Consider the following 234,732-nt stretch of genomic DNA (forward strand, 5'->3'; position numbering starts at 1 on the left):
GTTCTGAACTTTTGGGGACTATCACTTTCTACTACTCTGTTTCTCAGCACAGGAATCATACAGTCCACTCTGGATACGTTCAAAAGCAGACATCTTGATTTCACAAACTTTGCAGTTCTCATGAAATAGATTAGATGAAGATTCATTACATATTCTAGATCGAAAATGTCAAAATAAGGCTTGTCTTTATAGGTTTCAGAAAGCTCTTTAAGAACAGTGTCATCTTCATGTTTGAAATAAAAATGATGAGAACAAAAGGACTATTTTTAAAAGCACGTGCTTAGTATTAAAGAATATACTGCATTACTGGTTCTTCTCCTTAACTGGCTCCTCCCCTTACACTGCTGGGAAACACTGTTCTTGTGGAGGCCTGGACAAATGTCCACTTACACCGTATAGGGAATTGATGCTAGACCATCAAAGAACAAATACCACCAAAGTTAAACTTGGTTAACCAATGAGTATTATTCAGGAATATGAGTGAGGGATCACTTACAGGAGCAGAAATGGCTCAAAGACAGCTGCACCACCAAAGCCCACCCCAGCATGGATGGATGACAATGCAGGGTTAGCTGGAAACTTGCAGTACACTGTACAGCCTGCAGGCAGCTCAGTGTGTTGGATAGTGTCCTTCCTAGGTGGCTCCCTTGGTCTCAGCTTCTTCCAGGCAGCTCAGCTGGTCTTTGTTTCTTCTGGGTGGTTCAGCTGCCCCCTGCTTCTTCCAGCAAGTGGGGCTTGTTGAAGGATTTCTTTGCAGCTTGGCTTGTCTGAGAGTGACTCTTGACAGTCTTTACTGATATCCAACTTTGGCGGGAGGATCCTAGTGAATCTGCTCAGTTTCAGGGACTTACTGAGTCTATCCTGAGTTGTTTACTTCTTGCCTTAAAGTGCTGTACTTCCCTGAAAGAGTGTTTCACCTTCCAGTAGAACATCCTATGTCTTATAAGTTTTTCCCTCCAAGATGAATTGTTTTAACCTTAGAGGAAATTACTGTATTTATATTCTTTCAAGTTTGGTCTTCATTTTTTGGGAGAGGCAGGTTTGGGCATTAGTTCTCTTATGCCTTTTCTAAAATGTAATAAAGTAGAAGAGAAATGCAATGAGTAGCCCTTTCCTGGAAGCCTGCAATCCTGCTTTTCTTTTAGAAGGGACACATTGTAAATTATGTGAGGACTGAGTCAATCCCAACAGAATGTCTTTGAGAGCACACTGAGGCCCTAGCTACATAGAGACTTCTGTTTATTCTGACGTAAGTACCAGGAAAATGTTGGCTTTATCGACATTGCTCTACGTGTTCGTATTGTATACATGTTATGAACAAGATATCATCATTGTGGGACTATCATCCTCTACCTGAATGCCTTGAAAGCGGAGGTTTTATAAAATCATTGGCAGAAATTTCAAAAGAAAATGGCTTAATAGAGGTCCTCAAGGAAGAATGAATGTTTGAGTATGGAAGTATAATGAAATGGCTGACAGGATAAATACAAGAATGGGATCAAGGTAATGGTGAAGTGCCTTAGTCCTAAGACGTGAATGTCCAACCAGCTCTCACGTTATGCATTAGTTTCAGTGAAGTCTGCCTTTGCCAAACTACCACAAACTGCATTACTCAAAACAGTAGAGATTGGTTCTTTTATGGATTTGAAGATTTGAACTGTGAATTCAAGGTATCAGTAGGGTTGAATTATTTGGAGTCATTCACACACACACATGAGGGGGGAAAGGAGGGAGGGAGAGAAAGGAGGGAGGGAGGGAGGGAGGGAGGGAGAGAGAGAGAGAGAGAGAGAGAGAGAGAGAGAGAGAGAGAGAGAGCCAGGCTTGCCAACCTGCCTGAGTCAAGGAAGCAGAAGCAGCAAGCTGCCTACTGCACAATCCTCACAAGCAATTCTTTGGCGAGTCTCTCTCAATGGCAGAATTACCACAGGTTGAGCTCAATAATGCTATGTAAGGAGAACCAATACATGAGTGTAGTTAGCGAAGAATAGAGAGACTGAGCAAACCAACCAAAGCTCAGTGCCCATCTCCCACTATCTGTGGGATCATATTTGTCCTCCTTCATCCAGCGTCCTTACATGTGTCTGCAATATCCAAACATTCTTGCACCTGTGTCTGCTTCAGGAAAACAGTCTTTCATGTGTTTGGTTTAGCAAGACATCCTTTCACCTGTGTGCCCCAGCAAACTAACATTTGACAAAACAAACTTTCCGAAGAACTAGGAGTTTCCACTTCAATATTCCCTCTCTGTTTTGCACACCTGATGGCAGCCCGAATTTTTGTATTAATATACAAGTGGGAAAAAGTGGGAAAAAAGGTAAGTAGCCCAAGCATCTAGTGGAAATAAAAGATGAGTCCATCCTCAAAAAAGATGAGTCCCAAATTTCACTCACATTGAGCTTCAGTGCCTCACACCCTAAATGCAAGCATTCTTCTCAGCATAACTAACGATGGTAGTCAGTAAAGGCTGGTGGGGCTCATCCCATTTCATTTCACTGGACACAAAACATACACTTTTATTGCACAGATAATCCTGGGCAATATTTTTCTCTCATTTTCTGGATTCAGATTACATAGCTTCACATGAATTGCTTTCATACAGTATGTGTGACATGGGAATGTCTATCAAAAGAGATCTGGAGAAGGAAACTATACTGTGTCCTTCCCTAAATTCCTATACAGCAGTAACAACCAGGAGTTAGACATGGATGTGTTCATGTGAAACAATCTCTGAGTTTGTTTGCTTGGGTGAGTTGCGTTGGGTTTTGGAGACAGGGTCTCACTATGTAGTCCTGGCCAGGCTGGATCTCACTCTGTAGATAGAGTAGGGTAGCCTGGAATTGAGAGTTTCATGTCCCTTCCTCCCAAATGCTGGGATTAATGTGTACCACCATTCCTGGCAAGACATGGTTTCCCCTTTATATCTCTGCATACTTGAGATTGTGTTTTTGTTTAGCTGCTGTTTCTGTTTTCCTCAGTGACCTGGTTTTATTTTTGTAAGTTTGAAAGACATTTTTAAAGTCAGGTATAGTGATACGTATATCTGTAATCTCAATACTTGGGAGGTTGAGGCAGGACCATGAGTTCAAAGTCACCCTAAATTACACGTGAGATCCTGTCAAAATACACCAAAAGATATTCCAAATGCATATTGGTAATACTATGCAAGTAGGAAAAAGGGGGGGTTAAAGTGGCTTAGAAATCTGTATTTTAAAGAAACACCCCAGATAATCCTGATGCAGCTGATGCAACAAAACCAGCTGTTTAATTTTTATTTACATTCCACTTAAAATTTAAAATTTGTAACATTTTTCCAGGCATGATGGTGAATACCTTTAATCCCAGCACTTGAAGGCCAAAGGCAGGCTGATCTCTGAGAGTTTGAGGCCAGCCTGTTCTACAGAATGAGTTCCAGGGCAGTGTAAGCTACATAGTGATACTCTGTCTCCAAAAAGAGAATTGAAATTTTGATACATTTATTCTTTGTCTCTGCACACCCCTCTTCTCTTTGCAGTAAATTCTGGTGTCTTTGAGAGTAAGTTATAGGAATCTTAGCATCACTCACCTCTAAATACTTCCTTCATTCTGTATTTCTTAACAAGGATACTACCTGGCCAAAGATTAAAGTCATTATCACTGCCAAGAAATTTGACATTGATGTAGTAAGTTAATACCAAGAGTTCACATTTGCCAATATATCCCACAACACTTTTTAAAAAGCTATTTTTTGATAACATGCAAAATAATGAGTTTAATCATGGCAGTTAGCGGCCTGTTCTTTTTGTTTGTTTTTCCTTACTCCACTCCTGGCCCTTTACGAACAACGTTTTGGGAGGAATTGCTCTATGGCTGGGTTTCTTGCTGGGCTTCCCCCTCCTTCTAGATTCTTTGTCTTTTCCTGTTGTTCACAGTGTCTCATGTTTTCTACCAGGATTCTCTCATAAACCTGCTGCATCAAGGATTCTCACATACTCCCTACCAAGTGCCCCAAGGGCATCCATCTTTCTCATCTCCAAGTCCAATAGCCAATTTTTGGACATCCTTTTTTTTTTGCCACCAGCAGCATTTGACAGAGTGGATCCTTCTTTCCCAAGCCAACATCTCCTCCCAGTGTTTTTCCTATGTCATTGATCAAGCTTTTGCATCCTTAACTGGTTCCTCCTTGAAAAGAAGTGGCCTGGACCGACACGTCCACATTCCATCTCTGCTCCTATTTGACTCTTGCAACCTATTCTCAACACAGGAGGTCCTTCAAAACATTAAGTTAGACCATGCCCTTCCTCTCCTCCACTGGGTGGCTGCTACCGCCCCGTCTTAAAGGACTTTAAAACTCTTATTATTGTTACACCCAGAGAAGCTGGGCCTTCTCCTTGCCCTTCAGTCTTATGCATACCTATGCTTTTGGAAGTGCTTGATTCCCACGTGTGAGCAGCTGTGAGACCAAACAAAGAGGCAGGCAACACAGAACTGTACTAAGTGTGGTGTGTTTAGGGTCTACTTATAGAACCATGCCATGGGTAACAGCAAGACAGAAGGTGCCCCACCTTCCATGGGGGGTTAGAAAGTACATCATATACTCCCTATATGAACTCCAATAAACTGTATGAACTTGTCTTGTTTTCCCTGTCTACTCAGTCTACTTCAGTACCATAAGGTTTCTGATAGGTTTCAAGTTATGCTTCTACCAAAGGCCTTTGCAGTTGCCCTAGAGAGCCACATAAATTATTCCCTTACCTTTTGGGAATACTTAATATGACTCTCTAGGGGTCTACTAAAATGTCAACTTCTCCGTGAGTCCTTCTTTTAATCTATAAAATAGCAGTCCCCTTTCTTTCTTGCCAGCACTCCCCAGCTCTCTCTTACCATGTAATATTGTCTGTCCATCATCACCATCATCATCATCATGATGCTATATTGTGGAGTCCTCTGTGTCTTAAGGTTTCTCTTTCCTTGCACTATGTTGTAAACTCAGAAAAGGAAGTAATGGTGTTTTGTTCATAGCTGTATCCCTACTAGCGAACTAGCTTAGCACCCAGGGGTCGCCCCACAAATGAGGAAATGACTGGAGAAGGGACCCTCTAGGTACTTATCCAAACAAGGAGATCTATAAGGATATCCAGTAAACTGGCCACAGTCGGTACCACTGGAGGTTGAGATTTCAGGATGAGCACATTGATGTTTGACTTGATAGACTTTTATTTTTATTGCTTTTATTTTAAAATCACCTATGCATGTATATGCACATGAGCATGCATATTTGTGTGCATATGGGTGCCAGTGAAAAGATGTATGGAAGCCAGAGAACAACCTCAGGTGCCATCCTCAGGAATGTTGTCTACATCCTTTGAGATGAGGCCTCTTGTTGACTCACTTCTTAAGGGTGACTGGCTAGCATGCCTGTTAACAAGATGGACCTAGCTCTACTTCTTTGGCACTTGGACTTTGTTATGTGGTCCCAGCGAGGGAACTCGCACTCTCATGCTTGTAAAACAATGGCTATCAACTGAGCTGTCTCTTCTGCCCATGCATTTTTATTTTATTTTTTTTAAGCACAGAATCTCATGTAGCTCAGGCTGACCCCAAAATCTCTGTGATTCTGAGACCGGCCTTGAGCTCCTGCCCTCATGCCTCCACTGTCCAAGTGATGGAAGTATGGGTATGCAGAACAATGCTTGGTTCATTGTTTACACTTTTATAGCAAGGCAGGTTACTTTTATAACTATAAAGTAAAGACCAACAGAAGCATTTTAAAACAAAAAGAGTTTGAAAAAATGCCAAAAGATTAGGAAAGCATTTTGGGCAGCAGGTGGCAGGATTGTTTCAATGCTCTACTTCTCTCTGCCAGATTGGTGTACATCAGGAGCCCACGGGCATGCTAGCCTGGCATGACTAGAAGGCCAGGAAGACTGACATGAATCTGTTAAATAGAAAGGGTTCCAATTAACAGTGCTATGTGACCAGCTGCTACCAATGGGCCCCTGGGTGTAGGCTTATCATAGGTTTTTAAAGGTACTGTGGGGTGTGTGTGTGTGTGTGTGTGTGTGTGAGAGAGAGAGAGAGAGAGAGAGAGAGAGAGAGAGAGAGAGAGAGAGAGAGAGATATTCTCCATAGCAAGAACTGGTAAGATGCAAGAAAAAAAATAAGCATACAACTGTAATCTCAATACTGAGGATTCTGAAGTAAGAGGATTAAGCAATCAATGTCAGGCTGGGCTATAAGTAACTTTAAGTTTAGTAAGACCCTGTCTCAAAATCCAAACCAAACCAAAACTTATAAGTTAATAAAGTTTTTCTACAGCTTTATTGAAGTATATCTGATTCACAAAAATCTGTATTGATTTCATTTTTACACAGATGTACACACTCATTATATCACCTCCACACCTAAATGGGTGTCAAGTGCAGATCCCATAGATAGGAGCCCACCCATTGGTTAGATTATAGAGTTTATATTACATTGCTTACTCAAGAGGGTGCCAGTTTGGGGATAGCATTATTATATACACACATTCTCCAATGTCAGTGGGCTACCAGGGTACCTTGCTTTAGGACACTGAGACATTTGAGAGCAATGTATTTGATGCCTTGCAAGTTTCATGGCTCCAGTCTGCACATCTCTATAGATATATATTTGAAGAAGAAAATTCTAGAAATACAATTTTAAGATACCCTATCCCTCCTCCAAGCTTTTATTGTAACTTCCTTACAGCTGTTATCATGAGAGACATGTTGAAGCAGAGTGACTTTGTTCTATGATGCTTTTGAAAGATGTAGCTCTAAGAATGAACTCATCAACAGTTAAGCCACACTATCCCTTACACTACTCTGGTGTAAGAATGTACTGCATATCCTGCCCAAGATTGGGATTTTCTTCAAGTTTCTCCCCCTTGCCAACCCATTCCCTCTACATCCATAGGCCACATAGAGACACATACACATGTGCCTACACCGGTGTGAATATACATCTGTCTCAGGGCAGGAAGCTCTCATAAAGCCTATGTTCCTTTGTACTTTACCCTGCCAGATACCAGGCACAATCTCCTCCCACCACCCTGAGGCTGAAAGATTGCCTCAGTGCTAAAGAGCCAATGCTCAGCATCCTAACAAACATCTGCTATCCCAACTTTCCTCCTCCACTCCACTCTAAACACTCAACTTAGTATCTTTCGTGCACATTCCTCCATCGAGGTCTCTTGGAATGCAAGCAAGAGACCCATTAAAACTGGTTTGGTAAAAATGTGTCAAAGCATCATGGAGACACAGATAAAATGAAGATCGCATCCTATAGCATTCTTAAGCACCCAGAACAATACAGTTACCATTCCTGGCTTTCTCTCCAGAAGACCAAATCTTGTCCTCCATCTCAGTTTCTTTCTGTATATCTATTGTATTCTTTCCTTTTTACTTACTAGATACCTCAGAACTTTTGCCCTTATTATGTGGCCTCTCATACAACTTGCTGCAAATATGCCTTTTCATTCCACTTTAGCCAGATCTGGTGAATCTGAGGGTTCAGACTCTGAGATTTCCATATGCTAAGAAGAGGAACCTAATCGTTTAAGATCACCATTTATTTTAAAACCAGGCTTCAAGAATTCTACATAGGGAATTAATCTGTTTAAGAAAGGGGACATGATTGCATCCAATGCCTGCCAATTCAGCAGTCATCAGAAAGCACAGAGAAAGAATTGGCATTCTGGAGCCATTTAGGGGCCTAAGGGCAGTAGGCAGGCAAATGATCAGCATGTCTAGTACACTAAGCCTGAAAACTGGTCTGTTAAAAACTCTTGCCCATCATCCGGCCAAAGAACAGATACTTGAGTACACAGCTCCTCCCTGTCAAGGCTCAGAGCATCACAGAAGCAGGTACAAAAAGACAGTATGGGCTGGAGGTTGGATAGGACTACTACATAATAGTGTCTTCTGCACATGACAGAATCCTTGCACATAAGAACCCACATTAGCTGTGGTTGCCTACACAAGACAGGGACAAGATTAATCCAGTCAGCATTCCAGCATGAATAGGAAAGGGGCTCAGGAGGCGCCATCCCTAGATGAGGAGCTGCAGGCAGTTGCTTGGTACTGGGAGACGGATAGTGAGGTTTTTATGGGTACAGAGGGTCATGTTCAGGTACGTTGGTCAAGCTTCAGTAGATAGCCCAACACCCATGTATAGGCAGCACAAATTGTATTCAGTAGTTTTCATTTAAAGGGAAAAGACATTGGGAGGACGATGTGGGGAATATTCTGAGAGGAGGTGTATTTAAGGTGAAACAACCACAGGGGAAAAATAAATTTGAGGAAAACATTAACACCAAAAACCTTATGCCAAAGGGCTCCATTTTACCTAAAAAGCCATGGCAATCCTCCATGATGTTTCTGTAACCTGTCTTCAGGACTTCTAGAATTGATGAACAGGTCTTAAATTCAATCCCACCCTCCTGCTGAAAACTGTCCTAGTTCCTGCTCACCATTCCCCATAGGTTCTATTGAATCCCTTTATTGAAATGATACATGGTATGTCCATACAATGGAGTATCATTCACCCATAAAAAGGAATGAAGCACTGATAGCTATTGTGGCGTGGATGGGCCTTGAAGCGTTATGTTAGGAAGCAAAACAGCCAGACACAACATCCCACATGATATATGACTCTTTTCATATGAAAATTAAAGCTAGAGAAATCTACAGAGATACAAGATTAGTGGTTTGTTTGGAAGATTTAGAGCAGGGTGATAGGTAAAGGGTCTATGGTTTCAAGAATATGCTTTAGAATTAATAATGGTGATGGTTGCACGCATCAGTAACCACACTAAGATTCGTGTCTTTAAAGATTTCAGTGAGACAGCACAGAAATGAGCACATAGTCCTCCTGTCTAGCTGCATTTTTATAATCAGTGTGCACTATCCTCTGAGCCCTGCTTCTCCCCTTCCTGGATTCTAGTAGTTATTCCTTTATTCTCTACTTCTAGGAAATCAACTTCTTAAGCCTCTATTTATATGCAGTTTTTAGAAAGATCATCAATTTAAAGGAGAGATATGGGAGGGTTTGGAGGAAGTAATGGGAAGGGAGAAATGTCATCATTGTATTATAATATAAAAATATGAATGAAAAGGCAAAAATGTACACAGCATTCATCTTTCTGTGTCCAGCTTATTTTACCTTAAAATGTCCTTAGGTTCCATCTATGTTGCTACATATAGCAAAATGCCCTTCTTTTCTGATGCTGAATAATATTTCACTGCGTGCATGTCCCACATTTTCTCTATCTTTTCTGGCATTGATGGACAGCAGCGCTGATTCCACATCTTGGCTGTGATGGGTATCTCAGCTCTCAATGGGAAAGCCCTGTGCTTCTGTTTAGGTTTTCAAGTTTGCTTTTTTTGCTTTGGTACAGGTTTTTACTCTGTATCCCATGCTGGCCTCTAACTCACATCAATCTTCATACCTCTGTCTCTTGACTCCTAGGATTAGAGACATAAGACACCATGCCTGGCTTTGTGTTAGAAAAATCAGGTGCAGTGGTGCATACCTATAAGGCTAAAACTGGGGAGGCTCTGGCAGAAGGGTCATGAGTTTGAGGCCAGCCTGTGTCACAAATCAAAAACTTGTCTCAAAAATCCAAAGCCAAAAGTTTTAAATATATATCTGACTATTAAATAATTTAAAAATCACAATCTATTGCTAGCACACCAACAGAAGCCCACAGGTAGCCCATCCAAATAATACAACCCAAAGGTACTTTTCTTTCTTTCTTTCTTTCTTTCTTTCTTTCTTTCTTTCTTTCTTTCTTTCTTTCTTTCTTTCTTTCTTTCCTTTCTTTCTTTCTTTCTTTCTTTCTTTCTCTCTCTCTTTCTCTCTTTCTCTCTTTCTCTCTTTCTCTCTTTCTCTCTTTCTCTCTTTCTTTCTTTTTTTGGTTTTTCGAGACAGGGTTTCTCTGTATAGCTCTGGCTGTCCTGGAGCTCAATTTGTAGACCAGGCTGGCCTCGAACTCAGAAATCTGCCTGCCTCTGCCTCCTGATTGCTGGGATTAAAGGCGTACGCCACCACACGTGGCTAACAAAGGTACTTTTCACAATTGTTTCCTGTGCTGACCTGGCCTTTACTACAGATTCTTCAAGCTATTGAATCAAGTTGAATATATAAAACATCATATCAACACCTTAAATATATGTCATAAAAGATAATAATCCTAGAGTATTATTTTTTTAAAAAGTTAAATCATTTTAATTGACACTAAAAGCACAAAACAGAATAAATAATGGAATGTATTTGAATTTTATATAAAGTATGATAAAACATCTAACCATGAGAACATGCTACTATTATTGGGAAACCTTTCTCATAATACTCAATATTAGGCAAAAAGCCCCATGACACCCATTCCAAATTTAGTTTTATTTATTCATTGTTTTGCTTTTTCTTGTCTGGTGCTATGAAACTCCTGTTTCACAAGGCTATGTGGAGACAAAAGAAGGACATAAACTGTACAGTTTACATATTTATAAAGACTTAGGTCATAAACAATGTTGTACACTATGACTATTTCTCTTTACTGTTTAGAAATGTAGCTAGATGGATGGCCCTAATTCTGGACTATGTAGTGAGGAGGTCAGAGATAAACAGTAGCCAAAGACACACAATTGCACAATGCACATCTGACTGAAGAGTGTGAAGGAGAAGCAAAACATCTTTCCCTGGTATTTTAGGAAGATCTTTGGAGTGGTGGGAAATCTTAGGTTGTATCATGATTTATGAAACTATAAGACACATACATAATATGTATGTTATTTTGTAGGGATTGTAATGTTAATATTGATCACCAACTTTCTTGACTTAAGAAATCCAGCACTCAGCCAACCTTCTCCATTCCCCATTTGAAACTAAGCCTGAGTAGGGGCTCCACTGACATCTATGGTGGGCCTTTTCACCTGTCATCTCTGGAAGTGCCTTCACAGATATGCCCAGAGGTGTTCCCTGTTAACGATCCTTTTATGACATTTATGTATTAAGTGTGTAGACACATGCATGCCACAGTGTATATGTGGAAGTCAGAGACAACCTGTAGGAGTAGGTAGGAGTCCTAGGGATAGAACTCAGATTTTTACGGTTGGAGAGAAGCACCTTTAGTTGTCTGTGAAGCCAACTTGTCTGCCTAGATGTGTGCAACCATCACCATTACGAATTCTAAAACATGCTCTTGAAACCATACCTATCACCCTGCTCTAAATCTTCCAAACAAACCACTAATTAATATAGAGGGGATGGAAAGTTGGAAGATGGAGCCAAGTGGGAAGAAATAGATCCCTGAGGATATGTCCTGGAGATATATACCTTGTGGCCAACCTCATCTTACTTCTTTTTGCTTCCTGTTTGGCCACGAGGTTAACCACATTACTCGATTATGTATTATTGAAGCCATGGTGTCCTGTTTCATCTCAGATATAAAAGCAATGGAGTCAGACAACCATGTCACTTAAGTTTTTTTATTTAGATTTATTCATCTTATTTTGTGTTTGTCTGTTTCTTGAATGTATGTATGTGTGCATGTATGTCTGTGTGTATATATGTCTGTGTGTATGTATGTACAGTAAGTGCATATCTGGTACTCCTGGGGTTCAAAAGAGGGCACCTGGGACTGCAGTCATAGATGTGGGTACTGGGAATTGAATCCAGGTCCTCTGCAGAGCAGCTCTCTTGCCTATTATATCATGATTTTTTTGTTGTCATAACAATAAATGTTATGATAAAATAAACTCAACTCAATATGTGCCAGGTGCTAGCCAGATATAATGTTGTAGGCCTTTAATTCCAGCACTCAGGAGGCAGAGGCAGGTGGATCGCTGTGATTCGAGGATAGCCTCGTCTACACAGTGAGTTCCAGGACAGTCAGAGCTATATACAAAGAAACCTTGCCTTGAAAGAAAAAAGCAAGGAAGAATGCTGCTCTTGCAGAGGACCTGAGTTTAGTTTCCAGCACTCATGTGAACCTCTGACAGCTCAAGCGCCAGGGGATCCAACACCCTTTCTGGCCTCTGAGAGCACCTGTAATCCTGCGCGCAGAAACACTCACTGCACAAATACACAGAATTAAACATTTTAAGGTGTGTGTTAGGTGCAAATTGTGTGTGTGTTGGTGTGGGGGGTGTTAGACACATCTTCTGCAGTGCTGGAATCTCAAGCATGCCACTGCACCTGGATTTTTATGTGGGTACTGGGGTGCAGACTGAAATCCCTTTGCTTACATGGCAAGCACTTTAGCAATTGAGTCATGTCCCCAGTCCCAGGCTATTCTGAGTAGTTCATCTGAATTAACTCTTCTATAACCTATGTGTTAGGTAAAATCCTCTTATTTGGCATTTGAAGAAACGGAGACACAGGAAAGGTAAGCTCTCTGTCTCTCTGTCTCTCATACACACACACACACACACATACACACACACACACACACACACACACACAGAGAGAGTCTATGTGCAAAATTGAGTAAAGTCTAAAGGACACCTATAGTTAAGTCCCAGCTCTACCTCCCTGCATAAGGATACTGTAAGAGACAGTATAGTGTGGTGACAAAATGCCTCTCACTACTTATATTTCGAGTCCTAGCTATGCTACTTCAAGCTATGAAATCCTAGGAAGTTTTCCAATCCTTCTCATTGTCAGTTGCCTATAACATGGGGTTGAGTCTGGTCTTCCCTGCTTCCCAGACCTGCTGGGAGGATAAGAAAAACTAATCCCTGTACAATTCCTTGAACACAGTACGTGCTCAGAAAATGGAGAATGATTTTATCTTTCATCCATTCAACTTCCTGGGGTGCTCAAATGAAAGGGCTTTCCCTTTGTGTGCAGTAAAAAAGGACAATCCAGCATAAAGACCGCCATTAGTAACACAGCAGCCATGACTTATCAGACTTTACAGACTTCTCTATGCCTCAGCATGTACAGAGGAGCACAGCATAGCCAGTGAGTGACCGCTCATAGATGGTGGTACTATACCTCACTGAAAACATGTGCTATCAACTCACCTAAACTCAAGAAAGAATCCTTCAAAGTTCTGAGCATTGCAAGCCTAGGTTAGGTTTGTTTAAAAACACCATTTACTCAAGCAAAGGAAAAAAAAACATGAATAAATTGGAAAAAGATGAAGTGATTCCTGGTTAAAACAGACAAGAGATTTGGGGGATGGGTCTCTTGTCGTCAGGCAAATCTCTTTGTCTTCAGTGTAAGACTGTTTTCTTCCGTCTCCATCTATAGAAACAAAGCTAGTCTTTTAGTGCTTCCTCGTGATGAAGGCTAGGGATGCAGCTCAGTTCGTCCAGTACTTGCCTAGCATACATGGAACCCTGGTTTCCTTCCCTGCCACCAAATCAAAGCCAGGTGTGGTGGTACAGGTCTGGAATCCCAGCATGCAGGATGTGCAGGCAGGCGGGTCAACGGCATCCTCAGCTATGTGGAATAGAATTGGAGGCTGTCCTAGAGTCTATGAGCACCTAATCTAAAAGAAAAAAAAAATAACTTTGCTATATTCGTGTCATAGAAATGCTTTTTTTTTATTACGTATTTTCCTCAATTACATTTCCAATGCTATCCCAAAAGTCCCCCATACCCTCCCGCCCACTTCCCTACCCACCCATTCCCATTTTTTTGGCCCTGGCGTTCCCCTGTACTGGGGTATATAAAGTTTGTGTGTCCAATGGGCCTCTCTTTGCAGTGATGGCCGACTAGGCCATCTTCTGATACATATGCAGCTAGAGTCAAGAGCTCCGGGGTACTGGTTAGTTCATAATGTTGTTCCATCTATAGGGTTGCAGGTCCCTTTAGCTCCTTGGGTACTTTCTCTAGCTCCTCCATTGGGAGCCCCGTGATCCATCCAATAGCTGACTGTGAGCATCCACTTCTGTGTTTGCTAGGCCCCGGCATAGTCTCTCAAGAGACAGCTTTTAAAAGAGCGTTTTATCAGAGAAGGTTGGCATCAAGAGAGAAAATGTTGCCAGATGACCTAACTGACAGAAGGTATCTGTGGAAGAGCATGGACCTGCCTTGTTAGTGCCTTTTCTTCTGTTGAAATGCTTCTCAGCCTTCCTAATTCTGTGACCATCTAATGCAGTTCCTCATGTTGTGATGATACCCAACCATCAAATTATTTCATTGCTACCAGGAGATGTAAATATCTGCTATGCAGGATATTTGACATGTGACCCCTGTGAAAAGGTCATTGGATGCCCCCAAAGGGGTAGCAACCCACGGGGTTGAGAATCACTGTTCTGTTGACTGAGATCTTGCTGTTAATGTGCAGATGACGGTAGAAATACAAGTTTAGCAAGTAGCATCCTGGGAGGGGTTTTTTCCCCCACTCCATTATATTCAAATGTTAGCTCCTGTTCCCACTTTGACCTGTTCCTGCAGGAATGTGAAAGGACAACTGCTCAAAAGATCCCTTTCACCTCACACAAAGCACACACATGGTTATCATACACTGTCCCCGGCCAGCATCAAGCCAACAGCTCTGTTAGGAAGAGCACATTGCTCTCTGTGGCTTAGTAGGTACAAGCCAGCCAGTTCATTGCTCTTCTGTGAGCCTCAGCAAGGAGTTCTTCTAGGTAATAACCAACTCCTTGTCTTAGTATTTGGCCTTATTTTTGTGTTGTCTCTGAACTTCTAAAAATAAAACCAGTCATTTAAAAAAAAAAGTAAAATCAAATAGAGTACCTGTCAGGCCTATATCTGGGCATTGTGCCTACTACCCAAGTCATACTTTCCAGAAAATACTATGGTGCTCATTTGGGCTTCAGATGTTCATAGTCCTGATTCTCTGAGGAAAGAGCAGGTATGAAGAAACACTTGGGGGAAATGTGTGGGTGGATAACAAATAATTATAAGCCAGCTGGTAGGTGTTTAATGAATTATAAGTCACCTCCTCCAGTCTTTTCTGGAAATGGTTGGGAAGATGATAAATAGTACACTAAGTCATACCTGAAGTTAGTGGCTGAGGCGGAGTTTAAACAAACACACAAAAGCAGAAGGAAGCACCTGCCCTAGAAGCAGGACAAAGCAAGCTACTGTGATGGTTAAGAGACAGTCTTAGACTCAATAGCCATAGATCAATGCAGCTCTTAATCCTCATTGACAAGCGTCTTTGTGTGCCTGATGGTGCTGCTTAGTAGACTGATACCTGGTCCAAGTGCAGAGAACAAGTGATGGAGTACACAGCCGTGAATGGGTCGTCTATGTTACACTCCTTTCCCTGCAAGGCCAATGACATCACAGAAGATGGGGCAGGGAGATTGTAACAGGAAACGTAAATGCAAAATAGTGTCTTCTGGACACCACAGGACCTTTGCACTTGTAAAGTGCACAACAATTGTGGTTGCCTGCACAAACTTGGAGGAGAAGGGGCTCCTAATTCCTGACTCACAATGAGCTTTGACATTTGATGGATGCTGGGAAAAGGAGTCTTGGTTTCTCTAAGAGTTTGACTCCATGTCAGTTGACCAAACTCCAGCAACTACATGAAAAGCACTAAATAAAATCAATAGGTTATTTTCAAAAAGAGGACATAGATTTGGGAAAGGGATGTGAGCACGTGGGGATACAGGAGTATATGGAGGAGAGGGTAAGGACGAGTATGATTAAAATACAGTGTATACCTGTACACAATTCTCAAAGAATTAATTTAAAATGTGTGTGTGTGTGTGTGTGTGTGTGTGTGTGTGTGTGTGTGTATGTGTGTGTATGCGTGCGTGTGTATGGACAGGCTTGGAAAACAGTCTGTCTAAATCTTGCCCTCATCATCTAGAGCAAGACAAGAAAGATTAATGTCCTTGGGACTCAGTTTCCTAATCTATATAATGGGAATAATAATAATAATAATAATAATAATTTGATAGTTGCCTTAAAGAGGTATTGTGAGATTGAATGTGTTCTTAGAAAGTGACTGAAACAGTCAGCATTAAGGTGCGTGCAACATACTATATATTGTTGTTATTAGATTCTAAATGTTTCCAGAATGTTAATCACAGCTTAGTGACAAAACAAAGGAAAGGTAGATAAGAAGACACCTTCTGTGAGTAAAATTTCCCAGTTCAGGTCATTGACAACTACCTCCAAACTCTACTGTTGAGTGATTTGATGTTCTTGTTCTTCTACACACCCACATTTTGAGGGCAGGGGAGAGTGGTGCATGTTTCCACATGGAAATTAAAGATTGAGATTGCTTATTTCAGGAAAGCACAAATAAACAACATGGAGGCACAAAAGGGACCGTCCCCACCTACTTCCTATGCAACTTCATAGGAAGCTGGCCTTGGCCCTTTGAGTAGTGTGGGGGTCATCTGGGTCCCGGTCTGTCACACACCTACTCTTTTCTATTCCACCATGTAAGAAAGAACCAAGTCACCATTCTTTGGTTACCAATGACTTTGATGCGTGTAACTCTTCATTTCCTAGTAACCGTTTCCTTCCGTATTACTAAGCCCTGCCAACCAAAGGCTCTGAGCTCTTCCATTCTGACTCAGAACAAGAGGCGCACAGCGTGGAAGAGCTCCGAGGCCATGAATCAGAGCTTTTCCAGTGTTTGTTGCTAGGAAGGAAAGAATTCAGGTATGGCAACTGTGATCACAAGATCTATGCCTTTGGAAACCTCTCACACAGATTTCTAGTCACTCGTCATCTCAAGACTGTCCCCGTGAGGGTAAAGCACCTTGAGGAGAAGGCGGAAATGATGACATAGAGGTGGCCAAGAGATCCACATCTACTTCACATCGTCATTACCCACTGAGACCTTTGGCCTACTTGGGCTTCATCCTTTCTGATAGGATGAGAACGATTTGATACGGAATCCACACTCAGGTGCTAACATTGTAGAATGACCCCTTTCACTCAGATTTTAAGTTTAAAGCGAATCTCAGATAGCTTGAGATGTTTCTAAAGGTGGTGTCCAAGCATGCTGACTTCTAACCTCCAAGTCCCAGGATTAGAAGAGTTATTAATAAGTTTTAAATGAGTTTTTTCCTTCTTTTTTTTGCTCTTAATTTATTTGTTTACAGCCTGATAGCAACCCTCTCTACTTCCAGTCCCACCCTCATACACACCCCATCCCCCCATTCCTTTTCTCTCAGTGAAGGAGAGCTCCCCATGGGTACCAATCCACTCTAGGACATCAAGTCCCAGCAGGACTGAGTGCATCCTCTCCCACTGAGGCCAGACAAGACAGCCCATATATGGGGAAGAGATCCAATGGCAGGCAACAGAGTCAGAGTCAGCCCCCACTCTAATTGCTCGAGGACACACATGTAGACCAAGCTGCTCATTTGCAACATCTGTGTAGGGGTCCTAGGTCCAGCCCCTGCATGCTCTTTGGTTTGTGGTTCAGTCTCTGTGAGCCCCTTATGGGCCCAGGTTAGTTGACCCTGTAGGTCTTCTTATGATGTCCTTGATCCCTCCAGCTCCCTCAATCCTTCCCTCCATTCTTCCACAAGACTCTCTGAGCTCCAACTACTGTTTCACTATGGGTCTCTGCATGTGTTTCCATCAGCTGCTGGATGAAGCCTCTCAGAAGACAGTTATGTTAGGATCCTGTCTGCAAGCATAACAGAATATCATTAATAGTACCAAGAGTTGTCTCTCTCCTATGGGGTGGGTCTCAAGTTGGGCCAGTCGTTGGTTGGCCATTCCCTAAATCTCTGCTCCATCTTTATCCCTGAACATCTTGCAGGCAGGACAAATTTTAGGTAGAAGGTTTTGTGGGTGGGTTAGTGTTCCCCTCCCTCCACTGGAAGTCCCGCCTGACTACAGGAGTTGGCCTCTTTAGGCTCCATGCACCCTGCTGGTAGAAGTCTCAGCTAGGGACACCCCCATAGACTCTGGGGAGCCTCCCTCATCTTAAAGATGCCTCCGCTGATTTCTATTCTCTCTCCTAACCTTTCCTCCAATTCCTGATCCCTACCCCTGTTTCCACCCTTACCTCTCTCCCACCCATTCCTTCCCTCCATCTACTTCAGGTGTCTATTTCCCCCTTCTGAGTAAAATCCAAACATCCTCCCTTGGGTCTTGCTTGCTGCTTAGTATTTTTGGGTCTGTGGATTGTAGCTTAGTTATCCTGTACTTTATAGCTAATATACACTTATAAATGAGTACATACCATGTGTGTTTTTCTGTGTCTGGGTAATTGTCTCAGCTAAACCATCTTCCAGTCCTGGCCACTTTTCAAATCAATTACCCCATTTCATTTTCTTCAGAACCCTTATTATTATTTGAGGTTATCTCTTGAATTTATCCATGTGATTACCGGTTCTCCATTTTCTCAAAAGTACAATGTGTACAAGGCTAGAGACTTTAGTTTGTTTACTAGAACAGTGTCTGGTACATAATAAGTGCTCATTAAGTATATGTGGAACATATGAAGAGATACTTTTAAAGCAAGTTCTCCTGAAAATAAAGTGATCACACCCCCACATACCCCGCACCATCATTGCCTTTGACAATCCAGCCCTCATTCCTGTTGCACAGGTCAAATAAAACTACCCTTTCTCCCTGTATGCAAAATAGGATGCAATGAGAGGGACCAAGAGTTATTCAGTCACAGTCACTCAGTGGACTTCTTGTGAGAATTAAGTTGAACTATAAGACAATAAGAGGTCAGAGTATACACCTGCATCTGAATGTACTGGATTGATGGTGGAAGAGAACCCAATTCTAATGTAACTGAGATGTCGAAATGGAGTTTAAAGATGAAGATAACACGACAACCCCACATCTCTGAAAGTTCAAAGGTTTCCACTTTGTTAGATGTACATCTTCTAATGATCCCCCGCTCCCTTTGCCTTTGCCTATAAAAAGCCTCACTACAGCAGTAAGACATGTAGGTGGTAAGTATTATTAGGCCTGTGTGCAGGTGGAGAAAGTGAGGCACAGCCTTGGTGGCACAAAGTGAATCAACAATCTGCCTTAGTGTATACTGCACTCAGTCGCCACCCATGCAGTGCCTACTTTGCACAAGAGCAGTGATACTTGTTCATGATCAAAGCCAAGAAGACCAGAACCTTGAGATGCTCCAGTGCTTAAGAGTGGTGGCTTCCCTTTAAAAAGCGAAAGGGATCTCTTGATGGTTTTTATGATCCCCACATTCCTTGGGGGGCGAAGCACTATGCTTTTCCTGAATTTTCTTGTTGGGTCTCCATTACCTTCAAGGTAGCAAATACCTTAAAATCCTACTGACATATGAAGAAGTTAAAGTCCACTGACATCTTCATGTCCACGAAGACTTGAACATGAATTTCTTCTGTCTGTCTTTGATTCTGTGTTTGCAGATGCAAGCAGGCCACCTGGGATGCTGCAGCAGTCGGTGGAGCATTGGGATGCTACTACGCTGCACAGGGTGAAGTTTACTCAGCAAGATACTTGTTGGTGTCCACAAGAACTTTAATAGGCTATATTTTCAGTAAATGTGGGATGAGTACACAGTGGTGCACATACAGAAGCCACGAGATCTTCAAGAAAATGTGGCGACATGCTTGCAGTCTTCTGTTGTGGAGTAACATTGCTGGGCGGTTTCTATCAGCATGTCCTTTTCATGCAGTCTCATGTGTATAGGCTAGCCTTTGGAGATAAGCTTCTCTAGAAGAGCTATTTCCCTCAAAGGATTCAGACAACAGCTTTGCTCCCCTCCACTATCATTTCTTCATGTGCTCCGACAGAGATGTAGTCAGTAGCAGTGATGGGACACTTATGTCAGGCTGGGGCTCTAATCACAGATCTGCAACCTGCTAGCAGTATAGACTTGGCCAAGATGATTCACATATGGGTAAGCCCATTTCTTCCTCTTGTGTGGAGATTGAGTAGGATGCTACTTGCATGGCAGTTACAACAGAACTTGGCAGACAATAAATACTACAGCAGGCAGGCATTATTCTGCTTCAACTAAGGAAAGATCCTGCCTTAGAAGCCTGTCCCATGGATAGACCATCAGCTAGACTAAGCAAAAGCTGCATACCGAGGGCCAACCTTATAGATTAGATCTTCAGTGCAGCGAGTATTTCTCCTCCCCTTTTTCACTCTTTTTTTTTTTTTTTTTTTTTTTGAGCTCCGGCATAGCTAGAGTGTGGCCCACCAGAAGCCACATTCTGTGACCACCAAAACCTAGAATTGCCCACCTTTGCCTTCTAGAAAGTCTGGGTGACTCAGCATTCACTTTCTAATTCCCCAAAAGTACTCCGAGAGGCTAACCTGCATTGCTGCAGTTGCCAGTGTCTGTTTCATGGACCCTTCTTCCCTCTGCATGCCCATCTTGCAAAGAGGCATCCATCTGATGGTTAGCATGTGGCCAACGAGGTTCTGACCGAGCAAAGGCTGTTGAAACAAACACAGCTCACATTCTAAACCAAATCACCGTGACTTAAAATAGCCTCCTAATCTGTGTTAGTGAAATGTCGAACCCATTCAAGAAAATGTCACCACTGCTTTGGCTTTTTCCATTGCCCCTGCTGTCTTTACGCCTTTCAGCCCATTTTTTTTTAAAAACAAGCCACAGCAAAGCACATGTCACTTACGGAGGACCCAAATAAGAACCCTGTAATGTCTCGGCTTTATATTCTCAGTGGGGAAAAGTTTGATGATGAATACCTTCTTATCCTCTTCAAGGTAATTTATTGCTTTTTCCCCATTCACAGTAAAGAACTCTGGGAAACTTTACATTACAAAGTTCCAGAGAATAAAAAAAAATCATAATTGCCTTTTCTTCTTGATTCAGAAGAGCATACTTATAAGTAAAATGTAATGTTCATTCATGCACGTAGATAATTTTCACAACTTCATCCATTCTTAGGAAATCTTGGATATAGTCCAAATAAAAATATATGGCCCATGATTTTACTACAGAGTCCATGAATTTTTCTCCTTGGCACCTGAAATCTTTTGTGCACTTCTCTCTTGACTAGGACACCGTTAAGCTTAGGTTTGTTTCTAGTCTTCTGCCCCTCTTGCCTCTACCTTCAGTTACTCTTCCTGCTACACCACAGAAGTAAAGATGACATGTGATGGGTTGACTTGTGTGTTCCAACAATCATGCGTTGAATTCCTAGCTCCAAGTACTTCAGATTATGGTGCTGTTTGAGAACAGGGTTCCTGCACAGATAATTAGTTAAGAGATTATACTGAGATAGGGTAGACTCTTAATCCAATACGTCTATTATTTTTATAAAAGGAGAAATTGGCAGAAACACAAACATATAGAATGTTATGTTAACACAATGGCTGGAAATTCTGATTGTAAGTCAATAAACAAGGAACACCATCGATTGCCAACAAACTAGCAGAGACAAGGAACATACCCTTCAGCAGCATCTTTAAAAGGAATCAATCAGACTGGCATCTTAAGCTTTGCCTTCTCACCTCTTACAGTCATATCACAATACATTTCTAGCGTTTGAAATATGTTTGTGGTTAACAAACTAATAAACTATTTATATGGTCAGTTAATATTCATTTTGATTATGTAGGGTGATCCAGTATCCAAATTTATAATGTCTGGTATAGGTAAAGGAACTCAGACTCCTAGGAAAAGTCCTGAACAAGATAAGATGGCTCAATTTCAGGGCCCTGGGGGCCATATATCAAATGGCCAACTGGTAGAGCCAATAGTAATGACAATTTATGCTCATAGCCTAGCACTACTCCAAAATGAGAACATCTGCAGTTCAGTCAGTTTGTGAGTAACAATGAAATTAAGAGGGCTATATATATTTTGTGGGATGCTCCACCCATCCTAGCCTAGTTGAGTCACTCTGAAACTTGTGGTGAACAAACGTTCTGGTCCCATCTAACCGAAGCCTGACTTGACCATTGACTTAGACTCAGGGAACCCAAAAGAAAATAACTCATTCTAGGACCCCACACATAGAGGTAAAGTCTCAGGGCTGAGAATCCAAGCCTTCAGAAAGTTATCATTACAGTCCTTAAGCAAATTATATAACCTCTTTAGATGCCTTTTAAAGACTGTATGAAGTTAATAAGCTTTATTCACATCTAGGATCCAATCCCATATCCACTGGGTCAGAATTTCTTTTGTTGTGTTCTTGGAATCTGCATTGTAATATGCTCTAAGACCACTGTCAAGTTACAATTTCATGACTCTGTGTTGTACTGATCCATTTCCAGTATTCTTACCATCTATTACACATAATATCACTTTCATGTCTGTCTTCTTACCATTTGTTGCTTGATTTCTAGTTATATAAAGCCATACTTCTACTTCCAGCAAAAGATGCTCCACAGCAAGGAGAAAAACGAAAACAAAAATTAGGTGGGGAATAATTTTGAAACTGCTAGCTTAACAATTTCTTGATATTGCCTGGCTTTTGATTTTCCAGAACTTGTTTGTCCTTTCTTGAACATAAATGATCTGTAGGTAGTCTCACTAAAAATTTCCTTGAACTGGTTCCTTTGACAAAGGATGGAAGGGGGTGTAAGCTTTTAGGTCTTCAATTCCTAACAAGACATACATAATAGCTTTGCATATCAGTACATGGCCTTTCCTGCTAAAGTTATTTCCTTGGGTTTGCAAACAGGAGTCTGAGAAGCGTCCTAGTGCTAACTGAACTTTCTTGGTAATGTCACAACATTTCCAACCACAAACTTAGTCTCCATTTGAGTCAGGCCAATTAGAGGAAGTTTAATGGCTGTGTGGACAAGGTACTGAAGTACTTACTGAGGATGCAAGGTAGGTCAGTAAAATTGGAAGCGGTCCTTTTGGAATTTGCATCATTTAGTAGGGAAGTGCCCACAAACCATTCTTACGGGAGATTATAAGAGTGTGGTAGATTTTTTTTTCTCTCAAATGGTAGGGAATGGCCTTGCAGACTTCACTGATCTCTATCACTTTTTTTCACAATCTTTCTACAATTTATAATGTACATTTTGATTTTCAGAGGATAAGCCAATGTCCACATTCTAGTACCTGAGTTGATATCTCATTATAAGTACTCATTTCAAACAATCCAAGATATTATTGAACAAACACACCCACAAAGATATGTTCTTGGTTGCAGTATAAAAACATACTGCAGTGTTAGATAGGAAAACTAAGAAAAATAAAAGAGTCCTATATGTGGGACTTGGAGATGACTTAGTGATATCCAGGGTCACCATTCCTATTTATTTGCATCTTGAACCTCTTTTCTTTAAGTGTCATCCTTAGTATCTCACCTCTTATGAGACCTTTCAAGCCTGAGGATCAGAGTTCAGATCTTCGGAATGTACATAAACACCACATGGGGATAGTGGTCATTTGTAACCTCAGGACTCAAGAGACAAAAGCAGAGATCCCTGGGACAGCTGAGCTAGCTAGACAAGCCAGTTAGTGTGGTTTGCGTTCAATTGAGAGACCATGCCTCAATGAATAAGGTAGAGAGCTATTGAGAATGACTTTCCAAGGTCAACCTTGGACTCCCATATACTAACACACACATGTGCACTCTCACACATCTGAACACACAGAGAGATACAACACACACACACACACACACAAGCATTCACCACACATGCATACATGTGTAAAACCCACTTAAAAACAAAAACAAAAACTCTAAAGATAAGTGTTGTTTTGAGAGTTGATATACTACTTGGAAGTTAGGACATAAATTAGCAGACCAAAAGTTATCAAATGATGTTTAAATGGATCTTTACATATGAGAACATATTAGTACTGGTAGTTTTTTTTTGTGAGCTTTACTTGTTGTGAAGATTTCCTGGTACAAGGACACAACTTCCTCCTGGAGTGTGCTATGCTAATGAGGATCCTGAGAAAAGAAAGCTCATGAGGCAATGATTTGGGAGGGTGATGCCTATGCCAACTAACCAATGGGAATTCTAGGTTTCAGAAACTAATAAGCGTTTATTGGTCTCTAGTTATATCCCATTCTGAAATGCTAGATCCCCGAGGTGAGAATCTCTCATGATGGAAGGTTATGTTTCTTACCTTAATGTTTGGTGCCCTCTAAGATGCTAGAATCTTCTCATTTGGTTACCATGGGGGTGAGGTGTTAACCCACCAGAGCATACTCTCCAGCAAACCAACCAACAAGATTAAAGGGGTGTGAGAGAGGGTTCCACAGTACTACCCCCACATCAAGGCCACTGAGATAGCACTTCCGTTAGGAGTAGTTCATAGGTTCCAATACAAAATCTGAGTTTGAAGGTGTCAGACACAGATCGCTGAAAGCTCACTCTAGTGCACTGGTGTGGATTCCACTTCTTATGGACTGTTCAGGCAGACCTCAATGTGATGCTGCTCACGGATACCAACCTAACTCAAGGAGTATACGCACCTTTGTTGGAGCTCTGTTTCAGGCCCACCACTTGTCTGTTACAGGAGAGAGCTGGACTCATCACAGCTTGGTATCTCCTGCCATAGAACGAGCCTTCATGGTGTGAAGGTTAAAGGCACAAACAAAGGAATCAGACACATAACAGTTTTTTTTCCTCTGTGTTACATATGAGCTTGATCAAATAATGTGATTCTTCCATTATTCTACACATTGTTGGAGCTACAATGACATACAGCATCTAAGGTCATAGCCTGGACTAGGACTAGCATGAGTACTGGAACCCTGTGAATCCCATACTGCTTCCTTACCACTTCTAATCCACACTGGAAAGTGCTGGGGTAATTTGCATCAGGGGCCAAACAGGAAAGACTATGAAAACAGTAAGATGAGGCAATGAATAGAGAAAGAATAAATAACATTGCAAGGTGTGGCTCTGAAGCCATCCATAAGATTTTACTGTTTTTTTCCAAAAGTAATAAATTCCTATTGAATGAGCAACCATGTGTTAAATGTCTTAACCCTGTACCTAATGCAAAGAAATAGGAAAAAACCCACAAGGCTACAGTGATGCATTATCATTAAAAGAAAACATTCCTTGAGCCAGGGAGACTGTTTAGTGGCTAGTGCTTGCCACGCTAGTCTGGTAACTTGAAGTTAACACTCAAAATCCAATGGTAGGAAGAGGAAATTGACCCAAAAAGGCTGTCCTCTGACTTCCTCATGTGTGCCATGGCATGTGAATGCTTGCACACACATGTCTATAACATACGCATATCATACATATGTAAGATAATAAATTAAACTTAAAATGAAAATACGGAGCAATATTTTTCTTACCTAGTAAGATTCTTCCTAGGAAAGCCTACATAAATAAAGCAGGATACAAATATTATATAAGTCTATAATTACAACCATGAGAAGCTTATATGAAGCAGAAAAGGTAATGTGACAGATAGTTGTGTTTTAAATTTTTCTGAGCTATTATTATATTCCCTTTTTCTTTGTTTGGCAATGGCATTAACTTCTTTCTAGCTTTTTCTCTCATGATTTAATGTGAAAGAAGGGTTTCTGTGTGCAGTTATTGTAAAATTAAGGTTGAAAGCATGAGCTGATTTTTCCTGTAACCTAACCCAATCTTGCAGAAACTGAGATTCTCCATGGGGTGAGCAATTTTTCACCTTAGAACGGTTGCCTAGGAGAAGGACCTACCTGGCCCTGGCCTCTGGGTTACTATGCCCAGAGAGACTCTGAGTCACTCTCACAACAAAAACCAGCAGCCTCGATCCTTCTCTCCCTTTCAGTGGAGAATCCAGTGCAGTCCATTTTCCTGTGAGAGGAACAAAAGCTGCCTTCAGCAAAGGGTGTGCTAGATGCATGATGGTGCCTGTATTTCCTGGGCAAAGAATGACACACAGCTAAAATCGTCTTCTTAGATGTCTCCTGCTCCCCAGAGGACACCAACTGCATTGCTGGATTCACAAGGGTGTTTTTATGGGGATCCTCAGTTTACTGAAAAAAAAAAAATCTCTCAAAGGTACCGTTTGTTGAAAAATGAGAAAAAAACAATACTGAGCACCGGCAGCAGCTTAGTACCTCCTTCTGCTTTTGCAATTCATAAGCTATTTATGGATATAAGAGACAGTGAGGTATTGGAGCCTGGTGCTACAGAATTAAGCGCTACATGAATGCAAGAGAATTCCAGAAAACTTTCTGCAAAGCTCTCTGCTGCTCTGGAGTTTTGGAGTCTGTTTCTTTCACCTCTTAGGCTTCCTCATATTTGAGGGTTCTGGAAAGGGCTTCTGAAAAAGTCATGTGCAAAAAATAATCAGGTTCTGATGGGGACAAATCCGGAAGCAAATAGAGAACTATCCAAACATAAGCCTAGTTCAAGGATAAGGGAGGAATGTCAGAGTAAAACCCATCATTTTATTATTTTATACTTTATTATTGTGTATGCCAGCCTAAAACATTAATGTTAAACAGGACAACACAGTATCCACACATATTCTGGCTTCCATTTCAGTGAGGTAGGATGAATTTATTCATTTATTTATTTATTTATTTATTTAATTTCTTGACAGAGAGGGAGCATGCAAACTACTGAGTCTAGGAGGAAACACTCCAAACTGTTATCAGTGTTTATCTGTGCACTGTGGTCCGTTTGCTTCCTTCTCTATGTTTTTCTTCATTTTTAAAGCTTCCCACAATGAGTGCTTATCGCTTTTCGCATCAGAAACGCAGAGCACCAACGAGCATTGGTGAGGCACTCTCGAATGTGGAGCTTTTTCCGAAAGTACTTGTATAACTTTAAGAACGATTTGAGAGAGAAAATCTCTGGCTAATTGAAAATGAGTTCTTAACTAAACTTTGGCCCCTTTGAGGTGACTATTTCTCTGCTGAGATGCAGGAAGGCAGCCTCACTTTGCCTCCACACTTGTTCTCACCTCTCAGTAGCCTAACAGATTGCCTAAAGCTGCAGCAATCAAGAGCTTGGTGCCTTTGGGATGTTTTTCGAGATAGGAAGTGTAATAAGATAGTGGGAGTCTCTGTGCAACTCTGTCTTAGGCCCAACACCCACCGACCTGTTACAGGAGAAACCTGGACTCATCACAGCTCTGTATCGCCTATTATAAAAAGAGCCTTCATAGTGTGAAGGTCAAAGACACAGAAACCAGACACACGTGGAATTTTTCTCTGTGATACATATGAGCTTGACTAAGTAACTCGACTCTTCCTAGCTTTCACATTGTTGCTGGAGCTGCAATGATATATAGCTTCTTAGGTCATAGCCTGGACTGGGGACAGCATGAGTACTGGAACCCTGTGAGTCCCATACTGTTTCCTTACTACCTACGATGCACACTGGGAAGTGCAGTGGTAATTTGCATCAGAGACCAAACAGATGAGGCATAGGGTAGAGAAAGAATAAATAGCATTGCAGGGTGCGGCTCTGAAACCATCCACAAGAAACACAGATTTCCTCTATATAAGGAAGGTCCAAGTTGTGTGGCTGCCAGAAGAGTTTAGAGAAAATAGGGAACTACATAGGGATTCCTGGAGGAGAAACAGCTGAGGTTGGTTCTAAATGGGTGGGAAGCATTGCAGATAAGGAGAACAGGTCAAGGCATGATGAGAAGGGATAAGAATGCTGGGCTGTGGGCTGAGGACTAGAAGGATTTTTAAGAAGGTAAAGTGCTTGTTGTGAAAGTCCCAGGACCTGTCCTCAGATCCCAGGCAATCACATAAAAGTCCCACATGGCAGCGTACTCTGTAACCCTATGCTGAGGGACAGGCAGGGAAGGAAGGCCTGGAGATAGCCAGGCGATCTGTGGAGCTTGCTGGATAGCCAGTCTAGCAGAAATAGAAAGCTCAACACTTGAAAAGGGAGTCAAGAAAACACCCAACATCACATCACATTCTTGCCTACACACACACATTCACAAGGATTTTCAAACACACACACACACACACACACACACACACGGGGGGGGGGGGGCGGGCAAGAGAGGAGGGTGAGCTGTTGAACTAAATGTGTACCTTGTTTACAGAGTGTTTTGTGGGTGGATTACAAGAATAACAAAGACTCCTCTGATGGTCCAAACTCCTTCATTTTAAGTCTAATAAATGGAGATGCTGAAAGAGAGGTCTGTACCATCAGACAGCTGACCAAGAATGCACACAGACCTTCACACTAGTCTTCAGATCTCCTCCCCTGGAGGTGCGTCACTAGGCTGGGAAAATTTGGGGGACAGAAATCTTGCTGCAGTCAAAACTGAATGGTGTATAGGAAGGAAATGAGATGAGCCTGATAAAGGGGGGCATGGTTTCTTTTGGGGTTGATGAGAAATGTTCTGGAATTAGGCGATAACAGATGGTTATACAACTATGCATGTGGCAAGGATTTTTAAAGTCTATACTTTAAATGAGTGAATCCTATGGTGTGGAAATTGTATGTCAATATAGGTACCACAAAAAAATACTGACTGAATCCATTCTGAGTTATGTCTCAGAACAGGGCCATGTCCACTAGAAGGAGAATGGAGCTAATGAATGCTAGAATAGAACGATATTTGTTAAAGAATACATAACTACTCTGGTATTTCATACATCCAAGCCGAAAACCAAACTAAAATAAGACAAAAACAAAAAACAAAAGAGCTAACACCACCACCGTCGAAGTGAGGTCTTCTAGTCATCTTCTGAAGTCCTTACATTCAGCTTTAGATGCTGTTTCTTCAGCCCTTCACTTCCCTCACCCAGGATGCCCTTGATCTCTTCATAAACAGTGGAGATCACATGGTGCCCAGGTGTTAGGTTCTGAGTATTTGCCAGGAGCTAGAGATGGGTGTGTGGAGACCCTGTGGTGAGAGAGTGCCCGAATCAAAGAGGTGCCAAGCAGCTCCTCAACTGACCTAGGTGACGTGATAAGCACCAGAGAGGACTTTCAGCCTGGATTCTCAGCCCAGCATAAGTTGTATGACTTCTCAGAAAATTCTAAAGGCTTCCTCCACTCTTATTTTAGCATAATGGTAAGTCTTCTGTGAACCAAAACAGACATGTGCAAAGTAATTTTCTTCCTTAAAAATAAGTTTTTAAAAACTCATACGAAAGCATTGAATCTATATGACTCCTGCCCCTTCACCTCCAATTCCTCCCAGGTCCTTCTCCAGAATTCATGATCGCCTCCTCACTTGTGACTGTTACATGAATATACGTACGTACGTGTGTGTGTGTGTGTGTGTGTGTGTGTGTGTGTGTGTACACCCATGAGTATATAACCTACTGAGTCCATGTCGGTTTGTTCACATGAGCACATTTACAGGGATGGTCACTTAGGATTGTACAATCTCTGTAGGAGTTTGTCCCTGGAGGAAACTGATTCTCCCCCTCTCACCTGCAGCTCTTTGTCTAGGGGTGGGACCATGTGAAAGTTTCCTTGCCCACATTGACATGACAACTGGTGGTGTCACTATATTGGCTTTGCTTAGGCAACTGTATTGTTGAGAGCTCATAGGTACATTTCTGAAGCAGAACACGGGTACTCTGAAAGGGGAAATGAAAAAATTAGGAGGCTATAAATATGGAGGTGAGAGGATGAGAGAGAGAAGGAAGAACAATAAATACACTAAGGGTATTTGAAAAAAAAACATGCAGAATCATATTAATTTTTACCTAGAATTACATATAAGATATATGTGCATATACATACCCAGTCTCTTATTTTTATCCATTTCTTTGCTTATGATCTAGCAAAGGAATAAGAGATTATTGACATTGTAGAGCTATTATAATAAGTACAGTTGTACAATGGCTCGTAAGGTTCCTGCACACACACCTCCATGTTTATGCATTACATAGCTCTATCTAGTTGCCTGCCTATGGGAAGTTAACGAGTAATAGGATAATACTCCCGTGGTTAAGTTATATTATGAAGCAAATATGGAAGATGTTGCAGATGTAATTAAAGCCCCAAATATCTTTAAACTAGTCAAAAAGACAGTCAACCTATTTGGGTCAAATGCAATCACAAAGGGTAACTAAGAGAAAAAAAACTGAGACAAATACTAAAGGAGCTGCATGGAGATCCACAGTGGGGCATTTGAAGTAATAATAGCTAGCACAATGATGTTTTCTAGGCCTATTCTCAGAGCCTTTGTTAGACCTCACAATGACAGTAGCTCCTGGAAAAAGCCTTCTTGCTGGACTCTGCTGATTTCTGAGGTGCTTGAGTGAACAGAGGTTTGGTCTGTTGCTATGTATTGTAATGCTTAATGGGGCCCCCAAGGCCTAGTTGCCCCAGAAGCAAGAGAGTCTGCATGTAGACCCAAGTGATCTTATCCCCAAGTTATTTCTTATTGGTGAATAAAGATAGGCAGAATCGAGATAGATGGGACTTGGTGTTCTCGGCCTTGTGGTTGGAGGAGAGCCATGGCAGGGGGGAGGGTGGCAGGGGTGGGGAGAAGAGAGTAAAGAGAGAAGAAAGATGCCATGAGTTAGGAGTCAAAAAAGCATGGCCCTGAGGGCTGGCCAATTGGAGTTAAGAGCAGCCCAGATGAAATATAGTAAGTAATAATTTGGGGTTATCAATAGGAAAGTAGATTCTAATAGCATAGAGGGTAAATATCTACCCAGCTCTAGTGCTGATTAAAGCTTATTGTAAATAATAAAAGTGTCTTTTATTATCTGGGAAATGAATGATCAAAGGTAGGGTAGAAGCCTTGGATTGGGGTTAAATATTTTCTACAACAATGGAGCACCCCACCAGATTCTCCATTTCTTATATTACCACAGTCCCATAAAGTTAGACCTCTACCCTATGGCTTCATGGAACTTTAACTACTCCTCAAATATCCCACCTCCAAATACCATACTGAGATGAAAATTCAAGCCTTTCAATACCTCACAATGAAGATTAAGTGTCAACAGGAGTTATGGCACACAATTCAAACTATGGAAGCTAGCAGTTTTTCTAACTGGAGTCAAATGATGACTACATGACTTTACAGTTTTATTTGTCCATTAAGGCAATCTGAGGAAACTTTCTAAAGTGACTCTAGTGTGAAAATAGGGCCAGGAACCATTAAATTATTACAGTGAATGAAGCCAATTAGTATAATGACACATTAAGGGGATCCAGGAGTTAGCATGATGGGGTTCCAATGCCTTACTCATCAGGAAGTGTGTTACTAGGTTGATAGGACCATATATGAATAAACAAGCCAGAGCAGTGGTAAAATTACTCTATAGCCATTGGTTAAATGGAAAGAAAATGGGAAATCAATGAGATGAGAGTCTATCACCTCTCTCAGTGTGCCCAGCAGTGTTAGTGAATGGTACATGGGTAAGAATATAAAGTAGAAGAAGGAAAGGGAGTTGTGTGGCAGCACTTCCCACAGATTATTATTGAATCTGCATAATTTGATTTCTACTACTGTGATTAAACACAGACTAAAACCAACATAGGAGAGGAAATGCTTTACTTTTTATCTTACAACTCCTGGGTCACACTCCATCACTGAGGGAAGTCAGGGCAGGAACTCAAGGCAGGCATCTGGAAGCAGTAACTAAAGCAGAAAACAAGAGCATTAAGGAACATTACTTGACCCCCCCCCCTACTGTTCTCAGCTTGCTATCTTATACTCAGGACCATCTGCTTAAAGGTGCCATCCCACAGTGGACTGTACCCTCTCGTGTAGATCATTCATTTGCCGCCACAGACTTGCCCATAGGCCAGTCTGATGGAAGTATTTTCTCAATTGAGATTCCCTCCTCCCACTTGACCCTAGTTTCTGCTGAGATGAAAAAAGAAAGAAAGAAAGAAACAAACAAGGAACAAAAACCAACCAACCAGCATATCTTACAATACTGAGAAGTATATATTATTGTCCCTATTGAAAATATGAATTAAAAGGCTAGGCATGCTGTAGCCCAATTGGTAGATTTACCTGCTCAGCATTCATGAGTCCGTGCCTCAGAATCCTATCAGCTGGGCACGGTGCTGTATACCTGTATTTCAACCACTTGGAAAGCAGAGGCAGGATGATCAGAGATTCATGGTTATCTTAGGCTACATAATGAGTTTGAAGCCAGTGCAAGATACACGAGGCCCTGTCTCATAAAGATAAAGGGGGAAAGAACAATATAAATGGAAGTAAGGGGACAAATAGTGAAGCATTTCGACATGTAAAAATAGTAAGCTTGGTTTAGAAATGATGAACATTGCATGTGTTCTGAAAGCATCATCAGAAATTGGTGTTCACTGTTCAGCTTTGTCAGCATTTATCACAATAATGCCTTTTCTTTACTCTGCTAGTTGAATGAATTAGATCAATAGATTTTTAAAGTATTAAGCCATTCTAGAATGATTCAAATGGTCTATCTTTCTGCAGGTGTAAGTGTAACTTTAATATTTTTAAATCTTATTTTTAATAATGGTTCTTAAATGCTTTAACCTCTCTTAGAACCCACCACCCACCAGAAGTAATTTAAAAAAAATATATACAGGGGAAGTGGCCCTGTTTAGAAAGATTCTTTGGAGCAACTCCCATCGGTGTTGTCTGGAAGTCTATAGTTCAGTTCACAGGTCAGCAGTAGCAGCTTGATCCACTACCAAGCACTTTACAGATACACCAGCAGTCCAGTTCTGTAGAGTTTTGATACAAAAATAAGAACAACAGTGGTGACACTACCTAGCAGAGACAGTAGGCCTCGGCCAGCAGAAGGGACCAACAGGAACATCAGGAGAAATTCTCTGCTGTGCCTCTCTCAGGGAAGTGAAGATTATCGATTAGCAGAGATGCAAAATCAACAAGCATTGTACAGCTATCTCTATAAGCAAGACTAGCTCAGCCCCTGTCACTGTCCATCAAATTCTATTTATATTCCCCTGAAACGCCCCGTGTCCTCCACAGGTCTTTCCTCAGCACGTGTGTCTATCTCAGCTGACATTACTTTGCCAAATAGCCTGAGTCCACAGAAGCAGCAAGAAACTGTAGCACATCATTATAAGTGTTTTGGTGTGTTTCTCTCTATGGAATCCTGACAAATGAAACTCAACTATGCAATGTAAGACAGACCAATACATGCGTGTCGTTAACCAAGAATCCCTCATCATGTGTGCTTTCACATGCTTGCTTTAGCAGAACATCATTTCTCCTGTGTCTGCTTCAGCAAGACATTCTTTCTCGGGTCTGTCTTAGCCTTTCACCTATGTCCGCTTCAGGAAAACACTGCTTTATGTGGTTTCCCCAGCAAAACACCATCCAACACAACCGACTCTCCAAAGAACTCTTGTTTTCACTTCTTGTAGGAGCATTCTGTGCTGCCAAATTCATAGCACTAATATATTGCCAGGCGATTTCCAGTATATATTTATGTGTGAGATTGACTGGGAGCTTCATTTTATACCTGTTGTTAGATTTTTTTATTTGTTATCCTGGCTTTGAGAGGGAGACACTGAGGAATGGAGGGATGGAGGGAAAGAAAGAGAGAGAAAGAAAAAAGAGAACGAAAAAGACATTTGGAAGGCAAAGACAGGCAGATCTCTGAGTTTGAGGGCAGCCTGATCTACAGAGTGAGTTCCAGGACAGCCGGGGCTATACAGAGAAACTCTGTCTCAAAACGAGAGAAAGAGAGACAGAGACAGAGAGACAGAGAGACAGAGACAGAGATGACAGATCTGAGAAAGGAAAACTAGGATACTTTCTCTCATCACCCTCCTCTTCTTCCTCCTCCTCCTCCTCCTTTGTTCTGGAACATTTAGGAATGCATCAACATTACCTGTTCCTTGAGAGTATGCAAAAATTCATGGGGTGGTTATAAGAGACAATAATGGAGCCAATTTTGACCAGGAGTATCATATGTCTACATTGATTTATATGTATAAGTGAAATTGTGAAAGAATAAATGAGTTTAGAAAAACCATCGTGTGCCAGCATGCCCAGCTATTTTGGCATCCTTTATGCAAATGATAGCATTCTGTCTGAGACATTGCATATGAGGTTTCTGTTTTGCACAGAGATATCCTGGTGTGACAACTTATTTGCTTGTTCATTAGAGTTTATTCTTGAAAGCTAAGTTACTTTACAGAGAAATTATACAGATACAATAGACAATTTCTGTATATTTCTTCTTTGTGGCAGAAAAGGAAATAACTTATTCATGAAATTCCTTCAGCCTGATGCTGTTTAGGAGACCTGACTACTTAAGAATGTTCCTAATGTAGTCCATGGAGACTGAAGTAGCCCAAGAAATGCAGTAAAGAGCACTGCCTTCATAATGCATATGTTGTACATTGAGGGCATTTCTCCTCAAATCCATCTAAATTTTCATCCCTCACTCCCTTCTGATGTACCTTTTGTCCCCTAGACAGCATCACCTCTGCTTTCATATTACATATATGCCATGCTGTACATCTATATAAAATTTTTATTCAGCTATGTAAGATCCAAGAACTACAACCAAGAGAGACATAATCCTCTTTCTGGGATTGGCTTAATTTGATTAGTATGATTGCCTTTATTTTAATCCACTTTCCGGCAAATGGCCTAACGTCATCCTTTGGTTCTCTCCTTAGCTATTTACTAGTGATCACCACAGTTGTCAAAGGATTTTTCCCTTCCTCGCTGAAGCTTTGCTGCAACAGGCTGACAACACAGACCAACATGGGGGGAAGGGGGCATCTGAACATTTCTTCAGGAGCCACACAAAATAGCAAATGCAAAAGGGAACAGGCAGGGCAGTTGAGGCTCAAATGCCTTCATGGGAAGAGAAGGAAACAGGAAAATTGTGGGCAATTGTTAGCTGTTAAAGGAATGGATGTGTCCAATGTACAGACTATAGTTTGTAAATAATCCTCTTTGGAAATGATTTGAGCCAAAGAACAGACAATATAAAGTCCCTCTAAACATGGTGGCTTTCTCTAGTCATTCACGCACTGAATTCAAATGTGCTCTAGTGAGGAAAATTTCAAAGAGGAGACTGGAAGTCAATTGTGTTCAGTTCCATTGGATCTCTTCTTTGAGAGGGTAAGTAATATCAAGAAAAACCCTTCTCATGTATATGAGGGAAGGTAGGAGAGGAACTCAGGGGATCTTGGTCATAAAGCAGCTACTTCACTACCAAAAAAATCTTGAGTCCATATGTGTCCGGAACAGAGCACTCATTTCTATCTGCCCTCAGCCTGGATCATTTCCGACTCAGCATTGACTTGCTCTAGGACTGTGTTGTCATGCCTGGGACACCCAGGTGCACTATTAGTACAGCTGGGTGTCTGATATAGACTCAGGCTTTTTGCAGGCAACTTGAGTGTGCGAGAAGTTCTGGACTTCCTGAAATTGGCATTCTTCTCTTCTTTATTTCCTCTACTTTCTCCTTTCCTGGCTTTCCTAGCCCATATGCTAGGCTGGAGGTGAGCAGAGACGGGGAGAGAGTGGAAAACTATCAGAAACCTTATTGAGCATTAGATTTTCCCTCTTTACCCCCCTCCTACCCAAAGGCCTACTATTCTTCCGGGGCCATGGTTTGAGCCTGCTGCTCTAGAATGTTCCACAGTGTAACTATTTCTTTCCTGCAGAGGTCATGAAACATAGATTTCGTCTTTCCGGTCTTGCACAAAGATGTTCGTTTCAGTGAAATACCAATCCAGAAGCTGCTTTGAATAGTGTCATACGCTGTCCCCGGCCTTCGTTTAGGAATAACGTGTGCAAAAGCCACAAATGCTCCTCTTTACAAAACCTCTACTGTGGTTTGGCACATCACTGCTAACGAGTGCAGTCTTTCCTCTTTCTTACAGGAGTAAGAGAAAGTAGTAGCACTAAGTCAGCCCTCTTCACACTTCCGGTTTCAGAAGCACTAGCTCTGAAAGTGCAGCAAGTAGCATTGTCCCCCAGGGCTGTGAAAGACATGCCCAAATTCCACACTACTGGAAAAATTCTTAATTACATACCCTAAACTGAACAAACAGAGACATTCTGCTGTCAAATGAGAGCAGATTTGTGACAGGTGTTTTGCTTAAGAAGCTAGTGGCCCAGGCTTGTAATCCCAGCTCTTTGGAGACTGAGGGAGAAGCGTTTCTGTAAATTCGAGGTTAGCTTGAACTACCATAGTAAGATGCTATCTTGAAAAGATGGAGTGAAAGGAAGAGCAAGAGGAGAGGAAATTTATGATAGAAGCTCTAGAAGACAGTGTGCATTAATTCTTAGCCATAGATGCTCCAGTGACAGTTTAGATTGGCATTTTGAGTTGGCTTACATTTTCTTTTAATTGAGTCAAATTCTCACTCTGTACCTTGCAGTGGCCTCAAATTTGCTGTCCTCCTGCCTCAGTCTCTGGAGTGCTGGTATTTCAGGTATGTCTATCAGATCTGGCTAGGATCATATTTTATACAATCAATAACAGAACACCAAACTTCTAGGGAAGATGGTTCTAGTAGAACTAAATACTTCCATCTCCCCCTTCTCAATCTGTTCCTCACTTTTAAGAGCTCATTCCAGCACAGGGCAGTGGGGATATGGGCAGAAAAACCATAAGTTCAGGACCAGCTTAATCTAAAAAAAAAAAAAAAAAGAAAGAAAGAAAGAAAAAAAAAAGCCATACTGGGATACAGAGTAAGATGGAGTAAGATGTTGTCTCAATCTAAATAAATAAATGAAAGCTGCAGACAGACCTCTACAAGGTCTCCTTTCCTCAGCTTATACACTTAAATATCTCAAAAGAAATGCCCCCAGGAACTGAGGTACAATTCTTATTTAGGACCCTTGCTCTGGAGAGAAAGGCTCTCCTATCAGGGATTTCCTACCTGAGGTCTCACTCATGTCTCTCCTTCCCTTCCCTTCTCTTCTCTCTCTCTCTCTCTCTCTCTCTCTCTCTCTCTCTCTCTCTCTCTCTCTCTCTCTCTGTCCCTCTCCCTCTCCCTCTCCCTCTCCCTCTCCCTCTCCCCCCCTCTCTCTTTTTCTTTCTTTCTTTCTCCCTTTCTCTTATAAAGGCCCTATATGATCCCCAACTGTTAAGATGAGATCTGTGTTGTTTTTTTTTTAAGTTCCTCTATCTTTTTCAGTGTTCACTGTGAATAAGCCTCATTCTGTCCACCACCTTCTGTTTCCTGAGTCTGAGACTTTGGTGGAGCAGCATGAATCTTTCATTTCTGTGACAAATATTAAGTAGAAGAGTGAGCCGAGAAATCTGGTAGCAGCAGTAAGCATCGCTGGAAAAATAGAAAACAGCCCAGAGCCTCCTCTCATCTTAGGGCATCCCACAGGTCAGGAAGACATCCTTTACCAAAATGGATATGGCCTTACCTGGATTCAAAAATGTGTGTTATTCCCAAATCTTTGACTCTCACTCACAAAGAGTCTCTGAGTAAGAAGGCTGTACCTTTTAAAGGCAACTTTCTTAAAACTGGTTGAGCCTTTTTACCCCCTTTAAAACCTCCCTTCCAAGGTAGTTTTCCAGGAGGATTTACATTTGAAAGAGACCTAGAGGCCAGGCCACAGCAGGGAAAACAATCCCTGGGGAGATTGCCCTTGGCAGAGAACTGGCGTAGGGCAAACTTAGCATAAATTCTGGGCAACTAGAGTTATGACCCTTCAGCCTACAGCCCTCTGTTCTCTACTTCCAGTTGGTTTTCCATTTAAGGCTTCCCATCTATTTCACCTCTCTTTCCTTCTGACTCGTTCTTTTTTAAATTCCAGATTCTTTTTCATTGTTTTTGTTCCTAAACTATTCCAACCAGCGGTATCACTCCAACTTGTGTCTTCATCTGTCTTTCTGTTTCTTTGATCCAGAAAGAAATCACTGCATGGGCGACAAAGCTCACACATCCACACAGAGCCTTCCTTCCTTCATCTCAGACCTGTATTACACTGGGATATGCTGTGATTGGACAGGGAAAGCTTCCAGTGCCACCCCTTGTCCTACATCATGCACTGTCAACCTATGGAAGCCTCCTTGCAGGTTATATGGAAGGGTAGACTGAAGAATGAACCAAACTATCTCTTATCTGGAGATATGTCATTGTTAGGACATGAAAGGACAGACAAGAAAGACCACTAGCAGAACCGCTCAGCAACCCTGCCCATCTTCAGCAGAATATCACAGCCTGATTTGAACAAAATCAGGAGAAGCTTGCTTTCACTGAAGGATAATTACAGAATGATTCAAAGCAAAATGTGTTGCTCTTACTATATTCCAGGACTACTCTAATGAAGACAACTCTGTGAAGAAGAAAGACAAGTGCTGCTTTTACATAGCTTACATCCTGGATTAGTGGTCCTCAACCTTCCTAATGCTGAGACCCTTTAATACATTTCCTCATGTTGTGGTGACCTCCAACCATAATATTATTTCATTGCTACTTCATAACTATAATTTTGCTACTGTTATGAATCATAAATATCTGTGTTTTCTGATGGTCTTAGAGAACCCCCTCTCCCTCCCCCATCTCTCTCTTTCTCTCTCTCTCTTGTATGTGTGTGTGTGTGTGTGTGTGTGTGTGTGTGTGTGTGAAAGGGGAAAGAGAGAGGGAAGAGGGAGGAGAGAGGAAAACCAAGTCTAAATTGCCTTCTTTATTTGCTTCTTGGACTTGACTTTTAGCTAAGAGCAAGTGCAAATTTGTCTCTTTAATATGGATAACAGCCACTGAATTAGGCTCCCTCCCCTAGTATGGCATCAACTTAATTTAACTATCAACTGCTGCCAGAACTATTTCTCAATAAGATTAAATAAACAGGTCCCACATGGATTTGAATGTTGGAGGGCACATTCAACCTCACAAAGTGTCACTCCCACTAGTTATTGAATCGTGCTTCCATGTAGTTGGTTATCCCATCTCAAGAGATAGCTCTGCTGGGTGTGGTGGCGCACGCCTTTAATCCCAGCACTTGGGAGGCAGAGGCAGGTGGATTTCTGAGTTCGAGGCCAGCCTGGTCTACAGAGTGAGTTCCAGGACAGCCAGGGCTACACAGATAAACCCTGTCTCGAAAAAAACAAACAAACAAACAAACAAAAAACAAAAGAAGAAGAAGAAGAAGAAGAAGAAGAAGAAGAAGAAGAAGAAGAAGAAGAAGAAGAAGAAGAAGAAGAAGAAGAAGAAGAAGAAGAAGAAGAAGAAGAAGAGATAGCTCTATAGGCACAAGCAACCTAGTAACTATAAAGGTCATGGGGATTTTCTTCTCTCCTCAGGCAGAAAATACCTTGATTCCAAACCAGTGCCATTAGGTTGGATGTGAGTGTGCTCAGGTGGGAACCCTTGAACACTGATCATTACCCATATGGCACTGTGGATTCTGGGGCAGTGCAACTGAGAGAAGTTCTAATTCCATTCATTCACTAAAGAGCACCCATGACACTATAGCTCTGAAAGCACTTTGGCTTGTAGACCAAAAAAATGGCAGGGATGCAAAGATGGAGGGAAAACTAAGATAATTCCTAACTACCATTTGTAGATACTTCAGAGATACTCCCATGTTTTTACAAAAGTGGATCCATGGGAACACCCTATTTTTGCCATGGTATTTTCAATATCCTGACTGACCCCCTCTAAACTAGTGAAAATACTTTATTGACATAATAATATATCTACTAGATAACCCTACATCTTTTAATATAATACTTCCACGTAGCTTTCTTTCCTGCTATAGCTTACGCTGAGAGATTGATTACCTGTCACTCTAAACTTACTATTTATTTGAATGCCTCCACCTCCTTTTACACCATCAACACCTCCTACCCAACTAGAAAAAAAAAGTTTGCTGTCTCTAGTGTTTCTTTAATCATCTAAAGACATGACTACATGTCCTTTGCTTAGCTGACTGAGTCAGAAGCACAGACTGGCTAGCTCTGGTGGGGAGTAATGAAGTAGCTCAGGCAGGAAGTGCTGAGAGAGATGGATGCACAGTGCAAGCAGTGGGTGGGAGCCTGCTGCCGCCCTGAAGCCCCGAGCTTTGAGACAAAGAACATGAGGATGGAATCCAAGAGACTCAACTCAGGCTAGCCTTAGCAACCCAACTCCTTTGCTATCTGACTTGGTAAGTCACTCCTTTTCTCTGACCCTCAGTTGTTCCCTTTTATAAAGAAAACATAGGGTTTGCCCTAGGAGACACTGCTGGTAGAACTAGACGTCTCCTAATCAGGATCCCTTTGGGAAGACAGGGTCCTTTGAGGACATCTTGAGGCTGAGTTGGGAGCAGAGAACACATTTTAGAAGCAATGCCCTCACCAGAAGTTGTCAGGAACATAACTCAGAAAGGTCAGAGCTGAAGACAACCTTATGCAGAGAGGAGAAGAGAGAGAGGAGGGTTCTAACAAGTTAAAATAAGAGGTAGGATTAGGTAGTGGAAACTCAGAGCGGGCAGGAAAAAGCTAGACAGGAAGATGTCTAGATATAGAAGCTACACGATAGTTTTGGAGGCCCCCAAAGGAAGATGCATAAGGCAGGCTGAGACTAATGCATATGGTGGATTGAAAAATTAAAAGGCAGGCTAAAACATACACGTAACTTCTTGCTGTGAAGACCCCAGGACAATGCTTTTGTCCCCCGAATACTAGAGCAAGTGGAGATGGAGCTCTTGACCTTCAGCCTCTTGGTCCTTCCACATACTACCCCATAGTACCACTGCATTCTTTCCTAGACCAGAAAAGTTCCTAGACACTCTGATGTTTTCTTTCAGGAAACCTTCCTTACCCTCTCACATCTTCTTCCCCCTCCTTGTCATTGGTGCTCCTGAGCACATGCACCCTTGTGAGTATTTCTCTTCCATGTTTCTAAGCACAGCTCCACCAGCATTTCTCTAGGACAGTGCTTACCCACTGCACTGTGGTTAATATTCTCTTTGCATTTGTATCTTCATAGCTGGCAGGCCTTTCTGCCTTCACTTTGGATCTCCAGACCTATCAGAGAGCCCAGCACCTGTTGAACGCTGAGTAATGACTTGACAGCATAATATCCATTATTGTTAGCTAGCCTGGGTGGTCTTTCCATAGGAAACATCAATGGAAGAACCTTTTGAAATTATACAGAAAGCTGCTATGGGGGCAGTGTCTTTGTGTCGGATACACTAGAAGTAGATGTTAGAGTCCTACAGAAAGAAGGTCCAATGACTTCCAAAAGCCCTGTTATGGTTATACATTTTTTCTAGGTTTGCCTTGGAGGAAGCTCTTCTTGTACATAAGTGGAGAGAAGTGTATGTTATTCAGGAGATAGAATCTTACCTATGATACATGCCTCTGAGGGGTTTTTCCTCATAATGACAGAGAAAGAAAAGTCACATTCTCTCCCAGATAGAGGCCATAAACTATGCCAAAGACACCCTCTCTCACTGACACTATTTTCAGGCTTTCCAAAAAGGACAGGAAAAGAACATTGATGAACATACGCTATGCCTTGCACACAGTAGAGCCTTATATAATCTTCTTGTTCAGGGACAAAGACAGGGCTAGAGAGATGGCTCAGCAATTAAGATCTCTATTGGTCTTCCAGAGGACTTGTGTACATACTGTATCTGTGTTGGATGGCTCACAACCATCTATAATTCTAACTCCTTCTTCTGCTCTCCATGGGCACTTTAGCCACATGTGCACATGCCTACAAATATATACACATATATATTTTTAAAATTAAAATGATAACTCCTTTTTTTTAAAGACAACTAAAAAATACTCAGAAAAATTCCATGAAGATGTGAAACATAAAATACAAATGAAGGGCAAGATGAGATAATATTACAGAGCTATAAGAATGACTACAATAAAAAATGTGGATGATACCAAATGCTAGTAGGATAAGAAGCTGGTACCGCCAGCCAGTCAAAAGTAGTCCTTGGTCATAGAGAACATAGTAGTGGTTATCACTGTGAGACATGAAGGTGGTTGGAAGGATTCTTCTGAGAGAGTAGGACTAAAATCTGGATGATGACCACAATAAGTGTGTCTACCTTGTGAAAATTCATTTCACTTATGCTTTGTGTCCTTCACTTCAATATAAAGTTTGTCAGAAATACCTTCTCATAAAGGTAAAATTGTTTGTTCAGTGAATATAGAGCAAAAAGTAAAATGTGTCCTTTGCGTTACAACTTTACTTCTCAATGGGAGCCATTGATTCTTGTCTAAGAATCTCAGTACTATTCTCTTATAAAAATTTACATACAGTAGAGATTTGACAGGATAGCTCACTAGGTAAAGGTGCTTGCCACCAAGTCTGAAGACCTGAGTGTTATCCACTAGAATATACACATGGAAGGACTTAACCAACCCCCCAAAATTGTCCTTTAACATCCACATCCTGGCATGGCACGTATTCACACACACTAAAAGTTTTAAATATTTTTAGTTGAACCAAAAAGAAAGTTATTCTTACCTGCATGTCATGTCATATGACAATAATCTCAACATTCGGGATGAGATAAGGTAATTGTGAAGCCAGGTGTGGTGGCGCACGCCTTTAATCCCAGCACTTGGGAGGCAGAGGCAGGTTGATTTCTGAGTTCGAGGCCAGCCTGGTCTACAGAGTGAGTTCCAGGACAGCCAGGGCTACACAGAAAAACTCTGTCTCGAAAAACCAAAAAAAAAAAAAAAAAAAAAAAAAAAAAAAAGCTAATTGTGAGAGGCCAGCCTGAGCTACATAGTGAGACCTTGTTTAAACCTACCTCCAAAATGAATGAATGAAAGTTCACCTTGGAGACCTTGGATGGAGGCAGGCAGCTGGTCGATACTGATACTGAGGATTCCGATTCCATCGTGGAAATGAATACCCGAAACCAGGCGAACACTCCAAGCAGTTGCCTTCCCAACTTCCTGTGTCTATACTAGAGGTGGTTATCCCCGGGCCTTCCCTAGCTTATTCCACCTGGGCCTGTGCAATGTCATAGTAAATAGAAGCAACCAGAATATTCTGAAGAGTGGAAATGGGGACATGTTCCAAGTTATGAAAGCCAAGGGAAACAGATAACACTACATTCTAAGACTTGTCACATATGATTCAACTTTCAAGTTCATCTCATGTTTGTATCCCCAGGTCCAGCTCAGCACTTGGCTACTCAGTGAACATTGATTCAACCAAATGAACTGATTCAAGGGAGTGACTTTTGAAATTGCCTCCTGCTAATGTAACCAGAAAGTACAGCATCTTGGATGGAGATACCAAAGATCACAAGATCTTTCTTTGTGCTTCAGAGTCACATGGAGAATCTCATTGGTACAACCCAAATTTGTAAGGCCATACAGAAGTTTGCATGGAAGGCTACATGACTTTGAAGAAAGTATATATAAAACATGTGCAAGCTGAACACATCCAGGGCTACAAGGGCTACACAGAGAAACCTTGTCTTGAAAAAGAAAGAAAGAAAGAAACAAACAAACAAACAAAAAGAAAAGAGTAAATTACAACACATGTTTATTTTTGGTTTATTTTTTATTTTTTTGCTATGGTTTGATCTATCTAGAAGAAATGAATGGCTGTGGTGTGACTTAAGGTTACAGGTTGATTGTCCAATGTTAAGAAAAACATGAATTTTGGCTTTCTGGGGATTATAAAATGACTGCAGTGTATTTAAATGAGTGCTTAAGTACAGGATTATTTGTTATGGCATAAATATACTATTAGAAAAAATAAATAAAAGTAAACAGAATAAAAGAAAAGGAAATACAGTTCCTGTCAAACAGCCTCTGCTTTCTTCTGTTTGCTTGGTATATGTGGCAATCCCTATGAAGTGAATAAAAATATGTTATTTTCAAAATTAAATGCCTTTTCCACTTAAATAAATAAACACACACACACACATACACACTACCACCACCACCAACAACAACAACATCAACACAACTACTTCCCTTTGGTGTCGTTTTACCAAGAGCAAGTCCAGACTTGAATTGTCTACTTCATATTCCCTGTGTTTTGAATCCTCTCTCTGTTGCATGAGTCTGAATCAGTACCTGCCTGAAGGCTTCCTTGTGAATCTGTTTGTCCCTGTGTCTGTGTCTTCTGCCTGTGTGTGACTGTTCCTAACAAAGGGCTTTGCTCTGTATCATTGAGCAGGACAAAACGCACCACATGGGGATGGAATAGGATACTTGACAGAAATCTTTAACAGAGTTTTACAAGGACTAGGTCTCTGGCTCCAGCTGATCCTAACTGACCAAGATAACAAATGTCATTGTTATCTTGGATGCTTTCAATATTTCTGGGATATTTGAGGAAGTTGATTTTAATATCTGTATTTGCCAAAAAGCAGCAAAATATTCATATATATTTATGTCAGTCAGAATATATACCACATGTACCATAATCTTAATGTATAGATCACAGCTATACATTAGCTTAGGTTGTAAAAGTCGATTACTTGGGAAATGCAAGGCAAATGATGTCAATTGTTGCATTGCTCTCTTAAAAGCAAGTTAAACACACAGCAGGTCTTAAATGACTTAAGTTTTTGTAACATTGACTGTGAGACCTAGCAAAAGTTCCATTCTCCTAGAACGTGAGAGATATTTTCAGAATATTACATTGTCGTAATCCACAAAATCATATATAACGTAATTACTTTTTGGCTTTTTAATTAGTTCTTTGAGAATTTTTATAAAAATTCCTTTTAATTATATTTACCCTTCCTCCCTCATCACCTCCTAGATCCATTTCTTTTCCCTACTCAGCTAGCTTCATGTCCTTTTTTAGCCCACCAAGTCCAGTTTCTTTTGTTCATATGTTCTCATAAGTATGAACTTACACTGAAGGGTAGTCAACCTGGTACAAACTGCATTATTAAGTAAAACTGTCTCCAAGCAGCTATTAGCTTCCTCAGCTAGGGATGGTGCCATGTGCCCACCTCCCATCCCCATGTTGGGATTTGATCTGGTTTGGGCTTGCACAGGTCTTGGGCATGCCAACAGCAAATGCTGGCATATATGTGGGAAAAGGGAAATGCCTATTTACTGCTATTGAAAGTGCAAGCTGTTGTAGCTACTATGGAAATCCATGTAAAGGTTCCTTTCAAAACTAGATATAGATTTAGGTAATCCGGCTATACCACTCTCAGGGATATCCCTAAAGGTTTCTACATCTTTCTATGGAGATACTTGCTCACCCATGTTCATTGCTGCTCTATTCATAATGGCCAGAAACTGGAAACGCCTAGAAGTCCGTCAACAGATATTCGGATAATGAAAATGTGTTCCATTTACATGGTAGAATGTCATTGAGCTATTAATAGAAATGGGAATTATGAAATTCACAGGAAATGAATGGAACCAGAAGCAATCATTCTGGGCAAGGTAACCAAGACTCAGAAAGAAAAATGTCCCATGTCTTTTCTCATTTGTGGATATTAGTTTTGAATCTTTAGATATGTGTTTCATTCAAAATACCCTATGGGGTCAGGAAATGAATAACAGGCCATTCAAGAGGGAGGGAATATAGAATGGAGTGATATATAGAGGGAAGAGTGAATACTAGAACAGAAAGGCTTAGATGGTATGGGGGATGGGAAGCCATAATACAGGAGGGAGTACGGGGATAACTAAAACTAAACCCTTCTGAAAAAAAATCATGTCACAAACCACTATGGTAGAAGCTTCCTACAACATAAACATAAAAAGAATGTATATGGGTAACCCTATAACGGAGCAGTAATGTTTCCTACTAGATACCACAGAACTAAACAAAAAGCCTCATATCAGGAATGGATTAGCTCTTTTGGAATTGTTGGTCATTGAGGCCCCATAACCCCACCTCAAATATTGCAGGCTATTGCTAGCCTCTAGAACTTGTAAGTCCCCTAGCAACATTTTTGTTGTTGTTGTTGTTGTTGTTGTTGTTGTTTTTCCAAGACAGGGTTTCTCTGTGTAGCCCTGGCTGTCCTGGAACTCACGTTGTAGACCAGGCTGGCCTTGAACTCAGAAATCAACCTGCCTCTGCCTCCCGAGTGCTGGGATTAAAGGCGTGTGCCACCATGCCCTGCTCCCTAGCAACATTTTTTGTGAGCATCAGCTTTCAGCCTTCACCCTCAGGCTAAAGTTATCTAGAAAAGGATCTAGGTAGCATTCTGAAGATGGGAAGAATAAACCAGAGGAAAAGCAGCATCAATCAGCCAAGACTGAATGTCTCTAAACTCCACCTTCAGAAAACTCCACCTCCTTTCCTTATCATCTGGAGAGGGTCCTTGGTTTTCCTGTCTCTCTACCCACACAACCTAAAGGGAACCCTGCTTATTGACAGGCCCCACACACTTAAACAGAAGCCACACCCAGCTCTTTCATTGCAGAGAGATGTCTTCAGGGGAAATATCAACACAATTATAGAGGAAACCCATGGTATCTACTCATAAAAATCAAGACAGATTCCCACTCATAAATTAGAGCAGAACACTAGCAGGGCATGGCAATACATATTTACAAGTCCCAGACCTCATGGGGCAGCTCTAAAGAACTAGTTTCAGGCCAGCCATGGCTACATGGTGAGACCTGGCCTTATAACAAAGGATATGGATAGATAACTAAAGATCACTAGATATTTCAGGAAAACTGACAATGGGAAAAGAGGGGACAAAATAAGCAAATAAAACTGAGTCCAGACACAAGAGAAATTAAACGACTGGCAGAAGTTTCAAAGCAAATGTATTCTGATTTGTATCACCAGCAAGGATAGCCAGTACTCTTTCTCCTCCCCTCCCCCTTCTCCTTTTTTTCTTCCCCTTCTTCTTCCTCCTCCTCCTATTCTCTCTCTCTCTCTCTCTCTCTCTCTCTCTCTCTCTCTCTCTCTCTCTCTCTCTCTCTCTCTCTCCCGTGTGTGTGTGTGTGTGTGTGTGTGTGTGTGTTTGAGTAGTTTTTATTTTGCCTGCATGTATGTATATGTACCATATATATGCTTGGTACACAAGAAGATCAGAAAAAGGAATGGATCCGCTGAATCTGGAGTTACAGATGCTTGTGAGCCACCATGTGGGTGCTGGGAATCAAACCCAGATCCACTGCAAGAGCAGCCAGTACTCTTAACTACTTTGCTATTTCTCCAGCCCCAGCTCATCCCAGGGGTATTCTTCCAGCTTAAAACATTTTGTAATTTCTCTTTCTATCGCATTAAAAGACAGTTTAGTTATATTAACTAATTTCTTACACTTCTTCAGATGTCAAGGACTCTGAAATTACCAAAACGAACATCCTGTTCTAGAAGCTCATGACAGAGATGTCAGCCAAATCAAATATGATAGGATGTGACAAATATGATAAATTAAACACAGATGTGGGCATGTTGTGGGAGGGGGTATTTCATATCAGGCATTAGTGTCAAGGGACAGGGATCCAGCCTGTACATAGGGAATAGTACAAAAAGGTACAGTGTGTGAAGGGAAACAAACCTAGCTTAACATGCATGATGAGCAGGGATGAGCATCAATGGTTTGTGAAAGACGAGGGAAGAAATGTGGGCAGGGAGTTGCTCATTTCTTGTGCTGAAAATAAAAAAAAAATGTATCCTCTAGTGGATAATCTTCCAGCATATTTAGGAAAAAAAGAGCAGCCTCTGTGACACCCTTCATATAACAAGCAGAACACCAATATAGTTAACTCTTTCATATACACTAGAAATATTTTTCCTTGCAGAAATTATGACTGTATTTTAGATTATCTATATAAGATTGGAACCACAAGTATATTCACACCCAAAGCAAGTTTTTGAAGTAAAATACACGGAAAGAATTTTTCCCTATATAGTTTTTGGTTACAGATCAGTTACTAGCTTGGCAAAAAAAAAAAAAAAAAAGTAGCACAAGAAAAGGAGACTTAAGAAAGTCGGTATCAGAACTGAAAAAATGAGACAATTCACATAGACCTAACTTTGTACAAACTGAAACAGTGGTGGTCAACATTCAATTAGCAGTCCAAGTACTGTCATGCATGCCATAAATCTACGTATTTACTGAGAACAAAGTTTGAGAGTCATTTCTAGATGTAGGCACTTGAAGGTTTTATTTTTTATTTTAGGTATTATAGTTTCTGTTCATTTTAAGAAGGGGTCTATGTAGACTAAGATGATATCAATTTCACCATACTCTGGCCACAGGCTCCCAATTGCTAGGATTACAAGGACACTTCACTGTCACAGGCTTAACTGCAGATTTCTTAGTGGGGCCTACCACAATGGCCAACCTTCTCAGTATTAGAGAGAAATAAGTATAGGATGTTTCAACAGGAAGGCCTTTTGTCTCAGAATCTGACATCAGAATAGAGCTAAAGTGTCGAAACTGGAAAGTTAGCCATTGTTGCATTGTGCAGAAAAGACTATTCTGAAAAGGACATGGAAGGAGGAGGAAGAGGAGAAGGAGGAGGAGGCGGTGGTGGAGGAGGTGGCTGCGGCGGCTCTGGTAATATAGTTTAGTGTAAAGTATTTGCCTAGCCAAAAAAAAAGAGGCCTTTGGGGCTGGAGTAGGGAAGAAGGGAGGGGAAAGAGAAGAAAGAGGGGGTGAGAGGTAAAGAGGAAGAAAGGGAGAGCAAGGGAGGGAAAGAGATAGAAAGAATGACTTAAAATACAAGTCCAGCATGACATAGCCATGTTGACATGTCAGGACAAATGTCATTGCACTTCCTTGAGTCTGGGACCGAGTCTTGATTCCAATCAGATTGGTTAATATGGTCACTTAAAAGATTTTAATTTAATCTAATGGTGTGGAGGGCAGGAAAGCAAGCAAGCAAGGAGACAATTTGAGGTACTGCAGTTTAGGAAGGCAAGACAAGGAGCAGGTGGAGGCCTGGGTTTGGCCATTGACAGGAGAGTGAAGAGTAGCAGTAGTCAAGAAGTATGGGGACAAAGAAGCTCACTGGAGCTGGACAGCCATCTCTGTAAGACAAAAGAAGGGCTCATGAATGACTCTCAGGTCTCTCGCCTCTGCAATTAGGTGGCACCAATTACTGTGATAGAAAAGAACCGTTGCCAGCTCAGAAATCCTCTCTTCAGGAAGAAGAAAGAGGAAAATGGAGGGAAAGGAAAGACAGAAAATTACAAAAAGAGAAAAATCAAAGATTTACTTTTGTTTGTGTTTTTTGAAACAGGGTTTCTCTGTGTATAGCTCTAGCTGTCCTGGAACTTGCTTTGTAGACTAGGCTGCCTTGGATCTCACAGAGATCCACCTGCCTCTGACTCCTGAGTGCTACAGTTAAAGATGTATACGAGGAACAAACAAAGATCAAATGAAGAATACAGACCATTCTAAGAGGAAACAACTCTCTAGATCCATGGGTGTCCTGTGACTTGAGCAAGGGGAGTATGTAGTATTAACTAAGCCATATAAAGTCCCAGTAGTGGAGTACAGCTATGTTTTTAGACACAAGGAGAGAAACTCAAACGAGGAATGTCTGAGCAGGACACATCACAGGTAGCCTGTAAAATAACTACTTTAAAACATGATCAACCATTTTACAATGCATACATCATGCGGTATACCTGACACCCGTACAATTTGCATAGCCAATTACACTATGTAAATGTGGAAAAGAAAATGGAGTAATAGGAGGCCTTGGTGTTAGAGGATTTAAGGGTGGAGAGTATTCAGGAGGATGGTAGAAAAATAGGTCAGGAGAATAAGAGAGAAGGCACTAAAGAGAAATGCTAAAAAGCATTCAGCCCAAGCTATAACTGAGCTAATAGCTGAAGCGCCCGTTTCAGTGTTATATTGTGGGCAAAAGTCAGGCTTCAGGAGTCTAGAGATGAAAAAGTGGGAGCAGGGAGGTTTTACAACACTTTCTTGAAGTTGATCACAAAAGCAAACCCTGATTGCCTGTCCAAGGTGCCTGTACCAACCTCTCCCTTGAGCTTGGCTGTGCCAAGCTGATCTTCACAAGGCCTTTGTAAACTGAACTTTCTATAATTATGTCAAGTTGACCTGGAACACAGCCTTGAGCCCAAGCTATGATCACTTGTCTAAGAACCAATGCTTCTGACTTGACTGATCAAAGTTTATCATTTGCTTTGAAGCCACCCCCTTAGCAGATGTAGTAAAAAAAAAAAAAAAAAAACTGCACAGGTTTGGGCCCAGGACAGGATGCTGAGGCGTGGGAGGAGAAGACAGCAGGTGCTAACTACACAGACAGCATCCCTAGCAGAGCAGTGTTTATATTTCCTATTTGTCTCTTGAAACAAGTTTGTAGGAATCACCAAAGCAATTTTACCAGTTTCTATACAGGAAGTTGGGATGTGGGAGAGAGATTTCCACAGCTGTATTAGTTTGAAGGTTATCTGATATGACATCACAATGGCCATTCATACATGTATACTTCCGAAAACAGTGTCACAACCTGAGGTGGTTTGGCCTCAGCTTAGTTTGTTCATCATATAAAGAGTTAGGAATCATTTGGAAAACTCATTTCATAGGGTATGAAAACTGTTAAAAAAAATAGGGATAACTATATATTGTGTGAGATGCCTCCAAAGTCTTTTTCCTTAGCATCTTTAGTCTGTCTTCTCCAAAACCTATGGGTTAGGCAAAGCCCTTTGTGTAGGGGAGAGTGAGAGGCAAAGTGACTTACTGGGAGTTCGTAGGAATTTATTAGTACAGCAAGGACTAGAATCCAGGTTTCTCAGCTGAAGCTCAGTTTTCATATCCTTAGCTACATATCAGTATAGTGGACTGTAACTGTGAAGACAGAGAATGTGGCCGAATTAGGCTAATCATTGCCTTTAGCTTCAGTCCCCAAGTTTCTGTCTGATTTCCCAAACACCGTAGCTAGCTTTGCTTTTCACCAACGTTTTTATTGGTTTGTTTTTTACATAAATTCTCTTTCTAGCTACATCTTATTTAATAAATGTGGAGCCCTTTTTTTGCTTTATGACATGTAGTTTTGACTAGTAAAGCTAGAAAGATTTTATTGAGCTTAGAGATTAAAGAATCAAAGTCCTGAGAAGCAATTAAGGGGCGGCACACTGGACATGAAATCAGTCCTTATATTTGCTAACATCTAGTCCTTTAACTTTATACCAGGTTCCAGATTTATGTTAGTAAGATTGAAATTGAAATAAGTTTATTACTAGTGGACTCATTTGTCACTTTCCTTGAAACTGGTGAACCCCAAACTTTAGAGAGCAATAGGAAAAATACTGCCATTGTCTTTTAAGAAGTCTGACATTTCAAGGCAAGAATGAATGTATGGAAGAAGAAACCCGTTTCTTCTTTACTAACAAAAGGGAAAGCCTGGAAGTGAATGATATGGGTGTGATTTAAAAAAAGAAAAGGAAAGAAAAGAAAAGAAAAACCCTTTACGTAACTTTTTTTGCTGGGACAGAAGACTACGAAGCACATTTTCCAGGAAGTGTGGGTTGCGACGATTGTGCGCTCTTAACTAATCCTGAGTAAGGCGGCCACTTTGACAGTCTTCTCATGCTGCCTCTGTCCCATTCTTGGTCAGAAGACACCATTTCAGCTTTCAGTCAGCATGATAGAAACATACAGCCAACCTTCCCCCAGATCCGTGGCAACTGGACTTCCAGCGAGCATGAAGATTTTTATGTATTTACTTACTGTTTTCCTTATCACCCAAATGATTGGATCTGTGCTTTTTGCTGTGTATCTTCATAGAAGATTGGATAAGGTAAGGTGACCTACAAGCCTTAATTAGCTAAATTGGGGGTTCTTATTGATCTAGGACGGTTTGAATTAAGTTCTACCTAAATGATGGAGAACAGTAGAAAGTGGATAATGTTTGTTGTGGCATAATGTTTGTTGCCTAGAAAGTAGAACCTTACCTCTGACTAAGATCTTGGAATGTGCAATCAGACAGCCTGGCTTCAAATCTTAGCTTAGCTCTTAACTGCTCTGAGATTCTGCACATGTCACTTCATATTTTCATTTCTTTTTCTGTCCCAGGGAAATAGAGGTAGACATAGTACCCATGGCACAGATCAAATGATTCTAGCCCTGAAGAGGAGATAAACTATGCCTGGCACATAGTACATGCTAGTTAGTTCCTAAAAGTTGCTCCCCAAAGTGAACTATTTCCCCCCACGAAGACAACTTTAAAAAAATGAGCCCCATGAAAACAACTTTAAAAGGTGAGCCAGAAAAAAAGGAACATTGATTTGATCTGAAATTCCATTGTGTTTTGGATGAGTACAGACATGAACTATGCTCCCAATCTGCCGATTGATTTTTAAAGTCAGAATGGTGCTATCTGTGCAACTCTTCAATGCCAACTGCCACTGTAAGCTGCTCTGTGCTCCGCGGAGGAGATTTTCCATGCTTAAATGATTAGGAAGGGAGCAGACTAGCTAAGAACAGTAACTTCAGGATCTACGCTGTTTCCATGTGCTGGCTCATATCCACTGAGGGCCATATGGGCTGTGTTATGAAATGCTAAGGGATAATGGGGAAGTTGTAACCCATATAGACTCAAATGTGCTGTCAAATTTAAGTGAACTTTAAATGACAGGCAAAGCTATTGGCAAACTCCACCTTATATTTTGTTTTGATTTTATTTGGTTAAGTTTGGATTTTTCCCCCCTTTTTGAGACAGTTTCATACTGTAGCTCAGAATGGTCTGGAACTCTCTAGATAGACGAAACTGGCTTCTAACTCACAGGAACACTCCTGCCTCATCCTACAAATATAGAGATTACACACATGTTCCACTATACTTGTATTGGTTCTTGTTTTGAAAGTTAAGAATTTGCCCTTAAGACAAGAAGAAATTGTTCAGAATTAGTTGACAACACAAGTTAATTGCATACATTTAATTACTCACATATAAAAAAGAAAATATTGCATTCACTTTGGGGATAAGAGATAATTTCTTTTAAAATGCAAAGCATTTCTACAAGTACAGAAGAAATGAGAGATGTAATTATAAATCCATGTTGTGAATGAATGCCGCTGTAATGCCTCGTGTCATGAACACTACCATGAAGCAGGCAAACTAGCTCGGCAGCAAACTACTTTATGGCTGGTGGGAAACATGACAATTATAGGACACTGCTGTTGTGGTACACTGAGATTAAAAGTCATTAGAATAGCTATGATTTCTATTGAGAGGCACAGAAAATATGCCATCGGAATCACCGGCTTTTTAGGCTGTTAAATGGCAAGTGCCAAACAGCAGTAATCCAGCATGATACCTTTTAATATTCCCCCATTTACACTGTCAAAGTCCCCCTCTCGTCGGTGCCATGGAAGTGGATGTGGAGGCAGACGTGATTAGCTGCATTCTTCTTCACTATGACATTTCTCACCAGTCTCCTATTTCAAAACAGGTCGAAGAGGAAGTAAACCTTCATGAAGATTTTGTATTCATAAAAAAGCTAAAGAGATGCAACAAAGGAGAAGGATCTTTATCCTTGCTGAACTGTGAGGAGATGAGAAGGCAATTTGAAGACCTTGTCAAGGTAAGGTGCTCAGCTCCTGGCAGATTTCACAGAGAAGTTTTCTTACATTTCCCAGTCCTGCAAACTGAATTCTGACCCTGGGAAGCTTTAACGTATAAGCAGGGATAGTGGGCACAGCTGCGATCTCAGCGCCTGAGAGGCCAAAGTCAAAGGACGACTGCTGTGGGTTCCAGGTCAGCTTGGTCTACAGAGTGAGACATGATCAAAATGTACTGTATATAAACATACTCGTACATATATATACATGTACACACATATGTGTAGGTGTGGAAATGTGTACATACAAAAAGAAAAGAAAAGACAAAGCCTTACAATAAAATGAAGAAGAGAGCTGAGTTGGCTATGTGCATACTACTGCAACAACAAAAAAGTTTTCATTCTTTTGTACAGATAATGTGTAATCCAATAATAGAGTAAAGAAGTCAGGATCTTACTTCATTTATAAATTCATGACACATATGGAAGTCACAGGACAGCTTTCGAGTCTTGCTTCTTTCCTTCCACTGTGTGAATCCTGCAGATTGAACTCACATCCTTAGGCTTAGCCTTTACCCACTGAGCCACTTCATTGTTCTCTTCAAACCTTATTTCAGAACTTAATATACATCCTCCTATTTGGTCAGCAAGGTATAATTTAACCTAGTGAAGAGGAAGATTCTAAAAACTTACTCCTAGGCCACTTACTGGGATCAGAATTCAGTTCAAATCTGCCTGACTTTATTTTAAGCTAGAATGTATTTTTTTTTAATTTTTCAAGACAATCTTGAGTAGCATAGGATGGTCCTCAGCTTGTAGAAGACTTGTATGTGGCTGAAGACCTGCTCTCCACATCCTTCTGCTTCTAACCTCAGGCATGCAGCACTATGTCCAGTTTAATCTAGATTTTATTGTTTTAGTTTTGTACAATGCTCAGTTGTTTGTACCTTGTGTATTAACCCTCCCCATTCTATAATCTAGGATTTCCATAAAATTCTTAACACTTTATTTGCAAGACTGGTGAGTTTAGAAAATGTCTTAGGTTTCTCCAGTGCTTACATGTAGAGTCCTAGGGACTGAGACTCTATAAGGACACAACCAGCTCTGGTCTTCTCTCTGTGATCAGTCTTCAGTTTCTTTGAACGGCAGTGAAAGTGGCTTGTTCTTTTTTTCCCTTTTCTCTCTGTTACAGAGAGGTTTCCCAGGTGACCTTCCAATTCCCTTCATCCTCATTCAGGCCAGATGTAGAAAGCTTCCAGAATCATCTACCTAGGATAGGAGGGAAAGAGTCTTTTCGGCTTTTATGAAAAAAAAAAAAAGTAGAACTTTTAAAGCTTATCAGCCAAGGCTGTAGGAGTGTACTGTTTACCTGTCAGGGTATATAGAATTACTGTTTACCTGTCAGCTATGGAACTCCAAGCAATGCCATCTTTACCTAGGCTATAAAAAAGCTAAACTTCAAAGTTTTCCCATCAGCTAATTGTCCTCTATCTAAGGCTCCCCCTTTAGGTCGCCATTTTCCTAGAGTTCTCGCTCAGAAACACAATTTGGAACTGTTGAGCCCAGCAAGTCAACTGTAGACTAATTCCAGATTAGATTTGTGTTTTCTCAGCTAATGTGAGCAGACTTTGGACCATGAGGTGGCTGGCCCAGAATAAACTTGAAGTCACGGGGCCTTCTGGGGTTTTAGAAACACTCCGGTGTAAATCTCAATTCTTAGAATTCCAGTCTTCTCTTTACCATCTCTACAAAGTGGTCAGCCAATATTCATTTAAATAGCTCTCATGACAAAGAGCACCTTAACTTCTGAGACAAGTATCATGGAGGTCTCATGGTGCATGGAAGATGGGGGTCAGGGCTCGTGTTAGGGCAAATGCAGGCACCACTTTAAACAGTGTAATTACATAGTAAAATCTACTTTGCTCCCGGTCTAGTATGGTCAGTCTCATGGTTATCTGTCTACCAGTTTCTGAAGTGTCTTTGATTGGCATCAAATCACTTCCATTTCAGGTTAAAGAGCTCATTATAACCTTATCTGCCATGTAGAATTTCCATGTAGAGAGAAATCATTAATGTAAGATATTTATTTTTGAAATTTGACTTTAAAAACCCTTTCAATTGAAGTGAAGAGTGAAGCCACACAAAAAAAGAAAAAAGGGCTCTGGGAGTGTGAGTTGGGGAAAGTTCACAAAAGTCAAGGCTAGGTTCAGAAAAGACAAACTTTGCTGATTTCACGTTTTCATCTGGGCCAGGCCCCAACACCACTGCAACCACCTAGCCTAAACGTATCTCGACTTCAATCATCACACACTAGTGTTTGAAAAGCCACCAAAGAGTCCTTTGTTTACTTGTCAGCTCGCAAACATTTTCCTGTTGCTGCATTGTCACGGTGCCCCCACCACAGCTCAAATGGAAAGTTGATCTGTGGGGCTCTCTGTGCTTTAAGCCCTCACTCACAGCTGGCAACCAAGCTGAGTCTATAGTTGCATTAGGCAAAAGTAACAACACAGACACCTTCTTGGGGTGAAGAATGTGAAGGAAAGGCCCACAATGCATTAGGTTCCAGGACTGAAAAGGAGCATAAGACTATCAGATCTGAAAGCACTGTTTTTTTTCCCTGCCTGTTCTGAAGAGAGTGATGTAACAGATTGAGCCAGGTCTGTGAATTCTACTTTCTGTACTTCGTGTAAGCCTCGGGCCCTTGGTTGATCTCATACTCACCAGGCCTTTGATTCAGACTTCTTAAAATGGCGGCAACAGCCTTGATCATCTCTCGGGCTCCATAGAAGGAAGTCTGTGCTAGCTTCCTCAAGTATGTCCAGCATTCTTTCATGTTATAAATAAAAGAAATCTTTCAGTGTTGCATTTAATAGGCATTGTGGAACATGCCTGCTGTCAGCATTTGGGAGGTAGAGGCAGGAGGGTCAGGCATTCAAGGTCTTCCACAGCTTCATAACAAGTTCAAGATTAGCCTAAGCTTCATGAAAACTCATCTTAAAAGCATAAAACAATGTGCATGGAATTTTCAAAGAAAAACTAAAATAAAAATAAGAAACTAAGTGTTCTGAACACCATCACCAGCATTAGAAGTTCTATCTCTGCTGAATGTTAATTACTCTAAATATTATATGCCATACAGAATAAGCACCCACAAAACACACTCAAAGCAAAGTGTGTATTTCTCTCCCATGATCATAGTCAAATCTTTTCTTAAGAGGTTTCAAACTAACCTTATTCTAAGAGATCTATGTCCTGAATTTTGTTTGATAATATTCCATATACCAGTTTCAGTGGTTGAATTATTACCCCATTCAGCATTATTTATCAATATCTGTCAAAAGACAGGGAGGTCAGGGTCATAGAAAGGGTCAGAGTCACAACCTCTGATCTGGGGAGAGCACTGTAATGGAGATAATAAGGCCTGGATTTTGCTTCCAGGGTCTCCCCTGGGTTTTCTGGGCTGTCAGCTCATCTGTCAGAGCCAGGGATTCCCAATTGCTATGGTGGAATTAATGGCTGCATCTTAAGCTATATTATAATCCTTAGCAGAAGCAGACAACACAGTACTGAGAATCGCCAGATGAATGATACCTTTAAAACTCCTAAAACAAGCTTCGGTCAACTGATCTTTTGCAATGACTCTTCTTTTAGGATATAACGTTAAACAAAGAAGAGAAAAAAGAAAACAGCTTTGAAATGCAAAGAGGTAGGTTGCTATTACCAATTTTGTTAAATGCTTTAAGAGTGAAAAGAAGCTTTGGATTGGGCACATGAAACAGGGAATGCTTAGCCCTGCAAATAAAATGCAAGACATTTGTTAAACTGCTACCTTCTCAGGCCTCTGTGATACAGAAAGGCCATGTGGATGAGGATATGTTCCTGTTAATATTGATGATAGTAAATATGAAAAACAAAACACATCCAATACCTTTATCCAAAGGACCACACAATTGGCTCCATCTTCAGAGGACCAAGTGAAACAAAAGTCATCGTTTGGTAAAATTGGCATTCATCTTTCAATGATAACTATTTTGTGGGAGGACAGTAACCCAGTGGGTCTTCTGGGATCAATGAATACAGAGTGGCTACATTCTAATCTTTGTCTGTTCTTAACATGAGAGCATCCTGGACATCTGGAGGTCATGAAAGGACCTTGATGGCTCTCAATTCCAGGACAGCCCTGAGAATATCAATGAAGAAATTACTGAACTTATGGCCTCTGCTTAGATATGCCTTGAGATAAGATACCTTATACTCAATAACACATTCCAGTCTATCTTTGAATAGCTCTAATAATTATATTAAGGTCAATATCTACTCAAAAAAAGGTCTTACCTCCTAACTGTGTTCCTCAGAAATTTCCTGGAGTATCTAATTTTGGGGCACATTTCTGTTCTTTGGAGATGTACTGAGCAAAGAATAATTACTTCTCTATATAGCAGCGGTCTCAACACTGGAGACAGCAGCCATGGTCCCAAGTTTCCATTGAACACATACTTATTTAGGCTAAACACACCCAGCACCTTCTACTTTATGTTCCCTTTATGATCCTTTGTAATATACCTACACAGTTTGCAGCAGCAGGCACATAACTGGAAAGAAAGTAACCACAGTTTCTACATTAGGAGATGGGCACTTTTAATTTGGAAGCAAGGCTCTTGCATAAGAAACAGAGCTAGATTTGAAAGTCTGGACACCTTCTTAGAATTGGGAACAAAACACCCAAAGAAGGAGTTACAGAGACAAAGTTTGGAGCTGAGACAAAAGGATGGACCATCTAGAGACTGCCATATCCAGGGATCCATTCCATAATCAGCCTCCTAACGCTGACATCATTGCATACACTAGCAAGATTTTGCTGTAAGGACCCTGATATAGCTGTCTCTTGTGAGACTATGCCGGAGCCTAGCAAACACAGAAGTGGATGCTCACAGTCAGCTATTGGATGGATCACAGGGCCCCCAATGGAGGAGCTAGAGAAAGGACCCAAGGAGCTGAAGGGGTCTGCAACCCTATAGGTGGAACAACAATATGAACTAACCAGTACCCCGGAGTTCTTGACTCTAGCTGCATATGTATCAGAAGATGGCCTAGTCGGCCATCAGTGGAATGAGAGGCCCATTGGTCGTGCAAACTTTATATGCCCCAGTACAGGGGAACGCCAGGGCCAAAAAGTGGGAGTGGGTGGGTAGGGGAGTGGGGGGAGGGTATGGGGGACTTTTGGGATAGCATTGGAAATGTAAATGAGGAAAATACAAAAAAAAAGAAAGTCTGGACAGTCACTTGACCCAAACAGATACCATGATCATATCACTAACTCAGTTTGCAGGTACAGTGTTGTCCACTACCACACCAGTATATGGAATCTGTTCTTAAAAGCAAGATTCAAGGCAGCTTTAATGAAGACCAATATTTTAGTCTGTGTCTATTTATGTTAAGTGGAATGGAGTATTGAATACCAATCAGGAAAAAGACCAATTCAGTTTTTGAAGTACTAGAAACCACCTTTTCCTTCAGTAGGAAGGATTCCAGACCAGTTATCCTTCCTTTAACATAAACTACTTTAGCATAGTCACTATTATGCAGTTATAGAACTGAACCCTTTAATCTCATGAGCTGTTGTATATTTCTTTGGCCTGACAGTTTGCTTTTGGTTTCACTCCAGGTGATGAGGATCCTCAAATTGCAGCACACGTTGTAAGCGAAGCCAACAGTAATGCAGCATCCGGTAAGTCCCATCACTTCGGAGTGAAAGCTACCCAAGTGTATGAGCATGTGTGTATGTGTATGTTGGGTACTCCAAAGCCATTCGGCCTAATCATTAGGCACTTTTCTTCCTCCAGGGACCAATTTACCAACCTACCCATATAACTCTTCATACACTGTCCTTTGTTATCAGAGTCAGCTCAAACGCACAGATGGGACTTAGGGGGACAAAAGGAGGTGGAAACAGTCTCTATGTTCTCATTATGCTTTTTCTCAGTGGCTGCTTCTAAATGATGAATGACTAGGTGGAGGAACCATTATTTTGCAAGTATAAAAAGAGATGGCAGGTAGTGACCTCCTCGCTGGGAACATCTCTTCTTCTGAAACCTCTCCACTGTGTATAAATGGGCCTCAGGAGGTCTTTTCTGTCATCTGTCAATCCCTGTATGATTAACCCCAGGCTCAGTGGGGCTGACCTCGGGGAAATTAAAGGTAAAAATCATTTTGTAAAGATCAATAGGCGCTGAGACGTTAGATTTTTCAATGAAGTAACAACAGATGGCATACTGTGGTCTTTTCAACACCAATGCTTTTATTTCTATATGTATTCTACCATCATCCAGCCCTTATTTTTTCCCCAAATCTCTACCCTGTAATAGCTAGTACTATAAAATGAATCCCCTCTCTAGATGAATGGAAATGTGTATGTATGCTAGCATAAAATTTCCCATATACATAAAGGCATGAGCATGGGATCAGCCCTAGAAAGCTTCAGCAGAGTAGTTTACAATGGAGTTCTAAATCATGTGTGTGCATTTGTGCATGTGCACATGCACACACGAGAGAGAGAGAGAAAGAGAGAGAGAGACAGACAGACAGACAGACAGACAGAGAGACAGAGAGACAGAGAAAGACACAGAGACACAAAAGAAGACACTGATACTGGGTTGGGTTGTTTTTGAGGTGACATGAGCTCCTTGGTGACTATAACACAGAAGCACATGCATGATATTGTGGCTCATGGTATATAAGTAAGAGTACTGGTTAGGGAGTTTGTGAGCACAGGGGTTTAAAAGCTAAGAATTTCTTGCTAAATGACGTTAGGCAAATCCAATTTATCCTGTGGCAGTTTTCTTTCTCATCTACTTTATAGAGTAGTTTTGAATATCAAATCAACTAACTAGTGTGGAAGAAGGTTATATTATTAAGCAATATTATACACGAACAACATGCCAGGACTTAGATTCCTTCATTGTGATAACCAGAGATTGACCTAACATTCTTCATGGATTCCAGTTGCTCTTTTATTATTTATTGCTTTTGTCATATACTGTTCTCTCAAAATTATGTTTATGGGAAAACACCACAATATTGCTGTGACAGAGAAACCATTTACATATTATAGCAACAAAGAAACCTCCTAGAATCATCTCCTATAGGTCTTTATCCACCTGTACCCAAATCTTTTGGTCCTTGGATATATTTAATAGAATTTTGAATTTTTCAAAAGGCATAGAACTGGTACTGCCTGCCTGTGAAATATGTCACAGTCTATATCACAGTAGATCTGTATAGGACAACATAGGGAAGATAGTACAGTACACTGCCACCCCAAATTTCTTATTCCTTTCTGGACATGATGCTACAAACTTGACCTAAATCCCCTAGTAATAACCAAAATGAAATAAGGAATTAACCAAGTGGCACATGATCTCAGTGCTAGGGAAGAAGCAAAAATATTATATGTTTAAGGTCATCCAAAAGTACAAAGTGAATTCCAGGTCAACCTGGGTTCCATAAAATCTTGTCTTCCCCCAAAAGGGGATAAATTCAGTAGACAGAGGCAGGTAGATCTCTGTGAGTCCCAAGCTAGCCTAGTCTGCATAACAAGTTGTAGGCCAGCTTCTGTTTTCTTTTCTGTCTCAAAAAAGAAAGCAGAAGTGTAAGTGGGTAATGTATTTATTAAACTGAAAAGAATCTGGTCCTTTTTTTCTCATTCAAATGGTTCAAAAGTGAAAACATCACAAAACAAACATCCTTTATAGAGAATTTGGGGTGCAATGTATCAGGTGCAATGCCTTCCTGTGCAAAAAGAGGAGCCTTAATCAGTAGTATCTTATGCCATAACACATGTAAGACCATCAAATAAAACAATTAAATACCTCAAGAAAGCAAATATATCAATACTTTTACTTCCCCCTGCCTCCCACCTTTCACCCCCATCAAATCTAGCTGTGGAAGCTGAGATTTGAAATCGGGTGCACACACCACTTTGAACCCACTCAACAACTTGGCAGAGAAAAGGGCACACTGTTGGTGGGGACTCTGCCCTAGCCGCAAGAATATGGGTACTTTCAAGTTGGTGGCACCCACTACAATGGGAGATCAAAACACAGTTAAATGAACACATGGTTTATTTTCATACTTCCCTGCCTATTTTAGGCTTGGTCGTGGGAGGCAGGTCAGGTTTGCAACAGCATGAGGTAGAAGGAAGAAGTGGGGTCTTGACTCTGAGCTGACGCTAATCTAGGTAAACTGACAACTCTAGCTATGTAACATTCATGATAAGTTAAATGTTTGCACTCCTGTTTAGCAAGAATTTTATAACATTCATAAATCTCAAGTCATTTATGCTTCATTTTAAAACCATGTATTTATTTATGTTTGAGTATGCCTGTCTGTGTGAATGTATGTACACATATAAGAAGGGTAGTGGAGGTACACAAAGATCAGATGACGGTGTCCTTGTCTTAGCACTCTCCACCTAGTCTCCTGGACTAGGAGCTTTCCTTGAACCTGGGACTCAAGTCTTCTCATGTAGGTTGGGTACCAGCGTGTCTCAGTGATCTCCTCTATGCCTGACCACCCCAGTCCCTTTTGTGTTGTTGTTGTTTTGAAACAGGGTCTTGCTTAGCCCTGATAGGTCTCAAAGTCAGTATGTGGCCAAGGATGACGTTGACCTTGCCTTCATGATTCTCCTGCTTCAATGTTGTCTGGGAATTTTAGGTGCATATCACCAAGCCTGGCTAATCATTTGCACTTTCTTAAATTCAATGGTAAATTGGTTTGGAGAACTCGAAAGGGAGGAGAAATTTTGCTGTTACATGCCATTTTATTTAACCTTTTCAGATCTCTGAAACATGCTGTAATACTGTCCCTGTTCTGTTGATTCAGAGTTAGTGTCAGGTTCCAATCTGGGGAGATCACGTGATGTGCCCAAGTTTGAAGAAAACCAAGGGGGAAAAAAAAAAACAAACCTCTGAAGCCCATATAAACTTGGTCTCTGTAATCCCTTGTGCCTCTGAGGGCCATAAAGTGCGTTGAGAATTCATTCTCACATGAAGTCGGCATCTGACCTTAAACCTTATTTCCTGTTAGAATATATGCCGTGCTGTGCTTAAACTGACCAGCGATTCCCTCTCTTTCTTACAGTTCTACAGTGGGCCAAGAAAGGATATTATACCATGAAAAGCAACTTGGTAATGCTTGAAAATGGGAAACAGCTGACGGTTAAAAGAGAAGGACTCTATTATGTCTACACTCAAGTCACCTTCTGCTCTAATCGGGAGCCTTCGAGTCAACGCCCATTCATCGTCGGCCTCTGGCTGAAGCCCAGCAGTGGATCTGAGAGAATCTTACTCAAGGCGGCAAATACCCACAGTTCCTCCCAGCTTTGCGAGCAGCAGTCTGTTCACTTGGGCGGAGTGTTTGAATTACAAGCTGGTGCTTCTGTGTTTGTCAACGTGACTGAAGCAAGCCAAGTGATCCACAGAGTTGGCTTCTCATCTTTTGGCTTACTCAAACTCTGAACAGTGCGCTGTCCTAGGCTGCAGCAGGGCTGATGCTGGCAGTCTTCCCTATACAGCAAGTCAGTTAGGACCTGCCCTGTGTTGAACTGCCTATTTATAACCCTAGGATCCTCCTCATGGAGAACTATTTATTATGTACCCCCAAGGCACATAGAGCTGGAATAAGAGAATTACAGGGCAGGCAAAAATCCCAAGGGACCCTGCTCCCTAAGAACTTACAATCTGAAACAGCAACCCCACTGATTCAGACAACCAGAAAAGACAAAGCCATAATACACAGATGACAGAGCTCTGATGAAACAACAGATAACTAATGAGCACAGTTTTGTTGTTTTATGGGTGTGTCGTTCAATGGACAGTGTACTTGACTTACCAGGGAAGATGCAGAAGGGCAACTGTGAGCCTCAGCTCACAATCTGTTATGGTTGACCTGGGCTCCCTGCGGCCCTAGTAGGCCAAGTTCTAAAGTCTCCCACGGAGAATTGAGAAACTCTGCCTCCACCTCCCCCCCCCATACCCCAACACTCAGTATTTCAATGTCTCTACTCTCTCTTTCCCTCTCTCCCCTCCCTTTCGCTCCCTCCCTCTCTCCCATCTCTCTCTCTCTCTCTCTCTCTCTCTCTCTCTCTCTCTCTCTCTCTCTCTCACACACACACACACACACACAGACATACACACACACACACACACACACACAGACACACACACACACACACACACACACACACACACGGAGTCAGGCTATTGTTGGCTGGTTCTCTTATTATCTACCCTGTATCTGTCTACAGCACTGTCGGGTCTGTAGACAGGAGCTCTTGGCCTTCCCATTCCTCCTGATGGAATGACTATATTTAAAGAAATCTGTTGTAGCTCCCTGAAATCTCCATTGTTTCCATAGTGAACTTAATGATTATGTTATTATTTATTTTTTGATTAATAAAGACCCTCTAACATTATTGTTGTTGTATAGCTCTCATCCAATTTGTGGGGAGGAAGAAGTATTTGGAAGGAATTTTGCCAACTCTCTTTGGTGGGAGGCTGTTACCATAAGCTTAGTTCTCAAGCTGAGCATACAACAATTTATACCGTAACAACATTCTCTCTGCAAGTCTGCTATGGCCTTTGATAGATGAGACGGAAGTCTGGTCAGTGAAAAGCACTCGTTCTCTGTTCCCACCTTGCTCTGGAATGGTAGAAGGGGACTGGAGAGAGAGCCGTAAATGAGAAGCAGGAATCAATCTTTCTAATAGCTGTGCTCTAAGCAAGAAGAAAACAGAGCTGGAACAACCTGAGGGTGATTTTTGGCTCTGAGCCTTCCACTGAAGCCAGGGGGAATATTTCTTGCTACCTTCAACTGTGATGTAAGAAATGATAATGTAAGAAACTCAAGAGTTTAACCGGTAGAATGTTTTGATTAAAAGAAGCACATCCATCTAAAAAAATTACTAATGTAGGAATAAAAAGGCGAAAGTGTCTTTCCTCTTGTCCTTGCTCTTCAGTCGTATGGATGACACAGCTGTATCTTGACGAGAGCTCTTGTAATGTGAAGACTCACTGAAAAGCTGAAATTGTGCTCGACAAGCCTGTGTGTCTATACACATTCCCCAACAAGAGACTTTAGGTATGAGCAAGAATGATGCTTGTGGATTTAGTAACTCAGTAGAAATATGTGCGCTGTGCCTTTGTGCCCAGAACTGCAAAGGAGAAAAAAGCATCAACTGATCAAACTCTGCGTAAGCTGCTTAAAGGACATGATGCAGCAGCCATGGCGGCCTAGTAGATTGTGGCCATGATGCTCTTACAGTGTGGGCCTTCCTTAGGAAGGCCAGAATCCTACGTCTTCTTGAAAGAAGGCATTAGCTCAGTCAAAAGGGAGGGTAACAACATATGTATCATAATTCTTTCTTCCTTACAACTGATGTCCATATTGTGGCATAATCTTTTTTTATGCAGTTTGTTTGAGTTAGTGAGAATAGGATGGGCGTGCGACATCACTAGTTTAGTAGTGTGTCACCTGGAGAGATAGATTTTATTTTACTTTTTATACACTTTAAGATATAATACTATTCCTTCCCCCTTCCCTTTCCTACCTACAGACAGATGCCCAAAGTCCCTCCCTCCCCTTCCATGTCTCTCCACTCTCAAATTAATAGTAGTCTCTTTTTCTTTGATTATTAGTATTACATACATATATTTTTGATTATTAGTATTACTATATATATGCATAAATATATAAATATAATCCACTGACTCAATTTTTGTTGTTTACATGTGTGTAGTTTCAGAGCTGACCACTTTGTAAACAGTATTTCCTAAAATAGCTGTACAAACAAGAACATAACACCCCAGGCATATTTTTTAAAACTCTTTGTATAGTCATGTTTTCTTGTTTAGAACATTGCTCCAGTGTTTCAGCCTACATTCTTGTTCCTTGGGAACCGTTATCTTCCAAGCTAGTTCTACTTCTAGTAAGGAATTTGTTCAGAACAGCTATATCCAGCTGGGTATGGTGGTGTGCACCGGAGATACCAACATAGCTTTGGAGAGATGAAACAGAGTTGCAGCAAATTCAAGACCAGCCTGTTTTACCTAGTGAAATCCAGGCTAGCCAGGATATTGAGATTCTTTACATTAATTAATTAGTTAAATGATTGTAAACAGAAGTAATAGCGTTGATATAAAATGCTGCATTTTCGAGGCCACCTTCTCCTCTCCTAGAATCTCTACTGCCCTCTAGAGCTGCTTCCCACAGCTCCATCCCAGATTTTTTTTTTGACCTTGCACTCCAAACAACCAAGCCCCCAAGCCTCTCACCTTGTTTCCTCACAAGGTCTCCTCGCTAGTTCAAAAGCCTCTAACTCCAACAATTCACCGTCTCCTTCTGCCCTACATTCCCGAGGGTCTCTCTGCTCGCAATAGGCACGGCTTTAATAAACACTTTCAAGTTACTAATGAAATACTTTTGAGGTAGGGAGAGTTTGGAGTTTGATTTGTTTATTTTAGCATTTGGGGGGGTGGGGGACAGGGCCCAGGCTGGCCTAGACCTATGTGTTTTTGCAGGACTTGAATCCATGGTGATCTTCCTGCTTCCAATTCTCATCCTCCTGGGATGACAGGAGTGAGTCACCTGAGTAATAGTTTGGGTTTTTATATCCCCTAGAAGTCCTCTACCCCTCATCAGTGGGCTCAGGCTCTCAGATCCAATGCATGCAGATGGAACTTTGGATCTTGCTACCTACGGGACAACATCTTCTGTCAGTGTTGCTTATTCCACCAATTGCCATCTTCCTCTACCCCACTTACCAAAGCAGAAACCTGCCTTGAGCAAGGATCCTCTTGCTTCCCGCTCCCACATGCTGGAATTAGAAGCCTATGCCACTGTACTGGCTAGTTTTGTGTCAACTTGACACAGCTGGAGTTATCACAGAGAAAGGAGCTTCAGTTGAGGAAATGCCTCCATGAGATCCAACTGTAAGGCATTTTCTCAATTAGTGATCAAGGGGGAAAGGCCCCTTGTGGGTGGGACCATCTCTGGGCTGGCTGTCTTGGGTTCTATAAGAGAGCAGGCTGAGCAAGCCAGGTGAGGCAAGCCAGTAAAGAACATCCCTCCATGACCTCTGCATCAGCTCCTGCTCCCTGACCTGCTTGAGTTCCAGTCCTGACTTCCTTTGGTGATGAACAGCAGCATGGAAGTGTAAGCCGAATAAACCCTTTCCTCCCCAACTTGCTTCTTGGTCATGATGTTTGTGTAGGAATAGAAACCCTGACTAAGACAGCCACCATGCCTGCTTTGTTCAGTACTAGGGGATTAAACCCTAGGCTTTGTACATGCTGGGAAAGCAGTGTGCCAGCTGAGCCCCAACCCCTAGCCCATAGTGCTGTCTTGATAACCATGGAAAGCTAAGGGAAAGAATTGAAATACACTCTCATTTTTGTTTTGTTTCCAAACAAAGAGAAAATGAACAAGGTACAAAATATTGCAGTCTTTGCTGTTTGGAAGGAAGCAAGGAACCACAAGATGCAAATGTCTGCTGTAACATGCTTTCAGATCAGGAGTACCCCACTTAAACAGAAGTAGCAGTGCCCTCCTGGGCTTCCAGTGGGAATGTATTTTGTGGTGTATTCAATCATTGCCATTGGAGCAGATTCTCTATATGGAGAGTTGCTTTCTCTTTGAAGAAGAAACTTAGAGCTGAGTGTGATTGCTGTTCTGCTAGTCTTGTAAGATTGTGGTTAGCTCTGGAGCTAGCCAGATAGAGTTGTAGTCCAGGCTTCACAATTTGTCAGTTTTATAACCATGGACAAATCGTTCAACCTGTCAGTAACTGTCCACATCTGAAAAGTTGGCTTTTGTTTTTGACACAGGGCCCAGGTTGCCCTAGACCTATGTGTTCCTTGCAGGGCTCGAATCCATGATGATCTTCCTGTCTCCAATTCTCCTAGTGAGGATATTATTTTTTGTACAGTTGATAGGGTTGATGAGGTCAGCAGAAAACCCCAGTAGACTGCTCTCTCAGGCTCATCACCAAACGAAGCACACTGTGGAACCCAGAGCAGTGGTCTGCATTCCGCACTGCAATTGGGTGAGGGAAGGGGGCATCCTAAGGTAGATCCCACTTGGTGGCTCCGACATCTGATAGCCCTTACCTGTGAAGTGGAAGGAAGAAAGCACCAAGTGTGGAGTGAAGTGAAAGCAAAAATACAGAGGAAAGAAGCTAGCAGGAGAGAGACAGACTTCTGTGAGGGAGGGAGAGGAAATGGAGGGGGAGGGGAGAGAAAGGGGAAGACAGAGAGAGAGCACAAAGGGCCATGTGCAACCGTGCACACCTGCAAATCTGTAACTCTAGCACTAGGGAGGCAGAAAACTAACAAGTTCAAGACTAGCTTAAGATACACTTGAGTTTACTCAGCCATGTTTGAGCTACATTGTGAGATTCATTCAAAAATGAACAAACAAAAGACCACTTCAGTTGCAAAGAATAGAGTTTGAATACAACAGAGAAGCCACTTTGAGGTATTGAAAAGCAATTCCCTAGATTTGACAAGTGTTCACTGGTAGACTAGAGATGTAGCTCAATTCATAGTGCATGCATATCATGCATGAGGCCCTGGGTTTAATACCCAGTACGTCATAGTACCTGGCTTAGTAATGCACATGTGTAATCCAAGAGTTCAGAGGCAGTGGAAGCAGAATTGGAAGTTTAAGGTCATCCTGGGCTACATGGTATATCTGAGGTCACCCTGGAGTACACAAGATTCTGTCTCAAACAAACAAACAAACTCAAAAATAAACACAAAATGGAGCTTTCTGCGGATTTCACAAGGGTTGTTTAATGGGCACAAAAGGCAGAAGAAATGTGGTATAGAAAGCTCAGTTCCAAGAGATAGACCAGAATATAGGCTCAAATCACACCCCTACCATGAAGTACTATATAATTCAATATCTGGGTACTTTTATTCACCTGTTAGATGGAGAATAACAGCAAGAAAGACCTGACAGTGTTGTTCAAGGTTTGATGAGCCTAAATATGTGAACTATTTAACCAAGTGCTAGTATGTGGGACTTAAATTTAACTATTCAAAGCAAGGAAGAACCAGTAAGGCAGCTCAGGCAGACAGTTAATTTAGTCTCTCCAAAAATGTGGGGACAAGGAAGTGAAAGGCAGTGGTATTCTGGTGAATTAATGGCTTCACAATCATTCCACGGAAGTTGTGACCCAAATACTACTATGACTACTGCCTGTCACTGCTACTGCTGTAGTGTCACCCACAAAACTTGAGCAGAGACATAACAATGTGGACTACAGAGACCAGAATATGTTGGAAATGTCCTACAGGCCACCGGAAGGCTGTCTAAATTAATACTCTCCACTCCACCCCAAATATTGGCATAAATGAAGTATATGCGAACCCTCTTTGAATCCAGAACCCTTGTTGCAACTTAACAAACTGTATATTTCCTTTTATGTTTTCAGGAGGGACATGGGGAGAAGAATAGACAGTATCTAGCTCAAATAATTCCCTCTCTGTCTCTCTGTCTCTGTTTCTGCCTCTGTTTCTGTCTCTTTCTTTCTGTCTCTTTCTGTCTCTCTCTCTCTTTCTGTCTCTCTCTCTCTGTCTCTCTCTCTCTCTCTCTCTCTCTCTCAGGTTGGGGGGGAGCTGTGTTTGTGGGGGTGTGTATGTGTGTGTCCATGAGAGAGTAAAGATGTAAAACGCATAGGTAGGTCAACATCAGGTATTGTTCACAAGACTCATCTACCTTTTGGATTTTTTAACTTCATTATTATAATGTGTTTATGATAGGTAGGGCATGCACATGCAGCATTTCATGTAGGGAGACAGTTGAGGACAACTTCATGGAGGTGGTTGTCTTCTTCCATCTTGATGAGTGTTCTAGGAATTTAACTCAAGTCATCAAACTTTCAGGGCAGGCACCTTCACTCAGTCATCTTGCCAGTCCCACCATGGTTTTTGAGATAGGGACTCTCCCTAGCCTAGAACTTGATGAGCAGGCTAGGCTGGTGGACCAGCAAGCCCCAGGAATCTACCTGTCTTTGCCATTTCAGTTCTGGGACTGTAGGTGCAAGCCACCACAGCACTATTTTGACATGTGTTCTGGTGATGTACTTTAGATCCTCCTGCTTTTGTGGCAAGCACTTCCCCAACTGGGTTGTCTCCCCAGCCCACCGTTCATACGTTTCATCCTACCTGGTGACACCAGAGATCACAACTGAAAATATCACAGATGGACAAACTCTTGTAAAATACAAAGATGGAGGAGCACTTGGATAGGAAAATGAATGTATCTCGTCTAATGTTGGAAGGAAATTTGTGAGATATAGTTCAAGTAGTTTGTAAGTTGAAGCCAGAAGATGAAAGATAGGGCAGTTAAGGAAAGTTCTATGTCACTAGTGGGTGACATTTGCTCACTACATTTCAGGTATGATCACAATATGAAATAAAACCTTAAGTGGAAAAGATAGGTTGGGGGAAGGCTGATGCGAGTGGACTAGCTAAAATTTCCAACCTCAACCTACTCCTCACTATTTCTAAAAGAAACAGAATGATTGAGTACTGGGCACTTAGTTGGGATCTAGAATAGCCTAAAGCTGGTCATGATGTTAAGCACACTTTGATCTGAGCACTGGAGAGCCAGAGGAAGACAGATCTCTGTGAGTTAAAGTCTGGCCTGGTATGCACAGTGAGTTTCAGACTAGCCATGACTACACAGTGAGACCTTGCTGCTGATAGATAGATAGATAGATAGATAGATAGATAGATAGATAGATAGATAGATAGATAGATAGAAGGTGAATGGAATTATTGTAAGGATCTATGAATCAATTGATGGATAGAATTATGCTATATACATAATGGAATGCTACTCAGCTTTTAAAAAGAAGAAACTAATCTATAACAGCATTAATGAACCTGGAGGGCATTGTGCCAGGTGAAATAAGCCAGGCAGAGAAAGGTGAATGCTGCAAGATCTCATTCATTCCTCACATGTGTAATATAAAAACAGAAGCTCATAGACGTGTAGGGGAAAATAGGAGTTAATCAGGGCATGAGTGAGGAAAGAGAAAGGCTAGTATTTTGATTAAAATGGACAAAGTTTCAGTAAAACAGGAAGAATTTGTATGTATACAATACACTGACTATAGTTAATATTTCTTTGTCTATCTCAAAAAAGTTAAAAGCAAAGACATTCAAAGTTCTCACTATAGACATTGTAATAGTTGAGGCAACGCATGCATGGATGTCATGATGTATGCGTGGAATGAAAGCTCACACCACTGTCACCAACAATTCATATTTGTCAGTTGAAAATAAAATGACATTTAAAGAACAACCTTCCTCTACATCAGTCAGTAAGAAAAAAATAAAACACAGGACCTTATTTATAAAGCACTGTTTATTCTTGTTTATTGAAAATGTCCATTTTAAAAGTCTTTAAAATAAAAACAAGTTTAGAAAATCTGAGCTCCTATAAGAAGGGACATAACAGAGGGGAAACTGAAAGGCCCCTAAGGGCAGCAGTTTACTTCCAGAGTATTGTAAACAACACAACTATGGAGACATGACTGTGGAGTTAACATGGCTTCATTTCCTTTATATTATTTAGTGTGTAAGCATGGGCAGCCCACTGCACAAGTTTCCTTATCCAGAGTACCAAGGGCCTCTCCTCATAAGGGCAAAGTCCCCAAACATGCATATGTACACATCCTTTATGAGACCTTTCAATGTCTTAAGCAATGAACTAAATTATTTGGCGACCACAAAAGTGGTTTTTCCTATGGACAAATTTTGCACATTGATTGCCAACTATTGACCAAGCACAGACAGGACAAATGGGAACATGTGGGTTGCTACTGTTATTCCTTTTGTAAAAATGTTTTACATGAAAGATGTCTCATAGAAATCTCTGGGCTTAGAAACAGGACAGCTGTTCTTAGCAACCTTTACTCTCTAAGCTGACAAAGATAGCTCTATGCGATTGTCTGAGGTTGGCCTTTAGGAATACTCCACATCCTGTGGGTGCTATAATGTTGGCCATGTAACATGAGATAATAGCACTGTACCATAAAGTTATGGAAACTGTGAGAGCCTCCATATCACAAAGGAAAAGGGCTCCTCAACAAGCTTTTAGGCCTCAAGGTTGGTTTTGAAACAACCCTTACAGGGCCCAATCAAATAATATACACGTAAGCCTTTGGTTGGCTTTCTGCATCTTTTTCCAGTGACTTTGCCATCTGGCCAAGTTGTGCTGTCATCTGAGGAGGTAGGTGAGAGCTGTGTTCCTCCATCCTCAGCCCATTTTGACTTGTGTTGAATTTAGGTATACAGTGTTCTTCTGGGGCTCTCTGTGAAATCTGCTTTCTCACGGGTCACTTTTCTGGACCACATACAAAGTCAATGGTTTGACATTATAAACAACTTGAACAAACTAGTTTCAAATAGTCAGCTTCACTGACAGCCTGCTCCAGCTAGGAGGGGCCCTTTAACTCAGGGTCTATAATCTGGATCATCATCCTAGAGGCCACTGATGAGTCCAACTTCTCATTGCAGAAACCAGAGCTTGGTGAGATGGGATGGAAGGTGTACGAGGGCACAATATTTTCTCACCCAAGTTGTTTAGAAAGGTGAAAAGGTTGTCATGGGAATATTCAAAGTAAAGTCATTGCTCACAGTAACTGACAAGATAAGCAAAGCAAATCCATGATCATTGACACCCCACTTTGTATGGCTGGCTAAAAGCATGGGGTTGAGGGGAGGTAGAAAACTTACATAGAGGCAGAGGGCTGGGCTGTAAAGCTACGCTATACTAGGGATAAGTACTCCATCAAGCTGCTTTGCCCTGCTGCTGACGGAGGACTGCCTGAAGCAATTTGCTGAGAGACTTGGTGCTGGTGTGGATGGTTGGAGTTCCTACCACACTGACTTTAAATGGACAACAGCACAGAGGGCAGAGGGCATAAGGGCACTACACTGTTCTTGATCTCAACAGACAACATGGGCAATAAGTTCTTAAAGTACTGAAGGGGGCCATATGATAGTAAAGGGAAGTGCAACTGGGTCACTGGGCAAAGGTGTTCATTTTCACCTACTCTATACATAGCCTGAGAAGCTTAGCCTCCAGCGAATTAGGTAGTAAAGGGCTGTTGGGCATAGCAAAGTATTGGGGCCATTTTGGCCACCACGTCAGGCTATTTCCCCCTGTTAAAACAAGTGTCAATCAACTGATAACCAAGCAATAAACTCTGAATCAAACAGTGGAGGGGGAAGGGGGAGGGGAAGGGAGAGAGGAAGAAAGAGAGAGCATCCCAACACCACAAAGCACAAAGCTCAAATGCACAGTGAAACCATTCAGCTGGCCACTTTAAGGAGTGCTGAAGGCACTGTGCTCAGCTGCACAGTGATGGTTACTGGAGAATCGAGGTCTTGCTGCTGGATTCAGATCGAATGCATTCATCTGTTTGTTTCAACAGCTTCCGGACCAGCTTCTCTAGGTCCTTCCTCGACTTCAATTCTTCTTCCAGACATTGCTTCATTTTTTTATTCTCCTTGAAGGGAAAAGAGTTATTAATCACTGAGCTAAGGCAGCCCTTCTCGGGGTTCCTCCCCCTCCTACTTCCCCTCCTCATCATAGCATCCTTCACACTGACTACATATTCTGAGAGCAGGCTGTCTCTTGGTTCTCTGCCTGTGTGTAAGCAGCCTCCTACACTCTTCACTTTTCTCCAAATGTCCTTGCAGATGGAACCTGCTGCACAGACAACTTGCTCCATGCTTTTTCATTCAGGATTACTTTTCTTTCAATGCAAGCATGTGCTAAGAGGCTCCCCAAATATCTCTGGTGCCAACTTCATCTTCTGAGTGCCAGACCCATAGGGCCATATCAATGGGGCAGGTCAAATACCTTAAACTTATTATGTTCTAAAGGGAACTTAGTATCACTTCTCCCACTACCCGAAACCTCTTCCAGTGCTTCTGGATCCTTGAGAGGTTGCCCACCATAGCAAATTAGACAACCAGGGAAGACGCTTCTCTAATGTCTGTTCTCTCCTGATCCTTGCCCTGTGCCATAATGTGCCATAAGCCTCGACTCTGCAATGTCTCTTTATATTTGCTCTATTCCTCATGGCCTCACTGGCCGGCCTCAGCTCTCGACTTCACCATGCCTCATCCAGGATATGCTAAGCATTCCACAAGTGCTCCTGCAGGCTCTCGACTCCCCTCTTCCCTATGCATCCCCTTCTCACAGGTACAATCAGTCTTATCACATATGGAACATAGGACCACACTGCCCATAAATTCACAAACCACCACAGACAACTCTCTCTTCCATCTTTCCTTACTAACTTCTTTCCTCTTTTATATCTCCTTCATTATTCCCTTTATTTGTTTTCATGACAAGGTCTTGCTATACCAGACTAGCGAATCCATGATGTCCTTACCTCAACCTTCCTAATGGCTAGGATTGCAGACAGGTACCACCATACCTGAGCTTGCTTACATTTATTAAAAGATGTGTGGGAACAAGAAAGCTGTATCTAAGTTTGGGACTCTGCTGTATATATCTAAATAGAAAGGCTCAGAAATTCAAGGCCATATGGTAAAATAAATAAAACCCACCTGATACCACAAAGAAAATAGCAACCCTCCCTTAGTATCTGCTCCTGGGCTCTTCCTGAATCCCTCTCCCAGTGGCAAAGAAGACAGAGCAATTCTATTTTTATCTGAGAAGATAGCTTTGGTAATGCATTACCTGCTTCAGTTCCTTGACCTCATCCTTCAAGGCATAGACAGTATCAACAAGGCTCCTAAAATATACAGAGCAAATTTATAAATGAATGGTTGGTACTGAAGTGCTGATAAATAAGGAGCCTACCATTCTATATAAATACAGAGATGGAAATATCAGTGGGTTTCTACTTGATGGGGAGAAAGAATGACCCACATCCTTTCTCTTCATAGGAGGAAACCTCTCATCACATATGCTCATTTCAACACCATGTTACAGCATCATTTCTATACTGCACAGTTCACTTCTCAGTCCCAGCTCATGTGACCAGAACATAACAGATTGCAACAATGAAATGTGTTTTCTTTTTCAATTTGAGGACATGGTAGACAAATTTGAAATGATATATTTAAAGTATAATATTTAAAGTATACAGCTTTGGTGTGTTTGTCTTATGAAATTATGTCATAAATGAAATTATTATCACAACCATCACCACATGTATTTATAGCTACAATTTGTGTGTGTGTGTGTGTGTGTGTGTGTGTGTGTGTGTGTGTGAGAGAGAGAGAGAGAGAGAGAGAGAGAGAGAGAGAGAGAGAGAGAGTATTGGGAACACAGGAGGTCAATGCTCTTAGTAAATTTCAAGTTTAAAAAAATATTGCTATAAAAAAAAAAGCCGGGCATAGTGGCGCACGCCTTTAATCTCAGCACTTGGGAGGCAGAGGCAGATGGATTTCTGAGTTCAAGGCCAGCCTGGTCTAGAGAGTGAGATCCAGGACAGTAGGGCGATACAGAGAAACCCTGTCTTGAAAAACCAATATATATTGCTATTAATTATAGTCACTGTTAGATAGACTAAAACTTACCTATCACCCTATACAAATGAACATTAAACTTTTTTTTTATCACCATCACCTATTTCTTCTACCCCCTCCAAGCTTCTGGTCTATTCTGCTCCTATGAGTTCAATTTTTAAAAGAGTCTCATCCTTTGGTTTTATTGCTGCAGCTTTAGAGTAGGGGTAAATATTACTTACAATATAATTAAAGCTATGCTATCACAAGACCCTATATATGCTACAATAGCCATGCTATGGTATTACTCTTTATTTAGCTAACCTTTCATAACAGAGAATTAGGACATTAAAAAAATAATAATTTTTAAAAAATGATGATGAAGTTCCCTGGTTAGTGGTGGCATTCCTTGTTTCTCGATTTCTTCCAAATCAAGGAACTTTCAGATCAGATTTTAGTTGGGGATTTTTTTTTAAGATTAATTTTTATGTTTGATGTGTGCGTTTATGTGCATGTGAATGCAGGTACTCAAGGAGGCCAGAAGAGGGCGCCAGATCACCTAGAACTGGAATTTCAAGCAGTGTGAGCTAGGTGCCCTACCTGTGTCTTGTGAATTTAACCAGGGTCCTCTGAAAGATCAGCTGGTGCTCTTAACTACTGAATCATCTCTCTAGGCCCTAGGTTTTCGTTTTTATTCTGTCACTTACTGTCATTTTGAACATGTGTAACCAGTTTTCTTTTTGTCTTGTCATGGCTACTACTTACTTTATATATGAAATAAGGATAATACTACATCCCTTGCAGCCTTCACAAGGCTAATGATGACTACTATATCAATAATAATGTTCTTAATAACAATAATTACTATAGATGGGCATACATTTTTGAGTGCTAACCTTTATAAAGGTTATAAAACATTTTGTGATCAAAAAATAACACAGAAAGTATCTCCATCACTCACATTTTACAGATGAGGAAAACAAATTCAGAGAGGTGGAAGAGCTAGCCCAGGGTGACACTAACAATAGCCCAGGCAATAACCCTGACAATACACAGCAAATTGAGAGAAGAACTTGGACTCTAGCCTGTTCTCTTGAGCAGGACTATGTATGTGCAGCATCCCTCCACGGCCTTTGCATCAGCTCCTACCTCCAAGTTCCACCCTTGTTTGAGTTCCTGCCCTGGCTTCCCTAGACGTTGGAGAGTGACCTGAGAGTTGTAAGCTGAGATAAACAGTTTCTTCCTCCAACTTGTTCATGGTTATAGTGTTTTATTATAGCAACAGAAGCCCTAAGACAGGATGTCATGCCTACTTTAGGCCCCAGACATGTCAAGAAAGCAACATTCTCTACTCACTTCTCTTCAATGATGGTCTGCCCATTACTTCTGGTTTCTTCAATAATGAGTTTCTCTTCCTCGGGGAGTAGAACTTGTGGAACAGAATCTTTACGAGTACCTGTAAGTGATGATCACGATCATGTAAGATGGGGTAGGGAGTTATCAGAGGCAGACCTAGGTATTTGTTCCTTTCTATTGTAGTTACAGCAGAGACATTCTTCATGCCCTTGTACTCAAAGGGCAAGCATGCCACTTTTACACTTCCCGATAGGGGACTCTAAATGACCAAATGACCTTATTTTGTCTTCAAGAAGGGGAACTGATGTGGTAGGAGTCCCAGACTTTTCTGTTTTCCCTTTCCCAGAGCAAAGAGCTCATCACTGATCACCCAGTCTCTGCATGCCTCCAAGAGTCACACAGCACATCCCATGATCACTGGGAATTCTTTAATTTCAGTGAAGATCGGGCTGAGAGGCAGCACTGCTCTGGGGTACAACACGGCAAAACGGGCTGCAGAAGCAGCACTCGTTCCTTCCATGGTCCTCTAGGAAATGCAGAGCAGCCTAAAGCTATTTTGGTGGTGGGTACAGTGGAGATGGGAGATTATCTCAGCAACAAAACTCAGGTTTCTTCACTTCTCTCTGCCCACACTGCCTCTCCAGCCTGGCAATCTAGATCCTTCCTCTCTGGGTTCAGAGACATAATCTTTGGTCTGTCTAAGCCACTGTCTAGGTCACTGTTTTGGAAGAGTATCCTGCACAGAGGTATACATTCACTGCTTTCCTTGACCACTTCCATTTCCCCAGAGGGAAGATGTGTTTCCCTTTCTGTGTTCGGAGAATGGCCCTTCATCAGTATGCAGAAGATAAATGGATGGATAAAAGAAAGCCAAGAGCAGTCATTTCTAGGGAAACAGGACATTAGACTGGCCCATGATGCTGCTGAAATGTTGGCCACATCTGAGTGTCAAGCGGGATACTTCCTACATGTCCAAGGGAATGTAAGAAGGAGGAACAAAACTGCTCTTTTTCTTAGGGCAGATCACATGCCTGAGCTTTTACCTCTGAGTACAGGGCTAGACACCAAAGTAGAAAAACAAGTGGCTCAGAGGTGAGGTAAGGTCAGATTTTGTATGAGGGATGCTCTGGTGTCTCCTCGTCCCCATTTCCACCCTACCTTTCACAATAAAAACTTCTCTCACTCTCCTCCCCCAGCTCATCAAAACTTATTAGAACCGAGCATGCCAGAAGTGCAGCCAGGTTGCATCTGTGGTACACTGTCCCTGTTCACAGTGAAATGTATTGATTTCCACATCAAATGCTTTCCTTTTGTGACAGCCTGTGAGATGTGTTACTTTGTGTTAAGGCAGTCTCTTATGAAATCCCTCTCATTCCGAGTAAGCAGCTGGTCAGCAGCTGTGAATACTACAGCACCAGGGGATGTTCATTCCCTATGCAGATGAGAAAAACTCTCTAAAGGGGCCAGTTCAGTAATGGCGTAAAGTCTGAGATGAGAGAAAACGAAATATATAATCTATGTGACCTAGAGTGCGAAGAGCACAAGGGTTTGTCAAAAGGCATCACCCAGCTTTCAAGGGTATAACCTAAAAGCTGTTTAGGCAAATGCCCAAATCTCACAGCTCCTTGAGACATTTTATACATTGTGAAGTCTCAGCTGTGTAGCTACATTTTTCGGATTTTCAGAGCAACTTTGAAACCCAAGTCTGATGAAGCATCGCTCACTTCAATACATAGCTGATGAGAGATAGTATTCTGACTTCCTTTCCTATTCTGCCTATAAGACGAGATTAGCATCAGTTTGCAGACACAGGAACTCTCTGGGCTCTTTAATTCCTAACTAGTGCTGGTGGAGGTATCTGTGTAGATCAAAAGAGAGTGACTTTAAAAAAATTTTTTTTCTCATTTCTATCACCTCTAACATTTTCCCTCTTGCATCTCTTTCTCTCTGGGTGAAAAGCAACAGTTCATAAGCAAACCACCCAGTAACTAAAGCACCTTATCTGAAAGATTCAGTCCTGCACTTCTGCTCTGCATTGAGTCACATGCTTTTCATACCCTGCAAACCCAAACCCCATCTTATTGAAGGTTTTTTTTTCCTTCTAAGAGACAGTGAGCACTAAACAATAAAACCCCATTCATTAGCAAAAGCAGTGTGGCGAATTCTAATTGAGCCATTACCTTGTTGAAAACTGGCGCTGGTGCAATAAGCTTCGATCACCTTAAGAATCTGAGCATCCTCTTCCAGGGCAGCAGTACCTGTCAAATTTAATCAGTAATAACTTTTGCTACATATATGACCCCAAACACTCAAAATGATGTGTTGTGCCCATCACTGCCAAGGGTTCGCAGTGTTTCTGAAAGGCAGGTAGAAATTTGTTCAAGCCCCACGAGGCAAAAGAATGCTATCAAGAATAACCCCAAGAGTTCTGGGGTCATTACCCAGGGGAAGGAATGTTGCTTTGAAGTTCAGAACTCTAAAGCAGTAAGGGTTTTATTAATAATCTCTTGAAGGCTAAAATGATGGCAGTGGGCTTGGTTTTGCTCTAACTCTCATCCAGGACACCAAAGTCTTTCTATCAATTAAATTTCAAGACTTGCCTTCTTTAAGAGTCTTTTCCTGTTGACCCCACCCATCTTTTCAACCAGCCAGATATCACTTATCATCTCCCCAACTCAGTCTTTAAATACTCAGATGGCAATGTTCCACTAATAAGTTTAGGTAACAGTGGGGTTGGAGCTTCAGGAGTTGAAGTTTAGCAAAGATATAATTTTAATATATTATATTATATTACATTATATTATATTATAATTTATTATATCATATCAGAGTCTCATACAGTCCAGGGTTACAGCTAACTTGTTATGTAGCTGAGGATGAGTTGAAATTCTGATCTTCCTACCTCCACCTTCCAAGCAGGGATTAGAGGCACATGCCACCATGCCTGGTTTATATCATGCTAGGGATCAAACTTTGGGCTTTGTGCATGCTCAACAAGCACTCTATGAATTAAGCTATGTCCCTAGCCACAGGAAAGATTTAACTAAACTATACTTGCAACTGATATATGCATTGCTTGCTAAAACACTGATGTCTCCATGTATGCTCCCAAAGTTCCCTTGTTCACAATTTTAGAGTCAAATACAGACATATCGATTGTCTGGCTGACTTTGTAGGCATCTCCTAAATACAGCTCTGTTTTCTGATGTCAGCAGACTGACTCCATGGGCAACTGAGGACATCCCTGAGCATGAGACTGTCCGACCGATTTCTGTCCTCAGGTCCATTTGGTTTTTCAGAAAAAAATATTCCAGGCATCAGAAATCTAGAGGGAAAAATGTGCCCTTAGAAAATGGGTACCAATTGGGGGATCTAAACCAGGTGGGGTGAGGTGATGCAGCATGAAAATGGTCCAGACTGATGTCTGTCAGAGTCAGCAGGAAGTGCAGCAGGAGGAAGCTTATTCTGAAGTCTTAGAAGTGAGCAAATTTTCTGTGTATTTTTTTACAACAGATGATGCCAAGAACAAACTGCTCTAATTATCTGCTTTTTAAACATTGTCATGTTAGTTCACCCATAAATAACTTTGCAAAAGTACAGGCACATACTTTTCCTAATCACGTATTCTTCCTCGGATGCTTTCCTCTCCGTCTTTCTTTTGTGAAGAAACTTCTTCATTGTTTTGGGGCTCTTACTAGATTCCTGTAAGGGTAGCAGTTTCTCCATGAATTAACATTCTCTTCCAAACACGAATGAAAATAAAACAAATAAAATGAATCGGAATACATCTCTCATCGCGATAACATCCATTAGGGAAGGGTCAGACTTTTAGATCACACATACTATAAATGGCTCCAGTAAACTCGGAAAGGTTCAACAAAGCACAGGCAATGGCGTTGCCACAGGGATGAGAATAAGAATGGAGAAGGATGCAGATTGTGCAGGAGGGTCAGTGCCTTTAGGGTACCATCTGCAGCAGAAGTAATGGGATTTCAATCCCAGAAGAGTACTAGCATTCCTAACTTGTTTTATATTCACCATGGATAGTTGGAAGTGGATTAAGTAAGCGATGCAACTACTAATAGAACAGTTCTAAGAGCTTAAAACTGCTTGAATAAGTTTTGCTGAGCAATGGCCCTACAAAGGAAACTGTAATTCCTATCAGTCAGATGGGAAAATTAAGGTGGAGAGAGTGGTTTTCTCAGAGAGGAGAATTTCATGAAGGGTTTCCTGATAAATAAATTTGGCTTATATATAGCCAAACCACACCTTTAATTGGTGCTCAATAAAGGTGAAATTTAGTGAATTTGCTTTTTGCCACATTTTTTTAAAAAAAATCTATTCAATATTAATTTGCAAATAAACAAATTGGAACACTTAGAATCCCAATATAGTATTCTGATATTCCATATTGTCCAGAATCTATGTATCTATATATCTATCTGATACATGAGGTATAACTAGTATTGTAAAATATAGGGAACAAAGGATTTAATTGCTTTCCCTTAGCCGTGGTGACTCCACTTAAACTTAAAAAGAGGCAAACATGAAAACCACACGTGATTTAAGAAAAAAAATAAGAGGAAAAGCTAGCATTAAAAACATAGGGAAAACGAGCATTTTAAAGGCATGATATATAAAGTGAAATTTTACAAGGACCAAACACAAGCCTGCTTTTGAAGAAAGTACTTACATGTCAGAATTGCATCTTCACATTTTAGCCACCAATTATAGCAAGGGACAAAACAAGCATAAAGGAAAGCTTCATTCACCAAAGGTTACAGCACAAGGACATTACGATGTCACTGTTCTACCCTTACCTTTAAGATATAAGACATCCTCTAAAATGAATATGTAAAGAAAGAAAAGATGAGCGTGAGAGGTTGATGGTTATAATGACCACATCCATTTATCAATAGTTCTAAAACAACATTTGAAATGTTAGTGTTATCATCAATTACACAGAAAGAATACCGCCACATTTCCCACATTAGTCTCAGATGCAATACCCTCATGCAAAAGTCCAAAGAATCCAGTTCTTTACCGTATTAAAAGTGCCGAAAAATCACCAAAATGCACAGGAATAGCAAGAACATATTAATAACTCTCTTTCCCCAGCAGAAACAAAGTGATCATGCCTTAGTTTTAATAGATTAGTTATGTGTAGGATTAAAGTCAACTTGACCCTTCAGAATTTGCCTTGGTATGAATTCAGTAACTGACAGTTGCAAAATGTCCATTATTAAAAATGGGAATAGGTTACTATAAAGTGGAACTCCTGGTTCAAGTACTAAAAGAAAACTGAATGGTTGTAGGCCAATTTCAAAGCAGATCTGCAGGACCATTTCCTGCCCAAATTCTCTATAGGGTTACATTTTTTAAAAGTATGCTCAAGAATCATGTCTATTATGCCAGTTGAAAGGGTTAAAAATCCTCCAGTGTCTATATATTGTTCTATTTTGCACTGAGAGACAGAGGCAACAATTAACGGGAACAAAAGCATGATTGATCAAATCAAAACACACTCAAAACTGAGCAACATCTCCAGTAGCAAAGCACACCAAACAGAGAATTATACATTGTCTTTATATCCAAATTCTAAGGTTCATTTCATAACTGTCAGCAACTTACTCTTCATACAACAAGACCTGAAGAGTAGTTATTAATAAATGAGAATCTTTTCCGAAATATGAAATAAGTAGAAATAAGTAAAAAGGGAAAACATCGCTGGATGAAAAAGGTAATAAATACTGTGTCATTAAGGGAGCTAGTGACTGACATGCCTTGACTCCACTTGTAGAGCAGAGGACCAGCCACACTGGCCATGACATATCTTTGTAGCACTAGGCAGATATGATGCCCTGTGTAGGAAGTTGCTACTGAGAAGCCCCTCTGTAAAAAAAGACATTCCTTTCATGTAATTCTTCTATCCTTCCCACTATAGCAAACATTGCTTTCGTGGTTGAGACACATGCGTTGGTCTCATGATGTTTGGTGATTGGGCTTTATTGATCAGCATGCTACAAAATGAAGTATCAGATATTGATTAGAAATGCAACTTCCAAAGATGCATTTCTTGTTTGAGATGTGTGTACATAGCTAGCTAATCTAAAGAATCATTCTCTCTTCGTAGAGAGAAAACAGAGACACCTAAAGAAACAGGCAGTGTACTTGAACTGTTCAGTTCCATCAATGTGTATATATGGGGAACAGGGGAATGCAAAATTAAAAAGCAACCACTGAATCTAGCAAGTCAAGACTATATATATATATATATATATATATATATATATATATATATATATATCCTATCATAAATTCTAGCATATTCTCACTGAACTATTTGCAGTAAGCTCCAAAATTAGCTTGTCAGAAGCATTTTACACCATACATAGCAAAATTACCTCTTTATAACCTAGTGCTGCTGATGGTCTAAGTGGAGGTGCAGGTCGTAGGCAACTTAAACTCCACGGTTTTATAATTTGAGGAGGCTCCAAGGGTCCTCGGGGCTGTCCGGTAGAGCTAAAAGACTGGGAAAATGTCTCATGAGATGCTGGCAATCTGCCATCTGAACCCAACCTGGTACCACACAGTGAGAAAATGACAATAGCTTCATTGGATCAGCAAAGCCAGACATGAAATGGGGAATGTGGAATAGTGAAAGTGTCCAATTGGAAAGCTGACAGTTTCTACATAAAGTTATGGGGTCTCTAAGGAACAGCACAAAATGGACTTGGTGTCCCATGACCCTGTCCTTTCTTTTCTGCAATTCCATTTAAGGCAGAAATGTATCCTCTGTAAGGGAGGAAAATGGAACAACAGAAACCATTCAAGGTTCAGCGATGTGTTTGGCACTCACTTAGAATCTTAAATGGATTATTTCATCCAACTAAACTACGACGACACTCAGCGAAGTGAAGAAACTGGCTAGTAATTGGCAAAGACAAGACTTGAACCCAAAGCCTGTGTTCTGCCACCACAACAGACACACAGCACTCAAAATAGGAATGTTGGCATTGCAGGTTTGAGTGTTAACAGACAACAGAGGAAAGCTTCCGTTTCACCCAGCAAGTACAGTGATATCTCACTAATTCCAATTCCACAAGTTATTGGTTTCTGAGAACTCAGAGGATGGCAATGGTAAAAGCGTCCCTTCCATGCAAGTTCCTGAGCAGATGTAAGAGGACGGGATTCCATGGAATTGTTCAAGCACTCAGGGAAGTGAGCTCCCTGCTTTGACTTAGCACATGATTCCTGTGAGAATATCAGTTGTACAAGTCTTGTTTCTAATTAAAACATTTTAGAAGGGCCTTTGGCAGGAAACACTTGGCTAGTAGTTAGCCAGGGTCCCTTAAGACTGCTGACCAAAAGCACACACACCTAAGTGAAATGTTTTGTTAATTTCAATGGGCCTCAACAATCATGAGCAATCAGAATCAGTGAAGTTTAACTGTACTTCAAAATCTATAAATAGAGACCACCCAAAGTCAAACGGCATGCTTGCTGCTGATTTTTAGAAATCTTTAGTAGGCAAAGTCTGACAGGAAAAAAAAATAAGAAAGAAACCTTCATTAATCCTAATACTTCAATAATCCCAACAATCCCAATGGACTACTTACAGAATGAGTACTACATGATGAGGAGGAGGTCTTAGACAATGAACCGCAAGAGGTTGGTCCTTTGGTCAGTCTGTTCAGCTGCTCCATCCACTCCTGGAAGTCCTGGTTATTGTTGCAATGGACCACAATTCTCTCAACCGTGCTACCTATATCACCAAATTATGAGCATTTAGGAACAAAAGGCAAGGATCTGTCTCATAAACATACTTTGCAGAATCTTAGACACATTATAAAACCAAACAGTAAACACACTGGCAATCTGGAAGCGCACATGTACTGACATGCCATCTAGTTCAATTTATTCTAAGAATATTGTACTGTTTTGCCCATTGTCCAAGATGAAAAAAACATGTTGAAAAATCTTTAGGCAAATACCAAATCTTAGGCTCCTTATTGGTGAGGACAGGTTTGGATAAAGCTGGGAACATTAGCCCTGTCTGTGACATCCATGTAGAAGTGCAGGCATTACAGGTAAATCACAGAGGTCCCCAAAAAGGGAAAATGTCAAGGAGAATTATGAAGCCTGGGTATTTTGCTCAATTTGTATAGAAAGTTGTGTGGCTTCTTAGAACACAGCCAAGCCTTGCTGGTGTATAGGTTGGTGATAAGAGTAGACAGAAGGCTGCACCTTTGGCTTCTTGGCCACCATGAACCATATGACAGTGAAGGAGAAAGTCAGTCTCGTTATTCTCCAGCTCTTACAAGTAGCTCTTAAGCAAGAGAAGATGGAAAGTACTGGCAAAGCTGGGGCTATTAAATGACCAAGAAGATTCGTGACTTTATGGGTCTACTCTAGTTATTCTGAGGAATGGAATGGGCTTTGCCATATCCACATAAAGCCTGCTGATGAACTACACAGGGGAAAATAATAGCATTTATTTGTTTAAACTCCACTTTATTCCAAAAAGGATTTGAAGTAGCTACATGGAAAGGAGAAAATTACCCACCTGTGATTTCGAACATACAGTCACTGCCTTCAATTTCATCCAATCTGTTCACTACCATCCCTGCTATTGGTATTTTTCCCTAGCAGAAAAAAAAAGTCTTCCTATTAATTCTATGATTGTACATATTTCTCTCAGACTTTTGATCCTCTCAGGAATCACACGGCAAGACATATTTCACTAGTCTGACAAGAGATAAGGCTTCTATAGTCTACGTTTTAATCGGATAAGAAAGCAAGGGAGAAATGTGCCTTTGGCTAATACACCTTTAACCCCAAGCTCATGATTTACAAAACGGTTGACTTTCTAACTTACTTTCCTGTGAATTGAAAAGTGAAAGCTCACATTTTATAAAAGGGAATAATGGCTCTGACCACTAATAACAGAGAACCATAGCATATTGGTCTACATTTTAGGAACAGCCTAAGGAAGGTTTCATTCCCTAAGGCATTTAGGGACTGGAACCTTACAAACCGAAATCATATAACATGGCTGCAAATGCAGCCACAGGATCAAATGCCAGCTTTGTATTTCTGAGCAGTAATGATATGGGTCTGTAAACTGTTGCTGCTAATTTACCCAATTGTAGACTTAGATTTTTATTTATACAACTAGAGACCTAGCTCATGAGTAGAACAGCAGATAGCCAGAGCAGGATTATACTAATACAAAGGCCTTTGATCTCAAGACCATCTGTTCTTCCAAGCTGTTTCACTATGATAAAAACACTTTGCTTTGGAAGGCCTGAGCTTCTAATGGCATGGTGCATATATCACATCTGAACAGAAGCCTCTTCTCATCTGGCCTTTGATAATTTATTTTATATAGATCTACTCACCTGATACATAAAGCCACTCATCCGAGGACTTGCAGACAACATTATCAAGACACTTGAAAACAGCAGAAAATATCGTTCCTCTTTCTCCTGAAGTAGAATACAACTCATGAAAGGGGGAACCGAAATTGGACTGCTTTTATTAAGACCATCTGAAATCATTCCCTTGAAAACTAGAACTTACATAATCATCAACCTGAGCATCTGCAGTGAGTTGCAAAAGGATAGCCAACTAAAAAGCACCTAATAAGTGTGTCCTGAGTGTGTGAATATAAGAACCCACATAGATTATGTACTAGTGTGACATGCTAGTCCTAGACACAAAGTAAGTTTCTCAAGGTTCACAGAACTAAAATATAACTCTGCTTTGAATAGTAGCAAAGTGAAACAACTTTCAACAGCTAAGAAATTTATTAATATTCACAGTCATTGAATTATTTCTAATCATTGATACTAGGATAATTATACGCCCAGTGGATGAAATACCTGCTGTTCAAGCATGTGGACCTAGGTTAGGATTGCTAGCAACATGTAAATGCTGAGCACAGCAGCAAGCATCTGTTACCAAGATGAATGGTGCAGGCTCGTAGGCAATCAGACCTGAGGGGCTCATTTGGCTCGCCAGTCTAGACAAAATCAGTAAGCTACAGAGTCAATGAGAAACAAAATTGGAGTGTAATCGTGGAAGAATTTATTGTCTCTACACAAATGCACATATATAGACAAGTGAATACACACACACACACACACACACACACACACATTGAGAGACAAAGTTTCTGTATGGCATGCAAGACAAATAAATAAATATATTTGACATTTTTAAATATAATGGCTTGGATTATTTGGTCTCATGAATGATACTGGAAATCCAACCCAGGGCCTTGAGCGTACTAAATCCACATTCTTCCACTCCCTATTTACCCCCAGCCCAATTCTGTGGGTGTTTGCGTAAGATATTTGTACACATCTATAAGAAACCATATTGCATTTCAATTTTTGTACACATTATATAATGACGAAATCCAAGTTTTTGGCATATCTATTGTCTTAAGCCTTTATCATTTCTTCATGATGAACACACTCAGAATCCTTTATAGGGCCAGCAAAATGGCACACTAGGTAAAGACTTGTCTGCTAAGCAAATCTGATAGATGATCTGAAGAGCTGAGTTTGATGCCCAGGTCCCATGTAGTAGAGAAGAGAACCAACTCCTACCAGTTGTCTTCTGACCTCTACATGTGTGCTTTGGCACACACATATACATACACAATAAACAAACAAACAAATAAGTTTATAAACTTCTTTTAAGATATATTATAATGCATTATTTGTCAACTACATTTTTATGATTTCACTAAAGGAAACCTAACGCACAAGGGCTGCTCTGATCCCCATAACAGAGTCACAGTAATTCCACTTCACACAATTATCCTCATGGCTGTCTCCTCATTCTCCTTTCCACTTGAGTAGATTAAAGCTTCACAGCTAACTGCTGGAACAACCATTATTCTCTCGGCTCTTTTTCTTGCCTAGTTTTCCTTCCACAAACATTGCTCTTCTTCATCAGCCTCTCCGGTTCTACTGGGTTCTCCTCTTTTGCCTTTAACATATGCTTATCGCTTTCTGAAGGACCTGGTTCACCCTATGTGGTTCCTCACTTATAATATCTCATTTCTTGACATTTTATTGCCAAATTACTCCCTGCCTTCATTTTCTCTCCATTGATCCCTTCCTAACTGCACTCTCCCGCTGCTCTCTCAAAGTCATCAATAACTGCCTTCTAGCAAAATCCAATGGCTTCTTTTTGGTCCTCACATTCCTTGACCTCTGAACCTTCCATAGCACTCAGCTTGCTGGCCACTTTCAAGTGTTCCTCCAGGAATTTCAATGACACCATAACCCCCAATTCTTTTCTGTTCTCCTATTTGTGTCCTGCACCCATCTCCACAATGGTTCCTCCTCCTTTCATCCAAAGATTTCATCCCAAAGCTGTGAATGACTAATAGTTACCCTCATTGCTCTAACTTTCCCCAGGGTGTCTGCAGTTTCAATAAGATTGCTTATTAACCCATAGTAATGAATCTCTGCCACAAGCATGTCAGAGGGTATAGAAAAGTGTCATGGAGAAGGGAGGCAACTCTAACACCCAATAAATCAAACCAGGTGACATGATCAACCTTTGTCCCCTACTGTAGCCTCTTCCTAAAAGAAATAATCCGTCTTTAACCGCTGTGCTTCTTTTTGGATATGTACTTCCTAGAAAGGTACATCTGCCAGAGACATTTAAATCTCTCTAACACTGACCTCTCACCTACATTTCCATGGTACATTAACAGCTGCTTACAGGACAGCTATGCACAAATACCTTGGGTCTTCTGAAAGTTAACAGGTGTAAAGTATATCTGCCATCTTCTGTATCCCATAAGTTACCCCTTTCTGTTGCCATTACCATCAAAAGGGTCTCAGAGTTACCCTTTTCTTCCATTCCCTCTGCCACTACCCTGATTGATCTTGACATAAGAACTAATAATGGAAGGGAAATATGAAACTCGGAAGAAGCAATGCTGAGGACTTACCTCACAGGCCCCATGCTGCATCACTACTTGAGACATAAAGATCACATTTCCCAAAGTCTTAATATCATCTCCTTCCCATGCCTGAATAGGTTCTGAAAGGATCTGCAATTCCAGCTGCTTTCTCTTTCTCAGATCTTGACACTGCCCCTGCGGATACCAAACAGACTATGATGCAATGGGGATTTGAACAAGACGAGATGGGGAAAGTTCTCAGAACAAGTTCAAAACAAGCCATGGCTTTTGAGCCCTTATTTCTCACTTTATCTTTTGTTCTTATTCCTATGATCATCTATGCTCCTGCCAGACAAACCAATACACTATGTAGCTGTTAGCCTTTCAAAGTCATAGGAAGAGGGGAGCATTCCCATTTTGTCAAAGCATCAAAATAAAGTGGTAAAGGGGGGGTATTTCTCCCTCCCCATGAAGAGTCTGGAGAGACAAGGAACAGATTCCTACCAACTAGAGCCAGAAAAGCAATCAGCCCTTCACTACCATAGGTAAATAGAGCTATAATTACAAAGCAACTTCACTATATGAAGTATGCTTACTCTCCAAAAAAATAGCAACTCAATAAGAAAAATGAACAAAATCACTCCCAGAGTTTTGAGAACAAAGACTGGCCAAAAATATTTATTTATTTATTTATTTATTTATTTATTTATTTAATGCCACCGTGAATCAAACTGAATTCATCATGAAACAGGCATGCAGTGTTCCAACTTTATTTAGGGAGCAACAGGACATTTTTATAAAATATTCAGGTTATTTTTATTCTTAAAAGGATTAGGGAAATAGTTATAAGTGGGTTTCATGATGATTAAGTTGGAAATTCAAATTAAGAAACAGTTTGCCAATATGAGAGGGAGTATGAAGAATATGGAGAGATATAAAACCTGTTTCAAAAGACTAAAGTTATCTTGGAGTGATTTAACAGTACTTATTCCAAAATGAATACAAGTCTAAGCAAATGATTTATTACGTTACTGCATCCAAATGAATGTAGTATAATTCTTTCTGGTGGTACGTTTTTCTATAAAAGTCTGTTGCTTCATTCAACTAAGACTTTAAGAAATAAATACACTACAGATTTTTAAAGCGCACATATTTGCATTAAATATATTGCCACCATCAAAACAAGTTTTAACATGACAAAAAGGAGACATGTTTGCTTTGTGCTGGGGCCCGGTACTTTGGTTTGTTGCTGTTACTGTTCAGACAGGGTCGTGCAGCTCAGGCTGGCCTCAACCTCACTATGTAGTTGAGGCTCTGATTTGAAAGTAGACCTCTTGTCTCAGTCTCCCAAGTGGTGGTCTTACAGGCCAACCCCACCACGCCTGGCAGACACTTGAATTTGCTGTACTGTTTGCTTGCCTGTTTTTTCAAAGGTCTTCTATGTTCCTTTACATAGAATGAATGCAAGAAAGACAGGATACAACCAGTACCATGCCATGGGTTTGCGTGAGCTCTTCTACAAAACTGAGCCATGTGAAATGCTAGCCACTGTGCTAGCATTTTACTATTTTTTCCCTAACAACAGGAATAAATTTCTCACTATACCTTGCCTGATCTCCAGCTTTCATTTAACCACTGACACGTCAGCTACTTATCTTTCAAAAGCAGTAAAAGTGAATTGATGGTGACTGGTAGGCCATAACCTTCCAGCAAGGATCAAAAGCTGAGCATGGGTCCAAATCCCACAGAATGCTTTAGAAATGTCAAATATATCGAAACTTAGCCCATTACTCAAAATAAAGGGTTATTTTTTTCTTTCTGAAATGGCATCCAACGGTTTTACATCAGTAGGTTCAAGGAGATAGGTTAACCTTGATGCTCAAGATGTAAGATTACTGCTACCTCTTGTAGCAGTCTATATTAAGCAACTTCATTTTAGTACACTGTTTTTCTTTTTAGGAAGAATTTCTTTTTCATATGCAAAAAAAAAAAACAAGTTCACATCTTTTGGCACAAATAGTGAAATTCAGTATTGATGCCAATCAGTGAATGACAAGTTATACAGACATAGGGTGTGCAAGGGGGTAAATGCAAAGAAATAAAAAAAAGGAACCCCCCACCTACACATCAATGCTTAATGTGGCCAAGGCTTTCAACTGTGACTGCTTTAGACCTTCAGCCTGGCAACCTTTCTTAGGTAGGCATACTCTGTGAAGAACAAAACCAAATGCAACAAATCATGGGCCTACTGTGCTCAGAGCTTATTGTTTCTCTCTGGAGGACTTTTGCTTAAGGAAAGAAACGGCACACACAAATCACTCTTTCAGCAACAAAGTATACAAAATGGAGAAGGACAATCTGAGAACGTCACCTACCATGAGTGTTTTGAATGCTATGATTGCTTTCAGAATATCCTGATGGTCTGGATGAGTGTCCTGTCAAAGGAATACATTTACAAACAGTATCAGCATGTGCGTATATGTATATAACAACCTTCAAAATAATGAAGAATAGATAAATAATAAAAACAGTATTAGAGGAGAATGGATGCTGCCATGGATGGAATGAGTTGAAAGTGTGACCACAAAAAGATAACCCAACAAAAGTGCATGTGTGCATGTGTGTGTGTGTGTGTGTGTGTGTGTGTGTGTGTGTGTGTGTATGTGTGTGTTGGAATTATCTTGTATCTTAGTTGTGGTTGATTACATGAATCCACACCTGTATTAAAATTCAAGGAGGGGCTGGAGAGATGGCTCAGTGTTTAAGCACACTGGCTGCTCTTCCAGAGGTCCTGAGGTAAATTCCTAGCAACCACATGGTGACATACAACCATCTGTAATAGGATCCGATGCCATCTTCTGTGTGTCTGAAGACAGCTAAACAAATCTTTTTTAAAAATTCAAGGAACTATGAACCAAAAGCAAGTTTATTTCTTCTTATCTTTTAACATTTTATTTTTATTTTATTTTTTAATTATATGTGGCTAGGAGAGAATGTGTATGTGCACCTGAGTGTAGATATTTGAGGAGGCCAGAGGCTTTGGGTCCCACTGGAGATAACCACAGTTACAGACAGTGACAGCAAGCAGACTTCGGGGCTGGGATCCTTTGCAAAAAAAAGTAGTATGAACTCTTAACTGCTGAGCTGTCTTTCCAGCTCCAGAACATTTCTTCTATTTTTCTTTTTATTTTTATTTCTCTTCCTTCCTTCCTTCCTTCCTTCCTTCCTTCCTTCCTTCCTTCCTTCCCTCCTTCCTTCCTTTCTCTCTCTCTCTCTTTCCTTCCTTCCTTCCTTCCTTCCTTCCTCCCTCCCTCCCTCCATCCCCCCCTCTCTCTTTCTTTTTTCTTTTCTTTTTTTTCTTTTTGACAGAGTTTCTCTGTATATAGCCCTGGCTGTCCTGGAACTCACTCTGTAGACCAGGCTGGCCTCGAACTCAGAAATCTGCCTGCCTCTGCCTCCCAAGTGCTGGGGTTAAAGGCGTGCACCACCACTGCCCGGCTCCCAGAAAATTTCTTAATCACTTAATTACTAGAAGCACTGGGATCCTAAATTCTGGCCCAGTTTTGAATTCTTAACTTATACTATACAACTGATTGTTTTGCACATAAAATTAAAATGTACTGCTATTTTTCTTTTGAACTGACAAGCAAATTTGTTGATAGTTATGGTATATGACGGTTTAATATATGCATATGCATATACACATTCACATTGTAGAATCTAGCCCATCACAGTTGACTTTTAAGACAATTTATAACATATCATATATTTAGTAACAACATTATAGTTGTCATTATTGAGGTAAGACTTCCCATTTCCCTGACCAGCAAATAATGGACTCCACAGATTTTTGTATGCTTCGATATGGTTACAGTTTGGTCTTTCTTTCCTCTCCTCTCCTCTCCTCTCCTCTCCTCTCCTCTCCTCTCCTCTCCTCTTCTCGTATTTCGTTGTCTAGGTTTTGTAGGATTTGGGTTTGATTTTTGAGAAAGATCTTGAAGCTGACTGGGTAGGGAGGAATAGAAGATCTTGGTGGACTTGGAGGAGGGGAAGAGTATGATCAAATATATTTAAATTTAAATTTATTTTAATTAATAAAAATTGAATAAATAAGTAATATTTACCATTACTAAATAATTACTCAGAGGGACATCACTGATCCTGTAGTGCAACTAGTATTGAGGTATATGGACATGGTAGGCATACTTCACTTAGGAGTATATGTACTGACTTCATGGATTCAGCTGAAGAACGGAGAAGGCCAGTTCTGCTCATCCAGTCTCAGGTAGAAAACATGGTAGAACAGACTAGAGATCTGACTCAGGCCACAGGCAGGATTGTCCATGGAAAATTAGTGTGTATTCTTTCACGGTAAATCTTATTTTATCAAGTGATTAGAAATTCGGATTGGCCTGGCCCAGTGCTACACTCCCAGAAAGGGGGATGCAGCATTTGATGGTCCCAATCTGAAGGAAGAGTCAAAGCCAATGTGACCAAACAGAGGCTGGCCTAGAAACAGATGAGGCCTGCAGGCAGACAGGCAGGCAGGAGGAGCTTAACTGTGTGTTCCTGAAGTTGTCAGTACTGCAGCATTGTGTTGTAGCACTGAGAAGTGACAAGCAGAGGCCACTGGTTTCTGAATTTTTATGACACGGAAGGAGGGGCAAACCTCAAACCATCTGCTGAACTGGTTTAGCATACAGAAAGGCATCCAGAGGTCAATGCCTTCTAGAGCCCCTATTGAAATCTCATTCTGGCAAACTTTCCTCACCAGCTCCCCGCTGTCTCCAACTTTAGGGCAGTCCAAATACAGTTTTTTCACACGGAGGTGAGCTCTTAAGACTTACAAATGCTGACAAGAACAGTAGCTTTTTTCTTTAAAGATAATCAACCCCTTTAAAACCTCAAAACCTTTCCCCAGACACAGGAAGAGCAACTATGGTAAACACAGTCGTTGCCGCCCACGCCTCCACATCCAGTGCCAGATCACAAAAGAGCTGTGTGTTAAAAGATTTTGCTGAAAGGACCCTGATATAGCTAGCTGTCTCTTGTGAGGCTATGCCGGGGCCTGGCAAACACAGAAGTGGATACTCACAGTCAGCTATTGGATGGAACACAGGAGGAGCTAGAGAAAGTACCCAAGGAGCTGAAGGGGTCTGCAACCCTATAGGTGGAACAACAATATGAACTAACCAGTACCTCCAGAGCCCGTGTCTCTAGCTGCATTTGTAGCAGAAGATCGCCTAGTTGGCCATCATTGGGAAGAGAGGCCCCTTGGTCTTGCAAACTTTATATGCCTCAGTACAGGGGAATGCCAGGGCCAAGAAATGGGAGTGGGTGGGTAGGGGAGTGGGGCAGGGGGAGGGTATAGGGGACTTTAGGGAAAGCATTTGAATAGATGAAGTAAATACCTAAAAAAAAATCTCAAGATTTGGGTGCTCAGACTTGCTTATCAGACCTCGTTGCAAGTCCTAATATTTAGAAAAGATTGTAGCTACACTACATTATGAGTACATTTTAAGTTCCTAAACAAAAATGTGAGTGGACTTTGATGTAAAGACACTGGTGGGCAGTGGAGAGTAGTATTGGATCCATTTATAATCTTTAAGGAGGGCCAGAGTCAGAAAATCAAATGTCCACATTGTTCCCATCTGGGACAAACATCTTTTTCTTTTTTTGTGTTTTCTTCTCCTGACTTTTGGTTTGGTCTTCATGTTTTTTAACATTGGTTTGCAAAACAATAGAGATTTGTAGGTCTGAATGCCAAAGAACCATCATGTACAGACAAGTTGGCAATAGAAAACCAAGGCAGTAGTTCTCAGTCGTCCTAATTCTGTAACCCTTTACATTTCCTCATGTTGTGGGGACCCCCAACCATAACCTTATTTCATTGCTACTTCATAACTGTAATGTTGCTACTGTTGTGAATCACAATGTAAATATCTGATGTGCAGGATAGCTGATATGTGATCCCAGTGGAAGGGTTGTTCAGCTGCTGAAAGGGTTGCAACCCATAGTTTGGGAACCACTGACCTAAGTCAATAAATGAGCACAGCCTTAAGGGAAGCAACAGGGCCAAGATCTGGAGGAGAGAGGAAGAATTATAACTGTGTATCTTATTTGGTTGTATAAAGAGGGATGCTGGAATACCATTCAGGAAGAGGGAAGAGCTCATCAAGTTGACTTGGAAACCATGATGTTTTCTGGATTCTTAATAAAGTTGGTTTGGCCCAGATGTCCCTCAACAGAGGAATGGATACAGAAAATGTGGTACATTTACACAATTGAGTACTACTCAGCTATTAAAAAGAATGAATTTATGAAATTCCTAGCCAAATGGATGGACCTGGAGGGCATCATCCTGAGTGACGTAACACATTCACAAAGTAATTCACACAATATGTACTCACTGATAAGTGGATATTAGCCCAAAACCTAGGATACCCAAGATATAAGATACAATTTGCTAAACACATGAAACTCAAGAAGAATGAAGACTGAAGTGTGGACACTATGCCCCTCCTTAGAATTGGGAACAAAACACCCATGGAAGGAGTTACAGAGACAAAGTTTGGAGCTGAGACGAAAGGATGGACCATCTAGAGACTGCCATATCCAGGGATCCACCCCATAATCAGCTTCCAAATGCTGACACCATTGCATACACTAGCAAGATTTTATCGAAAGGACCCAGATGTAGCTGTCTCTTGTGAGACTATGCCAGGGCCTAGCAAACACAGAAGTGGATGCTCACAGTCAGCTATTGGATGGATCACAGGGCTCCCAATGGAGGAGCTAGAGAAAGTACCCAAGGAGCTAAAGGGATCTGCAACTCTATAGGTGGAACAACATTATGAACTAACCAGTACCCCGGAGCTCTTGACTCTAGCTGCATATGTATCAAAAGATGGCCTAGTCGGCCATCACTGGAAAGAGAGGCCCATTGGACACGCAAACTGTATATGCCCCAGTACAGGGGAATGCCAGGGCCAAAAAAAATGGGAATGAGTGGGTAGGGAAGTGGGGGGGGGGAGGATATGGGGGACTTTTGGGATAGCATTGGAAATGTAATTGAGGAAAATATGTAATAAAAATATAAAAAAATAAAAAATAAATAAAGTTGGTTTGGAGGCAGACCATCTGCTTTGTGCAGTGCTGAGGACACCAGTTGGTAGCGGACCTTGCCTAAAGCTTGCCTTTCCTTACCTCCATATGTCGTTCCAGTTCTTGCAAGAGAGTAACATACTTTTCCAGTCGCATGAATGGTTTGCTGAGACTTGTTGTTAGAATGAGGATACCCGGGCTGGATGCACCTTGATTTTCCATGAATCGTTCTAGATCATCACTAGAGAAAAACAATGAGTATATTTTGAAGATTGCTAAATATCTGATGCCGAGTATCAACTTACTGTGTTAGTATAATTTGCACAGTGAAAACAGCCATTATTCATCTCTCCGATGTCATCGGTTCTGTGGCCAGCACAGGGGAGATGATGATGGGCCACACCTGAGATCCCTGGTGTTATTTACCCATTCAGCACCTACTGGTGGAGCAGCTATGGGGAGAAGATTCTGTTCTTAGATAGTACTGCTACAGCAATGAACAAAAGTTTCCCACCTTTAAGGATTCTGTACCCAGGTGGCAGGGTAAAGAGTCTATCAGATGACCTCAATCTCGTGTTAAAATAGTATGCTTTCTTGATCAGCTCAAACATTCTACTCATTTGCTGGTCTGATGCCATGATTAACAACTTAGTAAACTCTCCATCTCACTCTACTCTGCTCTTCTAGAACCAAAGGCTATATTCGGGCAGCAGGGGGTTGGTATGGCTAAGCAAAGAGTTACTTTGAGTAAGACCTGACTGAGTACAGTTCTGCAGTTTATCTGAACATTCCCATGAGGTAGCATCTTAGTGGAGATACAAGTACATTTCATGACCCTAGACCTATAAATGTATAAATCTCACATGCTGCTTCTTCTTTCAGTACCTTTCCAGATTGTCTCCATCTATGACGGCTGGGACTGTAAGGTGATTCAATATACCCTTTGAAAAATAGAGAGGTGTGGTAGCAATTGCTGTCCTAGCTCTCAGAACATAGGAGAAACTCCAGCAATTTGAGGTCAGCCTGAGTGACCTAATGACATCTAGGGCCCACTGGGATAAAGAATGTTGTATAAAATAATGAAAGAAAAAAGATGAGAAAGAAGGAAAGAAGAAAGAAAGATGGAGAGGAAGGAGGGAAGTGAGGAGAGGAGGGAGGGATGAAAAGGAAGAGATACAAGAAAGATGGAGAGAGAATGGGAGGAAGGAAATGGGAAAAAAAGATAGAATTAGAAAGAGGAATCTACTTCCTTGGAACTCAATTTGAATCTTTTGCTTTCTCCCTTGACCACTTAACTCCCTTGGTCATCTGTACACGTTCAGCCATTTCCAGATTTCCTTGGGTGTTTTCATTCCTGTCCACCCCACCCCCCTCCATCATACAAGTCTAAGCTGTCATCAGCTCCCATCTAGCAGACTGCTGTAAGCTAACTGTTTCCTAGCTTACTGTCTTTCCCTGTCCACCATCCTGCAATAGTGCTTTAGTACCATAACTTTCCCATCAAGAACTTCTAAGGTCGTCTTAACTTTTGAGATCCCTACTGGACTCACTAACATTCAAACTCACCCCATGCAAGAGTTTTCTACTAAAGAGTGGCCATGTTTTAATTAAAAATACTTTATATTGTGAACCCCAACTGTGGAATTACCACAGCTTGTGAAATGAGTTCAAAGAAACCCTACTATCAGCAATAGAGTATAAATAGAGTTGAAAATGGAGAAACTTGCAAGTGATCCCTATTTTAAATGAACACTCTCTCCTCAGGTTTCTGGGCTTGGTCAAGGATGCAGTTTCAGCAACCACACAGCAGCTCTGACTATGTAGTACCGTATGCATGTCAAGGGGGAAAGGGCTGACGATGACTGCCTTAGGGAATGCTGTATCACAAGTGAACAGTCGCATCAAATCATCACTGTTCATCAAATCGTCCACTTTCACAGCCATGTTCTAGAAGCAGCTGAGGGTAAGTGCCTGAACCTCAAGTAATACATGCATAAGACAGAAAACCAGGAGCTGGAGAAAGACTTGGTGGTCAAAGCATATACCTTTGCTCTTGTAAGGGACCAGCTAACAACTGCCTCTAACTCCAGTTCCAGGGGATCTGACACCCTCTTCTGGATCCTATGGGCACTTTCACTCACATGTACACATACCACCCCCCAGAAACATAATATACATGGATAAAAAGTAAAAGGAATCCTTTAAAGAACAGATAAAACTTACTTTCTAATTAAACTGTTTGGATTAAGCTAATGGAATTTGTAAGGTTGCCATTTTATGCTAAGCATTTTGGTATAGGTGTTTTCTCCATTTTATAATTGAGAAACCTGAGGTCTAGGAAAGCAAATAGCTGGTGGTGGCTATATGGTAGGTCTGATGCCAACCTTGGGACTGTCAACATCACCACCCTGAGGGATTTTTTTATGTCAACTTTAGCCAACAGATGCATTATCATTACCTTTTCAAGACACAAGCCTGGCTAGAATCTTATCTTTGAAATCGCCTAGTACCCATGATTTGCAGCTTAATGGATAATCGTCTGATGTTTAATTTCCAACCAAGAGATAAAGAGGCATTAAAAGTCATCACTTATAAAATATTAGTAAGAAAGTGCATTTGAGCAGCCATGCAATCTAAAGAAAATAGCTGTGCTCGTTTCCTTTCAGTTTGGTAAATTTGCTTTGTGTTTCCTTTCTATGACTCAAGGACTGTCAATCTTCCAGAGCCTGCTCTAATTGCTGTGAGAGTTGCAGCAATTGATAGCATGGGCTCATGGACACTGTGCTATTGCTTCCCAAGAAGCAGGCTAATTCTTAGGCTTGGTAAACATCATAAAGCTATTTAACTTTAAAAAAAATAACATGAGACACCTGTCTTGGATAACAACAGATTATTGGGAACAAAAGAAACTGTTACTGGTGAAATGAACCCAATCGTGGTATAGAGATACTATCTGGACTGATAAATTGATTCCAGGAGACATACTTTATTTAGCTAAATAAACTTAATATGGAAAGTAATATTATGTGTAAATAAAAATATACAAATGTATAATCATTATAGCAAAAAACCAATATAGTTTGAAGTGGTTTTTACTTTTAAATAGCTTTAAAGAAGATCTTATTTTATTTCATAATGTGCGTGGGTGTGTTGCCTGCATGTATTGTTTGGGTATGTATGTGCTGAATCCCCTGGAACTGGAGATTCCCATGGTTGGGGGCCAATATGTGGGTGCTGAGAATTGAACCCAGATCCTCTGCAAGAGTCGTCATTGTTCTTAACTGCTGAACCATCTCTCTAGTCCTCACTTCACTTTTTAGCTACTTGAGGAAGGTCTCATGTAGCTTAGGCTGACCTTTGCTATATAGCAAAGGATGGCTTTGAACTCCTGATCTTATTGCCTCAGATGGGCTTACAAATGTGTATTACCACAACAGGCTCAAGCCTTGCTTTTGAAGCCTAATATTATTCATAAGAAACACTTTTCAATGAATTTATGAATGCCATTTCAAATTCAATATACATTTGCTTCATAGAAAATATGGTTGATGGGGCTGTGTTATATTCTGGGTTGGGCTGGAAGAGTGGAGAAAAACATGCTATGTCATAATAACACTAGAGTGCTTAATTAGTCTCTATAACAATGTTCCTGGGGCCACTGAGGTGGCTCAGTCGGTAAAAGTGCTTGGAGTGGGAGTCTTTACAAGTGATCTGAGTTTCATCCCTAAGACCCACACTGGAAGGAAAAACTAATTCCTTGACCTCTACACTTGTGTTATTGTAATGCAACACACACACACACACAGGCACACACACACAGGCACACACACACAGCAGAGAGAGAGAGAGAGAGAGAGAGAGAGAGAGAGAGAGAGAGAGAGAGAGAGAGAGAGAGAGGCACTAAATTGGTATGTCAAAAACTTTTTCTGAGGAATCTTCGTGCAGACTTTTAAGGAGAATGAATACAGCCCTAACCTAGCAGAGGGTCAATGACTCCTCCTCCCCACCTTCCTCCCTCCCTAACAGCCTCTCTTTGGAATTGTGGTGTCCTGGCATGAGGAATGGGAAGCTTTGAGTTCTAGCCAGTGGAAAAGACACTTTTCTTTTCTTTCTTTCTTTTTTTTTATTCTCCAATGTTAGATTATCTGCTTTCTGTTTATTTGTAAACAGCCTTTGATAGCCTTCTAAATCAATAGTATATAGTATGTGCTAGCTTTCAGTTCCTGATTCTCCTGCTTTTAACTATCAAATGCTGGGATTATAGGCATACCTACACCCACCACATGTGATTTGTCTGCTTTTTGTCCCCACCACTTTTTTTTTAAATGGGACTAGCCAGTCTCAGTGCATTCCATGACTCCTCAAAGACAGAAACAAAACACGATTAAGGCTTAGAATTGTCACCTGTGTTCCTTGTTCACAGAGCAAATGGCTAGTTCTTTGGAGGTTTTCTCAAAGTCATCATGACTAGCAAGCATAGTAAACAGAGGATGAGGACTTGAGAAGAAGAAAAGTATACAGGGTATCTGTGATAGCCACTGCAATGGCAAGGGAAATGATGTTCACAACTGTTGGTGCACACTCTCTTCTCTTCTCTTGTCTCTCTTTTCAACCCTCTCCCTCGTGGAAAGGGTGGATGGGTGCTATACAAAAGCTCGGGGAAGAAGTGGGTATTTCTGTAAGGGAGCAGTTATTCCCAAGAAGAGCCAGAAAGGTACCTTAACAAGTCAGCAGGGGAGAGGAAGGGGAAATCCCAGAAGACCTCACCCAGTGGATCACAGAAGACAGTAGCAGCCATTCAAATATATGTAAATATGGGGACCCAGCAAAGCTGGTGCCTGATTACATATGCAAATTCAGGCAAGACTTCACCACATTTAACATAAGGCATCTTACGCAGGGCATCTGATTTGAAGGTTGAATCTGTTTTCATGGCCAACAGGTGCATGTGAGCATTTCTGGTTTGATATTGCCACCTACAGACCCAAAGGCAGAAGTTCACCTGGGCAGGACAACTTGAGAAGGCAGAGAGAAATCCACTGATGTCCCCTATTTCAGTAGAAGCCTTCATCAAAACACAACCTCAATCTGGAGTTTCTGTGAGCTTCGTTCAACTGGGTTTTGTATTTCATCTGTCCTCAGTGAGCCAGAGATCCATGCAAAATAGAAGATACACTCAAAGCCCAACTGAGAGAGACCTTCCAGCATTTCAGTTTAATGTCATCTCATCCATGGAAATAGGTCAGAAATTTACTTCTTGGGAGATTCCAGTGAGTCTTCTATCATTTTAAGATGTATTATAAAGTGCTCACAAAATCACCACTAATTAATGTTCAAGGAAGGCAACTGATATTTAGAAGTTATTTGAATCCTACCATGTAACACAGCTTCTAACTGACACAGTATAAAAGTGATTTAAAAAACTAGGATCAGATCAGGTAAAGTGCACATATACAAGCATAAAAAATAAATTAGGGGGTTAAAGAGATGGCTCAGTAGTTAAGATTGTTTGCTATGAAATTAAATTCTGAGTTCTATAGTTCATCCCTTTGTTAAAAACAAAGGTATCATGAATTTTGCAGGCAAATGTATGGGACTTAGGAATATCATCCTGAGTGAGGTAACCCAGTCCCAAAAGGACATGCATGGTATGTACTCACTGATAATTAGCCAGAAAGTGCAGAATACCCACGATACACCCCACAGGCCCTAAGAAGTTAAATGAGAAGAAAGGCCTAAATGAGGATTTTGAATCTCACTTAGAAGGGGGAGTAAAAAAAGTTATAGGAGGCAGATGGAGGGAGGGAACTGAGAGGGAGAGGGGATGAGAGGGGAGTAGGAGGGCTTCAGGATCAGATGTGGGGAGAGACAGGAGAGATAGCCATGAGAAGTAATGGAAATCTGCAGCTAAGGTTGGGGGTGGGGACATCTTGAGGTTGTATCAGAGACCTGAGATATGGGAGGCTCCCAAGAATCAGTGGGGGTGACCTTAACTGAGACTCACAGAAGTAGGGATGTGAAACCTGAAGAGGCCACCTCCTGTAGCCAGGCAGGAATCCCAGTGGAGTAATGGGGACACCTACTCACAAAACTTTTGACTCCAAATTTATCCTGTCTATGAGAAATGCAAGGATGAGAGATGGAGCAGAGATTGAGGGAATGGCCAACCAATAACCAGCCCAACTTGAGAACTATCCCATGGACAAGCACCAATCCCTGACACTATTAATGATACTCCGTCATGCTTATAGATAGGAGTCTAGAATGGCTGTCCTCTGAGAGGCTCTACTCAGCATCTGACTCAAACAGATGCAGACACCCACAGCCAAACTGTGGATGGGGCTTGGGGACTCTTATGGAAGTATCGGAGAAAGGATTGCAGCCTCTAAGGGGATAGGAACTCCACAGAAAGACCAACAGAATCAACTAACCTGAACTCTTAGGGCTCTCAGAGTCTGAACCACCAACCAAAGAACATACAGGGCTGAACCTAGACCTCCCCACACATATGCAGCAGGTGTGCAGCTTGGTCTTCAGGTGAGTTCCAAACAACTGAAGCAGGGGCTGTCCCTAAAGCTGTTGCCTGTCTGTGGAATCCATTTTCCTAACTGGGCCGTCTTTTCTGGCCTCGGTGGGAGAAGTGCCTAGCCCTGCAGAGATTTGATGTGCCAAGGTGAGGCGATCTCCAGGGGGAGCTCCACTCTCTCAGAGGAGAAGGGGAAGGGGTGGCCATAGACTATGGGAGGGGAGACCTGGAGGGGGACAACAATTGGGATATAAAGTGAATAAAAAAACAAATAAATAAAATAAAGCGGTGAAAGATAAATAAACACGTTGTGGGGCTAAAGAGATGACTCAGTAGTTAAGACTGCTTGCTACAAATCATGAGTTCTGCAGTTCAGATCCCAGCACTCAGGTAACTAGCTGCATGTCCACTAAATGCCTGTAGCTGAGCTCTGGGCGATCCAACACCCTTGTCTGGCCTCTGCGCTACACGGGTGATTTCCCCTCTCCTCCCCACTTTCTCCAACACACAAACAAACCAAGCAGGAAAACCAAGAAAGTGGTGATGAGTTCTATTTTCTTCAGTGAGCTATGCATAACAAATGCACATAATACAGTCTCTAGAAATTACTCTGATAGGATATAGCAGAGAAATATTTGCTCTTGAAGATGTGAAAAGATAAAGGGTGCCAATCTACTGTACCCTTTTCTCTTTTCTTCACAGCTACAGTTTCACAGATAGCATACTCCATGAAAAGATCACCAAATCCCTTAGAGAAGGGTCCACAGATGCATTTCACCAAAATGGGCATGCCACCAACATATCCCGTCCTCTTCAATTCTAAGTAAAAGGAACTGAATCCCAAGCAAGTAAGGCTGGAGAGTAGGGCACGCCCCTTCCTCTAGACCTTGCATATAAAGTGGAGGCTATACTAGGAGAGTAGAAGGCTGAAAATACTTGGGCTTCAGGTGAAGGACAAGGGTGTCATACTAGGTGAGGCGCAGAAGGATGGCAAAAGTTTTCTCTCTTCTGAGTGGGAATGTTGATAGTGAGGTTTTGTGAATGACTGAACATTAAGAACTAGCAACTGTAACTTCCTTCTTCTAACTGTAACCTGAGACTGCTTCCCTACAGATACCTATAAAGACCGACTGAGACCAGCTAACTCCTCTTCTTGCGCCGGCTGTACTTGGGTTGTTGCACCACTACATCAGAGTGCACATGGCCTCTGTGGTCACAGGTTTTCTGTTCACTTATCTGCCTGTGTTCATGTACTCACTCCATGAATCAGGTCAATCTCTGAAGCCACACTGGCCTCAGCAACTGGGTGAGCTCATTTAGACCTAGTCTCAGAAAAATAAGGTGAATAGTAATTAAAGAATATACTGAACATTGGCTTCTGGGCTCTGTGTGCACATGCATGTGTGCTCACGGATGAATCTGTGCACATACAGAGTACAAAGCAAGGGCATGCCCCAGCCTCTTTAGCTCCTTATCTGGTGGCATGATTTCTCTTTGCCGTGCTCCTGCCAATGATGTGAGCCTCCTCACAAAAGCCAAAAAAAAAAAAAAAATGTCAGCACCATGGCCATGAGCCATCTAGATTCAGAAGCCTTATAAAGTTACCCAGGTTCAAGTATTTTGTTATGGAAATGAACAACATACAATTATACCTCCTTTTTACTAAATTTTACCAATTTTTCTTACTAACATACCCAATGGTTCTTCTCAGATATATCTTTCTAGTTACATAAGGATGAACATTCTGCCAATGTAGAATAAATTCCGCAGAAAAGTGGCTGAAAGGGTAAAATTAAAAGAGCAACAATAGAGCCCAGAGCTATTGAGAGCTGACAGCAGAAAGTAGTACTGAGCCTGGATGAAATAACCACTGGAGACAGCTAGTAGCTATATTGAGAATTGCTGTGGACCATTAATGGCTTTGTGATTCCCATTTCCTACTCCACCCACCACTTCACTGTTGGTTGATGGGTATTTGCTAAATTTGTTTTTAAGTGACACATTAAAAAGTATGAAAATATACATACCACACAAAAATATATAAATAAACAAAACTTGAAAGCAAGGGTCTTGTGGCCCAAGCCAGTTATGCAAGAGGATCACAAGTTTGTCCTGTCTGGTCTATAAAGGGAGCCTGAAAATTCAGTGAGAACCTGCCTCAAAATAAAAAATGTAAAAGAGGCAGAATGTTTGTGTATCGTGCATTAGGTCGTAGGTTCAATCTTCAGTATCAACAAAAAGGAAAAATATATAAATTCAAAATGCTCTAATATCACAATCATGGCAGATAACACAATAATATCCTATCATGCAGACTAAAAATGAAATTTAAAAATTAATATATTAATGAATCATGAGATAAACATTAGAAAAACTATAAAATAGGACATTAAAATGAAAATTATGTAGAAGAATGAAACACAAGTATGCACTTTTTATCAATATATTTTCTCTTTCTTTGGTATTTCTGTTTTCACTTCTATGAACATTTCAAAATGACTTCTCATCAAAATAGCTTTTGTAACATTCAAGATAACCACAAAAAACCCTGTATAGTAGACAACCAAGAAAACATAAGACAAGAATCAAAACATACCAATAGAGTAAATCACTTAACCACCAAGGTAGATTGTAAGACAGGGAGGCAAGAGGAAACTCCAGTTGAACTTGAAAACTAGTTACAAATGGCTCTCATTCTATTGACAATTACCTGAATGTAAATAGAACTGAATGGATTAACAAAAGCAAGACTCAACTATATGTTATACAGAAGAAACTTGACGCATCTAAAATTAAAAATGAAGGTGGCTAGATATTGTGGCTTATGTCTGTAATTCTAACACAGAGTCAGGAAGATAAGTCTGCAGCCAGTCTGAGTTAGACAGGACGATTCTGTCACAAAGATGTTCTATACAAATGGAGTCCAAAATAAAGCAGGAATATTCACAAAATAAACTTTAAATCTCAAGCAGTAAAACAACACTCAATAACGATAAGAGTCAATTCAGTAAGACAGAACAACAATTCTATGTACTCAGTATATGAAGCCCAAGCAAGTAAATATGTAAAAAAAAAAATCAATAAACCTGAAGGAAGAGACAAACTCCAACATAGTAACAACTGGAGACTTTAACACCTTTCCTTCAGCAGTAGTAGACAAGCACAACAAAGGAACATTAGAATAAAATTGCAGACTAGACCAAATGGACCTCATAGACATGAAGAAAGCATTCCAGACAGCAGCTGCAGACAACTTATTCTTCTCAGCAGCATATAGAACATTCTCTGGAATACATCAAACAGCAGACTAAAAACAAATCCAACATGATGCATTAATACTGTGAGTCTATAATAAGAAAAACTTTGGAAACTACAGAATTCCATGTAATTTTGGCAACTTGGTATTGAATAACCCATAGATCAAGGAAAGACTAAAAAAAAAAATAACAAAAAAAAACCCTCTTTGAAACAAATAAAAATTGAGACACATCATGCCAAAAGTTCTGGTACACAGAAAAAGTACACTAAAAGGAAATTTTCATTTCTTCTTTGAGACAGCTGATATCACAGAAGTGCACAGAGATCTTTGGAGATTAGTATGAGCAAGTATACAGTCTCAGGTTGGATAGAAGAAATGCAGAAATTCTCAGACATATACTTTACCAAAACTGAAACATGAAAAAATTGAAAACCTAAACAAACCAATAAAGTAATGACATTGAATCATAAATAAGTCTTCCATCCAAGAAAAGCCCAGGACCAGTGAGTGTTACTGATAAATTCTTCTTTTGAAAGAATAAATACCAGCTCTTCTTAAACTATTCCAAAGCAGCATATTTAGAAGATTATTCATCTTGATCAAGTGAAGTTCATCCAATAGTATAAGCACAGCTCAGTATTCACCGAATAATGAACACAATATACCACGTCAGCCCAATGAAGGGCCAAAACCGTATTATTTTATGGTTATTGCCTTATGGTATGCAGAAGAAAGTACTGGATAGACTTCAGCATGCCCTCATTATAAAACCAAACAGCTAACGTTATACCAAATAGGGAAAATACGGATTCTTATTTCTCTAAGATCTGAAACAAAACAAGGATGCTCACTTTCACCACTTTAATTCAACTTCAGTACAAAATTCCTAGCCAAAGAAATCAGGAAGAAGGCAAAAAGGAAGCTCATCTAAACTAGAAAAGAGGAAAACAGATTGCCAATGTTTACAAAAGGTGCAAACATATAATAAATGATATAGCACAGGAAAAGATATATGTGTAAACATATAATAAATGATATCGTACAGGAAGAGCTCGATATCTTAGAACTAATAAACAAACTTAGCGACATAGCAAGATAGAAAACTAAATAGCATCACTGTGTGCCAATGCTAAATTATCTGAAATAGAAACCAAGAGAGTAATCTCAATTATAGCAGCTATCAAAAAATGAACTATCTAGGAATAAATTCAATCAGAGGTGAAAGATGCCTAAAGTGAGAATCATGAAACCCTGTTGAAAAGAAATCAAAGAGAACCCAAGGAACAGGAAGTCATTATTCATTATTAAAATGGGCAGGGCTGGGGCCATGTCTCTGTGGATAACAGCTTTACTGTACAAACTTGGCAGTCTGAGTTTGATTTCAGGATAGAAAGAGAGAACCAACTTCCAGTAACTGTCCTCTAAGTGCCACATGGCATGAATAGACCTTTACTCACATTTACATTACACACCTAAATAAGTGCTATCCAAAGAAATCCAGATTCATTACAACCCATATCAAAACCCCAGTGATATTCTTCATAGAATTAGTAAAAGAATCTAAAATCTACGTAGAACAACAACAAAAAGGGGAAAGCACAGCAGTCTGGAGAAGAGGGCATTACACTGATTTCAAAACACGCCACAGTGTTGCAGCGAGCCAACAGCATGGACTAGCCATCAGAACAAACACAGAATCATAGACCAATGGAGAAGCGTAGAGAGTCTAGAGGAAAACTGACTTTTGACAAGGGTAGAGATCACAGTGAAAATGTAGTCTTAATGAATGATGCTGGAAGAGCTGGTCATTCCCATGCACTACAAAGAAACTAGACCTTCTTTTACCAGTTATAAAGATCAACTCAAAATTGATCCCAGACTTAAATGTAAGACCAGAAGCTGTGAGTCTAATAGAAAAAGGCGGGGATGAGCAATAAAGTACAAAAATAACAAAAAGGTGTGTGTGTGTGTGTGTGTGTGTGTGTGTGTGTAGGTGGGTGTGTTGCAATGGGGGGGGGGAGCAGGTGATACTTGTGACCCATCCTGGTAACCTGAGTTTGATAGTGGAAGGAGAGTCCTCTGGCCTTTACACATGTTCTGGTATACATGTGCACATACATATAATAAATAAATGTAATTTTTAAAAATAGCAAGAGGAGAAATAGGCTTATGTCAAATAATCTATAGAATGGAAGGAAATATTTTCAAAATATACACTTGACAAAGACTTTAAAAGAAAAACTCAAAAAGTCAGTGACCAAAATCGTTTACCTGATTTAAAAATTGAAATATGCATTTCTCAAATGAAGATCACACAAATGTCCAACAAATAATCAGGGAAAGGCAGTGAGGTTACTAGTAAAATACCAATTACCAAATGGTAAAATAAATAAATAAATTCCAAATTATTATAAGGATGTGGGAAATCCAGAGCTCATGCACACTGTTGATGGAATGTAAATTAGCCCAGATAGCATGCAAAAATACAGTATTTTGAAGTGCAGAGATTCCTCAAAAAATTAAAAAATAACAACTGGGTATGTGTCCAAGGGAAATCAGATCAGTATGTTGTAGAAACATTCGATTCTCATGTTTACCACAACACTATCCACAATATCCCAGACATAGAACCAACCTAGGTATCCACTAACCAGCAAATGTGGTGCAGGTGAACAAAGAAACAATATTCAAACTATTAAAAAAAGAAAGAAAGAAAGAAAGAAAGAAAGAAAGAAAGAAAGAAAGAAAGAAAGAAAGAAAGAAAAGAACAAAATAGCATTATCTGTGACAACATAGATGGAACTGGAGATAATTATGCTAAGTGAAAAAAGGCCAGGCAAAGAAAGAAAAAAATGTTATGATCTCACTCGCACATGGTTATTTTAGAAAGCTGGTCCCATGGAAGTTAACTTAGAGAGTAATGGAGTTGGAGGGAAAAGCTTGAGCCATGGGTGTGAAGTTACCTAGAGAGGAGCAAGCTGTTCTATTGCACATTGAGATGATCCAGTTAACAACAGCACATCTTAACAAACTAGATGAAATGATTTCACAAATTTTCATCATAAAGAAATGCTAAATGTATCAATATATAGATATGTTTAATATGTAAATATTAGACAGCATGTGTGTGTGTGTCTGTGTGTGTCTGTGTGTGTGTGTGTGAAAGCATTACTTGGTAAAAATAAGGCTCATTAAGAGATAAAACTATGAAAATAAATCTGATGATGAAAAAAATAAGTTCTTGATCCATCACTCATGAATGGAAAAACAATATGTGGGTATCTATATTACAGAATTCTTAAAATTATTTTTATTTATATGTATGTTTATGTGATATGAGCCTATGCCCATGACTATAAGATCAGAAGAAGGCATTGGGCTCCTTTGAGCAAGAATTACAGGTATTTGTGAGCCTTCTGATGTGGGAGCTGGAAAGCAATCACAGGCCCTCTGCAACACCAGTACACACTCACTTTGAACCACGGTGCTGTCTCTCCAGCCCCCTCAGTATATATTTTTAAAAGATGTGCTGATAATTTTATAGTGTGAGGAAAGCTTTAAAAGACTGGTGCCAACACCAGGGAAATGTAAATTAAAGCTACGTGGAGATTCCATCCAACTCCACTAAGAAAGCAACAACAGGAAAATGGATGCAACTAGAGATAATCATATTAAATGATTTAAGCCTTTCTCAGGAAGATAAAAACATTCTCCCCTCATTTGTAGTTCTCATACTTTATATAGATATATAAAATTCTCTATATGTACATGCCAGGGAAATGATGGAGCTAAACAGGGGGAGAGGGGTGAGAACCGGAGGGGAGGGTAAAAGTTATGAAGGAACATGCCTAATACTCAATACATACTTTGTAAAATGTTTAAAAAAAAAACAAGTAAGTGCAATTTTAAAAATGATGGCCAAGTACTGGAGAGATGACTCAGAGTTTAAGAGCACTGGCTTCTTGTCCAGAAGTCCTGAAGTCAATTCTCAGCAACCACATGATGGTTCATTATCATCTTATTCTCAACAGCCAGGAAATGGAAGCAGTCTGGAGGTTCATTAACTAAAGAATGGATAAAGAATTTATGATATATGTACACAGAGAGATTTTGTACAGCCATAATGAAAGAGGATGGAACTGAGGAGACTTTAGTGAAATCAAACTGTCCCTAGTTTCATTTCTGTTGCTACATTAAAATACCCTGAATAAAAGCAATTTAGAGGAGAAGGGTCCATTTAGCTTATAATTCCAGGTTGTAGTCCATTATTGTGGAGAAGTCAAGGCAGGAATTTAAAGTAAAACCTCCAGAATCAAAAATAGAAAAAATAAACACATGGATCCTTTCTTGTTCTCAGCTAGTTTTTTCTTCTCTGACACTGTTCAGAACCCCTGACTAGGGAGTAGTGCCACCCACAGTGGCCTCCATCCTCTTACACCAATTAACAAACAATGCAATTACCAATGGTTAGTCTGAACTAGATAAATCTTCCTAGGTAATTCTAGGTTGTGTCAAGTTAAGTTTAAAAACACCAGCAGAGACAAGGGTCACATTTTATTTCATATGCAGAACACACACAAAATATATAAATATATGTATGTGACACAAATGTAGATTTGATTGCAGGGAAAGAAAGGGGTTTAAAAGGATGGCAAAGAAGAAAACACACCCACATATAATCATAATAAAACTCATTATCGTGTTTGCTGCCTAAAAATAAAATTTAAAAGACAAAAAGGCAAAATGCTAAGTGAAAGTAGTCAGATATAAAAACTCCACATATTATATGAGTCTACCTATACCTAATCCAGTATAAGTAAATGCCTAGTGATTGAAGTAGTTTAGGGTAGTTACCTTTGGTTAATTGGTGTTAGAATACATCAGGTGACTGTTACAGGATACATTTCTTAGGAGGGCTAAAAATATTCTTACATTGACAATTGCGCAATTCTGTGAATACAGTTAAGATCAAGTCATTATATTCTTTACTTTGGGATGTGAAGCACTAGAAGTTTCTCAGCAGACTGTGACATAAGTTGGTGGTGGTAGACTCCTGAGAGCATATTTTATGATAATTCTTCAAAACTGCATTTATATTATAATTTGCAGGTAAAATACCTATCTTACTAAAAACCATCTTTAGAAACCTGACTAATCTGACTTCTAACTCTATCACTTAAAAATTATGAGTTCTTGGGCACATTAGTCAGCCTAAGCCTGCCAGTGACTTAGCTGTAAGGAGAGACGGCAATAATAGTAACTTCCTCATAGTCTCTTACTACGGCATGCCTGGTACATTTTCAGTGCTATTATTAGCTAATGTTCCCTGTAAGCAGTTGAGCCACTGGCGTTATAACGTCTATAATATCCACTCTTTTAAAAATACATTTTCTCTTTTTAACTTATTTATGATGGTGATGGTAGTGGTGGTGGTGGTGTGTGCATGTGTGTGTGTGTGTGTGTGTGTGTGCATGTGTGCATTTGGTTGTATGTGCATGTATACTTGCAGAAACAAGACATGGGCCTCAGATGCTTTCCTGGATCACCCTCTTACCCCATCATTCAGTCTGAGACTCCCCGTTCTGATGGATTAGCTAGCCATTGAGCTCTAGACTCTGCCTGTTTCTTCTCTCCCAGTGCTGACATTAAAGACAGGTACCTCCATGCCTGGCCTGTTTTTGTTTACATGAGTGCTAGAGGTCCCAACACAGGCATTTATATTTGTGTGGAAAACATTTGACCCATGAAGCCACCTTCCCAGGCCTGTAAAGTCTTATTCTGATGGGAGATATCATTCAATTTTATTTTTTTACAAACTCAAAACTAATTGTACTGGAGCAAATGATTAAAGGAACTATCACACAGATCACAGCAAGTGTTAGGTTCCTTACCCCACCTGTTGTTTACCCATTTGACTTCCTGAGATTTGTGCATCAGTCAACCCATAAGAAGTGGCACAGTTTGGAGGGAATGTTAATTAATTAAACAAAGAGTAAAAGAAAATATTAAGGACCAGTGAAACAATGACTAGGGAAAACTGGCTAAAAGCAGCATGTCAACACATGGGACAACAGCCAGATCTCTCACCCTGCACAAGAAGAATTTCAAAAAGTAATCAAAGAGCAGAAACTTTGAAAATGCTAAGAGGAAACACTAAAATTTAGGCACGCACTTTCTAAGAAGAACTCCCATATGCCAGGAAATCAAGCAAGATGTGCCATATGCAACTACAGAGATGTTTTTTAAAGCAAGCAGCCTTCTACACTGCAAAATAAACAACTTAACAAAGAGAAGGCCTACAGAAGGGGAGAGAAATCTCCTCCAGATTGTCAAACAAACACATTCTAAAAACTCAAAAGTGTAGTTGCTGCAGAGCCACCCTGACACTCATACCTTTTCCTTTTTGTCTTTTTTTTTTTTTTTTCAGATACTGGGCAGAGCCCGAGCATAGTTTCTCTGGTACTTCAATTACTGTCATTACTTCTCTGATGTTTCTGCTATGTGTCAGCTTCTTTACCATATGACTGACCTCCCTGCCGGTTTGGCTAAAATGACAATCTCTCTGTCCTCTCTCCCCTCTCTGTCCTCTCCCCCTCTTTCCTCTCCCCTGTCCCATCCTCTGTCCCCGGTTCCTTCTCCCCAACTCCCTCCTCCTTGCAGCTGGTGAGATTTACAGCTAGCCTTCCATGGTATTTTTCTTTTTAATTCTAAGTAGAGTTTCTACAAGCTTCAAAAAATAAATAAATAAATAAAACCCCACCTCATTAAACTTATCCAAAGAAGAAATAACACAATAAATAAATTGACAAATTATCCGAGTAAGCACTTCCCAAAAGGAGAAGCACAAATCTAAAATTTATGGGGAAAAATTCAATATTTACCCAATGAGGAGATGAAAATCAAAACTGTATTAGGATTCCCATCTCACCCCGAGTCTGATGGTTCTCATCAAGAAGGCAGTAACTAATGCCAGCAGATACGGGAAAATAAACTGTTATCCATGACTTTGGGAATAGACTTTAGTCTAACTGTTATACAGCAAAACACTAAAATCAGACATGTGTGTATAACAGACAGGAAAGCAGCTCTTAACAGGGATATCTGCACACCCATGGTTACTGAGGCTCAAATTGTGATAGCCAAGCAATGGAATCAGCCCCCTTCTGTGTGGGTGGATGTGGGTGTGCACCTTTATATATATTTATATTTATTTATCTTTCTATCTATCTATAGTGGACTATTATTAAGTCACAAAGAAGTGAATGTTGTTTGCATCAAGTATATAGAAATAAAGGTCTTCATGTTAAAATAAGTTTAATTCAGAAAAACAAAAATCACACATTTTTTCATATTCAGGAACTAGAATTAAAAAAAAATACCATATGGTTTGTGTACTTGAGAGGATGTGGCAGGAGGACAGCCAAGAGTTTTATGCCAGTCTGAACTATGGGCTGAAATCTGATCCTAAATCAAAACAAAACAAATACCAACCAGAATGCAGTAAACTGAATACTGAATACCTGTGATTCAATGGGGAAGAAGTAAGTTAAGAGAGTGGATATGACTAATTCAAGATATGTGCATACGTGGAAATGTTACAGGGAAACCCAATGATATGTGCAATTAATATATATTGATTACAGTGTGAGCAGTAATAGTTGGTATGCATAGTGTTTACTCACTAATACAAAATCTTCCCTGATTTTTTCCTCTACCCTTCACCCAACTAATTTGCTATGAAAACATCGCAAAGTCTCCCAGTATCCTTTCGACAAACCCCTTGCAATACATGTCTGCAGTGTTTCACTTGATAATTGTCCTTATCTCCCACAAGGAGTGGGGCCCTCTTTTTCTTGATTGGTACTACTATGCTCATCAGTGTACATACAATCTCGCTTACAGTAGGAGCTCAATAAATTATCTGTTGCATTAGTGGGTGACCAAAGCCATGGAACAATGAATTCAGTCTTAGCTTACAGAACAGAGAGAATCTAGAGTTGATCTAGAGACCTTGGATTCCCAGAAGATGCCTGCCTGAGCAAGGCTCTCACTGCAGGACGGCTGTGCTGTGGGGGGAAGCCAGGCCATTACCTGTGCTGGGTGAGCACGTTGACAGCTGATGGATGATTTGCACAGTAAGCCAGGTACATCGATTTGAAATGAGGCATGAGGTTCAGTAGGCAGCCTCCTACTTTGTGTTGGTTTTCTGGAAACCTGTAAGTAAAACATGTCAAGTGTGGAACATAAAGTAGGAAGCAGAAAGTAAAGGCATTTGCAATTGAGACCAGAAGCAGGTAAATCTTTTGATGAATTACCATAGGACGTATGTATGTATGTATGCATGTATGTATGTATGTATGTATGTATGTAGACTGAAAGCACTTTATCCCTGGGATGCAGTTTTTAATGGCTGATTAAAATTCTAGCCACCAGGCTGGAGAGATGGTCTGATGGTTGGAAGCACTGCCTACTCTTCCAGAGAACCCAGGTTCGATTCCCAGTACCTACATGGTGGTTCACAACTGCCTGTGACTCGTGCATATGGTGCACAGACATATGCAGGAAGAACACTAAGCAAAACTTTGATGCATAAACTTTTCTTGACACACCAACATTCAAATTCATACCAAGCTCAAATACAGGTAAAACTGATTGAATTTAACAGCATAACATACCTTACGCAAAAGTTCATGGCATGAAGCTCAGAAAACAGCCAATTCCCCAATTTCCATAGACTGATGAAAGTTACCAGTTTTTACAAGATACACTCTCTGGAAAATTAATTTTACACTAAAAATACACTGGCAGATGATCATTCCAGTGAACTTTGTAATATAATGTTGACCAATTCAGCCATCAGATAGTCATCAAAGCCATGCCCTGGGGATCAGAGACATGGCTCAGTTGTTAAGACCACTGGCTTCTCTTCCAGAGGACCTGGGTTCAACTCTTAGCACCCTCACATACTGGTGGCTTACAACTGCCTGTAACTAAAGTCTCAGGGCATCCAGCTCCCTCTCTGCTCTCCAAGGTTACCTCCTGTACATGGTGCACACACACACACACACACACACACACACACATCGCAGGGAAAATACCCATATACAAAAGATATAAATAAATCTATCTTCCAAAAAAGTTATAGTGTGGTTCACATAGGACATATATATTTCCTTCTCAAATCCTGTGTGTGTTTCTAGTCAGAATATAACAGATGCCATACAAAGAGGCCTACAAATAAACATGTTGGGTACGGCGGTAAGTATTAGTAATACCAGAAGCCAGGGGTAGAACGATCTGAATTTCAAGACCCACCTCAGCTACATAGTGAGCATGAGGCATGCCAGGCAGGACTGGAGAGATGGAGGTGCAGGATTGGGGATGGGTGGTGGGAGTGGGGAAAGTGAGGGCCATGGCTGTAGCTTAGTACAGCCTTCTTAGAATGCACAAGTCCACAATCCAAGGAGCCAGAAAAGGGGGCATCATTAAATGAATGATGTAAATAATTGTTTTCAAATAATCTGTGGCACATAAAATAAAAATGTCTTCTCAACATCAAAGCAATTATCATTGGTCCTGGAGAGATGGTGGATGGGCTTTTGCAGAGGACCAGAGTTCAGTTGCCATGGTGGCTCAAGGCCATCCATAATTCCAGCTCCTGGGGATCCAGCACCCTCTTCTGGGGCACAATATATACATGACGGCAAATATTCATATAAATAAAATAAATGTGATTTAAAATTAAAGTTAGAAACAGTTCACTAGATGGACAAACTTTGTATACAGTTGGCACTGAACAGCACCACTGTCTTTGTAGGCTTTTTAATCTTCATGTTTTTCCTTTGTTCCGGAGCAATGTGTTGGAACCACAAGTGGTGTATCTGAGCCTGGCCTAAGCTTATAATTCCAATACGTTAGCAGTGGAAGCAAGAACAAAAAGTGGAAGCAAAAGTTCAAGACCAGCCTCTACTATAGAACGAGTTCAAAGCCAGTCTGGTCTAGGTGACACACTGTCTCAAAAATCAATTCATCTTTAACTGTGGAAGGAAACAGCAAAGCCACTGTCTTACTTACTTTGAACATTCTTCCAAGGCTTGGCAGAGTGTCTGTTGAAATGTGCATACTTCTTCAAAGTTTCCCAATAAACATGTAAACTCCACAGTACTCAGGCTGATTTAAAAAAAAAAAAAGAAAAGAAAAGAAAAGAAAAAGGACATAATGTACCAGTTAATAGAATGGAAAATTCTGTCAGTTGGAGCCCAGTTAGGCCCAGTTAGCTGCTAGCTTGCTGCTAGCTGAAAAGTATGAGAGAAGCCAATGTAACTTCTGCTGCTTTAGCTGCTGCTAACGACTCTATTGTCTCTGCCCCCCTGCCCCCCCCCCCCGTATTTAGCTTCCTTTCTTGGTTCATCTTTTCTAAAATAAGAGCAATGATTCTAAGGAACATTGGTAGTAGTCAGGGGCATTTACGTATTTTGTTAAGCCATGAGGAAAATAAAACATGTTTAATATCAAAGTATAAAAATAGACTAAAAACACAACATGATTAGGAAGAAGGTAAACACTTGTGGTGTATTTCCTTTTTAGAAAACAGGAGCATGATTAAAGTATTTATGTTCAACAAGTACAGAAGGGAAAGGTTAGTTAGCAAAATCAGCTTTCTCTGAAATGAAAATATTCAAATAACAACTAAAAACACTCTTTATGAAAGAGAATAGAGGGGAGAATATAGAACTGAATTTTGATATTGCTATTCGTAGGGTGGAATGGAGTCAAACAGAGGCAAACTGAATGATGGTGCAGCACCTCTACATGAGGAATGTTCCCGTTCATTTTTCCCTTAGCAAACAGTAAGTGACACTAGGAACAGGAGCCAATCCTCCTAAGGCGTGGAGCACTCATGCCAACACTTTCCAAGTAGGAGCTTCCATTACTTCGTGAGCTGAGTGCCACAGCGGTCTACAGTTTGCAGGTGAGAAACCAGGCACAGAGATGGTAGGTAGTGAGCACATCACCCAACAGCAGAGAACAAGGCAGAGCAAAGAACTGGCATCCCAAGCATTCCAAGCCTACAGACCAGACTCCTAAGCACTTTGGGGAAGAAACTTGTCTGAAGAGTCACTCAAGGTAGGTGTGCCTCATATTCTCCTTCCTTCAGAATATATGATCCAGGGAGGAGGCTAGGGAGAGGGCACAGAGGTTAAGAGCACTTGCTGCTCTTGCACAGGGCGCAAGTTCAGTCCCCAGCACCCACAGTGGAGCTGCTTATAACTAACTGCCTGTAATTCCAGCTCCAGGGACCTGACACCCTCTTCTTGCCCTCCTCCAGTACCTGTGCCCACATGGCCTGCATCACATAGACAAATGTAAAATTAAAAAATCTTTTCAAGAAATGAGTGGAGATGAGAGGGGCAGGTCAGCCCCAAACACTTAGGAGAAACTCGAAATGGCTTCAGGGGGACAAGAAAACATTGGAAAGGGTAGAGAAAGAGTAAAAACACAGTATTCCTGTAAGAGACCCTCACAAATATAAAAGAATTCTATTAATACACACACGTGCGTGCGTGTGTGTGTGTATTCCTAAAACACGTGTGGTAAGGCACACCTGTAATCCCAGCACTTGGAAGGCAGATTTAAGAGGGTCAAGGGTCTCAGCTTGAAGCTAGCTCTAAGTTACATGAGACACACTGTCTCAAAACAAATTTCAAAAGCATACACATCTCACAGTTAAGTTCTGGGGAAATATTTGCAAAGAAGTTCTGCTGACTAATCTAAAAGAGAAGATCCCAGTAAACATTCCCAGGAGCCCCCAGCACATGAACTTCTCCCAGTTCCTCTGCTGTTTTGCCCTCTTGAACTGCAAACTGGAAACCCCCACCTCTTGTTGTCTGGCAGGGGTGGGGGTGGGGGGGTGGGATCTGGCAGTCGGCCAGTTTCTCTAGGTACTGCTTTGTCATAGCCACAGCAAACAGGGTCCCTGAACTTTTTGCGGCCTGCCCGGGGACATTTCTAGCTTCTTTGCAGTCAGACAGTAAACAGTCTGGCTTGCTCAAATCACTGTGGCAAGAGAAAACACTCTGACTCTGGTGTGAGTATCGAAGGGAGACTGAGGACAGGTCTGACTTCACTCTCACAGATCCTAGCCCTTTCAGGATTGCCAGTCAGCCCCTTCCTCATTTGAAATCTGACCATCTCCCTTCCAGGATGGGCACTTCAGTAGCCCTCTCTTTTGTATGTCACAGCCAGAAGACAGAAGGTACATTTCAAATAGTGAGTGGCAGGCAGGAGACATGGGAGAGTCAGTCTGGTCACTTGTTGGCTGTGTGACAGGCAAAGCGATGAGCCTGTCCAGACTTCAGTCTCTTATCTACTCAATGGAGACAGCCAATTCTCCCAGGAAACTAGGAAGGGTGACGTGCTGCTGTATTTCTGTATCACTCTGAGAACTGTGATTAGCATAACACTTCACATTTCACATAATAAAATCAAATGCAGGAATCTAAAACCCTTCCATGGGAAGAATGCTTCCCACGGTGCTATGAGAACAGTTGAATGAAGATTCAACATGATGTTTTGCCTAACTAACATCATTTGGGGAGAGAAAAAAAAGGAGAAAAACAGTTAACTGCATTAAACTAATTTAAGCCTAAAGTTGGTAGTTTATACAAACTTCCTCAAAAGTCAGCTTTTCCTGAAGAGGGGAGGATTTTGTCTTCCCCGTGTGAGCTAAAGTTTCTATTTTCCTTCCAGAGCACGATCACTAGCAAAATGTCATCAATTAAAGTAACAAATAAGAATAGTCAGTATTTGTTAAGTATGCTATCCCTAAAGCATAACAAGTAAATGGTCAGTATTTTAAAATTATTTTAATGGGAATATAATCCGTCATTTCCCCTTTCCCTTCCCTCACTCTAGCTCACCCCCTCCACACACTCTCTCAAATCAATGGTCTCTTTTCTTGGATTATTAGTGTTAACATGCTTCTTATCATTTCAGGCTTAGTACACATTGTACATTTGGCTTTCAGAAATGCTTTTCCATCTCATTATCAATCGCATACGCGTGAATGAAATGCTGGCTTGAATTGCTCTTCTAAACATTTGCAAAATGCCACACTCTTTCCACTCTGGGAGCATGGGAAAGAGGTCCAGCCTGGCAAGCAAAGGTCAGAGCGAGCATGAGAATTTCCAGTTTATGTGCTCTCAGAATAAAAGCACCAAAGACTCCTTCTTTCTTTATGGTACAACGAGACCTATCACTTCAAAATGCACAGGAATGTGGAAGCTAAGAGGGAGATCCCATACACCTGCACATGGAAAGGACTAGTGAAAGGACTCTGTGTAATATTGCAGCCCTGTTCACAAATAGCTAAGCAATGGAACCAACCCAGGTTTCCAAGCCTAAAGGAATGCACAGGGGAAATTTACAATCTATGTACAAGAAAAATTGCTTAGCTATAAAGAAAAATGAAGATATGTCATTTGTAAGAAATTGATATAATTAGAAAAAAATAATATTAAACAAAGTAAGGCAGCCTCGGGATGGCAAATATTAGGTGTTCCCTCTGATGTTCATATAGATATTAAAAAATCGTATGTGCGTGCGTGCGTGCGTGTGTGCGTGTGTATGTGTGTGTGTGTGTGTGTGTGAGAGAGAGAGAGAGAGAGAGAGAGAGAGAGAAAGAGAGATGATAATAGATGAAAAACTATGTAGGGGACTGAAAGGAAGTGAAAAGGACAAGAAAGAGAAGAATAAGGGAGTGGGGAAATATGCTTAATACATAAAATATGTACTTGTATGAAAAAATTTAACTAAAATATTTTTAAAGTAAATGTTACAGAAACAGAGAGTCGAAGAGTGGTGACCAAGGCCTGGGATAAGGAGGATGGTAGGCTGGAGAAAAGGTCAGTTAAGGGGTACAGCTAGATGTGAAGTATAACATCTAAATGTTCTAGAGCACAGTAGGGGTTTTAAGGGTGCCAAAACGTTACTGTATATTTCCAAATAGCTTATGAATATGACGATCACCCTGATCTGATCATTACACATTGAAGATCTGTACTAAAATATCACACTTCATTTTATGATCATGTACAATTTTTTAGTGCCAAGTGTTGAAGATGTTTTTAATATTACATAGAAAAGAGGCAAAAGAAAAATATCCAATACACAAATTGTCACAGTCAGAATCTCAGATTAACTATTCCTTCTTCAGAAAGCAAGCCAAGCTCTCCAAAAGCAACATCTTGCATAATTGTTGTTGCCCTGACTATATTCTTGGCAACCTGTGATCTGTGGAAATCATTTTAAAAGGCAAAATCAATTATTCATTGGCATAGGAGCAATGCCTCCAAGTGCTGACATTAGATTCTCTAGCTTTATTTCACTAAAGGTTTAAAAAGTCTTACTTGTTATTAGACTGCAAGGGTCTTAGGTAAGTAACAAGAAGAGACTGAAGTTCTTTGGCATATTCTTTTTCAGTGTCCAAGATGTTCTGTAACACCTGTGGAGAAACAAGAATTAAGTTTTCATAACCATCAATCAAGTCTAAGGTCAAACAGAGCTTTAGATCTCTACATCGATTTCCTAGAAAAAGGTGTCCCAATTTACTTAGGCTGGTGCTCAATGTAAGAAACACAAGAATACAAATGTACTTTATTTCACACTAGAAAAGTATTTTAGTAATTATCTAGCAGCTATTTATAGCACATAGCTCATATGAACACAATTATCATGAATTACCCTCTACTGGAAAAGCCTTGACACTTACATGACACTGGCCACATTTATGCTTTAAATAATTTTATCAAGAAATTTATCAAGGAAAGGGCTAGGTTAATTAATAAGTTTTCAATGTTCTCATTTTATGAATAATAAAATTATAAAACATAGAAATTCAAGACAAGGAGAATTCAGGAATAATTATAACACAAAGGAGCAAGGAGTTTGTGTATTGCTTCTGATAAGACAAATTCTTACCATATAGTACATTCTTAAGCAGTGTTAAAAGTAGTCTTTCAATAAAAACAAAGTCTTCTCATATGAGCACTTCAAATCCAAAAAGGAGATCAAATTGTGAGAAATTTAACGAGGATAACAATTCAATGATTATCTGGTATTAATAACACAAAGCTCATTTTTATTCTTTAAGACAAATTCTCAACGTAGTCCATAATGGCCTAGAATTCATTATGTAGCCCAAACAGGCCTCAAACTCACCATAATTCACATGCCTGAAGGTGTAGTTCAGAGCACTTGCCCTAGCATGTGTGTGGCCTTAGGTTCAGTCTCCAGAATCAAGTAATTCTTGATATTGCACCAATTATTCATATGGCACGCACACAGACAGGCAGCCTAGAGATTATCTGAACTCTAGAGAGGAGTGAAAAGATCATGTGCAAATGCTACACCATTTTATATAAGAGACTTAATAGGACTGGAGAGATTGCTCAGTGGTTAAAGGCACCAGTTTTTCCAGAGGTCCTGAGTTCAATTCCCAGCAACCACATGGTGGCTCACAACCATTTGTAATGGGATCTGATGTCCTCTTCTGGCATGCAGGTGTCCATGCAGATAGAGCACTCATACATAAATTACATGAATAAATCTTTTTTTTTTAAAGAGACTTGAATATCTGTATCTGAGGAGGCCCTAATCCTTGTGGATACCAAAGACTGACAGTACTCACAAGGCAAAGCATTGTGCTGATGAGGCTGAACTAAGTAGGGGCCCAAGGAGCCACTGGCTTTCTGGTGAACAACTGACCCGGGGGATGATGGTCCCAACTGTGCTAGTGGCTGACAGACTGCTTCAGTTTTAAGGCATAACCTACCTCATCTCAGATTGTGACATTTCAGGGACCATTGTGAAGCAGCAGTCAGATGCTGCACAGGTAGGTACTGGCAAGTGAGAAACACTTGGACCAGTTTAAGAGGCTAAACACATTTTCAGACCAGAAGTCAATGTTGGGAGAGGAATGCCCTATGTCTTGTGGGAAGTTAAGTAGCATCCCTGACATCTAGCCATTAAAGACCATCCCACAGTACAATTATGGCTATCAAAAAAGGGCCAAAAAGGGGGAGTGGGTGGGTAGGGGATTGGGTGGGTGGGTATGGGGGACCTTTGGGATAGCATTGAAAATGTAAACGAGGAAAATACCTAATAATTAAAAAAAAGGAAAAAAAATGTGCTCAGAAGGGTAATATCACCTTAGTTGGGAATCAATGACTTAGAAGGCCGCAGAGTGGTTTCCAAAGCTAAGGGTTTGCTAAGCATAAAGGCAAACACTTATTATCCTAACACTGAGTGAGGGAGCTGGGGCAGAAAGCTAGTTTGAGGGCAGTTTATATGGTAAATTAAAACCAGTCTGGACTTATAATGGGATAGGAGGGGGGAGACAGACAGAGAGAGACAGAGAAGGGGGAAGGAGGGAGAGACAGACAGAGAGGGAGGGAGGGAGGGAGGGAGGGAGGGAGGAAGAAAGAGACAGAGAGGAAGAAATGGAGACAGAGATAGAGAGTCAGACAACAGTGAAGGGTTAAACTGTAGGCCCTACTGACTGCCACTCTTGTCTATTTTCAGTTCCCATATTGCTCATAAACTACTCTTTAGAAATGTGAATTCAGAGATCTGAAAGTACTGATGCTCTCTGAAATTAGTCCAATGGTGAAAGAGAAATGTTACTGCCTCCGAAAAAATCCAGTTCTGCTGAAGGCCATTAGAAACTGATATCGCTGTCTCGAGTGAGGCTATGCCAGTGCCTGGCAAATACAGAAGTGGATGTTCACAGTCATCTATTGGATGGAACAAAGGGCCCCCAATGGAGAAGCTAGAGAAAGTACCCAAGGAGCTAAAGGGATCTGCAACCCTATAGGTGGAACAACAATATGAACTAACCAGTACCCCCCGGAGCTTGTGTCTCTAGCTGCATATGTATCAAAAGATGGCCTAGTCAGCCATCATGGGGAAGAGAGGCCCATTGGTCTTGCAAACTTTATATGCCTCAGTACAGGGGAACGCCAGGGCCAAGAAGTGGGAGTAGGTGGGTAGGGGAGTAGGGGGAGGGTATGGGGGACTTTTGGGACAGCATTGGAAATGTAAATGAGGAAAATACCTAAAAAAAAAAAAAGGAAAGAAACTGCCTTGAGATGAATGAGAAGCAAACACCGCATGCAAGAGTTGGCTTTGGAGGACAGTTGGAAGATGCTTTCCTAGTATGCACAAGGTCCTAAGTTGGATCCCCAGGACCACATAAACTGGGTATAATGGTTCATGATTATAATCCCAGTATTCTCAGGAAGTGGAGGCAGGAAAATGGGGAGTTTAAGGTCATCATCATCTACAGAGGCAGTCCAAGGTCCACCTGGGACGTGAGACCTTCTCTTTAATAAAGCAAAAACTTATTGGTTTCAATCAAAGTGGCTCTTCAAGAAAGAAAATTTTTAAATTCTGAAGCAGACATGCTATGGGAAGCACTAATGGGACTCAATGGCTTAAAAAAAGAGGGAGACACAGAGGTAGTTAATACGGTCAACATTCGTTGTATGCATGAAGGAAATTCATAAGGAATAAATATACATTTTTTAAAGAAGGGATGATTTCTAGTCTTCCTTCTAGGATCCAAGGGGAAGGAAAGTCATTACTTCCTTCTAACATAGATTATATGGACAAGGTGAAAAAGTAAGCTAGGATCTGTGAGGAATGAGATTATAGATGACATCTATCCCAAAGAGTGGGGCAAGAGCGGATGCTGAGAACTCAGCTCCTTAGCAACAGGAATGTAGAGCTGAGACTATTCTACTGCTCACATCTCTGTGAGGACGATGAAAGAGTACCAGGTACTGCTGGTACTCCAGTTGCTTCATTCCCACTTTGAATCCATTCTTGTGTCTCAGTTCATGGCATGGTAGCTCCAACATTCCCAGTGGGACTTCTCTTCTTGGTTAATCCTCTTAGAAACAGACTCAGAAACACACACCTGTAATCTGTCTTCTAGGTGATTCTAAACCTAGTCATGCTAATGATTCTGAAGATTATCCATCACATTTTGTCTCAAAAAGAAGAAGAAGGAGGAGGAGGAGGAGGAAGAGGAGGAGGATAGAATCGATGACTCAGTGGGTTAGAGCACTCACCGCTCAAGCATGAGAATTTGATCAGATGTAGACACCCACATAAAAAGCCAGGCATGGCCACTTGGTAATGTCAACATCGTGTGGGGGTGAGACAGGAGACTTGCTGGCCAGCAGCCTAGCACCAGGTTCACTAAGAAACCCTGGCTCAAAGGAATATATGACAGTAATAGAACAGTACATATGACATCATTTTCTGATCTCTGTATATTCTCCATACATGTGTGTATGCATGCACACTCGAGCGCGTGCATACACACACACACACACACACACACCACACACACACACAAAAGCAGACATAAACATAGGCACAACTGGTATGTTAAGGAGAAAGATGTGATCATATAAAATACTCAATTAGAACAACAAAAAGCAGGAGAAAATAGAAAAATAGAGCAAAGAACAAGGGGCAACAAGTGCTAAACAGTAACAAAGGGGGTCAGTGAGATGGCTCAGCTGGGTAAGGTGCTTGCCACCAAGCCTTATGACGTGAGTTCGATCCCCATAGGTAGAAAAAAAGAACCAATTCTGCAAGTTGTCCTCTGAGCACCACATGTGCACTCTGCTGCATGTGTACACACACATGTACACACAGTAAGTAAGTAAGTAAATAAAATTTAATAAAAAACCTAATTCAGAGTGCTGAAAGGACCGTTTCCTAAATAAATGCTATTAGAAAAACTAAATAGGCATTCAAAAGAATGAAAACAAACTTTCTTTTCTTGTTTTTTCGAGACAGGGTTTCTCTGTGCAGTCCTGGCTGTCCTGGAACTCACTTTGTAGACCAGGCTGGCCTCGAACTCAGAAATCCACCTGCCTCTGCCTCCCAAGTGCTGGGATTAAAGGTGTGTGCCACCACTGCCTTGCTTCAGACACACCAGAAGAGGGCATCGGATCCCATCACAGGTGGCTGTGAGCCACCATGTGGTTGCTAGGAATTGACCTCAGGGCCTCTGGAAAATCAGTCAGTGCTCTTAACTGCTGAGCCATCTCTTCAGTCCCGAAAACAAGCTTTTAAGTTCATTTTTGTTTTAAAAGATAAGGTGGTAAGGCAGAAAGTGGGGCATGGTAGTGCCACACACCATTAACCCCAGTGCCCAGGAAGCAGAACTCTGGGAATTTTGTGAAGTGAGTTTCAGGCACATAGTGAGACCCTGTCTTAATTAACTAAGCTGGAGAGGTGGCTCAGTGGTTAAGAGCACTGACTGCTCTTCCAGAGGTCCTGAGTTCAATTCCCAGCAACCACATGGTGACTCACAACCATCTGTAATGGGACTTGATACCCTCTTCTGGTGTGTCTGAAGACAGCTACAGTATGCTCACATACATGAAATAAATAAACTTAATCTTTTTAAATTAATTAATTAGAGCCAAATAGTAAGGCCCCCACACTGACTTTTTGTCACCACATGCATATGTACATGCATACACATACACACACACATGTATATACATGAACATACACACAAAAACAATGAACAGAATAAAGAGACAACCTACAAAATGAAGAAAAATCTTTTCAAACTATTATCTGCTAAGGGGTTCATATCCAAAATGTATAAGAAATTCAAAGAACTGAAAGGTAAAAGAACACCCCATACTTTTATAATGAGCAAAAAAAAACCCCACAAAAATATGAATATACATTTTTCAAAATAAAACCTGTAAGTCATTGTTTTTGTGTGTATGTTCATGTATATACATGTATGTGTGTATGCGTGTGCATGTACATATGCATGTGGTGACAAAAAGTCAGTGTGGGGGCCTTACTCTTTGGCTCTAATTAATTAATTAAAAAGATTAAGTTTATTTATTTCATGTATGTATGCACATATATAATAATGCTCAACACCACCTATCATGAAACACAAATTCAAAGATTTTCACTACATTCCTGTTAGGTTGGTAATTACTGAAAATACAAAATATTGGTCTGGGGATGTAGCTCAGTGGTGAAGCACATTTGCCTGGCATGCTTGAGGCTCTGTGTTTGAGGCCCGGGCCCCATAAAACTATAAAAACATTAATGTAGAAAAGGGGGAACCTTTGCACACTACTAAATAAATACAGTCATTTTGTAAAACTATGTGTTCAATAAAAAGAAAACATTGAAAATAAAGTCAGGCATGATGATGCATACCAGAATTTGGGGAGTGGTTATTGGCAAGAAGATCCAAATTCAGGCTACATGAGACTTAGTCTCAAAACAAAGCAACAACAAATGGGAAAAGAAAGCCAACAACATGGCTCAGCTGGGAAAGGTGCTTGCTACGTGACCCGGCAGATTTCTGCAGATTTAGAAACCATGGAAAAATACGAGGAGAAAACAGACTCCAATTTCCAAAACGTTGTCCTCTTATCTCCACACACGCTCTATGCCATGCATGCTTCTGTCCAACACACATACATACAGAGAGGCGCGCTCGCGAACACACACACACACACACACACACACACAAAGGGAGCAAAGTTTTCTCATCACATTACTTCCTCCCAAACCCCAGGAGACTTTCCATACAAGACACAGAGCTGCCCTTGCTGTGGCTGCGGCGGCAGCTCTGCTCCTTGGGAATGCTGGAGATTCTTTCCTAAATTCACTCGGACTTTTCTTGCTTTTTACAAACTCAAAAGAGTGGCTGATGAATGGAGCTCTCCCTCCCCACCCCCACCCCCTCTTTCAGGGCACAGGGCATCTAATATGAAAGGATAAGGAGAGAAGCAGACAGAGGAGGCTATGTGCTCCTGAACAGAAGGCCTCAGTGGTGAGTCAGAAGGCAAGGAGCTTGGCAGACTAACCAACTTCAGAGCAGTACAGTTTGATCGGGATGAAATCTCTTCAAATTTACTAAGATAGGCTGTGTCTGGACACTGCCTGCACCTCCCTGGTTCTGTCTTCATGAGGCCAAGTGAGAATCCATTTGCTGAACATCTAGTAAAGGACATCTAATAATTGTATTAACAGTACTTTGATGGGAGAGTTGATGTAAGATTAGATGGGAACACCTCTCATGTGGAATAACTTGATTTTCTAGTCTTATAAATGGGATGGTATTTTTTATTTGTCTCAGATATCCACAAATAAGAAGGATACTCAGATCATTTGAGAAATCCTCTGAATTCATTCTCACATTTTTTTCCTAAACATTCAACTCCAAAGTAGTATGGATTTAAAAATACCCAACCAACAATAATCTCTTTATATCCATATCTAGCTATAACATACACACTGTATCTGTACTCAATAATAAAACAGTAACAGTCCAGAGATGGCAACACATTCCTGCAATTCCATTACTTGGGAAGCAGATGCTAGAAGATCGTACATTCATGGACAATCTCGGCTATGTGCTGAATTCCAGGCTAGCTTGGCCAACAAAGAGAAACTGTCTTAAAAATAGAGATAGATAGATAGATAGATAGATAGATAGATAGATAGATAGATAGATAGGTAGATAATACATAGGTAGGTAGGTAGATAGTAGATAGGTAGGTAGACAGATGGACAGACAGATGGACAAACAGACAGGCAGATAGATAGGTAGATAAGCAAACTGAGCATGCTTACTGTCCCAACACATGAGAAGCAGAGGCAGGAGATTAGAAATTCAAGGCTATCCTCAACTACATAGCAAGTTTGCAGCCAGCCTTAGCTACAAGAGATGAAACTTTAAAATAACAAAAAATAGAATAAATAAATAAACAGTAAAATTATAAGTAATATTAACACAAAAGTTCTATATGTTTTCCCTTCTGGCCAATATGAAATGCCCAAGACCTTCTTTTTTCTTTATTAAATTTGAGATTTGATATAATATACATTGAAAAATTAAAATCATATCTATCTTTTGAGCCAAAAAATGAACCTCTAGGAATCTACTCTGCAGATCCTTAAATTCTATGGCTAAGGTGCCGCCTGCAGAATTGCTCCTAATTACTAAAGTGAGAAAGAATATGTATGCTTTCCAATAGAGGTTTGGTTATACAAACTGCAGTCCATCCAGTGTTTGTGTAGAATAGCTGCATATGAGAATCACAAGAGTTGCTCTTTTGTATGTGCTACACAATACTGTACCACTGAGCTACCTCAACCTCAACTCTCAACATTTGAAAGTGTTGCAATCAGAAGATAGTGATATGCACAGCAGAGTGCAATATACTTCAGATCCACAGGGACACACTATGGCACACTTGCAACTGTCACTTGACTCAGTCCTTTCCTTAAAAATGAAATCAGTAGAGGATCATTTGGAAGAAGTGACAAGGCCTGAAGGGAAATGGGAGGCTAGTTCTGATGAATCACGCCTTTTCATCTAGAAATCAGAGAAAACCCGCTGACAAACAATTCTCCTCTGATCCCATGGCACCCGTGAAGCTCCTCTTTGAGTCTTCATATCACTTACTGTTTATGTCACCAGTGTGGAACAAATTCACTGGATAGTGAAATTTAATTTTTGAAGCCAAATTACATTAACATACCTGTACAGAGGTGATTAAAAACTCTTTTTCATGCACAAAATGAAATGAGTATGTAGTAAAAAGGCACACAGAACACTGTGTAAAGTCGGAAGCTGGACTGCAGTAGAGGTTTGGGGACATAGTGAGGCTACCAGAAAAGGCAACTTAGAGGCAATGATGACTTGACCTTTTCATTAGTGACTGGGCCAAGTCTGGAAAGGAGACAAGAAGGAGAGCAGAGAGTAGATTAAGGAGAATGATGCAATTTCTTTTTTCAAACGGGAGCTTATTTTGAGCATTACACATACCCTATTTATAGCTAATATAGTTTGACATATCTGTGTTTAAGCCAGAGCTATTTCACTCGTCTCTCTCTGTCAAAAGGCAGTCTTCCTTTCAGGCTCTCCTCAAAAATAGAATTGAGAATATTCCAGCAGGTGTTATGAGTTGATTGACTCTCAAGTAAAAATCACAGTGTACAATCACTTAAAACTCATTACATCGTAGAAACCTGGGGACTTGCCTTCTTTTAAATAGACATTTAGGTGATGTCACCGAATTTCACCATGGCGCCTACATGTTAATCATCTTCTCTTTCATCACTGTTTGTAGGCCTTGTTCGGAAGTGTTAGTCAGTACTGTGGATGCAAAACCTCTAGATATCTCTAAGACTCACAAGTGAAGACCACTGTAATACAAAGAGCCTTGGAACCTCACAAAGCAAGTTTTTCCCATCTTTCCTTTGTATGACCTCAAAATTAGCAGTGGTTTGACAAGTAAAACATCTCCATCTCCAGTTAAAACAAATTTGCCCTTTGAGCGAACACTCACCACAGTGTAGTAATTCTTGGTAAGTGGAGCAGTGTCAAATCCTTTGATAGCCTTAGGGGACAGAGGTCTCTCTGTAAAAAATGACATTTGGATATTGTTAATGTCATACAATTGATAACAGAGGACAACTGACATACTATGAAGAGTCGAAGTGGGAAGAAAAGGGAAATGGAGCTTCTTAAGTAGGTGGAAATATCACTTAACTGCACAAGATCAAAGTGCAATCTTCTTCTTCAGTCTCCTCAAGTTCCGAGAGGGGGGACCAGTCAAAGAGTTAATCCATAGTTCAGCCATGGCAGAGCCAGGGCGAGTGTCACTCACAGTTTAGGTTTATTTATAGAACTCAGGGTGTCCACTTAATTTATTCACAACAGGTGAGTGGAACCAAGGCAACCTGAAGTGTATTTGTAACTTACAAATTAACACACAAGCAGGAAAGAACATATACCACCCATGCCTTTCTTGGGGATGCCTACTGTGGCAACGATAAAATAAGAAGAATCTCCAAGTCACTGAAAATGTCTGTACAATTCTCCTTTTTCTCTATCATTTTAATACTATTACATTATATTAGAAAATGCTGCCTTTATTTTACACAGTTAATCTTAACCATTAGATAGTACCCATGGGATATCCTAGGGCATTCTTCCATTTAAAATGAAACACACGACACTCATATTTCTCTTTATGAGACAAGGCTTTACCATGTAACCCAAACTATCCTTGAACTCCTGATCCTCCTGCTTCAGCCTCCCAAGTGCCAGGATTAGAGGTGTGCACCACCACTCCTGGCTATAACCGTTTAGCAGCATCATTGCATAGTATCTTTACAGCCTGTGCTATCTTTTTCTCCATTCTGTTTTGTATTTCATTCTCTTTCTATATTATACACTGTTTTAAACTCTTTCTGAACATAGTAGACTTCACATAACCAAGTAAGAGTATGTCATCACACATTAACACTTCTTTTATAAATAATATTTTTCAAGTTATGAAACCTTTATAGGCCAACTCTAAAAATTTAAAAAAAAAAAAGAAAGAAACATAAAGGATGGCCTAGTCAGTCATCAATGGGAAGAGAGGCCCTTGGTCTTGCCAAGATCATATGCCCCAGTACAGGGGAATGCCAGGGCCAGGAAGCAGGAGTGGGTGGTTTGGGGAGCAGGGCAGGGGTAGGGTATAGGGGGTTTTCAGGATAGCATTTGAAATGTAAATGAAGAAAATATCTAATAAAATGAATCCTAATGATTTTGTCTTTTTTATTCTTTTCATGTATATTTATGCTTGCATGCACACATACACACATATTTTCTATAATCTTGTAATTCTAATATAATATCATTTTATGAATTTTTCCAAATACTTTTAATTTTAACTCTAATTATATTAAATTATTCCTAATATTTATTTGGGACTAAGTAGCATTGAAGACATTTTACTTATCCTTAAAACATGCTGAAAAATGAAGATCATCTTACTTTATAGAGGAGAGAAAACACCAAACCAGAGATGTGATACCCTTGGCCTAAGGCCATTCAGGTAGGAAATGGCAGAATCAAGGCCAAAGTTAAGGCATGAGTTGATAAAGAGGCTCTGCTCCCAATCAATAGGAATCTCAGAGACAGAGCTACTAAGGGGCTTGGTGAATAGTACTGAGCAGAAGCGGATACAAGACTTCAGTTATATCTGGGATGGCCACAGAAGGACTTGATCTGACTTCAGAGGCCTGTATATAAGAAAGCAAAGCAATTTCTATGTAGGGAGAACAAACAAACAAACAAACAAACCATGATGCCATATTCCAATATCAGTATTCAAAGGAGCTGTATGCCTGTAAAAATGAATGCCATTTGGACCATGCTCATAAGGCTTAAAAAACAGCAAAGAAAGCCAGCTTTGTTATTCTGATCATGAGTATTGTCCAGTTTCTGAAATCTGTGCTACTTCACAGTTCATCTTTGTCCACTAGTGGCTTATTAAAACTTTATAGATAACTAGAGATATGGCTCAGTGGTTAAGAGCACTCTCTGCTGCTCCTGAAGATCCTAGTTTGATTCCCAGCACCTATGTCAGAAGGCTCAGAACTTCCTATAGCTGCGGTTCAAGGAGGTCCTGATGGCTCTGACCTCTACAGGCACTAGCACTTGCTCACATAAACCCACACTCAGGAACATCTGCATTTACATGATGAAACCTTGGAAAGAAAAAGACTTTATGGGAACAAAACTGAGTAATGTAGAGCCACCGCACCTGTTCCTTAAGATTGTAGACAAGAATCGGGACCTGAACTCCAGGACTACGGTTGTGCCTGGTGCTCTTTCTTAGATTTAAAATTCAAACAGCATTTGGGAGGAAAGAGGATAGTCTGAGTCGTAAAGTTAGACCCTCTTGGGAGGAAAGGAAAGGAGAAGGGAAATGGAAAAGAAATGGAAAGGTGGAAAAGAGAAGAATAGAGAAGAGAAGGAAGGGAGATGAGGAGGAAGAGGGGGAGGTGAAACCAGTGAAAGCAGAAGCAGTCAGAGGAAGGATGAAGACAGGAATGAAATAATGAGCAATTATCAAAGTTTTATCAGGCACATTTGCCACAATTTGTAGGGATTTTAATTAGAACTTAAGTTTTTTTTGTTCAATTATTATTTAAACTGATCTCAATCAAAACAAAACTTTTGAGCCTCTTTCAGTGTGTCACATTCATAATCCCAGTCCTAAGGAGGCTGAGGCAGGAGGATTGTCATAAGTTTTAGACTAGCAAATGATACCTAGAGAGTTGCAGGTCACTGCCCCCCCCCCAAAAAAAAAAGAAAGAAAAAGAAAAGAAAAGAAAAAAGAGAAGAGAAGGAAAGAAAAAACAGAAAACCACTTTTTAGGTGTACAGCAAAGTCTAGAGCTGTACATGGAACATGCTCCATCTCCTTTGGTTTCAGAAACTAAGCAACGTCAAGTCTGGTTAGTATATGGATAGACGATATCAGCAAGATGTGGTCACCAATCAGAGGCAAGGCCAAGAAAAGTGCATTCCACTTATGGAGTGCCTACTAAGACACAGCCAAGGGCAGGGAAGGCTGAAGAAATGCATAATGCAATTGAAACACAATGTTCACTATGCAAAGAAGAATGAAGGACAATCATATACAAGAGAAGTAGATGCTTGGTGGCAGGGATAACTGAATGCAATGAAAAAGAGTTAGTGCTTTGAATATGTAAAAGACTGCAAAGGTGGGAGATCACAATACACCGAAAACATGTGAAATCGTCAAAGAGCAAATTTAATAAAGGGTTTACATTGTTTTGGTTTTTAAGCAATGAAATCATCAAAGCTCTAATGAGACTGTGAAAAAAGTGAGACAGAAAGAGAAAGAGAGAACAAATTACTATTATCAGGGGCTATGAGATGGCTCAGTGGATAAAAGCCCTTTCCAATATGGCTGACCACCTGAGTTTGATCCCTGTGAAGGAGCGAACTGACTCTCAAAAGTTGTCCTTTCAGTCTCTGCCTACACACACACACACACACACACACACACACACACACACGGGGGGGGGGAAGAGGAGAGAAGAGAGAGAGGATTCATTTAATTTTATTTTATTTTTATAAATCAATTACCAGCCAAGCAGTGGTGGGACACACCTTTAACCCCAGCACTTGGGAGGCAGAGGCAGGAGGATCGCTGTGAGTTCAACAAGGCCAGCTTGATCTTCAGAGCAAGTACCAGGATATCCAGGGCTACACAGAGAAACCCTGTCTCAAAAAAGCAATACTACTACCAGTAGTGGTAGTAATACCAACATCAGGAATGAAATAGGTTACTATTACTCGATTCTGGAAAATAGGGAATATTTTCTATTTAGTTTTGAGATGGGGTTTTACATATATGCCAGGCTGGCCTCTAATTTATTATGTTGCAGAGAACAACCTTGAACTCCTGGTTCTCAGGCATTCACAGCCTCAGTGCTGAAATTGTAGGTGTGTATCATGGTGGTTTACTCTATGCTGCAGACGGAACCCATAGCTTCCTACATGCCAGGCAAGCACTTTACCACCTGAGCTACATCCCCAGGCCCCAGTTTCTTGTGTTTTGTTCTTCTTTTGCTCTACATTCCTGCCTTAAATTCTCACCCTGTGAAGCTCTCTCTAAGTTCTGCCTGCACTCAGCAGCATTCAGCTAAGAAATAAATATGTGGAAATGCTGAGGGCTAGTTCCAAGTGGCCTAATCAGAACCATGAATGCATAGACATTTTTTGGTAGCATTGCTAAGGCATTGGAAAAACAGAGCTGGCCAGGTCCATTCAATTAATGACAAAGCATCAGTAAACATTTTTAACAAACAGCAATGTCACACGTGCACAGGAATAAGAACCTCCCTGTTCCTACTGTAAAGACTCCTTTGCAGTTCGTTTTGTAAGCTTACCTTGTTTTTTGCTGATGTCCAAATTTCTATTGCCTGTTGTGGGTGCCAAAAATAAACCTAGTGACAATTCTTCTGGACATGGAGCATGGATGTGAAACAGCTGGGGTATTAAAACAGGAAGTCCAAATCTAAAGCTCAACCCTAGCTTTGGTTTACAATGATGAGGAAGAGTAGTTTCCTAAGGGACCTTAATCCAAACCTAGTTAACCATGTACATAATCATCCTTCTCAACTGACTTAATGACTTCCTTAACAGGATCAGTTGGCAAAAATCAAATCTGTTGAAAATCTCCTCTTCCAACCCTGCTCGTTTCAACATGTTCCTGACATGGAAAATAAGAAGGTATCTTTCCTTGTTCCTTTCTTTGGCTTTTCGCTTCCTTTTCCTTTCTTTCCGTCAGGTTTGTTTTTAAGGTAAGATTTTGCTAGTAGCCCAGGCTAGCTGCAAATGCATGATCATCATCTTTAGCATGCTGAGCGCTGTGATTACAGGTGGAACCCACAATGCCTGTCTTGGAAAAAAGTGAATCACTAAACATACTGTATCGTAATAATACCTTCTCCCATTAATCTGCAAGCCAATGATGCAAGTGTCATTATTAAGCTTTTCTGTCCCACCAGTGTCCAGGACAATAATTAATAACCTAATCACAAGAAATAAGTCTTTGTTGGCTGGCCAGATGAGTGATAATGGATACCCTTAAGGAGTCCATCATCAAGGTGAACCTCTAGATTTGAAGTTCTCTTCCTTTGTCCTTGTAACCACATTTATTGGTTCTGTTTCAGCAATATCTTCTGCATTTATGCACTTTTCTTTCTCTCCACTGTCATTCACTATCTATATTTTCCAGGCCACAGCAGATGCCAGAACCACCACTTTGGGGAAGGTCAGCTATTTTTCAAACCACATATTTTCCTCTGTTTATAGAAAGTTTATTCAGATATAAAGAAGACTTCACTTGGGTCTTGGAATGTAGTTCACTTAGTAGAGTTCTTGCATAGTACATATGATACCTTGGGTTCTATTCCTAGCACCAAATAAACAGGGTATGGAGAACAAGCCTGCAACCTCTGTACTTAAGAGATACAAGCAGGATCAGAAGCTCTGAATTATCACCTTTTACATAGTAGATTAAAGGCAATCTTGGGTTATGTGAGGCTCTATCTCTAAAAGAAAAAGTATATTAAAACACTTATTTTCAGAAAAAAATGTATAGAACTGTAGCTCATAACGTTAAGCAAAATAAGCTAGACTCAGAAAGATAAATAGTACATATTTTCTTGTCATACACAGAATCTAGATTATATATGTAGACATCAAAGTATAAAGATAACTATGAGGGGAGGGAACAGTCTTAAGAGAGGTGTGGTGGTTTAAATAAGAATGTTTTCCCTTAGGCTCATATTTGAATGCTCAGTCAACAGGGAGTAGAACTGTTTGGTGGGATTAGAAGGATTAGGAGGTGTGTCCTAGTTGGGGTAGGTGTGGCCTTGTTGGAAAATATGCCACTAAGGGTGGGCTTTGAGGTTTCAAAAGCCCATGCCAGACCCAGTTTCTCTTTCTGTCTGCCTAGGGATCAGGATGTAGTTCTCAGAGCCTGCCTGCATGCTGCCATGCTCCCCACCACGATAATAATTGGACTAAACTTCTGAAACTGTAAGCAAGCACCCAATTAAACACTTTCTTTCATAAGAGTTGCCTTGGTAATGGTGTATCTTCACAGTAATAGAACAGTGACTAAGACAAGACAGGAGAGGTGAAAATAAGGGTGATGTGTGGGAGAAGGAAAATATGGCATATTTTCTTTTATGTAGAATCTACATAATATGTATACACACATATAATGCCATTAAAGCAGAAGTGGGGTTATTCATAGGAGGAGGAGGAATAGCAAGGAATGTAGAGGAAAGCTGGGACAGGGAAGTAGAGAATATATAGATATAATAATGAAACTCATCATCTTGTATATTACCTTTAAAAGTTAATGTTTAAAAATGTTAGTAAAAAGTAAGAAGCAACTTGAAATAGCCCCACCCCTCCTCATGGAGCTATAGCTCAAGGGTCCAGTCTGTTTTTATGATTTTATTTTCAAGGAAAGGCATCCTACATGCTGCTCGGGCCTTCCTATACACATTCTTTAACTCACTCTCTCTACCCTTCCACCAGTCAAAAATCTTCTGAACCAAATTCAAGGGCTTCCCCTCAACTTAGGATATTGCTAATCAAATTGTTTGTTCACTGCTCCAATCACACTTGCTTAGACCTTTACCTGTATTGCCGGCTCTGTCTCATGCTGTTACTATAGGTTAAGCACATAAGCCTAGGAAGGTCCCAGGGGCAGAGCCCATGAGCAATATTGTTACAAACACCCTAAGTGGTTAGCAGATACTCAATGGATAAGATGAATGCAATTTTAACAACTACTTCACAAAATTCATTTATTTTACAATATGATATTTTTCTGTTTCTGAGCCTGGACTTTTTACTGGTGTATATTCATTGCATATAGCATGAGGTGGTATCTACACAATTTTTTCAAGTAAATCATATACTTTGACCATAATCACCTTACACAAATATTTGTATTTTGTTTTGCTCTTGATTTTTTTTGAGACCAGGTTTCACTCTGTAGCCCAGGCTGGCTTTGAGCTCATGGGCAATCCCCCGTCTCACTCTTTGAAGTGCCAGAAATTGCAAGCATGAGCCATCACACCCAGACATTTAATAAATATTAACTAAGCATAAACAAAGCAGAAAAGCATATCTGGTCTCGTGGTCCTTACATTTTGAAAGGTTAGATGTGGGCAGTAAATGAAATAAAGAAGTAACTATGTTGGCTATTAGGGGAAGGAAAACAAAGAGCAAAGGTTGAAGCAGGGCAGAGAGATGGAGAGAGGCAGCAGGGACAGAATTCATCTCTGTCCTGGGTACCTCAGGAAGGTGCTAGCTACAATGTGCACAAGGGAGCAGACCTGAAGGTCACAAAGCAAGCAGCAGTGCTGAAATCTGAGGAGAGCATTGCCAATGACTAGGCAACCAGGTAGGCCAAGAGGCCAGTGTGCATAAAATGGAATGGGTGATGGGAAATGAACTCACTAAGGACAAGGTTGGCTAGCACTACCATGGTGACATAGGTTTTTATGCTTTCTGGGAGGAGCCATGATTTGGGTTTCCCCCGATTACTGAGTTTAGACTAGATTACAGAAGTGACAAGGACAGCAACAAGGAAGATGAGGACGCAATGACACTGAGCTACATGAGAGATGCCCATGTGTGATCCATATACATCAGATCCTATGCGTTTCTCTTTAAAAAAAAAAGATTTGTTTATTTCACTTATATGAGTACACTGTAGCTGTCTTCAGACACACCAGAAGAGAGCATCAGATCCCATTACAGATAGTTGTGAGCCACCATGTTGTTGCTGGGAGTTGAACTCAGGACCTTCGGAAGAGCAGTCAGTGCTCAACCTCTGAGCCATCTCTCCAACACAGCAAATTCTTCTTGTCTCTTTTTGCTGTTGTTTGATTTTGTTTTTAAGACAGGGTTTCTCTGTATAGCCCTGGCTGTCCCCCTATGCTCTCCTTGCATCACAAGCTTCTTGGATTCTGAAACCTGACCCACCCTCAATAGCAATAGTGGGATGTTTCAGAGATCAGGCTCAGAGCTTGATATCCTAAGCCTGAAGGGAAAGGAGACCAAGGCCTAGAATGCTCCATAAAAGATCAGGCACATTGCTGTAAGACATCACAGTGAGAGACATGCTGTTCATTTCCAATGCCCTGTAAGCAATGCTTGGAATTTTCAGGCGAGGCAGCAAAAGCTGTTCCTTTTAGTTTTGCAGATGCAGCCACTGTACAAGGGAGCATCACTGTCAATCTAGAAAATGGTTTAGGGATCCTGACAACCAGACTATGTCAAAGGGAAGATACAGCAGGGCGTAATGGTCGGCTGGAAAAATAATCAGAACCAAGAAATTCCAGGCAAGGCCTGTGAAAAATACTCCATAGCTTAAAAGATACGTCTCAATTCCCAGTAAATGAAAACGAGGTCTGGGACTCGGGATCAGAGGTAAATTGCTTTACCCAGCATGTATTAGGTAGGACCATGCCCAAGCATGACAAAAACTGATGAGATGTCTGTACAAACAAATATTTATAAATCCTCCACAACACAAACACATTCCATTAAATGGGGTGTTCCTCTCCCCTATCCTAGAACACAGAAAGTGATACAGCTAAGTTACATCTTAAGTTTTTGAAGGAATGTCTTCTAAGAGTGACAGTTATCTGAGAATCACTGTGGAGGAAGAAGGGACTTCATTAACTATACTATACTTACAAAATATTTTATTTTATTTAGAGTGAGCCTATATTTTCATTAATTAAAGGTATCTTTGTAAAAAGATATTCTGTATATATGTGAGCATGCTGTGGGGGGGGTAGGGCACTCCGGCCATGCTGAGGTCAAAGGGCTGCTCTGTGCAGTTGCTTCTCTCCTTCCACTTTTCCATGGGTTCTAGGGATCAGACTAGGGCCAAGCTGTGAAGCAAGCACCTTCACCCACAATGGTTCACTGGACCACAGTATTGGGGTTTTTTTTAATTAAAAATTATTTGTTTGTTTTAGGGGGCATGCACTATGGTGCATGTATGGGGGACAGAGAGCAACCTTTGAGAGTTATTTCTCTCCTACTGTGTGGCTCCTAGGGATTTGAACCCAGAATGTCAGGCTTGGCAGAAGCGCCTCAATCTGCTGGGCTCATCCATTTGAAAGCCTTAAAATAAAATAAAAAAAAAAAAAAACAAGAAACTCACACAAAAGGAGCAATATACTGGGAATCCAGCTACTGAAAGGAGCCCTTGGGTAAACATTTTTTTAATTAAAAATATTTATTTAAAAATGAATAGCTGTAATAACAGCACGTTTATCTGCTTTATCATGTACTATAATAAATTGGTTCTAGAAGGGTTCTATTGATTTCTGTTGTTAGTTGGTTTATTTGAGACAAGGCCTGGTGTAGTCCTAGCTAGCCTAGAACTTCTTTTACAGGTAAGGATAACCTTAAACTCTTAACCTGCCTGCTTCCACTTTTCCAGTGCTAGGATACCAGCTATCTGCCACAAGACTCTGCTAACTTTGCTTGTTATTCCAAGAAGAATATGCCTTCTTCTTCTTCTTCTTCTTCTTCTTCTTCTTCTTCTTCTTCTTCTTCTTCTTCTTCTTCTTCTTCTTCTTCTTCTTCTTCTTTTTTAAAGAAGGACAAACAAGTTACCAAAAACCTCTAGAAGAGACTTCTAAAGAGCAGTTAGAGTCTACCGTGTGTTCATTGTTCAACAAAGGGAAAAGTCGCTCATGGTTTCCAGTAAGCTAAGGACAATCTTGTTCCTAAAGTGGTCAGGCAGCTTTCTGCAAGGCGACTGTTATCTCTCTCACACATCTCTCGGGCAGTTTTAGGTCTTCAGAAAGGCTGGAGAGCTAAAACGGGAAGTCGGCTCCCTGCTTCTCTTGTTATTGTATTCTGCCATGGTGATTCTGAGAGGCGCAGGAAGGACTCTGCACTGTACACTCTGGGCTAGTCTCAGTGGGCAGAGAGGCTCAGGCTTACATACAGCAGTTGCTTAAACTTTGGATTCCTTTGCTGTTTTAGCTGTCACATAATCTAAATACAGCTTTGTTTCAACATAGCTAATTATTCCCAGTTCTGTTCTAGTCTTATTTTGGACACGCATGTATAGACTGTGTTAAGCAATTTAAAATAAAACATTTTCAATAAGAATACCAAAAAGGAACAAGTCTCACACTTAAGACGTTAAAAGCTTTACTTACCACTGGGTTTAATTTCTCGGACATAATTACTAGGGAACCATCCAGTTCTCCCATTTAATGTGCCTTCCCACCAGCCTCCTTCTTCAACTCGTGTGACATAAATGATGTCCCCTTTACACACTGACAATTCATCTTCATTCGTCTGCTTGAAGTTGAATCTTGCCTTTACTATCAACTGGTGACTTCCATTTTCCGTCATCTCCTATTGAGAAACAAAAGCCACACCAGATTAGCTGCCTATCTAATTGTATTTGTACACAAAGTGGAATGGTCAGAATTATAACCCTGGGAATCTGTTCAGCAGTTAACAATTCTGGATCCTCTTACAGAGGATCTAGGTTTGATTTCTAGCACCCACATGGCAGCTCACAAACATCTGTAACCCCAGTTCTAGGGAATTTGATGCCTTTTTCTGGCCTTCTTGGGTACTTTTTATAGGTGGCACACAGACATAATACAGACTTTTTTTTTTTTTTTGCAATTTAAAAAGAGTAAAAGCCCCAAGCTTGTTTAACTTATTTATTTTATTTTGTGGGTTGTTTGTTTGAGACAATGTGTCACATTAACTATGGCTGGCCTGGACTTGGCCTGGGCTTCACTATGTAACCTGGGCAGGCCTCACAGCAGTCCTGCCTTTCAGCCTCCCACAATCTAGGATTCCAGGCATGTGACATTATGTCTAGCTTAGCCTCAGTTTTGAATCTAGGAGTCTATGAAAAGGTCTAGGGAGGTTACCAGCGCCTTCAAATCCTGCAAATGACTGCAGGAAGAAGATGGTCTGAGCTCTTTCCTAGAGCCCATGGTGGAAGGGAGGGAGGGAGGGAGGGAGGGAGGGAGGGAGGAAGGAAGGAAGGAAGGAAGGAAGGAAGGAAGGAAGGAAGGAAAAAAGGAAGCCCTAAAAGGTGTTCCCTGGTCTTCACGTGCATCTACATTCATACACAGATAAAACCCGCAAACAACCACCATAATAATATAAACTTTAAAAATGAAAAAAAAAAACTGCATTTCTCAGAACGTATATTTTTGAAGGAGTCACAGCTTTCATTTCCCTCTTCTTTTTCTAAACCTGGGTACTTAACTGAACCAGCTACTAAAGTAAGTTAATATACCATTCCATTCTGCTTCTGTACCAACATAAAACTTGGTGTAAATATTAGCTACTAACCCACTCTTATAAAAATCACTGCCATCTCGCAGTTACTAACAAATCTTAACTAGACCAGCCTCCTGTCCTAAGTAAAGACAAGTTACACTGTGAGCAAAATTAGGCTGGGTAGGTGAAGGCACACATACATGATGTGAACACTTAGGATTTGAAGGGGGAAAGACAAGGAATTCAAGGGTATCCTCCACTACACAGAGTTTTGAAGGTCAGCCTGGGCGCCATGACACTACCTCATAACACTCACAATTATGATGTAAGTCCAAAGTTCTGGGTTTAGCATCTGAAAGTCACAGACCCTTGTGAGAATCTGGTAAGCTCAGTATAGCTTTCTTTGCTCATATTAGTCTACCCACATGAGCTTTTACACTCAGTTTAAGAGAGGGTAAAGACTATGGTGCCATAGCATTCATCAGCTTCTTTGGGGGCTTCTTGGTGGTGACAGGGTTGACAGAGTGCTTAGCTGGCAGGCAAGAAGCCCTGGTTTGATCCCCAGCCTTGTACAAACCAAGTCTGATGGGACACACCTGGAATCCTAGCACTTTGCAGGGGGAGGCAGGAGGATCAGAAGTTCAAGGTCATTCTCCTCTCAGGACATAGCAAGATTTATGCCAGGCTGGGTTATGTGAAAGCCTGCCTGAAAAGAACGAGGAGGAAGAGGTGACCTCAAAAAAATAAATAATTAAAAAGCACCTGTTTAGACACTCTTGAAATAACAGGTTGTAGTGGCCTACAGTAAGCCAGTGGCTTTTGACAAGAATAAAAGAACAGAAAATGGCATTTCCTCTCAAATCAAAGCTTCTAAGACAGTAGTTCTCAACCTGTGGGTGGCGACCCCCTTGGAGGTTGAATAATCTTCTCACAGGGGCTGCCTAAGACCATCACAAAACACAGATATTTACATTACGATTCATAACAAGAGCAAAATTACAGTTATGAAGTAGCAGTGAAAATCATTTTAAGGTTGGGGGTCACCACAACATGAGGTACTGCATTAAAGAAAGAATCACAGCTTTAGGAAGGTTGAGAGCCATTGGTCTAAGACCGGATGCAAAGACAACTAGGCGACCCAGCATAGAGATTTATCATGGGCTAATATTTAAAAGTGGTTCTTCTTTTGAGACACCAGAGTTGAATATACAATGTATCCCAGGTTAACCTCAAACTAGTGATGCTCCTGCCTCAGCTTCCAGAGTGCTGGGAATTCAGGTTTGTGCCACCACATCCAACTAAGCTTCTTTCTTGCTCAGTAGGAATTCAAGGAAGGAGAGAGAGAGAGAGAGAGAGAGAGAGAGAGAGAGAGAGAGAGAGAGATCAAGACCAGAACAATAATGAGAATTTATTGATTGCCTGTGAAAGCCAGGTAATAACTCATTCTAATAAACTCCTGGGGTAGGGTAAATGATGGCAAAGTGCCATGAGGAGCACTCATAATGACTGACATTTGCATAGCATTCTCAGTTAAGTGACTAGCTAAGTTCTAATAAACAACAGAGCTCCACCTACCTGCTTTCTCCCAGGATTCCAGCTTGAAGGGAAGTTCACTCTGTCACTCATACTCTGGTGACACCCCAAAACAAACAGAATATCTACCTCACCACATACGGAAATTCATGTGCGATGTTCATCCCACTTGACAGATTTTTAAAACGAAGTGGTTCGGGAACGGGGGCACGGATACTACTTACTGCCTTTTCCTCGCTGTGCTGCTCTGGAGCTGTGCTGGGAACGGCCACCTGCGGGTTTGTCTGAGAGCTGGTCGCAGCACTAAGAGAAGAGGACCTTCCACATGGTCTTTCTGAGAGCTGATCTGTGAAGAGAGGAAAAGGCATGGGGAAAACAAATAAATAAATAACACTCTCCGGCAGGAAACCACCTACAGCAGGAGAAAGAAGCTCCGGCCCAGGACATTGCCAAAGCCATCCTAGCAGCTCCTGGGGCAATATGGCTCTGAACAGGCTGTGTTCTTAGGCCTCCCCCTCCCTTTTTCCTTTTCAATGGCCAAGTTTTTTCTTCTTAACCTTACTGGCCACTGCTGTCCAGTATAATGAAAAACAGCGGCAGAACCACATTTTCTCCTAACCCATTTCGCTACAACTCTCCCTTACGGAACCAGTTGCCACAGTATGTATGCCCTGTGATCCAAGGCAGACCTATATCGGGTACCAAACAGCTGTTTGTGGCTCTTAATACTTTTGAAATATTTCAAATTTCTCTCTTTGTTTGCTGGCTCATAACTCAGAGGTTCTTTGCTTACATGTCAAAATATGTGTGTCCCACATAACATAAAGTCTCCCTGGTGTTTTGGGGTGGGGTGGAATATCAGAATGAGGGAGAGGGTGTGTTTGAGACAGATGCAATCTTGGTACTAGAATCATTTTGTAAAAATCAAACACAGGAGCTTTCTCTTGCTTGATTCTTTGTGAAATTTGATCAGGCCTGAGCTGAGCTGGGTGGTTTCAGCACGCTGAGAGTGTATTGAAGGGAGAGGCTGGCTTCTTGACAAATTCAAATGAGGTTCTTTTCCTTTCCACTTATTTTTAAAAGATATAAACTGCAAAAGTCTAAAGCCCAAACATTCCCTAGGCGACAGGCTCAGCATCCGAGTAATCTCCTTGAGGCTGTGGGTTTTTACTTTCACCTCCTTGTATTTTTATAAATATCTGTGGTGAGCGAAGAGACTGTAAAACTTGCTAGAAGAGTTTGGCAAAGAAACATATAATTTGTGTGGCATAATGTTAGAATTATACCATCCTCCCTTCCCAGAACTGGATACTTGTCATGTGCGTTAAATATAGCTACTTGAATTAGCTGTACTCTCTGCTATATGCCTTGCAATAGCTCAAAAACCATTTTTTTTTCCCAAATAGCAAAAGAACAACTTCAGAGAAGTATTTTTCCACATCTTGCCATTATCTACAGCTCTTTAGGGTAAAACTATAATTACTTGATGGCTTCCTAGATTCTCTGTCCTACTCGGCACTTGATTATATTGTCTGCTCAGTTCTCTAATTGGTTCACGTGGGTAAGTTGAGTCCCCATAAATAGATGGTGATTTTCTCAAGGGCAGGGCCAGATCGTCTACTTCCTCCTTGGCACCTGGCAGTACTGAGCACAGTCGTTTGGCTCTTAAGCCACTCAAGCAGCAGGATTCATGTTTGGCATAAGGGCTCTGGACAGTTTTGTGTGGATTTAAATCTTAGCTTTCTAGTTGGGTAACTGTGGGCCTGGCCTACCTAATCTATAATGTTGACTTTACTATCCCTATATCCACCAGTGGTGTTTGACGGATTAAATGAGACCACTCAGAGCTACTGAGACAGCCTAGACCCAGGGAAAGGACTCAAAGCACTTGAACTCACAATGACTACTATTGATATAGTTAAGACATAATGCCACAGAAGAAATGGCTTTCTAGTACAGTTTTATCAGTTTCCTCTTTGCTCAGATTATACTTAATAATCTCCAATACAGTGGATATAAAATGTTTAAATAAGCTACTCTTTACATTCATTGCGAAATCTGAGGTTTCATTCCAAGTGCAAAGCTAGTGAAAAGCTCCTTTTTATGACCTATGGAAAACTACTAGAAAATTATCTCTGCTGGAGAAAGGGAAGTGATGGCTGCTTTTTGTAAACCTTATTTTTTTTTTTAAGGAGGAACTGGTCTTTCCCTTTTTTGTCTGTCTTGTTATACTCAGTTGGCGATCCAAAAGCTTTGCATGAAGTCACTTTTTGGTTCTTATTGTCATGCTAAGAATATTAGGATTTCATAGGTATGTATTCTTTCTTGTTATTCTGCGATGGATACATTTGAGTTATAAAAATTAAATATTTTATATTTTTAAAATTTGTTTGGGGGAGGGGAGCAATCTGCACCATTTGCACAATTGTGGCCATAGTTAGTTTCTACAAACATGGATTGCGATCACCCATGTGCCTTACCTTCAGTTGCTTTGTTGACAGCTAAAAGAGTATTCAGAACCTTGGAGAAATTGGCCCCCGAATAGAGGTCATCAGGCTCAAACACCTATTAGAAAGGAAATTAGAAACTGTAAGACACTGTATGTAATCAACTCAACAACTGAAACTGGGAAAAGACCCCTTGCTTTAGTATTCAAGAGGAAAAACAATGTACAAGACAAGATACAAACCTCTGCATACCTTCTGGAGAAACTAGAGCAGCAGCTGAGCTGCCTAATGGCATGTGGCAGCCATCAGTGACTCAGAACAAAACAGCACTTGGGATATGAAAGGCAAGCTGAGAAGGTAGCACCCACCAGGAAATCTAAAGCGCATGCTCAGCCCCACTCTCCTGATCTGAACCTATGAAACTCCTCAGGCAGTTACAGGAAGCCTGTGTGCAGGGGTTCCTGTTACTGCCCAACACCTCTCCAAAGGCCTCAGAAGCCTACAAATAAGGAGGTGAGGCTTTCTGCTTCACATCTTATTAACTCTCCTCGCTGGCGGCACTGGCACAAGTCCCTGTCTCTCCTTCCCCTTCCTCCCTGCTGCTGCCCAGCTGCTTAGGATCCCAATGCCACATTGCAGAACTGCTGTCCCAACCTGCCTTTTGCTCAAAGCCTCACTTCCTGTTTTCTGATGATTGATCTTGCCCTTGTCATCTGTGAACTGCAAGGATCTGACTCTCCATCTGCCTGAGCCTATGCGTTCTTCCTGGCTTTGGGTGACCTTTCTAGATACGCCAGGCCTTTCTGACACTTTGGCCAAGCAAGATGGGTCACATCTGTAGTCTTCGCACTTGGGAGGCTGAGACAGGGGGATTACCATAAAATTTAGGCCAGCCTGGGCTACAGAGTGGGTTCCAGGTCAAGCTAGAGTGAGACCTGCCTAAAATTAACATCTGCATGGCCAGTTTTTACAATCTGATAGGTTACTCTCCTTACTGAAAGTGTCAAATACCTATTGATATATTCTCTATCTTTCTGTGTCTCTGTCTGTGTGTGTGTGTGTGTGTGTGTGTGTGTGTGTGTGTGTGTGTGTGTTAGAGGACAAGTTTTGAGAATCAGTTCTCCCCTACCATACCATATGCATCTCTGGACATTAACTCTGGTTGCCAGGCTTGGCTGCAAGTGCCTTTAATCACTGAGCCATTTCACCAGCACCATTGTTTTCAATGTAAAATAAAATGTTGGTTTTAAAATATATTCCCCATATTACGATATGTTGAGGCTTCTTACAGTCTCTGACACGTATATCAAGCACAGGCACAATTGAAAGGAGGCGGTCAATAATGTAGCTATTAGCCAAGCATGGTGACTCACACTAGTAATCACTCAGCAATTAGAATCAGGAGGATCACCAAACCTTCAAGGCCTGCTTAGTCTAGATAGCAAGTCTAACTACCTGAGTTTGAGTCCCAGAATTCACATGTGGTAGTAAAATGTTAACTCCTTAAGCTGTCCTCTGCCGGCCTCTATAATCATACATATGGAGTGGACATGGGAACAAACACACATATACACATGCAGAGAGAGAGGGAGTGCAAGTAAGCAAATAAGAAGCACAGACAGACTTTTAGTAAAAGGATACCATTAATATTTCTGAAGAGTTAAATAGTACTACATCCCAAATGTTTAAAAAGCACGTTTCCAGGAACAAACTGAGGTGTGTTCTATTTTAGTTTGCCAAAGCCAAGGTAAACACAATACAATAGATGGTGGGAGAGCATCCTGAACCCCAGGGGATGACTTAGTCAATCTCCCAGTGGGAGAGAGTTCATGACATCAATGCCAAAATGGTCACCAGGCAGATTCTCCATGTTTCCTTTGTGTTGTGTGTTCTTTTGACAATTTTACACATACACACATGTAGACAGTGCATTCTCATCACTGCCATGCCACCCTCTCTGACAGTCCTCCCACTCCCCTATTATCCACCCACCCCCATGTCTCTTCCTTTTATTTATGTTTTCTTTTGCTTTGTAACCCCACTGAGTCTAACTAGAGATGTCTGTGAAGTTCATTTGTTTTTAATCCTATCCTCCCAGTGGGATTGTGCTTATATGTGTTCCTGTGGATATGGAAAAGGTGGGCAGACTTTACAATAATAAGCAAAATGCAAGGCTAAAACAGAGACCAGAGTAAAACCTGGGATGCAAATCTCCCCTGTGTTTTACTTGTGTTCCTCACCCAGCTTGATGGCTTACATGTGGTAACACTGGTAATCTTAAAATATCCTGGTATTTGACCGAGTTTTAGAACACATGAGTTGATCAGAAAATAAAACATGCATCAACACGAGTCACTGCTCAAATGAGGAAGTTGCCTGGACTGCACCCAGTTCCCTTTTGAGAAAACCCAAATATGCTTGAGCTGATTTACAGATGCTTGCCTTCTTACAGCTAGCCTGTTCTAGAGCAGTGGGAAGGATACAGGAAGGCATTGCACGCGGCCTTTAGAGACGAGTATAAAAACAATACACGGGGGTTATTGTTTTAGAGCATTTGGTGAACCAGATACACCTGTAGATAGGCTTCACTACACCATAAATTCCTAAGATCTAAATTGATTTTTTTGAGACAGGGTTCCTTGTAGCACAGGCTGGCCTGGAACATACTTTGCAGTGAAGGGTGACCTTGAACTTTTAAGCTTCCCGCTTCTACCTCCTGGGTTCTGGGATTAGAGGTGTGCAGCACCATGCCCTTTTTACGTGGTCCTGAGGATTAAACCTAGGGTTTTGTGTATGTTGAACAAGTATTCAACCAGTGAGCTACATCCACAGCCTCTCCAAAATGAGTATTGGAAGCTCTACTCTAGATCTTTCTTCTGTGAACTTGACCTGGGCCCCTTCAGAGAAGGAAATATCATTTGGAGAGAGCATATCACTTCCATTCATTGCCAGCCATTGAGACCATAATGCAAAGGTGAATTGTAAGATTGAATTTACAGACAAGGATGTTCAGAAAGACCAAGTGAACTGGTGCCCAACTGGAAAAAAGTGGAGAAAATTCCCTTAAGTTGGAGTGAGATTTAAAGCAAGGAGAAATGGGGTACCGTGCAGGTCACTCAAGTAGGAAGAGCACCAGTTGTTGTTTGTTCTTTTTCTTTGGTTTGTTTTTGAGACAGTTATGTAGCTCTGGCTAGCCTGGAGCACATTGTATACAGGAATTCTCTTTGCCTGCCTCTGGAGTGTTAGTATTATAGGATTGAGCTACCACATACCCAGCCTTAATGTCTCAAAATGGAGAACTAATCCGTCTTTCTATCTGCAAACCCTGGGGCTTGTGGAAAGGTAAAGTATATAATTATCCAAAGTGCTTTTCAAAGTCAAAGTCAAATCATGACAGACTTGTGATGATACCATCTGTTTATTGTCCAGTATATGACCAAGATTCTGTTAGCTGAACTTTCTTTATTCCTATTTAAGTCCAGAAATAAGGCACATGTTTCATTTAGATCCTTGAAGGTCAGATAAACAGCAGTACTCCTACCCTCCATTCATTTTACTACTTTTGTGATTCAGACAAAAAAAGAAAGAAAGAACTTGAAATATTGCTAGAGAACCTGAAGGTGCCACTCCAACAATTGGATGGATAGGACTCAAGTTCACAAACAACAGAAACTCAACTCTGGATAAGCAATAGAGAAGACACTCAGTAAACATTATTAGGGATTCTTTTCTGAATATCGCCAGCCAAAGTCCACTCCAACATCAGCAGATGATATGAGACAAGACATTTAGTTTTGACAAGTTTTTCCATTCTGGAAATATTCAATGACATCAAACCCATTTTCCCATCCTCTAAATGTCAGTTGTGAATTCTGAGATCTTGGGGATCTACCAGGGTAAATTATGCAAATATTATTATATTTATAACTTTACAAATATATCCTTTTGGAGTCACTCTCAGTTTCAACATGTAAGACAAGGAGACAAAGTAGATAACACTCCTCTACCTCCTGGTCCATTTTCTCTTACCTTCCCCTTTGGACAAGATCTCACGGAGCCTAGTATAGATCTCAAACTTCCTATATAGCCAAGGATGATCTTTCAACTTCTTATGTTCCTGATTCTACCTCCAACGCACTGGGCAAGCTCTATATGGTTCTGGGGAAGAAACCCTGGGCTTCATGCACACTAGCCAGGCACTCTACTTACTGAGCTATTTACCTCCACTCCATCCCTCTCTAATCATATAATATGATCGCCAATTTGTTTGGCCCCTGCCATCTGCCCGGCTTGATGCTTAGAGAATAAATACATACGGCAATGATTTGGGTGTTTATGTCACCGAAATTTATAGTGAAACTTAAATCTTTGAGGTGGTACTATTTGCAAGTGGTGACACTGGGAAGTTATTTGGCCCAAGCATTGATACCTTACAAATGGGATTACTAACCTTATTAAATAGATGAAAGCGGGGCTGTGGCTCAGTCATTAGGATCACTGGCTGCTTATCCCAAAGGACCAGAGTTAAATTCACAGCATCCACATAACAAATCACAACTCCAGATCCAGGAAATATGACACCTTCCTCTAACTTCTGCTGCTATCAGGCAAACATATGATGCAAGGACATACATGCAGGCAAAAACTCACACATAACACAAAATAAATTTTAAAATGAATAAATAGAAGAACCCCACACAACTGTTTTGCCCTTTCCACCATATGAGGGCACTGTGATCATGTATTTACCAGCTACTGGACTTTTCAACCTCCTGAGCCATGAATAACACAATATATTTCCGTTCTTAAAAGGTTATGCTATTTTGACATATCATAGACTAAGATTAAACTTTTTCATTTTATATGTTTCTGGCATGAAGCAAGCCTGCAATATGGGAACAATTATTTGCTCACTTCCTTAAATGAGTAAAGTAAGACCCAGAGTAGTTGTCACAGACCAAGACAGTGATAGACCAATACAAATACACAAGTAAGGAATTGGGGGTGTGGTTCAGTTGGTTGAGTTTCTGCCTAATTGGATTTGGCTAAAGCCCTGGATTTGCCTCCTAACACTCTGTAAATCAGGAGAGTTAAGGTAATCTCAATAGGGAGGAGGCAGAAGCAGGAGGATGGAGGCCAAGCTCATCTTCAGTTACATAGCAAGCTTGAGGCCAGCCTGAGATATCTGAAGCCTTCCCTCAAATGAAAACATGTACAAGTGGGTGCTCTGAGGGCCATTGTAGCCTTGTACATGTGCTTGGCGTTTCCATGAGACATAGGAAAACGCAGAAAAGCCATCCGTGGGTTTGCACAGGAAGAAATCCCTTGGTACTTCAGTCCAATAAGCATCTGTACCATCTGCAGTTTGCTAGAATCCCCAAAATGACTAATTCTACTAATGTGGCAATGAGAAACTCCCCCATAGTAAACTGCCTCCCAAGAGGCCCTGCCTAATTCCTGGGCTGTCTTTCCATTTCCCAACACAACTCAGGCTGCATTTGCCAGAGTCAAGAAGAGCAGTTAACATTCTGTAAGGCACTAGTCAGATGGGGGTGGAGGCGGGGGGCGGGGGGGAGCTTGTGGTTACAACAAGGAGCTAAGCCACCTCCTGACTGCCTCATTATCTTGCCTTACACACCTGAGTTAAGCAGTCACAGCTGCCAGCCACATCCTAGTTAAGAAAGGAATCCACCCCACCCCCACACCATTATACTTTGGAACCAGCAACTCCTTTAATGTCACTGTGCCTTGAGTCAACTCCCATTTCAGGTAAGAATTTCAGGTTTGCATTGATCACAATTGGCTTCATCACTCTTTTTTTTTTTTTTAATCTAATCAAGTGAAAAACAAGTGATTCCATGGAACCACAAGGACACTCAGCTTCTCTTTCCAGCCTATTTAAAGAAAAGATGCCAAATATTTAAGGACATTTCAGTGCTTCCCTGTTCAGCTCACTCTTATGAAAAGAGATCTTAAATTAACTGAGCTCATCGTTGAATCTCATTCTCTAATTCTCACAGCTGAACACACTGCCTCTGCTGACCCCTGAACTTTGAAGGAAATGTCATTACATGGTACAGCTGAGGAAGCCAAGCTGAGCTGCTTAGTCATAGCTCGCTGGTGCCATTGCTTCTGGCTCTGTAACCTGTGAGGCTTCCACCAAGCTCCAGCTAAAAGCAGTCACAAAGTCAGCAACAATAATGCTCTTAGCTCCAAAATTGGACTCATTACCCACTAGCATTCCATTTACTAGAATATGGTGGTGGTATTTGTAGCCGGGCTAATAACAGCTTGTCTATTGATGGGGAGCAAAATTAAAAGAGCAAACCCCGAATTCATTGGACTTTGATTCCCTCCATTTCTCTGCATTTCAGCAATTTAGGAAACAGGGTCTGACTTGTGCCTGTAGTCACAACAACATGAGGTATTTTGAGAACAGCTCTGGTGTGGGGATCCAGAGACCTAAAGTCTAATACCAGCATTGTCACTGGTAAACAGTTATGAGGATCTGAGGAAAGTAACACTTCTTTCCCAGGGCTTTAACAACTGGAAAGACTTTGAACAATCCACGCTAATGAAAAGTCTAAATAGGGAATCTCGAAGGCAACATCTTAGCAAGATCTCTTAGGTCTCAAATCTGGTTCAATTCTCAAGGCTATAAAAAATGGATCCACAGTAGCCAACTTCACCAAAGGCCTACTGTGTAAACTCAAATGTCAAATTCTCAGTGTTTGCTAAAATATGTTGTTAAGTGGATATCAGGATTTCACTTCCTTATACTATACACAGTGAACTGAATCTAGCGGCTCAGGCTGTAATCCTAGGTACTTGTGAGCCTTGGGTGGGAAAAATGCTAGTTCACGGCCTGTTTGGGTTATAGAATTACTTCAATGCCAGCCTAAGCAACTTAACAAGACACTGCCCCAAAACAGAAAGGTTAAAGGGCTAGGGATGTAGTTTAGTGGTGGACTGCTTGCCTAGAATTCATGTTACCTATACAGAGCAAGAGAGTTGATGGTACTGTGAAGAAGAGAATGGACTTCATAAGTTATTTTTTTCCCAGAATGTCACTTAAAATGACTTACTCACAAATTCAAATTCTATCTTTATCATCCACTAAACATTTGGGTTGTGATTGTGACTACAGGCAGTTTGTTTAACCACACGTATTCTCTTGTCTCTGTGGGTTGCTATGTGGTTACTTGATATGAATAACATGGGCTCCTAGATGACTTGAACCTCATAGACTCCTGAGCTGGGAAGCCCAGCCTCACGGTGCTGCTAGGAGAGAACTAAAGCCTAAGCTTCATTCCCCACTATTCAGTCTTGTTTCACCAAATCTACTTCCCAAGCATCAGTGCACCACAGTCCAGGACGTCACTCTTTTGTGTTATACCTTCAGGGAAAACTCCACAGTAGACATTTATTTTCAACTGAGGGTTCAGTGTTCAGGAAAAAGGAGAAGAGACAGGAGGTGATAGAAGCATCTGGCATGGGAAAGCAGTCATTGGATTTTTTAAAAGACACTGCAGTAGAGAATAACCAGCAGCAAGAGAAAGGACTTGTAGCACAGGGAGAGCCAATTGCTCTTGTAGCTCCCCCATCACCTCTCTCTCTGCCACTGTAGCTTTTTCAGAACCACGCTGGCTGCCAGTTTTCAGGAGGGAAGGGGGTGATGCCTCAGCCACTGGGGTCTCTTTATGTCAGAACCTGAGGTGGCTTCCCCAGCTGCTACCGCCACCCGCTTAAGAAAACAGACTGACTTCTGAGTCTTCTAAATGGGACTGAAGAACACATTTTCCTGGAGGCCTGGCATCACACCTGCTACATAGTCTCTGTGTATTTTCATAGTTTAGCCACATAAAGTAGGAAACGAGCTTTTGTGGGCCCGCCTGCAGACATAATCACCATGTAAAGCTTTATTTCTGTGGGGGAAATTTTTGTGTTAGTAACAGCAACTCACAAGTGAATATTTGGGAAATTGTCTATTTTTTTTTAATCTTAAGAACACATTTCATTTAACCATTTATTTCTGTTCCTATTTTACATTTCATCCATTTACTCTGCATGGAGAACACTGAGGGCATATGAAGGTCAGAGGACAACCTGTAGGGGTCAATTCTTTCCTCCCGCTTTGTGGGGACTGAGCACAGGATATCAGGGCTTTGAAACAAGTGGATCTATCCACCGAGCCATCTTAGCCTCCTCTATAGTATTTCAACTCTTTCGTGTCACTAGCCACACACTCCCAAATCAACTTCTAAAACCCACAAGGCTTTCCCCCTCTTCTTTTCATAAGGATGGACAAAGGGCCTCGACATTTTAGAACTCAGTGGTTTGAGGACCATGGTAAGTATATGAAGACCGAGAATCCCTCCAGTATTGTCAGTATTAATGTTGTAGTAATCTGGACAGTTGGGGAGGGTGGTTTGAAGCCTCTGCTTTCACAGGGGCCTCAGATAACTTGGTTGGAGCCTTAAAAGACAGGGAAAGCAATCATCCCCTACACATTCTCGGTACAGAACGGGACTAGTGGTGAGGCCTTCACACAGCAGAGAGACAAAGTTCATGAGCACAGGGACTACAGGCTTCTGGAACAGCAGTCCCTCTGTTAGTTTCCATGAAGTCCTCCATGGACCAACCTTCATGCTTCTCCTGAAAGAAGTTCTAAGGTGTGTGACACTGCACAGCAGGGCCCTCAGTGATCTACCAGCTCTTCATAATCTACATGACTTTTCCCCTCCTCTGGGAGTACCAAGATTACTCATGTGGTTCCAGTTGGATGGTGGAGTCTCTGAAGTCCAAAGAGACCTACTGCTCTGCCAACACATGGGAAATCCAAGATGAATAACAGTCTCTCACTGGTTGACTGACAGGCTGCTCTATCAGAAAGACTTACATGAAGACAGACCACTTCCACTAATCTTTTCACTCTTAAACCTTCTATGTCCAGAAGTGCTCCTGTTACACAGTAGGATTTCAATAGATATTTGAATACATACTGAATGTTTCCATGTTCTCATCAATAGATAATTAATCATGACCACAGAAAAGGCATTGCTGAAAGCACAATAAACCCAGAAAGAGGGCTAGGGATGTAGCTCAGTGTTGCAAGTGCTTGCTCAACATATGCAAGGCCCAGGTTCAACCTCTAGCAGCACAAAATAAAATAAATTCAGAAAACTACCATTTAAGAAACAACAAAAAGAAAACCAGTCATCATCCAGGATTGCAGTAAACAACTCTCTAAACCAAGAAATACCAATGCTCATCTGAAAAGTTCAGTAATTAGTCCCTGTGACTTGGAAGTGCCCAAAGGCACTTCAAACTTTATTGCTGTGTATCTCTTGAATCATGTACCAAATATGGTCCCAGCCCATTAAATCCCATCAAAAACGCCATGATCTAAGTATACTAAAGTAAAGAAACATGAAGGATTTGTAGGCTTTCATCGCCTTGCTGAAATGGACAATATTTTACTTATTGTATTATATAGCAGCAAAATAACAAAGAATACAAACTTTACCCACTGTTTCCTACACATGTTCTAAAACCAGCTTCAATTCACGTGCAGAGGATATGGCAAAATAACTCCTCGAAACAGGAAGAAGCAACTTTCAATTTGAAAGACTATAGTCTACACATCCAAAGTTCTTCTGACAGTAGCTTATCTGGGTGGGAAGAATGTTGCATCAAAATTAACTATCATTTTCTTTCTTTTATAAAGAAGGTTTCATGTAGCCCAGGCTAGCCTGGACCTCACTATGTTGGGTCTGATCCTTGAACTTCTGATCCTCCATCCTTCATCTCCCAAGTGTTGGGGTTACAGGAATGCATTGCCACATTGGTTTATGCAGTTCTGGGAACAAAATCTAGGGTTTCCTGGATGCTAGGAAATCACTCTACCAACTAAGCTACATCCCCACTACCTCTTTAATTAGAGATTATATTTAGCAATTTTTTCTGGCACTTCATGTTTCTGTCTTTGTGTAACTTTTTTTTAAAAAGTCATTTTTCAGAGACAGCAATGCTTAATGGGTATTAGTTAGTTTATTAGTTGGTTAATTAATTAATCAATTTTACAACATTTCATTAAAAACACCATTTTTACCTTGGAAACAATCCAAGCACTGACTTGTGCATTCAGGAACTCAGATATCAGAGACATTGGTTACAGGTTTCAGTTAGCATCCACAGGTCAATGATTGGCCACCCAACAAAAACCTAACCTAAACTGCCTGCAAGATCACATTCATGAGCCAAGCATGGAAGCTACTGCTTGTAATCCCAGCACTCAGAAGGCAAAGGCAGGAAGATCATCACGGGTTCAACGTCCATTTGATTGGGCTACACAGTGACATGCACCACAGCATGAGCTAGAGTGTGGCCCTAAAGGACTAAAACGATGCTTCAGTGGCTAAAAGCACTTGCTGCTATTGCACAGGACCTGAGTTCAATTCCCAACACTCTTGTGACAGTTTACAAAACATCCCTAACTCCACTTTGAAGTGATCCAACATGTTCTTCTAGTCTCCATGGGCACTGCACCCTCATGGAACATCTACATTTATGCAGTCAAGATACTCATACACATAAAACTAAAAAAATGTGTATTCACAACAACAACAAAGAAAACAAAAAAGCATGTTCAGCTTTCTCAGGGAGTAGCATGCAAAACTATTATCAAGATGACCCTCCTTAACAAGTCCAACCTTTCTCACTACCTCAGTCTATCAATGTGCACCCCATGGGCTCTTCTTTCTTCATCCTTCCTCTTTTGCATTTATTCTTCTACTTTATAAAAGGTTACATAGCACCTGAACCCCAGAGCTCCATCATGGCTTATTCATAAGGATTGTTCCAAACACTACTCATCATCATCCAGTGGAATTCCCTGCTTCTGAACTTGTCTTGCATTTGGCCTCTAGATTCTGGAACCACTAACTTGGATACCTAGCTATATGCTGTTAAATTCCACCTTTTTTTATTTAGTCACAGGCATGGTCCCACTGATTGCCAGCCTCTTTTCCAATCTAAAATTCAAACAGGGAACAGAGAGATGTCTTCAAATTGGGTTAAGAACACCTATTGTTCTTGCAAAGACCCATGTCCATTCCCTAGCACCCATATGGTGGCTCACAACTATCCATGACTACAGTTCCAGGGGATCTGATTCGTCTCACCTTCATGGACAACAGACACATGTTGCAAACAAATCTATGTAGGGGGAAATTCATATACATAAAGTAAAAAAGTTTAAAATAAAATTCAAATAGATATTGACATCAAGTATACCTGTCCTCTTACCACATATCTCCAAGAAAGAAGAGAGGGCAAAAGACTTTTATTTTCCTACTAAAACTTGATAAATCAGGACTCATATATTTTCTACCATTCTGTAAAATAAATTCTCTGGTTACAAAGTGCGATTGCAAGGCTTCACCAAAAGGAAGTGAAGTTACCATCTGTGTCACTTTGGAAGAGGTCACAGGCAGGAATATTCCTTATGTAGATAGAAGTCTCATTGTGATAGGTCAATGAAGGGACCATGCAAGCATGAAGATTTGAGTTTGGATCCCTAGCACTGACATAAAACCAGGCAGATTCTATAATCGCAGAGCTGGACACTAAGAGACAGGCAGATCCTTGGGGCTTATTGGCTAGCCATTCTAGCAGAATTGATGAGCTCTAGGTACAATTAGAGTTCATATCTGAATAAAAAGGTGGAGGGCTGGAGAGATGGCTCAATGGTCAAGAGCACTTGCTGCAGTTTATAGATGCCTGTAACTCCAACTCCAGGGACTCTGGTGCCTTCTTCTTGTCTCCTTGAGCACCTACATACACATGGCATAAATCACAGATACACACACATTCATTTACATAAACAACCTTCTCAGTCTGTGTATGTATATATGTACAAACTTATATGTATGCATATGATAATATCAGGGCTGATCACTTGGAATTGATCTTCTAAAAATAAGGTGTGGATAATCGAGGATAGCACCTAACATTGACTTCTGGCCTTTTCATACATATGCATCCACAAGTACAAGAGCATACACATATACATACATACATACATACATACATACATACATACATACATACATATATACATATCAAAAACTTTAGAAAATAAAGAAGTCACCCCCACTTACACTAAGTTCCTATTTGGGGGGCACCTTTTACTTTTTTTTAAGACAGCGTCCCATGTAGTTGAAGCTGGTTTTGAACTCATGATCCTCTTGCTTCTACCTCCAAAGTGCTGGGATTCTATGTGTGCACCATTAAGCTTTCCATTCTGTTGTCTTGCCCACCCCCCTACCTTTTTTTGTTGTTTTTTCTTTGTTTTTCAAGACAGGGTTTCTCTGTGTAGCTCTGGTTGTCCTGGAACTTACTCTGTAGACCAGGCTGGCCTTGAACTCAGAAATCTGCCTGCCTCTGCCTCCCAAGTGCTGGGATTAAAGGTATGCGCCACCACTGCCTGGCCTGTTGTCTTTCCTTGAAGGTTTTTTTTTTTTTAATTCCACATCGAGAATTCCCAGGCACCAGCTTCCTTTAGAGAATGCAAACAGTTTAAGTTATCATCTCTCTCTCTCTCTCTCTCTCTGGCTTTTTTTTTTTTTGGCTTTTTTGAGATAGGGTTTCTCTGTGTAGCCCTGGCTGTCCTGGAACTCACTCTGTAGACCAGGCTGGCCTCGAACTCAGAAATCTGCCTGCCTCTGCCTCCCAAGTGCTGGGATTAAAGGCGTATGCCACCACTGCCTGGTCCATCTCTCTTATAAATGTCAGAGAAGCTATATCTACAAAATCTGACCAGCATGGATACCTAAATAAGTCCTGAACAAGGGTGACATGAATAGACGTGCTGACATGAAATTGGGAAAATCTCATGAAGCCTGGACCCCATATATAAAACTACAGACAACATAGAATATTGAGAAAGGTAGAAATAGTCTTCCCCAGGGAAGAGCCCCCAAATTAGCTATTTGTACCAAGTGGTCAGTCCCACATTTACAAGTATGTGCATATATACACACACACACTGAGAAGGCTGTATTTATATTTAGGAGTGTGTCTGTGTGTGTGTGTGTGTGTGTGTGTGTGTGTGTGTATGTGTGTGTGTGTATGTGTGTGTGTGTGTCTGCGTGTGTGTCTGTGTGCATAATGCCAGTTAAAGGAAAATGATTTGAATTTGAGAGAGAATAAGGAAAGTACATGGGAATGGTTAGAAAGAGGGAAAGTAACAGGGAAATGTAATTTATTTTAAGCTCAACACTAATAAATTAAAAGAAAATGCTCATTTGCAGTATATTCAATCAGAAGTTTCTAGATTTTATTTTATTTTTAAAATTAATTAATTTTATATGTGTGAGTGTTCTGCCTACATGTATATCTGAATACTACATGTATGTCATGTGCTCATAGAGTCCAGAAGAGGCATTGGATTCCTTGGACTGGAGTTACAGCCACTTTGTGAGCCATCATGTAAGAGCTGGAAAACAAACTTGTATCCTCTGGAAGAATAGCCTTAATAGTCTTAACCACTGAGCCATCTCTTTAGCCTTTTAAAATGTTCTTTTTGAGATAGGATCTTGCTAAGGTAGACCTGGAAAACTTTATAGAGCCCAAGCTGGTCTCAAACTTGTGACCCTTCTACCCCTTAGTGATAGACTTACAAGCACGCACTGCCACACCTGGTTATAAATGTCTTTTGTTAGTGAAGTACAGCATCCCTTTGATTTACATATATTTCTCTAAAATTATTGAGAAGATAATCTCTCTTTACTATAGATCTAGCTTTGAAGAACACACAAATTATAAAAGAAAATATTTCTTAGTATTCAGGGCTGTTTCGCAGGCATAGTTCTTCATAAAAGATGTTAGGAACTTGACACCTTAAAGCTGCCTCTTAAAATAAAGTCAACACTTCCACGGAGTAGAAAAATGTCTTGTTATTGTGTCTGGAGTGAGAGCAGTCCTTAATCATGGCTTTACTTGCCACTCTGAAAGCTTCTGCATTTTGTCTCACCTTGACTTAATTCCTTTTCCCTCATGTCCTATTCAATCTCTCGACTGACATGTCTGATCTCTCTAATAATATTCAAGTCCCTAAGAATGAATAAAGCTGGCATTTTACTCTATTTGTCTAAGTGGAACTTAATTAGAAAGGTAAATCTTCTGCCAGAAGCCAAACAGAAGTGATGTGTGACTATCTACTCTAGGGAGTCATCCCCGCACTCCAAAGGCCATCATCAGAGATGCACATCTCTAACCCGAGCATGGTGCTGCACACCTGTAACCTCAGCACTTTTGAGAGGAAGGCAGGAAAATCATGAGAGTTCAATGTCATCTTCAGCTACACAGTGATAGAAAGTTGGAGGCCAGGACTGGGCTACATGAAACTCTACTGTGAAATCAAATAAAAAGATCCCATTTTTCTGATTCTCTGAAGCAGGCTGTTTCTGGCCAGGATGGGCAATTATGCTTTATAAAATGCTCCTAAGAAAGGACCTTAGGGGACCAATGTGTGCCTTCACACTTCTCTCATTTGCAACTCAAAAAAGCACATCCTAGGACAGCAGGAAGGCTCAGTCAGTAAAGAGCTGGCTGTTCAAGCCTGATCCCTAAGCTCAACCCCTCAACCCATATGGTAGGAGGAAAGGAAACTTGAAAACTTCCAAGTCCTCTAACCTCTACACACATGCCATTGGCACACTTGAACCCTCATTCACACATTCATACACACACAGAGAGGAGGGTTGATAGTAATAAATAATCTTTTAAAAGCACATCATGGTCCTGCCCAGCATCATAATCCTATCACTGGGGAGTCACAGTCAAGAGGGTCCTAAGTTGAAGGCCAGCTATGACTTCATGGTGAGACTCTTTATGAAGGAGATAAACAGCCAGGAGAAGTATCATGCTTGTAGTCCTTGCACGTGGGAAGGAGAAGTAGGAATATCACTGCAAGTCCAATGCTACCCTGGGCTAAAGATAGAGTTCTAATCCAGCAAGGGCCGCATAGTGTGACACTGGGCCTCGAGAAAACAAGTACAAGAGAAAAGTTCAGTGTGCCTTTGTGACTTGTAGTAAATCCGATGTCATCATCAACTGTGATGCACACCTTATGCTATGTGTTCAACCCAGCATCAGCTCTTACACTGATCCTAAAGGAGTACTGCATTTGACTAGGTTAGAATGAGCCCAAGTTGAGGCTAGCTGGGCAAGACTACATGGTTTGAATAAAGAGGCATATTGTATTCAGTTGCCCTCAGAAACAGTGTGGATTAGAGTCAACGTTAAAACCAAATGAGTATGAGTGAGGTTTTAAAAAGAGAACTTATATTTCCAGTCGGGAGGTTGCAGTGATCCAGTTTACTAACAACTGCATTCCTTTGCATAGATAGTGAGTATATAGCACTCAACTCAGAAAAAATGGGCTCCCTTTTTAGACATTAGTTTATTTTTAAAAACTAGAAGCCAATGATCCTGATCACCCCAACTATGCTCAATTGGACAGGTTTACTCCTTATTTCCGGTGTGCAAGGGGGAAATGTTTTACAGTCATCCAAAAAAAAAATCATTCATCGCTTGTTGATTTAACTGAAACAATGCACATCTTTCTGGCCAGGTACCATACTTGACATTTCAGGATATTTTAGTGGCACAATAAACATGTTCATTTAAAAAGACACATGAATTAAGCTCATTTCATGGAGGCAAACACAAGAAAGTGAAATATTCCTTTCTCATATTTGTCTACTTGATGTAGACTAGAAAATAATGGATAGCTAACCTGAGTTTTTAACTCTAAGAAGAATCTTTCCAAGTTGTTTCTATAATTAGAGCATAAAATGGCATCTAAATAAGTTACGGTGGTTGACAAGTAAATAGTTTAGTGTCCTCTTTACAACTGGATCTTCAAGCACACTTCTAATCCTGAATCACTGTAAAGAAAACCACATACAATGTGTTCTTATCAGTTAAAAAAAATCTGGCCAGGTATGGTGGCACAGACCTTTAATTCAAGTACTTGAGAAGCAGAGGCAGGTAGATTTCTTTCTTTTCTTTTCTTTTTTTTTTAAGATTTCTTTATTTATTATATGTAAGTACACTGTAACTGTCTTCAGACACTCCAGAAGAGGGCATCAGATCTCATTACAGATGGTTGTAAGCCATCATATGGTTGCTGGGATTTGAACTCATGACCTTCAGAAGAGCAGTCTGCGCTCTTAACTGCTGAGCCAGCCCAGGCAGGTAGATTTCTACAAGTTTGAGGCAAGCCTGATTTACACAATTAGTCAGTTAGGTCTAGAACCAAGTGAAGCCCCTTTTAGTCACACACACACACACACACACACACACACACACACACACACACACAAACACAAACACACACATATATAAATGAAACCATTGTGTAGAGAAAGAGTGAGAACTGTTGCAAGCCGTTCTTAAAGCTTGTATGATTGTCTGAAACTACAGTTAAGAATTCCAATCTGTGTTCCATGGGTTACAATGATCTACAGTATCAATAAAATATGAACTATCTGTAGTCTCCCAAAGCAAATATGTTATTTAAATTATTTTAAACACATTGCAACTTATTCTAAACTGCAGTGACTGACTTTGATGAGAATTTCTATTTCAGGGGGGAAAGGATGGTTCTTCAATTAGGAAAAGCACTCACAATGCTGAATGGGCTCATCTTTGCAGTTAATCACGGAAGCCGAGCCAACTCTGCCACCACTATTCATCTAAAAGCCCAGAAACATTCGACTTTGTTTTGCTTTCTAAAACAGGCGTGCGTTAAGTATTGCAAATTATGGAGGCTTTTGCCTTTGGCTTTAACATCTAGACAATTTTCCCAAACCAGGCAGTCTCTACCAAATAGAACATGGAGGTAAGACATAAGATGACTGGATGTGTTTGTTTTCCAATTTCAAGTTTCATCCATGCCTAACTTTCCAGCTAGTACAAAACACACAGAACCCTGGGAGAGCCCACACAGTTTATCCTAGCTCTACATCTAATTTGTTAAAATGTTAAGATTTCAAGAGATCATCTGGCTCACTTATCCAATAGGATTACCTCAACATAACTAAACCAAGGGAGCTGCTGTTTTTCCAATGCAGATCCATTTATCAATAAGTCTACTAGAAGACATCAAAGTTTCCATTTAGAAAAGAGCTTTCAGGGCTGGGGTAAAGCTCATTTTGTAGAGTACTTTCCTTGAATGCACAAAGCCCTGGGCACAATCCCCAGACTTACATAAAGCAGGCCTGGTGGCCTGTACCTGTAATCCCAGCCCTCAGGAGATAGAGGCGGGAGGATCAGAAGTTCAAGATCGCCCTCTACTATGCAAAGAGTTTGAGGGCAATCTGGCTTATGGAAGACCCCACTGGAAAGAAAGAAAAGAAGAGAAAAATGAGGCGAGGGGAGAAGAGGAGAGGGGAGAAGAGAGAATAGGAGAGAACAGATATGGCAGAGGAAAGCATCTAGCATTCACTGACTGTACACTTGGTGCCAGGCACTATGCAAACTGCGCTTTTATTGCTGTTTGACACTAACACTAGGGGTCCTATGTATCATTACCACCTTCAAGATTGGCTCTACATAATTAGTATCCAACCCAGGCCAAACCAAGTTCAAAGTCGCACTGAAGCTTTTACCTACTGTGCTACACTATACTACACACTCACACACACACACACACACACACACACACACACACACACACATATCATGCCATGTGCATCATGTCTAATCTGCAGTAGCCCCTCTTTTCCCTTTATCCCAGATTTCTATTCTATTCAGGCACTGTGTCCCAGTTTGCAAAGTGCCTCCACAAACATTCCCTCATTACACCTCATCGACTCCTTCTAATCAGTGTGGGGTGATCAGCCAGGTTACCCTTAATGCTCACATGCTTAGATAAATAGAGGTAACTTATCTCTGAGTGGGAGCAGAGGCAACGTCCTAAGATGAGAGCATGTAAGTCTCAGTTTAAGACTGGATCACCTCCTTACCTAAAGTCTCTGAGTATTCAGCCTTTCTACCAACCACTTATTTAGTGACTCGTAGTGAGCACCTGCTATGAACCTTGCTCCATCCCAAGGACCTGAGCCATAAGGATGAAGAATCTTTGGTCTCTGCCTTTAAGGACTTCTAAGACAAGCCTACAGATATACGAAAACATGACCACAGTGAGTCCTGGCAGTTGTCCCCGTACCTCCACACATATGCTATGGCATCTGTGCATGTATACATGCATGTACGCACAGTAAAAATTACAATAATCATAATAAAGTAAACATTCTAAAAGAATCTGTGTAAAGCATATAAATGACTTAACCCAACAGCTCCCTCTCCTTCCGTCTGCTTCTCCGTCTCTATAGTTCAGGTTGCCTGAAACATGATGTACCTCAGGCTTCCCTCCAACCCAACAATCCTTGTGCTCCAGCCTCCCAAGTGCTGGGATTACAGGCTTGTGCCACTACACTGTTTAGTATGTCTTTTCTTATGGTCTCAGCAAATGCTTGACGTGGCTAGATTGCTAAAATGTGAATAAACTAGAGAAGTGCTTCTCAACCCTAGATGCAAACCAGAATCACTTGCATAGTTTTCAAAGTACATACACTTAATGTTTTGTCCCTTTAGTGACCTTTCTGGAGGTACTTCCTAAAGCAGAGTATATACATACCCTATGACCTAGCGACAACTTTATTGCTATACATAAGTTCAACAGAAATGTTCTTCAGGAGATACCCACAAAGATATTCATAGCAACATTGTTCATTGAAACAACAACAACCACACACACACACAACCCCTGCAAACACTCGAAATGTCCACCAGTGAGTAAATAGAAAAAGACAAAATTTGGCATATCCATACAATGGAATACTGTTCAGCAATAAAATAATAAATAAAACAGTAGTACCGACAACGTGCTAGTTATTCAAATATTATGCTTAGTGCAAGGTAGTTTATGAAAACAAGCACACACTTTACTATCCAGCTCATACACCTAGACAGGTAACCCACCACAGCACTCTGTTCTCTTAGGAGTCAGGTGCTCCTCCACAAGCAATCCTGACTGAGAAGGCACAAAAGGCACTCAATGGCACTGATAATGTCCTGGTGTTTAATCCAAATGAAAAGTATATGGGTGTATCAGTTTGCAGGGATTTGTCAAGGTAAATATTTAGGATATTTTCAATTTTTAGAAATTAATGTTACTAAACTGGCTTAAACATCTAAAAAATACCAATGCAAAAGCCTTCTATAAAACAAGTCAGGATCTCTGGTCAATGAGACTCTAATACTTGTGGTTTCAAAAGCGCCCCGAATATTTCTAATGTGTACTCATGTCTGAAAACCAAGTATTTCGATGTTCCGCTATGTTATCAGTGGCTCACTAGTGGCTACAACCTGGTTCAAGACAGGGCATGAGGTCTAGCTGACTATTCTACGTCTGCTTTGCACTGCCAGGGTACAGCATGAGCATGGATCTTCCCTAAACCTCAGTTTCCACCATTATGGAATGGGTACAATGCCACCTGCCTATAGGGATTATCGTGAGGATTAAATGAGATAATATACTTAAAGCATTCATCCCAAGGTCTAGAACATGGAAGTTGCTGGAGAAATGGTATTCAACTGTTTTCACCTTTGCAAACGAGCCCCTAAGAACAGTGATGGGCACATTGCTATAAATGAACCAAGCATTGTCCTCTCACTTTGGCCCCTGAACAAATTTCTAGAGGCTTAAGCAATACTCTATGAATGGTGTCAAACACGTTTTGGAAATTTCTAGGTCCTGGTGGCTCCCTCTAGCCATCCCTTGCTATCCCTGAAGATGATGGGAAAAGTGGTGGACCAGAGGGGGCGAACAAAAGCTCCCGGCCCAGCCCTCAGCCCTAATTACAGAGCGGAGGCTATGTGAGCAGAAGAGGCCAAAGCCACAGCTAACACAAAAACCAGGTAGTTCAGAGCCACAGGCCATGCATGCAATGTTTTTAATGAAACACTTTTGTACAAAGTATCACCTTTTAGAGAACACAAACAAGACTTAGGTAGGCCCCAAGCAAGAGCTCTGAGTTAGCTCCCAGTTAGCTCTTTGGCTCTACTACTAGAAGCGACTCTGCTTAACCAAACTTCTCTATTTCTTTGATCACTGGAAGAAATGCCTGCTCTCAAATGTCCTTTATAAGGGCATGGTGAGGTGGAATTTGAGATAAGTGGAAAGCATTCCAAAAGAGGAGGAGGAGGAGGAGGGAAAGGAGGAAAGAAAGGAAGAAAAAGAAGGAAAAGAAGGAAAAGAGAACTAAGGAAAAGTAGATGTAAGTACTAAAGACATGCAAGGTGAGATTTCTAGCTGCTGATTTACTGTATGCAAAACTTCAGCCATCCCTCAGCAACTGGCGTGGAAACAGCCCCTCTCTTGGTTTAACTGCTGTTCCAAGCATACCCTGCACCACATGGGCCTGGAGTGTGCTTATGTAAGAAGGGACTGCAGCGTTGCCTGGCATGTAGCACAATATTTTGCTTAAGAGAAATCTGCTCAAGTCCAAGGGCAGGCCCAGGCCTTACAGATTTGGGCAGAGGTGCTCTCAGTGGCGGAACGCTGAACTGTGGCTGGAGCAAATGATGTCATCAGAGATCCGTTTACCATGGTCAATGTCAAAATTAAGATAGGAAGTTCAAGGACAAACTGGATTTTTCCAGGCAAATACAAGTTCGAAAAGCAGTCTGGACTTTAGAATCTAACCTTTAAAACCAATACCTTAAAAACTTAAACATATGCCCAAATTTATCCTGTTCTGTGTGGCATTTTGGTTTATGGGAAGCTTTTATTGAAAAAAAAAATAGTTTCAGAGCAAAGTACATTCTTTGAGTATATTTTTACTCCCACTACACATTAAGAAGGGGGGCATATGAGTCACTCCTACATTCAAAACCAATAACAAACCCAAACTAAAAATATAAGATATTGAGAAGAAAGATATTTGAGGAGACAGAGATAAACTCGAGGGCTCTCTACTCCAGGGCTAAGAAATGAAATAGCTGGAATACCTGTTGGGTCCTTCAGTGAATAGAAAATGAATACTCTAAATCAACTACAGCTACACTGAATACCAGGCAGAGTCCATCTGAAAAGGACTCCTACCTATGACAGACTTGTGTCAAACATTCCCCAATGCAAGGATTGCTCCAGCTTGGGAGAGCATCAAATTAATATCAGAAACAGTACCGTTGACTTCTTGTTCTGGTTCGCGGAAGGGGAAAAGACAGAATCCAGTCTGCTATAAACCTTGCGGCCCGAAGCTGGACAGCCGCCCTTAAGTTTGGCGCGTCCTCACCCTTAGCCCTGGCCCCCGCCCCCGCTCTGGGTACGCAGACACGGCACCAAGGAGAGGCCCTGGCAAAGAACAGACTGGCGGCTAGGGCTGCAGACCTAGGCGGTCAATCCTAGAAGAAGGGCGGCTCCTCCTCTGGCTCCACCAGCCCCCCAACATCAGGCCCTTGTAGTTCCCCTCCCCCTGACCCCTTGCCCCCCAGGCAGGTCACCTGGCTTTGCTTGGTTGTCCTCCTGCTGCTCGTTCCCTCCAGCCTCCTCCTCGGAAGTGGCTCGCCCTTCAGAGTCACGGGGCTGCTGAGCGCCGCCAGCCCGTGCCAAGGCTGCGGGAAACACTGTCCCCAGATGGAGCTGGGACCCTGCCCCGCGCGGCTGCCACCAGGGCGAAACTGGAGAGCCCGCTGGTATGGCCAGCGGGGAGGGGCGGCTGCAACTTTGCTCCTGGACGCGTGAGGAGGGGGGAGCCCGTCTCCAAACTCCTTTCTGTGCCTCCAAGCTCCCCAGGCAAGGGATTTTATGTATTTATGTATTTATTTATGTATTTATTTTAATAAAGAGGGAAGTCAGGTTCTTGCCCTCAAGTTCTCTCTCTAGAGCACAGATCAAGGGCTACAGGAGGCGTGCCCCGGCGGGACGGCCACAGCAGGGAAGCTGGAGGCCAGTGGGAGCCTGGACCCAGGGTTCTTCCAGACCCAGCTCTGCTGCCTGGAGCCAGAACCAGGGAGAGAGAGCAGCCTGGAGAGACCGGGCCAGCAGAGGGGAAGCTATGACCCGGACCTGGATCGCAGAAGTAGGAACTGGAAGTGACAGCGGCGCAGGGCAGAGCAGCAGCAGCAGCAGCAGCAACAGCAGCAGCGGCAGTGGTTGTGGCGGTGGTGGCAGCAGCTGCCTCAGCACCCCAGTAGCCAAGGAAGGAGCAAAAGCCGAGGTGTAAGGGCTGCAGCTACACTGCGCATGCTGTTGCCACCCAATTCCCAAGATCAGGGTTACAGTGCCTGGGCTGCCCAGGGTCTTTGCCAAAACCCTAATGGGAATGCTAGAGTCAAGGACTAGCTATTACTAGTTAGTAGACTGCTTTCCTCTCCTGTCCCTGGGATGAGACTCAGGGACCTGTGAGCTGCATAGTGACCCACTGAGACATCCCCCACCCCTTTCCCCGAAGCAGAGAAGTGCTCAGTGGTCCTTCACAGCCATCCCTTCCCTAATAGACCCCCAAATAGCATAGTCCTTTCAAAGACACACGCACATAGCAGGCAACTTCATCCACGGTTCCTTTTCCAGTTTAGAGGAATGGTCTCTCTATAACCCAGACTGGCCTGGAACTCATAACCTCCTGCCTCAGCCTATGGAGTAGCTGAGAACACCAATGTGCTACAGTGTTCATTTTTCATAGAAGTTCAACAGAGTAAAAGATTAGGTCAGCCAGAGTAATGGGAGTATCACATTGGCTCAGCTAGTAAAGGTGGGGGAAGGTGTCAACGCCCCTTTTAGTCTCCCTACTAGTTAAATTGAGTGGAAGTTTTGCCCAGTGGAAACAGATGAAAAAGGGCCAGATGCTGAGACATTATCCAACTTCTATAAAGGTTTTTTAGCTGTCTGTTGCGGTGCATGCCTTTAATCCCAACACTCTCAGGAGGCAGAGATGGGAACATGCCTGTGAGTTCGAGGCCAGCTTGCTCTACATAGTGAGTTGCAGGCCAGCCTGAGCTACATAGTAAGAGTAGAGAGAGGAATTCTGACTTCACATAAGTCCCTGCTGGGCCTTGAAGAAGTCCACTGTGCCCTTGGTCTGGCTCTTTTGTCCTGCTTTCTTAGAGCTAGAACAGGACAGTGATGGACTTAACTTTGACTCATGAACATTGGTAAAGCGACCTTACTTTTAGGAGTTCTTCCTGGCAGAACAGTCCCTGGGAAATGGCAACTGGTCCATCCCACAGCCTCACTTAAGGGAGAGCACCTGTGCTGTTGCTGTGACAAGGCAGATGGAGTGACTCAGGAAGTCAGGAGAGTGGTGGTGGGGGATGGGGCAGAGAAAGCTCATGCTGCTACAGGCGGAGATTGAAAGGAAGCATGGATGGAAGGAAGGGAAGAAGGAAGAGAGGGAGGAGAGAGAAACACTATTTGAATCATGTATTCATTCGATGGTCCCTTCATGAACTTTTTAATGAAGTGAGCCTGAATCTAGAAGCAGAGGACATGCCTGTTTCTGCACAATGCAGATAAGAGAGTACCCTAGGCAGGGTACAGCAGAAGGAGACAATGAAGGAACAGTATATACTAGGAATGAAAGGGAAAATAATTCCTGGGCTAGAGCTTCTATAGACCAGTATTCCCATGGCTATTGCCAAACTGTACAGCCAAAGACCAACTGATCAGAGCCTGTGATTTCTAAATCACATGTTGTTGAGAGACTTCCTGGTATGTTATACACACACACACACACACACACACACACACACACACACAGTTTTTGACTTGGCTGAATATATTCACCACCGCCTCCTCCATGCTTTGAGAAAAAAGGAAAGATGTATTTGGTTTACAAAGAAGAAATACAAATGGACTATAAAGGAGTGACAGTATGTCCAAATTCATTTGGACTCCTGAAAAACAAGTTATAGCAAAAAAAGGAAAGAAAGAAAAAGCAATACTGTTTCATCCATCACATTGGCAAACTTGAAAGATAAATAAAGCACAATGTTGACAGGGGCACAGAAAACACTTTCCACCATCTTGGTAGAAATGTAACTTGGTAGAGCAATTTCACAGGCGAATTTGACATTATCTTATTAAAATTTGACACAGTAATTCCATTTCTATGATGAAAGATTCTTCAAGAATAATCACAAATGCACACAAAATTATATGTACATATGCAACATAACTCACCAGAATTTATGACAGGAATGAAGGATTGAAGCAACATATGAATATCAGTCAATGTAGCAGCATAATAAAGAGCCTAAATAAATGATCATCTCAACAGAAGCATAAAATCTGCAAAGAAAACTGGGGGTGGGGGATGGCACTTCAGTAGGTAAAATGCTTGCCACCCAAGCATGAGGACCTGGGTTCAAATCCCCAGAATGTATGTAAAGCCAAATTCAGCAACAAACATCTGTAGTCTCAATGCTTCTATGGCAAGATGGGAAGACAAGAAAGAAGAATGCCTGGAAATGTCATATGTAGCTGGCCTGTGGTATGTAGCATTGAATCAAAAAGAAATTCAAGATAACAAGGGGTAAGTGAGGAGCAGCACCCAAGGTTTTCTTCTGACCTCTGCATGCAAAATTGTGCTCACATACACACATGCAGTTCGTAAAGGTAGCTGAAGTGGATCCTGAACTCTGGAACCTCCTATCTCTAACTCCCACAGAATTTGGTAAAGTGTATCATCTTTTCTAACAACATCAACAATAACAACAACAAAAATACTCGACAAACTAGTATTATTGGAAATTTTCTCAGTACTAAGGTCTATTTTTGAAAAATACACATCTAACATCATACCTAGTAGGGGAAGACTAACACTTTCATCCTTAAAAGCAAAACCCAAACAAGGAATGTGTTTCTACTTTAGCCTATAGAGTAGCACAGAAAAATAAATAAAAATTTCCAGACCCAAAAGAAAGAAGTACAATATCTCCTAGTCATAGACAACATAAGCTTGTATAATAAAAATCATCAGAACACCACAAAGAAACTATTAGAATTCAAAAACAAAATTTGAAAAGTTGATGCACAGAAGATAAATCTTAAAAATTAATTGTATTACCATGTAGTGTCAAGGAAAGCTCCAAAATCAAATTATGAAGACCATTCTGATCCAGAGATGATGGTGCAGGTCTTTAATCCCAGCACTCAGGAGGCAGAGGAAGGAGGATCTCTATGAGTTCAAGGCCAGCCTGGTCTACAGAGAGAGTTCTAAGACAGCCACGGCTATACAGAGAAACCCTGTCTCAAAAAAAAAAAAGAAGAAGAAGAAGAAAGAAAGAAAGAAAGAAAGAAAGAAAGAAAGAAAGAAAGAAAGAAAGAAAGAAAGGAAGGAAGAAAGGAAGGAAAGAAGGAAGAGAGAAAGGAAGGAAGGAAGGAAGAGAGAAAGAAAGAAGGAAACAAACTGAAAAAAAGAAAGAAAATTTTAAGTTGAGTGTGCACTACCATGATTGGCATAATTATTTTAAAAAAAAGTTATACCACATGTGACAGCAGCCAAAAGTAAGTCCTAGCACTTTGAGGCACAAGCCAGGAGGTACTGGGGTTTAAGCTCATCCTTAGCTATGCAGCTACAGCATATAAGGCCAGACCTGGTTACATGAGACCTTATGTCACACACACACAAAGTATAAAATGGAAAAAAAAATTGAACCAAAATGGTATGACACATCTGTCCTAAAAACTATAAAAACAGAATAGAAAGAAAGTAAAGAAGACCCAAGTGAGTGGTAAGATCACCATTTTCAAAGATTCAAAGACTTAGCTACTACTACTCAAAGTGGTCAACACAGTCCTGTGAAGATCTTAGCTGGCTGGGTTTTTAATTTTTTTTCTATTTTTTATTGGATATTTTCTTCATTTACATTTCAAATGTTATCCTGAAAAGTCCCCTATACCCCCCTTTAAATATTTTTGACTTATTTATTTTATTTTTATGTATACGAGTACACTGTTGCTCTCCTCAGACACACCAGAAGAGGGTATCGGATCCCATTACAGATGGTTGTGAGCCACCATGTGGTTGCTGGGATTGGAACTCAGGACCTCTGGAACAGCAGTTAGTGCTCTTAACCACTGAGCCATCTCTCCAGCACAGCTGGCTGTTTTTTAAGAAATAGAGACAGACATAGTGGTACACACTTATAATTCCAGCAGTCAAGAGTCAGAAGCAGGATTGTCACAAGTTCAAGGCCAGCCTGCTCTACAAGGGAAATTCCAGGGTAGTCAGGACTTTACAATGAAAACCTGACTCAAAAATGTATGTGTGTGTATGTGTGTGTGTGTGTGTGAGAGAGAGAGAGAGAGAGAGAGAGAGAGAGAGAGAGAGAGTAGAGAAAAATAAAATGCAGGCAGGAAATGATATAAAACTCATCTGTACATTCAAAGATTTAGAATATCCCAAAATGGTTTTGAAACTAAGAACAAGTTGGAGAACTCACACTTTCTGTCTTTAAAAGTCACTACAAAGTTATATTAATCAGCCAAACGGGAAGAAAGCAGTCTTTTCAACAAACGTGGATTAGAAAACCGTGTGTCAACATCCAGGAGAATTAACTTGGGGCCAGTGAAATGGACCAGTGGGTAAAGGCACTTGCTGGGTAAAGGCACTTGCTGGGTAAAGGCACTTGCTGCCAAACTTGATGACCTAAGTTCAATCCCTGAAACCCACATAGTAAAAGGAAAGAACCTTCATTTGTAATCTATGGTACACGCAGTTTTTTAAAGGAATTAATTTGGACTCCATTCATACATGTAGTATGTATGGTATATACCATATATGGAAATTAACCTAAAGGGGATCAAAGGCTCTAATGTGAGAGACAAATGAGAAAAACACAAGTACTCATGAATTTTGATTGTACAAGCATTTTCAAATAACAGCAGAAGTCAGTTTAAAAAAGAAAACAGCCAGGCAGTGGTGGCTCACACCTTTGATCCCAGCACTTGTGAGGCAGAGGCAGGCAGATTTCTGAGTTCGAGGCCAGCCTGGTCTACAGAGTGAGTTCCAGGACAGCCAAGACTATACAGAGAAATCCTGTCTCGAAAAAAAACCAAAAAATAAATAAAATAAGATAAAATAAAATAAAATAAAATAAAATAAAAATAAAAGACAGGGGCTGGCGAGATGGCTCAGTGGTTAAGAGCGCCGACTGCTCTTCCGAAGGTCCCGAGTTCAAATCCCAGCAACCACATGGTGGCTCACAACCATCCATAACAAAATCTGATGCCCTCTTCTGGAGTGTCTGAAGACAGCTACAGTGTACATATATATAATAAATAAATAAATCTTAAAAAAAAAAGATAACAGTTAAGAATTGGTGAGATTGCTCAGTGGGTAAAACTGCTTACTGGGTAAGCATGCAAACCTTACCCGATGGCTCAGTAGTTCAGGGGACCTGAATTCAATTCCCTGTACTCACATGGTTGTTCACAGCCATCTGTAACTCCAAGGGATCTGACACCTTCTTTTATAGTCCATGAGCACCAAGTATGCAAGTGGTGGAAAAGCATACATGCAGGCAAAGCACGCACACACATGAAATACATTTTTAATCTTGAAAAAGCTAGATGCCTTGGTGCACATCTGTAATCCCAGCACCTTCATGGTGAGATGAGAAGCAGATGAGAAAATTGTTGGCATGTTCTCAGACCAGCTAGAGGACACACCACCACCACAGAAAGGAGACAGGTTCTGCCTTAGCAAGGCAGAGGCCAAGAAGTAACTACGAAAAATTGTCCTCTGACCTCCACATACACTGGGGCAGACACACAGAAACATGCACAAAAATAAAATAAGACAAAATAAAATAAAAACAAATATGACTTTATCAAAATCTTTTTTTAAAAAAAATAATGTTTCAAAGGACAGTCTGAAAGTTGGAAAGGTGGGGCTGGAGAGATGGCTCAGCAGTTATGAGCACTGACTGCTCTTCCGAAGGTCCTGAGTTCAAATCCCAGCAACCACATGGTGGCTCACAACCATCTGTAATGAGATCAGATGCCCTCTTCTGGTGCGTCTGAAGACAGCTACAGTGTACTTACATAAAATAAATAAATAAGACTTTTTTTTAAGGAAGTTGGAAAGGTTTTGTCCTCCAGATTTATGTTTTTAGCTGTATGGACCAACAAAAAGATGGAGGTCATCTGGAGAGGCCAAGTGTTATAATGTAGTCTTCCAATTCTGAACCCCAAATTCAGTCAGCACCTCTCTGACTCAGTGGTTCAATCTTCCAAAGCAACTGGTTCAAACTGGCAGCCTTTCTTTAGATAAATGATAGTGTATCCTGGGAAAGAGTCAAGCCCTATTCTTGCGTTTCATACACTTAGAGCTTTACAAAGTTAACTGAGATCCACCAAGCATGTCCTATGCCTCACACTGTTCTAAGTACTTGGTACCTGACTTCTCTCATTCTCTCATTTTCTCTGTGTGTCTCTGTGTGTCTCTCTCTGTCTCTTTCTGTGTCTGTCTTTGTGTCTCTTCATCTCTCTGTCTCTCTCCCTCTCTCCCTCTTCCTCCATGACCTTTGAGAATACTTCTGTATAGGTCTGTTTTTCAGCTACCTGGAAACTTTGAGACTGGACAGGTCACATACTTGGCTGCTCCGTGCTTTCCGGCTCATCTTTAAGTCTCATTCCTTCTGTGGTGATTCTATGTGCCTTCCTTGAGGGCTCTGTGAGTGACTCAGGTTTTTTTTTTTTTTTTTTTTTTTTGCACAACAGTACAAAGAGCACCTAGTCATAAGGTAACAGCAGTGGGATTCATGCTTAGATGCAGTGATACATTAAGAAGTGTAGATGAATTATTTTGTCCAACCCTTAAAATAGCTCTCTGTAATGATACCCACCACATTGAATTCTAACATTAGGAATTAATTTCAAAATCTTCTGCTGTTGGGCTGGAAAGATGGCTCAACAGTTAAGAGCAGTGGCTGCTGTAGCGGAGGATCCAGGTTCAATTCCCAGCACTCACATGGAAGCTCACAAATATTGCAACTCCAATTCTGTGGTGATGTCATCTTCTAGCCTCTACAGGCACCAGGCATACATGTGGTGCGCAGACATACATCCAGACAAAACATCCAGACATGTTACACACACGCGCGTGAAAGCACACATTAAAGCCTAAAGTCCCCTGTAGTAAGCCTTGTTAGAGTCCCTTCCATACAGATGAGGAAGCAAGAGCACAGCATTGCCAAGAAACGTTATGAAGAGTAGAGTGAACTAAGATGTAAGGCTGAGAGGATGGCTCAGTGGGTAAAGTGGTTGCTGCACAAACATGAGAACCAAAAGTTGGGTCCCCATCATTCATGGAAAGGTTAGCAACTGCCTATAATCCCAATGCTGAGTAGGGGAGGGGCTTGTTGACAAAAAGAGCAAGCTTCAAGTTTACTGAGATATTTTATGGAAGGAAGGAAGGAAGGAAGGAAGGAAGGAAGGATCAAAAGAAATGGACAAGATGATTCTAAAACTCATCTGTACATATTTAGACTATTTCAAATAGTTTAGGTAACCTGGAAAGCATAGAAGAAGACACCAACATTGTCCATACATATGTACCCACAAAGTGTAAGTACATATCACACACACACATGGACAGAAACATGGATACAGGCGTGGACTGACTCTAACACATATCTATGAAGCTACAAAAGGAATGTGATAACCATAATATCTGATATTCTTTTATTCTAATGTTCATATCCTCTAAGTCTGATATACTTTTTAGTAAAATTTCTACCCAAAGTGGAAAGAACTTTTTTTGATTAAAAAAAAACATTTTAAGCATTTTTGCTTAAAGGAATAATCTTTAGTTATCAGAAAACCCCCAAGAGCTGCAGCAGCAGGAGGTGTCTCTGTTTCATCTAGTATTCTTAGAACTGCAAAGAAGCACAGTACACCTTCTGCCTATTTCGGCACAGAAATCACTGGCAACTTCACCATGTTTTTATCTGAAAAATTAAACATGAAAATGTCATGGTCTGCTCCTCAGTAGACAGCATCCTGTACATACTCTGAAGCCACATGGACCATGAATGCCAAGGTGGCTGATGGGGCCCCCGAACTGAGAAACAGGGAAGATTGGAATAAGATATTCTGACACAGATGTAACTTTACATTAAGGTTGGGTTCAAGAAAAAAAAAAGAGAGAAACAACAGACAGACAAACAAACAAAAGGCCAGTTTTGAGACAAGGTCTCATGTTGTAGTCCTGGCTGGCCTGGAACTATCTGTGTAGACCAAGATGGCCTGAAGCTCACAAAGACCCACTTGCCTCTGCCTCCCAAATGCTGAGTTTAGAGTTTTGCATCACTCTAGCCAGCTAGCTTGAAGAAAACTTTTGAAGAAAACAAAGTTCATCTGAGACAGCAGTTACTGATAATGCTGCTGCTGCTGCTGCTGTTGCTGGTAGTGGTGGTGGTGGTGGTGGTGGTGGTGGTGGTGGTGGTGGTGATAAATAGCTCCTTGAAGAAATATATGGCCCAGGCTCTCTTCCCAGGGTTTTACATATATTAATTCATTGAAATTTCAAATCATGCAGGTGCCACTAGTATTCCTATTTTACAGGTGGAGAAGCCAAGTTATAGAAGCATAGTAAAACAACAGATGTCACTAGTCAATGTCACTATAGTAAAATAACAGATGTCACTAGTCACAATGTCACTAGTGAACAATAACTGAGATTTAAACCCAAGAAGTCTAGCACCAGAGTCTATGCTCAAACTCCTACCACTTACCCAGACAATATTTTCTTAGTAATGTAAAACACCTCTGACCTGGCCCTGAGCTGAAGATAATACACAAATTATCGCATTCTTTTTAGGAGGTTGACTTTCTTAAGACTACAGAATTAAGCAATATCTCATTTGACCCTGAAACACCATGACAATGTGGTTAGTGCTGTGTCTCTTTCACAACCCAAAGGCTTATAGGAGGGCATGAAGGAGTGGCCCACGAATGATGGGGGTCCATTCCCCATACTACAAAAACAACATGGAAGCACACGAAAGGCGTGCCCTCCTTTTCAGTGAGATAATTTGTGCATGCACATGTAATACGACATAGTTTAATGTGGCTTGCGTTTTGATTTTGCTTTTTGCTGGTTTTGCTCTGGGTTTGGGGATTGAAGCCAGGGCCTTGTGCATTGCAAGCAAACCTCTCCCTCTGATCTGCTTAAGTACAGCTGTGACCTAAAGGCCAGCCAGGTTCTTATAGTGTTTCAAGGCCTCCCTTTGTTCGGAAGTGTTAATGGGCTTTAAAAGGCCATTTCTTTTTCTGTTTCTTTTATTGTTGTTGTTGTTGTTACAGCATTTCTCCCTTTCCTGTTCTTGCTCCAAATGTTCCTGCGTACCCCTTTCCACTCTCCTTCAAATTTATGGCCTCAGGCTGGCAAGATGACTCAACAGGTAAGATCACTGATCGCTCTTCCAAAGGTCCTGAGTTCAAATCCCAGCAACCACATGGTGACTCACAACCATCCGTAAAGAGATCTGCCGCCCTCTTCTGGTGTACTTACATATAATAAATAAATCTTTGAGCTGGAGTGAGCGGGGCTGACCAGAGCAAGCAGAGCTCCTAAATTCAATTCCCAACAACCACATGAAGGCCCACAACCATCTGTATACAGCTACAGTGTACTCATATACATAAAATAAATAAATAAATGTTTAAAAATTATGGCCTCTTTTCCCATTAATTGCTACCACATTGTATATGTATAAACATGTACATATATGTTCCTAAATACAATCTGCTCAGTCCATATAATGTTACTTGTATGTATATTTTCAAGGTTGCTCATTTGGGCCATTTCTTTTTGGAAGATTAATTTTACTGCTGTTGCCAGTGACTCTCTGGCTGGCATTACCTCCATTAAGAAGGAAGCACATCCACACAAAGCTTGATCTCCTAGAAAGAAGCTGCATTTAAAAGTCATCAATTTTGCATTTTGTTGTTTTGTTATTTTCTTTTTGCTCTCTGTCTGTCTCTGTCTCAGTCTCTCTCTGAAAAAGACTTTCATGTAGCCTAGACTGGCCCAAAATTTAAATGTATAACCAAGGATGACCTTGACCCTCTGACTTCCATGTCTCCATCACCTTACTATTGCAGAGTATAGGTGTGTACCACCATTTCCAGTCAATAGTTTTGCTTTGTTTAGTATTAGGTTCTGAAAGACACTACTGGGCATCATCAATCTCCACTGGAGATTCTCTAAAGGGTTCTCTACCTCTATTTACTCTGTGGCTACTGGCAGCGAAAATCAATCCTTACATTTGCGGACTTTTTAATTAAGAGAGCAGAAAATAATGGCAACATCAAAGGCAAGACAAGTAAGCTTACTTCCACTTGAAGAGTTGCACATCCTTTCAGGAAGTCATTGATGTTGTCGATGCAGTCGGCCTCAGTTTGGGGTTCCAGACAATACTAAGGAAAGAGTCAAATGTCACTTGGAGATTGCTAAGCCATGACAAACCATCATCATATTCTTTTGCTGATAACTAGACACAGTTGGCTTTGGAAGGCAGAGGGCAGCCCTGCTCTCCATCCAGGAAGAGAAGTAACCACTGAAGGAAGTGATGCAAATGCCTGAACGGTTGCTTTTTGTTTCAGAGGTCTCCAAGCCACTTCTACTTAAGGTTTTCTCATACCTTCTACTCGACTGTGGTGCTAGCAAATCGGAGAAACTAAGAGACACGGACACACGGACGGACACACACACACACATTGATGCAGTCGGCCTCAGTTTGAGGTGTGTGTGTGTGTGTGTGTGTGTGTGTGTTTGTGTGTCTGCGTATGTATATATAAATATATATCGTTTAGTCCTGCTTTTGCCTGAGGTTACTTTGATCACCTCCCTCTACTCCTCATGATAATTTGTTCATATTTCACTATGTCTAAGCATCACATTTTTTATTATGTCTCTCTGTATCTTATCAGTTTAATCACCATTTCTCACATTTGAAAAATTATAAGTAAATCTACTTGTTCCATAAACATAGAACTGATTCCAAAAGGCAAAAGACCCTTATTTAAGTTATGTGCACAATGACCTTAAGAAAAGAATCATAAGTACTCTATCTTTAATGACACAAAAGCACCTACTTTAGAAACTGTCCACTGTCATAACATGGGCTTCTAACCTCAAAACTCTTGAAGTTTTTTTAAAGCAAGGTTTAGTTTCACTTTGAATGCCCATTGCCTTCAATGCATAGAGTTGGTTTCTCTTTGGTTTTGGGGGAGTTTTAAGTAACATTGACACTTGTGAATAGACTTTTCTTCAATGAATCTTAAAACAAACAAACAAACAAGGAAGTCTCCATCATTTTTTTTAGGCAAACTTTCAAACACCAGAAAGATCTACAACAAAATTATTCCATTATCCCACAGACTCATGCTCAAAACATGTCTAAAGTGCACAGGGGAAGTTTAATGTGCATTTCCACAACCACAGCAAACTTGTACACAATAAGGTTGTCCTCCTATCCCTGATTGGCAGTCCTGTAGCCCAGCTTTAGTAAGGTAACATCAGGGGGTCAATTACTGAAGGATAATATTTCGTTTTCTGACTTTTTCAAAGTACAAGGACAGTAAATAAAAACGCCTAACTTTTAGAAAGATATTGAAGAAGGGGATTCCCATGACCCCGCAATAGAAAAATCTCAAGAATGATATTATTGCTGCTCTGTGGTGGAAAGTAATCCCAAAGACACAGCAAAATGACCTTACCTTCTCCACCGAGCCAGGCAGAAGTCTGTTTATGAGTTTGCACAACACTACCCCATTTTTCAGCGAGGACTTCAAGAACTCCTCTGGATCACAGACAGTCTTTTTGGGAGACTCTAGAACTCCCAAAGATATAAGCCATGTCACAAGGCGTTCTTCTGGATTCATGACTGAGGCTCTCGGACGCTCTGAACAGCTCTCGGGGCAGCTGTGAAGACTAAGCCACATCCGTGATTGCATCTGCTGCTGTCTTCCTTTTATGAGCGCTCTTCTGGTGCTTGCGGGGCAAAGGTTTAAGGCAACTTTTCTCTGACAACAGAGGAACGTGGGATTTCTAAACCACAGAGATCATACCTAAAGATATGGAAAGGAATGATAAGGAATGGACAAACTCCTGAGAGAACATCACTGGTTCTTTTTCGAAACTTGCAAAACAAACTCATTAGGTTTTTCTTTGGGGGGGTGGGGTGGGGGGAGGAACACGTACAACAGTGCAAGAAGCTGTAAGGAAAGGAAGTGAGGAGGATGCTGGGGAGGCAGAAAAGTCAGCAAGTGCTCGTGGAAACCGGAGTGAGCCAGCACTTTACAGAGCCTTGGAAATGAGACACGCATGGGGCAGACTGGGAAAACACTGTCAATACAGTCTAGTCTCAGTGAAAAATCTGGCTTCTGTCAGGAGGAGGATGCCAACTGGCTCTTAGGTCAGACAGATCTGAGCCTCGTGGGGAGCTGTGCTGGTAAAAGAGAGCTCAAACAAAGACTTAGGTGGACTGAAAAAATTCCTCCCAGAAATGGCCGGATGTCCTCAGACAATCTCACAGTGACAGTGTGTGTCACGATCATGCCTTCTTTACAAAACATGTGGAGCCGCATGGTGACAAACTTGCCAAGCAAAGGAAGATTGTCCCTGCTGTCAGCCATCGCTGCATTTAAGCAGAAGCTGGAAGAATGGCATTTTACGTTGTAGCCAAAAAAGCTATGTTTAGGGAAATAGGCTAAGGATAACATCTGACATCCTGTTTACTTGCATTCTTTAGCAATTCTTTTTCTGGACCTGGTTCCACTCCACAGTCCAGCTGCAGCACCCTTAGCAAAGGCTTAGACACAGTCACAGAAAATGAGGGAAATATGTTTGGAGACAGAGCACTTGAGAACAAAAGAGCACTTGTCTTCTCTGTCTACACTACAGACTGAAAGATTCACTTCTTGTCATCAACAAACACGATGCATTTAAAATAGTGATCTGCAAACCAGCCTCGCTCATGAATCCAGAGAGGTTTGTTATTGTCAAACACTTTTAGTACCAGGTAAAATAGTCATACTATAGAGAAATTTATGATAAGGCAGAGTTTAATTGTATAGCTCAATGTTGGCAAATGCAGGCCGTCAGCACCTCTCCACATGTATGTGAGGCATCCAGTTAATTATAGCTGTTTCCCGCTAAGTCTCACAATCCTGTTCTTGTTGTTCTCTGTCTCCCTGCTTTTTTTGATGGTGATAGTGATAGGGATAGTTTCTTGTAGCTGAGGCTGACTTTGAACTCCTGATTCTTCTGCCTCCTCCTCCCAGATGCGAGGATTAGAGGCATGCAAAATCAAATCCAGTTTACGGGGTGTTTGGGGTTGATCCTAGGATGTTGTACACACTAGACAGGCACTCTACCAACTGAGCTATAGCCCCAGGCCAATTGAATAATTTTAATATTTACAGGCTATTTCATTACAATCATGCACAGTCTAGATCAGTGGGTCTCAACCCCTTTGGATATTAGAGGACCTTTTTAGAAAGATCACATACCATATATTTCAGAAGTCATATGTTTGTATTATGATTCATAACAGTAGCAAAATTACACTAATGAAATAGTAACAAAATAATTTTATGGTGTATGTGGGATGGGGGTTCACTTCCCTAATCCAGGAGCTATCCCTAATTAATAACCACTCAGAAATGAAAACTTAATTTTCTCCAAGAGAATATCATGGACTATACAAACCACTCTTATTATAAGGACAGGCAGGCCCTGTTCCCAGCAGTAGCTAGGCAACTCAAAATGAACTCAATGGCAACTTTGGACGTTCTTTGTCTCATAATACTTTGTCAAGGTATGGTTTTGTTTTTACTTTATTCTTTTTTAAATCACATAGGTCCATAGGTCCTTTGTATTTATATTGTGGCTTCTGGCTCTGTGTTTTCCCGTGTGTGTGTGTGTGTGTGTGTGTGTGTGTGTGTATGTGTGTGTGTGTGTGTGTGTGTGTGTGTGTGTGTGTGTACAGGTGTCATTGCATCTATCTGTGTTGTTTGTGCTTTTTCTTTGGCTCTTTTTCTTCTGTTTGCTTGTTTTAATGCATTTTGACTTGTTTGTTTTTGTCTTATTTTATTATTACTAAGATGTCTGCATGTTTTCTAAGCAGACAGAAATGTTGTGGATCTGGATGGAAGGGGAGGGAGGGAGGTCCATGGGGGTGTTGGGGAGGGAAATACTGTAAATAGAATAGATTGTATAAAAAGCTATTGTCAATAAATGAAATTTTGAAAGAAAAAATGCGCCCTTTCACCTCCTTTTGTTTTTCCTTATCTCCACATCATAGGCAACTGCTCATCTGTTCTCAACCCATTTATGCTAGCCTGTATTTTCAAGGATCTTGCATAAAGGGAATATACAGCATGGTGCTATTACTGGTGGTCACAATCTGGACCCGGTTTTTCCAGATTCTTGGTTTCTCAATCAAAGAACCGAAATAAGGGCTCCCATATATTTTGAAAGTAGCAAGGAGACTTTAATCAAGGTGAAGCCACAGTCCGGATCAAAGTAAGCACACTATCAAGATTGATAGCAGCCACATGAGTGAAGGCACTCAAGGGCTCAACATTATCAAAGTGGTGCTAAAGAGAGTAACATATCTCTACTGTTTAAAGCAGGTCTATGTGCAGCCTAAGGCAGATGGATGTGGGGGTCGCAGGTTGTCAACATGTTGCTAGGTGCATTATTAGCAAAGGAGGGACTTGCACACAACCCAAGCCAATTAGAGTCTCCTGTTTCTAAGCTATTTCTACGCTCACCCGTCTCAGTACTTTGTTTTCTGTGTTTTAACACCAACATTTTGAGATTCGGTGATGTAGTTGGGTTTATCCATAGTTGTATAAAATGATGAATTTACCTCTGTGGTTTTGGCTTGTTGTACTTATAAGTAAAATAAATATAGTTGAGCAAAATTTTAATTGGATTTGAGCCATGGCCAAATCTATGTAATAGAAATAAACAGAATGCAATTGTTGATACATTTACTTCCTCAGTGTGACCTATTTCAACACAATTTTATGTCATTTGGACAGCACCACAATTGCTCAGGCAAATTTTACTCCACAGGCAAACAAAGGCTGGCAGTATTATTGGGCTACTGCATATATTTTATGAGGACCAGTTAGGTCTGAATCACTTTAGGAATCTAGTTTAACCCAAACTAGGGTCATGGCCACTGTCCACGGGTTAAAAATCTGCCTTGTTTTGCTTTTTGTTTTGTTTTGTGTTGTGAAGACAAGGTTTCACTGTCTGGCCATGGTTAGCCTGGGACTCATGGCAATCCTCCTGCCATCACTTTAGTAGAGGATAGATGTGCCTGATCACTTCCATCTTTCTCCCTCAGTTTAAGCATTTAGCTATCACAAATGACTGTAAGTAACAGAAGAAAGGTGGAGAGGGCCACAAACCGGCACAGCAAGGCAAAAGAACGAGTTGTTAACATTGAAGTTTAAAAGTTACATTTGTTACAGAACAACATCAGGGCAGGCCACCTTCTAGGTGACGTGACTAATCACAGAGCCTGGGCTGACGTGGGAAGTAGGTGAAGATAACAGAGCTGATGAGCTGGGAACGAAGGTGAAAACAGATACTGGAGGTCACAAGAACAGAGCAGGCTTCCCAGAAGGGCCTGAGGAAAAAGACCAAAAGTCGAGCTTCACACCCTCTGCCCCACTGAATCTACCTCTTCTTAACCTAATGAATATTCCAGAAGACTCCAGGTAGCTAGTTTTATTTAATTTTGGTTTGTCTGTCTGTTTGTTTGTTTGTTTCTAGGGACATTCTGCTTTTTACAAAAAGGAGCTAGACAAGATGGTGGAAACTTGTCATCCCAGCACTTGGGAGGTAAAGGCAGATCAGGAATTCAGGGCCATTCCTGCCTGCATTGTAAGTTTGACTGACACCAGCATGGGTTATGTGAAACCCCTACTTTAAAAAAGAGAGATAAAACTCTTCAAAGGCTTTCTGTTGCCTAAAGCGGTGATGGACAAACAAGAATATGCACCATGGTAACCTCCTGGTTACAACAGAGAAAATGGAATGGGTGTAGAATTTGAGCTGAAACAAGTAGAAATTAAAAACCTACAGGAAATGAGGCATATGTTAGAGCTGGCTGATGGGTAGTTAATCTGGGACCTGGTATACTATTTTCTTGTCTGTTATACATTTGAAATATTCACAATTGACTTATTATTTCAGTTGTCACTTGTGAAAACAAAAGATCTGGTAGAACTATATCTACTTCAGAAGAACTGCACTGGAGTCTTCCACTTGACTCAGATGCAGACAGACCGAGGTCACACTTCAAGAAACAGCTTGCCTCCTGACCTTCTACTCCACTCCAATCCCTGGCAATGTCTGCTTGGTTATCCACGGGAACAACTCAACACCATGTCCACTCAGTTCCTCAGTTCTCAGAGTTTCTCTGACTGGGATTGATGTGGTACCTCTCAGATTGCCTTTATACATGTTCTCTCAATGGACCTGGGATTTTCAAATACATTTTGCCCTGCCATCTGGCATAGTGTTAGGTTCTATCACTGAGGGACAGAGACAAATAGGCCACATTACTTCCTGCTTCCTCAGGCTACAGACTCTGGCTAAGCCCCCTCCTCACACTCACCTTCTGTAGCCCTAGCTTCTCTGATGTATTGGGGGGGGTGACTGTTCCTTACCATTACCCCTGAGTGGTTCTGTAACAAGTGCCCCTGGTGAGACACCTCCCATGTGAACAAGCACCCCAGAGGAGCATAGTTTCAGGAGGATTGCGGACAGCTGATGTCGACCAAGCTGCACATGGTCTCTAACAAGGCCTGGTGCTCAGATATGAGTCAAGAGGTGGTTATCACAGTCCATGGGGCCCTGAATGTAGCATATTATATTCATCATATCAACTATCCTATATTAATCTGCTAGTCCTACATTCTTTTAGAGTTCCCTGTACTTCTTTTGTACACTGTATGAATTTTACTTCTAGCCAGTCCTTCAATACCCCAATTCTCAAATCTGTTACTGTTCGCATCTTATATTTGTAGCCTAGGTTAGTCTCAGACTTGCAAAGTGAATTGATTGAAGCTCAATCAGGATGGGGAAACCTTACAGTGATTTGAAAAGGGAAATTTTAACAGTCAAAATCAGGCATGGCGGACATACCTTTAATCCCAACACTCAGGAGGCAGAGGCAGATGGATCTCTGTGAGTTTGAGGCCAGCTTGGTCTACATAGTGACTTTCATAATAACCAGAACTATCCAGTCTCAAAACTTAAAAAAGAAAAAAAGAAAGAAGGAAAGAAAGAAAGAAAGAAAGAAAGAAAGAAAGAAAGAGGAAGGGAAGGGAAGGGAAGGGAAGGGAAGGGAAGGGAAGGGAAGGGAAGGGGGAAGGAAAAGAAAAGAAGTGCATCAAGAGGGGCTGAGAGGATGGCTCAGTGGGTAGAGAGACAGTACAGACATTGAGAACCTGAGTTCTCAGTGCTGGGATTATAGGGGCCAACCGCCATACCTACCCTTGTTTTTTTCTTTTTGAGACAAGATCTCACATAGTCAGGCTGGTCTTAAACTTTATGTCTAGTTCTGGGATTGCAAAAGGTATGCACCACACCTGGCTGTTAATTCTTTTTATGTGTGGTATGCATATGTGTGCACACATGTGGACAGGTGCACATTCCTACAGATATACTTGTGGAGGCCAGAGGTTGACTTCAGCTAGCAATCTCTATAGATCTCCACAATATATATTTTTTGAGATAAAAGTTCTTACTGAACCTGGAACCCCTTGTTTTGACTAAACCAGCTAGCCAGTAAGACCAGAAACTGCATGTCTCCAATTCCCAGGAGCTAGGGTTACAGGCTGTCTTACTTTGGTTCTCTGTTGCTGTGATAAAGCCATGACCCAAAGCAAGTGGGGAGCGAAAGCTTTAGTGCGTACTATGGAGGTTTATTATATGAGTTTGACTCCATCGTGAAAGGAAAGCAGAGCAGAAACCCAAGACAGAAACTGTAGCAAGGGCCAGAGAGGAACACTGTATCAGCCAACTTGCTTTCTCATACAACCCAAGAGCACCTTCCCGAATCATGAGCTGAAGCAGATATTTCCATCTCTCCCATATAATTTTCAGACCTTGCAGAGACCTCCAAATAATTTGTCATTTTGTCAAAAGAATTATATAACTTTGCATTCTCACAATGACATTATGATTTCCCATTGACCACTTGATAGTTCCATTTTCTGAAATCTTACTTACACCCACACACATGAACAAGAGAGAGGAGAGGGAGGATGGAGAGAGAGAGAGTAAAATTGTGTGGGTAGGCAGCAGGTTCTAGGTGGAATTGGGGTAGGGAAAAAGAACAAGCAAAATATGTTATATGAAAAGGAAATTTTAAAGACCATCCAGGTATGGTGACTCACACCTGCAAACTATGCATCTAGAAGGCTGAAGAACTAGGGTCATAACCTGAATTCAATCCCAGCCTAGACTAAATAAGAGGCTGGAGACCAGCTAGGGCTATGAAAGGAAACAAGACCTAAATAGAAAATAGACTGAATACAACTAGGTGTGGCAGCTGACACTTGTAAAACCCCTCCAGCCCTTACCCCTGGAAAGAAGATGGATCACCACAAGTTTGAGGCTAACCTGGTTTACATAGTGCGTTCAAGACTAGCCTAGACTAAAAAATAAAAAATGAGACTGTCTCAAAGGGGGGATTTATTACCATAGAATTACAATTTACACAAGAATCTTATACCTCATCTAAGTTAAGAATACTGGCTCCATAAAATCTCAGTTTAAGAAAATGAAAAGTCACAGCCAGAATGAAAATATCACAAGTCACATATCTGATGCTGTCTTACAACCTAAAAAGAAGTCTATACATTCTTATAACTCCTTTAATTGGGGGGGGGGTGTGATTCACTTGTTCATAGGGGCTCACTTTTATTATTTCAGCACTGAGGAGACCAAGTCCAATCTGAGCTACATAGTAAAGTCCAGGCTAGATTTAGGTATAGGAATGAGACTTGTCTCAACCTCTCCCCAACTACAATCCAACAGAAAATGGACAAAATACCTGAATGGACATTTCATGAAATGGATATTTGGATATAAAAAAAAAACATGAAAAGATACATCACTTTAATTAATCACTGGAGAAATGACAAATGTTTATCTGATACATGATATACAAGTAGAATAAGGGCTAAAGAAAAAGAAGGTGATGCCACAAAATGCTGGTGACAATACAGAAAAGCTGGACTTGAGTATCGCTGGTGACCACAAAAGTGCTACAGCTGTGCTGAAAACAGCTTGCAGTTTCTTGGGGGAGAAAAACCAAACAAGCACTTACCATGTAATTACATTTGTGAGCATTTACCTCAGAAAGGAATATACAGGAACCAATACATGGATGCTCTTGCATCTTTATTTGTAACAGGTCCAAAATAGAAACAATTTAACTCAAAATATTTTTTTGGAGACAGGATTTTGCTGTATAGCTTAAGCTGGTCTGGAACTCACTCTGTGACTGAAGCTGAAACTCTAAGAATTTCTCCTGCTCCTGCTTCCTGAGTGCTGTAATTAAAAGCCTAAGATACCACACCTATCTGATTCAAGTGTTCTTCTATAGGAAAATGCCTAAAACTACTCTAAGTCTATAATTTAGAATACTACTTAATGATATGACTAAATTAATGATTAATATATACAACAACTTGGATGGAATACCAATAATATGGAACAAAAGTCAACTTCAAAATGTTGCATACTGTAGTATTTATTAATACTCTGATTTTTGAGAGAGGGTCTCATGTATCCCAGGCTGGCTTTGGACCCAAATATGTAACCCAGACTGGCTTTGAGCTCCTGGTTTCCTTGCCTCTATTGCCAAAGTGCTGGGAATATGTAATCATTCCGTTTATTAATAATCTTGAAATAATAGATGCTCAGAGCTTTCTTGGTATCAGTGGTATAACATCTATAAAAATTGGGGACTAGAAATATGTCTTGACAGTTAAGAGTGGTTGTTCATTTTACAGAGGGTTTGAGTTCAGTTCTAAGCATTCATGTTAGATGGCCAGGTGGCCAAACTCCAGCTCTGAGGGATCTCTATGGGAACCTGCACTCATCACACACACACACACACACACACACACACACACACTTATGCAAACACACACACAAACACAGTTAAAATAATCAAACAAAGTACGACTGCTTTCAAGGCTCAAGAAACAGCACAGAAGAGGGGACAGGAAGAATGTAAAAGCTGGAGGAAGGGGTAGGATACTGTGGGATACTGTCTTCTAGGCCTAACATAGTTGTTGCATTCATAGCAGCTAGGATTATCTGCACCAGATTGGGCCCATCCTAGAGGAGACAGAGACTCATGAGGCCCCACTCCTCCCACAGGATCTATAGGTACTTCATGGTTGCTAGGGGGGAAAGAGAGAGAGAAATTGTCTGCAGTGATATGGCCACTGGTAAAGTGCTCATGCTCCAGCAATGATCCGTAAGCAATGCTAATAGAACTCACTGAGTGACACACACAGAAAGACAGGGGAGTAGGACTGGAAGTGGAACTACTTGGGAGGAGGATTAGCAGGAGTGGGAGGGGGCCAAGAGAAGGTACTGTGGAAGTGAATATGATGAAAACACATCATGAACATGTCGTACTTTGCTTTATTGCTGCTGTGATAAAACACTGGCCAAAGCCAAAGCCAAATAGGAAGGAAAGGCTTTATGTTAGTTTACAGCTATAGCCCATCATGAAGAGAAGTTGGGACAAGACTTCAAGACAGGCCCCTAGAGGCAGGAACTGAAACAGAGGCAATGGAGGGGGCTGCTTATTGGCTTACAGTCAAGCTTGCATTCAGAGCTAGCTTTTAATAGCCATCAGGCCCACATGCCCAGAAGTAGCTTTACCTGTAGTGAGTGAGCTGGTTCCTGCCACATCAGTCAACGCTCAAGAAAATGTTGCACAGGAACGAGTACAGGCCCATCTGATCAGAGGCATTTCTTCAACTAAGGTCCCTCCTCCAAATGACTCTAATTTGTGTCTAGTTGACAAAAAGTAACCAGCACAGTATGAGTATGTAAATGTCACAATGATGATAATTATTAAATAATTAATACATGCTAATAAAAATCTTTAAATACAGTGCCACTGACAAACCATACAGAGGCATAGATTGTACCTCTGCTTTCCCATGGAAAGATGAGGGCTCTCCCTCTACCAGGGTGTATTAGTGAGAGTGCTGTAGAGGAGCACAACCTATAGAATAAATATATGTTACAAGGTAATATAGTTAGGAATTCTGCTGGTTTAATAAAGTGGTAGTTCTAGATTCTTCTCTAACATCCATGACTTCATTACCCTTGGATACCTGGTTAGGTTTCCAGTACTAGGTATGATTTTCCTCTTGTTGGATGGGTCTTAAGTCCAATTAGAAAGCTGTTGGTTGGGGGCTGGTGAGATGGCTCAGTGGGTAAGAGCACCCGACTGCTCTTCCGAAGGTCTGGAGTTCAAATCCCAGCAACCATATGGTGGCTCACAACCATCTGTAATAAGATCTGATGCCCTCTTCTGGAGTGTCTGAAGACAGCTACAGTGTACTTACATATAATAAATAAATAAATCTTTAAAAGAAAGAAAGAAAGAAAGAAAGAAAGAAAGAAAGAAAGAAAGAAAGAAAGAAAGAAAGAAAGAAAGAAAGAAAGCTGTTGGTTGCTGTCAAGTCATGCATGCCACTGCTGTCCTTTCAGGCTATTGTACCATGTTACAGGACATTATTGTAGCTCATGAATATCATAGCTGAGTAGGACGATGGAATGCTTCCCTCCTTTGAAAGCTTACACAGTCCCTTTTGGTACCATGAAAGTTAGTCTTCAAGTATGAAACCTTCAAAAGTGTTCCAGCTCAGGGGCCTCTGGGCTCGATGTCTGAAGTACATGGTGTCTTCAGCCATCTTCCACCTCTCCTTATACCCACAGGGAAGTGTAGCCCTCACCCCTCATCAAAGAAATTGCTTTCTTTGTAACAGAGACAATTACAGAAAATCATGGCCAATGAAATACAGAGTTGTAGATCCCAATCCCAACAAATGTGGCTACAATGTAACCTCTGCACGTATGCTCAGGGATCATCGCAGAAGAGAGAACAGGAGGACTGCAAGAGCCAGAGGATCAGGGGGTTTACTGTGAGGGTTTGTGTCCCCATTGAGTCTCAATGATAACCATAAGCAGAAACAAGGACAACACCAATAGACATGCTAATATGGACAGGGGAAAGCCCACAAGGTTTCAACCCTAAAAAAAAAAAGACTACAGGCAGTTAAAGAATGATGAGGGCAGGAAAAATAGTCTTTCCCAGAAAAGAACACACCTGCTTAACCAATAACAAATGGTCAACCTAGAAAATACACATACAAGTAACATACAGAATGGCCAGTTGTATTTATATGTTCAGGCATACATATGTGTACATGTATTAATTCGTGTGTGTGTGTGTGTGTGTGTGTGTGTGTATACAGGACAATAACAATTAATGAAAAAGGAGGTCATGAGAGGATGGCCTTATCTGACATCAATCATCAATGGGAGGGGAAGGAGGCCATTGATCCTGTGGAGTTTTGATGCCCCAGCATAGGGGGATGCTAGAGCAGTGTGATGGGAGTGAGGGAGTGGGTGGAAGAGCAACTTCATAGAGGCAAAGGGGAGGGGGAGGGGGAGGATGGCATGGGGGTTTTGTGGAGGGGTAACCAGGAAGGGAGATATCATTTGAAATGTAAAGGAATAAAATGATTAACAAAAAAAAGGAAAAAGAAAAAGGAAACCATGAATTTGAAAGAGAGCAAGGAGAGGTGTATGGGAGGGTTTGGAGAGGGAAATGATGTAACTATATAATTATCTGAATAAAATAAAATAAATAAATTTTAAATGAGCATTAACTGAAGTAAAGTCCACAGTATGATTTTTGTAGTCAAACAGTATTTTTTTTTCATATTAAAAAGCCAAAGAACGCAGTAGTTTCTCAGTCCATGAGACTGGATGTCTCTATAGTCCCAAGGATTTTCCTGACAAGGAAGGCCTAGAGGATTCATTCAAAGGTGTTGATCTTCAGTCCCACATTGGAAGCCTGAAATAGCTGGTTCCAAAAGCCAAGCAAGGACTCATGAGGGTCTTCAGTCCACATTGGCAGCCCAAAGAACCTGGTTCCGAATCAATTAAAGATTCAGAAGTGGCAGCAACAGGACTGATGATCTCATTAGCCAACAAGAAAGGCAAAACACTTGTCTTCTTCCCTGTGCTTTCATGTGGGCTTCTCCCAGAAAGTGCTGCCCACATTCATCATCGAGCTCCCACACCAATTAAGGCACTCAAAGTAATTCCCACCGACAAACCTACAGGCCACACCAGTGTAGGCAAGCCCACAAAGATTCTCTTCCCACATGATTCTAGGCTCTGTCAAGTTGACAGGTAAAGCTAATGATCAGAAAGTGTAACTTGTGGGGCGGGGAACTGGTGAGATGGCTCAGAGGGTAAGAGCACTGACTACTCTTCGGAAGGTCCTGAGTTTAAATCCCAGCAACCACATGGTGGCTCACAAACCACCTGTAATGAGATCTGACGCCCTCTTCTGGTGTGTCTGAAGTCAGCTACAGTGTACTTATGTATAGTAATAAATAAATCTTTGGGCCGGAGCAAGCAGGGACTGAGCGGGATTGACCGGAGTGAGCAGAGGTCCTAAATTCAATTCCCAAGAACCACATGAAGGCTCACAACCATCTGTACAGCTACAGTGTACTCACATACATAAAATAAATAAATAAACCTTAAAAAAAAAAAACAAAGGGTAACTTGGAAGAAACCATCATACCTATCTCTAATCAAACCATTCACCCCTGCTATTATGAGTAAGCAGGGCCCTACAGGGGAGTGCATACCACATATAGTTCTGGAAATAGTTTGCTAACAATCTAGCCCCTCTTCTCATATCAGAAATTGGTTCAACTTTTTACTTTGTAGATTTTTCCAGAATCAATACAGCAACTAATATTGGGAAATGAAAGAAAATTGAAGAATCTAAAACCCCATGTGCAAATCAGCAAAGCTGGATAGTTTTGTGGCCACCCCTTTGTCCCATACTATACATGGCAGGTTAGGATGCACACTGCCCACAAAGAGCTAAAACCACATGGGATGGAAACTTCATATACAGTGACCTGGAAATTTTAGAAATGAATCTAGAAAAGCTTTTTTAGGAAAAGATGTATTATGGGAGGGAGTCAGGCATGAAGGGAGTCAGAGGAAGGTGGATCTCTGTAAATTTGAGGCCAGGCTGGTCTAGTTCTAGGCCAGCTAAAGCTATGTCTCTGTCTCAAAAATTAAAAGAAAAAGTTTTATTTAGTAGAGAGGGGCTAGGAAAAGAGAGAGATTCTCTCTCTCTCTCTCTCTCTCTCTCTCTCTCTCTCTCTCTGTGTGTGTGTGTGTGTGTGTGTGTGTGTGTGTGTGTGTGTGTATCGGTTTCCCTTAGAGGCACTCAGATTCCCAGAAGCTAGTATTACAGGCAGTGTTGAGCTTCTCAACATGGATTCTGGGATTCAAAATCAGGGCCTCTGAAGATTGTCAAGCATCCTTAACTTCTGAGCCATCTCTCCAGCCCTGAGTAGAGAAAGGCTTTTTATCAAGGGTGTATGTGGAGCTGAACACTGTGGCTCATGCGTATAATCCCAACACTCAGAAGGCTGAGGCAGGAGAATTTCCATAAATATGAAGCCATCATCAGCTACATAGTGAGTTCCAGATTACCTTGAGCTACAGTTTAAGACCTTGATTCAAATTTAAAAACTTCCATACGGCTCAGTGTTCTCAAAGGCATTGGTATAGCACTGATTCTGTACAACACATTGAAAAAGGCCATCTAACTGCCATCTTCCTGGGAATGTAAGCCAAGAGAACCATGAGACTATAAAGCACACTTATTATTATCAACCACTGGTCAGTGGAAAAGTCCCAGTCATTTTCTCCAGGGCACATATCTCTGTAAAAGCTACAGAGAAAGAGAAATACCGTGATCACATTTAATTACTGACATTACTGATATCTTTGGCATTGGTATATGTCCACAAAGGAGAAGGCTCAAGCTAGGCAAATGTAGAAGCCATTCACTTGACATTTCATTTTTGCCCAGTGTATTTTATTGGTCCCATTTACATTTAAACATCACATTCTATTTTTCAATCATCTAATTGTTTGAAAGTATAATGTAGGGCACAATTTTTTTTTCTGAGTCAAGGTTTTTCTATGTAGCTCAAGCTGGTCTGGAATTTTCTATTACTTGCAGGGACCCTGCTACCTATGACCCAGCACTTGGGAGACAATGGCAAAAAAGATTGCTGTAGGTTTAGAATTGGCTACATAGTGAGTCTCAAGAGAGCCAGGTTTACATAGCAATAGTTTGCCTCAAAAACATCCCCAAAGTACAATTGCAATATAGCATATATGATTTATTCTTCATTTTATATATATACATATATACATACACATATATAATATGCTTGTGAAAATATATAGCATGTTACATATTCCCTTTCCAACAACATACATCCACATATATATGTGTGTGTGTGTGTATGTATGTACATGTGTACATATATATATACTAAAATGTACTTGATGAAAAGCATCTATTGCTAAACACTCTTACTTATCTTAATTTCAAATATACAAAATTGAATATATGTACCATGCATACGATTATTTGTTTTCATTCACAAGCACTAGTCCTTTTACTGAGGCCATTCTAAATAACAAATGTCATTAAATACACATCATCTCTTCTATAAGACATGGGGTACTTTTGTATGTATCGCTTTTTAATTTTCTTTACATTTATTTGGTGTGTGTATACAATATGTGTGTGGGAGTACATACCAAGATATACCTGTAGTGGTCAGAGGACAACTGGACTGAGTTCTCTCCTTCCACTTTGTGGGGTCCAGGGATTAAACTCAGGTCAGTCAGCATGGCAGCAAATGCCTATACCCACTAAACATTGCCTCACCAATATATCTTGGTTTTCAAATGGGGGGGTATATACTTAGGCTGTCCCAGAACTCTACTCCTGCCTCCACTGTATTCTGGGATTACAGGAATGGGCCTCCACATCTGGCTTTATCCTTGCATTTATATCATTAAATAACCACTCAAATTCCTACCCAGCTGAGACTCTACAGTTCACTAGTATAATTATTTCCTCACAGATTCTTTCATATCTCTGCTCTACTTCCTTCCATCCCATTCATCTTTTGTGAGAATCAATGCCTCACTTCATATTACGCGTACTGGAGACTCAAAGTAGCAAAAGTGAGAGTTTATTATTTTACGACTTTACAAGCCAGGCATCAGCCTAGAATGACAGGCAGGTACTGTAATTGAGTGCAGAGAACAGTTTGTCAACCTTACAGCTTGACTATTCTTCCCTTTCCTCTTACTAAATAACCAGGAGGGTAAAACCTTACACAGCATCTAGGTTAGGTATTACCTTTCTCTCTGTTGCTTACATCTATCAGTTTCTCAATAAAACCATGCATGGTTCATCTCTGAGTGCATGGCTACATCTCTGCATTTTACATTGTTTTTATGTTAAAACTTTCAGGCTCCCGGGGTTGCAGACTTCCTTAGCTGTTAGCAATTTTCTACTCCAAATTTCTAGTTTGGGTGGGAAATTGGCTTAACATAGTCTTGAAGGTGGGGCTAGCTAAATGAGAAAGCATCATCGGGAGTCTAGTGCTTTTTGTGTGTCTGTATTTGGAGCTAAACTGGCTGGAGGCAATTTTGACAATGAACTATCAAATTTTATTTTTTCTCTCTTTTAAGAATGCAAGCTTGGCTGACCTCAACTAGCCTAGCTTCAACTGGGTCGTTGGTCCTGCCCAAGAATCTTCATACTCTTCTTGGGTTCACTTACGTACATACCTTTGATGGCTCATAAACAACAGAAATTTCTCACAGCCCTAGAGGCTGGGAATTCTGATAGCAAGTTGCCAATATATTTGGTGTATATTAATAGTCTGCTCTCTGAGTCACTGATAGTGTCTTTTGCTGTCATCATATGGTGGAAAGAGACAGATCTCTCTCTCTCTCTCTCTCTCTCTCTAACTGTAGCTTTTCCTCTTTTTTTTCAATTTTTTATTAGATATTTTTTTGCTCCTTCATCCGGGCACTAACCCCATTCAGGAGGGATTCCCTATGTGGCTGTTGAAAGCCATGATAGTGTCTGTGGTCTGTACTACCACCAGAGACCTTTCTGAAGTCCTTGGTCCCTTCTGACACCAGAGGCCAAGTAGATGTCTGTGTCCCCAGAAACTATGTGGAATTCTATGGTCCATGCTGCTGCTGATTGTAAAAGGCAAGGAAGACCCCCACCCCCGCAAAGTGGTATGGATCACTGTGAATTCACAGTTGAGAATGAGAGACATAGAAGGCTTCTGTGACAACCTCTCCCCTCCACTCCCTGCCAAAAGGAAACAGCCTAGACAGGAAGCCATTGATGAGAACTCTTAAAAATTGTCCTAGGGATCTCAAGTATAGGTCTTCACAAATGATAGCTTCTGATGAGGGTGCAGGTAGAGAAAGACCCAGTTTCCTTTTAAAAAGCTGGCAACTGGGAGTATGGCCATGTCCCAGTGAGTATATGGACAACACAAATTGGACTTGGTATTTTACTACTCTCCTCTCTCTCCCTCTCCGCCTTCTCCTCTTCCACCTTTTTTGGGGGGGAAGGTCTCAAGCGTGGTGGGGTGGACTTGGAAGTGAGTGTGATTAGGGTGCATGTGTAAAATGTCCAAATAATCAACAAAAATAATATGTTGGAAAAAGCAACTTTAAAATGACTTTAATAGAAGAGATTTTTTTCCTTCTTTATGTTTATCTTGTTTGTTTCTTTGTTTGTTGTCAGACAGGGGATTGCTATGTATCCAAGGCTGCAACTTGCTTTGCAGGCCAGGTTGGCTTCCTGTTCTCAGTAATAATCCTGCCTCTGCCTCCCAAGTCCTAGGATGTGCTACCACACCTGCTCCGAGTGATTTAACTTATGGTATTTAGAAGAAAACAGCACTCGCCTATCAGAAGACCATTTAAAACATTCCTTTCTCATGAAATCTGAAATTCCTTGTCTACCTTCCCCACTTAGTTGAAGGTCTTGCTTTGTATTTAACTCAGAAGCAGTAATTCATCTATCTCAAGTCAAGCAGGCTACCTGCATCAGAGCTATGTGTTCTGTCCTCCCTTCCTCCCACTATAGCACGCTAACTGCTTATGTGCCTCTCTAATCCTGATCTTAAGCACTTGAACACAGGTCTAGCAGTTATGTCCACATCACCTCCCACACCTCTGTGCTACCTTGTTGAGGATGTCATGGCAAGATACCATGGACTGGGTGGCCTAAAAAAGCAAAGCTAATTTTTCTCACAGTTGAACATTAGATAGATGTCTACCATCAAGATGTCAGTCGGAGAGTGGAGGAGATGACTCATGGGGCCCTGTGAAAAGCTACTGGTAGTTAATAGTTGTTGGGAGGAAGGGAAGACATTTTGTTTAGTAGTGTAACTACTGGTAAATTGCCCATGCTCCAGTAAATAATCCCCTAGGCATGCTCCTGTACATAATCATAATTAAACTCATTGAGTCAGAAAGAAAGAAAGAAAGAAAGAAAGAAAGAAAGAAAGAAAGAAAGAAAGAAAGAAAGGAAGGAAGGAAGGAAGGAAGGAAGGAAGAAAGAAAGAAAGAAAGAAAGAAAGAAAGAAAGAAAGAAAGAAAGAAAGAAAGAAAGAAAGAGGAGAGAGAGGGGAAGGAGGGAAGGAAGGAAGGAAGGAAGGAAGGAAGGAAGGAAGGAAGGAAGAAAGCATGACAATAGAGACCTAGAGAGATCACTGAGTTGATAGAATGTTTAAGTGACAGACACATAACCCTTGTTTCAGTCCCCAGGTCTGGTGGTATGAACTTGTAACCCCAGCATTTGGGGACGTAGAGGCTGAAGGAGCAGAAACTCAAGATCATCATTAACAACATAGGAAAGTTGAAGGCCAGTCTGGACTGCATGTGACCCTGTTCTCAAAACAGTCAAGTGTGTTCACATGACTGTCTCTTTGTGCTTGTGTCAGATGTCTGTCTATATGTCCCTTTATAAATACCCCAGTCATGGTAGATTAAGGACCACGATAAAGATTTCATTTTAAGTTAATCATCTCTTTAAAGATCCTTTGTAAAACAGGCACAGTAATATAGGCCTGTAACCCAGCACTTGGGGGGTAGACAAGTATTCCTATTCCTTCAAGTTCAAGGCTTGCCAAGGCCATACAGTGAGATCCTTTCTCAAAATAACAAAATATAGAATGCAAAATAAAATGAAACAAACCCTACATCCAAATATAATTATCTTATGAGGTGATTCACTCTTGAACATAATTTTTTTCCTTTCCTTCTTTCTTCCTCCTCTTCTCCACCCCCTGCCTCTTTCACTGGACAGGGTTTCACTCAGTAGCTCATACTAGCCTGAAAGTCACTATGGAGCTCAGGATAGGCTTGAACTCTTGGCAATCCTCCCCCTTTGGCCTCTGGGGTACTGGGATTACAAGCACAAATCCATATAGACAGCCAACATACGAATTTTGAGGTGTGAGAATTGAGCCCCAAACAACCTCTGTGTTACCCAGTGATTAATTATGGGGCCCTTCCCTAGACTTCTCGGCAGTGTTTAAGATGCTCAGATCCCTCTGGAAATCCGTGTTGCTCTGTGAGGAAAGTCCAGTGCTCAGATCCTAACAGCTAAGGGAGTGAGTCATATATGTCTTCTTAAAAGATGGATTATTTTTAAGTGTGTGCCTGTGTGAACAAAGAGTTCACTTGCTCTTAAAGGCCCCAGGTACTGGACTCCTGGAGCTGACTCCCATGGGTGCTAAGAATCATATTCTAGGCTCCGTGCTCCTGATAGCTGAGTCACTCATAGGTTTCTTCAATATTCAGATTTTTTTTTTTTAGTTCAAGGATTCTTGGTTTCAAAGCTGAGGGTTTTAATATTTTAAATCCAGTATTTTGTTTTCGTTTCTGTTTGTTTCTAAGACAGGGCTTCACTTTATATAGAGTTAGCTGCCCTGGAACTTGCTCTGTAGAGCAGGGTGGCCTCGAACTCACAGAAATTCACCTGCCTCTGCCTCCCAGTGCAGGAATTAAGGGTGTGTGCCACCACTGCCCAGCTTAAATCCAGTCAGTCTTTTAAAAAGTAATCAATATAGTATTGCTACGAATCCATGAAACTAGGAACATAAAAAATATAAGATATATATTATACTAGTCTCTTCCACCCCACATGGAAAATGAGGACAGTTGAAAAATATCAATGGAAGATAGCTTTGTTTCATGTTTATTGGTGAGTTTTATTGCCAACTCCGTCTTCCCTGAAGGCTACATCACAGAAGTGCTTTGAAATTGTCTTAATGATATTTGTGCTGCTGAAAGTGTTACCATTCTCTTTTGCGGATGAAACATGAGCAAAGTCCCAAGGCCTGCCTTTCGCACACTGTGACTTTAACATATCTACTATAGAAATTGTCAAGCATTTGAGAATATATATTTTTAATTCTGGGGCATGAGATTCTGAGAAATTTAGACTAGTAATTTGAATGCGCTACACACAGTCAGCTGACCCCCTCTCCACTCTCCTCCTGTTTCCTCCATTTCTAGAGGAAAAGAAGCATTTAGAGAGCATCAGCCCTGCTCAGTTTGGAAAGTACTGGAAACCCTCCAAGATCATCCAAGCACATGTGCTCTGGAAGGTACTGAGTAGTGTTAGAGATTAATCATCCAAAAAAAATCAGCTACTAACAATGGTATACAAGAAAAATCTATTAATGGTGCTAAATGAACTTACTGTCTCTAATTGACATCTACTAGCTAGGGATACAGTTCAGTTGATTATTTGCCAACTTTCATGGAGCCCTGGGTTCAATTCCTGGCACCATGTAAAGAAAATAGTTTTTTTTTAAATTTAATAAAGCGACAGGGCTTTTGTTCCTTTTGTTTTTACAAAGGAATTATTTAGCTCCATAGTAACTCTTCTGGAAACACCTTTTACCTTGCTTCTATGACCTCAGTTTCTGCTGACCTCATTAGCTTACGTGCGTCTGTTTCGCTAGTTGCTCCACTTCTCCCAGATTGGGATCAGAGTTCCCTGGGGCTCGAGCCTTGAGCATCTTCTTTCTTCTAGCTATATTCATTTCCTGGGTGATTTCATAACTATAAATGGCCAGTCCTGATCTGTGCCTTGAACTCGGGACTCATATTCAACTGCCTACTCACCTTTCCCACTTGAATAATGACCTAATCTGGAAGCCAGTGTGACTCAGATTCCATGCCTCAGTACAGCATGCCTGTTCTTCCTAAGGAACTAAGAGAAGGGGTTAGTTAGAGAGACCATATGTGTGGCTTCTGAAATCAAGGTTGAAAAGCCTTGGAGGTAGACTTCACGGTCTCTTAAGCAACTGGCAATGCTGTCCATTCTCTACCAGTTCAGAAGCCATCCTCCCACAATTCTTTCTACTGCTGTCATGGTGGTCTAAGATATTTTGCTTCTCACCTGTATCTTTCAGCTAATAGCACCTCCCATAGGCCTGCTACCTCTCTTCTTGCTCTATAATGCTCTAGACATTTTCTACACGTAAACATAGGGAGATAGGATAACATTTTAATTTTTATTATTTTTAAGTGTGTGTGTGTGTGTGTGTGTGTGTGTGTGTGTACACATGGGTCTGTGCACATGAATACAAGTGTCCATGGAAGCCAGGGGTGACGGATCCTCTGGTGGTAGGGTTACAGGCAGCTAACTGGTAAGCTAACTGACATGGGTGCTGAGAACAAAACTCAGATCCTTTGCAAGAGCAGAAAATGCTTAGCCATCTCTCCAGCCCCAGAATAATATTTGTTTCGACGAGATCTCATGCATCTCCTGAACTGCTGTTCCTTCTGCCTCCATCTCCCAGGTGTAGCTACAGGTTAGGGCTCTCATGCCCAGGTTTATTCCATGCTTGGCATGGCACACAGTGTTAGATGCATGCTAAGCAGGAGCTCTACCAACAGACCTACATTCCCACCCCTCAGAAAAAAATTGTTTTAAAACACAAATGAGCTGGGTGTGGTAACTCATACAGGTCACCCCAGCAGGAGAATCAAGAGTTCAAGGTCATCCTGTTTAAAGCTACCCTAGGATACATGAGATTTTTGTCTCAATAACCAACAGAAGGAAAGAATCCTTTTTCCTGTGTGCTCACTCTTCCAATGGGGTTTTCAACATATTTGGGATAAAATCCAAAGGACTGACCTTGGACAACTAGGCCAGTATGATTTAGCCTCTGCCTATTCTAAATTATATTTTCTTCCATACTTCTTGTGTGGCCTGCTCTCATGGATTCTTTACACACCCAGTAAGTTTCAACCACAGGCCCTTTGCATTTGCCTTTATCTCAGCTACTAAAATATCATTCCATTAGCCAGGGGTAGTAGCATGAACCCATAAAACTCAGTAATTCCAAGGCTGAGGCACACCAATCCCAAGTGTGAAACCACACTAGGATACATCATAAAACACCAATGTCAAAAGCAAAACAACAACAACAACAACAACAACAAAAACCAAAAAAACAAGGACTCCATGCCCACCCACCCCTCACCACAGTGGGATTTTTGTCTGGCTTGAGTTGGCACAGGTCTTGGCAGCACAATTGTGAGTTCATATGTGTAACTGTCCTTTTGTTTTCCACACTGGGAGAGGAACAGGCAGTTTCGTTCCAGGGTGTGATCCCTGGTAGGTTGACCACATTCCAGGGAGTGGCCCCATACCCAAGAGTATTTGGGTTGTGCACATTGTTTCAAAACAAAGAGGACCAGAAGTGAGTGAGGAGGTAGGGGTGGGCCTGGGAGGAGTTGGGAGAAAGGGGAAGTATGATCAAAATTCCTTCTCTGAAATTCTCAAGGAATTAGTAAACTACTTTAAAAAAAAAACCAAACCTAGAACTGGAGCTCAACTGGTAATGTGCGTGCTTAGCAGGTGCAAAGCCTTCGATTCTACCACACACACTGCAGAATCTGGGTATGCCGTCATCCCAGCTCCTGGGAGGCGAAGGCTTGAAGACCACAAGTTTTAAGGTCAGTATCAAGTACATTTTAAGTTCTGGGCCTGCCTCTAATATGTGAGAGCCCATCTCAAAACCAACCAAACAAACAAACAAAAACAAAAAACCTTTCTGTAAGAGATTTTTAAAAGACTATAGAAACCCTATCACTTTAATTTTCTTTTTTTGCATACTTTTATATTGTATCACTCACTCAGCATATTGAATATTTGTTAGTAACTCCTACCACAAACTAAGTTCCATGATGTCAGCAACATTTTGTTTATGACTACATGTGTGCTTGGTGTCAAAAAATACTATCCAGCACATAGAAAGACACACAACAAATGATTGTTGTATGAATAGATATATAAATAGCAGTCAAAGGTTCCATGGAATTCCGGTATGGTGTCACAAATCTGTAATCCCAGAATTTGGGAGTCTGAGATAGAAGGATCACATAAACTCAAGGCCAGCCTGAAATGCAGTTTCAAACTCTTGTCTGAAAACAGGCACAAAAACATCATAGCAGACTGAGGACATAGCTTAGTGGTAGAAATCTGTCCAACAAGGCTGAGTTCTTTCTCAGAACCATGAAAGCAGAAAACAGTGGGATGACATTCTCCAAGTGAGGGCTCTCTTGAGTGAGTGGGAAGAGGGTGGGAGACTCTCTTTATGAATGATGAATATAGTTGTAGAGAAAACTTAATTCAGCACATGGCTGCTCTGGAAAGAGATCACATCCAAAGACCTTCTAAGTCTGTGTGATCCGACTGGAATATGCATTTAATCAATCGCAGAAGGCACAGGCAAGCAGATCTCTGAGTTCAAGGCCAGCCTGATATAGAGTAAATTTCAGATAAAGAAAAGCTTAGGTCCAGGCATGGTGGTCCACACCTTTAATCCCAGCACTCAGGAGCCAGAGGCAGGCAGACCTCTTGAGTTCTAGTCAGTTCTATTCGGAGAGTTCAGTTGAGTCAGTGAGTTGAGAGGCAGTAGACTGGGGTGGAGTTCGTAGCAGCTCAGTTCTTGGAATCCAGAGGTAGTTTTACTGGGAGACTTTTAGAGATGGGTTGAAGAGAGAACACCGTAGACACAGGTGAACACAGAATGAGCCAGAGAATGAAGAGTCAAAAGATTAGAACAGATTGCTAGAGTTAGTTTGAGGGCATGAGGCCATTCAGTCAGTGAGGGAAGTCAGTTTGAATCAATCAGCTAGGAATTAGAGCCAGAACAGCTGAGTTGAATCAGCCAACAAGAGTTCAGAAAGAGCTAGGAAGAGTGAGTTTATTCAGCAATAAGTCTCAGAGGCTGAAAACATTCTGAGCCTAGATTACATTATTCACAGGCTAGAAGCTTCCAGGACGAGGCCTAGGTTAGCAGATAGGGACAGTAAGCCTCTGAGATGACAATTATATCTAGGGAATAAAAGTGACATTTACATACAATATATTATAATTATATATAATATGATATTATATTATATAATAAGTATATATCTGTAACCAGAACACAACAATTTACAGATGGTAGAGATCTATACTGTCAGAAAATGAGAAAAAAATAAAATAAAAAATTTGTATGGTGTTACAATTGTAGCTTTATCTGAGTATACATAGATAAAATGGAGAGAACAGATATCAGAATGTTAGAAGTTATTACAAGTACATACATGCAGTAATCTCACAGGAGGAATTTTTAATATTTTGATTTTATTTTTAATATTATGTATATATGTGTCTGTATGCTGGTATGTCCACACAAGTACAGTGTTCTGAGGCCAGAAGGTGTCAGATCCCCTAAAGCTGGAATTAGTTGATTGTGAGTCGTCTGTTAAGAGTGCTGAGAAGTAAACTCTGACTCCCTATTTCCCTCAGTTCTTTATTTTATGTATAAGGGTGTTTTGCCTGCACATATGTATGTGCAACATGTGCTTGCCTGGTTCCCATAGATGCTAAGAGAGGACATTGAATCCCCTAGGACCAAAGTTATTGATTGTTGTTAAGTCATCATGTGAGTGCTGTGAATCAAACTCAGGTTCTCTGAAGGAGGACGCCAATATTCTTAGCTCCCCGAACCCCGCAGATGGAACTTTTGTTTTGAGAAAGGTCTCTCTATGTAGCCCTGGCTGGTCTGAAACTCACTATGTAGACCTGGTTGGCCTCAAACTCAAAGAGATCCACCTGCCTCTTCCTCCTGTGTACTGGGATTGAAGGTATGCACCACCGCACCTGTTCCTCCTCCCCTGGGCTTGTGGTGGTGGTGCTAGGGTATGAACCAAGGACATCCTAAATGCTGGGAAGCACTCTGCCACTTATTACTTCCGAGCCCGGAATTATGGGAAATTGCAGATGAATTGTTATGTGCTGCCCCATGCCTGTACCTGTATTCTCACTCTCTCTCTCTCTCTCTCTCTCTCTCTCTCTCTCTCTCTCTGTCTCTCTCTCCCTCCCCTCTCCCTCTCAAAAAGAGACCTTTTTTTTTTTTTTAGATTTATTTATTTTGTGTGAATACACTGTAGCTATTTTCAGACAGACCAGAAGAGGGCATCAGATCGCATTACAGATGGTTGTGAACTACCATGCGGTTGCTGGGAATTGAACTCAGGACCAGTTAGCTCTCTTAACCAGAGTCATCTCTCCAGCCCCTGCCTGTGTCCTCATTACTGGGTAGGTAGAAGCTCGAGAATCCGGAGTTCAAGGTCATCCTGCTCCGCTACATATAGACAGAAGCTAGCTTCCAAGACAGTATAAATTAAATTGTTACTTTTATAAACAAGGAAAAGAAATGTTACATTGTGTGTAAAATAATGAAGTCCTTTGCTGATTCATAGATATGTAACTAACTTGTGATGCCCTGGGAAAAAGATTTGGAGTTGATATTCTGAAGAGAAACAGAGAGAACAACATGCTGCTTTGGCAACCATCTGGGAAGGCATGAGGATCTAGGCTAAAGCTGTAGAACTGAAATGAGGAAACAAAGCAGGGAGATGACGTAGAGGGAATGAACATGGATGTTAGGAGTCTAGATGATTCTTTACTTCCTCAATGTAGTGACCAGGGCCCAGAGCCTGGAAATGATGCAGAGGGTAGGGGACAGTATCTAGAGAAAGATTGTGGGTATGTCTTCTAGCATGCCAATTTTTATGCACCTATGGGCTATGGAGCTGGAGATACCCATACAAAGAAATGACACCTATTTAAATCTTGAATTCGAAGGAAGCAGACATGTTTTGAGAATCATTCCTCTCTAAGAGTGAGATTGTGGGTATGAATGACCTTGCTTGTCCTTTAGGGATTTCAAATCCTAAAGAGCATCAGAATTACCTTGGTTGCCCCAACAGTCCTATGAAGCAAAGAGCCTGCATTTTTAGCAAGCAGCCCAGAAGATTCTAAAAGTTCATCACACTTTAAGCAAAACTGGTATCAGATGAAAAAAGACAAGAGCTACAGAGATGTTAAACACCAATGAGGATACGCTTGAGGGAAATGAGCCAGCAGACGTCAAAGGGGACTAAGATGGAACTTTAAGAAATATATATATAGTAAACAAAAAATTAGGATGGGATATGAAGCTTGGTGCTAGAGAACCTACTATACACACTGCCCTGGGCTCAATCCCTAGTGCCAGGGGAAAAAAAAACTAATTTAACTTTAGGGGATAGAGACAGGTCAGTACCCATATAGCACAGCTCACAACTGCCTGGAACCCTAGCTTCACAATATCCAATGCCCACTTGTTCACCTCCACAGGCACATGGGGTGTTTATTCGCACAGAAATATACATAAACAATTTCTTGAGTCAGGAGGTGTTAGCACAAGCCTTTAATACCTACACTCGGGAGGCAAAGGCAGGTAGATCTTTGTGAGTTCAAGGTCAGCCTGGTCTACAGAGTGAGTTCCAGGACAGTCAGGGCTATACAGAGAATCCCTATTTTGAGAAAGGAAGGGAGGGGAGGAAGGAAGGAAGGAAGGAAGGAAGGAAGGAAGGAAGGAAGGAAGGAAGGAAGGAAGGAAGGAAGGAAGGGAAAACCCCAACAACAACAAAAATGCCCGACTTAAAAAGTTTGCTGGGTGGTGGTGATGCATTCCTTTAATCCCGGCACTTGGGAGGCAGAGGCAGGCGGATTTCTGAGTTCGAAGCCAGCCTGGTCTACAGAGTGAGTTCCAGGACAGCCAGAGCTTTACAGAGAAACCCTGTCTCGAAAAACCAAAATAAATAAATAAATAAAATAAAAAATAAAATAAAATGTCTTAAATGGGATTGGCAGAGTGGCTTAGAAGGTAAAGTGTAACAAGCTAACTACCAAGCTAACAGCCAGAGTGTAATGCCCACAACCCACAGGGAGGGTAGCAACCTACATGGTAGAGATAACCAATTTTCACAGACTGTCCTGACATATACACATGCACCCTGGTATGCATTCGCACACGCACGCGCGCACACACACACACACACACACACACACACACAGAGAGAGAGAGAGAGACAGAGAGACTGAGAGACAGAGAGACAGATACAGACAGTCAGCATTGTAAAAAAATACTAAATCCTGATGTAGTGGTCTTATTTGTAATTCTAGGCTGTGTCTGGAGGACTGCCATGAATTCATGGTTATATTGAGCTACATAGCAAGATCCTGTCTCCAAAACAATCTAGAACGTATTCACACTTTCCTTCCCTCCAGTCTGTCCTTCCTTCGCCTATCTCCTTTCTCCTCTGCTCCTCCTGTAACCATGATCTGCTTGCTATCATAATAGGTTATTTTACAATGCCCATTAAGTATGAATTTACATTATGTGTTTTAAAAATTTGGTCTTTTCCACTTAGGATGTTTTTAAGGTTCATCCATGCTGCATGGGTTACTCCCCACCCGACTCTGCTACAGTAACCCGTTGGATTTGGGGAATAGGGTTTTAATATGTATCCATTCCTAGCTGTCCTGGAACTCACTGTGTAGATCAGGCTGCCCTCAAAGAGTTCCTACTTCTCTCTCCTCACTGCTCTGAGTAAGGCAAGTCTTGCATTAGTAGCGATTGTTGAGTGATATTAATTGTATGTATGTATAATGAAGTTTATTTGTACTACTGAAGATGGACTACTGCCTGTTTCTAGTTTGAGACTATATAAATAAAGCTGCCATGACCTGAATATAAGACTTTGAATATTTAAGTTTTATTTCTAGTTGAATAAATTCTCATTAGTAGTGTTGCTGGGCCACATTCATGCTTTGCTTTCATTAAGCAGTCTTGTCAAGCTGCCCCCTATGTATTCATGTTTATACCCATAGATTAGTGCTGAACCCAGCTGTCATCAGAGACTCTGCTTATCGCAGTGGATGGCAATTAATATAGAAATCCATAACTGTCCAAAATGCTGAGAATATGTGATCATGGAATGGATGGCCTTACATGGAAAAGCTGGATCATCTTCATCAAGGCTTGGGGAACATTCTGGAAGAGGGGATGAGGGAAAAAAATGGAAGAGCCAGAAAATACATAGATGTGTGCAATAAAATGCATCTGGACAAGAGAAGCAATCCCACTCAGCAACTCACTGCAGCTGCAGCTATCTATACACAGCAGACACAAGACTGGGCCCCTCAACATTGCATCATAGGTGGGGAGGGGCCAAGGAGACTCAACTTTGTCCTGAGTTAACAGTCGTTGGGGGTGGGGTGTCATTTTCTTCATTGGGTGGCCAATGCTAAATTCTCCTTGCTCCAGGAAATAATCCCCCAGGCACACTCAGAGAAGAATTCTAACTAAACTTAGAGGGTCCACACAGAAAAAGAAGACTCAAAATTAGGAGGGTGACTTGCCAGGAAGTAGAGGGAGGGACTGAGAGGCAAATGGAGGTGAAAAATGGCTAAATTTTATCATATAAATGTATGAAATTATCAAAGAATTAAAAATTTAAAACTAGCCAAAATAACACTAGAATATCTCCATGGTTGCCAAAGTTGTTACATTAGTTTACACACATGATAGCACCTGTGAGCGTCCAGCTGCTGCCCATCTTTCTCAGTATTTGCTGTGACTGTTTCAGTTAGGGACTTTTTAAACGATCCATGTTATGGTCTTGTAAGATGGCTGAAGCAGTAAAGCAGCTGGCAATTTGATTCCTGGGGCCCCCATGGTGGGAATGGAGAAGTAACTTCCTAAGTTGTCCTTTGATTTCCACAAGCTCGCATGTATGCATATGCTTCCTACATATTCTCTCTCTCTGTCTCTCTCATTCACTCACACACTATAAAAGTAAATCCATTTTAAAGGAAAGTTTATTTTGTATGTATGTGTATGTCTGATTGACTGTATGCACACTTGTATGTTCATGGATGTATCCCTGGAGGTCAAAAGAGGGCAATGGATCTCTCATAGGTGGAGTTATGGGCACTGCTAAATGAGTTCTGGGATCTAAATTCATGGGTCCAGTCCTCACAGTTACCACCAAGTCCTCTCTCCATATCAATTTACCTATTTTTGTAAATATGTAGTTGTATCTCATAGTAATTTTACGCTAATGATAAGCAACGTTGGACAATATTTTCATGTATTTTGGCTATATTTTTCCAGAGTGTATTAACAATTTTGGTTAGTTTCAGGTTTTGCTAATAGATGTTATTATTGTATATATTTTACTACAAATCTTTTGTCTGATATATTTTAGAGTATTAGTCATGTTTTTCATTGCTGAGACTCATTAGCAGAGAGAAATCATTTAAAGGGGGAAATTTCAAAATTTTGAGTGTGCTTTTTCTTCCCTTCATTTTTTAAAAAATATATCTTTCTTCTTGTTTTAAAACAGAATCTCAAGCAGCCTAGGCTGGTCTCAAATTCTAGTTCCAGGGGTGGACTGGAACTCCTGGTCTTCTTGTCTTTCTGTCTGTACTAGAATCACAATATCCTTTATTACTACGGAGGATTCTGTCATATGGAATATTGAATTTATCACTTAATCTAGCCCCTAAGTTTTTAAGAAGATTTTCCTGGTTTGTAGGTTGCCATTTTCTTTTCTTCATACAAGATTTTGCTGAATAAAAGCTTGAATTTTCAGAATTGTAATGTAGCCAAGGCTAGCCTCAAACTTGCCAAGGATGACCTGTTCTTCCTGTCTCCACTTCCCATATTCTAAGACTCAAAGGTGTACTGCCATGCTTAATTAAAAGTTTTAATTTGCCAGGCGTGGTGGCGCACGCCTTTAATCCCAACACTTGGGAGGCAGAGGCAGGCAGATTTCTGAGTTCGAGGCCAGCCTGGTCTACAGTGTGAGTTCCAGGACAGCCAGGGCTATACAGAGAAACCCTGTCTCAAAAAAAAAAGTGTTTTAATTTGATGAACTCCAATTTGTCAGTTTTTCTTTTTATGAAGCACACACTTGGTATCAAGTCTACATGATATAAGCAAAACAAAGTTTCTTCAATGTTAATAACATGTCACCTGTTTCAATAGGTAGGGATACTAGCTCATTTTTTTTTCTGGCTCTAAAATAAAAATAGAGCTCTTTTTTTTTTTTTTTTTGAAATAGGGTCTCAATATGTAGCCCTGATGGCTCTGAACTCAAAGAGATCTGCCTGCCTCCTTGACTATCATGAATTGTAAAACATGATCATTTAAGATTCCCAACACTTCAAACATTTTGATTCCATTAATCAGCAAAAAGAGGATAGAAAGAAAAAGCATCCTTCTACCATCAGTGACTGAGAATATGCCAGCAACATTCACAAGCTCTTTTACATTGCAAAATGTTACCCCCACACTCAAAGAAATGGGGGCATTTGCTGTGAATGAGGTTTGTGGGCCAAAGGAGTAAGGAATGTCCCATATACCCCATGTGTCTGTGTGTGGTTATCCAAAAAATGTAATGCTGGTCATGATTCCCCAAACAAGCACTGTAGTTTTGTAATCTATGTTCTTATCACCACCTTTAAAACCTCATGTGGATAAAGTGAAGCACATCCAGATAATGTTGTAAGACTTAAGAAAAGCCAGGCAGTGGTGGCGCACACCTTTAATCCCAACACTTGGGAGGCAGAGGCAGGCAGATTTCTGAGTTTGAGGCCAGCCTGGTCTACCGTGTGAGTTCCAGGACAGCCAGGACTATACAGAGAAACCCTGTCTTTAAAAAAAAAAAAAAGACTTGAGAAAAAAAGAAGAATTCTGGGGTTGGGGAGATAGCTCAGTCAGTAAAGGGCCTGTTTCACAATCATAAAAACATAGACTCCATCCTCCTGCCTCAGTCTCCCAAGTGCTGGGACTATTTGTCCAGCATTTGTCCTATCTGGCTCCTGGTTTTGGTTCATTCAGGTGATTTCGTTTGGTTTTTGTTTGCTTGTTTTACTTGAGATAGGGTCATACTATGTAGCCCTAGATGATCTGAAAACTCACAGTTTACATCAGGCTGCCTTTGAACTCACAGGAACCCTCTTGTCTCTACCACCCAAGGATGTAGATTAGAAGGGTCACAATGTCCAGCTTCTTTTTTGTTTTGATTTAATTTTGTTCTGTATGGCTGAGGATAAATGCCATGGCCACAGAGAAGTTCCCTACCACCAAGTGGCACTGCTACATCAACTCAACTCCTGAAAGCATAATGGGGATTGGGATTCAACACTTACACCAACATACAGACCACATACTACTAGCATGTCATTTGATCTGCAAAACAGGATGGCTCTCGGACTGCAACTTTCCATCAGTTTCCATTCCTTTTTTGGTGTTTGGGACTCTGAGCAAGTGGAAAAACTATAGATGCCCCTGGTAAAATGAATTCTGTAAGCATTTACACAGGAGGGAGTTGCAAAACTCCTGAGAAGCTCTTTGCTTGAGTCCTGCATAAGCAGAAACAAACAAGAATCAGACTTTGTCCACTAGCTGAGTCAAAGAGAACTGGCAATGGAAAAGGGTAAAGGGTAAGGAAGGAGGAGGGGGTCTAGGGGCAGAGGTTAGGGCATGCAGGGCAGGGGCAGAGAGAAAGGAAGAGGACCTTCACTGTCTTACTCTCCCTAAATAATTTTGAACTTCACTTACAACATTTTTCATCCCATAAGTACTAGAAACTCATTCACTTGGAGCAACACCTTTCCAAAAAGCTCCACCAATGTGGTAGTTTATCCAAAGCAGAGTAAGTGTCCTTCCAGGGCATAATGGTGTTCATCTGTAATCCCAGCACTCACACGCACCAAACTAGGATACATAGCAAGTTTGATACATAATGAATACCAAGAGATTCCTCCCATAGGTCACTGAATGTCAGGCATACTTTGCGCCCATATTAGGCAGCAACCCTACCATCTCATGATGATCCAACCACAGCAGATGTGACTGTGTCGTTCTAAAACTCATAGGTTGGGTGTCAGGATTCCTAAGTGATCTAAGGCTCCAGACTCAAGATCTGCTTCTCAAAACCCATGTGGTGAACTTTTTGTCCCCTTTTTGCAATGCTTTAGAGCTGGGGTTTTGGTAAGGCATTTGGATCATGAAACATGTGACATAATCAATGGATTAATTCACTGATGGAATCATAATATGACATTATTGAGAGGTTTGAAGGGCTTGGTAAGAAGAAGTTGGTCTCCTGGCCTGCCTCTGGGGAGAATACCTTGTCCTACAGCTTGTCTATCTGCCTACCAGCACTTCGTTCTACCACATGCTTCTGCTATGATGACTTATGATATAAGGGTCAGGAAGGAATAGGGCCAAGTGACTAGGGACTGAAACCAGGAGCTAAACTAAATCTTCTTCCTTTTTAGCTGTTAGCCCAAGAGACAAAGTATAGGCCTTTACGGGACAGTGTACATAAAAGAACACTCAGAAATTGTTAGAGGGTTAGCTCATACCTCTAATCTCAGTAGCATTCAAGAGGCTGAGACAGGAAGATCACAAGTTTGAGACTAGCCTCGGGGAACAGGTAGAATGACCACAAAATAAACCAGTTAAGACTCAAAAGACATATGGACAGAACAACATTAACAGAATCTTGAAATTCACTATTAGCTCTTTACAGCTCCATACATATTTTAAATATAATATAATTTATCCATTTCAAGTACACAATTCATTGGTTCATTTGTTGAGACGGGATCTCATATAGCCCAGGTCAGCCTTGGCCTCCTTACATAGCTGAAGATGATGTTGAACTTGGAACCAACCTGCCTTCTACTGCCTCCAATTACTGAATGAGAAGCATTTGCCACCCACCATACTTGGCCCAATTTATCAGTTTAAAATGTCTTTATTAGTATATATTAATTGTACATAATGAGTTGATACACACACAGACACACACACAGACACTGCACTTTGACTATATATTCATCTCCCATCACCCTCTCTTGTCCTTCCTCCTCTCACATTCTTGTAAATTCCAATTTTCAGGGTAGCAACCCTTCTACCAAGTCTTTTTTTTTTTTTTAAGTTTCATTGGGTTGTTTATAGCTAAATCACTTAAAGAAAGTATCTCTAATTCCCCCATCAACACTTCATTGCATCTAAGTTCTCAGTGAGTTCCCCCTGCTCCCATGCCATGGGGGTTTTTGGTTGCTTTTGCAGTTATTTGTCTTGAGACAAGATCTCTCTCTATAGCCATCGCTGGTCTGGAACTCAGAGATCCAACCGCATCTGCCTATTAAGTACTGGGATTCAAGGTGAACCCCATCATGCCTAACCATGATGGAGTTTTGACAGGCTCAGTCTTGTGGGGTGAAGAGTGTAATAGCCACAAAGTCACTCCTGGAGTCAGCATTCTGTACTGTTCCCACCCTTCTTCCAGCTGACATATTTTTTGCCTCTTGGTCTGTGACATTTTTTTTATTAAATTATTTTATTTATTTACATTCCAAGTTGCTCCCCTTTCCAGCCCCCCCTTCACGAGTTCTTTACCACATCCCCCGTCTCCCACCCACCCGCTCTGAGGGGGTGCTCCTAAATCTGCCCACCCACCCCCACCAGCATCACTCTTCTTTGGCCATCTAGTTTCCACAGATTAAATTCATCTTCTCCCACAGAGGCCATACAAGGCCCTCTACCCAGGGCCACAAACCAGCCCATGTATGCTCCTTGGTTTTTGGTTTAGTCTCTGGGAGCTCTGAGGAGTCCAGGTTAGTTGACACTGCTGTTCTTCCTATAGGGTTGCCACCCCCTTCAGTTCCTCAGTTCTTCCTCTGACTCTTTCATATCGATTGCCAACCTCAACCCAGTGGTCCGCTGAAAGTATCTGCATTTGTTCCAGTCAGTTGCTGGTAGATCCTTTCAGAGGACAGCAGTATCAGGCTCCTGTCTGTAAACACAATATGGCCTCAGTAATAGTGTCGAGACTTGGTGTGTGTGTGAATGAGATAGATCCCAAGTTGGGCCAGTCACTGGGTGGCCTTTCCTTCAGTCTCTGCTCCATTTTTGTCCCTGCATTTTCTTTAGGCAGGAACAACTCTGGGTTAAACATTTTGAAGATGGGTGGGTGTTCCCCTATCTCAACTGGAGACCATGTCTATCTACTGGAGGTGGTCTCTTCCAGTTCCATCTCCCACTGCTGGACATTTCAGCAAATATTATCCCCATTGAGTCCTGGTAGCCTCTCACATCCCATGTCTCTAGGACTTTTTAGAGGTTCCCACTACTAGCTAACTCCCACTGCTTCATATTATCATTCATTCTCCTGGCCCTCTGCGCGTCCCTCCTGCCTCTCCCCATACTTGATCCTGCCCCTCCTTCTGCCTCCTCCCACCCAGTTGGTCTGTGACATTTCTAAAAAGATAATACCAAATTATATAACTATCAGGATAAGTCTGTTTTAGGTAATTTATTTAGATCCCATTTATTTTAAATTCTCTTTCTTGTCATAAGGCTCCTGCAATCACTATCTCTATGAATTTGCCTATTATAAACTTTTCATATAAATAGACTTGTATAACATGTGATCTATTGTGTCTGATTTCTAACATTAAGTATCATGTGTTCAAGCTTCATCCAAGTTGTAGTACATGTCAGGACATTTCTTTTATGGCTTAACAATATTTTGCCACCTACTTTTACGTATGCAGTAACCAGTGGATGGACATTTGGACCGGTTCCATTTTGGCTAGCCTAAGTAATCCAGCTAGGAAATTCTTGTACTAGTCGTTGTGCATTCTTATTTATCCATTCCTTCTTGGGCATATATCTTGGAGGAACATCCCTGGGTATACTGTAAACTTACACTTTTCATCTTAAGAAACTGCCAATCTCTATCCCAAAGTGAACACACCATGCCTTCAAGATCAGCAACTTCTTTCTCCACATCTTCCAGAATTTATTACTTTCTAACCTCTTTACCCTTTCTAGTGGACATATAATATTTTACCATTGTGAGCTTATTTTGTTTTATTTATTTTTATTTAAAAAATTCTGGACCCCGTTAGGGATGAACCCCTATTCTTGCATATACCCTAGTCAAGGGTATATGACCCCTAGGCAAGCACTCTCCTGCAGAGCCACACCCCAGGCCTATCCAACTTTTCTCTTGTGCAGTGCTGGAGTCTTGTGACCTAGAACCTCGCATGTGGCACGTGAGTGCTGTGCAACTGAGCTACAACCCAGTCCCTGTTTTCTTTGCTTAGTATTTTTCATCGTTTAAAACAAACTTCAAGAGCTGGAGAGATGGCTCAATGGTTAAGAGCACTGACTGTTCTTCTGAAAGGTCCTGAGTTCAATTCTCAGCAATGACATGGTGGCTCACAACCATCTGTAATGGGATCTGATGCCCTCTTCCGGTGTGTTTGAAGGCAACTACAATGTACTCATATAAATAGTAGTAAATAAATAATATGAAAAAACAAATTTCAGATTCAAATTTGATCATATTCTTCCCCTCCCCCAAGTCCCCACAGATCCTCTCCCCCTCCATACCGACCCAACTTTTAAGTCCATTCTCAAAAAAGAAACAAAACCCACTACAACAAATCCCTCCAAGACAGGAAAACAAAATGAAACCACACCCAAAAGGAAAAAAAAAAAGCTCTACGTCTTGTCACTTTTTCTACTCTAGAATAGAGTCCCACTAATATGTCTAAGCGGATCTTGAACTTGTGCTCCTTCTGTCTTAACCTTTCTAGTATCTGAGATCACAGCCCCACACTACCATGCCAGCTCCGAATGTGGTTTGTAATTCACAGATATCTCTAAATACATATGGAGTACAACATGAAACCTTGGGATTAACTAAGGATAATTAGCATATCCATAACCTTTCCAATAAGAGTATTCACAACGTCCTAGCTATTTTGAAATGCGTACATTACTGTTCAGTAGGTACCCTGTTGTGCAATGGCACACCAGAACTTATTCCTACTGTTTAACTACAAAAGCATACCTATTACCCAACATCTCCCACTTGCCCTCCCCAGTGTCTTGTGACTGCACATATGCAAATACGCAAGAAGTCAATTTTTAAACATAGCACGTGTAGACAGGACATTCCTTCATTATTGCAATGCCCACTGTGCTCTTACAGTGGGCTAAATATATTTGCTTTAAAATTTTCCATGCCTGAATGAGATCATTTGGTATTTTTATTTCTGACATGTCATTTAACATAAATGTCTATCAGCCTTATCCATGATGTTGAATCAGACAGAATTTTACCCAGTTTATGGATAGTGACTCTCCTTTCTTCCTCTTGCCCCCGCCCCCACCCCCACCACACACACTCTCTGTCAATGGACACTAAGGTTGATTCCTTACAATGGCTATTGTAAATTGTTTCATAATGGAGTAGGAATAGATGTGAAAAAGGCAGGCAGGGTTGCCCAGTGGGTAGAAAACCTTGTCACCAAGCTGGGTGACCTGAGTTTACTCCCTGGGACCCAAGTAATGGAAGGAGAGAAACAGTTCCCTCAAGCTATCCTCTGACTTCTACATTGTGGAGGAGCAGGAAGGGTTACGTGCTGAGCTATCTATCCAGCACATCTGTTCATTTTCTGAGAAAGGGCCCACTCTACGCTCCTTAGTCTAGTATTAACTATGTAGGCCAGGCTGGCCTTGAGTGTGTGGCAATTCCTCTGCCTCTCTGCTTTCTAAATTCTGGGATTAAAGAGCCACCATTTATTTCAGCTCAGGCTAAGTCTTTTATAATATGTTGTACTGGCAAGAATTAGCTCAGCCCAGCAAACTCATTGCCTCAGGGGAGTGGAGCAAGCCTGAGTCAACTGTTGCTGACATCGGCAGTGGATGACTTCAAACCCATGCACATATAGCCAGCACTACGTGGATTTGGTGGATTATTTTTAAAAAGACAAAGTTGGAAGGGAACAGATTGGGGGCTAAAGAGGGGAGTTAGAGGAAGAAAACAACGAGGAGTCTTTTTCATTATATATATACTAGAAATTCTCAAAAAAAGAAGAAACTTAAAACCAAAGAATTCACAGTCCCAGACAGACTACTTAATGCTTTCTATTGACACACCCTAGTGGCCTAAGGACTTCTTACTGAGCTCTAGCCCTTAAGGTTCCATAGTATAAAACTCTCTGGAGACTAAGCTCTGGCAAACTTGTATGGTACAAATGACAACCAAAGCACAGCACAAATTGAAAGTGATTTACAGAAATAAACAGATAACTGGTGGCACTGATTGACAGAATTGATAGTGTCAAAATAGTCTTTATACCCAACGTGGTCAACAAATTAAAAACAACCATTATCAAAATACCAATTACATTCTTTACAGAAATAGAAAAAGTATCCTAAAATTGATAAGGGACTACAAAAGACACTAAATAGTCAAAGGGGGGGGGGGATAACAGAATTGTATTAAGATATTTGACTCGATTTAAAAATTGGGTTACTTTCAGGTGCCCACCCATGGTTTGTAGCTCAGGCTAGCCTCCATCTCATAGGAATCCTTCTGGTGACCCTGCAAAGTCAGTGAAAACACTCAGCGAAAAGAACAAGGCTGGAAGCATTGCCCTGCCTGGCTTTACAATACAGCCCAGAGCTGGAGTCATGGCTTGGTAGTAAGGAGCACATTTGCAAATTCAATTCCCCACATCCCCAGCTCCAACAGATCCAATGCCTTCTGGCCTTCAAGGGCACCCACATGCACCTGTATACATAGGAACACACACACACACACACACACACACACACACACACAAATGGATCTTTCTTTTTTTTTTAAGAGAACCCATTATTAAGATATAATAACCAAAATAACATGCTGCTTTGGACATAATAATGCACAAAGACACCAAGGAACAGGGTAGAAAACCCAAAAATAAATCCATAGTTATAGCCAACTGATTTTAAACAACGGAGTCAATATTGAAAAGACTGATTTGCTCATTTTATATTGACTCTGGTGTTATGAGCAAATGACAGTCTTTTCAAGAAGTGGTGCTAGGAAAATTAGATATTCACAGCAGAAAATTGAAAACAGATTCCTACCTTTTATCAGTTATAAAAATCAGCTCAGGCTGACTGATGGTGGTGGATGCTTTTAATTCCAGCACTCAGGAGACAGAAGTAGGCAGATCTCTGTGAGTTTGGGCCAGCCTGGTCTGCAGAGTTAGTTCCAGGATAGCCATGGCTACAAAGAGAAACCCTGTCTCTAATCACCACCACCACCAAAAAAAAAAAAAAAAAAAAAAGAACATTAAAAAAAAACAATAAAAATGAAATAAAAGCAGGGCAGTGGTGGCACATGCCTTTAGTCCCAGCACTTGGGAGGCAGAGGCAGGTGGATTTCTGAGTTCAAGGACAGCCTGGACTACAGAGTGAGTTCCAGGACAGCCAGAACTACACAGAGAGACCCTGTCTCATAAAACAAAAAATAAAATAAAAATAAGTGCAAAACAGATCAAACACTTAAATATAAGACCATATAAGCTAAGGGAGGGCTCATCATGGCACCGGAAAGGGCAAGTTTCTGATAAGGCAGCAAAAACACTGTAAATAAACAATATACAAGTAGGACCACATCCCAACAAAAATGCTGTTATACAGCCATGGCAGAGGAAGCCATCAACAGAGCAAAAGTCTGTATATCTCACAAGAGGGTATAAGCCAGAAGTTTGTGTGTGTGTGTGTGTGTGTGTGTGTGTAGATCACAGGACAATTTCCATGAGTTGGTTCTTTTCTTCCAACATGGATTCAGAGGACCAGCCAGACCATCACTTTCTAAGCCATTGCTTTTACCTAATGAGCCATCTTGCCAATCCTCATTTTTTCCTACTTTTTAATATCCAAAATTGACAAAAGTCTCAAACAAGTCAAAGCTAAAAAGGTAAAAAAATAAAGAAAAAGAAATCTCAAACTAACCAACAAAAAAATTAGTCCAGACATTGCAGGCTCACCAGGTTTCCCATGAGATGGAAGCTAGCCTGTACAAGAGGTGAGATGGACACCTGAAAGAAGTAACCCAATTTTTAAATCAAGCCAAATATCTTAATGAAATTCTCTTATTTCCCCCTGCCATACCTTCTTTGTTTCTGTTATATTCTTGAGACAGGTCCTACTATGTAGGCCAGGATGACCTTTCCCCCAATCTCCTGACTCTCTGTGAGTAACTAGAATTCAGAGGTATATGACACCACACTTAGCTCTAAACAAACATTTCTTAAAAGACACACAGAGCCAGTGAAGTGGCACATACCTATATTCCTAGCACTAGGAGGCCAAGGCAGGAGGATTGCCATGAGTTCCAAGCCAGCCTTAATTATTATTTGAGACCCTGTTTTGAAACGGAAAATAAAACAGAAAGGAAGGAAGGAAAGAAGGAAGAAAGGATGACCCACAGATCAACAGGGGAATGTTCCACGTCACTATCAGGGAGATAGAAATCAAACTCCGTTGAAATGTCACCTTGACTCAGTAGGAATGGCTGTTGTGTGAGTGAGGCTATGAGGAAATGGGAAAGCCTTGCACACAGGTGATAGGGAAGGCATTAGTAAAGTTGTACAGCCATATGGTGGCTCCTCAAAAACTAAAACACAGGAAGGAGCACATGGAACCCCAGCAAGCTGCTCTCTGGGATAGCAGAGGAAAACAAAATGAGTGTGGTCTTAGACTGTATCCCCATAAGTACTAGTGACAATCATCACACTTTCACATTCAACAGATGTTTGTAAAAATTGCTTTATTGAGGTGTCATTTTGAAAGCACAAAATTCAGTTATAATTGTAACAGATTTTTTTTTTGGCAAGTTTACAAAGCTGCATGACCATCTTCAAAATCTAATATGAGTTTTGGAATAGATGAAATTTGGTTATAAGGAATTTCCTCTGATGAAATTCTACCCACAGCTAATTTTTACTTCCTCAAGACTAAGAGAATTCTGTCTCTATAAATTCATCATTCTTGAATATTTATCATAAATGGAATATTAGACAACATGGTTCTTTGTAGCTGTTGAGCACCTGCATTTACATGTATGCAATATGTACATCCAGTACCCAGAGGACAGGAGGGGGTGCAAGAACCCCTAGAACTCGAGTTACACACCCTTGTGAGTAACATCAGCCCTTCTGTTGCTTTTGTGGCTTCACATGTTGTAATATGTATTCATGTGTTCCTTTTATTGCAACATAGTATGCCACCAAATGACTATATGACATTTTGTTTATTCAGTGACAAGTCTAAACATTTCGATCATTTCTGATTGTTGGCTAATTTTATGTATTTTCTTTCAGACAGGATTTCACTCTCTAGTTTGGGCTAGCCTTATATTCGTGGCGATACTCCTGCCCCAGCCTTCCAAGTCCTAGGATTACAAGCGTGATCCACCATGTCTGGCTCTAGTTGGGAATTATAAAGCTAGTTTGAGTATATGTTTTACCTTTCATTTAAAACTGGAAGTACCTGATAATATTTACTATATTGCTTATGAGCCTGCAATGAGGTCCCATATCATGGCTGTAGCATGGGGCAACACTATTCATCCAATGCCTGATACACAAAAGACACAGGATGGGGCTGGAGTCCCAATATTCCCCTAAATAACTTTCATCCTAAGGCCAGATGAACTTAATCCAGTCCTGCCTTTTTAAAATTTTCTATCATGTACCAGTCATTCTGGAACAAAACCTTTTAACACTTGTACTTTCTAGTTCTATAACAAGCGCTGTGTGACCATTGTTAAAATCCAACAGGACATTTCCATCTAACATTCAAGTCTACACTAAAACGATCTAGTTTCTGCCTCTAGAAATCCTCTCATATAGCCCAGGCTGGCCTTAAATTCTCTATGTAGCTAAAACTGGCCTTGAACTCCTGATTCTTCTGCCTCATTCCCAAATTCATCAATCCTTGGCTGGGCATGGTGGCACACGCCTTTAATCCCAGCACTCGGGAGGCAGAGGCAGGCGGATTTCTGAGTTCAAGGCCAGCCTGGTCTACAAAGTGAGTTCCAGGACAGCCAGGGCAATAGAGAGAAACTCTGCCTCAAAAAAACAAAAACAAATCAAAACAAACCAAATTTGCTGATCCTTGTACTCAAGTCTGAGGCCAGCCTCACATTGAGTGCAGGCCATCCAGAGCTATAAAGGTGAACGAAACCTTGCTTCAAAAAACAAAAACAAAACAACCGCTGAAAGAAAGAGAAAAAGATGAAGAGAAAAAGGGGAGAGGAGCTACGTGAGACCCTATCTCAAAAAAAAAAAAAAAAAAAAGGTTTTTTTTTTTGTTTGTTTGTTTTGTTCTTTTAAAAAAAGGAGACCATTGTTTTGGGCCACAGTAACTTTCCTTGCTCCCAGTGGAGCACAATTTAGGCTTTGTTAAGCCTCGGTACAGAGAACAGCTCTTACTCAGGGACAGGTTCTCAAGGGTGGTGGCTTTTCAACTGAATGTCTGGGTGTTAAGCTGACTCCACTCTGGCTAGGTCAGAGTCTCAAGAGCTGCGACACTGTATGACCTCTAGGATTTCTCTTCTTGTTCAACTCCACAGCAGCTAGAATTGTTTCTAGGCCTGGAAAAATGTCACCCTGTGAATGTTCAAGCTAGTTGTTAATGAATGACCCACAAGGAAGGCTCCAAGAGACAGCTGGGGGACCCTGTGCTTTTCTTCCTCTCTGAAACTCCAGTTCTGACCTCTGCCCCAGGTCCAGCAACACTTACGTGCTGTGCTCAGACTCTACTTCCCTGTGAGATGCTATCAGCAAATGTGTCCCTAGGCGGGAGGAAACATGAGGCTTCTGTCACAAGGTTCCCTTCTCACAGAATGGCCTGGGAATCCGCGCGAACACTCGTGTCTGCTATAAAGCAAAGTTTCAAGAGATGCTTTAAGTATGCATTATGTTCAGGATAATCTCACCTATACCTCCCCAAAGCTTGGCTTCTTCTCCTTTGCTTTACTTCTACAGCCATGTAACATACGATTGAATGGTTCTGTTTATTTCCACAAAATTTACAGACAAAATATGAGCAAAAAAAAAAAATTTGTTTTGTAAGTTCCCTTAATGACTATTTCCAGTTGTATCCAGTTTCCTATAGACAACATGATTTTAAAAAATGCCTTTTCTACATGTAGCACAGATTCTCTATCTATTCCTCTCTTGGCCAACTAGGCTGGTTTCCTAACTTAGTTGTGGTGAATATAGTCTACAGCTATGTAGAAGTATCTCTCCAAGAGTTGATAGGAAGTCCTTAGAGTAAATAGCCAGGTATGGTATAGTTTGGCTTCTATAGTAGCTGCCCAAGCTTACCTTCACACAAGCAATAAGGAGGGTTCCCTTTTCCCCACATCCTTGCCAGTATTCATTGTTACTCCTTCCTTAATGAGTACCATTCTGGGGGTTGGTTAGATGGCTCAGCGGGTAAGAGCACCGACTGCTCTTCCAAAGGTCCTGAGTTCAAATCCCAGCAACCACATGGTGGCTCACAACCACCCGTAACAAGATTTGATGCCCTCTTGTGGAGTGTCTGAAGACAGCTACAGTGTACTTACATATAATAAATAAATCTTTAAAAAAAGAGTGTCATTCTGAATAAGTAAATAGAATCTCAGCAGTTTTGATTTGCATTTTCTTATGGTGTTGAACATCTATCTTTTACAATTTATTGGCCAAGGGAAGATAGAGATGACTCAGCAGTTAAGAGCACTGACTGTTCTTCAAGAAGATCCACCATATGGCAGCTCTTGGCCATCTATAAGATGATCTGACACCCTCTTCTAGACTACTCAGGCACCAGTCAAGCCAGTGGTACACAGATGCACATAAAAGACTCCTATGAATAAAATACAAACTTTTAAAAAGTCAAGCCAGGGCTGGGATATATCTCTACAGTTGCTAGAGTGCTTGCCTAAAGCCCCAAGTTCAAGTCCCATCAGCACATAAAACTGAGCATGGTGGTACACAGCTGAAATCCTTGTACTTGAAAGGATAAGTTCAAGGCTAGCCTCATGAGATCTTGCCTCAAAAAAGGTAAGCAAGGTATGGTGACTAATGCCAATAATCTTAGCATGTGGGAGGCAAAAGCAGGAAGGTCACCAAGAGCTTAAGGTCAGGTTGGTCTACAATAGAACATTCTAGGCCAGCCTGGGCTACCTAGTGAAACTGTCTCAAAACTAAAGATATAACTCAGTTGTAGAATGTACAAGGTCATAGGTGAATCCCACAATAAAACAACACATAAGTAGACTATAAAAGGCTCCACCCACAAAGTAATGATGTCTCAACTACAACACTAAATAAAATGCTACCATTATCTAAAAATCAAGAAACTATGAAATGTATCCAGCCTGATCCTCTAGTCTCTACATCACAAATATTATGATTACAGGTGTGGATCACCATGCCTGCCTAAAGTGCATGCTATTCCACAACTAAGTAAGGTATTGTAGTGTTAAGGAATGGGGCGAGAACATAGTTCAGTTGGTAGAGCGCTAGCACAGCAATGCAAAAAGCCCTCACTTCCATCCCCAGCACCACATAAACTAGTTACAGTGGTGGTACATGCTTGCAATACCAGCACTGGGGAAGTATGGGTAGGGGGTCAAGGTCAATCTAGGCTGTTTAGTTCAGGCTGGTCTCAATTGTATAGAAATCTAGTTGGGATTAAGATTTTAAAATGTATATAATCACCATGCCTGGCTATGACTTATTTTAATTACAAAGAAGAAAACATTAGAATTAGTTTAGGTGACCACCAGTACCCTTTACAGTCATTTTTAACTGCCTGACTCTCAATTCATTCTGTCTCAATGAAAACGAATTCTGAGCCTTTGCCAGCTGGCCCAGTTGGAGGTCCTGTCAGCAAAGTATTAGTAAGCCGCCACCGCAGGACTTGGGTTTGGTTCCTGCTTCCACAGCACAGACGTCTGTAGCCTGAGGAGCCTGTCTGGGTTTTATGCTCCTTCAGGGCACATATGTTCTGGACTCTGTAACAGAGTCCCCAGAAACACCCATAGGCTGTTTTTTTACAGTTGAGTACATCTGGCAAGACACTTCCCTATGTAGTTCCTCCAGCAGTAGAGAGCAGATTTCTAGTAGGTTCTGCTACTGTGGTACCAGTATCCCTTAAACATTTAACAAGTCCTAACCGTGCCTCTCCATATTTGATTAAGTAGGTGGTGAGGCTCTTCATTGATCTTCTAGAATAGCCCTACAGTAGGTCTTGAAGAATAGAAAGGTGTGTGTGGGGGGGTCTCCCTTGGGCACTCTAATCTCAACCCTACCAGAAGCAACTAGAGTAATTTAAGGTTTGTTATTTTATCCGGCGATCCTATACTCTTTATTCTCCTTTACTTCTATTACTCTACCCATTCAGAAACCCATACCAAATTTTCCTTGTACAGAATAGTGTTTTCTCCTCCTCGAATCCAGCCTGAGGTAAACGCACAATATGGGGTCTGTTAGGCAATGTCTTCAGACATCCCAGTGCTCTTTAGAAAGGGAAATGAGCTGCCACAAATGTCTGGCAGGCAGGCTCATAATCAAGCTACCTTTTGTGATTCGTAAAGTACCAACTGAAATCCCAAGTGCACTACAGTAGCAGTAGGGATGACCTTCAAACAGAGAATGCACGAAGTCTTGACTTTTACTTGCACTTACAAAGAAAATTGCAAGCTCGGGTGTATTAAGTTTCAGCACAAGTTGCTCTGAGAATCAGAGCTTCCCGATAGCTCTACAAAAGCTTACTTCTAATAATCTCCTGACAGATACTGCTGAGTATCGGCTGGGATGAACTCAGAATGTGACAACTGGACCTTAGCAAGCCTCTGATGCGACAGAACATTGATACCTGGACTTCTTCCAGCTTAAGCCCAAGCACCTTGCCCTACAGTCTGTAGAAATAAGCATCCCTCTGCTTAAAAGCAAAATCACAGATGGGACAGTTTGCAAGATTCTGTCCTCCTCTACAGTCACCAAAACCATATTCAACCAGCAGCTGAAGAGCCAGGGCCAAAATGTCAGAAAGCTCTGAGCAGGCCTGGACACACAACCTAAGGGCATATGAATCAAGCTGGGAAGAATGCGTAGGCCAAACATGGGTGGGGTTTCAGCATGGAGTAAAAGCTATGCTAGAATCAGAAGCAATGAACTAATAGCAATAGAGGGCTGGGGATATAACTTGGTAGAGTGCTTGCCTAGCATAAACATAAGCCCTGAGTTCTATTCCTAGCCCTTCAAAAACTTGGTGTGCTGGCATGGTGTAGTGTAAACCTATCTAACATACCAGAGGGGAAAGCAGTTCGAGGTCAGTCTATGTTCTGTGAGGACCTTGTCTCAAAAATATCAATATGAAGGCTGGGCATGGTGGCACACACCTTTAATCCCAGCACTCAGCAGGTAGAGGCAGATAAATCTGTGACTGTAAGGCCAGCCTGGTTTGTATGAGTTCCAGGACAGCCAGACTATGTAGAGAGACCCTTGTCAAACAAACAAAACCCTTAATTAATAAGATCTTATACATAAGGATATACATGGTATTAAAATAGTTGCTAATGGTGGATCGTGAATGGAGGAAAGTAAAAGTTAACTATGACTAACCTAGGAGAAAAAAAAAAACAGCTTGTAAGAACTTTCAGTCCCTAACAAAAGGGGAAACTAATTGGGTCCCAAAGCCCAGCCCTGAAGATAACACAAAAAGAAATTGATAGAAAATAATATCATTTAATACTTATGTAGCTTTTACTTTATGAGACAGTTTCATGAAGTCAATCTCTTCCACCTCTGGGATACATATTATTAACTTTCTTTACAGGTGAGAGATCAATTACAGATTAATTTCTCCAAAGTTCCCTCAAGTAATAATGCTGAAACTGGAATTTAAACTCACTAGAGAACCATTCCCTACTTCAACCTAGAGAGAAAGCAGAATTAGCAAGAGACAGCAGTTCTGAAGGCCTGCTGGATCGTGGAGTATGCATGCTACATGGGCAGTCCCAGAGGTCACACTGAAAAACCCAATCTTATACTGAGTCACCCATCAAGGTAAGGGTCTGCTGGCTGTCCCTATACCTAAATCAACAGTGCCCCAGAATTGACGTTTGGGGAGGAAAATTAGGTGGGGAAAAAAACCCTGAAAAGCCTAAAATGAATTTCTACTTACAAAAAGGGCTTAAAAAAGAACCCAACACCACAAAGACACACATTCAAGTTTTATTGGGCTTCAATACAAAACATTCCAAAATAAATAAATAAATAAATAAATGATCTATAATGTTCTACATCCAGCTACCAAATAAACCACAGCACTTTGTGTATTATTCAAATTCTTCTACAACCAGAGTTTAGCCAGAAGAATCAAGGCTAATTTTTTTTTTCTAATTGCAGATTTTAGACCTGCTAGTTCTATATTCTACCACTTGTCAAAAAAGTCTCTTGAAATTTTCTACCAACTTCCCACTTTGAATTTAACATTCATATTTAGTGTAATATTGCCCATGACAAACTAAAAAATGCATATAAAATGTCACGAGCTAAAGGTCTTGACAGCAGAACCTACTCCGGGCCTGATTAGAGGACGAAAGGCTTGAAATCCCCTCAACAGCACTGTAACAAATTCGTAAGAAAAATCTCACAAGTGGAGTTAAATTCTTTGACTCTAAAACTCAACCCGCTTCTGTTGAGATTATCTGCGTTCACATTACTGGCTGAGTTTCCAAAGCAGTAAACTAGAGTTATAGCTTCATGGTTTGTTTCCAAGATGGAGCCCTGAGGGTAAAGTACCTTTTATAAAACCACAGTGACCTAGTGACCTATTTTTGTTCCCAATATGTTTTCCTAACTAGCCTAACGTTGCCAGTTTTGACTTTCATTTCCCAGCACTGTTCTTCCCCTTCTTAGTTTTACAAGACAACTAATAATGTTTCCTACTGATGAGGCAAAATTCATCAAATGGGTCAGACATGAGTGAGGTATAATTTTTCTGACTGAAATGTTTGTGTGTCCTGCCAGGGGTTGAATGCTAGCCTCACTGGTGCTTAGGCAAGCACTCACCATGGAGTTACAGCCCCAGCTCATTCAATGTTCTTCTCTCAGTGATCATCAGCTCGAAATTGCAGAGTTGCCCTATGACTTTGCCCGAACGACTGAATGTCTACAAAGAGTCACCCGAACTTCTTGGGTAGGTACCTCCACTTACCAATTAGTCTCCCTCTCTCCATTGGGTCAGTTTTAAGTGATTGCCACTCCCTAATTAAGGATTAACAAGCACTGATTCGGTTTAATCATCCTCCCTCCCTTGAAGACAAAAAAAAAAAAAAAACAAACTATTGCCTGTACCAAACCAATTCTGATGCGCACTGGGTAAGCAACTGCTGTGGCTTAGTCTCAGCGTTCCTCTGCTTCAGCAACTCTGTAAAAAATAAAGCATGGGATCAAGTTACAGAGAATTTTATAGTGTAAAGTACTTCAATCTTGGTTTTTCAGTTTAAGTATTAGCTCTAAAGTGCCTGGTTCCAAAGATGGCCATATTCATTGCAAGTACTACTGTAAGCATTAGCTTTGTCACATTAAAATCAGATACCCTGCCACCTTGTGTCTATGAAATTTGGAAGTTGCAGTAGCAGCTGTATCACAATTATCAATTGAAAAGAAGCAAGCCCCAACAGCGTACAATTCAAACAATATTGCTCACAGCAAACCATTAATTAGATAGGCTCTTTTAATAAGAAATCCTGCAGGCAAGAGCTATTAGTAACTTTCACAAACAGCTAGTATTACCATACTAGATACTCTAAATGAAAATACATCTATATACATTCACTCAAAATGACAAAATAACTTCATCCACATGTCCAGAGTTGAGCATTATCCCCATTTCATAAATGAATTAGGGGTCAAGAAAATACTTGCCAACACCACAGCCACACAATGACAAAGCTGCATTATTTAAACCTTCAAAGGACACTGCTTTCAACACTTACCTGAGCATCTGATTGTTCCTTACTGCCAGCTTTATCTACTGTGAATCAATCAATCAGCACTCCAGGACAGTATGACCATTAGATTCAACCTGCAAAAATTGCATAAATGAAATCTAGTTATTTCTCTAGAGGAAATAGTTGACCACTTGCCTATAACTGCTTCCCCCCTTCGCCTTTTTCCAGAAAGAACAGGCAAGTTCAGACTTGCAGCTTAATGCATATTTCATGTTCTACTACTCCTCTTAATTGGTGGAAGGTTCATTGGCTTGGGATGGACTGGAATGGCTTAAATGGTTAAGTTGCATGGCTTATGGATTCTCATTCTTTTCCAATGGTGCACTGCCACGTTAAATCCATAAGTTGAACCGACAAAACATTTGAAGGAATAAGTGCAGTCTAAGGATTTTTAGTTGGAGGTCTTCAAGTTTACTATATTCAAGAGCATCTTTTTCAACTTCATGGCTGGACCTGGGTCATGCTGCCTCAGGTTTTTTTGCTTTTTAAAAGACCACTTGCAATAGATTTTTTTTTCTCCATACAGTGTAGTTTCATAGAACTAAAACAAGTTAGGCATCCAACTAAAGGTCAAGTTTGCAATGGCTTATAGGGGTCAAGACAGGGGGACCCCAATCCTAAGCCATTTCTTCTATTGACTACAAGACTAATTTGAAAAAAAAAGTCAAAACATGAAGCATGTTTACAGTTCTTCATCAAAAATATATAAGAAAAAAGTCACCCCCTCCCAGTTCCCAGACTGCTATTGATAAACAAAATGGCTGCATTAATGCCTCTAAGTGTCATACATGCGTTAAAAAAATTTCCAAGTGTTGAATTTGGAGGACTTCTAATAGGCTATTGAACCTTTGTGGGGTTTTTTTCCAAGGTTTTTTTTTTTTTAAATCTAGAAGGCATTTCCACTGCCAGGAAGTACAGTAGGCATCACTGTACTATGAGGAAGGTAAGTGCTCAATTTCGACTTAGACGGAAAAACTAGTTTGCTTTGCTTACCATCTTTGCTGTTTCACGGGCATTTGGTGCTTTAAATCTGATGTGGAATGCTGATAGATTCACTTTTTAGAAGTCATAAGCCTTTAGGAAGTTGGAGATAACTTCATTGCTTATCTATTTTCTCCTTTGCAATCAAGCTGTTCCTTTAAAAGTGAGACACTACAGAGTTGCAAAAATTTGAAACAGTAAGAGCAAGCATCGGTTTGCAGCTTCAGGGTTGACTTTGGCCAAACGTTTTATTGAGTATTTTGTAGTTGTTTAACACACACTTAAATGGTCTTAGGTCTTACTCGGGGAGGGGGAAGGGAGGTTCTTGTAGATTCCCAAGGAAGTGTCAAAAAAGCAAAATATGGCCAGTATCCATCTGCTTTTTTGGGGGGTTTCTGGGTAAACAGTACATCCTAGGCATCGGAGCTCAGGTTTGCTCGTTGGTTTTAATATATATACTGCGAAGATTGAGATTTCAGTTGGAAGACACCCTGAAATACTGAAAGTAGCACACCCAACCAACCCTCTCTAATGGCTAGCTTGTCTGCACAGGCAGGGCGATTCAGCTCTCAGTGGAGACCAGAGGCCATCTAGATGGCTGGAAGTTTGTGGATGATCTTGGGGTTGCTTGCCTCATTTACTGGGGAAAAAAATCAGGAAGTGGCTGGCCTTCAGGGACACTTTCACTTGGAAAATTACAACACTAGGAACAAGTCAAGGCTCACACATCTACCATTTGCTTGTTGAAAGCAGCTCATACTAGCAAATAAAATTAAACACGTCTTACTTTTTCCCTCACAAGAACATAAAAATTATTAAAAGGGAACAGGAAATTTTAAAAAGGTAACACAATTTTTCCTTTTAGTAGTCCTTGGGTAGTTTATGACAGAAAGTTTCCACTTTTGTTTGTTGCTTTGAATGGGGATTTTTTTGGTCCAAAAGTTTTGTTTGTTCCTAGTATCTGCTTCTGCCTCCCCCTCTATCAGATCGGCTTCCTCCACGGCCACCACCTCTTGGTGCTCCGCGGCTTGAACTGCTGTAGGAATCACGTGGAGGAGGGTACCCCCTTTCCATAGAAGGGGGAAGCCCTCTTTCTTGTCTGCCCACGCGATCACGACCACTTGAGTAGAGATCACTTCGGCTGCTTGAGTAACTGTCTCGACTTCCACCATATCCGTCACGTGAGCTGCTGTAATCATCATAGCGACTGCTTCCACCATAAGATGGCGGGGGCCCTCGTGTAGGTGGAGCACTACGTGAGTTACCTGCAGGGTCAATGGTCAGGTAATATGGCAACACTATAAATTGTATATATACAACATTTAAATCTGAATTTACAGAATTCTTTGTATTAAAAGTTCACTTTCTCAACTGGGAAGTTTTAAACTCTACCATTGCTGGCCATAAGAGGGAATTGCTCATCTGCTGAGGTACGGAAACGGATTGATTTTAATGTTTGTTTGAAAAGACTGAAGACGTTGTGTATTTCAAGAGGACATTCCAGACAGCTTGTTATTTTAGAGTAGACACTCAGCCACTTTCCAGTGATAAGTTGCAATTTTTGAACTGTTGAGTTTCCTTCATATTGCAATGGTAAATATTTGATCTGGTTAATAAAATTTTTAAATTGTATTTTCACTGTTGGGGGGGAAAACACATAAGGCTGCCAATTTAAGCAAGCAAAATCCCCTCCAAAGCAAGCGAACAGCCTCAAAAGTAAAAACAAAACAAAACAACAAACAAACAAAAAACAAAACAAGGAAAGAACCAAAACACCCTTCACAAAACTAGGAAAAGCCCAGCTGATAAAGTTACCCCTTGAAAGCAAGCAAATGTCCCTTTAAAAGCAAGCACCACGCAGCCTATTAATCCAGCTCATGAACCTAAAACCTCAAGCTGGTGATAGTTTAAGATCCTTAACCGGTATCTTACCATAACTCTCATACGAATCTCTGTAGGAACCTCCACTTGGATGATCTGAATAGTCCCGATCCCGACCATAGCCATCTCTATCACTAAATAAAAAGCAAATTTTAAATTAAAATATACATCAGTTTAGCATCTCATGTTATTTTATAATATAATTCTAAAATACCCCAATCTAAAAACACATTTTTTTTTCTGTTTTGTTTTTTAGCTGCCCAATGTAAAGATAAAGTGTACGTGAGGAGAAATGATCATGCCATGGTGATCTTATAAAGGTCAAAAGATTATTTTGCACCCAGAATCTCTTCTCTCCCTTTCACCTTTACACAGGTTTCAAGGATGGCTACGCAGAGAACCAGGAATATTTGTAAAGTGCTTTAACAGCTAAGTTATCTCCCAAACCCCCGAGGCATGAAATTTTACAGAAAATTCTTATACGCCAACCACAGACATAAGTAGCCACTTACCTATAGCCTCTTGATGGATAGTCATCTCGTGAACTGGAATGACCATAATCACGGTAAGTATAATCTCTTGGTGGTGGTGCATAATCTCGTGTATCTCGAGAACTTGGATATTCTCTGCTTGAATAGCTACAAAAAAAAAAAAAAAAAGAAAATTTGGTGTATGCTTCCAGTGTGCTTTCTTTCAACGTGATCCTTAATAAAAGGAAATGCACTTTTCTGTTACCTGTCTTTAGTGGAATATCCATCATCTCTCGGGGACAAATAAACATCTCTTCGAGAAGGCAGGGGCTCCCTTCGTGGCGGGCCTCCGTAACCATCTCTTCCACGGGACACAGGGGCTTAAGGAAAAATAAGCATTAAAATCTAGCCATGGACAAGCTACATTAGTTATACTCAGGCTATAAAAAGGGATTTAATCGAATATGCTATGGAGCTAAGACAGGAAGCTTCCCAGTCACATAATTTCAGTGTCTACTAATTATAAATGAGATTAATCGGAATCCATCAATCAGTCTGAAGCATAAGCATTTAAACAAAACATACTACTGTGCATTTATGGTGGGAGCATGTGCGTGTGGTAGCGCTAATGTGGGTCAGAGGACAACTCTGTAGTCAATATGCTATTTCCACTTTTGTGTGTGAATAGCACAGGCTACAAAAAACAGTGATTTTTAATCAAATCAGTGGGTAAAAATGCTTTGCCCACTGAGCTCTCTCAGTGGCCAAGCATATTAAAAAATAAAAATAAAAGGTTGCCCCATGTAGGTCTTGAACTCATGTCGATTCTCTTCACAAACACACACACACCCACCCCAACCCCCAGTGCTGGGATTGGACTTGCACCACCATGCCTGGCTTCAACATAGCAGCCCAGATTTGAATGAATGCCACAATTACCTCTTCCTCCCAGTCCACTGCTGCTACGAACTGGTCCAGAAGGTGCTGATCTTTTAGGAGGAGGACCTCCACTTCGTGGTGGTGGTCCTCGTTTTACTGGCAGAGGTCCTCTGGAAGAACTCATGGTAAAATTCATGGAGTAGCCACCATCATCTACATATAGAACAGAACAAAAATACATTAACACAATAATTGAGAAAAAGTAACACCGGAGAAAGACTAACAACTCTTTGCCTCAAGGGAAAAAACAAAATTATGTGCATGTGCACATGTCACATGTTTTCTGCTTAGCTGGGAGTCTGAGTTTGTTTTCCATTGAGCAAGAGCAAGTATGATAAGAATTCAGGACCAGTGTCAATTAACAAGATTTAGACCTCCTGTAGACTAGGGAAAAGAAAAGAATGGCCTGGGTAAGCCCCAATCCTGCTCTTCATTTTTTTTTTTAACTTTAAGATTATCTGGTCCATGCTTTTAACACTGCAATTTAATTTGGGCCTTCCACATCTTCCTTTCAAGTCCTGAGCACCACACTAACAATGTGATGAGCATGGTGGGCAGTTTCCATTCAAAGGCTTTAGCCTTTGAAAAGAATGCACACACCAGTGTCACTAACCTAAAACACCAAGCTTGAGTTCCAATCTTTACCCATGTGTCCTCCCCGGGAGGGGGGTCCTCTGGTTCCTCCACTTCCTCCTCTTCCTCCTCGAAGACCTCTGGGAGGGCCTCTGCTTCTTGGAGGTGGGGGTAGTCCACGTCTACCACTTTCAAATGATGGTTTGGTGGCTTGCTCCACCTTGATGGCTTTCCCATCTAAGGACTTCAAAGAGAAAAAAAAAAAATTGTATCAAGATTAAAAAAAAAAAACCCTTAAAAGTTCCACTATGCCCTGTGACTCCAAAAGTTTTATCTGCCAAATATCATAGGAGAAATGGTGGAAATACTATTTCTATAGATAATATGGTTCCATTTATTTAAAATTTCTACTACATGCAAGAGATTCACTATTCTACTCCTAAGGGAAATAAAAGTCTAAGTAGGTGTTCAAGTTGTTACCAAAATAAAAGGAGCTATGTGCTCTAAGATATACACAGTATCACATAACATCATCATATACTGCTCTGAACTAACTTTTTTTTTTGTTTTTTGTTTTTTTTTTTTTTGAGACAGGGTTTCTCTGTATAGCTGTGGCTGTCCTGGAACTCACTCTGTAGACCATGCTGGCCTTGAACTCAGAAATCTGCCTGCCACTGCCTCCTGAGTGCTGGCATTAAAGGCGTGCGCCACCACGCCCGGCTAATGCTAAGGGTTATATGCCTAACAAAGTTAGTTCAGGCCAGGCGTTGGCGGTGCATGCCTCAACACTTGAAATGCAATCCCAGCACTCAGGAGGCAGAGGCAGGTGGATTTCTGAGTTCGAGGCCAGCCTGGTCTACAGAGTGAATTCCAGGACAGCCAGGGTTACACAGAGAAACCCTGTCTCAAAAAAAACAAACAACAAAAAAAATAAATAACCCTTAGCATTAGCCACAAAATTTGGTTGTGGAATCACAATAAAATTCAGTCTAGAGACTGGGCATGGGTCTATTTCTGACACACCGAGGAAGATCTGTGAGTTTGAGGTCAGCCTGATCTTAGTCAAGACTACAAAAGACATTGAGTCAAGACTGACTCAAAAAAAAAAAAAAACCAATAAAATAAAATTCAGGATAGTAGTGTCTGTGAACAGAAGTCTCTTAATATGCATGCATACACAAAATAAAAATTTCAGAGCTCTGCTGGACTGAAACTTAGATAACACTTTTTAGTTATTTTTGTCACTAAGAAACACCTTTTTATTAAGCAGACAATCATACCTTTCCATTCATGTCTCTGGCAGCATCCTTTGCATCTGCTGGGCTTTCAAAAGTGACAAAAGCGAATCCTCTTGACTTATTCGTTTCTCGGTCCTTCATCAAAAGAACTGAAACAGTTGGGGGGGTGGGGTTTAGTTTCATTCAAACAAAGATAATCAGCGCACATCTGCGAGAAGCAAGCTCAGAACTTCTTAGAGGACAATGCATTTATCATGTCGGAAGATCAGTGGATTCAAATTCATCACAGCTTGTCTTTTAATTTTATTAATATATCATACGATTTTAGATAACTCACCTTCCACTATTCGTCCATATTTGCCAAACACTGCCTCAAGGGCTTTCTCATTCGTCTCTGTATTAAGCCCACCAATAAAGAGCTTTCCTGGGCGATCTGCTTCAACCATTTTTCCTCTTAACCGATGGGGGTCTGCTGAAAAATGGTATTATTATCTCTCTGTAGAAAGTCCCCAAAGTTTATTGAACAGCTTAATTATGGCTCATGTTTTGTTAAAATCTTTATTCTTTAGTAACTAAAGATACCAATAAACCTCAAGTGTGGTAGAAAATCAATTGAAATACTTTGGCTAACAGTGCAGCGCAATTTTCATTAACAGGGTTAAAAGGGCCTGCCTAATTTACCATCTTCATCTGCCCTGCTTTTAGTCAATGAAGAGCTACTCAACACTTAAAAAGGCTACTTTTAAATGTATTTTACTTTTAATATAAGATTGCAACCTTAGAGTGCAGGAATTAACAGAAGGGGGCCACCACACCTGGCTATGGTCTTGATCTCTTATCTTTAAAACATTCCGTTACCTATCAACCTACTTGCTATCCGCCCCACCGCCCCCAACCCGAAGCCAAAGGTATAAAAGACTTCCTATTCATTCAAGGTCACCAGCCAGACACACCAAGTAAGGAGCAAGCCCTTTCCACATTTAGATTCCCTAGTTAAGTTTAGGGACAAATCTCTACCTTAGGACAAAGTCGCTGCATCTAGCCCAACGAAAGATTGTTAGTTATCCGATCGAAAAGAAAAAGTGCCAGAGTCCGAAGATAACGGAACTCAGAATCACACACTCTTAACACTCTTTTCCAGTCCTGACACCTAATTAAGACTCATTAAAAACCGCGTGTTAAAGACAAAATGGCGACACTTGGAACGAACCCAGAACCACCAACAGCCTCCGGACGAACTAACTTTTGCATTGACAGTTGCAGCGAAAACTCAGAAAGCTTCCTCTCCTTGCCGCCAAGGACCAGAGGAAGCCTCAGAAGTCCACCAGCCTATCATTAGCACGGACGCTATTCTGGTGTTACTCCCGCGGTCCCAGCACGTCCCGCCCCACCTACAAAGCTGCGCCCTCCGCCCTCCCGCGACAGGGGACAGCCAAACCTCCGGGAGACGCACTCAGATAACTGACCCCATAATGTGCTGCTTCCACCCCTTCTGCTTTAAATAGGTTGACACCTTTGGGTGTCTTAAAATGGCGCCCGCCGCCACTATCTCCCGGGAAACAAATGACATCCAGCTCTAACAAGTCTGTATGGAAAACAGGCCAAGGAAAGGAAAGTCCTACCCGAGGGGACTGCGACGGTCTCAAGCTCCTCTGAGCTCGCCGACCGGACCTCCCGAGCAGCGCCGCACCAGTGACAGCTACCGATTTTCAGAACGGAACAGAAATGACGCTAGGACGACTGCGCAACGAGGGCGAACAAAGGAGACTGCAATCTTTATACTACCCGGGAACGAGGCTGAAGAACCCGGATGGAAATTAAGCTTAGAATTTGAAGCACGAAGGGAGGGGAGGGAGTGGTTCCCAGATTCTTCATTGGCTGTTCCCTTTGTCATTCACTAGTCACTCCGCCTCTTTCCTGTGTCTCTTAAAGTTCTGGCCGGTGCCGGATTTTAACCGTTTGCCCTGCCCCCATCCATTCTCCTCCAAGGCGCCTTTTAGCTTCGCTAAATATGCTAAAACACTGGACGGGATTTATTGACTAGAGAAGTAAATTTATTGAGCAACCTATTAGGTCAAACAAGGCGCAAAACTTTTACTTTTGCATGAAAATCCTAATTCCAAAAGCAATGTGAAAAAACGGTAGAATGCCAACGTTATAGAAATAAGAAACAAAGAAGTTTCGTTGATACTCAATAACTGGCTAAATTTTCTTGAGCAATAAGTAATACATTGGAAGAATCTGTTAAGTAAGTGTTAAGTGAAAACAGAACTTGATGACATTACAAAAATATCATTCATATAGAACGATTACTGAGTACCTACTTGATTTCTGTGCAAGTGAGACCAGAGTCAGGTGCCTCGGGGTTAAGACTGTCAAACAAAAATCCCTGACGATAGTTGGGAGTGCTTACCCACACATTTCATCCCAGTATTTGGGACGCTGAAGTAGGGCAGTTACGCGTTTCAGCACAGACTGGCTTTGTTAGAGTCTGTCTCAAACACCAAACCAAACAAAAAAAAAAAAATGCTACCAAGCATGCTTGAACTTTAAGTGAGCATTCTTAATTTGTTTTGTGTTTTGAGACAGTACCAGTCAGGCTGAGAGTGGTCTTGGAATTCACAGCTCTGATCCTGCCTCAGATTTCCAAGTGCTGGAATTACAGGCATGAGCTACCAGACCAGGTTCTGCATTCTAAATTTTTATCTGCTTGTGAAAGAAAAATAACAATTTAACCTAGAGGGGATTTTCTTTTCATTTCTTTTCTTTCCTTTTTCCTTTTTTCTTTTTCTGTTCCTGTCTGGCTGTCCTACAACTTGCTCTGCAGACCAGGCTGGAGATCCCTGTCTTTGCCTCCCAAGAAAAACGATTTTAGATACCAGCCTTTTATACTATGGATCATATTTCCTCATATGGGGTGATAGAATTGAATGTGGGCATAGTAGTAAAAGTGGCAATAATAAAAGGTTTCTGATACATAACAAAAATTCAATTCAAAATCAAATATATATGAGATATGTGGAAAGATTTATTAGAATGACTTACAGACTGTGGACCAGGTAATGCGACAATGACTGACTATGAACCCAGAAGTTCCTCAGTCCACGAGGCTGGATGTAGAGGCTGGTCTTCAGTAGATGCTAGAATCCCTAAAAAGTAGGCTCTAATGCCAGTGAAGGAATGCACTTGCTAGCAAGGTGAGAGCAAGCAGGCAAAAAGCAAAGGCTTTCTTATTCCAAGCCCTTATCTAGGACTTGGAAAGTATAGCACAGATTAAAAGTGGTTTTAGTACTCAGGATCTGGATTAAAGGTGTGTTTTCCTGCCTCAAGACCCAGATAGTCTTCCCACATCAAAAGATCTGAATTACAGGTGTGTCTTACCAGAAAGGTCAGGATAAGAAGTGGATCTTGCACTGAGTGTGGTGGCACACACCTTTAATCCTAGCATTTCAGAGGCAAGGCAGGCAGATCTAAGTTTGAGGCCAGCCTGGTTTACAGAGTGTGTTCCAAGACAACCTGGGCTACACAGAGAAACCCTGTCTCAAAACACACACTCTCTCTCTCTCTCACACACACACACACACCAAACACAACAAGTAGACCTTCCTACTTCAAATTAGGCAAAAATTCCTCATATACCTATGCCCTCCATTTTGGGGATTTTTAGTTGATTCCAGATGTTGTTAAATTGCCCCCCAAAGACTAGCCATTACACAAAGAAAGGAGAAGGAGTAGTTCAAGGGCAATGTTGAATACTTAATAATTTGATGTTAGCTATGGCTACAAGCAGCTTGGTCCTGTCCCCAAATGACTGCTCTTTGAATTTTAATCCACACAAACAAATGTTAAGAGATGAGCATTGGAGCACACAACCTTTAATTAGAGGGAACCCTAGGCAGGGGGATCCTTGTAAGCTCCAGCCCAGCCAGGACCGTGGAGAGAGACCCTATCGACAGAGGAAAAAGGAATTAAACATTAAATGAATTTTGGCTTGGGACTAGGCCAAAATTTTCAACAATTTCTGAAACAACCCTAACCGTGTCTGATATTACCTATGTATGTGAAGCAGTGTTCTTAGCACTGACTTTCATAAAGTAAAAATATTGACAAACTCTGAAAATATTGAAGAAACTCTAGGTTGTCCAGTATCAAGCATTCAGCCAGGATTATGTGTAGTGAATTCTGCATAGTTTATCATTACGAAACGTTTACTTTTTTTTGCCTACTTTATATACTCACATACTCATGGTTAAAAAAATTAGAAAATATAGTATAGGAACTTCTTTCTCTTTTGTTTACAAAGCATGCTTATATACACAGCTCTGTATCCATCCTGTTTCTCTTCATCCTACCATGCAGAACAGTGCTTCTCAGATTGCAATCAGTGCTCCAGAACAGGCCAACATCTCTGTGCATCCCCTTCCCATAGGCCC

General features: G+C 41.0%; 3 protein-coding genes, 1 long non-coding RNA gene and 1 other non-coding gene across 19 annotated transcripts; 2 read left to right on the forward strand and 3 right to left on the reverse strand.

Annotated features, from left to right (window-relative positions):
* The first annotated feature begins 39,706 nt into the window (after positions 1–39,706).
* Gm14718 (predicted gene 14718) lies at positions 39,707–43,448 on the forward strand. The gene is made up of 2 exons (NR_038463.1): positions 39,707–39,841; positions 42,826–43,448. It is a non-coding gene; the product is annotated as a predicted gene 14718 (long non-coding RNA).
* A 7,764-nt stretch (positions 43,449–51,212) lies between these two features.
* Cd40lg (CD40 ligand) lies at positions 51,213–63,112 on the forward strand. Its single transcript, NM_011616.2, has 5 exons — positions 51,213–51,380; positions 53,035–53,166; positions 56,794–56,848; positions 58,808–58,870; positions 62,281–63,112. The coding sequence occupies exons 1-5, from the start codon at positions 51,225–51,227 to the stop codon at positions 62,655–62,657; spliced, it is 783 nt and encodes a 260-aa protein (NP_035746.2). The 5' UTR covers positions 51,213–51,224; the 3' UTR covers positions 62,658–63,112.
* Positions 63,113–70,554: 7,442 nt separating this feature from the next.
* Positions 70,555–177,828, reverse strand: Arhgef6 (Rac/Cdc42 guanine nucleotide exchange factor (GEF) 6). 10 transcript variants are annotated; one of them, NM_152801.2, is made up of 22 exons: positions 177,408–177,799; positions 176,022–176,105; positions 143,636–143,720; positions 141,380–141,501; positions 138,530–138,731; positions 128,291–128,361; positions 119,282–119,376; positions 114,948–115,043; positions 112,965–113,087; positions 95,191–95,329; positions 90,360–90,419; positions 88,033–88,179; positions 85,457–85,543; positions 84,622–84,700; positions 83,675–83,820; positions 82,460–82,585; positions 80,876–80,896; positions 79,664–79,757; positions 78,236–78,313; positions 76,056–76,155; positions 73,927–73,981; positions 70,555–72,721 (listed from the first exon to the last, which is right to left on the reverse strand). In NM_152801.2, exons 1-22 carry the CDS (start codon positions 177,642–177,644, stop codon positions 72,581–72,583), a joined length of 2,388 nt encoding a protein of 795 aa, NP_690014.2. In that variant the 5' UTR covers positions 177,645–177,799; the 3' UTR covers positions 70,555–72,580. The 10 variants fall into 10 exon arrangements, with proteins under 10 accessions (NP_690014.2, XP_006528377.1, XP_006528376.1 ...); XM_006528314.3 differs by lacking the exon at positions 82,460–82,585 and having other exon boundaries at positions 177,408–177,828; XM_006528313.3 differs by lacking the exon at positions 80,876–80,896 and having other exon boundaries at positions 177,408–177,827.
* Positions 177,829–222,417: 44,589 nt separating this feature from the next.
* Positions 222,418–232,116, reverse strand: Rbmx (RNA binding motif protein, X chromosome). Of its 6 annotated transcripts, none has more exons than XR_878097.3 (11): positions 231,922–232,116; positions 230,637–230,768; positions 230,342–230,448; positions 229,134–229,305; positions 228,489–228,641; positions 227,815–227,929; positions 227,592–227,717; positions 227,131–227,213; positions 225,211–226,463; positions 224,203–224,291; positions 222,418–223,631 (listed from the first exon to the last, which is right to left on the reverse strand). XR_878097.3 is itself a non-coding variant. In NM_011252.4 (9 exons), exons 2-9 carry the CDS (start codon positions 230,743–230,745, stop codon positions 226,153–226,155), a joined length of 1,176 nt encoding a protein of 391 aa, NP_035382.1. In that variant the 5' UTR covers positions 230,746–230,768; positions 231,922–232,106; the 3' UTR covers positions 225,100–226,152. The 6 variants fall into 6 exon arrangements, 2 of the variants coding, with proteins under 2 accessions (NP_035382.1, NP_001160095.1); XR_878098.3 differs by having other exon boundaries at positions 230,637–230,771; positions 231,922–232,107; NR_029425.1 differs by lacking the exon at positions 225,211–226,463 and having other exon boundaries at positions 231,922–232,106.
* On the reverse strand, positions 230,518–230,579 carry Snord61 (small nucleolar RNA, C/D box 61). The gene has a single exon (NR_002903.1). It is a non-coding gene; the product is annotated as a small nucleolar RNA, C/D box 61 (small nucleolar RNA).
* Positions 232,117–234,732: the final 2,616 nt, after the last annotated feature.

Source organism: Mus musculus, chromosome X, assembly GCF_000001635.26.
Source record: "Mus musculus strain C57BL/6J chromosome X, GRCm38.p6 C57BL/6J".
NCBI lineage: Eukaryota > Metazoa > Chordata > Mammalia > Rodentia > Muridae > Mus > Mus musculus.

Excerpts from the sequence above, each read along its gene's own strand:
- Arhgef6 (NM_152801.2), bottom strand. The coding sequence starts at position 177,644 with ATGCAATCACGGATGTGGCTTAGTCTTCACAGCTGCCCCGAGAGCTGT. Across the intron at positions 85,544-88,032 it reads TGCAGCATGGGGCCTGTGAG|GAGAAAGAGGAACGATATTT; the intron begins GTAAGTCCTCAG and ends ATTCTACTTCAG. Across the intron at positions 80,897-82,459 it reads CAGCACTAGGTTATAAAGAG|AGGATGTCTTATATCTTAAA; the intron begins GTAATTTTGCTA and ends TATTCATTTTAG.
- Rbmx (NM_011252.4), bottom strand. The coding sequence starts at position 230,745 with ATGGTTGAAGCAGATCGCCCAGGAAAGCTCTTTATTGGTGGGCTTAAT. Across the intron at positions 227,930-228,488 it reads CAGTGGACTGGGAGGAAGAG|CCCCTGTGTCCCGTGGAAGA; the intron begins GTAATTGTGGCA and ends TTTTTCCTTAAG. Across the intron at positions 227,718-227,814 it reads GGATATTCCACTAAAGACAG|CTATTCAAGCAGAGAATATC; the intron begins GTAACAGAAAAG and ends TTTTTTTTGTAG.
- Cd40lg (NM_011616.2), top strand. The coding sequence starts at position 51,225 with ATGATAGAAACATACAGCCAACCTTCCCCCAGATCCGTGGCAACTGGA. Across the intron at positions 53,167-56,793 it reads AATTTGAAGACCTTGTCAAG|GATATAACGTTAAACAAAGA; the intron begins GTAAGGTGCTCA and ends CTCTTCTTTTAG. Across the intron at positions 58,871-62,280 it reads CAACAGTAATGCAGCATCCG|TTCTACAGTGGGCCAAGAAA; the intron begins GTAAGTCCCATC and ends TCTTTCTTACAG.